The sequence below is a fragment of the Lepidochelys olivacea genome, assembly GCF_965140295.1.
Source record: "Lepidochelys olivacea isolate rLepOli2 genome assembly, chromosome: 13".
Taxonomy (NCBI): Eukaryota; Metazoa; Chordata; order Testudines; family Cheloniidae; genus Lepidochelys; species Lepidochelys olivacea.
In genome coordinates this window covers 5,569,356-5,813,148 of record NC_140423.1, presented here as the reverse complement: position 1 = coordinate 5,813,148, position 243,793 = coordinate 5,569,356, and the positions used below count along the sequence as shown (strand labels likewise).

The 243,793-nt window shown below is 44.0% G+C and overlaps 1 protein-coding gene across 8 annotated transcripts; it reads right to left on the bottom strand.

Moving 5' to 3' along the window:
• Positions 1–16,565: 16,565 nt before the first annotated feature.
• On the bottom strand, positions 16,566–130,150 carry MYT1 (myelin transcription factor 1). Of its 8 annotated transcripts, none has more exons than XM_084646151.1 (24): positions 130,018–130,150; positions 86,152–86,252; positions 71,879–71,933; positions 70,133–70,163; positions 66,168–66,230; positions 64,636–64,883; positions 62,607–63,485; positions 60,832–60,966; positions 58,992–59,082; positions 55,648–55,761; positions 53,834–54,048; positions 51,019–51,224; positions 49,352–49,621; positions 47,840–47,994; positions 45,969–46,067; positions 43,758–43,820; positions 43,529–43,597; positions 35,962–36,024; positions 35,313–35,396; positions 25,696–25,917; positions 24,988–25,079; positions 21,942–22,045; positions 21,143–21,286; positions 16,566–19,366 (listed from the first exon to the last, which is right to left on the bottom strand). In XM_084646151.1, exons 1-24 carry the CDS (start codon positions 130,040–130,042, stop codon positions 19,226–19,228), a joined length of 3,669 nt encoding a protein of 1,222 aa, XP_084502277.1. In that variant the 5' UTR covers positions 130,043–130,150; the 3' UTR covers positions 16,566–19,225. The 8 variants fall into 8 exon arrangements, with proteins under 8 accessions (XP_084502277.1, XP_084502279.1, XP_084502281.1 ...); XM_084646153.1 differs by having other exon boundaries at positions 51,019–51,143; XM_084646155.1 differs by lacking the exon at positions 130,018–130,150 and adding an exon at positions 124,927–125,020.
• Between the last annotated feature and the right edge of the window lie 113,643 nt (positions 130,151–243,793).

The following is a 243,793-nucleotide window of genomic DNA, read 5'->3' as shown; positions in this document are numbered from 1 at the left end:
GCTGTACACACCCACCCAGAACCCTGGGTAACTCCTTGCAGGGCTAGCCTGCACTTAAGCCTGTGTTTCTGTGGTTTCTCTGCTGTGGTTTCACTGAGCGAGTTCGGAAAGCTATGTTTACTCACACTGCGTCCATACCACAGGACTGTAGTATAGACCTATCCGGAGACAGTCTGCGCTGGAAGGATGGTTCACAGGGGGAAAGCTGGGTGTAAGCCCCTACAGAAACGTTTCTCCACTATTTCATTGTGGCAATAAAAATATCTTTCAGGTCTGCAGTGCTATCCATTACTAAAGAACCCAAGCCGCTTTGCAAGCTCAGTTTAATATAATATATATATTCCCCTTCTGTAGGCCCAGGTCTGCTGACCTGACCTGATGTCCCAGGAGGTGTGCTGCCTTCCTGGAGCCTGGGACCAAGATGTTACAGAAAAGTTGCCGAAGCTCATCTGTCCCTCCGATCACTACCCCATGCTGTTCATTCATGTGGGCATTAATGATACAGCCAGGTCTGACCCTCATCAGATCAGCTGTGACTACAGGGCTGTGGGAGGAAGGGTGAAGAGGTTGGAGGCACAGGCTGTGTTTTCATCCATCGTCCAGCTCAGGGTGAGGGCCCATGCAGGGTCACACGCGTCTGGGAGATGAATGTGTGACTGCTCAGATGGTTTCGATTGCAGGATTCTGGCTTCCTCGACCATGGGGTGCTGTTCTGGGAAGAAGGTCTGCAGGAAAGAGATGGGGTCCAACTGACCAAGAAGGGGAAGAGCATCTTCACACATTGACTCGCCAACTTAGTGAGGAGGGCTTTAAACTAGGTTCAAAGGGGGCAGGTAACAGAAGCCCTGAGGTAAATATATAAAAAAGGTGAAATAGGTTACCTCAACAGAGAGTTAGATGTTAGAGAGGACATGAAAAATGACAGAAGGGTCATAGCAGTGACCAGATGGAAATCAGTGGGGGAATCTGATCAACATTTTAGATGTCTGTACACAAATGTAAGGAGTATGGAGAATAAACAGGAAGAACTGGAAGTATAGTACATAGGCTAAATGATTACTTAACTGGCATCACAAAGACTTGGTGGGATAACTCTCATGATTGGAATACTGGTATAGAGGGGTATAGCGTGTTCAAGAAGGACAGGTAGGCTAAAAAGGGAGGAGATGTTGTATTATTCATCAAGAATATATACACTTGTTCTGAGGTCCAGAAGGAGGAGGGAGGCAAACCAGTTGAGCATCTCTGGGTAAAGATAAAAGGGCTAAAAAGATAGGGGTGACATCATGGTAAAGGTCTGCTATAGACCATCAAATCAGGAAGAGGAGGTGGTTGAGGCATTTCTAGTACAAATAACAGCAAGACCTGGTAGCAATGGGAGACTAACTACCCAGACATCTGTTGGAAAAGTAATATGGCAAAACACAAATTTTCCAGTAAGTTCTTGGAATGTATTGGGGACAACTTTTTGTGCCTGAAATTGGAGTAAGTAACCAGGGTGACAGCCATTTTTTACTTGATTCTGACCAACAGGGAGGAATTGGTAGTAAATCTGAAGGTGGAAGGCAATTTAGGTGAAAGTGATCGTGAATGATAGATTTTATAATTCTAAGTAAAGGAAGGAGTGAGAGCAGCAGACTTAAACAAACCCAGACCTTGACAAACTCAGAGAACTGGTAGGTAAGGTCCCATGGGACAACAATTGAAGGGAAAAAGGAGTCTAGGAGAGCTAGCAGTTTCTCAAGGAGATAATATTAAAGCCACAACTGCAAACTATCCTAACGCGCAGGAAAGATAGGAAGAATAGCAAGAGGCCAATATGGCTCCATCAGGAGCACTCTGATGGCCTGAAGATCAAAAAGGAATCTGTTAAGTAGAAACATAGACAAATTGCTAAGGAGGAGTATAAAAGAATAGAACAAGCATGTGGGAACAAAATCAGAAAGACTAAGGCAGGAAAATGAGTTACACCTGGCAAGGCTATAAGAAGAGTTTCTTTAAATACAATAGGAGCAAGCAAAAGATGAAGGCAAGTATAGGCCCTCTACTTAGATGGGAAGGAGAGCTAATAACTGATGACATCAAGAAAGCTGAGGTGTAATGACTGTTTTGCTTCAGTCTTCACTAAAAAGGTTAATGATGACCAGATACACAACATAATTAATATTAACAACAAGGGGGAAGGGATGCAAGCCAAAACAGGGAACGAACAGTTTAAAGAACATTTAGATAAATTAGATGTGTTCAAGTTGTCAGGGTCTGATGAAATTCATCCTATGATACTTAAGAAACTAGCTGAAGCAATCTCAGAACTATTAGCAATTACCTCTGAGAACTCCTGGAGGATGGGTGAGGGCCCAAAAGACTGGAGAAAGGTGAACAGTGTGTCCATCTTTAAAAAGGGAACTAAAGAGGACCTAGGGAATTATATACCAGTCCACCTAATTTCAATACCTGAAAAGATACTGAAACAAATTATTAAGCAATCAGTTTGTAAGCACCTGGAGGATAATTGGGTTATATGGAATAGCCAGCATGGATTTGTCAAGAATAAATTATGCCAAACCAACCTAATTGACAGAGTTACTGGCCTAGTGGATGAGGAAAAGCAGCAGACGTGACCGAGCTTGATTTTAGTAAAGCTTTTGGCACTGTCCAATGTGACATTCTCATAAGCAAACTAGGGAAATGTGGTCCAGATGAAATTCATTTAAGGTGGGTGTACAAGTGGTTGAAAGACCATATGCGAAGAGAAGTTATCAGTGGTTTGTGGTCAAACTGGGAGGCCATATCTATGGGGTCCTGCAAGGGTCAGTTCTGGTCCCATACTAGTCAATATTTTCATTAATAACTTGGATAATGGAGTGAAGAATATGCTTATAAAATTTGCCAATGACACCAAGATGGAAAGGGTTGCAAGAACTTTATAGGATAAAATTAGAATTCAAAATGATCTAGACTTGAATTGACAAGATAAAAGTCAATAAAGACAAATGCAAAGTACTTCACTTAGGAAGGAAAAATCAAACGTGTAACTACAAAATGGTGGTAGAACTGCTGAAAAGGATCTGGGGGTTTTCGTGGATCACAAATTGAATAAGTCAACAATATGATGCAGTTGGAAAAAGGCTAATATAATTCTGGGGTATATTAAAAGGAGTATCATATGTAAGACACAATTGTCCTGCTCTGCTTGGCACTGGTGAGGCCTCAGCTGGAGTACTGTGTCCAATTCTGGACACCACACTTTAGGAATGAAGTGGACAAATTGGAGAGAATCCAGAGGAGAGCAACTAAAAAGAATAAACGTTTTAGGAAAACCTGACCTGTGAGGAAAGGTTAAAAAACCTGGGCATGTTTAGCCTTGAGAAAAGAAGACTGAGAAGAGACCTGATCACAGTCTTCAGATATATTAAGGGCTGTTATAAAGAGGATGGTGATCAGTTGTTCTCCATGTCCATTGAAGGTAGGACAAGAAGTAATGAGTTAAATTGCAGCAAAGGTGTTATTAGGAAACACTCTCTAACTATAATGGCAAGTAAGTTCTGGAATAGGCTTCTAAGGGAGGTTTTGGAATCCCCGTCATTGGAGGTTTTCCAAAGCAGGTTGGACAAACATCTGTCAGGGAAGGTCTAGGCTTACTTGGTTCTGCCAGTGCAGGGGGTGGACTTGATGACTTCTTGAGGTCCTTCCAGGCCTACATTTCTATGATTCTATAATTCTAGTGCACTGTACTCTCATGATCCTGGGTCAGCATATCAGCCACGAAGGGCTTTTCCAACCGGTGTAACATAAAACAGCCCCAGAGTAAAAGTGGCATTAAGACATTTATTCTTCCAGGTCCAGTGCCAAGCACAGCTTGGCTGGATCCAAGGCTCTCTCCCATAGTAGTTCATTTGCTTGCATCCATCTCTCACAGTTGTGCAGGAGCACTATAACCTTGCACCATCCGTTGTGCTATGCCGAAGGGCTTGCGGGACGGAGGCTCCACAGAAAAAGAGAGCTCTGCTCTGCAGTCTGGGATTTCTTATCATTCCAGATGCCCTTGCTCCTTTCTTTGTGATATGATACTCGCAAATGCTCACTGTGTACAAGCCATAGTGTCATGTTCAGAGGCAGATTTTCAGAGCCATCAGCAGGAAGTGGGTTATTATAAAACATAGGAACAGCCATTAGAGCTTCCTTCTGTTTATGTAATGGTGATATCTCATGCTTAATTAATGAAAGAGGTGCCAGGGCTCAAGTAATTAGGTGCCAGGGCTCCCACAAGTTTTTTACTTTCATAACTGATGCAGCAAGCCTACAAGTGCCGGGCCTATCAACTGCCAAGCTTAGAGGTGCCAGGGCTCACCCCTGGCACAAATTAAGCTCTCATGATTTCATTTTGTTGAACTGTCAAGAGATATCTTGGCCTCATTCTCCACTCATTCATACTAGTTTTATACCAGCGTAATTCCACAGGTCTCAGTGGAGTCATTCCTGATGTGCCTGATCCAAAACCCATTAAAGTTCCTGGGAGTGGGGAATCAACCCCCTCCTCCCCCCCTTGTCATTTGCTAGTGGAATCCTCACAGCTAGACATTTAATAAGATGGACAGTCCACAGTGATCACATTTAGCAATTAAATAGCATAAAATCAGTAGCTGGATTAACAAACAGAGTCTAGTTAGCCTGGAAAAGTCTATGGGGTAAAGAGTATGTTTGTAAAATGTTTATTATTGGCTGGGAATGAAGTCATTCATTTAATAACTACCACTACATGGGGTCTTACAGTTGTTAGCAGTCAGAAGGTTGCAGAAGATTGGGTGGGAAACTTACCGCTTTCCTGCTGGGAAGAGTCTTTCCCAGGAAAGCTGGAGTCCAGCTCCCATCTGTCACCCCATTATCCTCTTCTTTGATACTGAATATATTAACATGTTGTGTATCAAAACAAAACAAAATTTCTGCTGTCCAAACGGTGACATTCTGAGAAATTTAATGAGGGCGCAGTCCTTGGTGTGTAGTACCATTTCAAACAGCTGTAGAGATGAATGCAAAACTCTTTGTTACTGCTATCTGAATTCTCTGAACATCCATTCCACAATAAACACAGAACCAGGAGATCAATAGAAGTTCAAGCATCTTTCTCTTTGGGTGGCTGCAGTTCTGCAAAGTTTTGAGATTTGTCAGAATCTCCTTTTCAGTGATTTCTCAGTGGGGTGTAACATTTGCAGAATAGGAGCATGGATATTATTTCAATCCCTGCTGCAATTGGTCATTGGGAAGCTTCCAAGGCCCCAGTCACGACTTAAAACCATGCATCTTCTGGAGGCTGATTATGGAGGGAGTCCTCTGATTAGCATTCCTCCCTGCTGACCACTGCAACTTGCTGCTATGCTACTATGTATGAGACTGTGCACATTTCACATCATGGGGCAACACAAAGGTTTCATCTGATAAAGGTGCAAGCACATGTATGTAATTTAAGCTAAACTCTAGCCTGTCCTGTTAAAAACATGTATATATATATATTGCACACTACCAGCACAAGAATCAAACCTCTGAGGAGGTCCAAAAAAGCATGCGGAATGTTTCCCACATCCAGGAGGCTGTTCCACTGTATCTTCTGCTTCCTCTGGTCATTTGGGAGTTGTTGAGTTATTTGGAACCTTCTGCTATTGATTCTGCTTTGCAGCCTGGACAAACTTCAGGGGCACTTACATGTTTCTCTGTGTCTGAGTGAATGTAGGAGAAACAGCACGAGGAGAGCAGAAAATGGAAAGAGGTTCTCTCTCCTACTTAAAGGCATTGTGCTAAAGGAGACACAGTGAGGGTGGAGGGAAGCAGATAATTTGGCAGCTTGTCTGCAGGGACAGGTTTCAGGGGACTAGCAAGCTTCTTTCTTTAATCCTTCCTCAGAGCGTACCTTGTAGCTCAGAACCTGCAGAGAGCGTGAAATCAGAATGAATCCGGGGACCCTAGTCACACAGCACATGCTGAAGCAAAACAAAAAAGGGAACCCCAAGTGGCTTGTAGTTTTCCAGGAAGCAACAGCGCAGTCAAGATGAGAATGAACACTGGGCCATGCGACCACATCAGCTGGTAGAGTGGCACCACCTGTCTTCTTCCCTAGCTAAGGAGCTGTTGGTTGGAGTCAACCCTAAGGGTTTGCAGATGTGGCTGCAGAGAATGCTGTAATATCCAGCTGTCACTCTCTGTACCTCAAAGTAGCACCCTGGAACCCCAGATTCACCACTGTCATATGATTATGATCTGTTCTGCACAATGCAGCTCTTGTGAGGTATCATTTTAAAAGTCTCCGTCTTCTGAACGTTGACATCCAGTTGAATTGTGTGTACTCTCACTGTATGGGAAGTTATGAAGTATTGTTAGATGTGTTGCTGAAAGATGCTGTGAGGTTGGGAAACACCCACAGCTGGCCTTTCAGTAGGGACAGAAGAGCAGCTATCACTGGCCAGACAGGTGTTAACAGCCCAGTGTATTTTTGGTTGAAGTGCTCAGAGAATCTCAGCTCGGATTACGAAGGATGGTGCATGTCCACTTTCCTTTGAAGAAGTAGTGAACTTGTACTGTCAAAGTGAGTCTTGAGCAGTGTAAGATGGTATCTTTCTAGGGGTGCAAGGCTGGGGTGCCTGGCTGATGCCTCTCCCTGATTCGATAGGTGTGGGGCTCCAGATGCGAATGGTTGAGTGATCACAGTGCCTGGAGGGATTTGCTGTTTTTCACTGGCATAGCCTTGTGAGAAACATCAGAGGCTGGAGAGTTAAGGGGGCACAGCAGTCCCACAGTTCCAGACCTCAGTGATCCCATCACACCAACCCCATAGCAGAAGGAAAATTTAAGGTGGGTTTAGTTTTACTGACAATCTGGAGAGCACAATCCCTGTTTCAGTGTTCTCAGGGGGCTTCATATGACTTGCCCCATAGATGGGCCATTCAGGCTCCCCTAAAGAGGAGATGCTGACCAGAATGTGGAGAAGGCATGCTGCTGCTGGACCAAATCTAGGACAAACTGATCTCCCTTCCCTGAGACCTCTGTGAGACTGGGCTCGGCTAGCCCTTTCTTCATCCACACCCCCCACACACACACACTTCCTTCACGTGCCTCTTTCTCCGTCTTGAACTGATGGGCTAATTGGCTTGGCAGCTCACCCAGCCTCCTGACCTAAGTAGCTAACTACCTTAATTACCCCATTCAGTTTTCTCTGGAGGTACTAATGGGTGTCAGAGTGATCAGAGTGCAGGTTCTGTTAACTCCCTACTCTCTGTCACAATAAGACACAGGAGAGAAGTGTCCCACTCTACTCAGCACTGGTGAGGCCTCACCAGGAGCAGTGTCCAGTTCTGAGTGCCGCACTTTAGGAAAGATATGGACAAATTGGAAAGAGTCCAGAGGAGAGCAACAAAAATGATAAAAGTTTTGGAAAACCTGATCTATGAGGGAAGGTTAAAAAACCTGGGCATGTTTAGTCTTGAGAAAACAAGACTGGGGGAGAGGGAGCTGATAACAATCTTCTAATAAGTTAAGGGCTATTATAAAGAGGGTGCGGATCTATTGTTCTCTGTGTCCACTGAAAGTAGGACAAGAAGCAATGGGCTTAATCTGCACCAAGGGAGATTTAGGTTAGATGTTAGGAAAATCTTTCTAACTATAAGGGTAGCTAAGCTCTAGAATGGACATCCAAGGGAAGTTGTGGGAGCCCCATTACTGGAGGTTTTTAAAAACAGGTTAGACAAACACCTGTCAGGGAAGGTCTAGGTTTACTTGGTCCTGCCTCAGCACAGGGGCTGGACTATGATGACTTCTCAAAGTCCCTTCTAGCCCTACATTTCTATGAATGTATACATTCTTTTAATTTTTGTGTGTGAGTTTAATGCGGAGGGGCCTAGCCTAGAGAATGAAGTTCTCTTCTTTCACCACAGAACATGGGCAGCGGACGCAAAAACCCCAACACATGCTAGTTAAGTTCCAGGCAGACTGTGGAGAGCTACAAAAGGATCTCACAAAACTGGGTGACTGGGCAACAAAATGGCAGATGAAATTTAATGTTGATAAATGCAAAGTAATGCACATTGGAAAACATAATCCTAACTATGCATATAAAATGATGGGGTCTAAATTAGCTGTTACCCCTCAAGAAAGAGAACTTGGAGTCATTGTGGATAGTTCTCTGAAATCATCCACTCAGTGTGCAGCGGCCCTTAAAAAAGCATACAGAATGTTGGGAATCTTCAAGAAAGGGATAGATAATAAGACAGAAAATATCATATTGCCTCTCTATAAATCCATGGTATGCCCACATCTTGAATACTGCATGCAGATGTGGTCGCCCCATCTCAAAAAAGATATATTGGGGTTGGAAAAGGTTCATAAAAGGGCAACAAAAATGATTAGGGGTATAGAACAGCTTCTGTATGGGGAGAGACTAATAAGACTGGGACTTTTCAGCTTGGAAAAGAGATTACTAAGGGGGGATATGATAGAGGTCTATAAAATCATGAGTGGTATAGAGAAAGTAAATAAGGAAGTGTTATTTACTCCTTCTCAGAATACAAGAACAAGGGGCCACCAAATGAAATTAATAGGTAGCAAGTTTAAAACAAACACAAGAAAGTACTTTTTCACGCAACGCACTGTCAACCTGTGGAACTCCTTGCCAGAGGGTGTTATGAAGGCCAATACTATAATGGGGTTAAAAAGGGAGCTAGATAGATTCATGGAAGATAGGTCCACCAATGGCTGTTAGGCAGGATGGGTGTCCCTAGCCTCTGTTTGCCAGAAGCTGGGATTGGGTAGCAGGGCATGGGTCACTTGATGATAACCTTCACCACTGTCAGAGGACAGTATACTGGGCTAGATGGACCTTTGGTCTGACCCAGTGTGGTAGTTCTTATGTTCTGATGTTCTAACACATTGCTCCACGAGTTTCTCTTGACCCTGACCTGAGGGGAACCACCTCTAGGAGCTAAAGGGGAGTCCAGTTTTTATGGCTCCTAAGGCTTCCCTATTAAGACTGATGACAAAAGGGCAAAATTGGTGTCAGCTGGGGTGGTGAACTCAGTGAGGAGGAAGCGAGTCTGATGGGAACGGGGCAGAGCACACCTGGGAATGTTATTTAAAGTCTGCAGCATTTGCTGCTGGCAGCTTCCTCTTGGATGTTCTGATGCCCTCAGCCAAGAAACCGAAAACCTGAGGCTAAAGAAAACCTTGTTTGATAGTACATGAAAGGCACCATGTAAACCTGTGAAAAATGCTCCTGCTGGGGAGGCTGAGTAAATGTTGACAAGTGGAGCATACCATTTTGGCAGAAGGGTGGAGGGAGTATTTAGCGATCAGCTTTGAACAATTAACTGTCTCCATTTGCCATGCCAACTAATGATGTAGTAGGTTAATGGTTTATTGATGTGTTTAGGAGCACACGTACACTGACAAGCCTCTTTTCCCTCACATCCTTGAAGCAAGAGAGCCACTCATCACTGCCTTTCAGCTTTCAGACCCTGAGCATCTCCTAAGCACACCTATAACGGTACTGTGTGCCATCGCAAACCCATTCAATTCCCTTCCCTGCGATAAAGGAAGCCAGTTCAGAGAAGATAACATCTCACAACGATGGCTCCCAAAGCTGCAATTTAACACAAATCTACCCGTTCTATTATGCAGCACAAGCCAATTTGTTAAGAAAGGACAAGTTAGCATGTCTATCACCATAATCAAATATTGGCACAATAAACTGCTTGGCAATGCAACGTCTGTGTAAAACAAGCCTAAAACAATTATACGCCCTTCAAAAAAAAAAAAAAAAAAGAGTCAGTTTAGCTGCACCATTACACACCCTTCTTTACAAATGTGCTGCCCCTTTAGTGAAGTGCATAAGACCCTCTAAGCCCAGTCCTTATATCATCCAAACGTCCCACTGCAGTGCTCCAGAGAGGTCTTCCCTCAGGAGCCACCATCATTCAAGAAGGTGCTTCATAGACACGGGTGGGTTCATCACAGGGATAAGGCCATTTTAAAATCCAAACCACGGAATGGGGCAGTGTTTGTGGAATAGTGATGCATTTGTTTTATGTTGACAGAGAGGTTTCCACACAAAGGATCCCCGACTTTATGGCCTCAGTTTTCAGACGTGCGTGCCTACCCCCTCCCCGCCACCCCACACACAATATGACTGCAGTTGCATTGCAAGGCACAATAACTCTGGGCACAAAGCAGGTGAACAATGGTGCTGGTACAACCCCCGGTCAGCGTAGATACACTTCCCCCTCTGTGCCTGGTCCACAGAAGGGGTGAACATTACAGCATGGGAGCCTGGCTTTTAGTTGCTGCTATGAGCTCTGGAGGGTCCCAATTCAGTCTCCAGCGTCAGCTAAGGTGGCCAGCATCACACTAGCCCCTGCCCTGAGGAACTTAAATCCTGGGCTCTTAATCCTGCATCCCTCACTCCTGTGCATAGTTCTGCTGATGTCTAAGGGGCCATGTAACTAAGGGACGCAGGATAGGGCCCTAAATTTGAAAGATCACATAGAGTAATGACAAAGACCCTGGTGGGATGGGCTAAGAAGGGGAGAGTAGCTACAGTAACAACGGAATGAGACTTTGCTCTTGGGAGAGTGGCCAGGAGCAGACGGCACTGGAGCAGCGATGTAGTCAGGGACTGGGCTCTGGAGAAAACCAGATATTAAAACTCAAAACCAAATAGGAATGTTGTTTATTACTTCAAATTTGAAAAAAAACAAACCCCATAATCCTTTGTTGCATGAGTTTTTCACTACAGGAGACATTACCTTGAGAACAGTTTATTTCTCCACTGGGAGGGGTATTGGAGCCCCTAGTCCCCGTCCCGTCCCCATTAAGCAAGGCTGAGTTCAGGATCTTCAGGGGACAGGGAGGCCCTTTCCCCCCTTCTTGCCCCTTCCCACTGAGATCACTATGGTCAGCCAGCAACAGACATTCAGTTTAGGATTGTGGTGCAAACTGGAGGCCCCTCCTAAATCATGGATTTTATGGATTCCAAAAGCAGGCTCCCAGGTTCCTTTCTGCAGCAAGCTTTCCTGCAGTCTGCTTGCTTTGCATCCTGTCAGCGCACTTCCTGTAGAGCATATATGAGGCCTGATAGGGGCTGTGCATCTTGGCTTTGCAGCATACCTATTTCCTGCTGGAACTAGGAACTTGGGATGCAAACTCACATCCCTACTGCACATCCATTAGAGCTTCTAACAAATACCTGAAGAACTGTTTTGCTTCCTGACTGATTGTAAATGATGGGCAAACGCTGTGCAGCTGACAAGCAAAGCACAAGACATAACACTGTGCATCCCAAGATGTCTAGCGTGTTAAGGCCTAAATGCTGGTTGAAGCTGAAGGGAAGATTTGTTACCCCGGCACACAAGCATGGGCTCAGCGGGAAGGCTCTGAATCAAACTGTCTCTAGTATCTCTGACAGTTGCTGCTGTATTGTTTAATGGCTCCTAGTAACTCTCCCGATTTCGCTGTCATTCACTGATTGTAGGAGACTGCAGGCCCTGAGTTCAATTGTCCTTATCAGCCCATGCCTTTCACTTTCGAATGCTGCTGACATCTCTGTAACATGTCCACTGAGGGGCAGGGGAGTAGAGAGGAAAGCAAGTCAGTTACACAGCAGACACCTCAGCCTGACAACATACAAATCAGGGACACAAGCCTTTGGGAAGATTATAGTAGCAAAGCAGCCATGCCTGAAAACAAACAAGGGAGGTAACAAGAGCTAAAGGAATAGTTTGATGTGCCTGTGACAGGCCAGCTGACCCTCCCAGGAAGGATCTTCCTGTTCTCAGGTAGGTTCTAAGCCTTTGCCAGATGCAGTTAATCCTGCACCATGAAGATAGTTTAATGTAGCATGCAGCTGATTGAGATATGAGCATCTGATACGGATGCGGCTTTCTTTAATGCCAGCGGGGCCTGGAGAAAAATCCTTGTTGCTGACCTTTTTGCAGAAGTCAGTGATGTTGATTTGGTTATTTTTGCTTCTCTCATCCACACTCATGACTCTCAGATAAAGCTGCACGATCTCTCACACTGGAATGACATGCTTTAGACAATGCAGTAGAAAACCCTGCCTGTGGAACTCATCAAAGTTTCACTATATCTTTTCCCCTCCCTGCTTTGAAAGTTCCCATCATTTTGACCCGCATACGTCCACCTGCGACACTTAATTCTCTATGTCTCAGCCACCATCTAGTCAAGGATGACTGATGTGCTCTTTTAGGGAGCCCAACCACGTCAATTCTTTGTTAGCCACGTCTGGGTGGATGGCTGAGCCAAACTGCCAAGACTTTAAGCTGACTCCCAACGACAGTAAAGTGCAATATGGATCTGCCTTATGGTTCACGACTGCTGTGTTGCATGGAAAATGAAAAATTAGCAACGCAACTGGTCCTTTTTTGTCCATCGAATTCAAAGTGCCCTGGAGAAGTGTGAAGTAGGCAGTATTATTTTAGCCATGTCAGCCCCAGAGTATTAGACAGACAGGGTGGTGGAGATAATATATTTTATTAGAATAACTTCTGTTGGTGAGAGAAACAAGCTTTTGAGCGACACAGTAACCTGAAGAAGAGCGCAATGTAGCTCGAAAGCTGGTCTCTCTCACCAACAGAAGTTGGTCCAATGAAAGATATTCCTTCATCCACCTGATCTCTCAGAAGACTGAAGATACAGATATGTCTAGTGTCATTAGGGTCTATGTGCTTCAGCCAAAGCAACAAAAAAAGCATGCTCTCAGCATACAGTGTTCACTGAACCACCATGGGATGTGTCCGTTGACTTCCTCTTTTAGGGACACGTTTTTAGTAGCAGCCTGTAAAATGGCACCAGCAAGTTTTCTTGCAAAATTTGCAAGCACAAAAGAATGGAGTCCAAGAGTGGGATTTTAAAAAGACTCAGCCCTGGTCTAACTCTCCTCCCTTTGAAGTTAGTGAGAGTGTTTACCATTGATTTCAATTGATGCAGAGCTAGACCAATGCTGAGCGTCTAATTACTTTTCACAGAGAAATACTTTTTTGGGAATCCTGTCCTACTGAAGTCAACGGGAGCTTTTCTATTGATCCTACTGCCATTGAAGTCAAACCTTTTATGTTAATTTTTCTTTGTCTAAAAATATGGGCAGAACAACGCCCCCCCCCAAAAAAATGTAGAGGCTGATTTGAGGCTCTTTGAAAGTGGTTTTTTTTTAAGTATATGATTTTTTCCTTTCCTTTTTGAAGTGTGACCCGCAGACAGAAAAGAGCGTGTTTGTCCCCGTTTATATTTCATCATGTATAAAGCGGGCCTGAATTTTTTCCTGCTTGTTTCTGCATTAGAAATATTAGGTGTTGTCTACCCTGTTTTGGCTAAAGCACTCTGGTCATCTAGGGATTATGGTAAAAGGCAGAACACTGTGCAGCTGACAGGAAAATACATTATTATTCAAACTGATATCATTTTGGTTTTTGTTTTAGTTAACACCGATTTCATTCAAACTTCTAGCAGACACTCGTGGGAATAATCTTTCTGTTAAAGGTTCGGATAGCCCCATCTCTTCAAATGGGGGATGAGAAGGCTCCCACTCCAGTTCTCTAGTCCTTTTAGGAGTCCTTCAGTAACAGGAGAAGAAAACAATATTCCAAAGGTAATACCCATATTTTTTTAAAAAAATATAAAAGCATTTTCAATCTTCTTTATAGATTATAAGGATCTAAACCCTCCCAAATGTGCACAAATATATTTTTCCAGTTACTTTTAAAAGAGATATATGTGTAAAATTCTTCTGTGGAAGTCTCTGATACCAAGACTTACAATAGCTTCTCTTTCATTATGGCAATAACCATGTTAAAGTGTTAGATACGTTTTACCAGGGCAAAACTCTGTTATTCCATGAATTTTGTCTAGGACTATGACCGCCAACTAGCTGCAAATAAGGAAGCTTTTAAAAACAAAAATAAACATCTTCCAATGTTTCAAAATGAACCTCAGAAAAGAAACTGCAGACTTCTTGCAAGATTTGTTGAGAAATCCAATGAGACATTTATCTTTGTTCACAGGGACTGTTTTGTTTTATAGATAGTAGCCTTTGGGGCTCATTCTGGATAACCACACAAAAGAAACAGCTTTTGAACTTTGTAGGAACAACTTACCTCTGCCCAGTGTGAGGACACGTCACCTCCCTTAACAATGATCTTCCCAGGCCAGCAGAGTGATTTGGGGTTTAGTCTTCCAGCCAAACCTAACGAAAGTCTTCTCGGAGTCCAAACAAAACTGTCAGCCCTTCTCCAGGCTCAAGCATTGCTGAAGGCTTTCCAGTTCTCCCCAGATGTAGTAGCCTCTTCCTGAGCCCTCCCTCAGTTCAAGCAATAGTAACTTCAAACAAAAGTGATAGTAATAACTGTAGTTTTCCCACCAAAGGTCCATTGCGATCAAGCCCCTGTTGGCACAGGAGTTAAAAGTGGCTTCCTCCCACTCTTTCCAGAACAGCTGGCTTGGCTTGCCTAAGCACGGACCAGTAGTAATTGGGCCTCTACCCCACACAGTTCAGTACTGTACAGTATCCTAGAGTTTCCTTTTCTTCCTTCAACCCTCCTCCAGGGTCCTGGTGTGACCTACCTCTTCGGAGGCCTTCCCTACCCCTTTCGGTGGAGCACCCCACACAAGATCCAGTCTCTCCCGACAGGTTTTCCTAATAAGGAAACACTCTTCCCCCAGATTGCCCTCCATTCAGAAAAGGCTGCCTTTTGTATCTCCCAGCAGGCTTGGCTCTCAGTCATGTCCTCTTAGGGTAGGTCGACACTTGTGTCAACATACAGAATTCACAGCTAGCACCAGGTATAGACAGTGAGGCACTGCTTAAGCGACTACCGTAGAGCCATGTCAGAGCCCTATATACCCTGCATGGCTCTCTATATGCTCCAGCAATGCCTTCCAGGCCTGCACGGCTATGTTTAGCAGTGTAGGGTCCCTGCTGCTGCCCCTCCCGCCAGAGCCTTTCACTGCCATGCGGAGCTGCGCGTCACAGCGTAGATGCCACGTGCCTCTCACCACAGTGTGTAGCTACACGCAGCCTACATGGTGCCGCAAGCGTAGACAAGGCCTTATTTTTGTTGCACCATCAGGGGAGATAACAGGTCAGAGTTGGAACCTGTTGGAACAGCTCCCCCTGTGACACACAGGAACATTTATGCAACATTCTGGGATGACTTTTGCCTTAGTAAAACAAGGGTCTGCAGAGTAATTTGTGCATTTTCCTTCTACCTATAAAATTAAAATACAAGTATAGGCTAGGGACCAATCGTGCAAACTCCCATGCATATAAGTAACATTACTCATGCGAGTAGCTCATTGACTTCAAAGTTACTCACATGTGTAAACTGACAAAATTTGGCCGAGTGTCAGTTGTTTGCATCCTGCTGAGCTGGACACCTGGAATGCGTTCTCTTGGTGTGAACGTTCTTGAGGACATTATCCAGTGCCCACTGATTCCACTGAGAGGCCATTGACTTTAGTGAACACTGGATCATGCCCTTGTGGGAATGATGATGGCTAGAAACAAGTTGTGATCAAACACTGGAGAATATTTGAGGAAAACGAATTTAAAATGTGCAGCTGCGAATATTCCCGCCAATAGCCTGGATCTAAAGTTACACTCATCCTGGGGAACAGAAACATACCTTATGACCTTCTTGTCCAATCAAAAAACAGCTCAAGTTTGAATGCCAAAGGGTATGTACTCATAATGAACTTCTGGGAAACCAAAAAAAATATGACAAATCTAAAGTCAAAATTGCAGTGCCCTTTCTGTTGTAAAAGGCCTCTGGAACAATGGGAAAAAGAATGCATCTTTGCTTGGGTTGCGCACTTCTGTACTTGAGACTCCTTGAGTGCCCCTCTCTTATGCACACCTGCCTCCTAGTTAACACTGTGCTGAGGCACACAGCTGTGAGGGCTTTATTTCAGCCCACTGCACTGCAGCCATTAACCCTAAACCACAGAGCGGAAGTGTCTCCTTTGCAATGCGCAGAACCTTTAATAACCATTGCACAAAGCAACGATTGATTTCAGTCTGGGCTAGGAGCCTAGGCCCAGATTTTTGAAGGCATTTAGGTGTTGCTGCACACAGCATTGCAATGCCTAACTGATTTAGGAGCCTATGTCTCATTTTCAAAAGGAATGTAGGTAATTAGGAACCTAAAATGAAAACAGGCTCCTAAATAAGTTAGGCATTGCAACATTGCAACATTGAGCCCAACAACACCTAAATACCTTCAAAAATCGGGCCCTGACCTACTTTGAAAATCCCATAAGGCACCTATCTGCATCTTCAGTTGCCTAACCATCTTTGAAAAACTGGGTCTAATTCCTCTAGCTGAGATCATAACAGACTCCCATCTTTTGCAGATTGTGCTCAAAAAGAAATTCGTAATACCGCTGAACAGTGGGTTACCCATGCATTGGAACAAAGCTCTTAGAAAATACTGGGGACTTTAACAATATCTTCAAGAAAGACCATGGGAACTAAAGTCACAAACAGAACTGGGTTTTTATTATGAAAGAACCCTGAAAATACATAATGAAATGCTGTCTGCAGCATACATTTCCTGAGGAAAGTGGATCACAGTATTCAATTTTCACAGAATAACATGTAGCCTGCTATAACTTTCAATGTGACTCTTTATTATTTAAATATGAACAGTATTCCTTCACATAAACAATTACTCAGTCATCACAGAACCAACACACAAACGTGACAAAATAAATATACAGCAAAAGCACAGTTCATTTTGACTTAAATATTAAATAAATAATAAATACAGAATTTTCATTTACCGTTAATCAGTGCCTGAAACAATATGAATGAAAACAAAATCCCTAAAGGTCTCTCTTCCCCTCCCATTGTCCCCCGCCCCTTCAGAAAAACAAACCAAAAAATTATCAAAATGCCTCAGTTATAAAATATCTTTAAAAAATTCCCATTGTTAAAAGAATAAATAACAAAATATATAAAAAATAACTCGGTTGCATCAAAATTACAAGTAGGAGTTGTAGATACATGGGTTTTTTCCCTTTTCTTTTTCTTCCTTCCTTTCTTTCTTTCTTTCTTTTTTGGAATTTTTTTTTTATGGTCAAAAAAAAGTTTTACTTTTTTATTTTTTGCTTTTATTTTCTTTTCCATGGTGTGGTGTCCAGTTTAAAATAAGTATAAAATTAATAAATAAGAAAGGTTAAATAAATAGGAAAAAGTTAACATAAGGTGTTGTGAATATAAATTACATACATCTTGCCAAAATTAAATAATTTACAGGATAATTAAACTAGCTACTTTCCCCCCCTCTCTCTCTCTTCCAGGAAGTGCAATTTCTCTACTTTTAAATACTAACTGAATTGTAGTCACAAGCAAGTTGGACTCTATTTACATGTTAAGAACTGTGTTTTTAACACATCAAATTACATTTTTTTCCGTTTTATTTTTGCACTTGGAATGGGTTCTAAAATAAGTGAATTCATGGGATCCAATCCTGCAAACTCTTAAGTATGTGATTAAATTTATTCACATGAGCTGCCCAATTGACTTCAGTAGGGCTACCTACCTACTCATGTGCTAAGAATCTGATCCAATGTCCACCGGAATCAATGGGAGTCTTTCCATTATCTCCCTTGAGCTTTGCATTATCCCCTAAATATCTGCAGGATTGGGCTCATAATGACACAATATTCTTCATTTTATTATTGGTGAGCAAAATCCTCTCCACCCCTCACCTCACTGGAAATGATATTGAAAGTGGGGGGCTTATGTGACAAATACTGGGGTGCTAGAGGCTTCTACCTCCTTCTTCTCCAAAGTGTTATCACCAGGCTGATAAAGAATTCTGAATGATAGTTAATGCTTGTGTGAGATTTGTTTATTAAACAAGCTTTCAGGATTTGCAATTTGCTGGGACAGACCGATACTTCTCTCCCTCTCTGCTGACTCCTTTCTTACAGATTGAAAAATACCTTAATCACTGTGCTCTGCAATGCTGGATGGTTAGATGAATGAGGTGCTAGAGATTGGTTTTGAAAAGACATTCACATAGTTGTACTTCTTTTAAGTGCATGGTGGGCTGCATGTACCAAACGGCTTACAAAGATCAATACCCAAATGCTCTTTTTGTGGAATGACGCTTGCTCTGTAACCTTGCACAAAATACAGAAATCAAAACCAGCCAACCAAAGCAAAACAAAAGAAAAACCCATTGCCATAAGTACATCTGTAAGGAATCAGCCACAGTCCATGGTAGATAAGCACTTTGCTGGCCATCAATTAGCATCTTTCATTTTTGTTGATAATCTCTTTAAACATTTCTCTGGCATTGATGTATGATCTCTGCACTGGCCGTACTGCACTGCTGTAATGATGACCATAATATTGAAAAGAACCAGAACAGTCCACCAATAGACTTCCAAAAAATCATATACACTGGACCATGACACATCTGGTATTGTTCTATTCATAATAGCTATTCTCATATTTAAGACAGACAAAGGAATACTGTAGTTGCAAACTCCAAAAGCTTCCCTGAGAACCTTTTTTCCATTGCGCTTTCCACTGGAGATCCAGAACTGCTCTTCAGAAAATAAAAATAAGCTACTTTATAATACTTAAGAGTTCCCACACCCAGTGGATATCTGAATACCTTGGGGGTGGGAGGCCCAGCAGAGGTTCAGATTTACAGGTAGCCTGCAGCTCCAGCTTCTCATTTACAGTAACTTATAACATAATTCATGTGTGAGTAGGTGATCTGGACATATGACCATAGACAACATGAGGGTTTAAGCCAGTCATACTCTGTTCTTAAATCAGACAAAACCCTGTTCTTCTAATGTACTAACCCTTGGATTAATTCTGCTACAATGCCTTCTTTTCTCATCAGTAAAATGTGGCAACTCATGAAGATGCCTTTTCTCTACCAGCAACCAAGCCCTGCAGCCTATTGTAGTGTCTCATTGTCCATTCTCTTCTACCACTTGGTATGGGTAGAAAATCCCACTCTTTGCAAGAAGGTCCAAGTTAAGTAAACGACAACATGGAGTTCAGTTCAGTTCTGCTTCTTGTAAATGGCCTCTTGGTTAAATTTTGGTCCTTTTTTCATTCATTAGACAAGTTTTATAACTTGTAAACCTGAATACTCGGAGTGAAGGTTCCATCTTCTTACAGTTTGTTTATTTGTGTTATCCCACAGCACTAGACTTGAATTCCCTTGACAGCCTGTTTAATGCTTTCTAGCAGGTCCCTGTTCTCAGGGTTCTGATAACACTCCTGATTGGTGTACATGTCGGTAAGGGTATTAACATAAGCGTCAAAGTTCTGTTCACTGATTGGCTCCTGAATCCAATAAAACAAAACATAAATATAAATGGTTAAAAAGAAGAGGAAGAGGGGGAGGAAGAAAACAGAGCCTAATCATTGTGTTTAATTCTGCTGGGGTGGTGCTGGGATTATCAATATTTGGTATTAATCATTATTTGTATTACAGCAGCAGCTACAGGGTCCCAGACAAGATCAGGGCCCCATTGTGCCAGGCACTGCATATATTGAGAGACACTCCATGCAGAGAAGAGTTTAGAATCTAGGCGTGATCCTGAAAAGACTTAAGCACATGGTTAACTTTATGCACTGCCCACAATGGGACTAGTAAAAGTGTGTACATTTAGGAACATGCATAAATATTTACAGGATTGAGGTCTAAATAGAGAAGGCAGACTAAAAGTGGAGATGTGCCTAAGGGCACACAGCAGAGTCAGGATTAGAACCCAAGTCTCCTGAGTCCTTGTATCATGCTTTATCAACTCCAGCATGTTGCCAGTGCTTAATTTGCACCAGGGCTGAGCCTTGGCACCTCTAGGCTTGGCAGTTCATAGCCCTGGAACCTCTGGGCTTGCCACGTCACTTATTAAAGTAAAAAAAATTGCTTCAGCCCTGGCACCTGATTGCTTGAGCCCCAGCACCTCTTTCATTGCAAATTAAGCACTGCATGTTGCCACACCAGTCCAGATACCACACTGATTGGCTACCACGTGAACACCCCAGATAGACACATCAGATTAATCAACAGAGGGAGAGAGAAAGGGGAGGAGGAGAGAGAGGGAGGAGGAAGAGCAGAAAGATGAAGAAATATTAGTAATATGAGTGTGTACATTTTGTGGACACTATTTGATTTGGAGATGGTTGAACACATTAAAAACATATTTGCTGGCTGGTTTATTTGACCTTCACCTATCAAATAGCCAATTCAATTAATAGTTTTTCGTCAGGTGGAGAGCTGTGTGAATACTGCCCAAAAGTATTTGTAAAGGAAATTCTCTGCTGAAGAAGAGATAGTATCCAACCAGCCCAAAATTAAATCCAAACCTTCGTGAAAGGAATACTGAAAAAGGTGATGGGAAAGCTCATTCCATAAATCAAAAGCTCATTTCTATGATCATCTCGCAAGTCTCTAGTATCTGCAATCAGATGCCTTCCACCAATCTGCCCCCCAGCTCACATACATACGGCACACGTATTTTAGACAATAATAATTAAATTTCTGAGACTAGAGAGAAGGTAATTAATAGCTCTTTTTGATTTTTCTATTTTAATGTAGTCTTTTCATTTTGCAGTAACATTATGACAACATGCTGTGTCCTGTTAGACCTTGTTAAATTAAACAAAACACACGCTCTTTAAGGATGCTATTCTTTGGCTGCTAGCTATTCAAAACTGAATTGAAGCTACCTGCATTATAATAGGAGCCGTAAGATCTTTCTGACGTTGAAATCAAATCCCTCCTGATCTCTGCTTGTGCTGTCTTAGTCTGAAAGGCGCTATGCACCCTTGATAAAGTTCCTATTTTCTGATTTAGCTACTAGATGGAATGAGACAGAACAATAGATACAAAGGGAGATCAGCAGAAAGTGACAACAAAAGGAAGATAACAATATGTGCTTCAGAGATACAGTATAGGTACTGATGTTACAAAAGGCAGATGTGTGAATAAAGAGATGACGATCTCTAGATATTTCTCCTAGTCTTTAATTGTATATACACCTTATCATGAAAATGGCTTTAGTGTTGCTCATTTGATCACAGTGATTATGATGAAACATTTTAAAAGTTCCTCACCATATGTGGAAGGCGGATATTGGCAAGACTTTGGATAAGAGCCTGGCTCAGACCTGAGAGCTCCAAGAACAGGGCTTCATTCTGCTCCTCAATGATTTTGTTTTCCTCCTCAATGTTCTTTAGGTTCTTCTCCATGGTTGATATCTGCACAGCAAAGAGTGCAGCAAAGTTATTTGCCCTCGCCCTCTCCTTCAACCTGTCCCTCCATATAATATGCCCTGGGGTTGGTCAAAGATTTTCTGTTGAAACTTTTTTCCGATGGGAAGCTGGGTTTTCAGCGAAATGAATGGTTTCATGAAAGGAGTCTGTGTTCCTGCAGCACGTATGATTTTTCATCAGAAAGCCGAAAACAATTCTGTTTTTTTCAGTTTTTGGCTGATTTTTTTTTGATGAAAAATCAAAATTTTTATTTGGACAATTTTTCTCCCATTTTTGCCAGTTTTCCTCTGGGGGAAAAAAGCTACTTCCCAAAGGGCTCTAATATATAGGCACTCTGAATTTTTGAAAGTTGGTATTGTGATTAGAAGAAATTAATCAGGGGGTTGATGTTAATGACACTTCCTTCCCTTCTGTAATTACTTTGCTAAGATAAGTTACTGCAAATCATTTACATACCTAGGAAATCAATGGAAGACAATGAGGCAGGTCCTGCCCTCTGATGAGGTCACTTTGCATTGCTTTTCAAGTCTGCCCTGGCTGGTCAGCTGAGGAGTCCCCCCTCCACTTTCCATTGACTCCAGTGAATTTTGGCTCAAGCTCTATGATTACAAGAGCTTGGTAAGAGTCCATACTCACATACCTGTGACTGCAGCTTCACCATGGCAGCCTCCATCTCCGAGTTGGACTCATTCAGCTCAGTAATCTCCTTGTTTAACTGCTTAATTTCTTCATCGTTCTCTAGAACTGCAGGTGGGAAAATTGCAGTCAGTCATCTGCTGCTCTGACTCACAGATGAGGAAAAAAGCAACAGGAAGGCAGGGTTTTCTGATGAATGCAAGGCTCGTGCTCTGGAACTTTCTTTCTTTTATATATGCATCAGAGTGCTGGCAATGCTTACATTCTTCCTAACACCACATCTAAAGTGAACTCACATTTCACATGGTTTTATATGTTCCATAGCATCACAGTTAATTATTTCATAGATCAATGGTTCCTAGGCGCTACAGTAATAATAATAATAATAAATAATATAATAATGTGTAAAACCAGAACTAGATAATGGACTCTTCCATCTAGAGCCTCTCCTACTCACAAGCTCTTCAGAACTGATGTATGTTCTGCTTGGCACGCTGCGAGTTTGAACCGTGTGTAGTCTGAATTTGGGAGGATCTCGTTTCAAGTGATAATGTGGTTTAGTAATAAACTAGGTGGCGTATAAACTAGAGCAATATTTCTAGAACTGTGTAGAATTTCCTTGGATCAGAAAGAAGGAAGTGTTCTAGTATAACAGTAGGGCTTGATCAAATAGTAAACCAACAAACCAACCACAAAAATCCTGATTTGTAAATATTTTTGTGAGTAAAAGCCCTGAGTACATGAGAGTATTTGAAAGATTAGAAGGAATTCCTGAAAATGTCTGTGAATTCTTGAAAGGTTTATAACTTTTGACACTGGCAATTTTTCATCTGAAAATTCACAATGGCAGCTCATTGTTTATCATACTCCTTTTTTTAACTTTCAGTCATCCAGTCCGGCGGCAGCAACACCACCATGTGTCTTAGACAATCAGTTTCACAACAGGAGTAATGAATTTTCACAGCAAACAGTTTGCTAGCAGTCAGCAGGCTGAAAATTATTTGCTGAAGCTCTGTGCTGTACACGATGACTAACGAATAAACTCTCAGGAATCAGGATGGGTTTGCCTATGATTTGCTAAAAATGGAGCTAAATTCATAACAAATATCAGTCATAGTTAAGATCCTAGTTGAATTGCGGGATGATTGCGGAGTAGTTGCAGCTGAGTTGTGGACAAGACATGGAAAATAGTGGAAAAGTAATAATGGACCTTTACTTATTGGGGTAATTTGGAAAAACCTGAGAAGACCTATTTGTTTAAGAAAAACTTGCTGGAACAATGTAAACACTCGAGTATCATTGTTATGCCTGCTATTTTTTTTTTGTTTTGATAAAAAGACATTTTGCTGCCATTACATTATGGTTGGCAAAGAGTCCGGTGGCACCTTATAGACTACCAGACGTCTGGGAGCATAAGCTTTTGTGGGTGAATACCCACTTCGTCTGATGCATGTCATTATGTTCATTAGTGTGCAGGGCTGACAGCAGGAGCCCCAGCCAGCTGGGACTTGCAGCCCAAGCCCCTGCTGCTATCAGCTCGGATAAATGGGGTTCTAGGATACTAATGGAGAAAAAAGTGTATGTTGCAAACCTCAGAAGGTAGGCAAAATTGTGGACTGTAAGCTAATTAAAATCAAAATTGCAGCGGAAGCCTAATATTGCAGGAATTACAGTTTCCACAGTACCGCAAATAAAGAAGGACCTTACTCATCGTGAATACTCTGATCAGCTCTATTTAGCATTCAGAAATTTGTACAGCACATTAGACTTGAATATCTATTTTTTAAATAAATATTAAATGAGCAGGGGTGAAAGTGGGCCGATACGGGCCAGTACGGTGTACGGGTAGGAAGCCGGTACCAGCCCGTACGCAGCTCATGTTAAAGCACTGCCCGGCCCCTTCTGCCCATGGCCCTGCCCCTTCTGTCTGTGGCCCCACCCCTTCTCGGGGCAGGAGCCAGCCCCCGTACCAGTAAGAATGTAATATTACTTTCACCCCGTATATGACAGTGACCGCTGACACTGATCTTTATGACAACATAAAGATAAAAGTGGGGTAATCTCCAGTTTCAACAATATAAGAGCATAGGTGAAGGAAGAAATAGCAGGATAAGGGAAGACAGAGTGACCCTATTCACGGTGGTGAGCACGATCAAGCCCTAAATTAGGTGAGCATGCAAAGAAATGATAGGTTTCAGAATGACAGCCGTGTTAGTCTGTATTTGCAAAAAGAAAAGGAGGACTTGTGGCACCTTAGAGACTAACCAATTTATTTGAGCATAAGCTTTCGTGAGCTACAGCTCACGAAAGCTTATGCTCAAATAAATTGGTTAGTCTCTAAGGTGCCACAAGTCCTCCTTTTCCTTTTGCAAAGAAATGATGTAACTGATCAATTTGTGGGAGGGAGAAGCTGAGCGAATGGTAGGGCTATCGCTATACTAAGACAACAAGTTCGTATGTTGATGATCAAAGGCTGATCATTATTAGAGATAGTCAAATGTATTCACCAATTTTGCTGTTATTTGTTAAACAAATTGTTCATCAAAAGCCTGACTGTGACAACCTTATTCATGCCGGCAGTTCCACTGAGCAAACCAGGACTAACTGTGTACGTAAGTACTGCTGAAAGTGAGAAAAGGTGGCAGAAGTGACTCCCAAATAATTGTTTTGCATTTCTCTGCTGATCAATGGCTGGTCAAACAAAAACAAATAAACAAACCCTACGAAAACAAGACACGGCCCTGCATGTACTTCTCCCCTCGGGGAGAAGATGACAGAACAAACAAGTGACAACTGTGGAGTCATGTTGCTTAAGCACTTCTGGCAGGTGCTCAGATACTAGACTCATGAGCGCAGTGTGAGACCCTATATAGAATAGAACGGAACACAGTTATTTCAATACTTAATTGATAACAATGACAGTTGGCAAAATAGCAATTTTTTTGCATGAGTCATCTGATTCTAATAATGATACAGGATGGATACAATACACAAATAATCAGCTTATCAACACATATGCAAGGTAAAGCAACCAAGTGCAATATCCTTACCATCACTGGTCTTGAATTTAGTGTTGAGAATTTCATCCCCTGAGAGTTTTCCTTTCTTTCCAGCAAAAGTAGCTCTTGGACACCCTGATAAACTAAAGGCAAGTAAAAATGGGTTTCATAAACTCTTAGCATCTATGGATGTTTATGTGCCCAACAAGGGTTCCCACCATTTGGCTGAGTTTGTGCCATGAGGCGATTCTTCTAAAACTATCCTACACTAAATGTTAGAGAGGAAATTGCATTATGAAGAATGCCACAATCATCCTCATCTATAAAACAAGAGCGATTTTTGTTGTGCAAAGATTAGGAAATGCAAATCCCCTAAAGGAGTGGACATGACGGATTATGGGACATCTCTAACTAACAATGACATTCAAAAGTGTCAAAAAGATGCCATAACATGCTAATTTAATTCAATTAAATTATCAGTTTTCACAATTTGCCTGACGTCAGATTTCATAATTTTTCACAGCACACTGGCTATTCTTGTTCTGCTGGAGAAAACCCCTTTCAAGTTCATGAAAAACCGGGCAAAAACTAAGACCCAAAGTGTGAACTTTTCCAGCCTATTTTGTGGCTGAAGGTTGAATATTTTTAGCCCACCATCTCCAGAAAGGATGGAAGAAATCAAAAATACCAAGGCAACCTGACATTTACTTCCTTGTTGAGTGTGGTTGTGCACAGGATTGCTGTGGACCCAGTTATCACCTTCTGTGCGTGAGGAAGCTTCCGTTAGCATGACCCGAGCCATCACAGCCAGGGGTCGGACAGGTAGGCCCCTCATTCTTCAGTGACTTCCAGGAAAATGATGAGCCATTGAGTGATCCTTCTTTCTGCCGTCGGGCGGCAAGAGGACACCCTGATGCACTGCGATGAGAGGCATATTTGCCACTGATGTGTCCAAGCCCAACACAGCCAGGAACCGGACACCTAACCACAGGGAATTACAAATAGTTATAAGATGAAAATGGGAACAAACAGGATTTTAAAGGTGCAAACACACTTTAAGATAAAATTAGTGATGGGGAAAGCCAAATAAGGTTCTGAGGTGAGTACTTCAAAGCCAAGATTCTCATCTAAATTGTGGTTTGCCGAGACATTTTCAGGAGGGCATGCAATTCTACACTTGCATGTCTCTAGAGGTCCAAAATGGTGTCCTCCATGCAGTGTGACCTCTCACATAAGGTGCGTGAGAGGTCACGTTGTGCGGAGGATACCATTTTGTTCTTCAGTGCACGATCGGGGCCAGGCAAAATCACCTCACGGACTAAAAGCTGGCCCATGTTTTTTGAATTCTGGGGCAAGCAATGCATGTCTTGCATACAGAGATGGCACACCACTGGATCTGAACTTTATCTCAACTGGAGAGGGCAGATCTTCAGCTGCAGTAAACAGTCACATCTCCGTCACCATGTACACCAGTCTAAACACCAAAGGAGGGTGAGGAATTGATTAGGGTGTTGCAAAGGGCGATGTTGCTCCCCACTCCCAATAGCTGTGGGGCTTGGAGTTAACAAGTCCCTGCAATGCATGGGGCAGTTCACACCTCTCAGAGATACTGTTTCAGGCAACAGTTGGCATAGCTAGGAGTAGAAATCTGGTTGGGCCTCAATTTATGGTGGATGGGCTATGCTCACCCAACCCCTTGGGTGTGAGGTGGAGAAGAAGCAGGAGAAACTAAACTGGCTAAAGCAGGTACACACTGCCCCTGGTACACACTGCTATGGCCTCTTGGAGACAAACACAGGGATGAGATGCAGCCTGGGCCCCTAAAGGCCAAGGAGCTGCCCAACACCTGCACAAGGAGAAGGGATGTGTGCGGGGAGGGCTCCGCTTGCTGTGAAGGTAGCTGTTTATTGGGGTGGAGGGAGAGACCGGGCTCCCAGCGCTGTGGGGAAGGTCTCTTTGTGCACAGAAGATGAGCTCCCTGGTATTTGTGTGGGGGATGGGGCTGGGGGGGTGTCACTGTGCAATTTCCATCCAGGCCTGGAATGGAGGGGAAGCCTGAAGGGTGGGTTGGGAGGTTGGAGACCAAGCGCTCCCCACAACAGCTCCCCAGTCCAGCCTGTGGGCTCTCAAAGGAGCCTGCCACAGCATCAAGTGACCTGCAGGTCCATGTGCAGGTAGGGCCCTCGTGCCGCAGTGCCCCATCCCCTCCCTGGCCCTGATACCGCTAGACCGGGGCTAGGCCTGCCCCGCCGGGCATGAGGGGGGTGTGGTTTAGAAAATGACCAGGCAGAGCTGCCAGAGCATAGCTTTCTGAAGTGACGGAGCCTCGCTCTGTCCTGGATTTCAGGTGCTGGAGCGATGCTCCCGACCGCTCCGGCAGCACTATGCCCCTGCTCAGATTTGGGTGGGCCTGGGTGGGGCATGGCTCCCCAGCGGCTACGCTCTGCTGTGCAGACACCACTGCCTCGATTACGCTCCTTTCATGCTTCAGACTTTTCTTTGCAACCACGAGGGCTAGAGAGGTATTCTACTATTTTTAAATGAAAGCTGAGATTCTGTCACGAACACTTGCCTGCAGGAGCAAGTATAGGCCCCCCAGCTATGGGCCTATACGGCCTATACCCTTAATCTTACCCTGCTTAAATTCTTTGCTGAGCTGGGGCCTAAATGCTGTGGTCTTGAGGCTTTACAGTCTTCTCACCATGGATTTTGATGTAGCCAAGGGATTTCTTGTGACATGGCCTCCAGCTTTCCTAATGCAGCTCTAGTGCATAACTCAACCGCGCTGTAGAGATTTTGGCATGTGTGGCCCTCTGCATAGCAGCTACTCCACAGGACAGCGGCCAACAATAAGTCATCTCCTTACACTGGCTCCTTTTGTTGCCAAGGGTAAAGAGTAACAGGAGCAGGAGATGGGTCCAGCACAAAGCATAAATAACAGAGAGCTTTGTGAGCAGAGGGAACATATGATAAGAACTACAATGGATAGGCAGGCAAAGAAACAGTAACCTGAGGCAGTGCAATGTGTAGATAAGAGCAGAGCAGCAGCCCCCAGACACCTGTGGGCCCATGGCATCAATTTGTAATGACTGGGTGGCCATAATGCCTCGAGTGTTTGGCTCCCCTGTATATAGCGGGACAGCAATGCGGAGCTCAGAATGAACGTCACATCACGTACTAGTGAGCATTTAACATCAGCCACTGCTTTCAGTGAGGCGTTTGGCACTCACTGAGACATTCACAGGGAAGCTCAGAAATGGGGGACGTGGGGAACAACAGGAGACTGGGACAGAGAGAAAGACTCATCTTTGAAGGTTCTGGCGACTTCTCCTACTCTTGACCCTATCTTATGTTTAAACCAATTTCAGGGTTTACTTTGACCGGCTGTTCTAGTTTGTTTGTTTTTTAAAATAAATCAGTGTTTAAATGTAAAGGCATCATAGAAAGGGCCACAATGATGGGGTATCCCCTTAACTACAATGGCAACATTGGTCAATGTGTCAGTTTTACAAACACAAAATAGATGTTGAGCAAATTTTTTTGGGCGGGGGGGGGTGCAACTGTGGAAGCCAGCTGAATTTTGTCCCCACCCCCCTTTTTAAAAAATCTAATACATTGATTGTAGACTTTTGGGAAAATTACAGACTAACCAAGAGCACTTATATTTGCTGTCAGCCTAGAGGTGGAAGTGTGAGGTTATTTGCTGGGTGAGCAAGTTTTTGTTGTTTGGGGAGTTGACCAAAGAGCGGATCACAACTGAGGAGTGGCATGGGAAATTGCAGGGTGGATAGGCTGGAGAGCAGATGGAGGGTACATGGATGGATGATGGAAAGCACATCTCTCAAATTCAGTTCACTCCTTTCCTTCTCCTCTCTGTCTCCCCATAGGTGGGGAGCAGGAGAAAAAGAGTTACATGTTTCATTCATAATAAGTTGACAGATCAGGCAGACAGAGTTGCAGGGCACAGAATTTGATTAAAGATGCTGAGAGGTAACACGTGGAGGCTCTAGGGTTTGTATGATAGCAGCCTGGCCATGCCTTGCATTCATGACACCAGACTAGCTTCCTCCTGAAATTTGACCCTCTTTCTCCTGTGCCACGCCTCACATTTGGGACAAGCCTGGCCCATCTTGAGGAGTGGAAGGAGTAAGATACATTGGGAGGCAGCACTGGGCTGTGGTCTGGGAAGAGAGTTACCTTGGAGGGTAAGAAAAGGAAGTAAAAAAGATTTGGTTTACATCTGTTAACTGGGTAACCAAAAAATCCCTTCAGTCGAGAACATTAGCATTAATCCTTTTCAACTTCCAACAGAAGAACTAAAACCCAGGTCACAATCCTGTTCTCAAACCACACATCTTGATTACATCAATGACTCCAAAGATTGACACTCAGTCATCAAACTGGACTTTTTTACCCCTAGGTGATGGAATGATTGTATGGACACCACGGTAACACTAAACCAACGGGCACCCATTTTTACATAGCAAATCATATCTGACATTCTTGCCAGGAAATCCAGACTTTTAAATCCCTTTCCCCCAAACAAGCACAGTTAAGACAATAATTGCTGACAATTCTGCTAAAGATTAAGGCAAGGGGGTTTGAATGTACTAGCATCATCATAAATTTGTTAAAAGCTACTTTTGTGTTGTGGAAACACAAATATTTCCATGGAATCAGTCACTCATTTAGACCTTCATCACGCAGCCAGACCCATTCAGGTACAAAGAAAAGGAGGACAGACTAACAACGCTGCTACTCTGAAACCTGTCAGGTACAAAGGTGTGACTTTAGGATTGGGGCCTCATTGTTTCATTCTGACACTTAGAATTGAACAGATAAGGAGATACATTAAAAAGATGTATAAAAGTAATAATAGCTATTGTTTCTGGATTGTGACCCTGTGGCAATTCTATAGGCCATGTTTCAGCAAATGTTTAAGGCTGACTATAAAGTTCTGGAGGTGGGGATTTATAATGGAAGTGCAGCCACAACTTACAGTAGTAGCCATGTGGAAAAGTGCCCCCCTACAAAGGAATCTCTTACCCATCCCTGCCTCCAAACTCACTTGCTAATGGCATGCTAAGTAAATTCAGTCATTCAAGGAAACCTGGTGCATCTGTTAAGGTTTCTGCTGTGGTCTGCATTTGTTTAAAGATGCTAGTCAATTATAAATACAGTTAAAAGTTTATTACTCAAGGGAGAATGCCATATATATAGCTTTATATATATATAAAGTAGGTATGAAATGGCAGAGCTAACCCCCTCATCCTCTTCGGGAAAGTAATTAGGGATTTCAAGCATTCCTATCAAAACATTCACTGAGCTGTTCCTGGAAATCACAACCTACGTTTCACCAATGAAATGATTACCTTTATTATTTTTATATTGTATAAAAAGAAATTGACGGCAGAGGAGGGAGCTATACACCCATTTTTCCAAGATAATTTGAAAAACGCTGATCTCCATTTTAATCATCTGCAAATGCAGCACAATTCACTTATAATATCCCTGCCAGCAGGAGCCTTGCTAAATTCATAACCGCGTTGCTTTTATATGATCACAAGCAAATTACTGAATCCCCAGGAGTAAAAGGGGTGAGGGCGGAGAGAAGAAAGAAAGAACTGCCCCCCCACCATTTAGAATGCAGCCTCTATGGCCCAACTGTTACATATTTTACACTGTTAATTTAACTTTCATTACACTTTTATTGTAAAAAATAAACCAGAGCCTTTATTGTGCAAAACAGCTGGCTTGGACTTTATTTTTTTTATTTAACTGAAGTGTTAGTAATGGCTGATCAATTAGAGAGCCAGTTTCTGTTATTTTCTTTTTATGCCAGGGGTAGGCTGAAGGTTGAGGTGATCTGTTCAATCACATCTGTAGTAAATTACTTGAAGGATGAGCAACAAAACAACAGGGACTAAATTACTTTCTCCTCTGTGGCAATGTGCAAAACTCGGATCAGTTCCAAGTGCCTTTTGGTACACAGATGGAGTAATGGAATTACAGTTAAGCCTCTTTAATGCAAACCTGCTGGGACCTTCACCAGAGCGTACCTTGTTAGAGAAGACAAAATGCTAACTTCCCAAGGACTAGGTAACTCAGCAACAAAGGGATCATTTCCTCTTCTTGCTGTTTTGCCCCCAAGTCATCTCCAATGGGCTCCCTCTATTCTGATTGCCATTTCCACTTGTTAATAACTGCGGGACAGACAGATATTGAAGCCCATACAGTGGCATAAGGGGAAATCTCACTTCCCTTTACAGCCCTGCATGGCCTTCCTGGGCCCTGGGTCTGCAAGTCTGATACTCCCCTTGCCAAGTAGGGGAGGGGCATGGAGTGAGTGGTGCTTAGATTTGTCCTCCAACAGCATGCTGCTAGCAGAGGAAGCTTGGTGCAGTGATCTGAGCTATTCTCCTCCTGGAGCAGTGGGGGAGGAGGAAGAAGTCCTGGGGTGCTCATGGGGCAGTGCACAAATGTGCTACCCTACACAGGAGGGCATATTTGCAAATGCAGATGAGCCGCTCAGATTGTGGGCTGAAGGGTTATGCCAGTCTGGGGAGGAGGGTCCTGAGTCTTCCCTCATGATCTCATTTGGGTGCAATGTTTTATCCAGCCCATATGGCTGGGAGTCAGAAAATCCAGGCTCTTTCAGTTAAGTCCCTTAACTCCCGCGCCTCAGTTTCTTTATCTGTAAAAGTGGGGTAATATTCTTACTCTCCTACACCATGGGGCTTTTGGGAGGGTCATTAGAAAAACTTTGTAAAGCACTTTGAATATAAAGGGCCAGCTTCTTGGCCAGGTGGGGGCTATTTTGTGCTGTTTCCAGCACGGCAATGCACCTTAAAACAGGCAGATCTGGCTCCCTGTGGCTCCCCCTACATGGGGGCGGGGGAATATGCAGGTAGCATAGGGCCAGCATAATAACTCCTATGCCACACCCTCTACTGGGAACTGCTGCAAAGCAGGGAGTGTGACCATGGTGCCCTTTTGCTTCACTGAGCTGCTGAAATGGCCCCTGGGGGCTACTGAAAGCTGGAATAAATTTGGCTGCTGGCCCCATGATTTTGGATAACACAAAACCCCTTTTTTCCCCATGGCTGCACTGAGCATCTCTCACTTACAGCTGAGGATCTAACCTGTAAATTGCTAGATGACAGACCTGGTCGAACAATGTTTATGGAAGAGCTTTCCATCAAAAAGCGCAGCTTTGTCAAAACTGAAACGTTTCTATTTCAACAAAACTTGTGAAGGAGAAAAGCCAAACTGAATCATTTCAACCTGCTCGAGTTGTTAACATCAAAATAGTTCCTCTTGGGAGTGGCACAACATTTTGTTTCAACTTTATCGTTTTGATTTGTTTAGCCTTTTATAGTATATTAAAATATTCATTTTAATATTGTATGTAGTATGTTTTATAAAGAGACAGAACATATTATATTTAATATTTTCTTATAAAATAAAAGTCTAAGCAAAATGAACCAACATGATAAAATCTTCACAAAAAGTTTCCACATTATTGAAATGACCTGTTTTTAACTTATGAAAAGTTTTGACTTTATCTAAACAGAATGATTCAAACATATCAAATCAAAATGCTTCAATGGTTCTGAACAGAATTTTGGGGGAATTTTCATTTTGTGGGAAAGATTAAAATTTCAGCTTTTTGTTCAGATTTGGAACCATTTTTTCCCCAAAATGTCAAAATTCTGGTTTCCAAGCTGCTCTACTATATGTTATTTCAGCTGACCTCATAAAGTGTGTATGTATTTGTTTGTGCGTGCGAGTGTGTGTGCACACATGCACAGCAACTGCCAAATGATGCAATGGTCCAACCAAGGACCTCTTTCTCCTTTTTACTGATGTGTGATCTATTCTGTATATATATTTGTGCGTGTATGTAAGTTTCATATGTATAGACTGGAGCTTCCCATGGATCCTTTATACTGTGCTTCCTTTGCATACTTTGCCCACAATTCTGCCTTCATTTGAATTTCCTGTGTCTTCACTCATGCAGCATCAGCCCAATTTTAGATCTCATGGGACTAACTCAGAGAAGTAAACATTTAAACAAAATGGCACACACGGCGTAGCTGATTGCCTGTTGTACTTACAGGGCCAAAATTGAGACAGTCAGCACTTTGCCAGCGCTGTCTTTCGATTTCACTCCCCTCTCTGTGCCATTGGTTAATGGAATCAGATTATGGATTTTTTTCCCCTTAGCAATTTGGAACATTTACGTCAAAAAGGATTTTTCTGAAGATTGTAGAATAGGTTGCTTAATTTTTAATAAACTCCTGCTAATTATCACACAGCTCATTTAACCAAATACTTCTCTTCCTGTGGATTGAAGACTAAAAGCAGAGCAGATGGCTCAAATATCATCTAGTTTTTAAACATCTTTTCTATCAGTTATTGCATTTCTATTTACCGTGGACACCCATTGGTGAGTAGCAATATGCCATTTTCCCTGCTCATGACAGAAAGTTGCACAGCACTTTAGGTGCATTACACAGCCACATTTTTGCACTTGCAGCTGAAAAGGGAGCACAAATCGCTAATGTATCAACCTGCTGGAGGGCAGAAATTGGCAATATAGAAGCACAAAAACTCAGATTTACTCACCTGCAATACATGTTGCAAGGACAAACTTTACACCCACAAAAACACAAGCCAGAACTCAGGCCAAGACAAAATATGCCTATTTTGGGTGCTTCCATTTAGAGTTGAGCAAATTATTTTGGCTAAAATACAGTATTACCAACCCCATATAGTCAAAAATCATGAGTCAGGCCCCTCCAAACCATTAGATTGCCTTCAAAATCATGAGATTTTTTAAAAAATAATTTAAAAATGGGGTGCTTTTAATTTGCCTTCCAGTGTTTGAGACTTTAGGGTACGCTTGGATTATGTTTTCTAACTTTTCCTCAGCCACGATGGCTAGAAACTTACTTCGAAAAACCTGAAACCTGAGACTGCCTCACAATCAAATAAATCCAGGATTCGAGTTGTAAGAAAACACCCTCCCAATGTCAGGAGCACAGTGTTAAAATCAAGAGAGTTGGCAACACAGACTTTTCCAAACACGTGTTCGGAGGTTTGAAACGTTTTTGATCATTATTATTCTCACATGCCTCTGCACTTCCTGGTTCCCACAAAAGGGTTGTGGGATTCTGAAACAACTGTTTTTTGTGGTCATTTTGGTACAAAGCTGTAAGATTTGTCTCTTAAGGTATCGGACTCTTGTCATGTGACAGAGACCTAACCTTCTGTAACCCATATTAGGTGACTGAGGCTAGGAAATACATTTCAGTTACTTACCACTGCTCCTGTGTGTCACACATTTATTATAAACTAGTACAAGGTACTTCACAGTCGATGAGATTTTCCAAAGTGGCCTAAGGGATTTAGAATCTCCATTCCTCAATCCCCTACATGCTTTGAAAATCTCAGCCGGAGACTCTAGGGCAGTAGTTCTCAATTCGCAGTCTGCGGGCCACTTGCGACCCAATCAGCACACAGCTGTGGCCCATGTGACATCCTCAGGGCCATACAGGTAGTATATATATTGTGTGGATGCAGCCCACATAACACAGAGAGCTGCATATGAGGCCCACAATGGTAAATAGGTTGAGAACCACTGCTCTAGGGCCTATTGTAAGTGCGGGGGCCATTGAGGGGAGGAGCAGAGAGCTTCTTTGAGCGTACATTAACAGCATGAAATAGCCAAACTAATAAAGTCTTGTTCAGTGTTGTCATGGGCCCGATCCTGTGAGGTGCTGCATGCCCTCAATTCCCACTGTTGTTAATGGGAGTTGAAGGAACTCAGCAGCACCCGTGGACTGCTCTTTGCCAAGACGGAAGCCTAGAACACTTGGACAGAAACTCTGTCTGGTCAGTTATAAGAACAGCAATTTCTTCACGAAGTATTAAGAGAAAAGGTGTCAGGAAATTAATAAATTGAGCTGGTGAAAAATGTTCTACATTTCAAATTTGGAAAATAAGTGGGAAATATTGACCACATTTTCCCCCCGTCCCCCATTTTTATTTTTATTTTTTGCCAGCTCTAGGACTAGTCAAAATTCTTCAAATTTCAAGAGTATTTTGGATTGTGGGGAAGAATAAACGGGAAAAAATGGAAAATATTTTATAATTTCTACCTCCCTCCCCAATCACCTCTTCAAATTAAGGTCCTGAGCCTGCAAAGACGTACGCATATGCTTGACATTAGGCACAGCGAGTATTCACATTGACATCAATGGATGGTGTAAAGTTACACATGTGTGTAAATCGGTGTAATGCTGCATGAGTTATTGAAATTGATCAGTTTCCAATTCTGAAAGGATCTACTCAGGAACTTCCTCTGGACTTACTTCATCAGCTCCGGGTCTTCTTTGTCATCTTTCGTGGGGGTTATCTTGATGCCACTTTTCTTGGCACGGGGGCAGCCTGACAGACTATGTTTAAAAAGAGAAGAAAGGCCCGTCTCATTGGCAGAATTACCGCTTCTAATATTCCCCTGCCTCACTCATCTTTCCCTTGAATTTACTGTAGTGTTTTGATCTCGCTCATTTTGGAGCCTCACATCACAAGGAGAAGTGAGGAAGGAAAAAAAGAGCACATTTTGAGGGAGATGGATAGTAATTAATGGTGTCTAGATAAAAAGATATCTGCTAACAGACTGCAATGTTTAACGGAATTGTTGAAACAGAAGGCTTAGATCGCTTCTATTAATGTTCTAAAGTCATAACAGAAGTCATAAATAGGCAGCATTATTAATAGGAACATTGCATCAGCTAAAATCTGACCCTTTGTCTTTTATTCTGCTGAAGAGAGCTTCTAATCAAATGCTGGAAACATCCAAAAAAAAAAAAAAAAGAGAGAGTCAGATTAAAGAGACGAAAATAGGCTTCAGTTGTCAGTAACATTCATGTTTTATTCAGAACTTTCCAACTCTGCCCACTGCAGAGGAAAAAAATAAAAAGAGGCCATAGAACAAAATAATGTTAGTGAAGACCTTACCTCCTATGTGATGCATAATTTCCTGTTATGTGACCAGAACCATCACATCCAGGAGTTGGGCACCTGAGGAAGAATGGGAAACAATGATTAGCAAGGGCTTGAATGAAACAGTAGGATAGCTCACTTTAAAGGAAGAGCTGGAGAGCATCAAACTGGATGCATCTCTCTTTTAACCTTCCCTCCCGCCCCCCACCCCCCACAAATAGTTCGTAATAATACACAACCCATACTGTTCACACCACAAATCCAAATGGAAACCATTTGAGAACTGGTAGATAGCGCGGTACAATTTAAACAAAAATGAAGTGAAAAGTTCAGGCCTATTTGATGATTGGGATTGGTGGGTGGAGCCCAAAACAACAGAAGGCCTGTCTCTTTAGGTGTGGGAACAGAATCCAGGTATCAGCTGAGTGAGGGGCAGGCAGACACACACACAAAAATGAACAGGGCTGTGGATGCAGATCATAGGGTGAAAATAAGGGAATCAGAAGGTGAGCAGAGAACCTTTGACAATGCCTACTGCTCCAAGAAAGAACCTGAGGAGTCAGGGGATACCACCCAGAGTAACTCTACCCAGGACTGTGCATGTACAAGGGACTAGAAAAAAGTCTCATAGCCACACAGAATCTCCCCATCAAGCTTCCCGCCTCCTGGATTGATGGGTGGCAAGGCTGATGAGAAGGTCTCAGATCAGGCCTATATGAATTTATGGAGGGTGACCTTAAATACACCAGGAGAAAAGGCCCGCTCCTTCAGCCCAGAAAACAACTGATTCCAATGGACAACAAATGATACAAGGTTCAAAACGAGGGTATTGGATGGGGACTCTAAGCAGAGAACCCCAAACAGTCCCCACTGCTCGGTGAAGGGGTCCAAGGAGCCAGTGGATGCCACCCAGAGGACACAAAAAGATGAGGGAATGGAAGAAGGCCCCATAGTCACAGAAAACCTCCCTGCCAAGTTCCCTTCTCGTGGGTTGGTAGATGATCATCTTGGCCAGTGCCAGGAGGAGGTTGATGAATAGGTCTCAGCTCAGGATTGACAACTCTGGAGACTGAAGTTTACACCCAGAACAGGTAAAGTGAGGGCTGCAAGAGTGCAAGTTCCCACTATGGTAATCTAATTGTCATTTTTATTTATGTATTATCATTTGTATGCACTCATCACCATAGTAACCGAGCACTTCACAAATGCCAGTGAATTTAGCTTCACAGTGCCACCATGAAGCAGGGAAATATTATTATCCCCATTCTACAAATGGGGAACCGAGACACAGAGAAGTCAAGCGATTTGCTCATGGTTACTCTGTGGAAGAGCCAGGAACCCAGATCTCCTAAATCCCAGGCCCGTAAATTAACCACAAGACCATCTGATTGTGACTGTGCCTTACCGCTAGTCTGACGGTACCTTCTCTAGCGGTGAAAGGCTAGTTCAGTCTCCATGCTCATTCAGTCCTTTTCCTTTCTGGTAATACAACCAATCAGGGTCCTGGTTGCTTTTGTCTGTGGAACCATTCTCACCACGAGCTGGCACCAAGACCACCGAGGCTATGGCTACACTGGAGAGCTTACAGCATCACCGTTGTAGCACTGCTGGATTAATTAAGTCTCTAGTCAACTTAATTAATCCAGCTACCACTGCTCGTTGTGGGAATGCTGGTGGAACACAGCGCTGTCCACGCTGGTGCTTAGATCGGTGTAACTTACGTTGCTCGGGGGGGGGTGGCTTATTCACACCCCTGAGCGACATTAGTTATATTGACCAAAGCTGTGGCCCAAGTCACTTCACATGGGGCATCATGAGTTTTTTATACTTTTTTTTAACATTGCAATACTGCAAATCCTTCCTATACCAGCTATAAAGAAATGATTGGCTGTACATTTATGCTCAGCTTTTGCCAGCTATGCCTCATCTGAAGGTACAGCATCCAACAGTCAAAAATATAAATGAAATTAAAGCATGAAAGGAAAAAAATAAGAGCACGTCAATGCAGCTCATTTCCCAACCTTTCTATGATCACTTAAAATGGCATGAAAGCTGGCTTTGGCTTAAACTGTTACCAAGCAAGAGATAATTGAGCAAGTCAAACAGTGAGTAATTAGGGCCATGGAAGCAGTGAAAAAAGTGTTGGAATATGAACTGTGATGAGCAGAATGCTTGGCTGCGGATGTTGTAGGCAATGCGGCAGAAATAAAAGTTGTCATGGGGACACACAAAAGATGTGAGTAGCTCTAGCAAAGGAAATAATTTACCTGCAAATTAGCTAACAAAAGTTTTGAGTCAAGTTTTAGTATCTGAATGAGAACTCACTGGGGATATGTGAAATGAATTGGAGGTTTGCCATTCATTTCAATGGGAGTTTGAATACCAGAGAAAGAGAGAACTCCTTTCTGAAGATCGAGTCTCCTACACTTAGGCTTGTCTACACTAGAGAACACAGTCATTGGGGGCTAATTACAGGTGTAGACCCTACTCCTAGTATAGACAGGCAGAGAGCTATAAGCCACAATTTACACTAATGCAGCTCTCCCTGGCTAGCAGCCAGGGTAGGTTGCGCCACTAAAAACTACACTTATAGTGGCTTTTCCTGTCTACACTAAGGATGCACCAGCTCAGGTTATCCAGGTGGCTGTGGCTGGGTCACATCCCCAGGGTAGACAAACCCTTAAACTGTGAACCCTTCATCTAACCATTTACTCATGTTGAGTGAACCTTGCTACACTGATTGGACATTTTCTTAGTCCCTTCTTTTTAAGGTATAAGGGCCTGATCCTGTGTGACTGAACCCCATGGGAGTTTTGCCACTCGCTTTACCGGGAGTAGAATTCATCCCTAAATGCCCAGCTATTTAAATATCTCCAAAATGTACCAATAAAATAATGCTCAAACTTTTCATGTGAATGTGGCCCCTGAGCCCAATCTATTGTGAACACAGCTATATAGTCGCATCCCACACAGTCAACAATTTAGTTTTTGCCTACTACTGTCATGTACATCTCTGTCTTATTGGCAATACATTTGGATGGCAGCATGGAATCTACCATGATTAAAGCTGCATGATCCTAAGATAAATACTGGGAATGCCTTTTTTTCCTACCTTTTCTATAGGTGTCCAGACCAACTAAAGCTGAGATTTTGAAAGCTGCCTCAGCATTTGGACTAGAGCTGGTTGGAAAATAGAAAAATTTTGTGTGAAAATTGTATCCCTGTTTTGTCAGAAAAATTCAAAATTTCACCTTATCCAACCAGCTGTGATTTGGGATCGGAATGTCCAAATCCTTTGGACAACTTTCAAACTACAGGCCTGGGAGACGACAGGGCACCAGGATCTTAAGCATTTTAAAATCTGAAAGTAGAGCTATTTCTTTGTAGTTCTAGGATTGTTTTAGATACGTATCACTGACATCTAATTCCTTTTTGCCTCTCAGTGCCTTTTAAGAGGTGAAGAGAATTATCTGGTTTTTATTTTTAATTATCTTCAAAGAAATCATCCCTGACAGATACCTTGTACTGGATGTTTTGGCCTGCAGCTAATTTTTTATATCTGAGAGATTAACCCCTGAAATAGAATTTATAATGCTGCTGACATAGCCTTATCTAGAACTGTGGAAAAAGTGACACTATAATATGAGTAATACCTGTGGAATCTATTTTCCCCTTTTATAAATGTGCTAAACCAGCATCAAAGCACAGACAAATAATAATACTGTAGTATAAGGTTTGGAGATTTAGTGCTAGCCAGGATTCCTCTGGTTTGTATCACAGGTTGGTGTTAGCACCAGACCATTAATGTGTTCAGGTGAAAAATGTCAATTCGGGGTGTCCATTGACCAACAAATTTTCTGAATAAATGACAGTTTCAGATACACCTGCAACCAATACCTTTTTGCTGGTCCACAGCGAATATGGTCAATGTTCCTAATAAAATTTAATGTTTCTTAGCAGTGGTGAAATAATCCAGTGGTCATTCTTTGGGCTACTATACAAAGCATGGAGGAATATTGCTTAAATAAAGATATCTTAAAGTGTTCTTTGAAAAATATTATCTGTATTGTACTTAGCACTGACCATATAGATACTGTGCTTTCCACCTCCATAACAGGGTATTAACATTAACTAATTGAACCTCCCAATAGTTCTGTGAGGTAGATAGTCATTTCCCCCTCCATTTTATATGGGTATTTCCATTTCCAGAACTACCCAAAACTAAAGGGAAATGTCAGAGGCAAATGTCAAGACACAAAAACACATGTAAACAAAACAAAATGAAAAAACACCACAAATACCACCTTTCCAAATCTCAGAAAAGGTTTTAATTTGATTTAGTTCGATGTTTCAGCTCAGTTCTTATTTTATCCAAACTACTTTTACCCGTCCCTACCTTGTGATGGAAAAAAAACAATTCCATGAGGAAACACATTTCGGATTCAGGATTCCAAGGCGGTATTGCTATAAAGGGTAGTATTAGGATATGGCAGGGGGGTTTTGTTGTAGTTGTTAAGGGGGTGGAATAGGCTTTAATACCATGGTAGTAAAGCAACTACAGCTGTGCATACCTAACATCCCTAATTAAGTAGGATAGTCTCTAGGGTTTTGAATAAAATATTTACCATTTTCCCCTCCTGTCCCTCCATTAAGCATTCCTGGCCCAAAGTATTTCAGTGCAGTTAAAAGCCATGTCCCTATTTTTAACTTGGCACTTCTGGAAGAGGCCCCAAAAGCTGTACAGACATGAGGAAAAATGCAAAGAGAAAGGAATTACACCAGTCTGACTATGGAAGAATCCCCCGTGTTGTAATAACTTTTATTTTTAACCTGACACAGGGCCACATTTTTAACACATAGGCCTCAAGGACCACCTATAAAACTGTATTGGCAAGTGCAAGTGGTTATAGTATTTGTGGATACAATGGCTGCCTATGGGCAATTGACCAATTTACATTTGCTCATCTGGCTCACTTGTTGCACATGCTCCCATAAACTCAGTTTTGTTGTTGTTGTTTGTGCAGTCACATGTTGGGCAGCCATGTTTTGGAAATTCGGTACTGTAGGATCAGAAGTGAGGGAAAAAGTGATTGTGAAGAGCCTGATAATTCTGAGTCAATAATACATTCACCCAAAGACACACCTGAGTATCGGTTAAGCCGCTCAATATTTCTTAACTAGTACATTGAGAGGTATTTAAACAGGTAAGCGTGACTGCATAGCTGACCAGATGTTAAAGAAAGGCACAACATGCATTAGGATGGGGAGGGAGAGAAGTAGGTTATGCCTCAGCAGGAGTAAGGAGCTTTCCAGGAATTATATAAATTAGGCTTCAGTCTCATCCAAGTTTCAGAGTAACAGCCGTGTTAGTCTGTATTCGCAAAAAGAAAAGGAGTACTTGTGGCACCTTAGAGACTAACCAATTTATTAGAGCATAAGCTTTCGTGAGCTACAGCTCAGTTCCTCAGATGCATATCGTGGAAACTGCAGCAGGCTTTATATATACACAGAGAATATGAAACAATACCTCCTCCCACCCCACTGTCCTGCTGGTAATAGCTTATCTAAAGTGATCATCAGGTGGGCCATTTCCAGCACAAATCCAGGTTTTCTCACCCTCCACCCCCCCACACAAATTCACTCTCCTGCTGGTGATAGCCCATCCAAAGTGACAACTCTTTACACAATGTGCATGACAATCAAGTTGGGCTATTTCCTGCACAAATCCAGGTTTTCTCACATCCCCCCCACCCCCATACACACACAAACTCACTCTCCTGCTGGTAATAGCTCATCCAAACTGACCACTCTTCACGTTTAAATCCAAGTTAAACCAGAACATCTGGGGGGGGGGGTAGGAAAAAACAAGAGGGAACAGGCTACCTTGCATAATGACTTAGCCACTCCCAGTCTCTATTTAAGCCTAAATTAATAGTATCCAATTTGCAAATGAATTCCAATTCAGCAGTTTCTCTCTGGAGTCTGGATTTGAAGTCTCATCCAAGCGAGGCTCACAACTTAGACATGTCCTAGGATAAGGCTGAATTGCAGATTTGGTTGGAAAATAGTTTTTTTTCTAAAATTTCAGTGAGTTGAAAACCCAATTTTCCATAGAAAAATAGTTTAAATGCAAAAATTTCAATCAGCCCTACTGAATTATCTATTGGGAGGTAGCGTATAGATAGGAGATCTGGGTTTGATTCTCTGCTCTGCTGCTCACCGTCTATGGGACCTTTGAAAATTTAAGTAAATTGCCCATTCTCCTGTTTCCCCTCCTACCCTCTCTGTCTTGCCTATTTAGATGGTAAGCTCTGCTGGGCAGAGACAGCCTTTTGCTATGTGCCTGTGTAAAGCCTAGCACCACGAGACCCCACTCTTAGCCGAGACACCTGCCTGACGCTGTACTACAAATTCAATTAATAATAACCCTTGTAATATCCACACAAAGCTTTGCTGAATCCGAAGTGAAAATCAGCTAACAAGAAAACAAACGGCACAAACTGGCTCCATCTAATATATCTAGAATAATGATTCACAACACTTTATTTTCCATATTTTTGGAGGGATATTAAGTACCCTGCCACACCTTTGAAAAAAAAAATCTAGAGGTTTGGCCTGAATTTTCCTTAGGGGAGGGAAGTTAAGACAAAACCTGACAAACTCTCTTGTAAGCCTTAGGACTCTTATTAAAGATTCTGAGCCAGAACCTCAGCTTGTGTAACTCAGTGTAGCTCCATCAAGGTTAATAAGGATTTGGGAGGGGTGAAGCCATTGATAGAGTAGAGTTGCATGCAGATTTCAAATATGGATTCCTTGATTCAGGATCTTATACGAAAACAGAGCAAATCTTAACTCCAATGTAATGCTTTGGGCCAGTTAATTGACCTTGTTGGGATTGTACCTGTTTGCAGCAGTTGAGAATTGGGCCCTATGAATAATGGTGCTTCTGCTCCCTCTCTCTCTCAAATCAAATTCCCATTGAAAGTATGGAAATATCTCCCTTTTGGTAATGAACATCCCCCAAATTTTCGCATGTAATTAGATTGTCAGGTTGTTTGCAAAGAGCTAGCTTCTTTCTGATACTGATGGGTAATAAGTATTTTACCAACAGCAATTCTGTATAGGACATCTGTGGCACTATATAAAGTGTTTTTGGACAAAGATATTAGTGTTGCATAGGCTACAGGAACTCAGAAGGAGACACCAAGTGAAAAGAAAACAGCACATTTCCACTGCAGCCAACAAAAATCTGCCCGGGGTTAAAATCATACATCTGACCATCTTCATGGAACTTCATCTTTCACAATGAGACTTTCTGAGCATTGATGCTCTTGTCTTATTACTAATATTATTATAATTTATTATTTGTATTACCACAGTGCCTAGGAGCCCAAGTCATGGACCAAGATCCCATCTTAACCTTTCTCCCTCCTCCCCAAGCCCAGGGAGGATGTTTGGCTCACACACTGGAGATCCATTCAGACAGATTTTGATTGCTTTTTCTAAAGATGAGGGGTATGGGGAAAGCAAGAGCATAGCACAGGGGGAAAAAAAGGGAGATTTGAGTTTAGAGCAAACATACTTGAGGTCAGCAGAGTGGGCAGCCATGAGGTTTCTGAGGCTCTTGTCAGCAAGAGGACAACCAGAAAGGCTGAAAGAGAAGAGATGGAATATCTGGATAAGCCCAAAAAAATTAAGAAAAAGAGGGGAAGGGAGAAGGAAGGGGAGAAGGAAACAGAACAAAACCATCCACACGATTAAAAAAATATGTAGTCTAAAGAGTCAGAACCTGAAATGGTAGGTCAACAAACCTGCGGTGAGAGGCATAGTTTCCCGTGATGTGTCCACTGCCATCACAGCCTGGGGTAGGGCAACTGAACAAAAATAATAAAAAGTGTAAGTGCCAAAAAGAAATAAACTCATTGAAAGATTCATGCATGGGTAAAAACAGGGAAGAAACCTTTCTTGGGTGAAAAATAAAATAAATTTGGTTGGTGTGTGGGCCAGGGCTCTTTGGGTAGGTGAAATACCGGGGTGTGTTCTGGATTTTGTTAGCACAACTTAGCCTTGGCCTTGATATTTACTTATTAGTGTTAGCAGCCGGTAGAAATCTGTACAAATAAACCAACTGCTTCCTTTTTGGCCTGCTCTCTTTCCCTTTGTTCCCAAAAGGCCATGGCGACCTTTCCTTCTTTGAAGGAATTTGTGGCAAAATATGAAGAATGAGTAAAAAGATTGTTTGCTTGGGGTATTTTGTTTTTGTCTGTGTTTTTAAAAGGAAGAACTAAACCAGCCTTAATGGCATTGTAAATGGAAAACCAGCTTTACAGACTCAGTATTGCCAGTTCTCGTGGTTTTTATCACAGTCTTGTGACATTTTATTAGAACCCCCAGCTGCTGGAATCAGGTGATTATCTGTGAATCTCAGCTTTCATAGAATGATAAAAGTGTAGGACTGGAAGGGACCTCAATAGGTCATCTAGTCCAGTCTCCTGCACTCAAGGCAGGACTAAAGAAAATAACTAGACCATTCCTGACAGGTGAAGGTCTAGTTATTACAGCTTACTTTCTTTCAGTTTCTAGCACTTAAGGCTGCAGAGAAAAGCCTGAATCCTAAATGTTCCATCACCTGAAGGCCAATGAAAAGACCTCAATTTAAAAAATAAATCTCATGATATCTGGGGTTTCACTCATAATTCTTTAACAGCTGGAGCTGGGCATGCTGCAGAGAGATGGTTTATCTTGGCTTTGTTTTATATCTCTCTACCTCCCCACCGCTTCCCAGTGAATCTTATAGGCAATAGGACAGGTGTGGTGGGTTTGTGATATTCAGGAAATAAAATCCATAATGCTGTACGTGATTGCACAGCTACAGTTGCATACGGTGGGGCTTATGATACAGTGTAGCCAAACACAGTCTTCAAATATGGATTTTTGGGTTCAGGACCATATCTGGGAATTAGTGCTAATGAAATACTTTGGGATGAATTCTGGCTCCCCCTGCATGGGTTTGCAAGGTATGGTGGGGGTTCTAGGGAGCCATCTTCCTCCATCCCTTGTGCTCCATAAGGACAAACGCTGGGAGAGCCAGAGTGCCACCAGCAGTGGTCGATATGCCAAATGGGTCGGGACATGGCCATGACTCCATCTCCATTTTCCATGGCTAGTGGAATAAGGCCATGTGACCAAGTAAAAGCAGCAACTTGGAAAGGATTAAGTGATCCCTACCTGTCACAGGTTTGGATGGAGCATATAAGGAAGAAGAAGCTGGGTCCAGGGATATCACAGGGGAAGATCGTGACCTCTTGAGGCCTTTGGGTATTATGGTCAGTGATTTCAGCAGCTGTTTTATTCTGTTGTCTGACTATCGTGGTAAACAATAAAAAGCACCCCGCGGAAAGGGCCTTCTGAAGGACTTGGGCTTGGAGTTTGCTTCCCTTCCCTGGATGCTGGAAAAGCCCACCAGGCCAGTGCTGGGGGAGCACAAGCTACACCTCCAAAGACAGGTGCAAGATCTGCTTCTCAGTGAATTCCCACAGCAGGCCACAGGCATTGTGTCTGCCTCGGCATGTCTGCAATATGGCATCCCTCCTTGCCTTTCCATAGCACAGCTTGCCCAGCCATGGTACAGCTCTCTGCATAGAAACAAGCCCAGTGACTTAATGGCAGTGTTAGATACTATTATTCATGGTTCCAAATTTGGGGCCTGGTCCTGTCCCTAACTGCCCAAGCTGAAGGGATTGAGGGAGTCCTGCAAAGACAATGTCCTCAACCCTTATGGGGAGGGAGTGTCTTGCATCCGCTTGGAGCAACCGCGGTAGATGCACAAAGCAATAATGACAGGATCTGGTCAGAGGGTTGCAAAACATGGCACCTTTGAGGGTGGTGGAAAGTAGAAATACCAAGAATGGGTTGGGGCGGGGAGGAGATGGCTGTACTCTGAACACAGAAAGAAGCAACCCACATCAATACACAATGCACAGGAACTGGATAGAATCTTGGTACTAGGGCAGGACAACTACCTCATAGTTTGTCCATGATGATGGTCCTGGGACTCCCGTTTCTGATGCCCCACAAAACAACTTGTTTTATACCCTCTGCTGTTGCTGCCTCCACTCCCTCTGCATTATGGGACAAGGGGCACATGCAAAGGTTACTCACACCAAGATACAGAAAGGAAAATCAACCTCAAGTCCCTCTCACAGGAACAAAAAATATATATATAATCACTGGAACTACGATTAACTTGCAGATGTTCAACCAACAATATACATTGCTGTGTGGCACTAGTGACTTGTGGGGTAGGGTGGCCATAAATGAGGGTGGCCATAAACGAGACAGAAATGGGCAACACTTTCCCAGACACTTGCCACCAGCATCTTGAGATGATGCAGGGACCATATGGACATAAAAACTCAAATCTACATGACAAATGAGTTTGTTCATGGATGGCCTGCATGCAGTGCACCGTAGTTCAAGATGATGGCAGAAGGATCAAAGAGGACTTGTGTCCCTGGTATGGAAAGGAAGCTCGGAGCTGCCTAGAACGCCAGGAAGATTCCTTTCCAGAGCTGTTCATTGCCATGAAACAGTCTCCCTTTGAATACTGCCAGGGATCAGGGAGAACTTGGCTTACCCACCCCAGAAATTGATGCTCACGCCATTTCTGAAAAAAAAAACCTTTAAAATTTTGCTTATGGGGATTGTTTGAAGTGTCTTGCTCATGTAGGGAGGATTCATTCCCCTCTTCCTCTGCTCACCTGGGACTTCCACATATTCCCCGTTTCCTTCCAGCATCACATACTCCCCTTCAAAACTCCCACTTGCATTGCCAAATAATGAACTAGACTGAAAGAGGTCAGCGAAATGAAGGCTTGTTGGGCCCTTCCTACCTTATATTTTTTTAAAAGGTCAGACTTACTCTGGAAATAAGCCTAGGAATAATAGCTCCATTGACAAGTTTACTTCAGGGATCAGCCTGCCACACCTTGCATCTGACAGTTTATTCCAGCATTCCTTTAGATTAGAGCTGGGTCCAAGCTGCAAAGTTTGGATCAGAATCTGAATTCTCCCCTTTTGTTCACATGAGCAATACGGATCCAGGATTCTTCATCGTCTCCTAAGGAGAGGGATCCAGCTGAAAAGTTCTGGATCCAAACTTTCCAAGTTTCTACAGCATTCAGGTCTGGAGTTTGGTTCAGGGCCCTCTCAAATGTAGCACACAGTGCAATAATATACACTTGGGTTGTTTCAATTGTATACATTGCAGAGTCTTTATAGCTTTCTTCATGGGGACTGTACTCACTGCTCTGTGGTACCAGAAACCACTGTTCCACTACCTGAGATGGCTCCTAGACTGCCTACTTACCTGCCTTTTCAACTCTGGGCACGATGGCACTGGGTTCTGAGCACCAGCTGGGAGGTACCGAGATCCCTTGGCCACATGGATGTCAAAGAATAGTTTAGCATCTCGTACCCGAGGAGGCAGGGGACTGGGCAAACTCTTTCCCTCGATCACTGCACAAGTATTAATTTTAAGGGGAACTATATTGGGAAAATGATCTCGGAAATTATGCGTTCACAGCCATTTTCATGAATCCTGGGACTAAAGAGCTTTCAACTAGGTTCTTTTAATCATTACACAGGTCCAGGAAGACCGTCTGGGATAACCCTTCATCTTGATAATCAGAAGTAGTCAGAGGCTGAAATTTCTCTTGAAGCTTCTGGTTTGAAGTGTTTGGATTAAATAAGACCATCACAGTATGAAACAATGCTGAACATTTTAGTTGTGGTTTTTTTTTTTTAACTGATTCCCACCTCCCCATCCTTCCTGGCTGTCCTGCGCATTTTATACATTTCACTTGGGCTCTGCCGTCAAAGAGGCAGGACTTACGTGAGTAGCTCCTTCTTGATGTCCTTGGGAAGGAATTTAAGTTTGAAGTTGGTTAAGGTAACTTCCCCGGGGTATTTCCGTTCTTCAAAGTTCTCCTCTGATACTTCCTGTTCATCTGCTTCAGAGGAGGCAAAAGAATGGGCTGCAGGCTCTGACTGTAAGAAACCAGCGGGAATAACATCTTTACTGATCCACATGCTGTGAACATGGCAGTGCTGAGGAATCAAAAGAGTCCATCTATCCATCGTAGCCTTTCTATAGGTCCCATCATCTGAGCTCCTTGCAATCTTTAGTATTTTTATCCTTCCAACAACCCTGGGAGGCAGGGCAGTGCTATTATTCCCTTTTAAATGGGAAACGGAAGCACAGAGAGGTTAAGCAGCTAACCTAAGTTCGCACAGGAAGTCTGTGGTAGAGCAGGGAATTGACCCTAGGTGTCCTAAGTTGCAGGCTAGCACCCTACTCACTGGATCATCCTTCCTGTCAGGAATTCTAAACGTCCAGTGTCTGGTTCTGGTCTTGCTCCCACTAGATGTTCACCAGTGTAATTTCACTGGAGTCGCTGCTGATTTACCCTGATGTCGCTGAGATCAGAATGAGGCCACTGGGTTTATAGTTATTGATTATTTCTCCCCTCCACTTGGCTCATTAATTCACGCTGCAATCCTCTCAGTCATGAGTGGGGAAACTCATTTTGCCTGACCTTGCAGCTGCTTGCACGTTTTGGGTCAGATCCCGGTCCCCAGCTCCAGCCTCTCTGCCCCACTCCAGTGACACAAAGGAGAAGGAGAACTGCCCTAACATGATGTTAAGGAGTTCCTAGGTGATGCAAAGCAGGCATAGCCAGCTTTATGCCATCTACTGCAAAGGGGCATTCCTGAGTAGGCTGGGGTAGGAGGGGGCATGGTCTGAGCATGCTGTACTGTGGTGATCCCTGGCTGGGGGAGCAGTCCCTAAGGGATCACTCCAATCTGCATAACTTAGAGCAGCTGTTAGGTTGCTCTAAATTATGCTAAGTGGCTGATTCAGCCCCAGGACGAGGGTGGCAGAAAGGCGGCTTAGAGCTGTGTCCTGTGCTGGGTGCAGCAATCTGGGCCAGAGGGTTTTAAATTTGCATTCAACTTCAACCTTATCACATCTGATTTCTACTCAGGGGATATGGTGAGAAAAGGAGAAAGAAAGAGGAAGAAAACAACTGACAAAAGCAGAATGAGAACTGGAGAACGGAGTGGGCAGAGTGAAAAGTGAACACAGAGAGGCTGAAAAGGGATCAGAGAAGCGGGGAGAGAGAAAGAGAAAGAGAGAGAGAGAGAAAAAACCCTAAACACAGTATGGGTGGGATTTTCCAAAGTACTCAGCACTGGCCTAACTCTGACCCCATTGAAGTCAATGGGAATAAAGTGCCCAAGGAAGCCAAGAGTCACTGGTCTCTAGAGTGAAAACATATTACTGTAGATCACTCTGCATCTCAGTGGAAAAGGGACCTAATTACAAGGTCTCATCACCGCTCACCTCTTCTGGCTCCTCTTCCCGCTGACGATTTGGTTTGGTGTAGTCAATGGGGCCATCCCATTCATCCTGACGGGAGGTCTGGCTGGACTGGGGTGAGGTCATGGTGCTGCTAGTGGCACTCGTGCTATTTTGGCGTTGGGACACATCTGGGGACTTCACACTGGGGCTGCTGCTGCAGCTGCTGCTGCTGGGGAAGGTGCTCTCCCGTTTGCGATGCTTGTTCATGCTTAAGTCCAGCGTCCCATTTTCATCCACCTCAATGTCCATAGACTGAAAGATGGGGGACAACATTCTAAATGAGTCCCTGCAATCAGTTTTCGGAGAGTATTTCTTGCTTTACAGGGCAGTCAGGGGCTTAAAGCAATATGGAGTAGTGGGTACTAGCATGCAACACCCTTTCCTCAAGCTCTGACAGGCAATGGGATGGAATGGAGCAGAATGGGATTTCCTCTCAGAAATGTCCCATGTGAATATGTCCCAGCAGCGAATGCAACCTCTGTTTGGAAGGGATGCTTGTCTTGGACAGCTACTTTGTATAGTCACATGCCTCCATACCATGTTCTACAGACACCGTTGTGGATACTGACCTATTTTCCAAATGAACAATCAAGCACTCTTTCTTCAAAACAGGACATGCTGACTATGCAAAAGATGTACAGTGGGACCCGAGCCAGCACAGACACTTCTTATTTTAGCATGTCAAGAGTCTTACTCCCAATTTTTCAGTTTAGGCCTCATCCTGCCTGGGGCTGAGTGCCTTTTGATGGTGCCAAGTGCCTTCTGTTGCACTACTACGGAAGTGCTCAGCTCCCCACAGTACCTGGTGCTTGTGAAGTCAAGCTCCAATAGCACCAGTCCCATCTAGGCTTCAAGTAGAGCGGGTCAGGAATTTTAGCTCTAAATGTTTTTTCCACAGAAAAGACATTTTCCTTTTTGCAAAAAAACCCCACTGATTTTCCATTAGGAAAAATCTAAATGAAACATTTAATTGAGGGTCAGTTTGACAATAACCTGCATTCACTTGAAGGCCGAGACCATAACAGGGTTCAAAAAAGAACTAGATTTAAGTTCCTGGAGGATAGGTCCATCAATGGCTATTAGCCCGGATGGGCAGGAATGGTGTCCCTAGCCTCTGTTTGTCAGAAGCTGGAAATGGGTGACAGGGGATGGATCACTTGATAATGACCTGTTCTGTTCTTTCCCTCTGGGGCACCTGGCACGGCCGCTGTCGGAAGATACTGGGCAGACGGACCTTTGGTCTGACCCAGTAGGGCCATTCTTATGTTCTTATGATGTGGTGCCTAATGGGAGCTGTAGTTAAGATGCCTCCTGTTCCTGTTCTCCCCCATTGGCTAGCCTTCCTGACTAGAACTACATCTCCCATCGTGCATCAGGGTCTCCCCTCTGCCATTTCGGAAGTCAAAACTTTTGAGAGCCTTTTATTCTGTGTAAAGTTTTGGCATTTTGTCCTGATTCAGGATGAAAACTGATGTCAAAATATCAACATTTCCCTCAGGCCAGAAATTCTGATTTTCAGCCCGCTCTGGTTTTAAGTACATTGAAGTTAATTACCTGAAGATCTTTTTTGAACAGTGTCCCGTTTGCATTGTCTTTGCTGTTGTGGATTTTACCCTCAGCCCCCTGCATTTCCTTGCCGTCAAGCTCACCTTGCTGGGAAGATCCTGCTGCTTGGTACTGAGATTTTCTGGCATTTCCCAGCAGCGGGTGGAGAGATTTAAAATGGCGGTGGCAGCCATATGTGCGGCCTCGGCATCGTGAGAATAGTCGAAGCCTGTAGAGGAAGATGAAGTGCTCTTCACATAACTGCTGGAAGGGCTGTGGCTGGGGGAAGAGGCCTTTGGAAAAGGTTTAGCTGCAAAAAGGGAACAATACAGGGCTGATATATTAACTTGCACATGAGCATTATAGGCAAATCAATCCCATGCCACTGATTTCAGTGTATATGCATACTGCAATGGCAGCCCTTTACTTATTATAAACCTGTCAGCAAATATACTGCTCCTGGAACTGAAGGTGCTAATAGCTGGGAACTCATGCTCAGGTGTGCTAAGGTGAAAGGTTCCTGCATTAGCTGACTGCACCATCAAATTCCCAGAATACTGTAGCCCTCTTCATTAAAACCATGCCCCTGCACTATCCTGAGGGCTTCAAAGGGGAAACAATAGTGAGTCTTCACCTGTTTTTTAACTTTGCCTTCTCAAAACTCATATAATTATACAAACATATGTAATTTTTTAAAAATCACATTTTAACAGCAAAACCACACCAATGACAGCTATAAAATGTGACTTTCTGATGATGACACCAGTGAAATAGGGCTCTTCTGATAGCTGATCTAGCTGTATTAAATCTCCTACAATATAGTTATACTGTCTAGAACTACATTGCCCTGTACATTATTATACACTGTGCCGGACCTGGGTCTGACCTTGCCAGATGCTGAGCACCCTCGACTCCCATTGAAACACTAGTGGGATGTGAGGAGACTCGCTATCTCTCAGGATTAAGTCAATATAAATCATGGCCCCAATCTTGCAAACCAATCCATTTGTAAGGACTCTGACAACCATATAGACTCCCTTGGAAATCAGTGTCTCCGTGTAGGCGGAGGGGTCTTCTCACACAGATCCAGCTGCAGGATGGGCTCTGTCTTTCCAAATTTACATGCCAGATCCTGAAGTTCTTGGTCAATTTTTCCTTTGCCCTTATCCAACCAAAATTCCCATTAACTTCAGTGGGAGTTTTGCCTGCGAAAGGCCTGTAAGATTTGGCCTATGTTTGCAAAGCAGCTTGACAAGCTCAGATGAAGGTGCCATAGCAAAGCAAAATGATTTTATTATTCCCATTATGAACTCTAAAAATAAGACAGTATAAACTGCTAATCTTTTCGAGGACTGCTTCCCCCCTCATTGTGTGCGTGCATAATGCCTATTGACATTAATAGGAGTTATGTGCACACATCCCTCTGGATGAAGAGCTCTTTAAAGTAAGTCCTTAATGAAAGGAACAGATTTGCCTGCTATGATTGGCAATCATATTAATCTTGTTGCTCTGATTAACCCATGGGAGTCTTGCCCAAATGGTTATTCTTGCGCATTACTTTTTTTTTTTTTTTTTTTTAAATTTTGGTCCAGTTTAATCCATGTCTTTTGGTGGGGTCGGGGTATTTGCAAGCATGACCTGACAATATCCAGAATGGTGAGATGCCAATTTCAATTTCACACTGTACACTCAGCGATGCGTTTCCATTTCATAAGTATTGCCGGCACTAATGGACTTGCAATCAGCAAATTAGTAAAAATGAGTGACGAGAAAAAATAAAAAGGATTATCCTAGTGGGGCTGCTGGAATTATTTTTGTCAGTACAATTACCCTGAAAATTCTTTGCGAATATTGCAAATAACACAATCTATTCAGCAGCAGAATCACTTGTGCTGGGAAACAAATTACTTTTCCATCAGCCCTAACCCAGGATGACAGTGGCAGTTGTGCTCTCTGGCCTCCATCCAATTTCATTGTCTGATCCTTTACAGATTTAGTACTGTAATAAAAGGGAGCTTCCATTGTAGTGCAACAACCGGGATGCTTTCAAGCATGAGCACTTTTTAGAGAGCAGCTGCGTCAGGATTAAACAGGACTCTGAAAGTGGGATTAGCTACAAAGAGAAAGCCCTCTTGAGGCTGCTGACTTCTGCAAACTGGTTTCCTAAATCTTTTTTTTTTTATGCTTTAAAAGATGGATTCAGCATGCATGTGTGGAGACTAATGGAGTAGGAACATTAAACAGTGAAACTGCATGAGTCTGCGCTGGCCATCCACTACAGAGGTGTAGCATACAATTCTAATTTTAGCCCATCATGTCCATCTCAATTTCTGCACCTAAAGGTCCATCCTCAGGGGGGTTGTTTGATCATTTCATTTTACACATGCATCTATTTGGAGGCTTCCTTTGGTCAATGGCTCTGCCAAGTCATGCAGAATCCTTGGTAGATAAGAGTGGTAGGTAGATAAGATAGATAAGATGTCAGACAACTGATGGCTAGAAGGTGTGTGGTTAATACAATATAATATGTGAAACAAACAGGTAGAATATCTTAGTTAGATATCAGATAGAGAAGAGAAAAAATATAAGCCAACTAGCTAGAATAGAAACAGATGGATGAATGGAGGAATATACATGAGCTGTAAGATACTGGGGACAAACTGGAGGCTACTGTGTAACTTATCCCACCTAGAGATATTGCTCAGATGAACGTACCCAAGACTGGATGCAATTCTCCCCAAAGCTGAAGCCAAAGAAATTGTCCTTTGGGCTAAGCACTCCATAGACAACTGTTCTTACTTGTCCCAGCCCTTTCACTCAAACACACCCTCCCAAGAGCCACAGTATTCTCTGGCAAGTGATATTTGATGATAAAGCACAGAGCACTCAGCACCAAACCCCTCACTTGTCCCAACTTACATTTAAAGGCTTTCGGTGAGGTTTCGCTAGTCTGAATCTTTGGGGCAAGCATGCGTTTGCCAAAAACCTGAGCATCAAAACTTGCATAATCGAAGGTGACCTTGGAGTACTTCTCCAGCTCCTTGGCCAGGTTGGCCCTAGGGGTTGCTGGAACCATGTTGGGCCTGTAGCTCCCATACTGAGGAATCTCCAGCTGCTTCACAAAGCACATAGGCCTGCAGATAAAAAAAGAACCAAAACCCAACAATCAACAATACTTCTCTTTCCGTTCCCTGCTTTGTAAGTGATTCACATAAGTGATTCATAAGTGCCAAGCCATTTCTTTTCTCCAGAGGATGGTTGACAAATATTATACCCAAAACAAAGCAGGATCATTTCTTCATAACTCCGTTCATGGGTTTATCAGGTTTTCCTTACAAAATACTATGTGGGCCACATTCTGATTTCATTTCCTCCAGACCTACACCAGAGTGACAGAGATCAGAATCTGACCCTGAGCTTCTAAAGAGTAGGGCTGGAAATTTCACGTTCCTAATTCTTGCACGGGATCCAGTGGTGTTCACTGCATAGATCACAGTGCAACCTTTTATTGTGGGACGCTGTGTCTATGTTTGCTCTTTGCCAACAGAAATAAAATCTTGGGGTAGTGCTTTCCTTTGGGAGAGCTGAAAAGAAATGGCATTAAATATTATCAAGAGAGCAGAGTTAAGCTCAAGTCACCACTGTAGGTTTGACTCCACAGTGAATGTGAACACACAATAAGGAAAGGCCGCTACCCTATCTGCAGAGTCCCTTTTAATGACCCACTTCTGCTGTGCAGCCCATAGTGAATCAATTTGACTTGCATATACATTGTATATAAAATGCCTATTGTTATTCCCTTCCTCCTAACCTCTTTCCACTGGTTTTTCCTTAGACTGTGAGCATCTTGACCTTAGCACATGGGGGGGTGGGGGTGGGGGAAGAACTACCACAAATAAATCAATAAATAATGCTAATGGTCTTCCCCCCTCAACCAAAAAAAAAGATGCTGAAGCACTCAAAACTCCAGCTGACCTAGGTTTTCAGCTGTTCTGAAAAAAAAACAAAAACCCATCAGAGCTTGATGCTTCGCTGGGCTGTAGCACATCAACATTTAGAAGGGTTTGCGCAGCAGTCTTGCCTTAGTGCTCTCATTGTAAACTAACTAACCATATTACACTCCATGTGTAGCATCGTGAATCACAAAACTGTGCAGGCAAGGGATCATCAGGGACATTCTTAGTACTGGCCAGTCCTCATCCCCGGCAGATCAGATAAAACCAGAACAAATAAATCAAATCATTCAAACATGACGATACTCCCGTCGAGCCAACAGGGTCCCACTCCTGCAAGCCATGTCGTCAAAGGAAGACAAATGTTGGGGTTTATTTAAAAAAAGCTGGGACTGAATAATTTGTATAAAAAAACCCGCTACTTATAATGCTAATATAATAGCCATAATTCTCAGGCAGTTTGCATTGTAGTGTAATCAGCACAAGTGCCTTCTGCTGTACTGTTAAAACCCTTTGGCCTGTAGCCTCAGCATTAATTGATGCTACAGAAGCAATTCATTGTCCTGGATGCCCTCCATGGGATCATCAATTAAATATCCCCGCACCTTGGAGAGACCTATGATCACAATAACAGGCATCGGTAGTACCAAGATGCAGCAGTACATGAATGGATTGTGACGGGGTTCTTTTGGCAACAGATTTGATTTGATTTGATTTTGGGTGGGAGCTGGGGTTGGAAGAAATGTTGTTACAAATTTCCTTGTTATAAATCTAACATACCTGAGTATCCGGTCAGAATTGGAGCTACTCTTAGAGGGGTCACCCGCCTGCGGTTGTTGCTTTTCATGAGATTTGGCTAATTTTTCAGCAGCGGCTATGGGGCACCCAGATAAACTGTATGGAATTAAAAGAGAAAGAAAGGAAAGCTAAGCATGAGGAACTGGGATGAAGATCTCCATATGCTTTACAGACCAGGATCTGCACTGAGCCCATGAGAAAAATCTTTTTATTATTATTATTGTTATTATTTTGGCAAGCTGTAAAGCATTCAGGCATCCACTGTGATATTGCTCAGAAACAAAAGTTCAGAAGCATTCAAAGAACCAGGATATAGATAATGTAATAATAATATCAATAAACTGGGTTGAGTTCCTCAAAGAGAGAATGAGGGAGGTATGGTTCATTTGGAGAAATTTTAATGAATAAATGGAATTTCTTCTCCTTACTTGTTCTGGTTCCTTGCTTAAGCAAACATTTCCGGGGTGATTTAAGCGGAAAATGTGCTTTGTAGATGTGCAGTTGTGTCAACATCTACTTGTACCGGGGGGCTTGAGTGTGACTTTTACACACATTTGCCACGACCTCCATGGATGGGGCCTGAGTGTGGCTTTTAAGCCACAGCTGTTCATAGGCCATGGTGTGGTGCTGCCCTGCCCCAAAGGAGTCCCAAAAAGAGTCTGCCTTGAGAGAGGCACAGTCCCCCTCAGCACAGCTCCTTGGACACGGGACAGATTGCACCCCGGGGTGCATGAGCTCCGATCCATGGGCCGTTGCTAAAAGGGTGGGTGATAGAGCCAGGGCGGCCTTTGTGGAGTCCTGTTCTCTGCAGGGGAACAGAACACGCCCACCCTGTGCTTTCTGCTGTGCAGAGAGTGAAGGGGCTGCTGTTTTGGGCAGCCATGAAAGGGATTGGGAGGAGAAGCTACTTTAGGGCGACCAAATGTCCCGATTTTATAGGGACAGTCGCGATTTTTGGGTCTTTTTCTTATATAGGCTCCTATTACCTCCCCACCCCCAGTCCTGATTTTTCACATTTGCTGTCTTGGCCACCCTAAGCTACCTACTCCCCACTCTGCCCTAGCAAGGCTGAAGAGGGGCCACTCACAGCCTAGGCCATGCAGATCCTGAAATGCTTGCTATGATTGGCCGTAACTCAGAATTATAGTAGCGGCTCCCATTTTAACAGAGCTGGATCCTCCAGACCTTGACCGCCCCCTCTTCAGATGTTTGCAGTGGGGATCCTGCCCCTTCCTATCCTAGTTGAGGTGCGGGAGGTCCTGGGAAGGTTTGGGTCACCTCTGTGTCAAGCACCCCTCTTCTGTCCCCCCCGTGGAAGCTCCTCTGTCAGAGCTCTGCAGGGTTCAGTCTCCACACACATGGAGATGGTGGGGCAAGGACAGGTGAGGGGTAGGGCCTTGGGTAGGCAGCCCGCAGGCTGACACTGGGTTCTCCCCTTCGCATCCACAGAGAAAGCTGGTGGAATTTCCTGTGGAAAGAGCCTGCAGCAACTTAGATGGCTTCCCTTCTCAGTGGCTTGGAAAACATCCCCTTCAAGCCCCAAGAATGGCTCTGAAGTAGCTGATGCCAAGGCAGCCACTAGAAACCTGGCCCCTGTAGAAGCAATTCTCTCCAGGGGTGAGCAGAAGCCAGCGGGCCCTGACACTAATGCAGTGGCAAAGGGCTTCTGTACAGAAGCTCTTTGTCATGGTCTCAGGAGATTCATGGCTTTGAGGGGCATGGAACCTCAGTTTATCGAAGGAAGTACTCCTGCTCCCCTCCTTGTGCAAGGATCTGATTGGAATTATGGGTGGAGTGGCTTTGTTGCCCTGGAGACAGGCTCCAGGCCCTCCATGTTTACTCAGTCCTGAGTCAGGCAAAACTCCTATTGACTTCTGTGAATTCAGTGTTCCTTTAGGAGAGATGCTGCTAGGGCTGGCTTGAACAAGCAGAGTACAGGAGGCGCTCCATGATCTTCCCCTACAGAGCTCTGCATCTGAACCTCAATCCTGGCTGGGGTCATCCCTGCTATTCCAGTCACAGACACCTTTTGAGCAGAGCTTAAATGGCAGTTTTGGGATGTTGACTAAGGCCCTCGCACTTATTATCACCAGCGACCCAAGCCAGGATTTGAATTCGGGACACTTGACTCGAATCTGGCTCATGAACCCAACTCTCAACCACTGCCCCCCCCCTTGCGTTGAACATTGATTATCAGACTGAAAACAGTTGACAGTCTCTTGTATTATCGCTGGGCTGACCTGCAGGTGAACTGAAAATGAACTTTTCTCCCAACTCTTGCTGCTCTTTTCTGGGCCAACTGCTACCCACGTGCATCAGTCAGTAACTGTGGATGCTTCCACTTGTGTTGCAGATGCTCACTGCTACCTGCTAGTTAGTGTGCAAGACAAATGGGTCTTATCAAGTGAGTGAGAACATTTCACTCATTTTCCCCTGGCCTCTCAGGCTGTGAGGAGGCATTCATCACATCAATTTATTTCATGATTTCCCCACAATGTATGAATAAATAATTAGGCAAACTCACCTAGTGCCTGCAAATGAATTTAACATTTATGATTCTGTCAGTCAATCTGTATGTCCATTTAAGTCAAATGATTTGACCAAGACAGTCCTAAGTCTGAGCTAGATAACCCCAGCACTCTGTTATACAGCCTATATTGTCCAAGGCAACACCATTGGCATTTCTTTGCATGATAAGCTTCATAGAAGCCCTCCTGACTAGCGAAACATTTTCTGAGGACCACCGCAGAATTCTCAGCCACCAATAACCTTCTTTACACTAGAGCAAGGGCAAAACCAGAACTTGAGGTACAATTTCGGATCTCCAGATCTGAACCAATCTCTACTGATTAGGTTCCGTCTGAGATACAAAACTAGAAGGGGGCTATTTTTCACTTCTGGTTGGAGCTACAGATGAAATTCATGCTGAGATGGCAGAAATTCAGGTGAAAATAGCTGATTGCATGACATTTTTACCAACCAAGAAACCTCACAAGTGTTCTGTGCCATCAAACACTAACCATCATTTGGACTAGAACCTCATCTTAAACTTCCTCTAGAGCGGAATACCGTCTCCTTGACTCCATTCTAACTAAATACCTGCACCCAAACCAAGAAACTCTGCTCTGCCTTATTGCCCATTTCCATTTGATACCTGATATTCTGTCTGATTTCCAGTTATTTTTAATAGCCGTCTATAATTAATCTGTTTTAGTTACACCATATCTCAGTGTGAAGTTCATTATGCAGGGATAAAACCAATGTAATTTTTGCTGTTTGCCTTGATGATGTTTCAGCCCCTGCAGATTAGAACTTGAAGTAAGTACCTTCTGTGTGTGTTGCGATTGCTGTTCACATGACCCTGTCCTGTGCAGCCTGGTGTTGGGCATTTCAACACATTCTCGTGCATAGCCAAGACTTTGTAGCGAGGAGAGGAAGGGAAGAGGGGAGGGAAGTAAAAACAACTTTATAAAAACAGAGCAAAAAAGACAAATAGTCAAGTTTTCATGCTGGCTTCCTAGAAATCAGCAAATATGAAACTGCAATTAAAAGTTGTCTGCGTATAGAAAAGAGTTACAAGCCAACTCTGCTCAGGTCAGCACTAGATTAGCATTTCTGCACAGGCCAGCTTGGTCTTTTTTCCTGGTTAGCTGATTGCAATCCATTTTTCCTCCTCCCCCTTCGTTCTGGAGCCATGCCTGCCCATTTCAGGTGGATTTAAGTGATTGGAGTTGAATCTATGCTTTTATCCTTAGGACTAGTCTTTGTTTGATTTTTAAAAATTTTAATCTTCAGGATTATTGCTCCCTGCAGCGCTGACCTTAAAAGTAAAGAAAATAATTTGCTTTGCAAGCCTTTGGAAAGCACGCAGATTGCTTTTTAATTTTTTTTGTATGCACACTTGTATGAAGATAACTGTTACTTTCGCCTTGTCTCCTGCAGTTCTGTGTTTATGGCAGGTCTGCAACCTCTGAAATTACAGATAAGGAAGCAGTTGTGGGGTTTTTTTTGGCCATTATTCCATTATCATGAGCACACAATACTGAACTTTATTTACATGTACAGAGAATTCTATTTAGGAGGTTGGTACAAATAGAAATAAAATCTATATTTGAAAAAAAAAAGCCAGTGGCATAGTGATAAACATTTCCTGCAGAATATATGAATCTTTATGTGCTATGTTGTAACTGTCAAGGTGATGAGTGAATAAAAAGAGATTTGACTCTAGTGTACATATCAAATGGTTACTTTTTTTGCTATACAATAAAACATAATTAAATTCTGCTGTCGAGATTTCCTTTTTTTACCCTTCTTCCCTCTTCCCGACAAGCTACTCCATAGGGGGAAAAGAATCTGTGGGATTCAATATAGGGACCAAGCCGACATGGTTCAACAGAAGCTCAGTAGGGTTCCATAGAAATTACTGACAACATCTAGAGAAGTTAACAGAGAATGAAATCCTTTCTAAAAGTTGCATTTTTTTAAACCACCCTATAGAATTCTATAGCAAGGAGATCTGTATGAGATGGATCTAAAAACCTATATAAAGATTATTATTTTCTATTAAATTCTCCAGAACTTTCCTGTAAGGGTAGCTATAACTTTTGTCATCATAAGGGTAAGACACTGTAACTGCATCACACAACATGAGAAATTAAACAACGCTCTTAAGGCAAAAATTACCCCTGGGCAGAAGGCCAGCACATGAACTATGCACCACTAAAGTTGAATTTGGAGGGCTAAAGTGCGACTTCAGTGGTGTACTGACCTTGTGATGGGGCTCTTCCGTGCAGGGGTGAATTTCACTCTAAGGGTGCTTCTACATTGCCGCTAGGGGTGTAAATGGCAACCTGTGTCGACGGACCCGCATTAGCTGTACTCTAGAGAGCTCACTAAAAACAGACATGAGGATGTGGCAGGGTGAACTGCACAAATTTGCCTGACCGTCGCCACGGGTTCATACTTGTGCAACCGGCATTGAAGCCCTTGCCACTGTGTCCTCACTTCTTCTAGAGTTCAGGCAGTGTGGATACATCTGGACAAGTTACCATTCACACTTAAGACTGCAATGCAGTGTGCTTTGAGGCACAAGTCAGCTAAGTGCCTCAGCTCCCCAGGTTAGGCAGCCCTTTTTCTGCGGTGTGGAAATCCCTACAGTATACTCACTCTCTGGAGGGATCCTGTCTTTGTGTGGGCAACCGGACAGACTGCGATGGTGAGGGTAGAGCCCTGTGACGTGACCGGTGCCATCACAACCTGGAGTAGGACATTTGATCTCTCGCTTCTCAGGTCTTGAGGGATCTAGGAAATATGGGGAGGGGGATGTGGGAAAAAATATTACCCCAGGCAAGGGCAGCAACTGGATACAAATCATGAGTGACTGAATACAAGAAAAGGATCTTTTGTACAGCACTGCTGCAAAAGAGTTTATTGCCAAGATTTCGGAGTACGTTTGCACGTGTAGTTCAAGTGAGACTCCAAGGTTGAATATTCACACCACTAGCTGCCTGATTGTTGGTGCAAATCAGGTAGTTACTGGTGCAAAGACTCTGATTTGCACACACAATTACATTTTTGTAGGTGTAAAAATACAGGTGCAAGTTTTGCATGTGGATACGAAAGGGAGGCCATGCTCAGTGTGGCTGAAAATGTATCCTGTAATGTGCTATATAAGGTCAGTGAGGCCATCTAAGAATTATGACAGGATAATCCCACTGGCTCATATTCAATCATGGACCGAGCCAAGCCAAAAGAAGTTATTGATCTTAGGCCAGGCTTCAGTTTCTATAGGCCTGCCCACTTACGGTCTAGTACTTCCTGCAGAATTCAGAAAGGCTTAGCAGGTGATACCCTGCTTCAAAAATATGTGAACTGCATTAGTTTTCAGGTTGATATTTTCATACGAGTCCTATGCAGAAGTAGTTGAAATGTTTCACATTTTAATAGTTTTGAAATTTGAACATTAATTAATTCATTCATTCATAAATTAGGAACATTTTACATGAAATTCTTCATGAAAGTTTTCAGTCAATTTTCAAATGGAAATCGATAGAGCTGGTTGATTTTGTTTGTGTTTCAATTTCAAAAATTGTTAAAATTTTTAATTTCAAAAATGAAAAGGGGGAAACATTGGCAAATATTCCCCCCCACACTTTTTTTTTTTTAAAAGAAACCTGTCTTGTGCTAGGAAAGAGGACAACAAACTCTCAGTAGGAGAGGTGTGCATGGAATCAGGTGGTTCCTGTCTCCTGCTTTTCTTTATAGTTTTAGTTCAAAAATCTATTTAAAAGTAAACTGGTGCTGATTAAAGATTCTGATGAAACTGATGGATTGAGGATATTGGTGGAACTTTCTCCACCTGTCTATTCAATATGTACATCATGGCCCCCATGGAGAAGGCTTCTACTTATCTATTGCTCAAGTAAATTATGGCACCAAAGTCCAAATGACCTTAAAATCAGGCCACAAGGTCCATAGTATCTGGTCTCATGGGCTTTTTCTGGAATGGGAAAAATGAGCAGAAGGATGGCACTGGTGGGAGAGTTTTTGTTCTGAGTTTATTTTGGAGGGTCCTCTCGTTTGGATTTTGGTTTTAATTGACACTGGGAAGACTTCATAGCCAGAAGACTGGGTGGGAACATTTTAATAAATGGAAAGAAATAAAATGAATATAAATAGTCTCCCAGATTATCCACTCTGCATCGTTTTTGCCATTTCTGTCTTAGAGGTACAGGTTGAGATTTTCAAAGCCAACTAGGGGACTTGCCACGCAATTCCCACTGAGAGTAACAGGAACTATGTGGCTCAATCACCAAACCGAGCTTGAAAATCCACAACCAGGTAGTTTTCATGGGACACTTAGCAGTGAAGCTCAGATTCTTTCACAGTCCAAGGCTGCTGGGGAGAAAGATGGTGCATGGAAGGTTGTTCAGATACTCCACCTTTGCTGTAGTAGTTCTTTCTGATAGTGTCCAAAGGTTTGTTTTGTTTTTCGTCCACCTGGAAATGCTTTACATGCTCCCCTGGCAGGCGGCTGGGCTCCCTCATGATCTTAACCTGCTCAGCTTTGAGTGCAATGGCCTGCTCCAGCAGCCCCAGGTTCCCTCTGGTCATCATGTCGTACATTTCAGACTCATCGGTCACGGCAGATTTCTGGGACCGAGCATCGTCATCTTTGTCGTCATCTGATCTGACCTCCACGATGACCGAGTACTCAGGTTTTGGGCTGAACCGCCCTTCACAGTGGGTTTTCTGGGAGTCCCGAGATGTCTGAGGAGTTTCTTCACAGATCACTTCAGGTGCTATCTCCTCCTCTTCTTCCTCTTCCTCCTCCTCCTCCTCCTCTTCTTCCTCCTCCTCTTCTTCTTCTTCTTCTTCCTCCTCCTCCTCCTCTTCCTCCTCCTCCTCTTCTTCCTCTTCTGCTTCTGCTTGCATGGCCTTTTGCAACTTGCAGGACTCCTCACAGTTCATGTCGTCCCGATGCTCTGGACACAATTCACTGCTACGTTCGCTAGTGACCTCAATAACTTCCTCTGCATCCTCAGTTTGGATGATAATTTCCTTGTCACATTCCTCCTCGACCACCTCTTCTTCCGCCCCTTCGTGAACCAGGTGCACAACATTAACAGGAGGCTTGGAGACCTGCAGTTCATTTTCAGGCAGCTGCCCCTCTATTGCAAGGGTTTCTTCTGCTATTTGGCCTAGATTTAGGAGAGAGTTGGCAATGATTTCTTGATAGCTGCTGTAATTGGCCTTGCTAGGGCCGGGTGTACTGGTAGCTGCATTTTGTCCATAGCGTGATGATTTTGCTGGGCTTCTTACTGCAAAAAGGAAGAAGAAAAAACATTATAAGCTCATAAAGAACTTTTTGTCTCCTTTCAGCTTAATTGAACCCCAAGTCTTGCTGTTATGCCCTGGGTGAACCTGATTTAATGCATTTAGTAATAGCAGGTAAAAAAAGGGATTTCCATTTTAAAATGATTCCCACTGATAAGATGAGCAACACCTTCAGATATCTATTTTCTCCACTGAGCCATCAGAAACCATCAGCTACACATTTTTGCATGTTGCCTGCACTAGCCCAAGGTGATGTTTTCATGCTAAAGAGCACTCCATTGGAGGCTGATGCAAATTGCCTTAATAAACAGAGGTCCATAATGCATGAATACATTTACAAGGAAAGAGATATGGGAGAAGGCTAAGATCCGAGGGCCAAAACTCTTCCCTGGTTACGCACATACACCTCCTCCCAAAGCCCATGAAGGTGGCATGAATTTGGACCTAGGAGTCTTACTCTGTGACCACTGAGCATAAGAACAGTCATCCTGGGTCAGACAAATGGTCCATCTAGCCCAATATCCTTTCTTCCAACAGTGGCCAATGTCAGGTGCCCCAGAGGGAATGAACAGAACAGGTAATCATCAAGTGATCCATCCCCTGTCGTCCATACCCAGCTTCTGGCAGAGAATGGTGTTGCATCCCTGCCCATCCTGGCTAATAGCCATTGATGGACCTATCCTCCATGAACTTATCTAGTTCTTTTTTGAACCCTGTTATAGTTTTGGTCTTCACAACATCCTCCGGCAATGAGTTCCACAGGCTGAAGACAATAGAGAAGCTCATAACCTGTCTCTGGATCAGGATCCAAGACTCCAAGTTGCCTTTCCCATTGCTTTACCTATTGAGCCACACAGAGAAATGCTTTTATACTCTACATAGTTCCTTCCCCAGGAATCGTCACTGATGGAAAAACTCTTATTTTTAAGATGTTGGAGACAGTCTGTGACCAGCATAGCCAGGAACATCCCTTCTCAGATTAAACAGGTCTTTTCTGTTGTTCTTCCACTAAATATAATAATGGAAGAACCCATCCTATACATAATTCAGAGGTGCTATAACTCTTCACTATTAACACTCACTTCCCTGTTTCCATCTGTAAAATAAGCTCTGCAATCAATAATGATAAAGCACCTTCTGCTGGCTCAGGGCTGGGGGTCTCCTCCTGTTCTATCGTCTCTGCCTCTTCCTCCTCCAAAGTCCCCTCTGATTCGTCAGTGACAGACTCCTCCTTCACCTCTGTCTCCTCGCTCCCATCGCTGTCCACGTTGTAACCTTCATCAAGGGCCAGCTTCAGGGGATGGGATTTTCTCTTTGACACCAGGTGCTCGGCCTCAGCATCCTGAAGTTTCCTCTTCTTTGCTAGAGGGCAGCTTTGTAAACTAGAGGGAAAGAGGACTCATTGCATGAGGGAGGCATGTCTGAGCAAGACCTCAGAAATGGAGGCTTTATCAATGAAGCAAGAGGTAAAAAAGTCCTTTAAGGACTAAAGAGAAATGGGCAATGCATAGGGAGGGCCAGGTCTTCAGCTGGTTTATATGTCCTAGCTCTGTTGACCAAGCTGCAGATCTGGCCTTCATTCTTTTTCACTCTTCTCTAAAGAAACTCACCTATGAATGGGCCAGCTCCTGATGCCTTTACTCAGTTTTCGCTCAGAGATCACTGGGAGTTCGTATAACCCAGTAAAAACATTTAGTCCTATGGCATCTTATCAGGGGTGGCCAACCTGGGGCTCCGGAGCCACATGCGGCTCTTCAGAAGTTAACCTGCGGCTCCTTGTACAGGCACCGACTCCTGGGCTGGCGCCAACTTTCCAATGTGCCAGGGGTTGCTCACTGCTCAACCTCTGGCTCTGCCACAGGCCTTCCTCCTCTCCACCCCTTCCCGTCCCCTCCCCTGATCCTGCCATGCCCTCGTTTCCTTCCCCCTCCCCTCCCCCAAGCCTCCTGCACGCCACAAAACAGCGGATCGGGAGGTGCAGGGAAGGAGGGAGGGGGAGGTGCTGATTGGCGGGGCTGCCGGTGGGTGGGAGGTGCTGGGAGCAGGGTGGGAGAGCTGCTGGGGGGCTGCTGACGTATTACTGTGGCTCTTTGGCAATGTACATTGGTAAATTCTGTCTCCTTCTCAGGCTCAGGTTGGACACCCCTGCATCTTATATCTGCCATCACAATTTACGCTAGGCCCAGTTGTTTCTACCTTGGACACTGTTGGATACTAAAGGCTGTTGGTTGCTTCTAGCTATAAAACTAGAACTGGTATTCAGATCCAGCCATAGTGGCATATTTAACTCATGGGCACCAGGAGTCCAGATGTGCACAGTATAATGCACTGATGAAAAATCTGTTAGCAGAAGAATGGACTCCAAGGCAGCCAAAAAAACTATTATTTCCCACCCCATTCCCCTCTACCATGCATGCAAGTAGCAAGCAGACCAAGTCTTCAGCCTGAAGACATCTCAGCAGAATTAATAAACCCATTGTATAGCAACACAGTGTATTCCTTTCCGCATCAGCTGTGAGTTTGGTAAAGCTCATTTAGGACCCTGATCCAACTCCCATTGTAGTCAATGGAGCTGGATCAGGGTCAGTCTGTCTTGATTCTTACATCTCTCTCTACCACTGGCATTGAGGTTCCTTAGACTGGAAATCCTCCAGACCAAATCTTACCTTCTGTGTCTTGCATACTTTCCACGGATGTGTCCTGAGCCATTACATCCTGGGGTAGGGCAGCTTGAGAGGGAAACAATCAAGCAACAAGAATGGCGATGACTTGGAGAATGCGTTTTAATTAAAATATATAAACTATGGAGAGTTAAAAAGAATCTGTGCAGAAGGAACAAAAACTGCAAACGGGAAGATAATTTCCTTTAAATAGTTCATTTCATCCCTTTGAATTCCAAGCAAGGAGGGCAGGATGGCGGCTTTGCAGTTTGCTAAAAATTAATGAAATGAGTCACCTCATTTAATTAAATGAACGGTTCATTATAGTTTTATGAGTATGTTTAATTAAAGATTTGCATGTGTAAAAGCAAGCCTTTAAACCCAAGACAACTACCGTACCCTGCCTCCCACGGTCACTGTTTAGTTTTGTTGTTGTTTTATTTTTTTTTTCACTAGTGCATAAAATAAATCATTTTTTAAAATTTCGTTTTATGGCTTGTCAGACAAGCATTGTTTGAGGATGCTAGGAATGGGGGACCTATTGAGGAGGCCAGGTTGAGGAATGGACATGGGAAGCCAGGCCTTTGGTGATAGGAGTCAGAGCATGTTGGACAAAATTCACAAGCTCCCCTGCCCTGGCTTCTGCTCAGCTGAAGCGGCAATCTCAGTGCAGAGGGCTCCAGAAACCTTAGGCACTACTCAGCCCTTAGACGGACTGAAGTGGAAGATGCTGCTTTGCATAGTTCCTCTGCACTGGTAAATGTCACCCCTACAGATAGCCCAGTCTTCAGGAATTATAGGGGCTCCAAAGGCTGAAAAGCAGCTTCAGCCAGTTTCCCTGGCGGATGTACATTAGGCTTTGGCTACTGCCAGAGGCTGCAAAGCAAGGGGGACCACCTGGGACACGGCTTGACCACTTTTTGACTGGCCTGGCTGGTTTCTCAACTCTCTTGCCAGTTGCTGGTCACAAGATGCAACTTGCCAGGGGGGTTTGCTGAGCGCACATGCCGCCGCACGCATAGTGATCTCGTAACTAGCATCCGTGCACGATGTGGCGGGGAGTGGTGCTGCGGCCGGCACCCAGGTCCTGCTCTGCATGTGCAGTGTGCCCTGTGCCAGGCCCTTGCCACCTGCTGGCTGCTGAAACGGCAGCAACTCTTCAGGATCTTCCCTCCCCTCCTCCCCCCACGGGTGTCCCTATGAACTAGCCCAGCTGAGCCAGGCAGTTCTGAGGGTTAACTCCTGGCCAAGGTCCAGATGGAAGCTGATGCAGTGCCACACTTTGCTGACCAGAATTCAGGGCAGGGAGCCCTAGGAGAACAGAAGCACTGCCCTGTTCATTTTGTGTTTGGGAGCTTGCTGACCGGCAGGAAAGCTGAAGCCAGAGACTCAAAAATCTGAACTCCCAGCAAGGTCTTAGACCTATCTTGTCTCAAAACCCTCCTGGTCCTGCTACATGTCCTTGTAACATTGAAACCCCAGGGCTGCCTTTTGCAATAAACTGACTTGTGACCTGCTTTATATCTGAGGTGATGATCCTCCTTTAACTCACGCGATCAACTGGGAGGATGCACAGTGTTCTCTTTGGCCTCCTAGCCTTTGTCCGGTGCATATGCTCAAACCAAACTGCACCTTTCACGGGGTTCCTCGTATGAGTGGAAGTGGCAGCTCAGAGGATTCTTCCAAGTGACATGCTCGAGATCATACATAAGAAGATCTCTCCAGGCTAATGTGCATAATTGGAAGAAGGTCCCCCTCCCCTTTACTGATGATCTTAAAGTCTATTTAATTTGAATTGCCTTCAGTCATGACTGAGATTGCTCTGTTCTGAACAGCCCCAGACACACTCTAAGTGACTGCACGCAGCGCAGTGGTTAAGCTAGCAATGACTTGCCTGAAAAAATAAAAAGGCTTATTTAGTGTGGAACAAGAACAGCTCTGATGAAGATGTTATGAGCATTTCTAAACTTTGCTGAATCAGTTAAGGCTGATTCCCCTTTTTAAGGCAGTAAATTACAGCCTGTGGTTAAAAAAAAAAAAAGATAATAGCCCAGAGGATCTGAGCCAAATGTATCTAAAGTGACTCGTGATTTTAGATGGCTCAATTTTTGGTGCCTAGCTTTAGACAACTTCAAAGGTGTCCAATATTCAGAGGGTGGGCGCTCAGTGCTTTCTGGAATGCCAGGTCATTCAATCTTGGCCTAGGACTTTGATTTGTGAAATCCTTAGAGATGGAAATTTCTTACATCTTGGCAGGGGTCATGAGTGGCAAAGGGCTCCATGGTTTGTTAATGGTTCTCCCTTCTTTACAACATTCACCAATTTCTCTCTCTCTCTCAAGAGCTTTAATACTTTTACAAAAGCCTTCTTATTGTCATGCAGACGATGCCTAGCTTCCAATTAGTCGATTAATCGTCCAGTTAATCAGGCAATTAGGTGACAGCTGCAGAGATGGCTGTGTGGAGCACTCTGTGCTGCCCCTGAAATATGTCACCTGCTTCAATTACCACCTCCACTCGAGTATTCAGCAATAAAAGTTAGGGAAGTGTAATGCCCAGCATCCCCCATGCTAGTCTCTTAGGAGTCATAGCAGAGCGTAGGAGCAGAAACTCGAAGAAATTAGGACAGTTAAGCTCCAATTACTCTTTGACATGGAAAGCTTTCTAATAGAGGTCACTAGAAAATGCAGCCCCTGCCATTAGCACATGCCCAGGTTAGTGAATCCTCCTCTTGCATAAGCACTTATGTCAGTTTTACAGAGATCTGAGAGATCCAGAAGCCAGTGATTTATAATAAAAAGCTTCGTAAGACTGCAACGGTTTGCTCCAGTTTTTTCTCTTGCTGTTGCTAGCATGCAAGCTACATCAAATGAACAACAGGACCTCCTGAACATCTCAGTCATCGGGCTAAGGGATGACCAGGCTGACGTGGGGAGTGGGCATCAGATCTTTACCGATGGAAAATCTTATCCTGTACCTGTGGGGCTAAATAATTTTAAAATCCATCCTGTAAGGCAGGGGAGGGGATGGAAGGAGAGACAGAGACCAGGAACATCGATAGGGGAGGAGGACAGAAGTGACAAGAGGGGAAGGGAACCAGAGAATGATCCAGGAATGGGAGCAGGGGGAGGACACAAGAGACGGAAGGGGAGGTTTGCTTTTAACCATTGTACATAACGATACTTTTCCAAGTGCCATTATTTAAGGATGCAATTCCCTCTGGGGGCTGGATCCTTGGCTGAGTTAGCCCTTGGTGCATCATTTCACCTCCTTTGCTCCTGGGACTGGTTATGGGCTGGAGTGGGGCCTAGCAATAGGGCAGTCACAGGGCTGCTCTAATTAACACCAGCTGGAACAGTCCCCCCGGGGCTTCCCTGCCAGCCAAAGATTGCTCCTTCTCATCCTTATCCGGCCGCCTCCTGCCCTCAGCCCACCACAGAATGCACCTTGCATGGAGGGGGTAGTGGATGGTAAAAGCCAGATTCCCCGCCATTAAAGTAAGTGGGAATGGGGAAGTGCAGAGGGCAGCTCCCTCTCTTCTGCCTGGCGTGCGTAAGCAGTGTTCCCTTACAGCTTTCCCCTACACTGGTTCAATGAGAGCTCTCCCCTCCTGTTTCAATCTGCTATAACTCCGGGGATTCCCTTACCCTCCTAGGGTCCCTTTTCACTCTGGGCTGGTGCAAAGGGGACTTACCTAGGGCCAAGCCCTGAGTGTCTGGCTACATGATGTACAGGAAACTGTAACACAGCTAAAATCCTGTTCATTTTTCTTCCCCTTCCCTATAGCCATAGAATGGGACTCGCCAAGTGGGAGGGGCAGAAGAAGGGGCTGCGGGAGGAGTTAGGGTTGGGCCTGGGCTTGGTAATAGATTTGCCCCGTCTAATGCTTTCCACAGCTTTTATTTCCTTAAGGAATGGGCCAGAATCCCTCTCCCTCCCCAAGCTATGAGGCTGAGAAGAAAATTTTCTTACCTCACCTCCTGTCCTATGAGTTCCGTGGGCACTGAGCAGAGGGACAGGAAACAAGAGTGGAAAGAAACAAGGCCGTGAGTAAAAACACAGATTCCTCTGCCACTGCTGAGCTAAGTCATGCTCGATCGTAAACTATGCAAGGCTACATAGTAAATAGAAAAGCATAAACTGTCTGCAGCCCTCAACCTGCTAACACTTACACACATGCTTAACTTTAAGCGTGTTACAATTAAGCATGTAGTGTTTTCAGGGAAAGGGCCTACATCTCTGTGTAGACACAAACACACACGCACACTGAGCCAGATTCTTAGCTGGTGTAAACTAGCATGGCAATATTGAAATCAATTGAGCTACCTTGATTTAAACCAGCTCAGGATCTGGACCTCTACTGGTAAAGGAACTGACTGAGTTCTCTCATGTCTCTTCAGTTTTTTGGCAGTTCATATGCATTTGAAATAGTTTTCTACATTTGCATTTTTCTAGTTTCTCATTTTAATCCCTTTTGTAACGATAGCCCAGGCTCTAGATTTTTAGGGATGATTCTTCATTTCTGAGTAATACAGATGACATTACTGGATCTTTACTGAAAACCTGATGTCCAGCCAGGAATCCAAACAGCCAGGAAAAAGAAAAAGAAAAAAGAAAAAAAAAGGAAACATGCCATGTGGCACAGGCTAAAAGGCATAACACAGCTGCTCAGTTTGTTTGAGCTAATTGGGTTTCTGGGGGATCCAAATCTCAATGGAGTGACTCACAAACTTCAACAAACTGGAGGCAACAGTAAGTAGCATGGTCTATCCAAGAAATTACCTTTTCACATCAGGAGACCTGGGTTTAAATGAGTTTCAGGCAGGTTTAAGGTGGGAAAATAAACAGAATCAGGCTGGTCTCATTATAATCCCTAATGAGCATTATATATATTACAAAAACTACCACATAATGTGGCACGATTCAGCACAATTGGCTGTATCTGATTTCTGAGGGAAGCAAATGCCTAGAAGGAGAATGATGTAGGTCAGCGTGGAGTGAGGCGCAATGGCCCAGCTGTGTGGATGAAGTTGCATAATTCCTTCACGCATCACCCTCTATTTTCACCAGTGCTATTAGTTCCTCACTTTCAATGACCTTTGAAATGCATCAGATCCATACACACAGAAAAGAGACAAAATAAATTCCGAGGTTGATCTGTAATCATTACACAGGGTACCAATGATCTGGATATGACTTTACACACTGCAGAATAGATTACAGCATCTTCCCCTTCTTTGTAGGGAAAAGGCATCTAGAGGATGAAATATACATTATTATTTTTTGTAAAGCTGGAAAATAAATAGCAATCAAGCTTTGAATTAACGAGTCATTTGTCCTCCAGTCCCCGCCATGAGACGGCCTGTTTGCTTCTGCAGCATGTACAGCCTCTGCCAGGCACTCTCAGATGTTCAACTTCAAAGCCTCCAGCGGAGCATGCATGATGAAAGCCTCTGGAACTGATCTGAAGCGATCACGATGCCTATAGAACTAAGCATGGAAGGGATTTTTTTTTTTTTGCAGGGTGGAGGAGGGAAGGTTAAATACTATGTGGGGTGTAAGTGTTTATTGCTCGAGCTGTTTTTGTGAACAGATCTCCTGGGTTTGGGGGAGGCGGGGAAGCAGTGTTTCTGGGTCTGAAAGGAGAGCCTGCTTGGAAAAAACGGAGCACATTAACCTCAGATGTAATTCCACACAGGAGGAGAATAAATGGCTCACCTCTGATAGACTTTGATCGTGTGCGTGCTCTCTTATCATCAGTTTCTAAACTCATCTGGAATCAAACAGCGACAAAATTAGCATTTAAAAAAAAAGTCTCAGTCACATAGAATGTATGGGAAACCGTTCCCCAATATAAGTGCTTGGAGCTGGGGAGGCTGGATTGTCTTTTTTGAGAAAGATACTGATTGTATTACCTTTTAAATTAAGGCCAGACTAACTTTGCTGGGTTGACTCTAAGGGGAGGAGCCCTGATTTGTCTTTTCCCTATAATATGAAGACTTCACCCAATAGGAACGTAGCATTTCTCTTGCTCTATGGACCAAATGGCTGAAAACATGGCCTTATTGAAGTCAGTGGGAATTTTGCCATTGATTTTGATGGGTCCAGAATTTCACCCAAAGTATTTCTGCATGCTCAGCTTGTGACACTATTTGATGATAATCAGGGTATTTTAAACCACTAGTGATCCCACTGAAGTCAATAGGACTTCTGAGATAGGTGCTACGCAGTGGGAGAATGGACATGCTATTCTGGCCCACCAAGTAAATAGCTGGCTTTGTTTTGCAGACATTGCTTTTTAGGGGCTGAGCACCCACTGTTGCAAAATGGCATTGTTCCACTGACTTCCTTGAACCAGTTGAGGGTTTGTCCCTTCAAGTATAAAAAAACTTGCATGTTTTCATCCCAGGAAGAGGTGGGGGAAAGGACACAATTTTGGAGCCAGACCCTGCAAAGGCAGACCCTGCTGAAGGCAGCGAGAGTAGAGGGTGACACCATATCATCGGATGAGGCCCTAAATCTGTATCCAAAAACCTATCAACTTCTTTTCCCAGCTGTATGCATGAAGGAAAATAGCTACAGCCTTGAGGGACCAGATGAACTTCAGCATGACCAGATGAACTTTAGAACGGAATAAAATCATAGTGGGTGAAATTCTCCCCTCTGCACACGGGAAATGTTATCCAGAGGTCTTCAAAACCCCACCTAGTGGTGTAATAGCTGGACTAAGGTACAAAGACATTTTCCCCACACAAACAACAATCATGCTTTATTAACAGACATGGTAACTAGGGGATACCAGAACTAGCCCACACCTTTCCCCCAAACTCAAATCAACCCTTTTATGAATGACAAGAAATTCAGTTAACTTTAGAAAAATGTAATATGTTCTAAGGTCAGAAGGGACTAGGGCGACCATCTTTTCTGACCTCCTGGATACCTTGGGTTGGAAGGGTTGGATTTTTATTGGTAAATGTTGATTTCATCGTACACACACAAACCAATGACAAAATATTTCCTACTGATGATAATTGAAATTCACCGATAGGCAAGGTAAGAAAAATGCTGCTTGAGAACCTGGAGTTTGTTTCAAGATATTTACTTTGTATATTTTCACACGTGACATTGACAACTCATGTTTTAATAGTTATAAAGCTTTAACTTTTGGAATCTCACTGTCTACTGTCATGGAATAATTAGGGTCTGACCCCCCCCCCCAATGTCTGACCTCCCATAACTTCCCACGACAGTGAAAATTTAAATCAATAAAAATAGAAGAAGAAAAAAATCCTGACACCCCATAATTTTGCCCAACTCTGAAAATTTAAATGTATAAACATTAAAAAGAGCCTTAAAAGTAAACAAACATCGATATTATCCATCAAAATGATAAAAATATAAAAATCAAATTCTACCAAGCCTATGTATCCTGCAGGCCATAGGACTTCCCTGAATTAATTCCTCTCTGTACCAGAGCAGACCTTTTGGAAAAATATTTACACACACATGCACCTTTGTGCTTCCTGCTTTCATATCCACCAGAATTGTTGGCACACCTGCAAAGAGGGCTATACTGCACTACCCCAAGCCCAACTTGAACCGGACTCTACTGGGAATATTGCAACCCATTCCGGTGAGATTTACAGACTAGGGTCTCAATCCTGCAAGCATACATGCTTACCTTTACCCACATGGAGCAGTCCCATTGACTTCAGTAGGCCCAGGTTTGCAGACAAGGCTATGCCTTGGCTGAAAAAGGTGTGCTTTTCCATAGAGACAGCTAAGTCGGTGTGAAACCCTAGTGGAGACAAGGCACTGTAGTTTTTACCTGTATGTAGCCAGCTGCGGTAAATCCCGAGTTGGGTAGGGTGTAGATAGGGTGACCAGATAGCAAGTGTGAAAAATTGGGACACTATTTTTTGTGGGGAGGGCAAAGGGATAGTTGCCTATAGAAGACAAAGCCCCTAATATTAGGATGGTCCTGATAATATCGGGATATCTGGTCACCCTAGGTGTAGGGTTGATCTCACCTAACTACATTGATGTAATAACTATTTGTGCCTTGTTTCCACAAGGATTTTACATGGAATTATCTGGCTTGATGCAAAGCAGTACCCATTGTTTGGCGGTGAAGACTGAGCCTCAGCAAGGTTTGGATGAGGTTCTGATTAGCATCTAAACTTTTAGAACTTTATCTGAATGCAACCTCCACATTTCTGGCATTTCACTCCATTTCTGAGTCATGGGGCCATTCCAGCACTGTATCAGGCATAGCTGAAAAAAAAAATTCAGCAAGGTGCCGTGCAACTCTTTCCATGTGCTTTTTATGAGTGTTATTTAACATATATGTGTCAAAATTGTAATAGGTCACTGGGATCTGCACAGCCATTTATTATTATTATCAAACATTTATATTGGTGTAGCTCCGAGAAGCCTCTACCAGGTCAGTGCCCTATTGTGTTAGGTGCTGTACAAACATACAGTAAAATGACAGTCTGTACCACTAATAGCTTACATGCTACAAGATGAGACATACCAGGTGGATAAGACTAAAAAGTATAGAGGAAGACAGGTAACAAATACAATGGGATGTTTTAGCCCAGCCCGGCTGGGGGTGCAGTTCTCAGACAATCAGTAGTGGTTATAATAATAACTCCTATCTCTTATAATACTTTCCATCAGTAGATCTCAAAGGAGGTAAGCCATTATCCCATTACCCCCAATGGGGAAACTGAGGCACTGAGGGGTGAAGTGACTTGCCTCAGGTCATCCACCAGGCCAACGGCAGAGCCAGAAATAAAACTTAGGTCTTCCGATGCCCAATCCAGTTCACCGTCCACTAGGCTACACTGTCTCGCCCATAATAGCAACTCGCCATCTGCCCGGCTTCCAGCAGATGGCAGCTTTCTGTGTGCATTGCAACAGAAATGAGTTTTGAAGGCAGATAAGACAGTGGCTGTATTTGGACTAGGAGCTTTTTCTCACCCACAAGGGTCCTTGTGGGAGACAGCACAGAGATGCTTGGGGGAGACGCAGATGATCAAGGCTGGTATTGTTGGCAGGCGGCAAGCAGGGGCTCGAGTGAGCAATAAGATATAGGACGGATAGCTTATTTGTCTCAAACCACAAGCTCTGGAGATCGCTCTGTGCAGCCTTGAATGAATTCCCTCTATTATGAAATTTCTAGGCAATAAAAGTGGCATCTGCACTTTTGTAGAGCATTAGTAGATAAAAATTGCCATCTATTGGCATGTGAGTATAGGGCATGTTGTATTGTTCATGTGTCTTTATGTTCAATAAAGTTGTTGTCGTGCACTATGAATAGCATCTTCTGTGTAGCTTTTCCCTTGGCACGCTTGACAGCACCCCTCTACCCTCACTCAGAGAAATTTTACACAGATGGAAGGAGGCATCCAGACGACCTCTAGATTGTGGACATCAAACATTATGCTCTGTAGGGAATGACAACATGAATAAATAATACTTGGGACTTCAAAGTGCTCAACATTAATTAATTAAGCATCACAACACACCGTGAAGTAGTGAAAGCTGCCATGCAGCTACCTCTGGGGTGCAACAGGGCATCTGTTGAACAGTCAGCACCACACAACAGCTTAGGCAGGAGGAGGAGAAATAATTATTTATATTACAGCAGCACCTGCAGTTCCCCAATAAAAACCAGCGCCCCCTCACAAGCTATCTCAATAGGCAGAGTATAACAGGAGTTAGAAGCTAGAAGAACAATAGGAATAGGCTCTTATGAAACACACCAATGGATCTTTAAAAACTTTCAAAAGCAGGCAGGGCATCAGGTTTACTTCTCAGCCTAAAGATGGTCAAAGAAATGAATGAAGTTAGCAACTTCTTTATATCGGCAGAATTGTGCCCGGCTCCAATCCAGATATATAAAGGAGCAAGATCCCTCCCCCCCACCCCACACACACACATCAGTTTGGATCCTGATCTCCTATTAACTCCATGTAGAGGCAGAGGTCTGTTCTCATGGAATCAAGCAGAGCAGGAACCCAGTAAATTTTTTCTGCTGAGCTGTCAGTCTGTCTCCTGCCATAGGCATTAGTGTGGAATTACTCTGCTTCTCTTGCAATGCCTTGACTCTTGATTACCTGAACTCCTGCCTAGCCAAATGTATTTAGCGTTATCAAAGTGGTGCAGAGAATTGGGATTCTAGTGTCCATTTAAAACGGTTGCATGGGGGAGGAGGGAGAAGATAATACATTTTCGTGGGGGTATTTCATCATACATGTCTGGTTTGGAGACAGCACAAGAAAATTCAATGCTGATTTGTCCTAATAAGGGTGAATTGCCTTCTGCCCAGAATGTCCCTGACTAAGTGTTCTCATCTTAACAAAGTCCTGCTGGCCATCATGTGATGAGGTTCTGCAATGTAACAAAATGAAGTGGCTCTAAAACCTAAAACCACTGTTTAAAGAGCGGGTGTGTGGAATCCTAGCACTGGTTAAATAAATTCAAAAGGAGAAGGAAGGGAACAGAACTGGAAAGTGCAGCTGGAGCATGCACTGTAATGAGCAGTACGGTGCTGCTTCCCTTTTCTGTTGCTCTGCTGGCATTGTGTATAATGAAAACAAAGCATGCTGGCTCCTCATTGGAATAAAGCCCAGCACAAGAGCCAGCGATTGGCCACGTGATCTGTTCTTCAATGAGGAGCAGGAGAGCCTCTATTTAAATGTGTGACTCAAAATGCCTACTCTAATTCCGCTTAAGCTCTTGAATGTTCTCTTTCAAAACATGTGTGTGTGTGTGTGGTTCTTTACGGTAAGAACTGAACGGGCAGAAAGTGCGATTTGCACCTGTATTTTTTCATACTAAGGTGTTTATTTTAGTTTCTAAAAGCCAGGAGATAACAAAGCCCCCTGAGGTGCCACTGCTGAAGAAAATGCCTCAAATGAGCAAGATGAAATTTCCCCACGTAGCCCTCCCTTCCACCCCCTGGTAATGCACCAGTAGCAGCCAGTGATTTATGTCATTTGTTAGGGGGGCTGGAAAAAATCAAAACCTGGAGTAATTTATGCATCCTGTCAGCTATAGTCTTGTGGTGCCGGAGCGTTATTCTCTACGTTTATTACAACCTTCCCAATAACCCAGAAGACAATTACTATAATTTCTATTTTTAAAGCCCTGGCTCCCCATGGACCAATGGCTCACATTTAAAGTGTGGAGAGGAGCAGGTGTCAACGGGACTTCATTACATTTACGAGCCTTTCAAATGTGCCATGCTCTGAGCTAGCTCGCTAATGCCTTCCGATGCATGCTGTACAATAGAACTAATATGTTTGATTGCTAGGTGGCTATGTTCAGCTGAAATAAAATCTAGAGCTTTCTTTCTTTTTCTTTTCTTTTTTTTTTTTGTCAGTTTTCCCAGAGAAATTGGCAAGCATTCTGCTGGGGCCTTGGCAATTTGGATTTCCAGCAGATAAATTATTCAAAAAGCAGAGAATAGAGAGGGCTGCAGAGAGCGTAATGGGCGCTGCTTGCAAACTGCTAACTCCTACTGATGGAACTAACAGCTGTGGTATTCCTTTTTCCAGAGCATCTTGCCATTTGCAATGTATTGACTTTTTTTTTTTTTTTTTTAGAGGACAACAGGAAGCACTTCTTCGCTTTGGTGTGAAGAGCTTCAATTTAAAGGGAATAAAATACAGAGGGGCAAAAAATTCAGGTCTTAATCCTGCCCTTTTGGGGAAGGTAGACTGGAAAGCGAGCCTGGAGCCTAGCTAGCTTGTTCATAACTGTGCCAGTTAAGTACTGCCAATGCCCAGAAATTGGTACCCTCATACACAGTATACGCAACATATTTATGCTCCTAATCACTCAGAAAGCCAGTCACCAATGAACCCATTCTTGTTAGCAAACTCAGAAGATAGGCCGTGGATTAAGTCACCATGGAGACTGAACTACCAACCCTTTCTTTGAAACGGAAGGAGTATGCACTGAGTCTCATATTTTCAAACAACCTTTTGCATAAAGTGCAGGAGGGACTTCTGAGTCTTTGCTCTTTTGCAGACACACAGTGGCGTCGATCCTCAAAGAAGAACGCATACAGACGCTTACACAGGATGAAAAGTAGGCCGGAACTCTGAATGGCCAGGGCTGGAGCGTGCACAAAGTGTCTGGGTGCAAACACTTCCCACTGGGACTTGGAAGAGAGGTTTGGCAAGCCACCCAGCTTTCCTGCCCACATACAGGTAAGCATCATTGGCACCACATCACTGCTTTTTGCAGCCACTACAAGAAACAACTGTGCAGAGCTTGGACAGACCATCACATGACCCCAAGTGGAAAAGGCAGAGGGATATTGACAGTTTGACTTGTTGGTGTTGCAAATACTGGAATGTGGAAGTGTTAAATGGACTGGCTGGATCAGCTCGCTTTGCAATGTATCCTTTTCACATTTTCCCATGGATAAGACCCTCTATTTCTTGATATGAGCTTCACATGGCTACAGCACTGGGGAACTCATCAAAATGGAATCAACAGATGTTTTGAGTTCTTTAATAAGATTTGCTGTGGGCTTTGGGGGCGGTAATGAGTTAGGGCGTGGCTTGCATTAACAATCCCATCTTTCCACTACCTACCTATTTAACATGTTTTGTCAAGCAGAGTTAAAACTTTCTAAATTCTGTATATTCTAGCCTAATATGTTACAGTAGACACATACTATTGTGGAGTAAGATGGTTTCAAATCCTAGGGGAGCACTGGAATTGTGCAAGTAACAGATTTTTCGGTGCAGTAGCTGCACCACAAATAACCGAACAAAACGTAACTGTGGGTCAACTCCTCCAGAAAGGAATGCTTTACATTTCTGTACTGTGCTGAAAATTCTTTTCCGCAGGGCTTATAAAACATTAATTTATATATTTTTTAAAATCAATAGGTAAATCGAGGACCAGCATTAGTTTTGCTAGCCCTATTTTATTTTATTTTATTTGCAAAACTACAATCAAAAAGTCCAACCAAACAGTCCATTCAAAATGAAACGTTCAGTTTGAGGGGTTTTACTTTCAAATGATGCAAAATTCAAAACGAAAAGGGCATTTGGAATTGAAATAGCAAAACATTTCATTTAGAAACGGTCAAAATGAAACATTTCAATTCTTTTTTGAAATTTTTAATTCCCCCCTCCCGGCACCCTTTTCTCCCCCAAAACAATTTGGCAACTTGGTGAAATGTTTTGGTCAATCTGAATTTGCATTTTTTGGTGAAAAAAAAAGATGTCTTACAAATTTCACTCAGCTCTCGTCAGTATTTTCATATCATTGGTTTCTCCCTGCTTGAGTCAGATAAAAACATCACCGTCTGTCTTCCGATTCTGGCTTACAAGCATGAGCTTGATGTATTCCTCTACTTTACACTGGGGATGCAACACACGTGAGATTTAATGTATGTGGGGGGGAAGGAGATATAGCCGCATGGCATGTGTCTTTCCCCTGAGCCCACGAAAGCCCCTTTAAATGGTTACTGAATTAGCCGGGGGCCTCTTGGTGGAGTGCTGAAAGGAGAGGGCCTCTATATGGCACACTGCCCTCCTAATTTGATGGATTTCCAATAGCACGCTCAGATGGAGGCTAATAGTTCTGGAAGACATGTACACACAAGCACGCACTTTTGAAACTGTGGGCCTATCTGAAATAAAGTTCTTCCCATACCCAGAGTCCATAAAGCAGCATGGAATGAGAGTCATGCAAACACAAACAGCTGTCAGGTTTTTAAAGATCATTAGAATAGAAAATAAACCTTTTTTTCTTGGGTGACATTTCCCAGCAAGGTGCAAAAATACAAGGAAGTGTTCTCCTCTGAGCCCCATTATACCTTTCTCTGGTGGCTTAAGCTGACAGTGCCAGCAGTGAACATCCTGAGATCTCAGTGTTGTCAGGCTCACATCTATGAGGCTTATTTATACGAAACCACTGTCCTTTAGTTTTTGCCTCATCAATGAGAAGTCTTCTCGACAGATCATTTTAACGTGAAATTTCAGGTCACATAGAGCATGTTGGCAGTCTTGGAGACTGACAGGGTATTTCCATTTGGTTTCTCACTAGTGTTCATAATAACCCGGTTGGAAAGCTACCCAGATTTGTATCATTATTATTTTAACTTAGATTGAAAAAAACAGAACCTTGCCCCTCTATGAAAACCTCTGGGCATTTCCCTGCACTGCAACAATCTTTTATCCTGGATCTCTGTAACGATGTAACACTGCTCTGATGATCTGAATACTGCACTACACTAAAGAACTACAGAATGCTAACCCTATAGTACATTAGCTCAATAGCGTATTAATAATACTACAAGGACACTATAGAACAAGCTACCTACCTTAGAATTTTATAGGGCCACCTATTACCATAATATACCAGCAACTTCCATGTAAAATCAACACTAATAGCAAAGGCCCTAGTGGATTTACTATCCCAATTTTATGTGACAATACAGCCTTGTGGATAGCGTACTGGGACTGGATGTCAAAGAAAGCTGGGCTCCCTCCCAAACTCTGCTACTGAATGACTGACTGGCTGGGTAACCTTGAGTAAGTCACTTCACCTCTGTTTCCCCTTCCATCCTGTGTCTATTTAGTCTGCAAACTTTTAGGAACAGGAACTGTCCCTTACTATGTGTTTATACAGAGCCTAGCACAATGAACCCCTGATGTGGGTTGGGGCCCCTTGGCACTTCCCTAATCTGGATAATGTGAACAACATCTTAATACTATAGGGCCAAATCACAAGGCCCTTACTCAGATAAACTTCTGTGGCAGTTTTGTTTGAGTAAGGTACAAATCAAAACTGATCGTAAACAAACACACACATTAGTACTATATAAGTATAATAATTAAAACACTACTCTAGTGCTATAATAATAATGATACAATATAGATCTGAAACTTAATTTGAAGAAATATTTATGGGTGTTTTTTTTTCTAAAAAACCCCCCACATTTCTCTTCCAATGAAACAGCCACCAAACGTTTGTTGGTGCTAACGGAAGTATTAATCATGGTTTGAACTTGTTTAAGCTCGTGCTCTATCTCTTGTTCTTTAAGACACCCACGTGTGACTGCCTTTGTACACCTCTCAGCCGCTCATGGGGTGGAGCCCAAGTTGTCGTTTTGACAGCTCTATGCAAATATATCATTAAGGGCCATGCTGAAATTCCCCAAGGTCAGAGTTAATACTTTATGTATATTCAAGAGCACTGCAGAGCTCGGAAGAAATAGACCTACTTACAAAGCATTCGTTTTGACAAAGAGGGGTGGACTGTTCATTTGTAGGTAGATACAAATTCCATTGACAAGAACCTAGGTCTCATCTATAGCCAGAAAAGGAAGTTTTCACTTTAGTTTTAAAAAAAATAACTGAAACCAGCCTAGTAAAAGCTGATAAGGAAAATGATACAAGAAACATCATGTTTCTCCAGCAAAAGGGACTGAATAATAATTCTTGGTCCGATGTTTTCCATTCTTCCCCCATCCCTACTCCAAAAGGCCTGTTCCCTCAAAGAAGAGGCAGTAATAATTACACCCAACTTTAACCCAGCCATGGAAGGGAGCAAGGGGGAGTAAGTAGCCCCACCCAATCGGGTGTTACATATCTCAGGTCTTCAGTGCAGCGAACCCCTGTGGAGCTGCTGTTCCCCACTGTGCCTCCCTAAGCGTGTGGGTGGGGTGGGCAAGTCCCGTCACTCCCACAGGCTGAGCAATGGAACAGCCTGGAGCTGAGAGAGCTGCATCTCCGCAGTAAGCAATGCGGTATTCCCCACGTTTCCACCTGGACAGGGTGCTCTGTGTCCCAGGTGCAACGCCTGCCAGGGTGATGCAGCTTGTCTGCCACTCCATCCCCAGGCCACAATACAGCCCTTGTTAAGCGAGCACAGATCCTATTGAGGAAGGAGAGAGCCAGGCTGCTTTCCCACATAAGTGCCATATCTTCCAGGAGAGCCCTTAGAAGATTAAAGCACTGATCGACAAGTGATGAATAGTTTGACACTTTTAAATGACGTATGTCATTACAATTGGGCTAAGATCATTTATTAGTTGCAAAACATTGCTAGACAAGGGGCGTGGTTTAACTGGCAGCTTCATTAGGCTTTATTCACGTATCGCCTGCTCCTTCAAAAGCAGCCGGTACACCAGTACACCAGTACACCAGTCGTGTGTACGTGTCCACCCTCCCCGCCCCCAAGAGGTGGCGCTATCCTGGGGCCCCAGGCTAGCGCACACCCCCTCCAAGAGCAGGCACGTGCTCATTTGAAGGTCTGCGCCTGTCCCCAGAAGTAGGTTGAACGGAGGAGAGCGAGCTTGGTCGTGCAGGTAACTTACACCCGCAGCACCTGGCAGGAAGAGCTCTCGGGGCAGCTCAGCATCAGGCACCATCAAGCCCTTAGTTTCCTCCTCCTGTCGTTATCCGTGTGAGTCAACTAGAAGAGGCAAAGCTAGAATTTCAGTTATCTGCCCTATGGCTTTCTGACTGCTGGGGAATTAGCTTTCCATCCGGAAATCAACAATGTACCTTGGAACAACCACCACCTCCTCTCATCAGGGATCATCACTCCTTTCAATTCAGTGCAGTTACACCTGGTCCTCGTGAGATCAGAACGTGGCCCAATGGCGTTACATCAACCAAAAGTTTAAAGATCAGACTCTAAGAACATCCCTTCCCACTCCCCCAAAAGTATTTTTCCAGCAAACATTCCATGAAATGATAATGACTTTGGCACCATGGGCCCGCTGTAGCTGTTAATTAAAAGAAAAAAAAAAGGGGGGGGGATTAGCTTAAAGCCCCCTCTACTTTTAAAAAGCAGAATGTATCCTGAAGCCTGCATATCAGCCCTGTAGCTCCCAGCTGTTATTTTGTTACCACACTCAGAGGTTGGTTTTCTCCCTCCCTCTTCTTCCCCTTTAGGGTTCTCCCTGCTGCTTGATTTAAATCCTCCTGACATTCCACCCATTGTGAGTCCCCTTCGCAGCTGAATAAACTAGCGGTTGCTTTTTGCTCCCTCGCTGCTTTAGAGAAAGGACACCCCGCATGGTTTTCTCTGGCTTCAAGTCTTGGGAGGATTTCTCCTTGACATCTTTATATGTAAGATTGCAGCTCATACCAGCCCCCAAATTAAAAATTACAGCTGGATAATAAACATCCTAATGAAGCTGTACTGTCAGTTTTCATTTGCTAAAACTTACGGCACAAATGAAACATTTACCAAGTGCTAATGCTTTGTAGCAAGTGCAGAGCATGGGGGAAACAGACCAGAAAAGCTGCTACACAGCATCACATCTGACATAGCCAGAGCTGTATCATCTGTATTCACAGAGCTGACATTTAGGCACTAGGCCAAGGTAATTTCTTATGCGGTAGCTTAGGTTTACATATAGTTTCCTACTGAAAGTGCGACAACATGCAATCCAAACACTTCATCCTCAGAGGGCTCTGAGTGGTTTAGGATGTACAGACAATTCTCTCATCCTTAAAACTGCAGTTCCTCAACACCATTGTTTTCAAGCTCTGTAATAAGCCAGCATTTTCATGAGGTTTTTTTCTCCTCAGGTAGTACAATCTCAGGAAATTGTCACAGTGCTGCTGCATGTCCCTCCCCTAAATTGCCACCAGGTTTAGTGCCAGGAGGTTATGCCAAAGCATGGGATCCAATGGGCCAATTCATGTAATCCCTACCAGCGTTCATCAACACAAACTTCCTGCTATTCAATAGTCCGTTCACCTGGCATTCAAGAGTGTAAAAGAAGTAAGGGGTGGGGGGGAGGAGAGGGGGGAGAGATTCTTTTCCCCATGCAGTGTCAGGGCCCAGGACAATTATGAATAGAGGTTTCCAGACTGATGGGCTCAGCTGGATCTGTTTAAAGAGTGACCCTACCCATCACACTTCTGATATCTCATTTCAAACCTGTAAAGAGAAATTTCACCCTGAGCCTTTATTTCTTTGTATGCACAAAAACCCACCACACAACACATTGTCCTTCTCCGCTGCACCATTCTACGGACTATAAATCACAACCGGACCTCATAAAAAGGAGATGTTTATATTTTATATATATGCATAAACACATACATGAAATCCAACACTTTATCCGTGTCCGAACTATGATCTCCTGCTGGGCTTCCATAAAGTTTACGTAGCAGTGTAACAGTATGTGAATACTTCATTGCATTGATGTGCATAGGTACATCTTTAAAAGTGTTCCTAACCTGACTTCAGATGTGTGATACATAGGGAAAGCTGTTTGAAAAGCTGGCAATCCTTTTAGTAAAGGTTATCTTAGATTTAATAATATAAGACCAGAACCTGCAAACTGTTACTTAGGGGAGAAGTCCTTACCAATGCAAGGATTGGTCCAATGAGTAGGGGCTTGCAGGATCAGGTCCAAATTTGCACAAGCGTGTGCATATGTGTGTCCAGGCCCAACCTCTGCACACGCACAATGTGACTGTTCATGGGCATGGGCAGGTGAGCACATGCAGTCCTTAGAGGGACTGCTCTGTGCAATAAAAAATAAGTCCACTCTCAGGATTGCAGGCTGCAGACTTGCTGCTTTACTTTACTGCATCACAGTAAGGGTGGGGAAAGAGGGGTGCTCAACCCCCCCACTGACTAAGCAGGAAGTAAGCTAGGAGTGGAAAATGACTCCATTCCATAATACTCTGGGTAAACCCATTAACCCTATCATGACCACTTCCGGACTTGCATGTGAACTTTTGAAGTTGTAGGGTTGTATTTTTAGATATCTACCAGTTGTCAGCCATCAGTCAAATTCCTGAGTCCTAATCCCAGTTCTAAGATTTATCCTGCAGCCACGAGCAAATCCCTTCACCTTTCTGCCTCACTTTCCCCATTGGCAAAATGGGGATAAACAACACACCCCAACTGGGGCGTTGTGACAGTCAGTGACTATTTGCTTTGCAAATGCTGAATGATAAGTATTATTAGGAATCATTTTTTTTCAATCCTTCTTTTAGTCCCACACAACAGTCTTATTAAATCCAAAGAAAGTGCTTATCTGGCTCAGGGCATGAGCATTCCGGACAGCACTTGCCATTAGCTCACAATTTGCCAAGCAGAGAAGGTGTTTCTGCAGATAGGTTTAATTTTCAATTTGGGAGAAGTAAATTAACATCAGCTACAGGGTGATTTCTCGGCTATTTGAATGGACTGATAGTCCATCACATGATGACATTTTGTTATCAAGACAATTCTTGATAGGGCCAAAGAGAAAGCAGGAAGTGTCACTTGTATAGCGAGCAGCCTAGGTTTACGCTGAATTAAAGCTTCTGAATCGGCCATGAGTTTTGACAGTGTTGGCTTTACCCCTTTCACAGGGTCACAGCTGCGACACTTTTCCCTAAAAGAACTGCTGTGTTGAGAACATCAGAGTTGCTTTTCTCTCCCTCAGATGTCTAATAGGCCGGGTTCATGAATGAATGACCCATTTATCTCCTTCTAAAGCTTTGAGGTTTCACCTGGTGTGCAAGGGGCTTCTTCCAATGAGCCTGTGTCTTAGAGAAAGAGCCTTTTTAATCAGAGATGGGCCTTACCCAGCTCTCCAGACCCAAGCATACCCGATGACGGGTTGTGGGTAAGGAAAGGATTGAAAAAAAAAATCCAGACATGGATCCGGATCCAAATTGTACAGCTGGAGGCCCTTTCTCCTTTTATACCTGGTGGTGTCTAGGATTCATGACAGGTAGACACTTCTGCTAATTCCTGCTTTGGAGACAATTCACTTTGGGTTTTGTCTGCATCAGTAGAACCCACAGCCTCCGTACAGGCTAAAAGAGTGCCTGGGCCTTTGTGTAGGGTGTGTGTATTTCAGCTTTTTATGCTGCAAGAAAGGTCAGGTCATATGATTCTTTAATGGTGCAGTCTACAGTCCTACAAAGCAGGGGGAATAGGACTTCTGGGCTGCTTTACTGCTAGGCTCTGGCAAGGTTGCCCTGCCTGCTCACCTTGATGTGTCTGCTGTGTAGGCTTTTTGCTGTCTCACAACTGCTGAGCTTTTCTCCACGTGTCCACCTTTGATTCAGCAGCTCGCCCCGGAACTCATTTTCTGAAGGGTTAAGAGAAATACAGTGTCAGGAAACAAAACCAGTCCTGTGGCCACTGGCCACACCACTTCAGCAGAGCCATCAGGACTGAGAAAGAGGAACCCTAGTTATTATTTGTACGGTGGTAGCACCTAGGAGCCCAGTCACTGGACTGGGACCCTCATTGTGCTAGGTGCTGTACATACACAGAACATAAAGATGGCTCCTCCCCCTAAGGGCTTACATGCTACTGGCTTCTAGCACCAAGACACTATGTGCATCCTTTTGGCACTCAACAGTGGGAACGACATCACAGAACTGGCAAAGCTGGATTTCCTTCACTGTGACTACAACTTGACACATGGTAGAGGGAGAGAACCAACAAATAGCTAGAGAACTATAAACGAGCCTACCAAAATTGCCTCAGCATTTTGCTGCCCAAGCACAAAGACAGGATGATCACTGGAAAAAAAACGAATTGTGCAAAGAGGATGTTGGAAATGGTGTTTTACATACTGGTGACACGTTTCATTATACACATCAGGCCCACCTCTTAATAACCTGAAGGTTTCTTGTCGCGTTTGTTGCTGTCAATAGTCCAGCGTTCATAAAAAGTTTGGATAGAGCATTTAACCATAATGCTTTGGAGGAGGAGAATTGCTAAGAATCAGCCCCTGAGCGCTCCTCTCAAGGCGAGATCAGTCCAGTCATGGAGGGGCCCCAGTACACAGGGATCATCACCAACCTGCATGGAGGGAGGGGAGTGGCCCAACATGGCTCAGTCCATCCACCCTCTGAATCTAAGAGGCCTCGGTGGGCCTGGTGTCTGTGCCGGGAGAGAGGGCGGAGATCGGGTGGATACATATGGCCCTGTGGAGCTTGTTCAGAAGAGATAATACCACCTGGGAATGTCTGATCCTTGCCATCGAGCCCATCACAACTGGGAGCCAGCACCAGGAGGCGGTCACTGGCAGTGCTGGAGCAGCAGCCTTGATGTATGCCAGGGCTAGTATGGAGGCACAGAGCCTCCAGGCAGATGGCCTGGGTTTCTAAGGAAACAGGAAGATCTGTTGGGTTTGTCGGTAGGCCCTGGGGCCTTCTTTTACAGCATGGGGCAACCCCTCCCCCAGTGGGGCAGTGGAGGGGGATGTTCTGCAAGGGAGTCCTCATGGAGATTTGATGGCGCAGAGTCCACCATCGCTTTCCAGAGTGAAACCCATGGGAGATCAACCCTAACTTCTTAATTCAGTAAAATGCTCATTGGAGTCAAAGGGAGTTTGTCATGAATGAAGGCTGAGTAAGGACATCAAGATGTGGTTCTAAGGATGGTCCATCAGGTCCAGAAATATAAGAACTCCCAGCCCTGAGCCTGGAGCCAAACTTGGACTGAACTTTGACTACTCTGAAATTCAGCCCTTATGTTTCTAGGATGGGGGGGATTTTTGGTACCGTTCTGCTGTAGCTTCCAAGCTGGGACCAATCCACACAATTCCAGGGGAATAGTCTCACAGCATTTCAAGTGATCAAAAGCAGGGCAGGTCTGAAAATAAGCATATTTTTCGCCAAAGGTTTTGCAAAAAAAAAAAAAAGACCCTGATTTGCATGTGTGTGTGTGTGTGTGTCGGGGGGGGGGAGCAAAGGGGGGATTCAAATTCAGAAGTTTTCAACCAACTCCGCTAGAAAGCACAGGAGATAAACCTGTCTCATGACAGGTCAGCCCGGTCTCGCAGGCCAGAGATGAACAGTCTCTTGAGGGAAAATTTGGCTTATTTAAACTCAAATGCAAAACCGAGCATTTGAGGTTCACCCGTAGTACCAATCAGAGAAGACGAGCTGTGGAATTATATATACTGTTATTTCTATTGCAGTCACACCTGGAGACCCCAGTCAGGGACAAACACAGAACAAAAAGATGGTCCCTGCCTCAAAGAGTTTATAGCCTAGGTAAATTAGGTAAAGAGCACTCTGCTCCTACTCATCTCTTCCGTGGTGACTTCCACTTGGGCAGACCAGCCTTAAGGATGGGGAGATGGTACTTCCCACATCAGCCTGGGAAACGTAATGGGTGGGTCGGCTGACAACACACACCAAAGGGTCTGTGGTATGGATGAACCTCTGAATTCTTCTCTATGGTCTTTGAGCTCCTTCTGCCAATCCCTTTCCCCACTGACACAGATCCTGTTGAATTTTAATCCTTCACAAACATTCACACATCTGAGCAGAGGAAGCGCTCGTCCGCTGGACACTGCGAAGAGCCATGTGGCGTCCCTATTCTCACCCCAGGTTTCCATGACAACTGTCTTTTACAAGACTAGCACTTCAGGAGCAGGTCATTAAACCAACCCACAAATAATACAAAACCAGGGCTTTCAAAGGGAAGGCTCCTGCCGACACAGCCACTTTGGAGCGAGGGAGGACCGAGCCCACCGTCTGATGGGAGGATGGCGGGCAGCCTCCTGCTTGAATAGGGGAGGACCAGGCTCACTACTGACTCTTGCATCGCCTTTGGAAGAAAGATATCTTCACACACCCACCTAGCATCAGCCTCCTGGGGGAACCCATGGCCCAGCCCCTGCAGACATACCCCCTCACCCAGGAGCACCACACTCCCTAGAATTGAGGGGGCCACCCGCACCTGAACCATGGTCCTGCCCCCTGCTCCACCACTTCCCCAGAGGGCCCACTGGCCCCACCCAAGCTGGTGTTCTTCCCCGCCCGCCCCGGTTTTACTCAGGCTGGCGCATTGACATCCCCTGCATGTTAGCACTCGAGACCCAGTCCAGTCTGTGCTGGAGCATGGCCACCATTCAGCCCACCATTTTCATTTAGCTTAGTCCCTTCGCTTTCTCCTTGTTTCACCCCCATTTTAGAGTGCATTTGGTTCTTATGGGGGGCTCACAACGTTGGCTAGAGACGGGGACAGCACAGCTCCGTGTACACCTTCCCCACACATGGCTGTGCCATGGCAACATCTCCTGGTTCGGGCCTGCAGTGCCCATAATATTCCATTCTTGGCTCAGGCCCATTTCACAACCCTGCCACTAAACCTCAGTCTGGACCTGCTATTGCTTTGCTAGTCCAGTCCTGGAACAGCCATTACCAGTTCTTCTCCGTCCTGAGCAGCAAGAACTGCTACAATTGGAGTCATAACCTGCCCTTGTAATGCCATCCAGAGTGATCTCATAGCCACGATGGGATGGGACAGGACGGCAGTGATGGAAACGTGTTATTAGAAGCATCACGTCCATTGGGAAAAGGGCGTAGGTAATTATTCCATAACACCCAGTATCAAAGATCCTGATATAAGCAAAGATCAAATGCACAAAGGGCACTATACCACAAGCTGCAGGATTCAACTGCCTTTTCCATAGGTTGACAGCAGCAACGGGTTTTGTCATGTTGTTATACACCCAGTGAAACAATCCTTCGTCTGCCCTTCCTCAATACAAAGAAAAAATAAAAGGCATTTTACCATGTTCCATTACATTTGGGCTTTGCACACCCATGGGTTTCTGAACTTGAAGGTCTGTGAACTTTCTAAAGAAAAGCAGGTAGCCCCGTGGATGGGACTGGGCTGCACTTGATCTCAGTTCTATGCCTGGCTCTGCTATATGACTGTGGGCACCTCCCTTCCCTTATCTGTTAAATGGGGATCATTACTTCTTTTCCTTTAAGATCTGTGGATGAAAAGTGCTATGTAAGAACTCGTTATTACTATTGTATGCATTTTAACTTGGAAAAATACCAGGGGGTACCTGTAACCTGAGTAAGAGGGGCAATTTCTTGGAGGTTTTTCCTTCATCTATTCTAACTCTGAATATAGAGTATGTCTACATGTTGAGCTGGAAATTTACATCTCCTGGAGACATACCTGCGCTAGCTCCGATCATGCTAGAGCGCTAAAACCAGAGCGTAGCTGCAGCAGGATGAGTGGTGGGAGGGGCTAACTGTCCGCAGTATGTACCACCCGAGACACTAGGTATGTATGCAGGGCAGCTAGCCCCTCCACCACTCTGTTTTTAGCACATTAACCTGATCACAGTCCATTCACACCAACTGAGAATCTGCTCCTATGTGTGAGCTGCAGCATCAGTATATTAGGCTGCCTTCCTTTCCCTGTATTAAGTTATACCTTGTCACAGTCAAATCAGAAGGGATGCCCCCAGATTTTGGCCTCAGGGCCCTGAATGTCACAGCTCACCTTGGCAAACTGTGGTTGCTTTGGGCGATTCTGCTACGATCCTTCCCCTTGAATCTTTAATTGTGGTTCCCTATGGTATTTCATGCTGAATAATTTACTGCCCGTTCTCCAAGCCTTGCTCCATTTATCTACCACCAACATAAGAAAAATTACAAAAGGAGAAACCTGCAGAATAAAAGGAGGAAATGTGCCATGCGGGGAAGCCCTCCACTCCATTGAGTTCAATCGTCTCTGCCTGGGGAAGAGCTAATGGGATATGTCACATTTGCTATTGCCACAGTGTGTTTCCACGTTCTTTAGGCTTGGTCATTTCTATTATTGGAGGAGAGTTTAAGTGACACTAGGGGCAGTTGGTGCCAATAACCTCTACTGAAAGTTAATGGGAGTTTGTCATCTAATTCCCATTTGTGTCTCTGAAAGTCACCCTGATTATTATAGTAGCCCCTTGAAGTCCCAACTGAGATTGGGCCGCATTGTGCCAGGTGCTGCACATACACAAGGTAAAATTTACTCCCTGCTGGAAGAGCTTATAGTCTGGATAGACAAAACAAAAAAGCATGAGAGCAAAAGGATCATGCTCCCTATTTTACACACAGGGGAATTAAGGCACAGCGAGATTAAACTGTTTGCCCAAAGTCACACAGGATTTTGTAGCAGAGTAGGATTTGAAACCAGAGCTTTCGAGTCTCAGTTTGGTCCCTTAGCCATTGCGAGATGAAAGGTAGACCAGTGGTTTGGGCACTAGGTAGGGACTCCAGAATCCTGTGTTCAGTTCTCTGCTCTTCCACAGGCTTCCTGTATGACCTTGAGCAAGTCACTTAGTGACTCTGAGCCTTAGTTCCCCACCTGTGCAATGGGGATAACAGCACTGCCCTGCCTCCCAGGGGTGTTGTGACATTGAGGGTTGTGAGGTGCTCAGATACTATGGTAACAGGGACTAAGATGAGTAATCATAAGGCCAGCTTTCCTCTGTTTGTCCTAAATATGACTTTTGTTAGGTCATCTGATTAGATTATTTTTCTGGCTTTGCATCAATGACTCCCCAGAAATCCCCAAGTTAGAGATTTCATTCCAAAATTTGGATTTAGAAGATTAGGAAGCGATGAGAGAAGCTGCTTTGTTTCAATTAGAACCCCTCAGAATAGCATGGGGGTCAAAAGTTAAACAGGAGTTATTAAGACCACAGTCTGTTTTGCAGAAACCATGAAATCAACCATGATCAAAAGAGCTAGAGACATAAAGGGTAATAAGAAAACATTCTACAAATACATTAGAAGCAAGAGGAAGATCAAGGACAAGATAGGCCCGTTACTCAATGAGGCGGGGAAAAATAACAACAGAAAATGTGGAAATGGCAGAGGTGCTTAATGACTTTGTTCTGGTTTTCACCAAGAAGGTTGGTGGTAATTGGACATCTAACATAGTGAATACCAGTGAAAATGAGGTAGGATCAGAAGAGGCTAAAATAGGGAAAGAACAAGTTAAAAATTACTTAGACTAATTACATGTCTTCAAGTCACCAGGGCATGATGAAATGCATCCTAGAATACTCAAGGAGCTGACTGAGGAGATATCTGAGCCATTAGCGATTATCTTTGAAAAGTCATGGAAGACGGGAGAGATTCCAGAAGACTAGAAAAGGGCAAATATAGTGCCAATCTATAAAAAGGGAAATAAGGACAACCAGGGGAATTACAGACCATTCAGCTTAACTTCTGTACCCGGAAAGATAATGGAGCAAATAATTAAGCAATCCATTTGCAAACATCTAGACGATAATAAGGTGATAAGTGACAGTCAGCATGGATTTATCAAAAACAAATCATATCAAACCAACCTGATAGCTTTCTTTGACAGGGTAACAAGCTTTGTGGATCAGGGGGAAGCCGCAGACATGGTATATCTTGACTTTAGTAAAGCTTTGATACTGTCTCACATGACCTCATAAATAAACTAGGGAAATGCAACCTAGATGGAGCTACTAGAGGGTGGATGCAAAACTGGTTGGAAAACCATTCCCAGAGAGCAGTTATCAGTGATTCACAGTCACGCTGGAAGGGCATAATGAGTGGGGCCCCGCAGGGATTGGTTCTGGGTCTGGTTCTGGTCAATATCTTCATCAATGATTTAGATAATGGCATAGAGAGTAAACTTTTAAAATTTGCGGATGATACCAAGCTGGGAGGAGTTGCAAGTGCTTTGGAGGATTGGATTAAAATTCAAAATGGTCTGAAGTAAATAGGATGAAATTCAATCAGGACAAATGCAAAGTACTCCACTTAGGAAGGAACAATCAGTAGCACACATACAAAACGGGAAATGGCTGCCTCGGAAGGAGTACTGTGGAAAGGGATCTGGGAGTCATAGCAGACTAAAAGCTAAATATGAGTCAACAGTATAACACTGTTCCAATAAAAGCGAACATCATTCTGGGATGTATTAGCAGGAATGTTGTAAGCAAGACACAAGACGTAATTCTTCTGCTCCACTCTGCTCTGATTAGGCCTCAACTGGAGTATTGTGTCCAGTTCTGGGTGCCACAGTTCAGGAAGGATATGGACAAATTGGAGAGAGTTCAGAGAAGAGTGACAAAAATGATTAAAGGTCTAGAAAACATGATCTATGAGGGAAAATTGAGAAAATTAGGTTTGTTTAGTTTCGAAAAGAGAAGACTGAGGGGGGACATGAGAACCTTTTTCAAGTACGTAAAAGGTTGTTACAAGGAGAGGGGAGAAAAATTGTTCTATCCTCTGAGGATAGGACAAGAAGCAATGGGCTTAAATTGCAGCAAGGGTGGTTTAGTTTGGATATTAGGAAAAACTTCCTAACTGTCAGGGTGGTTAAGCACTGGAATAAATTGCTTAGGGAGGTTTTAGAATCTCCATCATTGGAGATTTTTAAGAGTAGGTTGGACAAACACCTGTCAGGGATGGTCTAGATAATACTTAGTCCTGCCATGAGTGCAGGGGACTGGACGAGATGACCTCTCGAGGTCCCTTCCAGTCCTATGATTCTATGAAAAGAGGAACAGAGAAAGAGAGATGGCACAAGCAGGGAGAAAATGGAGCAGAAATTGGAAAAGACAGTGGGACAGTGGAGGGAGAGGGATGGATATATAAAAACAAAGGCAAAAGTTAAATGAAAACTCAGTGCAGGTCATACGCCATGTACAGGGCACCCAAATGTCCCAGCCTATCTCAGAGGAGCTGTGTGTCCTTCTCCACCTGATACAGATTTCCCTTTAAACCACAAATACATGTTTTAAACTAACAATCACTCTTGGGGAAAATGGGCATACATTACAGAAAAAAGGTTCATGAACTCAAGATGTCTTTGCAACCCCTGTTCGTGGTTTGAGGGGTTTGCAAAAGCCTCAGACTTTATGAGAATCAGACACCCTTAAGGAGGAAAAAGCATAGTTCCCACCCCCCATCGGGCCTGCTTTGTTCACGTGTGTCCAAGTTGTAGGGTAGGATCGACACAGCTGTCACCCTAGGCAACTGCCTGGGTAAATCTGACCACCTGATGTCACAATTCCCCATCCGTTGGCCAGTTACTGATGCTTACAGGTGACCCTATCCCCACCTCCTTATACTCTTGGTCATGCCATGTGATCGAGCCATAGCAGGGAAGAGAACAGGCAATGTGTGTTAGGAAAACACAGACACCCTGACAGCCAGAAAGGTTTTGTCGGAGAGCAGCTTGTCACAATGAGCTCACCACACTCCAGCCCTTGTCTCCCCGTCCTGAATTTAGTTAGCTGGGATAACCTTGTTAACACATTAATTGTATTTCCTGTATCCCTACTGCTGACATGTATACTCCCCAGAGGGCAACAGTTTGCACCCTCCCTCACCCCCAAACCCTGGTTTCAGCAGAATCGCAGCTCACGTGGCTACAGTTGCAAGGTGTGGAAGGAGGTTCCTCCTACCCTAGCAAATTTCCCTGACCACCCCAGAGGAGAGGACTCTGGAGGACTGTGAGCTCCAGAGACTGTCTGACAGACTAGTGTGGGTTGGAATCAGATTCAATGTCTGTGCCTTGTGACCTTTCTCCCACTTTGCAGCAGCTCTGAACTCTATCAAGTTGCTTTTGAATCAGATGGAATCCACCTTATTTTTTAAAAAACCCAGCATCATTCCATCATGGTCCAACCCACAGCTGCGACCCTACTTGGAGTGTTGTGCAAGCATAGCCAAGGGCAGAATTTGGCCTACAGTATTTTGAATCATGGCATAGAAATGTTTTGGGGTTTTTTTTGTTAAATAAAATACAGAATAAGTTTCACCCAGGAATTCATCAGTTAATCCAATTCCCTGAGATGTCCCCAAAAGTTAAACAGTAAAACTTCCCCTCTAAAAGATACAAGAAGATATTTTATTTCATTCAGTATTTTAGAAAATAAAATAGAATAAGCAAATAGTCTAGGCTGCAATGAACCAAGCTTGCTGAAAAGCTGTGCAGATAACTCCATGCAACCCTGCACTGAGTTTCTAGTTTCAAATGGACGAAGGCAGGGTTGATTTTTATAGTACACGTCTCCCTGGGGAGACAGGAAGTGCTGAGCTGAAGAAGTTAATTGCCAAGTGGCATAGAGATTCTGTGCTGTACAGAATTGCCCACTGAGGAATGATCTGACACATTACCCAAATCATTTAAGAACTGATCTGGAGAGGTGCTGAGCTCACACAATTCCAAATGAAATCAGTGGCTCTTGTGGGTGCTCAGCATCACTGCCAGATCGGGGATGGGGGAACTACATAATATCCAGATTCTTACCTGCAACTCATAGAACTATTTTCCCCATCCCTACTTTGTGCCCCCTTAGATCATCTATTGTGTAGGGTGGGGTTCTCCTTGTGTTTCCTAATGAGCAGTATGCATCCCCACAATCTGTGTTTTCCTCCCAGCATGGGCTCATTTTCAAACCCTGGATCTTGGCACCTCCAAAAGACTTTGAAGGAGTTCAGATCTTGACCCCAACTTCAGAGCTTGGGCTCCTCTCTAGTGTACAAAAATACGTACCCTGTGATCACACAAAATACTGCATCGTGCCAAAAAACCACTTCTGTATTGCTATGGCATCATGGCTCCACTTTTCCTCCCAATCTCTCTAGCTTTTCTAATCTCTGTCTGGATCTACATAAGCCCCGAAGCCTTGCAGCGGAAACAAGTGGAGAGAACAAATGAGACAGCAAGGATTTGTAGCTCCCTAATTTATGGCACATAGTCAGCTCAGTTTTGAGCAGTACAACACGCTTGCGATGGAAACCAAATTAAATAAACTTTGCCTGGTTTGGGGCTTTCTTAGAGAGTCAAAACTGGTCCCAGATTCATGGAAACAGCTGGGAACCTTTGGAAGGAATCTGGGTAGATATATGGGATCTTGGCCAAACCCTGCAAAATTCGGGTGCCCAGTTGGAAACCAGCTGCATCTCGGTAGGTTCATCAGCCTGTTCTAGCACGTCATTAACATGGAGAAGATGTAGGCATTGGCAATGCATTCCTCTCTCTCTATGCCCCACCCATCAATGGTATATCAGAATGTACTACCAAAGGCAGTATACAACTTGCTGTAGGGCTCCACTCAGGTTTTCAGAAGCAGAGGTGCTGTGATGTGTTTCACAGAATCATAGAATATCAGGATTGGAAGGGACCTCAGGAGGTCATCTAGTCCAACCCCCTGCTCAAAGCAGGACCAATCCCCAACTAAATCATACCAGCCAGGGCTTTGTCAAGCCTGACCTTATAAACTTCGAAGGAAGGAGATTCCACCACTTCCCTAGGTAACACATTCCAGTGTTTCACCACCCTCCTAGTGAAAAAGTTTTCCTAATATCCAACGTAAATCTCCCCCACTGCAACTTGAGACCATTATTCCTTGTTCTGTCATCTGCTACCACTGAGAACAGTCTAGAGCCATCCTCTTTGGAACCCCCTTTCAGGTAGTTGAAAGCAGCTATCAAATCCCCCCTCATTCTTCTCTTCCGCAGAATAAACAATCCCAGTTCCCTCAGCCTCTCCTCATAAGTCATGTGTTCCAGTCCCCTAATCATTTTTGTTGCCCTCTGAAAAAACGTTTTCCAGTTTTTCCACATCCTTCTTGTAGTGTGGGGCCCAAAACTGGACACAGTACTCCAGATGAGGCCTCACCAATGTCGAATAGAGGGGAACGATCACGTCCCTCGATCTGCTAGCAATGCCCCTACTTATACAGCCCAAAATGCCATTAGCTTTCTTGGCAAGAAGGGCACACTGTTGACTCATATCCAGCTTCTCATCCACTGTCACCCCTTGGTCCTTTTCTGCAGAACTGCTGCCTAGCCTTTCGGTCCCTAGTCTGTAGCGGTGCATGGGATTCTTCCGTCCTAAGTGCAGGACTCTGCACTTGTCCTTGTTGAATCTCATCAGATTTCTTTTGGCCCAATCCTCTAATTTGTCTAGGTCCCTCTGTATCCTATCCCTACCCTCCAGTGTATCTACCTCTTCTCCCAGTTTAGTGTCATCTGCAAACTTGCTGAGGGTGCAATCCACACCATCCTCCAGATCATTTATGAAGATATTGAACAAAGTGTTTGTGCGTTGCAGAGCTATATACAGTGTGGCAATCGGAAAATGCCTCTCTGGTCACTAGGTGAAGCGTCCTCCCTTTCACCTTCTCTTTGGAGATGTAGGATGCATTCCCTCAGCTCCCCTCAAGGGCTGCCAACCAGTGCAGAGAGGGATGAGGTGGCTCTGGACTCCATCCAGACAGCTACACGACACCCCCAGTCCAGTGTGGAGTGCACCTGGGTGAACTATTCATCCCTTGCATTACAAAGACCTGTTGCTCTGCTCACCAATACTCAGTGTAGCCCTAAGCATTCACAAAATGATAGTCAGATACCCCCCCCAGACTCATAAGATTGGGATTTTTAAGCCAAAGAATAAAATGTGAGCTGCTTCTAATTCGTCTTCTGGTTTTTGAAGCTTTGCAACAGACTCAGGTTACATTTTCAACCTTTTCTCTACAACCACAAGGTCGAGAAATTTATTATTTTTTAAATGAAAGTCAAGATTCTCTTTGTTCACATGACTCCAGGAGCTGAAGCTTTGAGAAAAGCCAATATGAGTCCCCAATAAAAGTCACAAGCGTTGGCAAGACTGCACACTGGTTCTACGCCAGTCTAACTCCACCAGCTTCAACGGAATTGCTCCGCATTTACAGTATAAATGTAAAATCTGCCACTGTAAAATCGGGTGAAAGCTCCCGAATCCCCTCTGCTCCTTGCCTGGAAGCATATGGCAAAGTCCTAGTCCCATTTGCCCCGTCTGTACATATCTGCACCAGGGAAACTGCCATAGATACAGCAAGCATTAAAAAGTTTTCATGTTTAAAAATGAAAAAGGTTTGATTATTCCACAACAATATTTTAAGCTTGTTAGACTAACCAAGCAGGATGGGATCTCATGTGCGATCCCTCGCAGGACATCAACTTTCCAGGTTGCCTGGGTCACAAATTATATCACACTTTTTGGAGTGGGGGTGGGTTTGCTTTGTTTTTAAAAACAAGGTGGCCACCACATACAGGCTTGGAAATACCAATCACAATGAAAGGCTTTACTTCCAGATATGTGTAGCAGCCCCTCTGGAAATGGAGCTTCCTTTTAAGGATGTTATAAAAGGCATTAGTAATACATTAAGGGGAAAATGTTTTAAGGCACCGTTATAAAGCAAATTACATTATAGCCCTTCTTCAAGGCATGATTTTAAGTCACTGTATCCATGGGCTAAATATGTCTGGTGGTTTAATACATGACGGAGTGTTTAAGACAACTCCTTTAAGGCAAAGGGTTACTGCTACTTCTACAGAACATTTTATGTCAAGTGCAATGTCCTGTGAGGTCGGTAAGTATCATCCATCTATCCTAGGATTTTATACTGCCCCCCATCACCATAGCATTTGACAATTCTCTGCTCCATCTCATTATTTACAGTTGTGGAAAGGGTGGCAGGAAGTTTAAGTGACTTGACCAAGACCATAGAGAAAGAGTCACCGGTTTAGCAATTTCCTGACTCCCTGTTACCATGTCTTTCCTTGCTGATATATTGTCATTCGTACCATACAAACCCTCAACGATCATCCAGAAAAGAAACAGTAGTGGAAGGAAAACATTTTCAAAATGAGAGCTCTTCCTCATTTCCTGAATCCAGGGGTAAGATCAGCAAGCCTGCAATTCCATGTGCAACGGATGACACCCAGCCCAACTCCATTCAGCACAGGGACAACCAGCACTTCATAGCACCGCAGCTTTGGCACCAGGTTACCTTTTTAGTTTTAAGTATGCATCAAGCATCTTTTATTCCCACAGACACAAGAAAAAAAATAAAATGAAGGAAGAGGATGAGATTTTTCCACATTGCTACTCAAGGATGTTGTTGTGGCAAAGGGAAGCCCTATGGTTGCATGACTTGGAATGTGCTGAGGGGGTATTTAATGCTTCAGCCAAGCCAGTCACACCTCAGCCTGGAAAAAATTCAGGCTGTATTCTTATACTTCACGCATCAGGGCATGGCCAAGGATGGGAAGCTGGAGTGAGGTGAATTAAGGCCTCCTTCCCAAAGCTGACCTAGAAGCACTATGAAGGCTATGTTGGGGAACTCATAAAATGGGGGTGGGCTAGGTCTCAAGAGAAATTGAACCTCATTTTGTGTGTAAAAAACTCTCTAAGCAGCATATTACTTGTGTTTGCTGCACTTGGAGCCTGATCCAGAGTCCACTGAACTCAACAATAGCCTTCCCTTTCCTGTCAATGGGCTCTGGAGTAGGCCCTTTGTACTTGCAGCCTGAGCGCCCTTTATGGAAAGGAAGCGTGCATAAAGGTTTCCCAGAGTCTACCATAGATGTGCTCTGGACACCGTTCTTTGGTAATGGGCACAAAGGAGAGGGAGTCATTTTGCATTTAATGACAACTCAAATGCCCCCAGCAATGTCATGCAGACATGGTTGCTGTGCACTGTTAAAAAAAAAAAAAAACATACAAAAAAACTATCAAAAACCACCACCCGCTATTGTACTTCACACTAGAGGCAGCTGCATTACAGTGGTGGGTGATTCCTTTATTTGTGTAATAAACTGCATACACACACTGCACGAATTTAAGGGATTACTAAGAGCAGTTCTGGTTGTTTTCTTTGCAATTAACCAATGCAAATTTCTTCTGAAAACACTCAAGTTACTAATTCAACTTCCTAATATTTTATAGAGACGTGTTAAATGTTGTGAAAAAGGTTGCCACAAAGGAAAGCAACAGGGCTTCTCCTCACTGCCCTTTACACCCAGAGGGAGGCTGGTTCTCAGCAGCATAAGATCCAGCTACCTGGAGAACATTATTAACCAGAATTTGTTTTCCTGTGTGGTCAAAGCCATGGCAGAGAGAGGGCTTTTGTTCCTGCAGGCATCACTAATGATCCTTTCATCACCGATTTAAGGCTGCTGTCTTTTGGATCCTAACTGAACCCCTCTTATACAGTAGACAGGACATAGCACAATGAAACCCAGCCTGAAACGGGACTAAATTTCTCCAGGCTCCTCCTCTATCCCCACACGCAGGAAACACAGATGTGCTTGAAGTGATACATTGTGAGTGCATGTATCCGTTTAGCCTTCAAGAATATGGCAGCATACAAGCTCTGCATCTGGGTGCTTTTTCAAGGGAGCTGAATTAAAACCTCTGTTGGTATCAAAGTAAACAGCGATGGCTGTTCCAGGTTAGCCATTCTTCCCATTCATGGCTCAGCGAATGGAAGTTTAACCCCCTTTCAAGGGTCCACAATGTTTCCCATCCAATGTGACGATCATCCTGCGTACTGCAGAAGAGCAGTGCCCAGTGCTTGGAATTTCGCTTCCCAAACATGCATTTAATTTAAGATTTTATACAGGATGCTAACTATATATTGCATGGTTAATGACCAATCATTAAAACACTAATTGAAGTTAAACAGCCGTGTAATAGATACAGATCTCTTACTTTATCAGTAAATATGATTTAAGAAATAGATTAGAGTGAGATGTATAGATGGAAGTGCTAGTGGGTCTAGATTTCTGGTGATTTTTCCATGTGTTCATCATCTTTGACATGTCTGGAGAGGAGCCTAGTGAATGGTTTAAGAGAAGCTGAGTCTTGGTAGCTCTTTGTACACTCCAAGGCCAAGAAAAGCCCGAAGGAGCCAACAGTCTAAATAGACAAGACAGAAAATGGGGGGGAGAAAGGAAGGGATTATCATCCCATTTTACAGATTGGCAGAATGAGGCACAGAGAGGTTAAGTGATTTGCCTAAGATCACACAAAGAGTCTGTAGTAGAGCTGGGCAATGGACCCAGATCAGAGCCTTAACTGTGCTGAAGGATTGTCTCACTTTGTGTGAGTGAGGTACTGCCCCTTTCTCCAAACTAAACTGAACCAACATCTCCAAATCCAGAGATGGGGGGAAAAGGTTGGATTAATTCAGGTCCTTATGTTTGGAGACCCATGAGGCCACGGATGAGCATTTGGCTACCCAGTGGCCAGGTGGGGACAAATCAGAAAAAGTTTTAGTTCTAAAAGCTCACACTATATAAATGCAAGCCCCAGTTTGGGCCTGCACTCCTCCCCTCCCAGGCAGTTCCCCACTCTCCCAGAATATAGGTTCCCGGCCCATGCTGGTGTTTGTATTGTGGAGCACCATGTGTGTAAAACTCAGACGTTTCGGGTTTGTTGGGGCTCACCTGTGCTTCCGGGAATGCCCTCGCACTGTGGCTCTCCAGTAGACATTACCAGTGGAGAGCCATATGTATGGGCACTTCCCCACGATGCACAGCCGACATTTAGATTCAAGCTCATCTCTTTTGCATACAATATTTGTGCCCCATCCCAAAGGCTTTTATTTTTTACTTTTTACCAGTAAATCTCATTGAAAGCAATAAGGTAAATGATTTTCACGTTGACAAGAAATACAGACACCACTTACGAGAAACGCAGTTCAGAGGCCACGGGACAAACTCGCCCCCAACTTCTACACCAAAGCACCTCCATCCTGGGCACTGATTCTCCCATGGCTCGGTCAGGGTACATTATACCTGATCTGACACATCTTGCCACCATAGTCCTGGGCCCTTATGCAGCCTGCCAATGCATCTGAGCACTATCCTTACACTCCCTACTACTTCTCACCCAGCATCTCCTATGCCCTTGGTGAATTATGCAAAACTGTGTCATAGTCAAATGCCCATTAAGGACCAAGGTGAGACAAACAAAATCATTTCACTCCTGGCGTTAAGTTTGGAGGGTGTTCCTCCAAAGGTGAAATAGTGTTATGTTAACCCACCACCTAACCCCACGCTCAGACTTTCCCGGGGATTCAAAGCTGGTGAAAGCTGTGAATATTTTCCTTTCTTCTTCCCCATGGGAAAGAAAAGTTTGCAATTTCAGTAGGGTCAGATCTTTATACTATCTCTGCGTTGAACGTACGCTCCCAGCGTAGCTTGCATTGCTAACAGCTAAGCAATCAGATCAGCAGAAGTATGGCTCAGAGGTGTTTACTGCTGACAGCTGGGTATAATCTGGTTCAGCTCTGCAGGCACCAGGGTGAGAGGATAGAGAGAGGAACACTAGGGCTTCTAGCTGGCCGTGTCAAGGGAAAGAGACGAGTTTGTTGCTACCAGGATGCAGCTGTTCTGTTAGCACCAGAAGCATCACCCTGCCGTCCTCCATTCAGTTACTCTGACATCTCATGAATGCGTAGCCATCACCTTAAATTCAACATAGCCTAAACCAACTTCTAATTCTCCCGCCCCCAAGTCCTGCCCTAATCACAGTGAACAACACTGTCATCCCCCCGTCACTCGGGCCTGTACCTGGGCATCATCTTCTACTCAGCCCTCTCTCAGATCCTGATTTCTAGGCTGAGTCTTTCTGTATGACATCCCTAAGATACAGCCTTTCCGAGCCATCCACACAGACTCATCTCAATGACCGCATCATCCTTCTCTTCGGCCTTGACAAATGCCATCTCTCTCCACTGGTATCCATTCAGAAGGCGGCTGCAAAGATTGTTTACCTAGCTCATCACTTTGACCACATCACCCCTTTCTTTGCATCCCTCCCTGGGTTCCCCCTTCTCTATCACATCAAACATAAGCTACTTGTCTTCTTTCAAAGCCCTTCATGGCCTATCGTCACTCTACTTATCTCTCATTCACTTCTGAGATGTTAACTCCTGCCTCTGATCAGACAATGGAATATGCCTTCACAGCCCACTGGTTAAATTTTCAAACAAACATCTTTGTATATTCTCCTGTTCTGCTCCTGACACTTAGGAGGAGCTCCCCATAAACATCCCAATGCTACATCATTGTCCTCCTTCAGATCCTCCTTTGCCACGATGCATGGATGCCGGAATGGTGCGGGGGGGAGAAGAGGGCCAAAGTGGATGGGACTGGCCTGTCCACTTTTCACCATAGGCCCAGCCCCCTGCCCCTCCTCTTCCCCCTCAAGGTCCCACGTCCCAGCCATGCCAGAAGCTGGAGCCCGGCCCAGGTAACAGCGGCCCAGGGAGCCAGGGGAACCATGGACCCTCCACCTGCCCGAGGGGGAGGGGCCCAAGGGCAGCCCCTGGCCCATGACTCTGCCCCCCTGGGTCTCCTGCTCAGGGCAGATGGAGGGTCTGCGGCTCCCCATAGCTGCCTGGGCATCTCTTACCATGGCCTGGCAGCAGCTCTTCGGCCCCCAAGGCCCGAATCCAGACTGGAAACTGAAGCTGGGTCACAGTAAAAGCCACATTGGCAGCTATGGGTAGCCGCAGACCCTCCTGCGCTGCTCGGTGGGTCTGGGGGCAGAGACACAAGCCAGGGGCTGCTCTTGGGCCCCCCTACCCTGGGCAGATGGAGGGGACTGTGCTCCCCAGCCTGGCTGTGGCTTCCAGCTTGGCTGGGGAGCAGGGCCCCCATGTTCACCCCCACTTTTAGGAAAAATCCATTGCCTCTACCATGATGCCTACAAAAAAATTGACAACGAATAGGCCATGGGTGTGCTAAGGTCACTGCCTGTAATGCTAACCAATATTGTCTCATTTTGTCCTTGTACTCTTCTTGGCTGTCTGTATAGATCTATTATATCTTGTCTTACACTTCAAGTGTAAGCTTTTGGGGGCAGGGGCCATTTTTTTGTCCTGTGTTTACACAGCCCCTAGCAGAATGGAGTCCTAAGTGCTCCCACAATATAAAAACAAGAAATAAGGCTAAAGACCCCGCTCCTTAACAAGGATATTTAGGGTCCAGTGTTCTTGAACCGTTAAATAGACAATGCCTTTTTCTGAGTGTGAGAGAAATACATTAAAGAAGGCTATATAAGGTTCAAAAGTAACATCTTTCTCCTTCCCTTCCTGATGTTCATGTCACTCACACATTCTTCAAGGGGGGGAACAAATGTTTCATGCACATGGCAGCAGTTCTATTTATGTGTCATTCTCTAAAATATGTTGATTAAAAAAAAACAAAACCAGAGACCATTTTGCCCAGTGAATAGAATTATGGTATTTCAGTGTTTTTTCCCCTGCTCCTGGTTCTGTGGTTCTCAAACTGTGACGCTGCTCTTCTGCCTTCTGAGAAGGGGGGCAGAAAGCCAAAGAACAGGAAAATATAAGTTACAGAAGTTTCAGGTGGGGGGGCTCAGGAAAAGCAAATCTACTATTCTACAGTGGATGCTACTGTGCTTGGCTAAGTTAGCTTCCAAACCTGCAAACAGTTAAACTCATGCTTAATTTTACTCAGGAGAGTAGCCACATCGAACGCTATAGGGTAAGAGTTATGAACATACTAAAGTGCTTGCTGAATTGGGGACTTAAAGTCAAAATCTAACGCAACCCGAGAGATAAATTAACTGGTATGATTTCTCCACTAGCACCTCCATTTAAACATGTTTATAAGCAAATGTGGCCCAGATACCATTGCTGGTGCCTAGGAGAGGACTGCCAAAATGAAGACTACAAAGAAGGAATATTAAACCTACCAGTTAACTTTTCCCCACATCCCTAGAGAACTTCTTTATGTTCTTTGGGACAACAAGAGATCAACAATAGTGACAGTTGGTTTTAACCTTTGACTGCTTTCTAGGTAACGACTAGTCCTGCTGCCTAGTCTCTACCTCGTGCATCAGTCTAGTAACCTGGGAGCAACAAAAAGCTGCTTAGATCGCCCATCTGTTTCTTTTGACCACAAACGCGGGAACCTTCTATAAGCACATTAATAATTACCAGCTGAACAGATCTGAGCATGAACAAAATTTAAACTACTGGCTTATCATTTTCAGACAATTACTCGCAGCATACCTTCTACTGCCAGGGACAGGAAAACCATAACAGTCCCTACTTGTAACCTGCTTTGTCCTCCAAATGCCCTTTTGCATGTGTGGTTCCTCTTGGTGTCTGACTGGGCATTTGTACATTGCCTGTGTATGCATGATGTGTTACACGCTTGTTTGCACATGAGTGTGTTTGGGAAGGGAGTAAGGGGATGTTGCTTCTTTCTTCTTGCACATTTACCTCATTATTTTGTTCTAATTTGGCTTTCCTGGTAACTTTTCTATTCAATAAAAGCCAAATACAATCCCTGTCCCTGAATCTCCCAAACAGCGGCTCACTGCTGAGAAAATAATACAGCTGTAACTTCCAGCCTCATACACTTTCTTTTCCATTTATATGCAAATACTGACCTTTCACCCAAGCTGTCTCAAAGACGTATTTCCTTAAAAATGCAAATAGCATGTTGCAGGCAGTTACTCTGGCTGAGTCTCTCTTATATTATTATTATTTCTTTTAACCTGACCAGCAGAGTAAAAAACAACTGCTAAACGGCACCACCATAATAATTACTTTTCATACCAAATCAAAAGCCTCTGTGGAGCCAATATGTCGACACAGCAGGAGAATTCCCTGCCAATAGATTTTAAGGGACAATTCAGGAAGACCAGCAAGTCTTGGACTCCTGGGGATGTGGCCAGCACCAGGGGATTGTGCTTCTTGAAGGAAGTAGCCAATGGCTCAGTGAAAAGCATCAGATAGTTCCTCTGTTATATAAGACATATCATGTGTGAGTTTGACATACACCTGACAATACAGAAAGTATAATAGTAGCACCTAGCTCTTACACAGTATTTTCATCAGTAGATCTCAAAGTGCTTTGCATTGTTCATTATCTCTTTTACAGATGAGAAACTGAGGCACAGCGAGGGGAAGTGGCTTGACTATGGTCACCCAGCAGGCCAGTAGCAGAGGCGGGAATAGAAGCCGGGTCGCCCAAGTTCCAGTCCAGTGCTCCGTCTTCTATATAGGCTTTTGCGCTTCAGCAGTGTATTTAAAATAAGTGATGTGTTTATGCACCTCTGTTTCAGCACATATCTAGAGTCCAGTCCAACCGGATGACTTTGCATGACTGAGTTCAAGGATGCACAGACTGAATAGGAAAAGCTTGCACGCGGATGGAAAATGCGTGTGGGAAATGTGCAAGACAGGCAACTGCCTACAGCCGCCAATTTGCATGCATAAGATACATGGTTTGCAAGGGTACGAGCTTATTCTTTCAGGATGTGGTCCACGCTGTTTCAACAAAATGCTGTTTATATCATGCGTTTTATGGCAGCGAATATCTGGCCAGGGCTATTGGGATAGATGATCCTCTCTTTCTTGAATGGAGAGTTGCTCTGGCTTCCTGCTGATCTGTGGCATGGAAGCTGCCCTCCGTCACACAGCTGCAGGACTCTCGGGGCCCTCCTGACTCCTGTGGAATTTCTGCTTGGAGACATGCGTCACACAGCACAGAGACAGGGGCCACCATGAGAAGGACTACTGGAGCTGACCCCACAGGTGCGGGCATCATATGAAGGGGTGATTCACACCTTAGCTGGGGAATCAGAAGGTGTGGAAAGACACCTCCATATGTCTGCTGTGTGTCTACAGCCCCAAGCACAATGAGGTCCTGGTCCGTGACTAGGACTCTGAGGTGCTGTGGTAATACAAACAACAAATAATAATGTGTGTGAGGGGGCGGAGAGGAGAGGAACCATGAAGAAAGAAGCTTGTGAGATGGACTAACACCCGGGGTGGAGAGGTTGGGACTGGAGGACAGAGGATAGATCCCTGGATACTTGCTCTGTTCTGTTCATTGCCTTTGAAGCTTTTGGCACTAGCCACGGTGGGAGACTGATACTGGGAGAGACGGACTTTTGGTCTGACCCAACGGGGCCATTCTTATGTTCTTAAATAAGCGGGCAAGAGGGCAAAGAGAATTGGGGAGGGACAGAAGGGAAAGAAAAACAAAAGAAGTGCAGGATGAAAAGAGATGGGAGCTGGACAGATTACATCCTAATCAAATAGAGCCAAGCAGAGAGGATGCTGCTTCCATTTTGGCAAAGTCAGGAAATGTGGCATTAATAGAGGGAGGCAGAGTCATGGGAGCCAAAGTCAGAAAACTGGGGTTGAGGAGGAATGAAAATAGAAAGGAGATGACAGTTGTATTGTTTTGGGCATTAAAACACTTCCAGAGGGGGTCTTTTTTTCAAAAGATTTTTCATAGGAAGGATCCACCTCACCCCTGCCTCCCCTCCCCACCAAAAAACCTCAGGCATATTTCAGATTCAAAACCTCCAGCGAATTCAGTTCTTTCCCTTCCCTTGGAAGAATGGGCTAAGTTGAGAGGGAGGGAGCTTATGCCTTCTTCCAGCCTGTCAGAGACACCACTTTAGATCCAGCTAGGGTCTCTCCAGTTGTGTTAGATCCTTTCCACTCACACACGTATAAATTACATTCCTTCCACACCACCTGTAAGTTTAGCCCACTCAGCCTCAGGGAGTCTCTAAACTAGTGCAACTAATCTGCCAAGGAGAAGGTGTAAGTTACACCAGCTTTGAGCGAAGCCTGATTCTTCTCTCTAATGCTGGTTTTACATGGGCGGAGCTCCATTGGTTTGACTGGAGTTGCTCCCCATTTAGGCTGCTGTCCGATAGTTCAGAATGAGGCCCATTGACTCGGCTGAGAATCTGGCACAGCGTATCTGAGCTGTCAATATAAGAGCCAAAGGAAAAGGAAGAGAGCTGCAGCGGTGGTTGTAAGTGAGTGTGGGTCTGTGTGGAGGGAGAGGCTGCACCTAAGGAGTTTAGCGTAATCAATGAAATCCCTAACACACTCGTGAGTGTGAAGAAAGTCGATGGCTTGTAAGCAAAACTACTGCATGTTGCATTGGGGTCTTCAAAACCTTAAATAGGTCCGGATGGTCTTTAGCCAAACCTTTCAAATTTCAGTCCTGTCTAGTGTGTTGCTCAGGTCTCCTTCTGCTTGAAAGGCCTTTGACAGGCAAAAAGGGCATTGCCAACCACACAGAGCAAAACCTCGAACTTCAAGGGTGAGATTCTCTAAGTGGCCCAGCACAGAACTCCCAGCATCGTGGACTGGGAGGTTAAGGTGACTTTAAGCCACCCTTCCACTTTCTTGATTCTGTGGCCCATGGCAGTTTTGGTGCCTGTCTCAGTTAGGACAGCCTAACCTTAGATCTTTATGGGCTCCATCCAGTACTGTCCACTATCTCTGCCGCATGGTGTGCTATATTTGCATGCCCCACACACCCCTACCCCAGCCCCTCCAGCCCCATGTCTGGCACATCCCCTATGCCAAGGCTTGCAAGGGGGTCCTCAGAAGGCCAACTTACGGCTGAGCTCTGCAACGCTTGAATGGGGAAGTCCTCCCCAGCTGGACCAGGGCTTCTGTACGCCATTCTGGACCTTCTACCCTATGAACAGGAGCTGCAGTAGGGGATGAAAATCTCACCCCATGTCACTGCTGACTGTAGCAAGACTGTGCAAACGTCCCCAGCAACCCATGGTTTACTAGCAAAGACAGACCTAGACAAACTATAGGGAACTGGAGAACATTCTTACGGACAGCCAAAAAAAAAATCCAGTTTTACAAACACAGATAAAACACTTTGCGTTGTTTTAGTTTAGTTTTTAAAAAAACAGGGTGATTGATTTAAAAATATACATCACAGGTCAGATCTTCAGCTCATGTAAATCAGTGTGACTTCACCAAAGTCAGTGGGCCTGAACCGATTATACCAACAGAGACGTTGACCCATCATGCAAACATACAGTAACTTCAGAGGGACACTTCATTGCTTCTTAAATCAGATCCATTCCTCATTAGCCAAAAATCAAGATTTCAGACAGATTTCTGCATTTTTGCTCCACCAAATACCCATGCCCAAGAAACTGGGGAAAATTTCACAATGAGTCAAGTTGGCAAGGTTCCATAAATAAAATCTGCAGCCAATAGATTTTGTGTTGTGTGTGTATATGTTGGATGCCACATCAGTTGTTGGAAGGATAAAGGAGCAGAGAGGCTGTCTTTAAGGCAGGCTGCTAAGCAGCCAGTGAACAGACTGGCTGTTCGTGTCACTGACATAGAGTTAGATGACTAAGTGGGCTCCTTCCAGAATGCCAGCTTGTCGTTGTGATATTAAGCCTTTTCTCTCTCCTGTCACATAAGAAGTGAAAATTTGACACATCAGTGTGTGTCGTAGAGTCAAACAGACAGAAGCAATAAGGCATAATAGAAGGTGAGATCATCATGAAATAATCACTCTCTTGGGGTAACTTAGCATTACTCAGCACCCTACGACTCTCAGCCTTCGAGAGGGTCAATCATCTCTCGACAGTGCCCCCCGTTTCCACACTTGGTACGGCCGCTGACGCGTGTTTCAGTTCTATTCACGCGCAGTCAATCAATGACCCCATTAGACATTAAAAAGGTAGCCTCAAACAAAAGTACCAGTTTGCCACTATCATCACACACTGAGCAGGGGTTCTGCTGTGCCCAGTTTATTTAAAAGCAAGAAGACTCGTCAACTATGTTAACTTCATCATCTCTCACAAATCTTGGGAGACAGGCCAGTCCTTGCCTACAGACAGCCCCCCCAACCTGAAGCAAATACTCACCAGCAACCACACACCACACAACAGAACCACTAACCCAGGAACCTATCCTTGCAACAAAGCCCGTTGCCAACTGTGCCCACATATCTATTCAGGGGACACCATCACAGGGCCTAATAACATCAGCCACACTATCAGAGGCTCGTTCACCTGCACATCCACCAATGTGATATATGCCATCATGTGCCAGCAATGCCCCTCTGCCATGTACATTGGTCAAACTGGACAGTCTCTACATAAAAGAATAAATGGACACAAATCAGATGTCAAGAATTATAACATTCATAAACCAGTCGGAGAACACTTCAATCTCTCTGGTCACGCGATTACAGGCATGAAAGTTGTGATATTACAACAAAAAAACTTCAAAACCAGACTCCAGCGAGAGACTTGAATTGGAATTCATTTGCAAATTGGATACAATTAACTTAGGCTTGAATAGAGACTGGGAGTGGCTAAGTCATTATGCAAGGTAACCAATTTCCCCTTGTTTTTTCCTATCCCCCCCCCCGACATTCTTGTTAAACCCTGGATTTGTGCTGGAAATGGCCCACCTTGATTATCATACACATTGTAAGGAGAGTGATCACTTTAGATAAGCTATTACCAACAGAAGAGTGGGGGGGGGGCGGAAGAAAACCTTGATTTGTGCTGGAAATGGCCCAACTTGATTATCATACACATTGTAAGGAGAGTGATCACTTTAGATAAGCTATTACCAGCAGGAGAGTGGGGTGGGGGGAGAGAAAACTTTTGTAGTGGTAAACACCCATTTTTTCATGGTTTGTATGTATAGGAACATCTTCTGTATTTTCCACAGTATGCATCTGATGAAGTGAGCTGTAGCTCACGAAAGCTCATGCTCAAATAAATTGGTTAGTCTCTAAGGTGCCACAAGTCCTCCTTTTCTTTCATCATCCTTGTGGTGCCATTTTCAGTGCTCCTGGAGACCCCCTTAATTGAAATGAAATAGGAAAGTGTGATACCTTTATATCTATCGTGTTAGGCTATATGGAGACTCTGCGATCGCTCTTTAAGTGTGAAGTAGAGTTAATAGGCTAACGATTAAGCATTCACAGCCAGGAAGAGGGAACATGTACGGCATTAGGAGCAGTAGCCAGAAGCCTTCTCTCTGCAGAGCGCCAAAGCAGACAGAATGCCTCCAGGGTGCTGTGGGGAACATGCTTAGAAGTGGCTTTTATACCTTCTTTCGGGGGCTGCATGGAAGTCAATGACAGCTCTGCTGAGAGCAATGAGAGTTCTGGTTCTGAGGGGTTGCAGAACTGAACCCTTTTAAAGGTGCAGCATGAACTTTCTCTAGTACTGGTCCCCACCCCAGCTTCTGTGCTGTATGGGAAAAGTCCCCATCCTGCCTAACTAGGCTCCTTTTGGGATGTGCAGGACCTCCAGCCAGGCCAGTCCATCCCCAGTTGCCTTGGCCTCACAAAACCCAACATTCTACCTGTCTGATCAAGTAGCCATTGACTGAAGAGTTGATCACTGGGCAAGAATCAGAGGCCAGATCAGGCCCAGGTTGGCATGGGTATGTAAGTTGCCTGTGAGGAGCTGAGGCAGATGAAAAAAGGGCACAAGGACATTTCCTTCACCCCTGAAATGGCTCAGGTATAATAAGGTACAATCCTAGCCCTTGTGCTTCCCTGAGTGCACCAGGCCAGAAGCCACGACATTAGCCTTCTTAAAGGGTCAAAGAAAGCAGGGCCATTGTGTCCCTTGAGCGGTCCCATCCTGGTCCCTGGGGAGAGCATACAGCATTCTTCAAGATGGCACATTGGCTCCTAGAGCCATTTTCCTTCCTGAGGTAGGAAGCCTCTCATAGCTCCTCCCAGAGCCGTACAGTGCTGCACCTCTCCCTGTATGGGGTTCTGAAGTCTGGCCACAATCAAGCCTATGTTGTTCATCACTCTGCAGTTGTTACATTCCCAGCGAACGCTGAAAGGGCTACATTGCTACATAGGGCTTACTGTACAGGATCAGACCAGGGTCCATCTAATTCACTGTCCTCTGAGAGTGGCCAGTGCTAGCTGCTGGACAAGAAGGTGCACGAAACCCTGCAGGAGGCAGTAATGTGATATCCTCGCCCTAGTTAAAGTTTCCTCCTGACCTTTGCTAATGAAAAGTTGTCTCTTGCCCTGGAGCATAAAAGTTTATATTTCTTCCAAACCCCCCCAAAAAAACCAACAACACCTTTACTGTCACTGGATATGCTTGTTATCCTTCAAAACAAACAAACAAACAAACAAAAACCAGCCACCCAGTCCTGTTTAGAATCCTGCAAAGTAAGTGATGGATGGAGTGAACATGCCAAGGGTCCTCTGCCACTCCAGCAGCAATCTGTTTTTCTGCCAGTCAGAAAGCTCCATTCTCAACACCGTGTAGCTGAAAGTTTCTAAGGGAAGTGCAAGAGGAGATGACAACTCATTGTGGGCTCCTTTGAGACCCCTGGGGCAAAGTTAACTGCTCAGGCTGTCATTTTTTCTTTAAAGCAACTACACAACTTCCAGCCACTTTTTAAACAAAGCAGCTCTCTCTATAGGGCGACTAATCCTTGCCTGTCACTGATGTTATTGGAGAAAGCATTTCTCTGAGCAAAGCAGTTAGTTGCTCACTGACTAATTAAAACAAAACGTTGGGCCCACAAACAAACTTTAACTCCACTTGCCAGAAGCTAGCGAGACACAAAGCTTCAAAATTATGGAAAATAGATGTTGTATTAACTGTAGAAATTAAGGCTGTAGAATTGCTACTATCCAGCAGACAATATAACTACAGCATCTCTCTCTCTAGACATCAGCATGAGCTTTCATTCCAGCCAGGTTTATATATTAACACCTTAGGAGACGCTAACATCTGAAAAACACACACACACACACACCCTAAGACACTCCACTCTCACCAAAACAGTCATACTTATGTCTTTGCCAGGTAGATGACCTTCTCTCACTCCTGTACTTGTGTTTTTTTCCATTGTGACTAGAACAGGGGCTGGACCTGAGTTACCACTGGGTGACTCCAGTTTTATGCTAGTGCTATTCTCCTGTAATCAGCCAATGTAAAACCAGGGTAAATTGGACCCACTGAAACCAGTTGGGAGTTTTGCTGACAGCTAGCAAAGTAGAGGAAAACCAATGCTGCCTGCCTTTCAGTACCGCACCCAAAATGTGCACCACACCTCAGAGGCATTATTCATTGCACTGGGAGGGATATGTTCTACTTTGATGCATAAGCATTCATGCATAATGGTGATTAAACAGATACTGGAGAGTGGAAAGCAAGGATGGAGTTGGAGAGTTACTTCACACATAAATAAAGGCAGACAGAAGATTGAGGACGGTGGTAACCATGGTAAACCAAAGTGGAGTAGTGTGAAATGTCACTCTAGACCCCTGAGGGGTTAGCATAGCCTTTTGCAGAGTTGTCCTCCATTGTGTTTCCTATATTTGGAGAAGACCACAAGAGATCCTCATTTGTTACAGTCATAATCAAAATGTTCTTCCCTTGGGAGGCTAGTTCACATTCTAGACCATTTCCCTGTCAAGAAAGGCTAATATTTCAGCCTACATTGTTCCTCTCTTAATTTCATCCCATTACTCCCAGTTACACTACTTGTGTACCCTAGATAATTCCACTCCCTCCATGGTGTTTACACCACTTATGGACCATTCTCACACCCCATCTGAGGCCATGTCTAGACCAGAAGTGCTTTGTTAGTATAATGTACAGTGTTCCTACACCTGGAAAGCAATGCAGTTTATACCAGAAGAGCTCACGCGCTGTTACCAATGTTGCCCGAATCACACACACACCCTGAGCGAGGCGAGCTATTCCGGTAAAAGCACAGTTGACATTAGGAGCTTCAGAGGGCATGGCTATGTCTGTCACAAATCACACCTCTTCACAACCTTGACCAATATAAGTGTGCCCCACCGGTCTGTAGTTTAGATTGCTTAGCCAACTGACACACACATTTTCCTTTGGACTTGCCTCGTAAATTAATCCCTCCCGTCCCCCGGTCATTTTCCTTGCTCTTTTCTGGGCTCCAACCAACGAGTCAATAGGTTTCCTGTAATATGGAGAATGCAGATTGATAATAGCAACATCATCAGAATTCTTAATTGAGCGCATGGCCAGGGCTTAGTAGACTTGCGTTTCTAGTGTTTGGGCCAGTTCCTACCAGAGTCAATCAGAGAGATACCAGCACCACAGTGTTACAGAGATAGGTCAGAACCAAGACACCCAATCAGCACAGGCACAAATTAGGAAATGCTCGGATTTAGTTCCAGGTGCAGAGGGAGATTTTTTTTTCTCTCAATCATCTCCCTTTGCATCATTAAGGCAGAGCAAAGGTGAGCTGAAAGCTCCCATAGCGCCCTTTCTGGGAAAACCCTCAGCCTAGGGGAGTCTCCAGTAAGTGCAGAGCTGACAAAACAAGCTCCTATGCCTTCCTCCACGTAGCCTGACAGTCCCCCATCCCAACTGTGCTGCGTCAAGCAGCAGAACCTATGCAAAGCAGAGACTCTGCCCCACCAATTTAGACTCAGACATTGAGGCTAGAAGGGACCATCGTGATAATCTAGTCTGACCTCCTGCACACCGCAGGCCACAGAACCTCATCCACCCACTCCTGCAATGGGCCCCTAATCTCTGGCTGAGTTACTGAAGCCCTCAAATCTTGATTTAAAGACGTCAAATTCCAGAGAAGCCACCATTTACTCTAGTTCAAACCAGCGAGTGACCCAGGCCCCAGGCTGCAGAGGAAGGTGAAAAGCCCCCAGGGACTCCGCCAATCTGACCTGGGAGAAAATTTCTTCCTGACCCCAAATATGGCAGTCCTGTTACACTCTGAGCATGTGAGCAAGACCCACCAGCCAGACACCTGGGAAAGAATTATCTGCAGTAATCAGAACCCTCCCCTCTAGTGTCTTATCTCTCTCTGTTAGAGATATTTGCTAATAGGAGTCATGGATGGGCCATATGTCATTATAGGCAACTTCACAGCTGGTGCCTATATGTCAAATAGGTTGAACCAAAACCTGTGTTCTAAACACCCCTGAGCATGGAGAAATTTTGGATCAGGATCCACATCTTTGTGGCAGTAGTCCATCTTGAGTGTTTGGTTACCACGAGTCTGCAAGTCCTTGGGGCGGCCTCTCTTTAGGTTACACGGGGAAGCCCAAATTTGAAATGCGAGTGCCTAAATGGGAGGGCAAAATTCTGCATTTAGATGCTCCAGTTGATACTTAGAGTTCTTCCAAGGGATGCTGGGTGCCCAAATGCTGATCTGAGTGCTCACATGCAAGATCTGGATTTCTGAAATTGGGTCCCAAATGCCTTCCTGCTAGATAAACCATTCCTTTTCTCCTAGCAGAACTTCCCCTCTTCAGGCTCAAGAAAAATGAAGAGTCACAGGTGCTGGAAAGACAGCACATTCAGATTCTAGGACATTTAAGGCCATTCAAACCATCCAAAGCAGTTGGTGAAATTCTATTTAATTATCTTATGTGCAACATACAGGCATTTATACATAAGTATTTTGGCTACAGTATATCTATTCAATGTCAAATGGTTGCTTTTGAGAGATTAAAAAAAAATAAAATAAAATCAAGCACACAGTAAGGATCACCTGCAGATTAAGCCAGAGATGCCTTGGGTTTTAAGTAGTGTATATATGAAACCTCCCCCAGAGACATCTCATGTACCTTATAACAACACTCGCTATGGGGAATCCATAATGTGGGTTTTGAATTCATTTCTGCTGAATACACCTGACTCCTAAGCTGGCAGAGAGCACTTGAGTAAACAAGTCTGAGGTGCCGTTGCAAGAGACAATTTTATTTCTAATTTTTTGCACTCAAACGGGCTCTGATCTCAAACCCACTGGAGTAGCCCGCCCTCAGTTGAAAAGGCTGGGGGTGGGGCAGGAAGCTTGCCCTAGACGCATCTATTCCAGTTCCAAACGGTTTCAAGCTGGTAGGTTTCTTCTTTTGCCTAAGTCCCCCTGCAGTTATATTTAATTGGACCAAAGGCAGCTTGTGCAGCCGTTCTGGAAAAATATTGTCTTACAGCATATTGGATAAATGTATCTTAGCAGCTCAAGATTGATTTCTTTTCTACAGAGGAAGAAGGGAAAATAGCATGCCCTAAGTTGTGTCTGTTCCAAGGAGTTGCCTGTACCATTTGTACTCCTAAACATTAGTCATCAAAGGCGTGAACTCATATATTATGTATGGGAAGTAGAGTTTTCAGTCTTCTGCAAAAAGGAATTTCCAACGTTTGGTATTTTGTGAGCACGCTGGCACCATATGGCTCTCCCCTGCTGATACCCTTTCACACCAGAACTTTATGTTCAGACGCTTTCGTTAATATTTTACCCAGCAAGCATAAACAGGATGCACAGATTGCCATCGCCAGCAACCTCCTTTTCAAACGAGGTACCTGTGTGAACACTGAAAGATTCTTTCAGCAAGTGGTTTACTGAGCGCACATGGTTTTTCCTCGGGGGTCTGAACTGAGTTGTTTACTTCATCAGTGTTATCAGACAAAACACAGGGAGCAAACCCCAAAAGAACTTTCTTTTTTATTGCGACCAAGAGCAACATCGGATACATTCAAATGTGCTGTCTATGTGTCTAAGGATGCCTCCTGCTTTGGTTTTTATTTTGATAGGACTTAGCGCTGCAAGATACCGTGAGCCACTATCCACTACTGAAACCAATGTCAGTTGAGAACGCTAAGCACCTCCCAGCTTCAGTCTGCTCCGCTGACAGCTCCTTAGGGCCCTGCTTTCTGCTGCCTGCTACTCGCTGCATGGTGTCAGGCATTTATCCACTTGAAAAGGCTTTTAGTGGAGTTGTAAACTGCTGCTTTCAAACAGAAGAAATAGATGTCTTACAAACTTTCCATTTGGGGACAGAGGTAAATTCTCCCCTCCAGCAAGGCAAATTCAAGGGCAAAAACATGCATTCTTGACTTAGGTAAAACTCTCATTGACTTTGGGGGATGTTTATCCTAAGTAAGGACTGAAGGCCTAAATTGTCAAAAAGTAATGAATGATTTTAGGTGCTCATCTTTAAACACCTTAAAGAGGCCCAATTTTCACAGGACGTGGAATCCTTTTAAAACATCTTCATTTGGCTATTCAAAAAAAAAAAATCACTATTTTGAAACTGACTAAAAGATTGTGCCCCTAACTGCTACGTTTAGATTTCTTTTTTTTTAATTCTGTAATATTCATAAAACAACCAGGGCTTAACAGATGTCTTTCAGCCTACACTCTTATTAATGAGAATATTGTCAGAGTGGAAACCAGGTCACAAATGTTTAATACTTTGTTTAAAAAGTCTTCAGCTTCTTTAAAGAGTTCCACTAATCCCAAACATGACAGATGTACAAGGCAGTTTTGCTTGGAGCAGATTAAAATTCTCCTTTTTGCTCTTTCATTCAGTCTGATTCAAAAAACATTGCAATTTCTTTTAAATGTGCTGACTTCAAAATTTTAAAAAAGGAAAGAATAAAAGATGCCCAGGAAAGGCCAGTGTGATCACAGTAAAAGCAAACTTATTTCTGTGAACATAAAAGGGGAAAGGGGGAAAAAAAAAAAGGTGGGGCCCATATACAGGTCAGCACTAAAGCTTTCTGTTAAAGATAAAAAGGGGACCTTTTCAAACTATACTTTTCCATTTGAAAGTGTTTATTAATCTATTCTCTCTGAAGCAAAAAGTTCAATGAAAGACAAAGATCAAAGGCATTTTAATTCAGGTGAAAATTATTATATTTTCCATTTTCGTTTTGTTTTTAAAAAAGATAAAGGGCAGTATTAAAGCAATGTGTCACTTCTTTTATTTTAAAGACCTGACAATTGCTTGAAATCGTCTAACCACGGAGACACTGATCTCATTCTCTTCCAACTTGCCATTTATCAATAAAAAGAGAGTTCACAGAACCCCAGTTTGCCTTTCTGCCCTCCTTTCCACACTACACTGGACCTTTGCCAGGACCTTCACTGTAGAAGCTTTCAAAGTCACAATTTCCCCTTGCTTCAGTTTTTCCTCCGAAGTTTACCACCACACACAGGCAATGCACAGGGGCAACTCTGAGCCAGGCGGTACAGGGGGTATCAGAAATCAGTATTCCGGGGGTGACCTACTGGGATGAGCACAGGATTAGGAACCAAACGTGAAACCCTGGACCTGTCTTCTTCTGGACAGGCACTAGTTTGTTGTAAACTGGGTCCATGTGCGTCTAACTCCCCTGGTCTGAGTAGTGACTGGTTCCTAACTCTGGGTCTCTCAGGCATGCTCCCAAGTGCAGGCCCCCATGCCGAACACTCTAAGGCAGTGGGACCTTGCTGTCCAGCTGCCTTAGGCCCCAGAACCTGTACCTCATCCCTTCCAAGCCACCAGTCGGTTAGATGCATTCTCCCAGAGTCCATCCGGAGCTCTGGTTTCTTGTTAAGCCCATCAGGGACAATGGGGCAGGTAAGCAAAAAACATAGGCTTAGTAGAGCAATTAAACCATTGATACTTTGCTCTTATCAAGCCGCACGAGAGAGTTAGAGATTTTGAAGGAATCTGAATGCAACCCTCGGGTCCCCAGGATGAAATCCTTGCCTCACTGAAGTCAGTGGCAAAACTGGAAAGTTTGGACAATACCATGAGTGTCACACTGTGTGGAGTTTCCATGGACTCATCCAGCCAATGTGATGTGCACACAAGTGTGAAGGAAATGCCAACCTGTCAGAGTAGGCAAGGGCCACAAACCTCATAACCCATGCATATCCTACTAATCTCTGACTATTCACAGAGGGCTGATACCTGGGGGCAGAACCCTATTTCTCCCACAATATTCCCTAGAGGGCATCTCTCTTCCCACCCTAATAATAGCCCCTGGTGCAGCCTCCTGGTTCTGTCTGGGCTTGCCAGAAGCCCTCCACTCCCCTCAAGCCTACAGCTGGTTTGAGAAGCAAGTAGCATCAGAAGATAAGGCTGAAAATATCTTATGCAGGGAATTGGAAATCCCAGTGAGTCTGGGGAGAGGCTGATGCTGTGGAGACCAGTTTCATGCCTCACCTCCCAGCCCCAAAGACAGAGTGACAAATGTGCAGATATCCATGTAAGCAGCTTCAGAAGAAGAGGAAGGGTAGATAATACCATCCCATAGAAAAGACCATAAGACGTCTGGGGACTATATAATGAGTTGCAACTAGTCTTCATGAAATCACCCCATCAAGATGATACATTTGCATCCTCCTCACTCTGTCACACACGCACACCTGCCTGCCTCTCTTCCTCACCCCCAGCAAAAGTAATGACAAATGAGTGGGTTTTCTTTTTGCCATTGGAAAAAAATTTGGTCCTTATCCTTTAGTTACATTTTTGGTAGGTGGCAAGAGTCCTTGGGGAAGGGTGATGTACCAATGCATGCATTATTACTCTAGCAGTAGTTCTTTACAAGTGAATTAGTCTGCATATACAGCCTGGCTTCTTTATTCATAGCATGATATCCCCACTCCCCACCCTTCCAAGCTACTAAAACTCCTTGAAAGATCAAGTCCCCATGTAGAGCCAAATAACGTTCAATTTGATACAATGTTCTTTATAAACTGATATTTAGTGGTGCCTTGCTTCAAAAGCTGCCCCAATCCATCCCAGAGGTGGCTGCCTCTCAGTGGTGGGTGAAGTGATGTATAGCACTTAGGTCCTGTTAACCTTTCTGTGCTTCGATTACCCTAGCTGCAGATCAGGGGCATAAATATCACTTTATTGGCCTTTGAAATCCTTGGACAAGAACAACATATTATTCAGTTGTATTATTATCCTTCATAAAGTTTACAATGGTTTCACATCCTACCTACAGAAACGTCCAATGAGAAGGAGCTAGTTACCACTAACGGATCTAAGTGGCGTCTGTCTGTCTAGGTTAATACACGGAGCTCATCACGAGGAGAAGGCCAATTTCCTCCCTCTGATCCCTGTCCATCTGTCCTTGAAACACTCATTAACTGATGCGCTATCCCAGAGCCAGACCGAGACAGCCACGGGCTGCTTTCATCGAAAAGTTCCCGACTTTCGGGAGTTAGTTCGTGCTCTTTGGAGCAGCACTGAACGTCTCCAGGGCGGGTCTGCCTCTCGCCTCCTTGGAGAGGGACGGGGCAGGCCCATTCCCATCCCTTTGGCAATTCCACGCAAACATCTGACTTCACAGCAGCCTGGACAGCGCTGCTCCTTTGCGCCGGCTGCCTTGATGCTTTCTGGGAAATGCAGTGGGTCTGTCTGGATGAGTTCACCCGAGCTGAGGCCACTTCTGGCATTTACTGGAAGCTCGCATTGCAAAGCCAGACCCCCCTCCCCCGCCACGTTAGTCCACTGCCTTAGAGGCCGAATCTCCCCGCTTGGGGAGGTAGATCGGTCCCCCTTTGCAGGGAGCAGAGCGCAGCACCGGCTGACACGTGCAGGGAGCAGAACCGATCAAGCCAGGTGGTCTTCCCGACTCCGGATCACACCCTATTGTTCATACGGTGGGATTGGGGAGGGGGTGGAGAAAACTGCTTCCCCCCAGGTGAATCAAAAGCTTTGAAAATGTTTCCCCCGCCCCCCAGTGCAAATGCAAGGGAACCGAACGCGCAAAGGCGCACACACCGGGCTCGGGAGGTCAGAGGACCGGGCTCGGGAGATCAGAGGGTTAAAGTGTTTTCAAAATGTCTGAGTAAAATGGCAGCTGGTCTGACGCGCTGCACACGCAGCTCAGCCCGGCTGGGGATCATATGACTTCCAGTAATAATTCAAAAGCTTTCTCCGGCTTCTTCCGGCAAGTCTGTGTGATCTGGTTACAATGATGTTAACCAGCAGTCCCGGCCAGGCAGCCTCTCCGCGCTTTAAGGCTGCAATCAGCAATAAATAAATAACTTAAACAAAAAAACAAAACGTAACAGGGCTGAAGGGGTTTTTGTTTTATTTTTTTGGCAATTGAGCCAAGACAGCGTCAACACTGGCATCCCCCCAGCTAGGGAGCAATGCAACGCCCGCCCCCCTCCCCCGACCGGGGAATCATAGCTCCAGTCGGGCACACTGGCGAGGTAGGCAGCGGTGTAACTTGACGTCTTGCATGCACATGGAAGGGAGCTTCCGAACAGTGCAGCGCGATGCCACTGCCAAATGCCAACACATTAAGGGGGCGGGGGAGGTTAAAAGTACATGGGCCGGGTTCTGTTCCCACTTTCAGATCAGGAGTAACTCCAACGTCAGGGGAGGAAGAGCAAGCCCAGCGTCTAGAGCTGTTGTAAGAGCCACGCTCGATGCCTGCGTTAGTGTCCCAACTACGCACAGGAGCTGCTCTCCCGGCGACTGGACTCAGCCACCTGTTATTAGAGGCTCCCCTCTCCTCCAAAAAACTGCGGCAGACGCTTGGCCAGCCAGCCCCACCGGCCTGAGGCTGGAGCTGCGAGCACTGGGCTTTTTGCTTTGGCTGCTATTCCCCTTCCGAGTCAGCCTGACACTGGCCACTCACAAGCTCTCCCCTATGTCCCTCCTGACCCTTCCCTCCCTGACCTGCAGTTCACTGCTTTGATTAAGCCCCAACGAGAGAGCAGCTCTACCCAGCTGGTTTAGTTGCAAGGATAATTACTGTCGTCAGCTCCCCGGTTTGAAATCACCTGGTCCTGCTGTCCCTCCCCCCCCATTCCCCAAGCCTCGTGGGATGAGCCGCACGAAATCCGCATTTGGCCAGCGCCAAGAACGCAAACAACCCCCAGCGCAGCATCAAACAACCCAGGAAGGCAGAAGAGCGCACGCAGGCAAACAGGTACCCAGAGGCCAGCCCGACACACCGCCTCGGGACTGACAGCCTGTCATTCAAGCCACCCACTGCAGAGCCCCCGAGAGTCCAACTGGGAGCTGGAGTTTATTAGTGTCACGCATTTTAGGTCTCTACCCGCCCCCCCCACACACACACACACTTCGGGTGTATACACCTAAGGCCTGTACAGATAGTCGCAGACACTGGAGTAAAGGGGTGGGGGAGATGCGTAGGGTGGCAGGAGGCTGTAATGTTGGCTTAAGAGATAAAGGTAGAAGATATTTCTCAGGAATGAGAGCAAGGCATTATTGTGCGAGGCTCAGAAATTCCCACCACCCTGTATTTTTTTAAAGGGGATTTTATAAAGGGGAGAGTGCGGGTGGGAGAAAGTTGCGGGGGGGGAGGGTCGTTTGAGGTCACTGTCTTATTGAATTGGGGACCTTGTTGTCAAAAGGTGAAAATCACCCCTGTTTAGAGAAGCAGCAGGAGACCCCCTGACTTTAGTGATGCATTTGGGCCTCTGCACCGGGTAAGTCTCACACACACACCCCGGGGAACAGGACGTACCGGCCCGCAGCCACGGGCAGCAGGGGTCCCGTGGGGAAGTGAAGCAGGGGAGCGAGACCGGACTGGCCCCGCTGGCAGGAGCCCACGTGCGAGCTGTGGCGAGGCTGCATTTCTGATGCCTGCACCCAGTGCCTCAGCCCAGCTCCCCCCAGGACTGTCGTGCAGTTAAAAGGTTAGCGAAGAGCCGTGAAGGGCGATCAGCTGATGCCTTCCACGAGATCGCCTCCTCTGACAACAAACCTGGCTGCAACGGGCTAGGCATCGCGGATCGGTTTTACGCGTGCGCCTCTAGAAACATCCCATTCTCAGAGATTTAAAAACAACCACCACCCACAAACCAATGGAGACTTCAATTCTGCAGGGCAGACATTTGGGAGAGCCAGAAGGGTGGGTGTCTGCGGGGCTACTCTGATAAACACCCGTGTTGTCTTCCCACATTTATCCCCAGCGTGACTAATATTTATTAATAACCCTCCTTCAAAGGAATCCCATCAAATACCCCTGGGAGACTCTAGGAGGCAGGGATGACAGGGACACGGAGGAGATTGTGCTGTTTTCACCCTCTTGGTTGTTAGAACATCCCTGCATGCACTTTGTCCTCACTATAGCCTGGAAAGAGTTGAGCGTGCATCTCCATGTTCCTTCTAACAGCGCATTCCCCCATGGCTGACCCTCCCAAAGCTAATTCGGCAAGTGCAGTAGCTGTTACTTGTGGAGTAGCATGCCTGGCCCCCCAATAAAAATAACCCGCTGTGGTCTAGTTGTACCTTTAGTTACAAAGACACTCCGCTCCGTAGCCAGTTGGCAATTCTGTCCGAATGTGCAGCTAATCACAAAACAAACTTTCCTGAGTTCTCCTAAGGGTGCAACAGCTCATCCCAGCGCCCCTCTCACCACTGGGTTTCCTTCAGATCACAATTCACTCCCTTCCCCCCCGCCAGGGAAAGTGATCTCGGCCTCCACAAGGCACAGGCAAACGGGGCGTGTGTGTGTCAGTCACAGCTCCAGAAACAACAAACCAACAACTTGGCTGGGCGCCTTGAATCCTAGAGCTAAGAAGGACCGCCGCCGTCAGATGGGTTTGTGCTTCCTTCCCCCGCAGCAGAGACCCGGCTACGGCGTGTGCGGCCGCTGGAACAATAAACAGCATCATACAAAGAAGGGCACAGGCGGCATCTTTGCTTCGGGTTCCTATGACGGCCTCAGCCACGAACCCGCTATAAACTCTAATTCCTGGATTCCTCTCTTCCTCCCCCCCCCCCTTTTGTCTGCCATTAATTAAAGTGACCATATGGAAAAAGCTGATAATAACAGCAGAAGAGCCAACTGGGAGGGGGGAGGAGGGGATAAAAGAACCGGCAGAGAGATGGGGAGGACTTTGCCTGAAACTGCCTTTCCTGGGGAAAGGGTTAGAATACAAGCAGAGGGGCCCACAATAGATGGAGGATAAACACAGCGATGGGGGCTGTTTGTGGCTGCACATTGGCACGGTTAGATTGCACTCCTGCCTCCCCCCCACCCCCGCCCTTGATGATTTGGAAATGGCTGTCCTGCAAAACTACACAGTCGTGCTTAGTAAGTCAAAGACAAAAGTAGGGGAGAGCCCCCCAGACAGCCAGGTCCTGGATCCAAGCCAAGCTGTAAGCGAACGATTCACTTCAGAATAGGGGGAAAGGGAGGATTTCAAGGCAAACATCCTGATGACTCATAACACAAAGGCCTCCTGCCACTAGGTATCTGTTTTGTTCAGTGGTTTATGTTCATCTTACTGTGACTTGCTCTTTTGTTTGCACAGGTCACTCGCACGAAAGAACCTTGAACGTGTCTGGGTTTTTGCTTTCCAGCTGCTACAAGAGATGGTTTCCGTAGTGTCCTTCCTAATACAGAACAACCTCTGCCATCCAGCAAACTGGTCCTTTCACTCCAACCCCCAGGACTAAGGAACTGTTTTCACTTGCTGTGCGAACGTTTTGCGGGATTTTTAACTTTTCCTCTTCGGAGAAATTGTTAAAGGGATCATTCAAGTAAAACCTCTGATCAAAGCTAACTACAAACAAGGCTTCAGATGTCTTTTTGTCACGGTAAACAGAGAGCACGGAAACAAATATCGCATATTTTCCTCCTTTCTCCTTACTATAACGAGAGAAGTGGAAAGTAGTCAGAAAAAAAGTCTACTAGCTGAAACAGCCAACACATGGTCTTTTAACACCTCACATCAACTTGCTTTTAAAGGCATGCCATTTTTAGAGGCTCTGCCCTGTTTTGTTTAAACTAATTATCTTCACTTAGTTGAAGGAAAATGCAAAGCTCATCAATGATTTAAGAGTAAGAAACAGCAGACCGAAGACACTGGCCTGCATCTTTTGTACAAGGCAAACAAGAACAAAATATGTAAAGGTCCCCCCCCCCTTCCCCTTCAGTAGTTTGAAAAGAAAGAAAGAAAGAAAGAAAGAAAGAAAGAAAGAAAGAAAGAAAGAAAGAAAGAAAGAAAGACAGAAAGAAAGAAAGAAAGAAAGAAAGAAAGAAAGAAAGAAAGAAAGACAACAACCAGAGAGATCACAGCCTCAGACAGAGTCAGTCACAGCATCGGCTCCTGTTCCAGTACCTTGGACTGGAAGTTACCACGCAAGATATCCCAGTGAAATAAACTACGAAGCTTGCCTTTTCTTCCTCTCCCTTTACGAAGCTTCTTCTGTTAAAACCACAGTGATTTATCCTGATAAACGTCCACAGATCTCTATGTCCACAAACATATCTGCTCTTCTTCTTCCAGAAATATTCAGAAAGTTTCCCAGCTGAATCCGATGCTGTGTCCCCTCCCCCGCCCCCGCTAAAGCTCTCTTCTTCAGTCAGAAGCATAACATGTCCACTCGAGTCTCAGAGAAAGAGAGAGAGAAAGATGGACCTAGGAATAATCATTATCTTAATAAAACCGCCTCGGTTCTCCAATGCAATTTTAAAACAACAAACCCTGCCTCCAAGAGCCAAGCCTGTATCTGTTTACATTAATTGGGTTCTCCGAGACCCCCTTCCTCTGCTCTGTACCAATCCAAGGTGAACCCCCCCCTCCCCCCAGCATTATCTGCCTTTGTCAGCGAAAGAACATAATATTGACTTACCTTTTCCCCACAGCTATTGTCTGCCCCTTTTCAAAATGACATCACGGAAAGCAATCATGAAATTTACATGGGGAGGGGGGAGAGGTTGGAGGTGGGGTGGGGGGGGGGAAGAGTTGTTGGAGGCTTGCCCACTTCCCTACACCAGTAACATGCGTGTAAGATGGTTTGTTGGTTTCAATTCAATAGCTGATGCGCCTTAGTGTGTGAACTCTTAAGCCTGCTACAGGCAATGTCTCATTTACTTAATGACCGCTCTCATTAATGGAAATGGCACAGAGGGGGCTTGATGCGCCTTCCCTTTGTAAATACACTACCCATGAACCCTTGGGGTTGCAATATATCTGTTTACTCTCCGAGGTGAAATACATTTACAGTGTAGCATCAAAAAGATGGGACTGCTGACTTTTTGGAGTGGAGAGAGAGCTGGGGCGCTGCTCGACCCGCCCTCCCCCCCTCCTGCTCCCACCTCCCCACTTCCGCCGCCAGAGCCAACCGAAAGGGCCCGATTTTGCCCAAGATGATTCATAATTAATATGCAGAAGAGTTGGGGCTTCTTTGAAGCCCAGCACACAGAAGGGCTGCGAATGTTACGACTGCCATCCTGATCCCCCCCCCCCGTGCATTCCCCTCGTATGGTACAGTCCAATAATTTCTAATAGCAACAACCAGGGAATGACAGATGCCCTAGGTTAGCATAGCTACAGCGAAAGTACTTTACAATATTTATTGGTGGTTAGGAAGATGACCTATCATCATAAAGAAGAGACCGGGAAATTTATCGCCTATATGAAACAGGAAGTATGGCATATTAGCCCATGTACATATTCGAGGACCAGTTGTTATAATGTATCTATAATTCTTTTAAAAAAAGCACCCCACACAACAGTCCCAGAAAACACCCCCCCCCCTTCAAAAAACAGGAAGGAGCGGGGTGACGGATAAAGTTTCAGATAGTTCCATTTGTTTGTTTCCACTGAAAGCAGAAGAAGGATCCTTCTAAAAACAGCCCCACAATCTCTACTTAAGTGTGTGTGTGTGAGAGAGAGAGAGAATCGGTTCTTCCTGGAAGCCTGTTTCCCCCCGGAAAGAGCCTCCCCCCCACCCCGGAGCTATCATCTGACTCTCTCTCTCTCTCTCACACACACACCCCCCTCCCCGCAGGCCCCATCACCACCCATGAGGTGTGCCACGAAGCCGACACGTGCTATGTGTATCCCGGCTCTTGTCAGAGACCCCCACTCCCCACATGGTCAAGCAAGGACAAAAGTTATCACCCTTCCCCTGTGTTGGACTGGGGCATTAGCACTTTTAATCGGTGCTGATTGTAACTTTGGAAAATCGTGGCGGACATATGATCTGACTGAACCAAGCTCTTCGCACTGGGGAGGGATATTCTGCACTTCCCAGCCTCTCCTCTTCCTCTCACTGAGAAGGTGACTCGACTGTCCTCTTAATGGAGGTTTGAGAGGAACAGGCTGCAGCTCACAAATGGACTAAAAAACCCCAAGAGCCTTCAGAAATGCTAGAGCCAGAGAGCGGTTGCAGAGCTAAGCAACCCAAGTTGAGGTCTGGGCCTGTGGTCCCCCATGGCTGGTCTGGAGGAGACCCTGCCGAGCCAAACTGATGACCGTCTCTCTGCTGGAGCTCGCCCAGGCCCGCAGGGACAGAAAAGCCAAGAGAAGGCAAAAGTTGCAACCTCAGCATTTCAAACACTCCACTCAAGTCATTTATTCTTCCTCCCAGAGCACGCTGAGGAGCGGAACATCTCGCCCCTGTACATCTTTACGGCGCAGTGGTGTGTGTGCGAGAGAGAGAAAAGAAGTAAATGACAATTATTCTGAGATCGATTCCTGCCCTGATATTTCACGGTCATAGAAAGAAAGAAAGAAAGAAAGAAAGAAAGAAAGAAAGAAAGAAAGAAAGAAAGAAAGAAAGAAAGAAAGAAAGAAAGAAAGAAAGAAAGAAAGAAAAAGAAAGAAAGATTGGTCGTGTCATCGTGGGCCCTGATCCTATTCTCATCCAAGCCAATGGCATTGAGCGTCCTGGGTACCACCACAAAGGGCCCCAAGGAATAATCTTTAGATAAAATCCCATTTTGCCAACCAGCTCCTCACCCACCACCCTACTATTGGGCCAAAGCCCATGTCCTTTAGTTAGTTATTTTGGACTATTTTATTCTGAATGCATTGTTTTAAGATTTAGGGGGAGGGGCTGTAACAGCATTGTAATCCCAGAACATTCAGCGTGTCTTGGAAAGAAACATCTTACAATGCCCATTTCCATGACTGCAGGCCCAGCTACTGGCTCTTGCCTGAGCTGCTAAGCCATTAACATAAAAGGAGGAATTCAACTGAGAGTACTCCTGAAAAGCCATTTTCTATCTCCTTTGGACATGCTGCGAGGACAGGGATATTTTACATCCTAAACCTTTGGCATTCAGAAATTCTATTAAACTCTTATCTCCCGGCAGCAGGCCCGGTGCTACACCGCATCTTCATTGTTCTGCATTCCAGATAGAATCAAAAGGGAGGAATCAGGCGCGATCAGCTCCATTCTGGTAACAATACTGGATGGTACTCCTGAATGCTATTGAATTCGGCCACGTAACACTAAAACTTGGGAAACAAAAGCAAAAGAGATAGCATGGAAAACAAGAGGAAAAGGTGTTTGTGTGTATGCATGCGTATGTGGGTTTACACACACACACACAGCCTCTCTCTCTCACACCCACCCACCCCTTCTACACTTATTTACCCTGGAACTCCAAAGTCTGTACAATTGACTGCCGATAGCATTCCGTTGTTTATGCAAAACCTCAGCAGAAAAATAAAAGTTAGTTTGCAAACGGGTATATCCAAATACACCAACCTAGATTTAGACGCAAAATGGGACAGTGTAAGGCTAGAGTTTATCGTTATCACTAAGATGTTGCTGAAGAGAAACAAAATATTAAGGGTTTTATTATTTTGTCTTTTAAACCTAACCTGTTTGTTTTGCTAAACGAAGATAAATGGCTTACATGGCAAACTCATTGAGAAAATTGGAGGGGCGATTTAAGACATTAGCATACAGAGGTTTCAACTTTTAAAAGCCTCCAGAAAGCTGAGAAAATTAAAGAGAAACCAGGCAAACACAGGACAATCAGCACTGGTGAAGTGGACAGCTCCTGCCATAGCTTGTAGCAGCCACTGTTCAGAAACGATTTAGGAATACCCGCCCCTGAGCTTGCTGCTAAAGTTAAGATCACAGCTGAGCAAAACCTTCAAACAACTGGCTACAGTTTTCGGCTCTCTTTTAAGTGATACATGTGTCAGACCAAGAAATTACTTGAAGCACAGAATGTTAATAGTTACAATTTGTGTTTTAAAATTATATTATTTCTGATTTCTAAGTAGCCACTTTTTAATACGCTGACTCTTTCTCTGTGTTCCACATTTTACACATGGCTTTTTCCCCTTTGAGGTACAAAATTACTCGCAAACATTGGAAAATCTTAGCGGCTGCAAATTGAAACTGACACGTTTACCAGTCATTGATAACAAGAACAGGAGGACTTGTGGCACCTTCGAGACTAACCAATTTATTTGAGCAGAAGCTTTCGTGAGCTACAGCTCACTTCATCCGTACCCTACAAAATGAATATGGAAAGATTTTTTTTTAAAAAACACAAAAATGGATTATATTCATCCTCTGGTTTAAAAAAAACCTGGATGAGTCCATTTAAAAAACTCGAATTAAAGGTCTATGTTTGAAGGTTGTTTAAAATACAAGTGCAGTTACTTTGTGTATATCCAGACATAATGCTAAGCTGCAGTCTACTTGCTTCCTAGAGACTCTTTGCAAGTACTTTAGGTCTCAAACTTTATACATTTGCAATTGGCACCAATTTCTACGGTACCAGCTGGGGGGTGAAAGATTTTTCTTGTTTCTTTCTGAAAGCTTCGATGCAGATGGGCTGGCTGCCTTAATGCCTCAGACTACAATTAGTGCTGTTGTATGCCGAATAGAAATGGCCAGCATTAATATTGTATATGGAACAGCTGAAGGGTTGGGAAAGAAAGACCTGCCCACTACAGGCCCCTGGCAGATGGGACACCACCGCACACGCACAAAAACTCTTCAATATCCCTCCGTTTCTCTCTCTTGATTTACACAGTTTCCCCCAGGAGAAAACTTCTTTGTCTAAAAGGAATTTACAGTTGGAAGCTTATTTTTTAAACTACTATTAATTTCTTTAAAGGCGTCCGCCTCCTTATCTGTCCCATGCAAATCTTTGCAATCTCAACCCTGCATTTTCTACATGGCATTTAAAACCAAAACCAAAACTTGTCAGCATTGTGTCCCGGCAGTGAAGTGCAATCTTTAGGACACTCCATCAACGGCTTAACAGGCTTTAGGCAGCTTTATATTTGAGCTACCCCCTATTTATCCACTAATATGCAAAAGCGGAGAACTCTGGACAAAGCTTTGATGAGAAACAAACAGAGAAAAAGATCTCTTACCTGCATCATTCCCCCCCCCCCCCAAAAAACCCGAATGATTAACAACAACAAAGCATTATTTGGAGTCTAATTTCAGCAGGAGCAGGTGAGAGTCACACACACACACACACACACTTTCGCCTACGTTTGTAAGTGTTTAGATCTACAAACTTTTGCATCTGAAATTGAGTTTAGTCAATGTCAATCATTTTGAAAACGAGATATTTAAAAAAGAATAAATCAGAATCTCACTTGCTAAGTGCACACACTAGAGGTGAAGCTCGGCTTTTAAGCCTGTGAAATGTATTGAATGTATTGAAAGGTATTGCTGCCATGCACTCAACAGAGGAGAATACAGATACATGGTTTTTTGTGTGTGTTTGTTTGTTTGTTCCTAGCCTCCCTGACACATTTCCTTTTCTGAGCCACATACACAAAGCGATTAACATCGAGGCACGCCTGGAAGTTAGTCACTTTCGCCACCTTTGCTTGGTGCATTGAAAAATGACATGTAACAGACGCGGAAGAGACCGGCTAAGAAGCTGCAAGGAAGGAAAACAAAACCCAAAGACACAGAAGTCAAGAAAAGTTTAGAGAGGCTTTTACGAACCAAGGAAAGTTCCACACAGCTTCATCCTTGCTAGCGATTTAGCCACCGCCTCCCCTCAAAAAACAAAACAAAACCAAAACCAAAAAACAAACCAAAACACAACAGCTCAAGTCAGAAGTTACTTCATCCCTGCAAAAAGTTACACTCCAGAGCAAAAACTTATGTGCTCGAGAGGCCCATAGAGCGAGGCCGCCCGGCCAATGGGAGCTCGCCGAGCTGCTCATTACAAATCAATGCGGCCAATCGCAGGTCTGCAGATCTGGAGCCGCGGCTCAATTGTTCCCCGGGCTGCAGACAATGGGAAGCTGCCGCCTCAGACTGAGCATGCGCCCCGGGAGCCCAGCCTGGGGCCGCTACTGGGGTGCAAACTCCCCTCCGTCCGACCGAGTATTTCGGCTGGAGCGTGCCGGGCATAACCGGGGCCGTCAGCAGGGAGGGACACCCGCGGCTGCTAAATGTAAGCGGCGGGGCTCTGTAGATTAAAAAAGCCACCCAGCTGCAGCGAGGCGGTGCAATTTCAGTGCTTCTGCCGAAATGTTTCCCATGCATATGGGGAAAGTCTCCACCCGCCTCTGCTTTGCCACTGGAAGCAGGAAAAAGGGTTCCCCCCCCCCAAAGGGACACCAATGTGAGGACATGGAGGTGGGTGCTGGAGATGTGTTGGCCCCCTGCTCTGATGCTGCCAGCGTCCCATGGTTGAAACAGAATCATCCGGCCGCCTGGAGTCTTTGTCACAGAAATGTGGTCTCCGAATGGAAGTGGTGGGGTGTTGAATCCTTTCTCCTTGCTGGCCCAAATGAGTCAGGCCTGGCCTCTCTGCAACTGGGTAGCTCAGGTTATGCTTTGTTAAAGTGCAGAGTATGTGGGTGGGTGGATGAGGAGGGGGAACTGCCTCCTGGCTGCGTCCAAACTGTAATGGGCAGCCCTGCATCTGAAGGGACATATGGCAACATGGTACTGAACTGATTCCCAGCTGGGGAAAACTGGCTAAAGGCCAGGGAGGAGTGCTTTCACAGGCCTCCCAGATGGAAGTGGAGGGAACCGAGTTACCACTGAATCCTAAAGATAAACCAGGCGTGTGTTTAGTACGTTTGGCAGCGGTGAACTTTTATGGCCCGGTGGGCTTGGAGGGCCAGGACTTTCCATAGCCCAGGTGCCCCATAGCACAGCACTCACCATCACTCTGACATGGAAAACAGGTGACCTTTTCTTCTTGGTCTTTAGTGTTTTTTCTGGTGGGCCGCTTGGCTGGCCTGCTGAACAGAGAGAGCTCTCTCCAAAAGTGAGGAGGGGCTATTGTGTTACACAAAGCCCGATTGTCAGGAGGAGCCAAACCCTACCCACTGACCCTTGGGAGGAAGGTAGTGAATTTGCAGGGGTGGGAGCAGGGAGCTGGGGAGAGGGAGAGGGCAGGCCCACCCAAGCCCCTCTCTTCACATCCTGGGTAATTTGGGAACTGGAAGGGGGAAGCCTGCTGTTTGAAAGACAGGTGGCAACAGTAATAAGGAACAGGGACAAAGCTGATATTAACTGACGGGGAGTTTAAAGCAATTTATCCCAGCAGGACACAACTGTCAGGGTTTTTTTTAATTATTATTTTATTTTTATTTTTATGATTGTGGGGAATGGGGATGGAATAAAGGTTAGCAAAGAATGAAGAACAAAAGACTGTAATGCACTCTTTGGTCCAAGATCTTGAGCTGAACCCTTTGTTTAAAGAAGCTCGATTTCTTAATCCAGATTTCTTTGGCGGGGGAGGACTGGGGGTGTGTGTGTGTGCGAAACAGCTTTGCTGATTTTTATTACTTTTTTTTTGAGTCTTTAAGTGCACTATTGCTTCTATGACCCTCCATTAGTCTCAGGGGCTTAGGAAATAAAGCCATGAGTGGCTTGAATCAGGAAACAGAGATTACATGTACAGTCAAAGTCCAGATCCGTAAACAGCTGGCCCAATTCTGCCACCCTTATTCAGTCTGAGTAGCACCTAACTGTGGATGGGGCTGTATTCATTGCAATGGGACTCCCTGCAAAACTGATGTGGCAGGGGACGAGTGAGGGTAGGAGAACTGGACCAAAATAAATTCCAGTTGGACAAATGCTATTAGTTTATCTACAAACCTGCTGTTAATCTACTGAAAACTCTTTTCTTTACATTGGTGGCTTCTTCGTTCCTGAATATTCCTTCCTTTTATTGTCTTTCCAACCCCACTTTGGCAGATGAGAGGTGGCATCGTGAAAGGCTCTGCACTTGCAAAATGACTTTCACAATTACGTCCTGGCAATTTGAAACTTTTGTCCTTCTCTCATCTTCAGCCTCCTGGGGCTTTAATGGCAGACAGCAAAGTGCCTTCCCCCTCCTTCTCCACTCTCACTCCCGGGCAGCTGCAGTGGCCGGAGATTCAACAAGGTCACTTACCTCCACTTAGTGCCTGTATTTCATGCATGGAGGAGATTTCAAATTGATGTATGTCGGGAGAAACACACGAGATGAAACAGTGTTTTTTAAAATATTTGCTATCTGAAGAGCATAAACAAATACAGGAGTGCTCCAAATGGCTTGTCTTGCACAGATCATAATAAGATTAAAGCAGAAGAAAATTGGAAAGTCCTTGGACCAAACATTGCCATATTTACTCAAGCACATCTGGAGAATCTATGGACCAGTTCCTACTGTCTCTGCACTTTACTTTTGACAGTAAGTCACGGACAGCAGAATTTGGCTCTGCAAATGGCGGATGAACAAAGCAATAGAAAAGAAGAATCTCACACATCCATATTACAGAAACTGATGAACTGTGATTTAAACATTTCTGTGACATGTATGGGGAGGCCACATTGCTAATGAATGGAACTAGTCAGGGAAAGACTCTGAAAAATTCATTTTTATATTGCTGCTTTTTGTTGAAATGCAAGATTTGGATGAAATTTCAATGACAAATTTCATTCAACCTTCACATTTTGGAGGGAGTGGAATCTGGTTTTGGTTTGTTTCACAGCACATCATCAGAGTAAGCAGATGCTCACTATAAATGGAATTCCAGCCAGTGCATTGTAACAACATTAGTGCAGTGAAACAATCCCAGATTTTCATTCTTTTTCACTTTAATCATGAATTTATTGAATTCATGCCTAACGTGTGTGTATCCATGTATATACACACATACAGCAGTGGGCCCAGATGAGATGCACCTGAAAATTATACAAGACCGATCAAGGGAAATACCAGAACTTCTGAAAATACATTTCAATAAATTATGGGTGTCACTGTTACCCCAGGGCTCAATTTTACACCAGAGTTAAATATTATTTTATCAGTAACTAAAATAACCTACAAGACCTGCATCAGTGCTAGAGGAACACAAGTAAGACAAGAAGGAGTGCAAGGTTTGGTCTCAACTCTAGTTGGGCATTGTCAATATTCAAGACATGGAATCTGACTCATAGGAAGTATTGTCACGCCTCTCTTTGCATTCCTCCACTGACTTCCCCTTCTCTATCACATCAGACATGAGCTACTTGTCTTCACTTCCAAGGCCCTTCATCACCTATCCCCGCCCTTCCTGCCATCTCTCATTCAGTAGCAAGAGGTCGACTCCCACCTCCTATCCGCTGACGTTACCAGACTCTATTGCTCCCTTGTTAAATTTTCAAACAAGCACCTTTGTGCTTTCTCCCATGCTGTGTCCCTCACACAAGGGAGGAGCGCCCGGTAAATATCTGCAAAGCCACTTCATTGTTCCTTTCAAATCTCTCTTTAAAACTCTCCTTTGCTATGATGCCTACAAAAAGCTTGGTCACGGTCATGCTACTGGCGTGCGGAGACCATGGCTTAGTGTGCTGGACAATATTTCCTCACTGTGCTACTCCTGCTGTCCAGGCCCACCGTCAGCAATTCCAGGCCCCAGGTCCAGGACCGTCCCTAGGAGGGTGCGGGGCCTGGGGTGGAAGTGACGAATTGGTCACTTCTGGGACCGATCCTTCACTTCCAGAACCAACTGCGCTGGCCAATCGCACCGGCCCGCGGGGCCTCCCAAAGCACGTTCCCCGGCGCGGTCGCCCCAATTCGCCGTACCCTAGGGACGGCTCTGCCCAGGGCGGAACAGTCAGTGGGCCCCCCTAGAAAGGTCTGCCTGATATTTGGGTGCTGCTGTGCCTGTGCTGGCTGGTACCCAGCGAGCTGCCGGCTGCACTTCTGGGCGCACTCGTCCAGGATGGCCAGGGCTTCCACATGCCTGCCCGGCTGCCTTGGCCGCTGCCAGTAGCACCCCGCACAAGCCTGTGGCCAGCCTGGGTGATTTAAAAGGGCTCGGGGCTTCTGGCCACCACCACTGCTATGGCGGTCGCCCCCCGGGCCCTTTTAAATCACCCGGACCCCTGGGCAATTGTCCCCTTTGCCTCCCCCTGTCGGCGGGCTTGCTGCTGTCTATGTCCCTCCGTTGTCTCTTGTCTTGTGCTTAGATTGTAAGCTCTTTGAGGGCAGGGATCGTCGTCTGTTCCATGTTTGTACAGCACCTTGCACAATGGAGTCTTAGTCCATGACTAGGACTCATAGGTGCTATGATAATACAATTAATAAATCAATAATATATAATAGTAGTAAATAATAATAATAATAGTAAAAGGTCTGCTCCAGAGATGAAACCTATCCATTGTGTTTATAAAGGACCTGTTTCCCCCACCTCAAATATATGTATCTTTTTATCATATAACCATCTGACTGCATTAGAGTTAGTGTGGCACTATCCTCACCATAAATAGTTCCCCAGTCCCCAACAGGCATGGCCCCTCCACTAAGAAGGGGATCTCTCCAGTTATCTGTGGACTGTTTGCCTCTGTATTAAATCACTTCCCCGACCACATCTCTCCTCACTTTCCCAACAAAAAGCTGGAGACGCGGCATGCATAGATTGTCAAGCTCAGCTTGATAGGCCCTGTCAAAACTGCCAGAGTGTGGTGACAATAAACATTTTAGCTGGCGAACAATTTGCTGCAAAAAGGTTTGACCCTGAAATCAAGTTCTGCTGTAATGAACACTTTGTCGCCAAATATTTGCATTTTAGCTGACAAGGTTCAGTTTCCAAGGGATTTTATACACCCAGAAACAATCTGCTCTCAAACCGGGATGCTAGGAGCTCAGAGGATGAACAAAGTTTCATCATCGAACGGTGACGGCTTGTGTGGGAATCATACATGCCCCAAATAAATGGAAGGACTGAGGATGAGGGGGCACTATTTGACTCAGAGGCATGGTAATAGGCTTCAGCGCCATTCACCTCTAGGTTAGCTGTAATTCTTATCAAGAGGCCCCATTCTGCTGGCACTGTACATACACAGTCCCTTTGTGGAAGAGCTTATGGTCTAAATAGGGAACATAGACAATGGGTAGAAGAAAAGAAGTATTTTACTCCATTTTACAGGTGGGAAAACTGAGGCACACAACAATTAAGTATATTGCCTAAGGTCACCCGGGGAGTCTATGGCAGAACTGGGAACTGAATGCTGATCTCCTGAGTCCCAGTACAAAAGACCATCTTTTCTTTCTGGTTCAAACTAAGAAATGAGGGCGAGAATCAATTTGTGACAAAGGCAATGTTGAAATTCATATGGTGGGAGGTGCAAAAGATTACTTTGAAAAGATATATTTTAGGTTAAATGTTCAAAAATAGCCTCTAAACTGGTAACAACATTTCTGTATGCCCTATTGCTAGCATCTGTGAATAACTCCTCTGGAGTTCCACACATTAAGGGCTTGCTATATCAGTCCAAGGATTTGTATGTACGACTTCTCTTTCTCTCTCTCTTTTTCTCTCTCTCTCTCACACACACACGCACGCACGCCTGGGAAATTTGGACTTTACATCTGGAGTTCCTTAATTGTGTGAATGTAATTGCAAAAACAATTTTCACCCAGATTTATCAGGACCGTGTTTGCAAATAGCCAGTTAGGTATCAACTTAGTCATTTGCATGTGCTATTGCATTATAATCATGGCAACTATATTAATAATCACAGAAAAGATACATGCTGACTAGTTATGCTGGTCTAAAAAACTGGACTTTTTTGCCTCCAGTCCATTTATTTCTGTTTGATATTTCAAGAAAACTTTAAATGCATCACAACATTTAAAAATCGTTGCCCTGTTCAAAGTCTTAAAACTCAGGTTTTCAAACCTGAGCACTTGCTTCTCCTTCTAGAGAAATGTGACAGAAATTGCATACTTAAAGGCAGCATAGTCCAGTGAGAAGGCAGGTATCTGAGAGCCAGGAGACTCAGATTCTATTCCTCACTCTGCCACTGACTGGGCATGTGACCTTTGGCAAATCACTTCACTTCATTTTATTGTTCACTGCATTTATATGATAGTGCCTCAGGACCAACCAAGAATGGGGCCCTGTTGTGCTCGGTGCTGTACAAATAGAGTAGCAGACAATCCCTGCCCTAGAGAACTCACAAGGTAATCAGATGAGACAGACAATGGGGGAAGGGATTGAACACACAGGCAGAGTGAACAGTGTGATGGAGGCAGGCAAACATCATGGTACTTCAACTTATTTTGGGGTGGGTGGAATTAGGAGGGGGTCAGCTAAATGGAAAGAAAAGAGAAGGGAGGGTACATTGAAGGAAAGGGAGCAAGGGGGACAGGGTAAGAGAGAGGGTGTAAAACGAAGCAGAGGTGATGAGACTTGGAGGGAGAGGACTGGAGCAAACAGCCAGAAGGCAGAGAAAGTCCAGTCAACACTGTAGAAAGTTCTCGGAATGTCTCTCTGTCTGTCTGTGTGTCCCTTCCATCCTCTGTCTGTCTTGCCTATTTAGAGTATTTAGGTGTTTGGGGCGGGGGCTATCTCTTTCTAATTTTATGTACAGCGCCTAACACAATGGGGCCCTGATCTTGGTTAGGATCTCTAGGGACTAGCCCAATACAAATAAACAACAACAACACTCATCACTGCGGGTAAACTAGCAAGGAAAACTTTCTCCACCAAGTTCAAGGATAAAAGCAAAGTTTTCTTTAATTTTTATCTCCATTCTCTTCCAAGTGAAATGAAAGGCAGCTTTTACTGGCAGAAGTTTGTCATTGTGCCTAAAAGAAATTCACAACTTTGTCCAGTGGGTGGATTTCAGCACAAAATGCTGCACATTGCTGGGAGCAGTGATAAAAATCCACCTTGGAACAAATCCACAAAGACTCACAAAAAGATCACATTTTGCACGTGTACTTAAGCAAGGACCACACCTCTCTGTTTGCGGTAGGATTACGAGATCAGGGAAATGACGAGGGAGGGAAAACAGCAAGAAGGGCAACCAAGAGTGAGGGTGCAGGAGGAAGTGTCGCTGATCAAACGGTGGCCAGAGGGAGACAGCTTGTGATTTAGTTAATGTCAGGATGACATTTACCAAAGTGCAGCTTACTCTAAACAGTGACATGCTCTCAGACTGCAGCAGTGGGTGGGTGATGTCACAGGGACCAATGACTGCGGAAGCAATCCGTCCAGCAGGGAGTCAGGCCTGAAAACTGACCTTGTTCAGCTGATTGCTAAGTGGGCAGTGGCATGTCAACTTCATACTCATTTAACAGTCGGATGCTGAAAGGGACTTTGAATCAGACAACGCTCTTTTGCTTCAAGCTCACTACACCAACAGTACAAGGAAAGATGGTACACTGGGTGAACGGTAGGGCACCTAGCTAGAGAAGGGGGAGGTAGGCACCACAATAAGCCAGAGGTTCTTAGTCCAGGGGCTGCTGAAGTGCGTTCTGTGAACCAGTGGGAGTCTGCAAATGCTGCCCACTTGCCACAGAACGTTCTGCAGCTGAGAATGGGAGAAGTGACGCATGTGATCTCAAACTTGAGAGGGGAGGTGGGCTACGAGACGGTCGCTCTCTCCAGAGCTGATTGACCCCATGAAAACATTTGACAACCCCTGTATTGATCTTTAACCTCTGGTGGTCTGGATTCCAGTGTGACTTATTATCATTTATATTACCATAGCACCGAGAAGCTCCAGTCAGGGACCAGGACCCCTGTTCCCTCTAAGCTGTGCACGTGTGCACATGGTGAAACACCGCGTGCACAAAAATTTGCACAGAAGAAATTTTTTGCGCACCCGGCCTGTCAAAAATTAGAGGGAAGATTGACCAAGACCCCACTGTGTTAGATGCTGTATAAACACAGAATAGGTAATTGTAGGTCACAGGTAAAATGTGTTTGGTGGCTCCAACCTGGTCCCTGATGAGCATTTATCCATCTCCTAAAAGCAGCACCCAGTGAGGGACAATTGGGCATGATTTGATCTCTGATCAGAAGCTCAGAACCAGAGTCATAGGTGACACATTAGGTCTGGATGGAGCCACTGTGTGGGAGCAGTCCATGGCATGTACAGCAGAGGAGTGTCAGATCAGGACTGAGGTACATTAGCAGATCTCCATGGGGAAATTTTGTGAACTGCTTGACTATTCTATAGCTGATTTTGCCAGGAGCTATAATCCTTCATCTTTATGAACACAAACATTCACTTAATGACTCCTAACTTGTTTTAAAAGGTGATAAGAAATGTAGTCGCCCCTTGTCTAACTAGTATAAATTCTTTAAATTTTCAGCTTGTGAAAAACTTTATGAAGATTCATTTCATGGTTCAGCTTATAGAAAAACTTGGAATACAACAGCTACAAATTAGAATTGGTTTGTTAAGATGATTTGCACAGCACACCATTCCCAGCTGCTTCATCTTCATTCCAGCTCTCCAACCCTGTCCACAGACAAAGTGACATGCATGAGTATTAGCATGACAAGCCTTGTCAAGAAGGCAAATACCGGGCTGATTTGCCGTTGCACATCTTTTGCACAGAAGTGGAACAACGTTTTAATATAACTATAGATGAGGGGTACATGCCGCTAAGCGTGTGCATACAGCTAGTTGTTTAACAGAAAATAAATATTAATTTGACATTTTATTTAAAATTTTTAGTGAAATTGGTCAAATAAATGACTATCAAGTTCTTCCTGAAGCATTCACGTTGCTCCTTAGACAGGGCACACAATGGGGGTTAAACTGTAAAATAGTTTATTAAAATATTGGAAATAGTTGACTAAATTGTCTGACTAATATTATTTAGACAGTTTAATGCAGATCCGGTCCAAGTTGTGATTCAGCATCAACCTTTAGATATTCCTGTTACACATAGAATGTTCTTACACAATTGCCCCTCAAACACCCACATGTGCATACAAACATGAACACACGCAGCATCTTCGTTTAAAGAAACCCAAACTGCACCTGGCAAAAAATATCTTCCTGTCCTGTCATGACCAAACTGAGATTTCTGTGGCCAGTGAATGCTACATCCCCATTGTGGATCCCCAGTGGGAATTTCTTGTGCATCTTGCTACCTGGGGATTTCTTAATGTTGAAAAACAGCATCATCATTTGCTCCCAGCCCACAGGGGCTTATCTGCATCCCTGGGGAAAGGCAAAAGGTTACCTCCATTTTCCATCTTCCTTACAACCCCTACCCCTGAGTGCTGGTCTCAGAGCCCCAGCTGAGTCCTGGATGGGACTCACTGAGGATCCAGCCCACCCTTAATTGGTCAGAGGGGGGGGGAAATGTTGAGCAATGTGAATTTTTCCCAACCTTGGGGGTTCATTATGCTGCTGCTGCAGCGCATTCAATCCTCAGTGGCCTTGTGCAATAAGAGACGGTGACCAGGGGTCAAATGGACCTCTCCGAGGTGGCTCTGCAGACTGCTGCAATTAAGCCCCTAGGTTGCCTCTTCACCATGTTTTTGGACAAACAACACAATTTAAGATCCCACGGGCCTGATTCTGCAAACTCGCGTAAGTAAGGGTTACTCACCTAAGGCTTTGCAAGATTGAGCCCTGAGTCACCAGAAGGAAATGAGCATTGGCTTAACGGCTACCTTGACTGAGTTACTTCAGTTTCACAATGGAAACAATGGCATTGTGTTGGCATAAAGCTGGAGTAGTGCAGTGGTGAATCCAGCCCTAGGATTTTCTAAAGTGGCCTCCAAAACTGCACACACCCAGTTGAATATGCAAATCTTGATCTACATGTGCAAAAGTGTATATTGGCAGGTAAAAGTGTGTGCAGTTACTCAGTTTGCATCTGCAAATGTCTACTTATTTATTCAACTACAGGGTTTGTGCACTGACGTGGGGGCACATCTGTAGGAGCCATTTTTAGAGGCTCATTTGAAACATGGGTCCTTGTGGTTCACGCAAATGCACTTTGAAAGAAAGCCTCAGAAAACACTTTCTTCTTTCCCAGGCCTGTCTACCCTTGAGCCTACAAACGTTTGCATTTCCCACGCAAGAACTGAGCACTTTGCAGCTATTTAAAACAATACAGGGCAAACAGCTCCCCATAAGCTTTTAGATGGTACGGCTCTCCTCCATCACTGCACGAGAAATGGAGAACCACAAGTCTTCACAAGTAAATAAGCGTTTTATTCACTTTTAAAATATTTCCTGCCATGTGCCTTAAGATGACCCAGGCTTCATACATCCACGCAACCATCACTCAAAGGAAACATTTTTCTTTCCTTTCCCCCAATTCCATACTCTCTAGAGCAGGACAATTATCATAGAGCCAACAAAAAAAGTGTATTATTTTTGCCCAATCTATCAGCTGAGTCATTTCACCCCATCCTCATTGTAGTCTGCGCTGGGAAGCCCATAAAGCACTAGGGAGGGATAATTACTAGTCCCAGCAGCCAGGAGATAATTAATACACTGATAAGAGGAGGGCTTGGGAAGTCAGGGAATGAAATACAAGCATAGGAAGGGTAAAAAAAAAAAAAAAGCCTGAAAAAGAATTGCTTTAAACTGGAGATGTGGGGAGTATGGGAAGAGAAGAGGTATCTCTCTGATCTAGATGGTAGTCTAAGCAGACTGCCCTCTCTCTTAGCTAGTGCATAGGAGTGGTTCTCTAGACTATATCCCTAGGAAAAGTACCCCTCTGCAGTTTGGATGCTGTTGAGGTGGAAGGAAGGTGTTTTATTGAGCACTCTACTGTCAAGGATACCCCTTACCTGGGAACTCATGGGCTATGACTTAGGAATGATCTGCAGCCAGTATTTCAAAAGAAACCAGCCAGCCGTTGAGCTGAAATGCACTTCTCTGAGAGCTCAGATGTGCTCTCAGAGGGATGAGGAAACCCTCTACATAATCTTTTATATCAGCAATGGAAACTTCCTTCAGTTGGGGTCCTGATTAGTTGATGTCCGCCAGGCAAGGTTTTGCCTTGACTCATAATGTCCGAGTCTTGGACATTTGTGTTTCAGTGTTTCCCATCTCTCCCCATCATTCCAATGACTCCTCTTTGGTCATTTGACATCTCACTTCTGTGGAATTTTACACAGCATTCAAAGCACATTGTCTTAACATTTTATAAGAAAAACATTTTTCTTTTTTGGTTTAGAAAATGTCAAAACAAAGTGTTTTGGTTATATCCAAAGTGTTTTTTTCTTTTGACCAAAACAATGTGGTGAATTTGACACAAATTCACAAAATGTTTTGCTCAACCCTGCCTTTTTCAGGAAAACAAAAAATCCTACAAATATAACTCAGCTCTGCTATTGAGTAAAATGTGTTTGGCCACTAGTTAGGTATGCTCTGTTTTTCATGCAGTGGTTGCCATTAACAAGTCACCGTTTACCAACACAAGCCAGGCTGTGGTATCACAGACACCATAGTTATGGCCTGTTTTCAAGTATGGGGAACAATTGCAGTTTCTCAGCTACCACTGTGTTGTGAGTGTTGGTAAATACTGACTTGTTAATAGCGACTGTTCTGTAGGCGGTGACTGTAGAGAGTATCTCAATGGGAGTTGAGGGCACTCAGGACATTGCAGGAATGAGCTCTTATCGCCGATAGTATCTTCACACTTATTGCATATCAAACTTTTTAGAATGACAGAGTTAAATAAAAAGTAATACTAAGGGGAGATTGAGATGGAGAGGTACCAGCAAGGGAGAAAAACATGTTTTCAGATGAGATTTAATAAGAGATGTTTTGTTACTACTGGGTTGGCATCATACAGTCATAGCCCCATCAACATAACATGCTATCACTGCTAACATGACCATTTAGGGAATACGGAATGTGAACGGAAAGCAATTCAAATAGAAACAGACTGAGAATGCTTTAAAAGAAGATAACAAATATGCAGCAATCTCATTCTGTACCAGGGAATTCCACCTTGGGGGTTCTGGTGACATCATAGTAGACAGGAAGTCACCAGAACCCCTGAATAGAATTAGATCTGTATACTACATGGCTCCTTAGCTTTAATTCTTATTATCTATTCCTAATAGAGAAACGGTTTAAAGACAGATGCTCTGGCATCAAATAACCCTGTTGTTCCTTTCTAATAAAAATAATTAACTGTCTTCTCAAGAAACTGATTTGTTTTAAATCCCTAAGTATCGCCACTCAAAGGAATTCATCACCTTGGGTGAGTTAAAAACTGGTTATCTCAAGTCCCCTGGATCTGAAGATACTCAATCCTGAAATCCACCACTCTAATTAAGTTAGGGGGCAAATTTTCAGACTGTTGGCTCTCTTTTTGATTGGCATGAATTTGCCCCTGCAACCAAGTCACAGCGTAAATCCGAATACTAGCTTCTCTCTCTGATTGTGGGACACAGCTCTGGTAGCTACGTGAGTAAATACTCAGACTTGAGTGCACAATTCATTGGACAGGTGCAGAAATATGTGAACTCAAACTGCATCCACAAGTAGAAATTCAGCCTCATTCTAGGTGAGACTGTATCTCTAAATGAGTATGTCTGGAAACTCACCACCCAATAGCATTGAATGTGCTATGCCGACCAACAAAGTTCTAGCACAAACACAGCTATACAAACCATAGAATAAGGATGACGGCATGGCAAGGACAACCCCTACACAAAAGAAATTTAAGAAAAAACATTCTTTAAAAATATTGACTCTGAAGCCTTTTTAATTTGTATTATTCTGTCTAAAACTAAAGAAAAGAGATGTGAAATCTAAAAATATCCCAGAAGCTATGTAAGATACTTTTAATAAATCTAAAGCTAGACACCTATATTGATAGATATCAGAGATATTACCGATATTCTTCACAACGTAGAGAAATATACACACATGCATTTGTGCAGATAGTTGTGTATAAATGTTCCTATAGTTGGCTGTGGTGTTTAGATGCTGCTTGTAATTATTAGAACTGGGAGCACGGGCTGTTGGGTGTCTGAAAGGACAGGAAACAGGAAGGAAGGGGGAAGTTGAGGAGGCGGAGTGAGAGCTACCGAGGGTGCAGCAGCAGCTTGGTAAAGAGGTTTCCACTTTAAAAATAAAGTCCTGTTGAAGTTTGTTAGTATCTTGCCTGGTTGCTACAACATTTTGGCAATGAGGATGGGATCTTCTGCCTCTGAACCCACCTGCACCCTTTCTGCAAAGCCCAGGTGAGCCTCCAATTGCTTTTACTGCCTGGATCCATATGTTTGAGACTTACCTGCTTGCAATCACTGCTACAGAGATTTCTGAAGTAAGAAAGTGCGCTCTGCTAATCCACTGCCTTGAAGCAGAAGGGCAGCATATATTTTACACTTTTCCCCTTGCAGATGATAAATATGAGCCTGCACTCACTGCATTAAAGAACTTTTTTGTGCCAAAAGTGAATGTAGTAGCTAATTGCTACAGATTTCGCCAGCGTGAGCAGAAACCAGGGGAGCCTATAATGCAGTCTATTGCTTCCCTGAGGAGTCTGATTGTAACTTGTGACTTTGGGAATATGGCAGATGAGATGATTAGAACCAGCTCATTGAGAAAACCTCCATGCTTCGTGTAAGAGAATGCTTACTTCTAGAACCACAACTTACACTAGAAAAAGCAATAACCATTGCTACTCTGATTGAGTCAGCTACAGCTGAAGCCAAAATAATGAGCATGGATACAGGAGGCACAGTCCAGGCTGTGAGTTCTTTGCAGAAAAGTTCACTATCACTGCAGACAAACGATTACAAGAGGAAAACTAATGGAAAACCACCAAATCGGCAAATTCAAAATACAGTAAAAGCATGCAAAAGTAGCAAAATTTTACCACTTGTAAAATTGTGATTTTTTCTGATTCTGTGGGGGTGAAATTTTGCATTTTGTTTCATATCAAAAGTGATCTGATGTAGAGTTATCTGAAGGTGACTCTAAAGGGCGAGAGTTGCAGAGAAGTTTCTCACCCCAGGAGCGTCCACACTGTGTGAAGAGGCAGGAAAAGAGACAAGTGTGGCATGAACAAAGGACTGCTAGCAATGTACCAGGAATGAACAGCTGAAGCAATGACCACTCATGGTCACTGAAGACCTGATCCTGTAAAACATTCACAAGGGCTTGTGTCACCTAATACTAAGATTGTCAGCGCTTTGGGACAGGAAGTATCTTTTCTGCAATGGGTGTATAGTGCTTGGCACAATGGAGCCCTGATCTCCAATAGGTGCTAACACAATACAAATAATAAATAAGAATACTAAATGGTCCCATTGAATTCAAAGAGACTGTTTGCATATGAGAGTATTATTCAGTATGAGTAAGGGTTACACAATCTGCCTCTAAAAGATTCCAAGACACGGTAGGAGTGGGTAACCCCAGGGTCCAAATTCCAAGATGAGTAATTACATTCTGCTGGCTTAAAATCCCCCTGGGGTTACAAGCAAAGACATGTATCAATTCACAGCTATTCTCCACTTCCCCTCCTAAAACACAGTTACACAGATTTCCTGGCCACTTGCCAAGCATGTTCTATCCCAGAGCTGGCTGCCTATCAGTTGTAGGTGAATGATCCCTGCATGTACAGTTCATTAAGGGTGCTGGGAGCCTTAGAGTCACTAGATAAATGTAATGAGTGTATATTATTCTATTTCTCCCCAGCCACACTGCTCGTCTTTAGTTTGATCTCATCAACTCATTGCAGACTAACTGTGTGTAATCCACATGAACTCCACATGTCGCACAGGGAAACCATGAATCTTGGCAGGTATGAGCTGCAGGCTAAAGGGACCAATGTGCTCTTTGAATATGCATGAACTGGGAACTGGGAAAGTCATATGTCATATTGCAGCATGCCCTGGAAGCTAAAATAGCTGATCTTTCTGTTATAGACATGTATTGGACACTACTGCATACATATGGGAACGGGATATGGTCCTGGGAACATGAAGAACTGCAGCTATGTAAGACAAAGACAAACATTTCTAAACTTACTTATCACCTTCACTTGATGTCCTTTAGAAAGACTCTGATACTGTTCATTTATAAAGATGCTGGCTCCACCCATGCAGGTAGGACAAATAGTTTGCTACGTATCAATATTTACTCATGTGACATGACTAGAGATGCTCAGAAAATTTCAACAGGAAACAAATGAGAAATGATTATTTTCAAAAAGTCTTGCAATATTTTCCCCTTTTCCAACCAGCCTACTAGAACTGGACTGGAATTGTTCAACATCACCTTTTTGGGGTCAGAAAACACCAATTTGTCAAACCCAAAACTTTTTGCAGGAAAACTGTTAAAACAAAACATTCTGACATTTTTTAAACACAAAATGTGGTTTTCTGGTTCAAAATGATTTTTTTTTGTTTTGAAATTTAAGCTAGTTATAGTAAAAAAAAAAATGTTTTTAAATGGTCAAAATTGAAACGAAACATTCTGATTGACCTGAAACAATTTTTTATTTTTTGTTCATGAAAATGTTTGAGATTTTTTACTTTTTAATAGATAGATAGATAGATAGAGTTGTAAGTGTGTTGGTCTTCATATCTGAGAGGAACAAGGTAATATCTTTTACTGGACCAACTTCCGTTAGTGAAAGAAACAAGAGGTAAACAATATTACCTCACCCACCTTGTCTCTCTTGGGTTAATAGATATGTAGGTAGATAGAAGCAATTCAGTGGCTCAGTATCAGGAGAGCTGTCTTCCTGGTGCTACGTCATCACTTATTATTATCTCACATTTATAGCCTACATTGTTTCATGGACTTTATACACATCGGGCTACTATTCACACAAATACTTCCCAATTCTGTATTGTCCTCACCCCTGAATCCAATCTCTGCTGAAAACAGCCTCCACAAAGCCTTCAAAGAGTGTACTACATTTTAAATAAAAACTTATGGTTTACAAACGAGTCTGCTTAGAAGTGTGCATGAACTGCAACTCCCCATGATCTTACTGAGGTCCCCTTGTCCAGTCCCACCCTAACCCTGTTTTATTTCCTTCTCATCCTCCCTTGATATGTCGCATCTAATTCTAAATTGTAAACTCTTCAGGGCAAAGGCCTTGCCTAACTCTGCTCTGGGAGGCGCCCAAGGCAACTTTAGCCCCAACAATAAGCAATGATAATTGGGCTCCAAAGGGCAGGTCTTCTGCTGGTGTACATTGTTATATTGCCATAGACTTAACTGGAGCTCTGACAATTCACAACAGTGGAGGACCTTCCCCCAAATCCTCATGGAGGTCAGGGCTTTCTGCAATACGCCTCAGCCAGCCTGTATGTGGATAAATAGTTGATACACCTGGAGACTCACGGTAATTTATTAAATGTCTCCTCTTACGATGAAGGTGGGCTATCAGTCATAAAACAGGGAAAGAACAGAATTAACTGGGCTAGTTTTTCTTCACCACCTAATTGTTCCAGGGAGGCTGAGTTCTGAGGAGATGATGAATCATTGTTTATGAGATATTTCTTCCAGGAAGATGATTTGAAAAAGACATTTATTACAACCCCTTGCTCTCTGGAAATGGCAGCTAAAGGAGGGATTCCCTCCCCCTTTTCTTCTCCCTCCCAATTCATTATTTTTGTAATCTCAGCTCTCTTTTTTCACCCTCCTTTAAATTTCACATCTTATTCTGTGTATGTGTTTGTGTGGGGTGTGTGTGCATGCAAACGGGGGAGAGATTGGGAAAAGGCGTCATATTTCAGGCTGGCTCTATTTAAATGAGTTTGGGATTGTGCTTCTGTAGAGCAGATGGCCCTGGGAGATAATGATGCCTGAGCAATGGAGGCTGAAGCCCCCTCTCTTCTGTTGCCATGGCAGGCCAGAGGACTGAAATGGATTCTGCTTATTAAATTTGCGAGCTCTTGTGTACTCAGATGAATGGCGCTCAGTCATAAAGAGGCCCAGCCTCCCAATGTCACTGGATAGTTTTATCTTAGAAAGCCAGGCACTCTAACTCAGTCAGATGAGGGTCTCATTAACCTATTAACAGCAGCCTCCGAGGAGTTCAAACTGCAGGGGCTTTTAACGCAGAGTGTTAGGTGTTTCCAGGAATAAGCCAAATGCTAGTGTTCCTTATGGCATATAAACCATAACGAGAGCACTTAATAAACTAGTATTTATTGGCTCATAAAGGATAAAGCATTTTCCCCTAATATGTGATCAAATATAGAACACGTGTCTATAAACTATCTCAGGGACAAATTCTGTTCTCATTGATGCCAAGACAGGGACTGTGGCTTCCTATATGTTTGTATGGGACCTCGCGCTGCGGAGGTCCGATCCTGATTGGTGCCCTTGAACAGTACCATTATTTAAATAATGAATATTAATAAGAATTTCAGACTCATTGATTCCAATGGGAGTTGTACCAGTGTAACATCCCCCTGTGTCCAGATGCATTATTAGATCAATTTCATAGATCAAAATTATATATACATATATTGTACAACTCTAGTTATATTAGAAACATAAGTGATGCCTCAAAATGTTACTAAAATCATGGCATGGTAGAGACTGCAGCAGGAAGAGAAACTGGGAAATAGGAAACTTTGGGGCCCTAATGGTTGGCAGACATAATGTGGAAAGATCAGTGTCCTTTCTTTTAAGATTTCACTGCACATCAGAACCGTCCCGCATACTGTGTATTGACTGAACATTCACATATGAACCCTAAAGCACAACGTGCTAAGTAATGCTCGCTGGAATTTTTTCATCAAAACTTTTTTTTTTTATTCAACATTGTTTTCCTCAACAGAAGTCCAGTTTTGTAAAATAAAAAAAATTGGGGGGGGGTGGGTTGATTAGAAAACTGAAAATCAACATGTTTGTGGGTGCCAAACCCCTCCTCTTCCATCCCACCAACTGTCCAACAAAAAATGTTACCGAAAACAAAAAAACATTTAATTTCATCCAATTGTTTAAGGGAAAAATAATCCTACTGTTAAATCAGTGTGGCTGAAATTCTGTTTTCAAGAGAGACACATCAGTCCCATGTCTAGCAGATTTAGAACCATGCAAAAGATTCAGAAGCATGGAAATCTGACATGCAGTTAGACAATACATGTTGCATTACAATGAATTTAACTTTGATTAACCAGAGGTAGGTTACATAGCACTGTACTATATTTAGTTTCACAGCAGGGTTTTTTTACTTTTGTAAATTTTGCACGTCTCGTTTCGTATGCTACACAAATATGTTCCTCCCCCACAAGGGAAAAATCCTGCATTGCTCATGCATCCAAAAAGCCCACCTGGCATTGCTGCAAGATATAGATTTTCAGTCATGATGTTGGATACAGTACTCGCAGTGTCCATGTACCCTGCATCTAGGAAATAATCACTCAGGAGATTGTCATCACTGAATAATCTTCCTGGAAACAAGATGGAGGCAGCAGCCATCTGCATCAATCTAAGCATTCCCATTCCTTAAAGGGCAGATGAAATATAGATGCCTAAATCACCGTCAGGCACCTAAGTAAGTAAGTAATTTCCAGATGGGCTGAGCAGCTCCCATCAACTTCAGCAGGAGTAGTTAGTTGCTCAGCACTTAAAAAAAATATCTGGCTTCTTATATAGGTGTCTACCTATGAATTTAGAGGGCTAACTTTCTGAAACCATTTTAGAAAATCTTGGCCTGGTTGCACTATGAACGAGAGCTGTTGGCAATTTTCCAATGGAAAATGCAGATTCATCGAAACGGAAAGATTCCACGGGAATCTAGCTGTTCCAGGAAGGCTGCTGCAGAGCCTGCGCTCCCAGTGCTCCACCGGCTTTTAGGCTCCTGCCTCTTTGGTAGCTTGCCAGGTGAGCCACTAGTTTGCACTAGTTCACTGAACTGTTTGCCCAGCCCTTACTTATGGCTTTTACACGGGGATGGGCTCCCCAGCTGAATATCAGAGATATGAACATTAGAGCATTAAAAGAGCCTATACATGGAAATCTGATGAGCAGATATTAGAAGGACACTGAGATGAAGAGGCCACAGCAACTGAGAAATCCTTGTGCCCTGCCTTCTAGCCCCTGCGTTTCTTATTGAAGAAAACCACAATTTATCCACTTATAAAGAGAGACATTTATACCAAAGGGAAGACTCAGTTCTATGGATTTCTCCATATCAAAGTCTAGTCCAAAATCTCCACAGAACTCCCATGGACCAAGGTGAAGAGGCTAGGCTCTTATTTCCAAAATGGGCCTTATCCAAAGGCCATGAAATTCAGTGGGAAGGTTCTCCATTGGCTTCAGTGGGCCCCATGGGTGGCTTTCAAGAGAATGTTAGTGAATGGTATATGAATGTGGCTGACTGGTTTTCATGGGTATTATGTTTTAGGGAGGAAGCTCTCAGTTTAGGTGGTAAGCTCTTTGGGGTGGTCTGCAAAGCACCTAAGGTTGGCATTATGCAAATAACAACCCCAACCATTGCCCAGGCACCGACAGGCTGACCACCAATCTATCTTGCCAACACATTTTCTAAAGCTGGAGCTGCCCGTAAACAGGGGGAATGTTGAGTTCCAAAACAGACACGATCACCATCCCCCGCAAGCTCATCTAGGCTATTGCAAGACAGGTGGTCTTCACTCTGTCTAAGAAAAGTTTTGACAGTGAATAAGGGAGCTTGAACAAAGTCTTAACACTCGAAGTAGTTGAAACAAAGCCAGCGGGAGCTAGAAAGGTCAACCTCCTCCTCCGTCCTCCCTTAGAATGGCCTGAAAGTCAAACGGGCCAAAAGGAGCATCATCATTTACATGAAGGCAAGCACTTGGCAACATCATATCAACATCACGTTCTCTTCTGTCTGACTCCCCCTTGTCGCCTACCCTCACCAGAAGCCAGGGCAGAAGGCTAAGAGAAACAAAGACATAAGAAGAATTTGGGCAGGTGCAGGATTCCTGATACTCTGCCTCTTGTGTTATAGAGTCAGCAGCAGAAGCTGGAGGGGTGGACAGGATTTGCTTATAGTGCGCCTTCATGATTAAATATCTTTGTATATTTCCCAAGAAAGACAGGGTTATGTCTTCTCATTCACAGAGCATACAGAGAAAAGGCCCTTTAGAAATACAGGACTGGAAAAAAAAAACCTCTAAAATACAGACTAGAGTTAGAACTTTTCCCTCCCTTTGTTATGAAACAGCCCATTTGAAACCCCAGCTTTCCTACCTTCTGGATATTTTTGGGATCATCCAAGAGTAGGACCCACCTGCAAACAGTTTTATAACATGGTGGAATTAAAGGTCAGAGAGAGAGGCATTTCAGCCAGGAAGTTGGCTTTAATGCATGGGGAAAATGGGAACAGAATTAATCTTGGGCTCATGAAGACGTGAAGTTTGTCACATTTCTGAAACAACTGATTTGCAGTCTAGGAGGGGTGGGAGGAATTATTTTGTTGTGATTATTGCAAAACACACAACAGCTTCTTTTCTCTCTCTCTCTCTCGCAAGAAGCTTTGTTCACCAGCAGAAAGAAGAAAAGATTGCCCTATTTGAAATGCATGAATTCTCATAAAAACTGGCAATGGGAGAATTTAAAAAAGCATGGAGGGGAAGCACTGATTTAGGGGAAGCATCCAAAATTTCAGCTGCTTATCTGAAGCACGTTGGAGTTTGTAATCAAGGGTCAAATAGGGAAAACAAACATGTTAAGGTATTCTCCTAAATCCCACCCACAAATCAAGCTCTGCCCACTTGAATCATCAAACCAAACATGCCGCTCATGGCAAATTGTGAAAATCTACACAATAAGCTCATTCTTCTTCTTTCTTGTGTGATTCAATCAGCAGTGAAACAGTTAATGGTATTGGCATTTAAATTGTCATTAGGCTTCAGTGTTAACATCCTCGTGATGGGTAAATTCATGCCTATTGTTTCAGGCTGCCGGCAGACTTTCCTGCATTGGTTAAAGTTGGCAGGTTATCTTCACAACCCTAAGGGCTCGACAATTCCTTTTTTAAAAATCAAAAGATAGATTCTGGAGCATCCTTCAAAAGATGGAGCAGCGTGTTACAAACTGGCCCAGTTCAATCCATCTTTGTATTCAAGTCTAACACTGTTGGGTCTAGAACTTTCTCACCAGACTCAGGACCACAAAGCTATCTCCCAAGATTTTCAGTTCTTTCTGATTTAGGCCCTAGTCAAAAATTCTATGAGAATCTTCTCCCTGTTGCTGTCTAAGTCTTTCTGTTTCTGGGTCTGGCTGGAACAGAGACATTCAGGAAGACAGTTTAATTAAACAACCAAGATTCTAAAAGGAGAATGAACTCAAATTTATTTTCCCCTCAAAAGATAAAGACAGGCCCAAATTCAGATGTCCTCAAACCTTGAAGAAATTCAGCTGAAGAGCCAGATCTGAACGTTAAGGCTTGGACCCTGCCACGTCTATCAATATGGATTGGGTTGGGGGTGAAAGTCTGGCTTTGGATTAGAGCGGTGTCAGACCAGAATGTCCATTTCGTGGGAAATTCTATGATTTTGAAATTTGGAAAATTGGAACAAACCCAAAGAATTTCAAAATTTCCCATGAAATACAATTAAGAAAATCACTTAGAAATGTTTCATTTAGATTTTGGCTTCTTTATACTATAATTTTAATATAATAGGAAATAAAATTCAACATGAAAAATTACTTCAAAACAAAAAAAAACACGCTAAATGTTCCATTCTGATAATGTTGAAACAGAACTTTTTGATGTCATCAACATGTTTCATTTTGATTTTTTTAAAACAAAATTTCACTGAAACTGACACATTCTGTGGAAAGTTTCGATTCTGGTGGGAAAATGGCAGAAAAATTTTCCACCAGTTCTGGTTCTGTCTCCTTTTATCATAATCAGTTTGTTCTTCCTTAGTGAAAATATCAATTTTTGCCTGCAACTACTCACAAAACAAACAGAAGCTATTTCTCATCTCCCTCATCTATGCATGTGTGTTGAGTTTTATGAAGGCTAGTGAATCTGACTTTTTTGGAACTGCTATAATCCCCATTATTAGAGGTCCATAATCTGAGCGCACAGAGATGTTCAAATAATGGATTTTATTTATTTTGGTTCACTGGTAGTTCAAAAAACATTTAAAAAAAATTATTTCAGGTCACCCCGAAAATGAAATTTGTCGGAATTTTTGGAAAATCGAAAAGTTAGCAAAAAAAAAAAATGTTTTGGGTTGGTTTTGTTCAACCTGAAATGAAAATTTTCAATTTTGAGCAGGTTTTTTTATGTTTTTGCATCGTTAAAAATTGAATTGAAGGGGAAATTTTGAAATACAAAGTTGTTTCGACCTGAAAAGTTGAAACATTTCAACCTTCTAGAATAGGTTTGCTTTTTCAGCCAAAATCATTCAGCAAAGCCAACAAAACTTTGCAACGCATTTTGCTGTTACTGAATCTGCATTTTTTGCCGAAAAATAGTTCCATCCCAAAAATTTTGCCCAGCTGTAGCCTACAGTAGCTAGGAAGCCACACAGCAAGAAAAGCAAAGCTAAGAACAGAACCGAGATCCCCTGAATGCAAGTCCTGTGCTTTAACCACTAGACAATGCTTCCACGAGTGTGTATGTGTATGTATGCACTAAAAACTATGCAGGGCCATGTGTGTGTGCATGGAAGAGGGCTCTGTTTGTAGGTGTGTGCGAGAGAGAGAGAGAGATGTCCCTGAGTGCATGCATCTGAATCCAAGTATCTGTGTGTATTTTCTTCACTGCATGATGACATGGCTTGGCTTTTGTTTCCTGAGTAAATAGAGAGGCCTAGCTGGCAGGAGGAAAAAGGCAATGGCAGGACTCCACAAACAGCAGCCTGCTTAGAATAACAAAAGACCCTGCCACACTTCTGGGAGGAGATTTTCCTTCCAGGCTTCAGGCTTCATTAAGTGAGTGGCCACAGCTAATAGGCTTTGTGTGCTACAGGCCCCAGTCTTGCAGGGTCCAGCTGTCACTGGGGTGAATGTCAGAAATGACAGCGGGCCCAAGCATTCTCTCCCTCTTTCTCTTTTTAAAATTTATTTTCAAAAGGGGGAGGAGCCAGGTGGTGCAAAGTAGTGAGCAATTAATAGGAAACAAAAGCAAATGAACCCAAAGTGCTGATTGTGTGGGGTATAAATCCCAAGAAGCGCAAAAGGGGAGGATGAAGGGGTGTGTGTGTGTGGGGGGGGGAGACAAAAAAATCAATTGCTGTAATGAATACACAAATTCCTTATAGAAAAAGGCCCGGAGAAGTGGGAGGTCAGGAATCTAGGACCCCAACCACGGCATTCTTTGGACTTTGGTCAGACTGAAGCAGCTACCCCCACCTCCAGGCATTCTTCACTCCTGGAGGTTTCGTGCACAAATGGAGAAGCAGGACGGGGGCACGGGGAAGCACATTTTCCCTTTAATAATTTGAATCAGGGATCAGAGCAATCTTCTCTGAAGTTGTAGTCTCTCTCTGCCTCCCAGCCACAGAGGAAGTGAAATTTAAAGCAAAAAAAAAAAAAAAAGTCAGATCTAGCCAGAATAATTGTGCTCAGGTATATAAATCTCCTCACTGTATTTTCCACTGAATGCATCCGATGAAGTGAGCTGTAGCTCACGAAAGCTCATGCTCAAATAAATTGGTTAGTCGCTAAGGTGCCACAAGTCCTCCTTTTCTTTTTGCGAATACAGACTAACACGGCTGCTACTCTGAAACCTATGCTCAGTTGTTTGAGGGTTTTTTTAACTCCCCCCCCCCATCCCACATATAAATCTGTCCCTCAGCACCATAGGACTTCTTGGCTTCAATAATATTTGTAAAATGCTTTTTCCTGTGTCTCTATCAGGTGTCTGGGGGAAGATACACAAAGCATTTGTTTCATTTGTTTATTCGTGTAGAAAGTCAATAGGGAAGACAGGTTCTAGAACTCTTTAGAACTTCAGGGGTTCTAGAATTGAAGGTCCTGTAGAACTTGCCCTGCTCTGTTTTCATCTAGCCTCAAGTCTCCTTCTGATCTGGCATAGCCACATTTGTACATACCAGCCCTTCCAACCGGTCCCTTCATTTTGAGATATGCCATTCATTTTGTTCTAAAAGTTAGCACTTTTTGTGGGGGCTCTCCTCACTTTCATCTCTGAAAATTTTTATATCAGAAATCAAGAATCGTGAAAATGAGGTTACGGAAAGAATTGGTTATGCTAACAGAGCAAATCCCACAACATTTTTGAGCATCCAGCATTAATGATTTTTGTGCATCCCTCATTTTGGTCACACATTGTGTCCTGTGTTTGGATCTTGCCAGGTTGAGAGGTATGGTACACGCATTACTAACATGCGCCTCATACGTAATCATACAGTGACCCTCTCTTTCATATGCATGCACATGATCACAGATGCGTACGTACACGCATGGTCTAAAAGAGCATGTTCACAGGAGCGCTGGGCAATCCCCTAGCTGAGTCCTTCCACACGGAGTAGATTGCAGACTCTGTGGGATTCTGCAGCTGGCCGTATCCCTACCTGTGTCTGTGCTGGAAAGGGGCTTGAGAGCCGGTCACAGCAGCGCAGAGTTGATGGGACAGGCCGACTCAGTGAGACCCCCGCACATCCAGTGGCATTCCAAAAGGGGGGTCCAATCCGTCATCTTTTGTAATTCACTCATGTTTGTAAAATGCGTCAGTGCCGTTGGATAGGAGATCTGATAGATGAGTACAGCCTTGCATGGTGTATCAGACAATTTACAGTCCAAATAATTGCTGACTTTGGAGGTGGAACTCTCCATCACTGTAAACTATTTCAAAGCAAAAATTTGAAATACTGAATTTTTGAAACAAAGGAGTTACTTGCTTTGCCTTTGGCCAGGTTTTTAGTCACAGACCTTTATTTTTGCTCCCACAAATTATAAGGGCAGATAATTGTGGGTGCAGTTTTGTTTCACAATAATTTGTGGATACCGTTTTGGTCATTCAGATTTCTAAGTACTTAATCTGTGGCTCCTTGTCATCCTGTCCATCCTGCCAAAGAAGGAAAGATGGCCCCGCTTCATCTCTGGTGTAGCATTATGAGAAGGAGGCAAAATATACTATAGTACGTTACTGATAAGGATACCAAAAATGCCTTTCACCCAATGGAGGAACTCAAAGCAATGATGTTGCTAAGTTTATTCATAGATCCATAGATTTTTAAGGCCATAAGGGACTCCTGTGATCATGTAGTCTGATTTCCTACATAATAGAGGCCATAGGACTTTCTAGCTCACCCACAGCTATTGGACTCGAAGCAGGTATTAATTCAGGAAAGTCTCTTTTAGATATTCCATCTCATTCAGTGTTTTTTGTTGAGTGCAGATCTTCTCGCATATAACATTAAAAGACACATTAGAGGAAAGTTACTGGTTACTCCAAGGCTTAAAATATGGCCACTGATTACCTAAATAGTGACTGGAAACATTTAAGGGTTCCCTGAAAATAACTATCATTCTGTCTGGATCAATCCTTCTTGTAACAGACTGAATTTTTGGAGGAGGAAGCAATACACCTTGATTGAAAGAGGAGAGAAACAACCTACTCCAAACACATCTGCTCAGATCTAGAGTGCACCATGTTACACTTGCAAAGGGGAATTGATGCAAATAAACAGCTGTTGAATGGGTCAACTCAGAAGAGCCTATGGAACAGTGTAACAATTGCATGACATATTCAGTTAATTTATGCCAAGGCTATATGCATGACAAGCACCTCTTAAGAGTACACGTGATGAGGGAATTCAATTTACTGTTTGCCAAGGCTACACATTTGGGATGTCATGCATGATATTTGATAACAATAATAACAGCAGCAACTACAAGGACACTGCCTGAGCAAAGTCATTTCCACTGACGTTGTTGTGGTTTTTTTTAAATGCACATGGTTTGTTTTTGCTGAGCTCTTCGTTAACACAGAATGTTTGTGGTTCCTTTGTCTTACCTCACTGAACGCCATTCAAAACCAGCAGAGTCAATTCCGGTGCTTGTGCTTTTCCTGTATGCCAACTGGGATTTGAATTCCAGCAGCAAAGACAAGAGAATACAACTGGGATTCAAAGAATGTGATGAATTTAGCATTTCTCCTGTTTAATGCATATACGAGATCAGTTTCCTTAATGCTGCAAAATGCTAGGGGGTACAGCTGTGCAAATAATGTATTTGACAAATGTATCCTTTTCTCCTGCTCAAGGAATACCCATGAGCCAGTCACCATTTCCCTTCATTTATTCATTATTCAAGTGTATCTGATGGATATCCTTTCAATATTTTTTATATATACGTTGATTGCTAAGAATCAAAATGTGAGCTTTCTTGTTAAGTTGTGTCACATGATATCTTTTCTGTTTGCTGATTGGATGAGCGTTCAGCCACTCTGATATGAGTATTTGTGAACGTGAATTTTATAATTTGGTCTCGGATTGCACTTCCCCCCTATGTTTTTGAGCATGAACTCAGTTGTTGGAATACTCATTGGAGGCAAATGCAAAAGAGGGATAGAACAATGGAGTTCATTTAAAAATTCAGACAAAGTTCATGGACATATTGTCTTGGCATTTTTGCCAAGCTCATCTTAGGGCACAATATGGGGATGGGTTTTGTAGGGCAGAGTACAGATCAAGGGCAAGGGTGGGAAAGAACAGAGCTTGTGTCATTTGGATACAGACAGATACCACCCAGATACATTTACACAGCCACATAGGCATCAGTAGGGCACTAATCAGTGCTTTGGGATCGTTTGTGAAGATGATCAAATAGTTGCCTTAACGTAACATCCAACCCTTTGAGAAAAACCAAGTGGAATGGAGAAAGAGAAAAGGATGGAAAGATGACAAGATGAGGGAAGAAAGCGGTGGGGTGGAAAAGCGGGAGAGTGAAGAAGAGAAAGCACACAAGCATGAGGGAAGAAGAGAGATAAGAGCACAAAGAGGAGGATGAAAGCTGTGGAAAAAAGTAGACAGACTGTGCATGTCTTTGTACGGGATCAAATCAAATCCTTAGTCCCCACACCCGTAGAAATTAGAAGCCCCCACATTTAACTGAGAGGAGGGGGATATTTGAGTGCAAACAGTCAGACAAAAGCTCCAACTTCCCCTCCCCAGCCCTGCCAAAAAAGAACAAGACAAGTGCTCAAGGGCAGCTAGCAGTGAATGCTTCGCCATGTGTTCCTGTAGGGCTCAGCCACCACTCTGCTCTTGAAGCAAGGAGCTTGGGGGAGGGGGAAGAGACTAAAACTCCAAGGACAATAATAGCCCTTTCTGAATGGCCATTGTCCCGCCACCTGGGCTCTGGGAGTCAACAGACTGGCTTGCGACTACTAGACAGAGATTTTAGGTGGTCACACATTGGCCAGCCTCCCCTCCTTTCTATCCCCTCGCGCCCCACTCCCACACCCAAGCCCCTCCAATCAACTTCAGCAGGGGTGAGGATTTCCTAAGCATCTGTATGCAAATCACATGCTGCCTGGGCTGGGAGTTGGGGGGAGACGTGCTAGGGGAAAGGACTTTGTTCACAGATTGCCAGAGAACCTGCCATGCAGCTGCTTTGTTTCCCCAGCCTGAGCAGGGATGGGAAGGCTGAAACCTGGCTTTCTCCATCCCATTCAGTACTGGCAAGTGCTGCGAATTTGAGACATGCTGAGAGTTGTCCTTAAGTTAGCGGAAGAGCAAAGTGACATCTCCTGCCACCAGGTTCTGTTTCCGATCGTCTCAGTCAATGGCAGAGTGAAGGCCTCTGGGGAGAAGAAAGAGGTCTTATGGTTAAAGGATGGAGCTGGGACTTGGCAGACCCAGGTTGTACACCTGCTCCGTAACAGCCATGCAGACTGACCTTGGGCAATTCATGTAACCACTTGCCGAGTCAGTTTCTTCATCTGCAAAACAGGGACAATAATGCCTACCCCAGAGGGGAGTTGTGAGGCTTAAAACATTAACTGTTAAGTGCTTTGAGAGATTCTGAGATGCAAAATGCTAGAGAAGAGAAAAAGACAAACCGTGGGGCGTTCGTTGTAAGGGCTGACTGTGAAATTCTGATCTGAATCCAGACTAGTCTCCAGGCTCCCAGAATGTTTCAGGTTGGTTTGGATCCTGGGTTTTGGCTCAGGTCTAGTTGCACTCGTTAAGGAGTCCATCTTGCTCTTAGATCATAAATGTCTTTCAAAGATGTCACTCAGAGTTTCTTCCTGCACTTGGGTCATGACAATGACCATAACATAACACCTCCAGCTTCTGGGTCATACATTTAAAACATTGTGAATTCAGACAGAAATAATAACATAACAGCTTTGAGACAGTTACAGAGCTAGTTTCATACCAAGTATGAAATGGAGGGTTTTGAGTCCACATTCCATAAATATGCAGTAGATTTGATCATGTATATGAAGTTTTATATAGATTTTGTCCTGCATTGGGAACATTTAACCAGCCAGTGGTTTCTCTCTGCCTTATGTACTTCCTCTTTCAAGTTTCAAGAGACACACAGGAACATCAGGTTTGTCAGACCAGATCAAACCACTGGACCGTCAAGCCAGCAGCCTGAGTCCAGGAATGGTCATCTGTCCCAGTCAAAACTTAGTGGGCCCTATTCATCCCTAATCTAATTCCAGTAGCTTCAGTGACGTTACAATGGGAATGAATTTGAGCCACATTACACTGCTGAAAGAGGAGTGCACCCAGCAGGTTAAATTCATGTCGTCCCAAACTACCAACTTTCTTCCCAGACAGTAACCATCCCCACTTCTCTCCAGCTCAATTTTTTTTCTATTGATACTCCTGAGAGCAGTTTGAATTCCTGCATTTTAAAATCAATCCATCCATAAAACTCAGAGCAGGGACAGTACAGAAGGTGGACCAATAGAGCTGATCAAAATTTTACTTTCAGAGTTTTTTCTGTTTTATTTTTTGTTCTTGTTTTTTAAAAATGGCTTTTTCATCAATATGGAAATTTCCATGGAAAATATCCATCTTTGACAACTTTTTTGTTTTTTCAAGAAAAGCTCCCAAGCACCCAAACTAAAAAACGTTTAGTTTTCAACAATCAAACCCCATAACATTTTGGCTGAAAACTGCATATTTTTCACTATTTGGTCATCTGAAACCATGATATTTCAGCTAAGCTCCCCAGATTTGGGAGGGGGAGAGGGGTTGATGAAAAGGCAAAAACATTTGAGGGGGGAAAAGTCACTGAACACCAAAACTTGTTTGTTTTCGTCAGAAATTTTCATGGGAACATAAATCATTTCCTGACTGGCACTAAAGACAGAGAAACCCAAATCTGCCTGGGAGATGTGATTTCACCCTACTAAAGCAGGAGCTAAGGAACTTTTCCTGGAAATCTTAGATGACAGAGCAGTGTGGCTCTTTGTTCTTCACAAGAAAGGTAATGTTAGGGCACTTAAAGACCACATGTGGCTTCCAGGTAGAGGGAGCACTCATAGTCAAGGACAAACTTGGATAACTGTATGCAGGAACTAGTAGCTTGAAGGCTTGCCCTGCGTTCAGGGGTAACGACGTCAGCTGTGCACTAGACGTAAGATCTCCCGCTATTTTGGTTGGAAATTTGTAACAGGTGTTTATAATGCAATGGCAAAGTTCACACTAATACAGATTAATGCATACATGCTGTTGCATGATAAGACACCACTCATGCATCTTGTCACTGCACAGAATTCAGTGATTGCACTGTTCTGTATCATAGGTAGGGTTGATTACCCTGGGTGTCAATTCTTAGCACCTCTTTCTGAACCAGAGCAGTTACCTGTTTTCTCACTGAGCTCTTTTTGGCAACTCAGACAGCAACTCAGAACTGCCTCAACTGATGTAATAATTTTTCTGTTTTTGTTGTATGAGATTCTCAGATTCAATGTTTTTTAAAAGCAGCCCCCCCACCCTTCTCCCATGTGACATGGATGTAAATGGGAAACAGTAAGATGCCAGCTTATCTTTTATTTGTGCTTTTAGGTTATAATTGCAGTCGGAATCACTGACTTTTAAGTTATTCTGCAGAAACAGGGGAAAGGAAAGAAGTGGATGCATGGATGCAGTTCTATAAACCAAGTGGCATTGTGCAAAAAGCCATTGCAAATGTGGCCCGTTTGTTAAAGGCACAAACAATTTCTGTGGTGAAAGAATGAAAAGAGCTAATTGGGATGGAAAAAACAAACAAACAAACAAGAAACAGGTCTTGGTTTGCATGTGATCACTGCGGGGTCGGGTCAGGTTTTGAGCTTCCTAGCTGCCAGCTCTGTACAATTTCTTGTTCTAATTTGTTCTAATTTGTAAGTGCATCTCCTTGCATGTTAACAAAAATCTTCATCCATGAAGGTCATCCCATCACATATCCCTTCTGTCATCTGCATCTGAAGTCTGAGGTCACCCTTTGCAGGACATCCACTTTGCAATGCCACAATGCAAGGAGTAAATGCACTGTACTGAGATACATCCCAGTATCACACACAAGAAGTAGTCCCGACAACACAGCCACACCTGATTTCCATAGTTACTTGTCTTGTCCCCATGATCCTGCTGGGTTGCTCTTGAATGGAGAATGTTCTGTTCCTCTAAGTCCTAAAGAGACATTGTTATAGTCATGTACGTAGTATTTTCACTCTACAGTGTATTTTGTCTTAAGATTTCAAAGTGCTTTATACCCATTCGTTCATATACAACACCCCATGAAGTAGGGTGAGTAATGTCAGACCCATTTTATCAATGCATACGTACAATGTACAGAGGATTTAAGGGATGTTCCCAAGGCCATATAAATGAGATGTCTGTACAGCTAGCATTAGAACCCAGGATACCCGACTCCCTGCCACCTGCTCTAATCATGATTGGACAACGCTTCCTAAGATGTGGAAGTTCCCTTGTCCCACTTTCAGGGAAGTTAGCAGATTTCCAACCACTACCTCAGGGAGGGAAACCCAGGGAGATGGGACCTTTCAAACCACCTTTGGTTTGCCTTTCTATCCATTGAAATGCCACTCCTGAGATTTCCAAACACACAGTAATGTCACATTCTGCTTGTCTGATGACCTCAACCATGACCTGTTAGGACCACCCTCCCTGGAGGTGAAAGATAAGTCAGCCATCCTGCTAAATCATTCCTCTCAATGTTTCCAGCACAAAGAACCTTCCACAGCCCTGAAGAGTCTGACTCTGGGGTGGGTTGATAGGGGGAGTTTGGTGGGAAGTGCGGTCTCTGAGCTGAAATCACTGCCCTCTTTCCTGTGTATTATTCCAGAGCTAACTTTGTACTTGAACCGGGAGAGCAGAGGTGAAAGGGTAAACCTTTAATTCATGGAGCCCCTTCCCTAGTTCTGTCTCACTCTCGACATTGGCCTTTGTGTTTCAGTTTTGGTCCTCCTTGATCTGGCCTCCTTTAAAAAAAAAATCCCAGACCAATGAATAGGAGAATAGTTCACACGAGGATAACTTATGAACTTGTAACAGCTGCCAGACACAGGGGATGGTGCATTTATCCTCAGAGTTTAGAGAATCCAACACTTTCCAGACATTTTTTTTCTAAATTAAAAAGTGTTTTAAGATATTTTGAGGAAGAGAATTGCCAAAGATTAGATCTTTTCAAAGGGAAGAGTGGAAGGTGCCAGGCTAAACAGCCCTGGACACCATAGTCTTCAGTTCATCCATAAGCCAGGCCTGGCATAGAAAGTAGCAGGGCACGTTTTCCTATGTGACTCTGTCTGACTTCCTACAGTCCTGTCTGACTCTACCAACAATGACCTAGAGAAAGGAGCATCACCTCTTTTGGGGAAAAGGACAGTTCAGTCCCAATTTCCATGCAATCCCTGATCTCCCTGCTTGGACTAAAGATGCCAGCTGTGATGGCAGTTTTTGCAATGTGTGCACTTATCCATTAGGAACTGCTCTGTGGCTATTTCACATAGACCATTAGATAGGTGTCAGAAAGCAACAACTTCAGTCACTAGCATCCTAGTACAAAGACAGCCTGGAGAAATATGCTGAAAGGTCACTGGACTCATCTTTGCTTCCTTAAATCACAGCTGGAAATAATTCTGGCAGCCATTCCCCCACCCTCTTTACTCAGAGTAAAAGGGATGGAGGGGCACTAAAAGCCCTGGATCAGGCTCTGCGAAACCTCTTGGAGACACAGAACTGAATCACCCACCCCCTTGTCCCTGATTTTTAGAGGTGCTGAGGTCTGTCCTCTCCCCAGGAGCCGGAAGGAAGGAAGGCGAGGTAAAGCCAACTTCCCCACCTCCTCCCCTTCCTGGCCCTATGTCCAGCATGGCTCAGCCAAACCAAACAATCTGTCCTGTATGCTCTGTGGGGCAGGGGCCATGTCTACATAAGTATTAGCTCCTAGCACAATGGCATCCCAGTGATGACTGGGGCCTCTGGACACTAATGTAATAGAAATACTGGACCAGATCCTCGGCTTGGCTTGTCTTCTTTGTGCCATGCTAGCAATGCCATCTGTTTGATCAGGCAAAGTTACCTGCTCCCATTCTTCCTTGTCTCTCCGCACAAGGGTATTCTGTGGTAGGGAAGTGGCAGGTTGGGGGACAGGAAGGGGCGTTCCTTGACTGGTAGACCAATCATTTGGGAATCATTCCAGCTAGTGTAAGTTAAAGCAGCCCTGTGGATGTGGTCAGCTTAGCCCCTGAGAGTCATGAATGCCTGTCCCCACCACAGCTGCTCCAAGCTTGACCCCATTACATTAAAAAATGGCAATGGAGGTCAAAGACTATTTGCAAGGTAAACTATTTGCAAGGATCATCACCTTCAAGCCCTGTTTTCTGTATGCTGGGCATTGCAAATGGAGTTAGGATGAGTGTTATGTGCACTCAGTACAGTTGTGTCTGTACACTAACAAGGAAAATACTCCCATGAAGGAGGTGAGTTGGATTTGTGTGGGTCAAAAGAAAGAGAGAGAAACCAAATACCCCCAAACCTCTACCCCAACAAAATCAGTGCCCTGTCAAATTTGCAAGTTAAGAATTGTTATACACCAGCTGACGGTCAATTTCCTATTGCCAGGGAGACCGCGTATATTTATTAGAGGCATTGGTTATTTATATTTCCCAGTGGCCAGATGGGTTTATTGCCATTTCATGTTGTACAGCTCAGGTTTTGAGGTTTTTTTTTTTTTTTTTTTTAACCTCAGCAAATCTGCACCATTCTTCTTTCTTGGTGGTGTTGGCCATGCGTGTGTGTATGCGCTTCCCCCCGCTCCGAACCTCCTCTCCCGTCCCCGCACCCAGTGTGTGTTCGTGTGTGAATCAGGACTAGCCCACTGGATTCAGTGAGGACCAGATGCATACTTTTATATGTGCCTCACTAATGGACTTTCAGGTACAACGTTATTATTTTCCTCTAATGACGTGCTTTTCTCTTGCTCCCTCTTGTAAAAGGCAGAACATAACTACAGAGGGAAAGAAAAGGGAAAAGCTTTGCAAATTATAGCAATCAGAGAGTCTGAACCATTAGGAGCATCTGGGACTGTGTTTTACATAACAGTGGACACTTTCTTTGAAACAATTATGGCTAATAATGAATTAGGATTGACTGGGCTGTAAATGCTTCAAACTGCAATTCAGCGACTCCCAGTGCCTGCCATCCCCTCCTCTCAGGAGAAAAGCCTCTTAACACTATACAGAAGTTTTATAACCAGGCCCTTTTAAAGAGACAAGCTCTCTTCTGTAGCCCCATGGAAGGTGGGGCTACTATGGTGGTGCTGTAGACTCTTGTTTATTTCACCCACGCTTGACATCCTCTCCCCATCATGTATTTATAATTATGTGCTATGGTCTCATTGACTGATTTTACAGGGTATTTGATTCCACTGAATTTTTAAGGAGCGATGGGCCCTTTCCTTCAAGAGAATGCCCTCCCCTGTTTTTTCCTCTTCAGTCTGGTGGTTGGGACCAAAGTCCCACAGCATTATAATGTCCTGCCATTGTTCATTTCTAAAAGGAGGGAAGAGTGGAGGAGACTGAGGTAAGTTACAAGACAAAGCGCACCCCTGTCTTCTTGGGAAGAGGGGGCGTGGAGGGCCATACATAGTTGTGTGTGAGGCCAAATTTTTAAGCTTTCAGCATCCACAAATGAGACTAGGTTTTCAAAACTGCTCAGCAGCCAGTGTGCACCCAACGTGCTGGGCTCTTGACAGAATGTGGCCCCTAGTGCCTGCTAGCTTTTTATTCTCAAGGGGCTGAATTTTGGGGTAAAATGACATAGATCCCTACTCTATTAGAACTGGGGACGAGAAGAGAAGGTTAGCATAAGGCGTAGCGGCTCATGGCTAGACCACAATTCAGGTCTCTCAAATAACAAAATGCAGTAAAGCCCGCTAGTCCAGCGAAACTTAGATTTGTTCATAGTTGATTGAGTTTATAACTAACAAACCATCACTGGTTTGTTGTCTAGTGTAACATACAACTTCCATCTGATTTATGCTGGTGTTAGGTGATGCTCAGACCCTACAGCGGCAGGCACCTTGGAAGTGTGTGAGATAAATAAATAATAAAAGGGATTTCCCCTCTTTTTACCCTGTATTGGATGTTTCTGATGGTTCCTCCTATGATCTGAGGTTATTATACAGGGAACTACTTTGTCAGACTGGGAAGACTCATCATGGAAAAACAAAAGATGTTCAAGAGGGAGAATGTGTTTGCTAAAATCACCCTAGATCTCCCCTTGCAAAATAATAGCTGGGAATTACCTTTGCACAGTACACACGCTGCCCCTCTGCTGTCTCTCCTGTATTCATGCACCGTTCAGGTTAAAATATTTTCAGAGGTAGAGAAAAAAAGCCCCACATTAATAGCACCACCTAGAATTTTAAAGCTTAGAACAACAGCCATTGTTCCTAGAGACCAAGGGCTGTGTTTCGGAGTTACATTGGATGAATTAATTTTTACTCCTAGACAGGAAGCCTGGCAGGTTGTAGCTACCGTCGTTAGTAGTGCGGTATGTGTTCACACTGCAGTTTCCTTGGTTATATAGGTAGCTAAACTTCAGTTAAGAAAGAGATACCAGACTCTCCACTTTCACCAGAACAAAATCTCTATTTAAAAGGAAAAAAAAATAGAGGGAGATGAACTGAAAAAAGGGGAACATTTACTTCTCTTCCTTTGGGAGTGCAGATGCGCTGAGACTGGGAGTGTTTGCTTTTACAAGTGGCTTGGTCTCCGCTATCTCAAAGCCCCTTTCTCTCACAAGTTGGCAAAACCATAAAAGCCCGTTTGTTTTAAAAATTGGCTTGTGGGTTGTGCCTCTTCTCAAGGGCGGGGACAATAGTGTCAAAACAGGTTTTAAAAATTACTCTTGCTGCCCTTATAAGCCCTTGTTTGCTTCCAGCCAGTCAGTCAGTCCAGTACTCCAGTGGGTCAAACCCTCTGACTGCCCTGTGATGGTTACACCTGGTACCATAAGACTGGCACACTTCCTTCTCCTCAGGGAGGGTCCAAGAGATCCCAGCTTCTCCCAACCCCCGAATTTGGCATGGGAAAGTTTGGATCCACATTCAATGAAACTGAAAGGAGACAAATTCAGAATTGCGGAAAGGCAATACTTTTTCACACAGCATGCAGCCAGATTCTGGGACTTGCTGCCACAGGATGTTGTGGAGACCAAGAACTGAGCAAGATTTAAAAAAAAAAAAAAAGGATTTCATATTTATGTGGATGGCAAGACTACCTAGTTGTAATAGCTAATGCTTACAAATAAAAAGGGTGTTAAAGGGATATAAACCCTCATGCTTCAGGGATTAAACGGATCCCTAATTAACTGAGGTGAGACTTTCACAGGGGCAAAATAGCCCATAACTATCTATTGCAGGGTTTCTTGCACCTTCCTCCAAAGCATCTGGGACTTGCTACTCGGGGTCAGGATGCTGAATTCGATGCACCTCAGGTCTGAGCCAGTCTGGCAATTCCCACATTTCCTACACCTTGTTCTGGATCTGAAGTTTGTGACTTTGAATAATCAACACTTAAACCTTAGAGACACTGAACCATTCAGAACTCAGTTCTGATTGACTTTAATGACAGCAAGGCCCATGGAACTAAGAGAAGAAGTTGTCCCTTCCTACTGATAACAAAGCAAGGGGATTCATTCTCAGTTATGCGTGAAGAAGTCACTGTAAGCGTATGGACAAATGACCATTTACACATTCCGTTGATCACCGGCGTGTGCACTAATTATGGTGGTGTGTGGAATTAGAGTAAATACACGCATGCCTTGGCATGCCCAGAGATGCATGGACATTTTTGCATATGCAAATATGAGCACACAATTCTGAGAATCCAGGATTAATGAAATAAACCCTCATTTTTATGTACCCAAATTTGAGTAATAGAAAAAAAAAGCAGCTTTCCAGCATCTTTACCATCATTCCCTAAAGAACATTTCTGGTTGCATTTGGCCTTTGTAGCTATTTCAGAATATTAGAAAACTCTTTTGTCTTCTTGTTACTCCTGAATTGTATGCATGGGAATGTCACACAAACACAGACATGCACATGGACAGTCCCAGTGGGTTCTGGAGCACATTGTTTTTGAAGGGGACAGCTTTGAACTGCATCAATGAATTTGTGAAGATGCCTCTCGCTACAAGGATGTACTCCAGCTACGGAATCCATGCTACTGAGAGTGTCCTTGACAAATGCATCAAGTGTCCTGGACTGTGTTGGACGATTGCATCACTACATGATATGCATTGTCACTGGATGTGTGTAACTTCAATTACTTAATAGCATCTCCCTATAGTCTCCCGAGTAACCTTTATATCATCTTTTCCTATGGAGATGTTTTGTTTTGTTGTTTTTGTCCTGACCAGGGCTGCCATGTTTGGGTGGAGTCCCAGAAGAAAATATTCTCACTGGTATTTTAATTTTTCATATAAAAGTTAGGGGCCAGATCCATAGCTGGTGTAAATCAGCATAGCTCCACCAACACCGATTTATATCAGGTAAAGTTTTAGCATACTATTCCTTATATATTTTTGATTCATGTTATTTCAGATGCTGAGTAGATTGGAGATATATTTTTTTCATTTACAGTCTGCTTGAAATTTGAGGCACTGGGACAAATACACAGGAACTAGCTACATCATTGTTTATAGAAGCACTCACACCAGCTTTAAGGAAACTCTAATTAGAGAAAAAAAGAACAGTGAGGCTCTGAAGCACAGAAGCACTTAGATATTATTTCAAGCCAAGCAACGAGAAAGTTACAGCTGCCATAATTAAACATGACACAGAGAAGTCAAGCATTAAACACAGGTTCATTATGAAAGTGCAGGAGCTCAGTGATCCATGAGAGAAGGACCTTGTAATTCTGTGCCAGGCTGGGAGAAGATCAGAGATGTGAAAATCCTCCTGCCAACCTAGAAAAAGCAGCAATGAATCTAACTGTGTTTGCACCAGAGGTATAAGCAGTTGCAGGATAACTTTGCAAGGCTTAACTCACCTGCTGTCCTTGGTTACTCTTGTTTCTCCAGCAGAGCTATTCTACAGGTGATTCTATAGCCTGAAGCAGCCAGGCTGCTAGTACATGTTTCCAGCACCTGTCACTGACACTTTAGTCCTGAGTTCCCCTTTGTTTGCCTTTGCCTGTACAAACAAGCCCTTTTGCACTGACCTGAAAAAGGATAATAGAAAAGCCACCAACCAATTCTCTGTTTCCTGTCTCTTTCCCTTCCTTCCAATGAGCTTGTCAACAAACAGGTTAGCTTGCCTCCAGCCTCTGCTGCCACTTCTTTCTGTGTTAGCTCAGGTGTTCCATTTTACGGAATGGTCCCAGATGCTGCATCTTGCTGCTATTTGCTTGGCTTTCTGCATATAAGCAGCAGATGAAGAAATGAAATTAACAGTCACATTGTTTGCTACGTCAGCCTATTTTCATATGTTTTAAAAATTTGGGGACCCTGGCTATTTGCTGATTAGTTTCTTTCCCATGCTCGGGAACTATCAAGTAAATGTCATGCTCTTCCTTTTATCAAAGCAAGAGATGGATCTGAAACAGGAACTTTAGCTCAGGAAAGTTTGGGGCGGCGGGTTCTGATCTGGTTTTTCCGTTCCGATCTGTTTCAAATGACAGTTCTGATATCTCTCTGTCACTGCTAGCACTAAGCTTGGGAAGCCTGGACCACCCAGCCTAGAGCTTGTTACAGATTCTCTCTTTCCATGTCACATCACCTGAGCTGGAAGGAGTATGCTGGATCCCTGAACTACGGGTCCCATTCTGCACCCACGCTGTCTTGCCAATAGTGCATCAGCAGGGAGGAAAAGATAAGTGTACCATATATTCTCCAGGCTAGAGCACTATACGCATCTCAGGAGGCTACAAGTAAACATGCTTTAATTCAGCCACAAGTTATTGGGCTCAAGGAAGGAATCCCTGGGTGAAATTCTCTAGCCTGTGTTCTGCAGGAGGTCAAACTAGATGATCACAATGGTCCTTTTTGGCTATAAAATCTATGAAACCGGGGTAAAATATCCAGCTGGCGTGACAACCCCTGACAAAGTGGATGGAATTAAGAAAAAACATAGTCTATGACTTTGCTCAGTTTCATGGAGTTGCACAATTTCTCCAGCCTTTGACCTTTCTGAAGCAAAAATCACTTTGTCCTTCGGGATGAAAACTAGTGAATAATGTAAGTCATGGCCTTGGCCTCCAGCTCCACATATTCCGCAGGCTGGCCACCGCTCTGTGTACAGTAGATTTGGATACACGGAGAGAAGTCTAGAGCCACAAACTGTAGAGGGACCACAGGGGAAAGGCAGCTGGCAAGGAACTAGAGTTGGGGATGGATTCTCTGAGCCATGTCCAGTCATACACGAAAGGAGCGAAACATGCTATCACTCTGAGCTGGGGCTGCGGTGCAATGAAGAACCAGGCCCACGGACTCCAGCCGTGAGTTAAAAACATAAATAAATGCAGGGCGGCCCAAACGTAAGCGAAGCAACACAACGATAGCAGGAAAAGAAGGAACGAAGAAAGGAAGAATGTTCAGCATGATCCCTCCTGACCTGGGAGCGTGCAGGTCTGCAGCATGGGCCTTTGTCTCCCTTCCCTCCCCCTCCATGTCTGAATGTACAATAAAGGCAGCTGCTTGGAACAGGGCCGGCTGCTATAGAAAAGAGGGCAAGAGGGCAGAGAGTAATTTATTTACTCTTCACAATGTGCTGTTTGAACAGACTCCTAAAGAAAATGGAGAAGGAAGCAACCCTCTGCCAGAGAGGAGAAGGAGAAGGGAGGGAATGGAGGAAGGGTCAGCTCTAAATGGATTAGAAATTTACCCTGCAACAGTGGGCCTTTAATTGATATGGGGAGGGAAGGGGGCAGTAAAATTTCTCTCTAATTGCATTAAAGATCCACTAATTAGGTTGATTAAAAACAGAAAGGCTTTCTTTCTTTCCTTCATTCTTTCTCAGAAGGCCTTGTGGGGTGGCACAATGGAGGGGGGGGGGGAAGAAACTACAAACAGATTTGAGTAAAAAAAAAAGTTTTCAAGCACAGGTGTAACGTAGAAGAGAGTTACTTTATCTGGTCTGACCCCCTGTCAGCCAGGCTCTCACTTCTGCATTCAGAGGACTTGCATGGCATCAGTATTGCCAGTTCCACGTGGTCAAAAATCACAAGACTGACTCAGCAATCAAGAAGTTTTAAAAAATCATTTTTGGGTCTTTAGATTCACCTCCCATTTTCTGAGCCTTTGGGTAAATTCAGGTGACATTTTAGAGCTTTTCTTTTCAACCACAAGGGCGAGAAACTTCCTTTTTTTAAATGAAAGTGGAGATTCTCTCAAAATCACTTGACTCCAGGAGCTGAGGTGATAAGGAAGACAACATATATCACGTGACTTAGGATACGAACATAAGAGTTGACAGCCTTGGCTTTTGCTGGTGTTACTTTTTTATGCTGCGTAGTATTGGCTGAGCTCACAGTGAGAAAAATCAAGTGTGCTCACTCAAACTGGGCAAAATATTTTGGCCAAAACTTTTTTTCTTCAATGAAAAATGCAGATTCGGCAGCTCTGACACATTTTGTGCATTTGTGCTGGCCTTGCCCATTTGTTTTGGTGAAAAAAAAATCAGAAAAAATCCAAACATGCCATTTCAACATTTTTAAATGAAATATTTTGATTTTCTGGTTCAAAATGACTTTTCATTTCAAATTTTCCTCTTGTTTTACTAAAAATTCAAAACTGTTTAAAATGCTTGAAATCAAACCAAAACATTTCAATTTGTATCAGGCAAAATGTTTTATTTGACCTGAGATTAATTTGTTCAAAAAAGTTTCGAGTCATTGAAAATTTTGGAAAAAAAAATGTTTTTGGGTTTCCCCAGTTTTTTGGAGCTGCCAGCGAACCAAAAAATTTGGTATTCACCCAGCTCTAGTGTATGTGTAACCCATCGGTGAGTGTGTTTATAGAATCCTCTCTGTGATGATCCACAGAGGAGATGAGTCTGCTACAGACCCAGTTAAGGAGCCTTTAACTCAAGCTGTACCAGCTCATGCTTTTAGGGCTTGAGGTCCCTGCACTGGTGATTCCTAGATGGTGGCTGTCACAAGTGCATTGGTGGGAGACACACAAAATTCAATTTGGTGTTTACCTTGGTAATATGGCAGGTGGAAATTCTCCACTAATTTATTGTTCTAAGTGACCTGGGAGTCGTCCATGTGACTAATAACTACCAAGATGACTAGCAGTAAGAGCCAGTCTCTGGACAAGCTCATGTCAGGAGTAGCCGCTGGTGTGGCAGGCCAAGGTTCAGATGCTCTGGTGGATGCAAGACTAGAAGAACAGGGGTGCCACAAGTTCAGGACCGGCAGCAATGGTAGAGTTGTGTGTGCCCAACACTAGACTAGGAGGGGCACTGCAGACTGGCACATTAGTGGTTAGGAAAAAGACTGCTGTAGGCTTGGCTTATGCCAGTGCTATTGGTTCCTTTTTTTATCCTGAGCATAGGAAAAATATCTGCCTTGATTATCTTACTTAGTCAAACAACACTAAGCTTGTGATCTACCCATTTGGACACGAGGCACTCAATCCAGACATTACCCTGAGTGCTATCTGTACCGGAAGTTTATTGCCTTTGGAAAAGTACCTCTCTAGATTTTGCCATCCTCATAAATGGGAACTCCTCATTCATGGAACTGCCGCTCTCTGCTTCTTTATGTAAGCGCCAACAAAACAAAAAGATAACGTCCTTTCATGATCAGGAAAAACTGATTTTACAGAACGCCTTTCCTCCTCAGAGTACCCCCATTGCTTTGCAAAGGGAAGTATTAGATAGTGGGGACAAATTTAATCAGGACTTAGATTTTTGCAAACAGATTGGACAGTTGGATTTGCAATTACCTGTTTTCTGTGCACAAATGTAGGTTTTGCACTCCCTGAATGGGTGTTCATGAGCATGAGCACATTGTCTGGAAGCCTGCTGAAACTTTTGCTCGGGAAATGCAATTGTTGTGGAGGCAAATGCAACAACCATGATAGACAATGCAAAAGCTCACACAGTCCATATGTTGCAGAACTGATTGCTGATGTACATTCCCAAAATATGCAGCTTGCAGTGTGCCTAACATATCTGAGGATGACAACATGATCTCACTGAGCCTGGCGTTTGCTGAAATTGAGCTTTCTGTTACCAAACATGAAATTATGCCCTAAAAATATGAACACAATTGTGTGCCTAATTTTGCATGTATGTGCCACAATTGTGCACCCATGTAGGGCAATTGCACACACAAATTATCTGAGTAATTTGCAAGCCTTTAGCTAATTTGTATGTGCAACTATAGTGATGCATACAAGTATTCCATGGAAATGTATGCACATTTTCCATGTTCATAGATTCATAGATATTTAGGTCAGAAGGGACCATTATGATCATCTAGTCTGACCTCCTGCACAACGCAGACCTCAGAATTTCACCCACCACTCCTACAAAAAAAACCTCAAACCTATATCTGTGCTATTGAAGTCCTCAAATCGTAGTTTAAAGACTTCAAGGAGCAGAGAATCCTCCAGCAAGTGACCCGTGCTCCATGCTACAGAGGAAGGCAAAAAACCTCCAGGGCCTCTTCCAATCTGCCCTGGAGGAAAATTCCTTCCCGACCCCAAATATGGCGATCAGCTAAACCCTGAGCATATGGGCAAGATTCATCAGCCAGATACTACAGAAAATTCTTTCCTGGGTAACTCGGATCTCACCCCATCTAATAGCCCATCACAGGCCATTGGGCCTATTTACCATGAATAATTACCAAAACCATGTTATCCCATCATACCATCTCCTTCATAAATCTTAAAGCCAGATAGATCTTTTGCCCCCACTGCTTCTCTTGGAAGGCTATTCCAAAACTTCACTCCTCTGATGGTTAAAAACCTTTGTCTAATTTCTAGTCTAAATTTCCTAGTGGCCAGTTTATATCCATTTGTTCTTGTTTAAAACCTATGTTTTTGGAAATCTCACCCATAATTCACGATCACGTTCCCCCCCCCCCCCGACCTTAGCAAAATATTCCCTGGAAGGAAACAATCAAAATTTATTTAATCACTAATGCACTTTGTATAATGTACAGTAGCAGTCCATGTTGCAGCTTTACTTATATGTATCTTTTAGATCTATTCACTTATTTTCTTTCTCCCAGGTAAATAGCATGTATATGTGTATATCTTATGGAGCTTTGTCCGTATATCTCTGGTCTTTGTTTAGGCTTTGGGGTAAAATTGGAAAGGTATTCCAAACTTCCCCCCATTAAAAAAAACTCTGCTCTCCCCATGGAAGGTTTTATTGTTAACACATAAGAAATCTGTGAATCTGTCTTTAAATTGCTGGACTATACAAGGGGAAGGCAAATAAAAGGCCGTGACTTTAAAAAATATATTCACTACATTTTTTCTCTCTCTCTTCCAAATGACCATTTTCTCCTTAGCATTAAACCACTGGCTGAAGGACAAATTTCCAGTTGAGGAGGGAAGCTGTGATAGTTTTTGATGCTTTCCTTACTGCATGATCAGAGACAGAAACAGCAACCAACAGTACTAGCTTTGTAACCCGGTGACTTTTGACAAATGAGGATAATTTTCAATGTGGAACTTACCTCCTTCCTCATACCCCGCCCCATCTCCTTTTCTTAATATTTGCTTAGAAATCATCTGAGGAGGAGGGTCCTAAGGAGAGATCCTCTGGAAGTTAGCAAGATGGAGAGCAGGATTCAGAGTAGGGAGAATGATTTGACTGCCTTTGATTGAAGTTGCACGGGGCAGAGGGTGCAACGTGAGGGAGGAGGGGAGTCTGGCCCAGGGTGCATAGTTATACAACCATCTTGATCAAAGGATGTTCATGACTCCAGGAGATGGGCTTTAGAGTCCCTGATGGGCTTTTATTAAGGATGTTCGATCGCCTGAAGAACAAAGATTTCAGAGAGACAAGGTGGGTTTTTTATTGGACCAACATCTATTGGTGAACAAGAGAAGCTTTCGAGCTCCACAGAGCTTCTCTTCAGGTCTGGAGAGTTCAAAAGCTTGTCTCTTTCACCAACAAACTTGGTCCACTAAAGGGTATTACCTCACCCACCTTGTCTCTTTCATATCCTGGGACCCACAGGGAGACAACGCCACCACAAACAACAATAGAATATTTCAGAGACAGTTTTCCCCACTGCCCTGCTCACTGGTTACACTATACAGCTCTCCAGGGTGGTCTCAGAACTGGTGGGGAATTTTTCAATGAAACATTTTTCCATGAGAAAATGTTGGTTTGTCTAAACCAAACCATTTTGCCAGAAAGGGTTAGTTTCCATGAATTTTTTGACTCAAAAATGTTTTGGAAAAAAGAAAATGCTTTGAAAAAAGTTTAGAAATTGCTAACATGAGTTAGCCGTTTCGATGTAAAAACACCTCTCTTTTCAGGGAAGCATTGCATCATGGCTAGTGTTTCTCCTATCTATAAATGTAAGGGTGCCACTTTTAGAAAATAATGCTGAATTAGGGTCTAGATCTTTTCCACATGGGCACCGCTACCAATAGTAAATTAAAAGGGAAGCTGTAGAAAACAAATGTATTCTTTGAGCAGCTGTTGGTTTAAATATATGCCACTGACTCAATGCTCTGAAGAGATTTGCTCATTAGCTTAAATCTAGTTGTAAGGAACCAACATTTAAATGAATTCCTCAATCACTGCTCTTCCTAAAACACTAATGGACAGTGTGCTGAAATCAGAACTGCTGCCTGAGAACCACTGAACTAAATGAAGCTAGATTAGCCAGGTAAATTGGCACATATATTGTTATATTGCAGAAACTTTGCCCCCATTTTTTAGTCCATTGACTCTTTTAAATAACTCCACTGGTTTCTTTTCAGATGCTGCTGTGGGTCAATGACATTTGCTTGCTGTATATTTGGTAATCGCCAGAAGTGGTTGACATTTTTCAAATTTCAAATGTTTCTATGAATTTTTTGTCAAAAATTTGAATTTTACATAGAAAAAAACCCCACCAAAATATTTTGAGCAAAATACAGTCCATTTCTTTTTCATTTTTTGGACAAACCATAGCTCTTGTAGTTAGTTTGTTTTTTTTGAAAATTTTCATCAGTACTTTTAAAACCCCAAAAAGTATATTTAAAAAAAATCACTATTTTTTATTGTTTTCTGACCAGTTCTAGTAATAACCTTCACACAAAAACCATATTCAAATCCTGATCTGTCAAAAACCTTTGGAATTATACGATTCTTAGACAATGCACATATCGGCTGATGCATTTTGACTGCCCTCCACAGAACAAAGTTGTCACTTACTGTGCTGTCAGTGGGGAGAGCTGGAAAACAAAGCTATGTGCTTCTGGCAGCTTAAGGACATGAAATCTTCTGGATCTACTAATATCTATCTAATATCTGTACTTAGACTGTAAAATCTTTCAGGCAGGGACTGTATTTTTGTTCTATTTTTGTACAGCACCCAGCACAATGGGACCCTGGTCCACGACTGAGGTTCCTATGTGCTGCCACAATACAATAATAAATAATAATCTGTAGATAGAGTATCTGCGGAATGTGGGTCTAGTTTTTAGATCATTGACCAGCCAGCAGGACTCCTGGTTACTGTGACTGATTCTGCTTCACTGTGTGACTATGTGGACTGCAGCATAAAAGTTCACTGGATGCTATTGAGCATGTTTGGTAGCTGCTCTGTGCCTCAGTTTACCCATCTGCAAAATGGGGTTAATACCTAAGAATTGTGAGGTCTAATTACTTCGTTTTTGTAAAGTGCTTTGAGATCTTTGAATAAAACATGCCATGTAAAATAAGTACCAAAAAGAAGATCATAGACAAGATTCTGACGTCACTTTCCACTTCACAGAAACCCAAGGAATTTCAGGCTCCAAGAGGAGTGGTAATGAGGACATTAAATATGCCCCTAATTTAAATGGGACTGCAATAAATGCACCTCACACAAATGAAAATGAGCTCGTCTGCATCAACTGGTGCCAATAAGATAGTTATTTGTGCAGCACCTTCTCTGACTGTGCTCAGTTGTGGGTGTGACACTTCCTTTTTCCACGCTGGAATTACAGAGGTCACAATTCAGCCTGGTAATCTATTGTGTGGGTCAATCGGGTCATGAGGTATTGTCATGGGACTGCCCAGTAACAGAAGTAGTGTAGTCCTGAAGGAGGACCAATATACCTCTTCTTAAGCCAGGGTTCAGCTGGTGCAGCAGAGTTATCAGTCAGATTGTATTGATTAGAGGTATTTGCATACAGCTGCAGAACTTTATGGACTGGCGGCTTGGCATGCAGCGCTGGTGCTGGGAAGTCTAATAATGACTGCATGTTGCCCCTACTTCCTAGCATCTCCTATTAGAAAAGTAAGCAATTATTTAGTGAGATCAGCATTCATCTTTCATATGAACATCCAGCGTCCCATGATGTCCTTTGAAGACTTCCAATCGTATCCGAGGACAAAGTTAAAGTGACTGGATCTTTCGTTAGCAGATCAGGATTTCCTAGGGCGATCGGGGAATATTTTATCACACTGGGGCAGCTTTTGGTCCCTCTCAAAGTCCTAAGAAGGCCTCCAATATTGAGTAGTTTTAAAGTTACTGGACATTTTTCCAGCAGGTAGGTACTCACAGGTTTAATGTGTTGAGCTGTATATACCAGGCCAAAGCCAGAGTTTTTAGATGTGTCCTAAGACTGTACTAAACTATGCTGGAGCTGGCATAGAACCAACCCTACAATCAGGAAACAAAAACATGCCCCTAGCTGCAACCAGCAGATATTGGGTGGAGATAACACTTTAGTCTTGCAATGTCTATTGCGTGTTACATTTTGCCATTTTTCAATAGCACATCACCTCCTGCTTTGCCCTACTCCTTCTTACTTTCTCCTGACAGTTGCTTTTCCTGCTGCACTCCACTTTTCCAGCCAGGCAATGTTTAAGGTATACCAGTTTAATTTCAGGCAGACTCAGAAAAATAAATTGAGAGGTGATGTATCAGGAGCTGTACTTATGTTGATGAGTAAGGGCCTCTTTATCTGGAGAGACTGGGCAAAGAGGTTCAGTAATTGCTGGTACTTTTGAACCTGGATTTATTTAAAGGCACATGCAGGTTGGCCAAGCAACTTGTTACAAAAGCACTCCATAAAAGAGATGTGAGTGTATACTGCATATGTAAATAGTAAAGAGATAAAGAGCCAGTAGGTGGTGCTCAGAAATATACACCATAGTTCCTGGGTGTTGTGAGACCAGTAAAACTTCTTGATGTGCACTGCAAACATCTCCTTGTGTGCAGCTCAATACAGACAGCTCTCAACTTAGGCTACAACCCCGTGGGCACTGCCATGCCTTTTCCCACCATTCCCACCACTACTTAGATACAGAGCTGGTCCTTCCAGGAATGAAGTCTAACAACTCAGTGGCCTCTCCCAGGCTGGGGTACTCACTCCCAGGTGGGTTGGTTATTAGGGAGCCCAAGCGGTGTTGCCAACGCTTATGATTTTATCATGAGTCTTGGGATATTTAGTGTATTCTTCAATCCCTGAGCTCCTGGAGCCAAGTGATTTTGTGAGAAGCCAGAAAGCAAAGGAAAAGAACCCAATATTTGCTATTGGAAGAAGTGCATGATTTCAAAGCCAAGCTCGTGATTTCCTGAGGCCTGACCCATGATTTCTGAATGTGTGAGGTTGGCCACGCTGCAGAGTAGGTATCATGGGATACTTGTACCGTTTCACGTCCCGGTGATATTTTGATTCAACCATAGATTCCTGCACTGGGGCTGTTGCTGTAGTATAGAACGTACTCTTGGTCTCCTCTTTAAAGAGTCCCTCAGCTTCTTAGGTGTTCCCTGTCCTCTTTGAAATAGACCTACAGACTTCGTAAGAGAATATCACACCATTGCGTAAGCCACATGCTCTATAAGCCAGCCTGTCGGCTGCAGAAAAAATGGTACTTTAAAGAAGGCTTTTGAATGTCAGTGAACAGAATAAGCAGATCTGAGGCCTGCAGCCATTTCTTTTGTGCACACAGAGCTGGATACATAGCCAGGATCCCACCTACAATGGGAGATAACACAGGAAATCTCCCAAGTGTGGCTCTGCAAGTGGCGAAGGAGAGATTGCTAACAGTCTGCAAAGGGTTTCGGAATAAAATCTCTCTATGAGGACCTAGCTGCTAAGGCAGCCAGGAAACATCTCCCATAGTGTGAAGTTCAAGTGACTGGGAAAGCAAACCAAAATCATCCCTTTTATGGTCCCCTTTTCTAATGTAGCCAAGGCCCAGTCAAGTTAAATACTCTGCCTCAAAGCCCAAAGAAAGACCCTGGTATCTATTTTAAAAGGAAATTTGGAACAGTCCCTCTGCCTCATTAAAATCACTTCTCATTACCCTCTCAGACACTCTCTAGCACTAACCTCCTCCCGTTGCCCAGTACATTGATACCGTCCCCTCCTGGGGAGTGCTGTTAAACTGCCTGAGTCTGGCATTAACATGCAGAGGGCTCTGGCTGAAGAACAGGCCTGGTTCTCTCTAAGCTGATCTAATTAAAGGAGTAACCCTGCTTGAACAGTAGCTCGGCAGATTAGTATCACACCATATGGCCCAGAGAGCAGGACAGGGGGCTGCAAAACTTCTGTCTTGCCTTGGCTTACTGAAGGAGGCAGATAATCTTGTTGCACTCTGCAAGATGTGAAAGGCAATGAATAACTTTTTCAGTAGCCCAGTGCAAGCCCTCCTTTCCCCCCGCCCCCTCCCAGTGAAAACCCAAGGGCTGTGATGGTGCTTCCAACACTTGCAGAGCAGAACAGCTCCCAGCTCCTGGGAGAGCCCCCGCCATCTGCAGCAGGTCCTTAGCCCGGACTGTGAATGTGTGCAGTGGCTTAATGCAGACAACGGTTTAATTTCATTAACATTTTAACCCAGACGGTATATTTCGAATGGAACAGAGAGGAAGAAAACGTAGGAGAGAGTCAGAGATGCACAATGGCAATAAACTCATCCTTTGTGGGTGAACGGAGGGGCCACAACCTCGACTAGAGCTAGGACTTCAATGGTCAAGTATCAAGGAAACTTCCCCCAAGCTCTCCCAGTGCACCTTAGTCCTGACCTGTGCCATCCCCTGCTTTCCCAGCCACTGGCCTCTCTTGATTGGAGACTGGCAACCCCATTTGAAGCTACTGAATTGTATGGTGGGCCTTTGTGCTGTGCACGAATGGCCTGCAGGAGACGAGACCGCACACGCGCATCATCACTCAGTACCGGTGGAGTCAGGATTCAAAGGCCAGGTCCTCTGCAGGGAAAGGCTAGAGCCGCTGAGCTGCCCTCTGAGGACATGGCTGCTGTAGTTGCTTGACCTAAACTCTTCGCAGCTGAGTTGCAGTCATTATTGCACAAGTGCCGTTTAACCCATCCATTGTAAGAGTTGCGTTAATCTCCCATTAACTTTAATAGTATGTGTGTGGCTAAATCTTGCCCCACTCTTATCAGAAGGCAGATGAGGGTCCCGTTTCCCATGGGCTTCCTAGCTGCGGTCACAAAGGGCTCTAGCCTGCGTGCATGGGAGTTCTATCACTGAATTCAATGAGAGAAGGACTGAGCCCAGCCCAATATTGGTTGGCATGTCCAGTTGTTGACCCTCCGAAGAGCACCCCTGCAAACATTGAATATTTCTGCATGTGAGGGTTTGTAGAAAGCTGCACATGTGGTGGAATTAAGGAGGCTTCTTGGAAATACAGATCTAAGTGTCTAAAAAGAGCGTTTGGCCCTTTGTACCTATCACACTACTGCAGATTAATTCTGCACCATGGCAACAGCAGTTAAGGTTGTAAAACAGCTTTTGTAACCGCCAAGGTTTCCCCTCGCTTTTGAAGACACTCTCCTTCTGTAAGGATACTTTCCCTGTCTGGTCTCAGCCCAAAGTGGAGGTCTGAGAAAAATCCGTTCCGCCATTGGTGAGTTCCACTGAACTGCTGAGGTTTTCAGCTTGCAAACTATACACAGGCCTTCTGAACACAAACAACTGTCTGTGAAAAACAACCTGGGACAGGTGCTGTCTTCTTTGTTGCTTGCCTTTGCAGCAATTCGCATAACTGGCCACTGATCAGGTTTCCTAGGTACCACTGGACTTTAGCTAAGGTACTGTTATGGCTCCCATTTACATAGCACCTGAGTGCCTCCCCTGGGAGGTAGGGAAATGCTCTGATTCCTATTTTACAGATAGGGACTTTAGGCACAAAGAGATTAAGTGACTTGCCCAAGCTCACATAGGAAGTCTGTAGCAGAGCAGGGACTCAACCTCAGTTCTCCTGAGTCTCGGGTGAGCATTCTAACCACTGGGCAATCCTTCCTCTCAATATAACAACACTAATAAATAACCATAGGGAAATTTATCAGCAATGAAATGAGTTGGTGTTGCCATGTGTTTCTGACACAGTTGTTGGCGCTCTGCAAATATGCTTGTATCACTCGGTTCCAAAAAAGTAATGTCTGCTCTCGATCCCCAGAAATGTCTACTAAATAATGCACATTTGAGTGTATTTTCAGCTTGTTTTCTGAACCGTCACCTGCATTGTTACTTATTTTCTGCCTGTGGATGTCCCTCTTCTGCTACGGTAGGGGATTTGTGAGTATTACAGAGATAAAGGTGCAATCCTCAGACTGTGTGAATCAGCACATCTCTCCTGATCTCCACAAAGCTGCATCCTTGTACACCAGCCGATCGGGCCCTAAATGGCTTATTTTTTAGCCATTTTTTTCATCCCCTGATGGGTTTTTTTCACCCTCTCCTTTCAGACTCAAGGCTCTGCACCTTCCTTCTGTTCAGGAAGTTGAAACATTCTTGTCTGGCTCCCTCTGCAACTGCCCTAACTATGCTCCGCTGCCAGGCTGGATAGGAGGTGGGGAGGGGGGTCTTCCCTGACTAAGCAGCTGTTGCTCAGTGCAGGTTTTCCTCCCTCCTTCCTCCGGCCCAAGCCGACTGAGACCAAATGTGTCAAACATCCAGCTGCATCCCTAGGCTAGCTCAGAGACTGTTTGCATTCAGCCATTCTTCCCTTTCAGCGCCTCCGACTGGGGTGGCACTTAGTATTCGTGAAGGCAAAGCAACAGATGAAGGGAAGTTAGCTTCCCATTCAGACTTCCTTGCATAAGAAGCTTCCCTGAGCAGCGCCAACAACTCAGGGCAAGTTGACACAGCGAGCTTTGCAAGCAAATTAGCACTTCAAGTGCCCTGGGCCAGAGCTGGTGTTTTACTCTCGGAGATGGGAAACTACCGTACATGTAATAGAGAGCTAGATTGTGCCTTTAAAGTGCAGGCCTTCATTGTGGGAGGCAAGCGGGGGGAGGGGGAGCGGGGGGGCTGCCTTGCAGCAGGGACCCTACAAGGAACTTTGGGAGACTTGGCCAGAATTTCTCAAGGGGCAGCTTCATCACAGTTGGAAAGGGCGGTGTCGCTGTATATTCCCCCTCTGACCCAGCCAGCTCTGTAGGCTGGTGCTAAGGGTGCTAGGATGGGTGAGGGGCCCATTCTGCCCTTGCTCCCAACCCAATCCACACTCCAGGGCACCACATTCTGCTGAGGAATAGCACCGTGCCGGAGCCGACGTGCCTGTGCACTGCATCCCACGTTGAACCAGCTAATAACTGAACTGTTAGGGCACACCAGCAGGGTCCACACAGAGCGTCCGCGGCAGGCTCCTGCGGGATAAATCCCCACCCCAGCTTGCTGCGCCCTAAACAGGCATGTGGACAAGTCTTTGCAGTTGAAGTAGGCAAGAGGGACTAAGAAGAGGAAGGCGAAGGAGAGGCATAGAGGTGAACAGCCTTGACCAAGGCCACACAGCTGTTCAGTGTCACAGTGGGGAACAGAACACAGGTATCCAGGCACCCGACCCTATGCCCTGTGCCAGCAGATCAGTGGCTCTCAATCTTTTTTTGCCCAGTGATCTCTAAACTGCGGCCCCCCAACCAGAGGTGACACAGGCTGGGTGGCTCGCTGAGGTGAGTCAGAGGGTGGAGGTGGCTCTCCCTCTCCGAGCCCTGCCTGGGGCTGAAGCCCTGTTTATTTTGGCGGACCCCCTGAAACCTGTTTGTGCTCCCCCAGGGGGGACCCAGACTCCTGGCTGAGAACCCATGCACTAGATCACACTGCCTCCTAACTGGAGACAACTGGGTGCTTTGTGATCGGCGCTTATGTAGCACTAGCCATGGGAGGATTTCAAAGGATGAGAGAGAGTAAGAATTTGTGTGTGTGTCTGAGAAAAAGCGAGACAGACAGGGAGAGAAAGGGAGAACGTGGATGCCTTTTTCCCTAAAAGGAAGGCACAGGATTCCTAAATCACTCTCTTGTCCTGGAACTAAAGCTACAGCTATCAAACAGCAGAAGCTTTGATTTGCAACATAAGCCCAACTGTTCAGTATGAAAACCCCAGGGGGAACGGAAGGGAGCGGATGAAAAGGAAAGAGACAAGAAGCTAAATCACCCTCCAACTCAAGCTCAGGATCCTGAGACACCAGGCCACCCGAAAACCTTTCTGTGCAACAAAAATCCTTCACTATGTCTCAGTTGCAAGAGCGATGGGAGTGGGTCTCTTAGTTTAAATGCTACCGTGGGAAATAGAGATGGCTAAGGACAAACGGCCTTAGAGTACTCAAGTCCGCTGGGAATCAAAGCAGCAGTGGAGGTGCCAAGGGTGGCCCCTGTGTAAAAATAACCCCTGAAAAGGGGGAAAATGTTACAATCTGTAAAAGAAGTCACCTCCTGCGGAAACCCCACAAATGAGGCAGAGCAGGACAGACACAGGTGCCTTTCACAGCCTCTCTGGCCACAACAGGAGGGCTTCTCCCGTCGACCCAGCTCCTGCTTCTCAGGGAGGTGGGATAACTACGCTGACAGGAGAAGCCATGTCTTCACTAAAGCCGCACTGCTGTAGCGTTGTTGGTGAAGACGAGCCCTCAGACACAGCAATGTAGCTCCTGACACGCAAGCAAGGAAGAGATTGCAGTTAGCTTGGGCTCTGGCAGCCTTGATACCTCAGAGGAAAAAGGGAATAGACGTTTTCCTCGTTCCAGATAAACATGAGCTCCCTGGGAGGAGATACCGGGAGCGGGCAGGCACTCTGGGTAATTTGGTAGAAAAAAAGCAAAATGTACTGGAGACAGGAGAGCCCTGTAGAAAACCAAACGCAGACGTCATGGCCTTTGAAAATTTTTGCTGGAAACCGTGAGGAGATAGTATTGCTCAGATTTGTGCACACGGCTGAATTGCACAAAAATGTGGGTGCAACTTGTGCTCACAAGTCGGAGGCTCCTCTTTTCTTCTTCTTCTGCTATTATTATCTATATTACCGTAGCACCTAGAAGTCCTAGTCCTGGCCCAGGACCAGCAAAAGCGAGGTGCTGTACCAACACAGAACAACATGCCAACCCCTGCCCCCAAAGAGCTCATGAGCTAAGTGAAAAATGGTCTCCTGGAGAGTTCATGTCATCAAGAAACTTATGCTCAAAACCCCACTGCTGAGCGTGCAAAATGGGTCCACGTACCTTTTGCTCGTGCAAATGTCTGTTTGTACAAATTGCAAGTTCAGTTTGTGGGGATACCAAAGCTGCATTTGTAACCTTAGCCCTCTTATTCAGATGGTACCCCAATTAGGCTGTACCAGTGCTGAAACCCCAGCTACCAAACTAAGTGGAAAACAATAGCAGTTATCATATAATGCCCTGCCACTGATTTTCCTGCCTCCTCTTTCCTCCTGTGCCAACAGGGGGCAGAAATAGGCAAGATTCCTTCAAAGAAGAGGATAAGAATGCAGATAAGAATGGAACCAGCAGGGGAGATGAAGGGAGGGTGTGAGGTATTACATTCCTGTTTGCAACCACACATATGCAGAGATGAGGGATTGCCCAGTTTAAGAGACAGCAATCAAAGACTGGGTTGGCCTTTTTTTTCTTTTCTTCCGAGATTTGTGTTTCATCTTGGGGTCTTTTGTTTTTTTAAACAGAAAAGACCAAACATTCAGGTGTTGGCAGGCTCACCGCACCCATAAACCCTGCATTTGCATATGCAAATCAAGTTTTTTCCCCACATAGATCTAAAGCCAACAAGTCCCTCAAGCACGTGCAGACCTTCAAGCACAAGTCATCCTATTGAAGTCAGTGGGACGACTCCTGTGCTGAAAGCGCGTTGCAGCTCCAGGGCCATAAGCATGCATTCTCATGTGCAGTAATCGCCCAAATTGCACTCCGAAACACAATGTGTTTGTACAATAGGTGCACATGCAAATGCTGCAGGCAGAATTTATGAGCCCACACTTCCAATGTAGGCTCAAAAATAAATGTTTCGGTGGGGTCAAGTTTTAGAACCAATTCAATCTATTTAGATAGTAAGGTCATCAGGGAAGGAACTGTCTCTTACTCCGTGTTTATACAGTGCCTAGCACAATGGGGACTCAATTTCAGTCACGGCTTCTAGATGCTACCATAATACAAATTGATAATAACAGTAATTAACAAATCAGGGTCACTTTAATAGGTTAGCTACTGTACGTTAGAGATAGGCATAGTCCAGTGAGCAGATCACAGGTAGCAACACTTTAATTCCAATAAAAAAATATTTGTATTCCTAAAGCACCCCTCAAGTCTGTATGCAGACAGTGCTGTATAATCTCGGTTTTGACAGTGACTTCTTTATAACCTTGGGTGAGTCACTTAACCTCTCTTTCTCTGTTTCCTACTCTTTAAAATGGGAAGATTATGAACACTGTTTAAAAGGTGTGAAGTGCTTTGAAAAGATGCACTCATCTGAACACAGATTAAGGTGGAAAATAAATTTATTGACACGAGTGTTTATATTTTTAATAGAGCTGGCAGGAAAATCCACTTTATTTTCTGTGAAGTTAATTTTTCATGTTTTCATATTAAAAAAGCCCAAACTGATCCCCCCACGAATTTTCAATAAAAACACGGACAATATTGATGCAAAAGAAGGGTTTTCTATTTAGTCAAAGAGGCAATTATGTTAAAAAACAAGTGACAACAACTTTCCTACCAGCTCTAACTTTTAATAATCAACTGAATTTCTCCAGCTCCAAATAACAGTCTTAATTAAGGTATGAAGCCACGAGCAGGGGCTTAGCTGCACATTTCCTTTGGACTGCATGTGAGCAGGTTATAGAGATGGAGGTTATTATACTCTTACTATTATACTCTTATAGAGATGGAGGTTAGTGCCTATTATATAGAGATCTTAACTTAAAGCATCACCTCTCTGGCCTTGTGCCCCAGTGTGACAGATGCTGGGAGCGACGATCGCTCCAAGAGAGAACCCTGAGAGGGCAAGATACAATGGTGGAGAAAAGCAGGGGCTTTTCTTTTATCTGCCTGCGATTTTGGAAAATGCTCTCCTTCAGTCTAGGCTGAATTACCCCTGGAGCATCAACAAGGGTGATGGTGTTCAAAGGTGTTTGGCTTGTTTTCCTGCTTTAGCGTGCGCTGTGTTGTAATATTTTCATGTTGTGAGGGACAATGGAAGTTGTTTTCTTTGTTATCTTTGAGCCTAATCCAAGTCCATTGGAAACCAGTGCAAAGGCTGCTGTTGACGCTGATGGGATTTGAATCAGGCTCTTTATGCTGGATTTACTTCACTGTGCTTCTGTAGTTCTAATAACTCTGGGCCCAGTCACATCGGAAACCACTGCCCTGTGCTGGCTGTAGTGCAATGGCCCTCTGTCCCAGGGGAAGCCTTGAGAAGCATGCAGGATGCTTTCCTGAGACCCCAGGGTGCACAGGCTACTTCACAGAGGGCAGTTTATTTCCTGCCTAACCCAGCCAGCTACTTCTGGGAGCCAGTGCAAATGACACCTCGTAAACCTGATGCATTTGCAGTGTGAAGAAATAGGAAATTGGACACAATACGTCCTCTATTTGCTAACAAGAGCACTGCATCCAATTTCATGGTCCGTGTTGCCAATTAACAGATTTTTATTTTCCTAATTGAAAGGATTTGACCTACAGGATTTTGTGCTTGTGGTTCAACACTACCCATAGGCCAGGAAACCCAGCCATATTCTAACTGTGGGCAGCAAGGGAAGAGGAACCCAGATCTCCCCACTCTGGGTTGTGACAGACATTCTGTAGCAAGCACCAACCCAAAGGAAAACCAAACCCATGAGCTGTGCCTTTAATTCCTGCCCAGGCTAAAGCACACACATTACAAAAACAACATTTTAATTTAAATTCCGATTCCTCGTTCATTCACGGGAGCTGGCTCTGAGCGGGGATTTCATTAAAGGCTTTAATAGATTTTATAGGACTTGTCAGATCCCGAAAGGTTATGGAGCAAATGCATTTTCTCTGCTTTCAGAATTTCAACAGCGGTTCGGTAAACAAATTTACCATGAAAATGCAAAAAGTCCAGCCTTGTACAGACAAGGAGAAATGAACTTCGTCTGAGTGACTCAAAGGCATCAAGATGGGCTTGTCTTTCCCCCTCCTTCCTTGCTTCTCTTATCCTTTTTATTTCTGTTAACGTGCTATGCAGTTCAGCAGACAGTTGTGGGTTTTTTTGGGAAGGAAACAAGGGAAAGAAACTTCAGGGGAGTTTCTGTTGATCAGACACATCTGAGTTTTTATGAGAAATGCTGAAATGTTGGCCCTTAAAAGCACAGTTACCCCTGAGCATGAGGCTTAGGAGGAGGCACTGCTATGGGACTTCTTGATCAGAAGTTGGAAGGTCCATGCAGACCTCACTTTAGGGTGGTTCTGCTTGGGATGTGGGAGCCCCACTTGCTTGGAAGGCAGGGCCGCCACTGGCATAGAGCTTCACTGTGTTAGGACAGAACTCATGCTGTGAACGGGATACCCAGAGTTCATGTGGTAAAGTCAGTGGCGTGTGTGTGTGAGAATAAAGAGAGAGCCAAGACAGGACAACATTCAGGCTTCATTCCTTCCTCCAATGTAGGGCTATTGCTCATCAAGCCCTTCCTGAAGTAGAGTTATCTAAGTTCCTAGACATAACCATACTATAGTGTCCCCTATTGGGAAACGATCGTAACGGGGGGGATCATTCAGTGCATAAAGTTAAGCACCAGCAGAAATCTTTGCAGGATCAGGGCCAATATTAGTACAGAACCTCCTGCTCTACCTGCAGGGTACTGTTAAGATGGAACATTGTGTCGTGGGGGCGGTAGAGCTCATGTATGGGCAAATGGGGCCTAGTTGCATAGGAACTTGGTTTTGCATATTACTGTGAAATGTGCCAGTTTAGTCCAGGCAATAAGGTGAAAATACCAGCACTCAAAGCCAACATTGTGTACTACTAAATGTCAGTACTCCCGAGATCTGGGGAGCAACAGGTGAGGAGAGGTGGAGAGAGCAGTCTATGCAAATATCTGACTTTTCCCACAGGACTATGTTTAACATCCGTTTAGCTGCAGGGATCAACAAAAATTGCCATTTCCTCCCCATGGTTTTGGCTCATTTACAGATTCAGAATGTGCTCTGCCCCAGAGGAGCAGCATTGTGCCTAGACCAGGATCTAGACTCTTCTTGCAATAAAATGCCATGTCACCGAAATGAATTCAAGTTACTTTGATATCGTAAGTGTGGTTAATGCCTTTGACTTTACCAAAGCGGTCAGAAAGGTAACACTCCCCTTTGTCACAGGGCCTTTGGCCACTAGCGCTTCTATTACCTGCAGAGGTAGAGGAGTGGACTCTTGCTGGAAGGCAAGGGAGCTAGAGGGAAGAGGATGTTTTCTGGGCTGTGAATCCCCTCTGACAAACTTGTTCAATATCAGAGGCCATGTAAAATTCATGGGTAGTTGGTTATGCACAAGCACGTAGAGTCCATTGCAGTGGGGAGGGGAATTCTGGGAGCCCTGTGTCAGTCTAAAGGGGAAATATATTTGCTAATTATTATTGTTGATGCTCTCAGACAAAGAAGGGACTTGCTCAGTTGGAGAATAAGAGAGGTTGTGTGTTAAAGTCGGGGAGGTCTTCTTCTAGTCTGGGAAAAATGGAGTCTTGGTAAGTACCAGACAGGAAGTCGAGTTCCTCAATCTGGGAAGAACAGTCTATGCTAGCCTCACTCCAGGGAAGTCTCCTTAATCCATCAGTTCACCTGAAAGAGAAGGATAAAAGGGCAGGACCTGAATTTGTATTTCAAAACTCAGTTCCCCTCTGTGCTGGTTACCAGACAGGTGGGTGCCCACTGCTTTACAGCATGCTGAGTGTGATGGGGAATTGGGTGAGCAAGGAGAGAGCCTGGAAGGAAAGAAGACAGGAGAAGAGAGGAGACAGGAAGTATGTGGCGACTGATGGAAATGATGGAATATTATCCCTGTGGTTCAGAGTAATATTCTGCAGTAAATAGGGCTCATGGTGTGGAAACATCCAAGGCCAGATCGTGCCCAAGTAGATGCTGTTGGCTGGAAGAGCAGAATCACGGAGGAGCGGGTTTGCAGAAGCGCAGAGTACTCACATTTCCACCTGAAGTCAATGAGAGCTATTAGCAGCCAGCCCTAGAACAGAGTGGAGAAAGGTCATTCAGTCTGGTTCATGGAGAATTAAGATATTTCAAAATTTGGTTTCATTCTGCTTTGGAATGAAAACCAAAAATTCTGAAATTTTCCATGAAAGGGTACACAGCCCCAGTTCTGGGGCAGCCTGCCTGGAGAGCTTCCTTCCCCCCAACCAAGCCATGGACCCTGGAAGACCTTGGAGCCCAGACTGGGGTGGAGCTGCCTGGCTCTTGGCTCCCTGTCAGCCTACCAGGTGGGTGAGCTGTCAGGAAACTAGGGAAGTTTCAAAACCAGCCTGGTAGGCAGGATTCTGTCAGAACTTCATTGAAATCAAACCTCCTGAACAAAACATTTCAATTTCGACAAACAGGCACATTCCGACAAAAGAATGATTCTTTGGAATTTTTCTAATTTGCTCTATCATCACCTCTGAGAAATCAGACCTGGAGAGGGGGATCCCATAGTTGGAGGGCAAATAAGGCTTCAGATTTGAGACTGTTTCTTTTCCTTACTCTAAAGAAACCTGGGTTCTGATGCACAGCATCCCCAGGTGGAATGGCTCACCATGCTGCTAATAAAAATCAAACTGCTTCATAGATCACCATTTAGAATCACCAGTAAGAGCCAAACAACAGAAATCAAACTCTAATTCCCTAGTGGCTCCTGGCAGCTGATTCTAAATGATGATGAATCAAGTGAAGAGAAGGCCTCTTGTTTTTTGATGAGCTTTGTAAACACAGCTGAATATCAGAGGAGACTTTGTGGGCATGTTGTTAATATTAAGGGCGTAGGGGAAAGCAGCTTGGATAAAATTATAATTGACAAACTTTCAACCCAACTTTTTTTGTCTGAGATTCAGAAAAGTTGATGCCATTCTGCCCCCACCCCCCTTTGTTATTTCCTCTGCTTATGATTTTGCAATTTGAGACTGACAGATTCCAACACACACCTGCTCTGGATGCCTTCCCAACCCTACAAAAACATATTATGAAAAGCAGCAGTACATTTCAAGAGCTGCAGTTATTAGCATGTCACTGCCTGTGTGGGAGAAGTGTTTGGCCTCACGATGGTAAGGCATCCAAGTGATTACACATGCACGTGGGGCCAAGTGCTAAGAGGTGCTGATCATCTGCGTCTTCCATTGACTTCCGTGGGAATTGCAGGCGGATTTGGACCATCGTCTTGTCACTTGATTGCTGACAGAATTATAGGTTTATGGCAGCTAGGGTTGGGGGGGCGGGGGGAACCAATTTCAGCTAGTCTATTCTCCTGCCAGTGCTATGTAGTTCCCTGTATAACTTACAGAGCTTTGCATAGTTTTGCATTAAATATTCAAAGCAATGGGGATTCTACCACATACTTGGGAGATGATTTCACCACGGAATAGCTTTCATTTTCAAGAAAAGTTTCCTACCATTCAGCTTAAATTTTGATTTTCAGAATTCGGTTACTCCTAGTTATACCTTACCTGTGTCACACTACATCATTCTTCTCCATCCGTGCTGTATATGGCTGGGATTTGCTATGTTACCTAGGGCATTTGGCCACTAATTTCCTGTTCATTTTATTGGCAGCTGGGTATGCAAAACCATTAAGCAGTTCCAAAAAATATAATCTCAGCCTATCACATCCAGTAGGCTGTCATGCAGGACCTTTCTTTCATTATCCAGCAGCTGAAGTCCATAACAAGTAAACCAACCTTGTCAACACTCAAGGGAGCTTCTGCACTGATGTAGCAGGACATTACTACTCATAATTCTCCTTTTTGTGTCACATATTTGGGAGCAAAGTTCATAGTTCCCTCACAATGTGCTGCACTCTACACAAACTTTTGGGTTACTCTGACACAGAAATCAGTGTGAAGCTGTGAACCCCGTACGCACAATCAGACCTACACAGCTGTGCATGCATGCACCCACACATAGGATTTTTCAGATGTGGAACATATCCTGGGGCTTTTACTGAATCCTGTCTTTAGGTAGACCACGTGGTTAGGGCTTTCACATGTGAATGGTTTTTAAGGATGACATGGTGTTGTCCACCCATAACAAACAGCTGTTTTTCACCATTGCTGAGGGCCTTAATCAGAGAGCAGCCATTACCAGCCAAACATAAAAAAAAAATCCTATCAGAATAGGATTCACAAAGAAACATGAGAAACCACTTCTCTGCTGCCACCTAAAGTTCCAGTGGGGCAGTGACACCTTAGAAAAGGCGAAGACACAGGCTAGATTCCAGCTCTTCGGAGCAGAGCATTTCGGCAGTTGTGATCTCTCTTTGAAGGTGCTGCCATCTATTGATTCCAGTTATACAGGGCTCCCTGTAAGAGCAGTCATTTTAAGGACAACCTGAGAGAAAGAGTTAAAGCAACTCTAGTCTACATAGAATCTGGTAAACTACTCAGAAGTAGGGATACGCAAACTGGTCCCTGCCTCCAAACCTTGGACCCCAAATATGAAGCAAATCTTTTTTTTGCAGTTTGAAGGCGTTAACCTTTAAGAATAATTTTCCATTTTCCTATTTCTCTGCTTCTGGATGCGGCAGGACCAAAATAACACCAGAGAGGCAGATTCTAGAGTATTTCCTCCTTGCCAGACGTAGCAGCTATGCAGAACCTTGCCAGGAATACAGTTCTTGTGAGCTCTGCAGCTGGCGTTTGCAGCACCATGATTTTCAGAGAAGCAGCCAAATTTTTCAGCATTCATGTGAATTAAATCTCTGGAGATCAACTCATAGCTACACATAACTCCTTTGTTCCACCAGCTATTGGAGGAAGCTTACTCAAAACCAGAACTTCTCTGGTTCTGTGGGTTCTGTGACCCCTGAGTGAGCCTAGTCTTCACCTTTACCCTCCTCCTCCAATAGTCCATTGAACTGCAGATAGCAGGACCATGTCCTGTATTAGAAACTGATTTTAAAATAGTTATTTCCAACTACGTCTGAAGTGATGTTTTATCACTAATTGCCCCCTTTAATCAGCTCTGTCCTTAAGATAGCACGTTTCTGTCCTCCCTCTCGCAATTTAGTTGTCTATTTTCCAGAATGAGAAATCTCTCTCCTCACCTTAGATATATGTCAATATACCACAACCATCACCATGGTATCTGAGTGCCTTAAATGATAAGACTGAATATTAAAATATTAAAAATTCCAATGACTGCTTTGTTTTTCTCCCTCCATCTCCTACTGGTTAGGATTGTACCATCCTTACTGTGGAAAAGCAAGCTAGACACAAGAAGGGAGCTTTATAACGAGTCTAAGATACTGAAGAACATGGTCCATCTAATCTCATTCAGAAGCATGTTCCTCAGTCATGGGACACCTTGTGCCAGGAAACCCCCAGGATAAAAATAGTAATATCTACACCACCACTTGGAACTTTGAGTCTTACATTTCTTTTTGGCAGGTTGGGTAGCTGGAAGCATGAGGCAGAATATCATGGGTGTGAAGGGTTCATGCAGCGTTCATGCACTTGGAAACAGTCAGGGCACACCCTGACTGTTGTGTAGGAGCAATGCACACATTGCTCTGTTCTATCCAAGGACATGGACCATGAAAACATGGACCATCTGGGAAGTCAAAATAAGGACATCAGCCGTGGGAAGCTTCCTCGGCCGAAACTCAAGGCCTGAGAATAAAGATTGTAGTAGATAGAGGCTAGTAAATAGGAATATTAATCAAAGTTATATTATTTCCTTTGTTGATGCCTTTTGCGGTCGGTTGGGGTATGTGATGCGCAGGGGGGAGAGAAATAAAAGAGGTGGAAAAGCTGACAGGGGTAATCCCATCAGCAGACCAGCCTGCTTGCTTGCCTAAAGCCGTGTCCTGTCTTGTATTGAACCGCCACATGGGTGTTCGGCCATTGAAGCAAAACTGTAATGAAACCAAACCACTCATTCATAAAAGCCACAAGAAGCTTCAAGCTGATACTTCATGTCACCAGCAGAATTCTCTTTCACAAGACCATGACAATGCCCTGGAGGCATAAAGGGTTTCCTTACAGATGTGCCAGCAGAATTATATACATAAATCCACATGCCCATCTTCAAGTGGAGAATATGGAATAACTGAAGTTGCTGGTAAAGTCCGGTTTTCTCCTTTTTCACTGCCACCATCATTTTGCATTATTGCTTGTGAAATTGTCTCAGTGAAACAGTTTGGAAAAATCAGAGTCAGCCTGAACCTTCATCCATCTCCTGAAATGAACCCAAACTTTCTTGACTGTCAGTCAGTGTGGGGAAAAGTATCAGCTCCTTCTTCTTTCCTTATGGCTGTGATTACCTAGGTCCTGGTTAAAACACACTGATGATTGATCTTATTATTTTTACTTGCAATATATTATTTAGCGACTAGATGTCTCTTTGTGCTGTACAGAGTTCCAAGTAATGTGTGCTCCCTAGTAAATAAGGGAGACAAAGTTGGGACTTTATGTCATGTGGCAACCTGTACCTGTAGTTACAACTGTTTTCTTTAATAAATGCCTCCTGTTTAAGACAGACTAATTTTGTTAACATTTTTTTAGGTTTTTTATTGCCTGAAATAATTCAGTGAAAACACCAATTCCTCAACGGTTTTCAAAATCATCAAGTCTGAATTTTACACCAAAAAAAGTTTCATTGAAACGTTTCACCGAGCTCTATCCAAGAATGCTAATTCTTTGTGCATGTGTTTGAGTGTGCCTGGGTATAGAAGGCCGACTCTTTGCATGTGTGTGTGTGGAATTATTTCTGTGTTCTGGATTCCAGCCCACAGTTTGCAAGGAATATCACCTTCCCCTCTCCTCACCCAAATTCTCTCAGAGTGGGGACAATGGAAGGCTCATTCTGCCACACTGCCAGTTAAGGCCAGTAAGCTTCCAACAGCCAAGTGGCTGAAATTTCCCTGATCAGATCTGATTACTTTTAGTGAAGCTCCTGTCAGTGGTTCTGTAATGGAATTCTGAAAGTCATTGTACATAACCCAGATGGGCTCTTCATTGCACTTTTAACCCTCTTCCAATTGTAGATGACAGTGACATTAGCTATGAAGATTTCAGCCTAATGCGGCTATATTACAGTGTTTGCTGGCAACATTAAAGCTGAAAGAACCCTTCTGTTCTGAACCTTCTTTGTCATTGTATAGAACTTTCTCAGGAGGAGAGGAAAGGAAAAGGATGAAGGTGGAAAGACCTTGTGATCTGGTCTCAGTGGAACTCTGTTCTGTGCAGCTTGGGTATAGTGAGGCACCACTTAAGTCTCACGTAAATCCGATTTTAAGGCTTAGATGTTGAGTCAGCTTTCTGCGCAATGGTGAATTTTATCCATAAGTACCTAGAACTTTAACAATAAAATGGAGCTGACAGTGCATGTCAGAAGAGAATATACGGTAATGGGTTTCTGGGTTTGGAGCAGCACATATAAAAATTACAGATAAAAATGTATAATGAACACTTAGGGTTGCAAAGCCAAGCATTTCAAAGTTAGGAAATACCTAAATTAAGGATGCCTGTGCAACCTTAACTCTGCCCCTTTATGTAACTACATTATGATACACACTTTAATCCTATTCCTCCCCCCTCCTGCCCACAAAAAAGTGATGTAGGAATACAGGTAACACAAACTAAGAAGATATGAGCGTATCTTCTACTTGTTTTTCTCTTCCTTGGCAGAGATGGCATATTTATAACACAAGAGAACTATACGATGACTGGGGTGGTAGTATCACATGATACCACAAGCAGATCCCTTCAGAGGGATGTTTCAATGTTCATTGCCACGAAAACACCAGTATTGGTGGGAGGATAAAAACTATAATATAAATCTCAGGTTATTTGAAATGGTTTATCACCGAGTCTGTCTTGATTTTCAGACTACGTGAGCAAAGATTCAGCTACTCTTGTTCACTCAGGAAATTCAGCTGTGGGGCATTTGTTAAAACAAACATGTGAGTTCTAACATTTTTACATTAATACAGCAGTGAGGGTATACGTGTGTGTGTGGTATGGGGGATATGAGGTCACTTCTCTTTGAATGAGTCCCGACTCTTATTCTCTCGTTAACTCAAAAGAGTTCATAAATGCTATGAAAAGGCCTTGAAACACAGACAAGGTTATATTAATTCAGCCACCTTGCTTGCACAATGGACTCTTTGTCAGAACTCCAGCTTTGAACATGTTCAGTGTTACTTCCTTTTCCATTCCTTCATCTCAAGCCCAGGGCTACAACAAGTTCCGCTCTGTTGAAGGACACAAAGAGGCTATACAGCATCTTCCTCCAGATGTGAGGTTGACCAAAGCTCTCCTCCTTCTTTCTCTATCTCCGCACCCCCCAGCCCTGTTCCGCTGTTGTCATTTCAATCACAGAAATGATTTTCTTCGGTCTGGTGATTCCTGTACTCAGATTTGTTAATTTCTTCACAGCATCCCAAGATCTTCAGCACCCAGACGTCACGGTAGGAAGGCTTTCCCACCTCCGGAAGGAAGAAAGCACTCTTAATAATGCATAAAGAGGTTTCTGAGAAGTTGGCTGTGCTTGATCAGAGAGTAGCATACAAACCCTCATATATTTATTACAATTTACAGTGGATGAACCAGTTCAATAGAAATGATGATGAATCAAGTGAAGAGAAGGCCTCTTGTTTTTTGATGAGCTTTCATAAACACAGCTGAATTCACCAAAGTGAGCCAGCCACACCTCGCCAATGTTTGGAACACAAGAGATGGTACTCTAAGAATAGCTGCAGATTTATCAAGGAAATTTTTAAGAACATTCTTTTCAGAAATGTTCTGCTTCTGTTGTGACATCCCTGCAGGCTTTGTCTGCAAGGATTGGGATGCTCTGGATCTAAAATCATAAGGCTCTATGGGTGCTGTTAAAGGACCAGGTCCCAGGGTCAACCCCTGCACACAGTTCAGGATTCTACCTGCTTCTTCAGATTCACAAATAGAGAACTTGAGTTTCACAGAATCAGCATCAACTGGATATACATTCTGTCCTGACTGCTCAGAGCCCAGACCATTTGTACCATCCTCCATGGCCTGGTACCTTTCAAAACACACCTTTCTCCACACACTTTCAATCATGATCCAAAGACACAGATTGGACTGAACACCTCCTCCTAAACCAAAGGACTGTGAAGCAGAATGCAGGAACACACGGAAAGGTAGGTATCGTTTGCTGTAACACAGTCAAAGTGAGTTTGATGGGGTTGCGATTAGAACAAGCATCAGCTGCCTGCTAAAAACAGCTAAATATGAAATTAAATTTTAAAAATGATCTGTCCAGGAGCTAACAAACTGCATCTTTGAGTGCAACTAAGCATCCTGCCACAGAGTTACAGGTTGGTAGGACTTAGTATGCAGTGGGGATTTCACACCATGGTAAAGATCAGCCAGCATACTAAATTATGACATTGGAAGTTCCCTCCAAAAAGGCCCATTTACCTCAATCTGGATATGAGCCAGTTGAGGCCAATGGAGTTTCAGACACAGTTATTCTTTGTTGGCAGCACTCTGTACCTGCTCCTCCTCCTCCCTTGGCTCAAGACCTGTTTTTCTTTTTTCAAACAGGAACACTGGAGTAATGTTCTTCCTGTTGACTTTGGCCATTACAGATAAGCCAGTGTGTATGTGATTGTGTGTTCAATTCTGTTAACACAAGCTTATACACTTTATAAAATATGTTTGGGGACAAAGGCTCTCTCTGATTAGGGTATTTTTATATTGTATAATAGTGTATAAAGTGAAATTCTATCGAACTCCCCCACCATGTTTATTTAACATATAAAGATCTCCCACCCACACAACAGAAACAGGATATAATACACACACACATACACACACACACACACAGGTGAGCAGAAATAGGAAGTAACTTTCATAGAGTTTCACAAAAAATGTCCTTTGTTGATATTCAAATTTTGAATGCAAAACATGTAAAAAAAAATTGAATTTTGAAACCTTTTTAGCTGGTTCTATGTTGGTCAAAAAAGGGATGAGATTTTTGTGCTTTTGTTGTTGTTATTGAAGCATTGTCCTATTTTTTCATCAAAATTTGAAATTTTGCCAAAAAGTTTGCTGAAAATTTGAAGTTCTAAACATTTTGACCGGCTGTAATATTAAAGTTACAGCTTGCTTTGAAAACAGTTATTTTGGCTGATGAAACTAATAATGGTAACTTGACCAGTCATCATTCAAAACTGAAAGTATACTTATTGTATCAGTGGTGTAAAGGCAAAAGAGTTTAGGAGCATGTCTTGTGTGTCACAATATTTTGGTGGTTTTCCATGTTTATTAAAGGCTGTTTTTCTTTTTCATTGTAATAAGCCTGTTCTGTGTTTTGTATAAAGATTGTGCAGAAGGAAATCCCGATTCCATAGTGATCAATTTAATGAGGGTTTTGCCACTGAAGAGGGCCAAGATTTCACCAACAGAATACCACAACTATAAGTGTGTGTGTGTGTTTGGGTTTGTCCTACAACAGCAGTCTCTGGTGGACAACAAAATGATAGCAGCCACCTAAACTAAAATAAGAGAGACTTTCTTAACATGAGGATCTGATTCTATTTTCACTTAAACCAGAGTAAATTAGGAGTAAAGTCTATGGAGTTACTCTGTCATAAAACTGGTGGATAAGATATGCCCCTCACTTTTCTGCTATTAAACTTTTTTCCATTGCTGAATTTTGAAATTAACAAAATATTGAAATGAGGTGAAACAAAGTGATTTGGAAGCAATAACTAACTCTTCAAGAATCTTCTGCAAAAGCTAAAAAAATTAGCTGTAATGAGTTAACACACACAAGAAAATAACGTTCAGGTGAAGAACAAGCTGCCTAAGAAATGTCCTGTCTTCACTGAAGCTTTGTCCCACGCTACAAAGTCGGACTCCTTGCTGACACCAGGTGCAGCTAAACTCGCACTGAATGTGGTTTAGGCCCATGTGTAGCCAAGGACAAACTGTGTTCAGTGCTCAGCATTCTTTCAGTAAGGTTCTGATCAAGGTTACCTAAAGTTTGTCTGCTTTATGCTTGCCGTGGCAGCTGACCCTTGCTCAGCACTGGTTCGTGTGCCCCTGTTGGTGTTTGTTCTAGAGTAGACCCTGGCTTCAGAGTCTTTCTGCCAGAGATTTAGGGCAAGATCCTTAAAAGGGCTCTCTGCATGTTGGGTGCTGATCTCTTGACAATCTTGGCCATAAGGTGTCACAAGAGGAGTTGTGGGGTGAGTACTTTTGAAAGCCTGACCCTCACTTCAGTGCCTGAATAGGAAGTTGAGCTCTTTTGATATAGACCTCAATTGTGGATGCTGAGTGCATGAAGATCTGGACCCAAACTCTTTGAACATCAAGCCCATGCCCCTTGATATGCTTAACTTGAAACACTTGGTGAAATCCTATTGGAGTCAGGGATGGACTTAAGGAGATGTTTAAGTGCTTTCCTGAGTGAGGGTCTACGGTTCAGCCCTAGAGTGCTCAGCGGGCAAAATGCCCTTTGAACTTGACAGGAGATTTCCTCCTTCATAACAACTTGCTTGATCAGCTCTTCAGTGCAAAAAGGCTTTGGGAAAACAAATTAGGACTGAAATACACTAATGCGACTTAAATATTTAACTGGAATTTCAATTGGCCTTGATCCCTTGAACCACAGTAACCGCATAGTACGAAGCTGAACATTTCCTTACCCCTGCATGTGGGTAAGTGGTAATTGTCTAGTCTCGTCAAGGCTGAACCGAAAGGATTTAAAGCCTGCTGCACCTGGCAAGCTTAAAGCCAGAAGTTTGCGTCTGTAACTAAATGCTGCAAGTCACTAAACAAAAGGCTGATCTATGCATGGCCATGTAAATATCTTCCACCACTTGATAATTCAATTATATTCATGTTCCAAGTGCTGTTGATCTCTTTGTAAACATATGTGCAAGAAAAGTAGGCAAACTGCGGCCACTGGGAGCTGTTGGGGGCCGTGCCTGCAGATGGTCAACGTAAACAAACTGTCTCCTGGCCCGCCAGCTGATTACCCTGATGGGCCACGCGTCAAAGGTTGCCGAACCCTGTGATAGCCAATGGAAACAAAATAAAATCAGCCAGTGCAATGTTAAGCTAATGAGATAGGTATAAGCCGTGAAGTAGCTTCCTTTCTCAACAAAGGTTACCAATTTTCTCCTCTGTAATACTCGTGGGGGAATTCTGCACCACTGCACATGCTCAGAATATATGTCCTCTGCAGATTTTGTTGCTTCCCCTCAGGAAAATGACTTTCTGATTGGGAAGCAAAGCGAAGCCACAAGAGTGATCATGTAGCCCTCCCCAGCAGTATGTTTCATGTGCTCAGGGCAGCCGGTAGAGAGGTAAATCACTGAAGGGCAGGGGACAGGACTGGGGAAGACCTGGCTGGTGGCTCCTATCCTGCGCTGGGCTCAGCTGCTAGTCCCGGCTGGACTGGGGAGGACAGGACTTCCTCTTCCCCTGCATGGCATCAGGGGCCATGTCAGACCCACCCCCAGATTTCTTCCCCAGCTGTAGAAAACTCTGCAAACTCCCTCCCCCCACCCACGCTTCCTGCACCCATTGCTCCTCAGCTGAGCCCCTCACACCCAGACCCCCCTTCCGAGCTCTATCCCCCCCAACCCAAGCCCGTCCCCACTGAGCCCCAACCACCTTCACCAACCCCCTGCAGAGTTCCATTACCGTTGCACCCAGAACCCTCCAAGAAGCCCCTGTGCATCCAGATCCCCCCTGCACCCAGATCCCCCACTGAGCCACCCACACCCAGATTGTCCCACACAGAACCCTCTTAACTCACACCTGGTTCTCCCCACACTAAGCCCCTCCACACCTGGATCCTGCCTTGCTGACCTTGCCTGACCACACCTGGCATGGAGGGGCAGGGCCCTGGCTTGTTTCTGGGGAGGGCCCAGTCCTTGCGCTGTGTCAGGGTTGGTGCAGCCATACCACCGAGTCTGTGTCCCGGAGTGGGGAGCTGCACAGTGATCTCCCACCTGTGTACAGCCAGTGGCCTGTGCTCCCCAGTGCCCTGGTGGAACCTCCACATTTATTTGACGAATAAAATTTGCAGAACTTTAAAGTATTGTGGGCAGAATTTTTAATTTTCTGGCACAGAATGCCCTCAGGAGTAACTGTAAGGGTAATGCTAACTGGAGTCAGACCTAAAACCAACCTCCCAGATTCACACTGCTCCAAATTAGTTTGGCTCCAGATCCAAAGACTGCTGCTTCAGCCCATCTCCAATGCTATCGAAAGAGAGCAGCTCTCTTTTACAGCAAAGGAGCACTGAGGAGGGACTGAATGGTAGAGTTTTTTGCATGTTCATGTCAAGGTGCCACATGGTGGCAGAGTTGTTCTATGAAAAAGTTCCTTCCTGAATGAAAGAAAAGCAGCAGCACTTAAAACTGAGGGTCTCAGACTGGTTTCTAGTATTCTAGATGTCAACCAAACACATTTTGGTGCTTCTACAGGCCAAGAGCGAATTGCACACGTTAGGGGCTCCTCATAGCCCCCCATTCTCCGACATAAGCTCTCTGAGTTCCATGCCCCCTTCCCCTGCTATTTCAGGGACTCCCTGCAAACCTGCACCACCTTCCTCATGCCAGGGGCTCTGTGTTCTCCCCATCCTCCCTCACAATCTCATTCCACATCATTACAGGTGCTGTGTCCTCCCCATTGTCCCCTCAATAACATGCCAGGGGGGCTGTGTGTTCTTCCATGTCCCCATCTCCCCAAAGCATTTTCCTCCATCCCTGCCATGCCAGGGGCTCTGTGCCTCCCCCGCCCCCCCCCCACACACACGCACTCCCATACCCCATTTCTTTTCTCTCTTTCTGGGAGAGATGTCATTCAGGGTGTCAACATTTTTAAACTGCATTGGACCAATGCGAAACTCAAACAGCTTAATGGGACTAAATCGGGGGGCCCAGATAATCTTCATCCAAGAATATTAAAAGAATTGGCACAAGAAATTGCAAGCCCATTAGCAAGAATTTTTAATGAATCTGTAAACTCAGGGGTTGTACCGTATGATTGGAGAATTGCTAACATAGTTCCTATTTTTAAGAAAGGGAAAAAAAGTGATCCAAGTAATTATAGGCCTGTTAGTTTGACATCTGTAGTATGCAAGGTCTTGGAAAAAATTTTGAAGGAGAAGGTAGTTAAGGACATTGAAGTCAATGGTAAATGGGACAAAATACAACATGGTTTTACAAAAGGTAGATCGTGCCAAACCAACCTGATCTCCTTCTTTGAGAGAGTAACAGATTTTTTAGATAAAGGAAACGCAGTGGATCTAATTTACTTAGATTTTAGTAAGGCGTTTGATACTGTGCCACATGGGGAATTATTAGTTAAATTGGATAAGATGGGCATCAATAGGAAAATTGAAAGGTGGATAGGGAATTGGTTAAAGGGGAGACTACAACGGGTCCTACTGAAAGGTGAACTGTCAAGTTGGAGGGAGGTTACCAGTGGAGTTCCTCAAGGATCAGTTTTGGGACCAATCTTATTTAATCTTTTTATTACTGACCTGGGCACAAAAAGTGGGAGGTGTGCTAATAAAGTTTGCAGATGATACAAAGCTGGGAGGTATTGCTAATTTAGAGAAGGACAGGGATACCCTACAGGAGGATCTGGATGACCTTGTAAACTGGAGTAATAGGAATAGGATGAAATTTAATAGTGAGAAGTGTAAGGTCATGCATTTAGGGATTAATAACAAGAATTTTAGTTATAAGCTAGGGACGCATCAACTAGAAGTAACGGAGGAGGAAAAGGACCTTGGAGTATTGGTTGATCATAGGATGACTATGAGCTGCCAATGTGATATGGCTGTGAAAAAAGCTAATGTCGTCTTGGGATGCATCAGGAGAGGTATTTCCAGTAGGGATAAGGAGGTTTTAGTACCGTTATATAAGGCACTGGTGAGACCTCACCTGGAATACTGTGTGCAGTTCTGGTCTCCCATGTTTAAGAAGGATGAATTCAAACTGGAACAGGTACAGAGAAGGGCTACTAGGATGATCCGAGGAATGGAAAACTTGTCTTATGAAAGGAGACTCAGGGAGCTTGGCTTGTTTAGTCTAACTAAAAGAAGGTTGAGGGGAGATATGATTGCTCTCTATAAATATATCAGAGGGATAAATACCAGAGAGGGAGAGGAATTATTTAAACTCAGTACCAATGTGGACACAAGAACAAATGGATATAAACTGGCCACTAGGAAATTTAGATTAGAAATTAGACGAAGGTTTCTAACCATCAGAGGAGTGAAGTTTTGGAATAGCCTTCCGAGGGAAGTAGTGGGGGCAAAAGATCTATCTTGCTTTAAGATTAAACTCGATAAGTTTATGGAGGAGATGGTATGATGGGATAACATGGTTTTGGTAATTAAATATTCATGGTAAATAGGCCCAATGGCCTGTGATGGGTTTTTAGATGGGGTAAGATCCAAGTTACCGGGAAAGAATTTTCTGTAGTATCTGGCTGATGAATCTTGCCCATATGCTCAGGGTTTAGCTGATCGCCATATTTGGGGTCGGGAAGGAATTTTCCTCCAGGGCAGATTGGAAGGCCCTGGAGGTTTTTCGCCTTCCTCTGTAGCATGGGGCACGGGTCACTTGCTGGAGGATTCTCTGCTCCTTGAGGTCTTCAAACTACAATTTGAGGACTTCAATAGCACAGATATAGGTGTGAGGTCTTTTTTAGGAGTGGTGGGTGAAATTCTGTGGCCTGCATTGTGCAGGAGGTCAGACTAGATGATCATAATGGTCCCTTCTAACCTAAATATCTATGAATCTATGAATCAATGGGCAGAGCCAAGCCAGTATCATACTGGAAGCTGTTCATGGCTGCCATCAACTGGTTCTTTGCTCTGTAGACAAATGCAGATGTGGTTGAAGCTGTTAAGTCTGCTACTGAGATGCCAGGGCCCCCATGTGTCCCCCAAGACAAAGACAGACCGAGAAATGCCATCAAGTTCAGGGTAGACTCTCACTTTGCTCAACTAATCAGTGTGCAATTGATTATAAAAAAAACCTAATGAATTGAACTCAAAGTGTAACTTAATCAGCTGCAATGGGGCTGAGCACCCACCATTCTAAATGAAGGCAATGGGAGCTGCAGGTGCTCGGGATGTTGGTAAAGCAAGATCCATGTAGGTAGGATGGTGAAGATGAGAGTGCCTCCCCCTGGCTCCTCCCAGCTCTGCCTCCTCCTTCCCTGGTGCAGTGAGAGCTCCCTTGAGAGCTTCAATCTGCTTTGAGACTCGTGCAATCAGGTTCTAATGGCTGAAGGAAAACAGAAGGGAGAGGTGGGGAAGAAAGGCCCAGCTGACACATTATGTACACACAGCCAGGCTTATCGGCCTTAGACAACCTCACCTTCTAAAACAAGCCAGCCCAATGGAGGCACCTCCAGTACACCTCTTCTGCCCAGGAGAAGGGAGTCTCAGCAGTTAGCACCATCCTGGAATTCCCTGTCCCCAAGGGAATCCCTAGGTAGCCACTAGGCCTGCATGTGGCTCTGCCACCAGGAAGGAAGCCACATTCTAGCCCCAAAACTCTACAACCTGAGACACAACCCTAGATTGGCAATGAAAACATCAGGTTACTTCCAAGAGGTTGCGCCAGGGTTAGGAACGCAGGCCTGTGAAAATGCTGTGCGTGAAATCCCGGCCCCAATGCAGGTAATGGCAAAACCCAGGTCCTGAGAGGAGCCAGAATTTCAACTTTCCTCATTGATTTCCCACTGAGAATATAAAGCAAGAGCTCTGATGCACTGAGATGAGACTAGCACCCTCTGCCTGGAAAACCTTTAGTTTTCAAGTAGTCAACTCATCTCCTTTTCGAGGATCCCCCTTCATCGCTATCACCTGGCCCCCAGAAGCTCTTTGCCATGTCCGCCATAATTCACCCCCATGAGGATCAGGCAGGATACTCTATAAAGATATATAAATAACTCCATAACGGGGCCGAGAGGTTGTGATTGTAAACAGGACTCTCCTTCTCCTCTCCAGGTGGTTCAATCCCTCCCAGTCCTTACTATTCAGGCCAAACTTCTGTTTAGGTCCTATTGACTTCATTGGGAGTTTCGCCAGACCAAGGCCTAATGACTAGGCCTCAATGGCAAAGAGTTTCCAGCAGCTTTTCAAGGCCTGCACCACATGCAGCCATTTCTCTACTGCGATGCTAATGAGAAAGATCACCCCACTGGTGCAAATTAATTAGTCACGAGTGTTACATGAAGTTTGGACACTGCCAAGAAGAAGCCAGAGAAGAAAGGAAAGCGATGAAGCATGAAGCCTCCCTCATTCTCTGAGCTCAGCTCCTCTGACATGTTCTTGGCCAAAGCAAAAACAAAACCACGAAAGAGGACAGACGAAAGGAGCTAAAGAATAGTGCTGAAAACTGGAAAGAAAATCGACCGATAATTGAGATTCTCTAGCAGAGATATGGCAATACACAGAAGCTCAGCTACATTAGCAAAGCTTAAAGGCCTAAAGGCAAAGCCTAAAGGCTGGTCCAGGTAAATGATCTGACAAAGAAAAGCTGTCTGGCACAGAAACTTAATAGAGCTGGTGAAAGATTTCAGATTTGGAAGTTTAATAATTAGGCACCTAAATCCATGGTTAGACAACCTGGGTAACAGCAGCTTGATTTTCAGAGGTGCTGAACACCCATTTCCTTCACTGACTTATGTGGGTGCTCAGCAGAACCGCTAAAATTCAGGCTGCATTCGCACAGGGGCCAAGCTATAAAGCAGATACCTGTAATCAGTTATCCGTGTTTGCAGAATGTTGCCCTCATCCTTTTAATTCTATGTGCTGGAGAGTGAAGATAATACAAAACAAATACCTAGCTCTCGCCTGGCACCTTTCATCAGGAGATCTTAAAAAGGTGGCCATTAGCATTATCCCTACTTTAGTTCACAGGGAAATCAGACACATAGAGGGTCACGTAAGGGAACCAGCCTAACAGGCATCTTAAATGTCACAAACTCTTCTTTGTTTGGTTGGTTTTTTGATCTAGTTGACGTTTTTCTTAATCCAACATTTCAAAATTTGAAGAAAAATGGAAAAAAAGAAAGAAAAAATTGAATCTTCCTGTTTTTCAACTCAACTAGATCTACCTTTTCTTTTCAGAGTAACAGCCGTGTTAGTTTGTATTCTCAAAAAGAAAAGGAGTACTTGTGGCACCTTAGAGACTAACAAATTTATTTGAGCATAAGCTTTCGTGAGCTAAAGCTCACTTCATCGGATGCAGTGGGGAGATTTATATACACAGAGAGCATGAAACAATGGGTGTTACCGTACACACTGTAACAAGAGTGATCACTTAAGGTGAGCTATTACCAGCAGGAGAGCGGGGGTTGGGTGGGGGGAACTTTTGTAGTGATAATCAAGGTGGGCCATTTCCAGCAGTTGACAAGAATGTCTGAGGAACAGTGTGTGTGGGGGGGGGAGGGGAAATAAACATGGGAAAATAGTTTCTTTTTAGTTGAAGATGAATAAATATTTCCCTCTTCTCTGACTTATGTTAACCACCAGATACCCTCTTGGGATATTCTTATAACCTGTGAGCCCTTTTCCCTGACTCATATCAGCACAGATAAAAACAATCATAACCCCCCATAGCCTATTACAAAGAAATTTGAAATAACATTTTAAAAAACAAATTCCGCCCCCTCGTTCATACTTAACAAGCAGTGTAGAGCCTGTTTTTTTTAAAGTCACAGAGCCCCATAATTTTAAGGAAATGACAATGGGCTAGTATTTCTCACTCTTTATCATCCCTTCCTGAACATTGTCAGTCCTTCATGGGAACAAGGAAGCAACATTTCCATACATAAATGATTCTTCCAGATACGGTACCCTGACTGACTCAAAGCTTATCAAAAAGAAAAGGAGTACTTGTGGCACCTTAGAGACTAACCAATTTATTTGAGCATGAGCTTTCGTGAGCTACAGCTCACTTCATCAGATGCATACCGTGGAAACTGCAGCAGACTTTATATACACACAGAGAATATGAAACAATACCTCCTCCCACCCCACTGTCCTGCTGGTAATAGCTTATCTAAAGTGATCATCAAGTTGGGCCATTTCCAGCACAAATCCAGGTTTTCTCACCCTCCACCCCCCCACACAAATTCACTCTCCTGCTGGTGATAGCCCATCCAAAGTGACAACTCTCTACACAATGTGCATGATAATCAAGTTGGCGATCTTCATGTCTGTGATTGCGTGACCAGAGAGATTGAAGTGTTCTCCGACTGGTTTATGAATGTTATAATTCTTGACATCTGATTTGTGTCCATTTATTCTTTTACGTAGAGACTGTCCAGTTTGACCAATGTAAATGGCAGAGGGGCATTGCTGGCACATGATGGCATATATCACATTGGTGGATGTGCAGGTTAACGAGCCTCTGATAGTGTGGCTGATGTTATTAGGCCCTGTGATGGTGTCCCCTGAATAGATATGTGGGCACAGTTGGCAACGGGCTTTGTTGCAAGGACAAGTTCCTGGGTTAGTGGTTCTGTTGTGTGGTATGTGGTTGTTGGTGAGTATTTGCTTCAGGTTGCGGGGCTGTCTGTAGGCAAGGACTGGCCTGTCTCCCAAGATTTGTGAGAGTGTTGGGTCATCCTTTAGGATAGGTTGTAGATCCTTAATAATGCGTTGGAGGGGTTTTAGTTGGGGGCTGAAGGTGACAGCTAGTGGCGTTCTGTTATTTTCTTTGTTAGGCCTGTCCTGTAGTAGGTAACTTCTGGGAACTCTTCTGGCTCTATCAATCTGTTTCTTTACTTCCGCAGGTGGGTATTGTAGTTGTAAGAAAACTTGACAGAGATCTTGTAGGTGTTTGTCTCTGTCTGAGGGGTTGGAGCAAATGCGGTTGTATCGCAGAGCTTGGCTGTAGACGATGGATTGTGTGGTGTGGTCAGGGTGAAAGCTGGAGGCATGCAGGTAGGAATAGCGGTCAGTAGGTTTCCGGTATAGGGTGGTGTTTATGTGACCATTGTTTATGAGCACTGTAGTGTCCAGGAAGTGGATCTCTTGTGTGGACTGGACCAGGCTGAGGTTGATGGTGGGATGGAAATTGTTGAAATCATGGTGGAATTCCTCAAGGGCTTCTTTTCCATGGGTCCAGATGATGAAGATGTCATCAATATAGCGCAAATAGAGTAGGGGCTTTAGGGGACGAGAGCTGAGGAAGTGTTGTTCTAAATCAGCCATAAAAATGTTGGCATACTGTGGGGCCATGCGGGTACCCATAGCAGTGCCGCTGATCTGAAGGTATACATTGTCCCCAAATGTAAAATAGTTATGGGTAAGGACAAAGTCACAAAGTTCAGCCACCAGGTTAGCCGTGACATTATCAGGGATAGTGTTCTTGACGGCTTGTAGTCCATCTTTGTGTGGAATGTTGGTGTAGCGGGCTTCTACATCCATAGTGGCCAGGATGGTGTTATCAGGAAGATCACCGATGGATTGAAGTTTCCTCAGGAAGTCAGTGGTGTCTCGAAGGTAGCTGGGAGTGCTGGTAGCGTAGGGCCTGAGGAGGGAGTCTACACAACCAGACAATCCTGCTGTCAGGGTGCCAATGCCTGAGATGATGGGGCGCCCAGGATTTCCAGGTTTATGGATCTTGGGTAGTAGATAGAATATCCAATCAGATGTCAAGAATTATAACATTTATAAACCAGTCGGAGAACACTTCAATCTCTCTGGTCACGCAATCACAGACATGAAGGTCGCTATCTTAAAACAAAAAAAATTTCAAATCCAGACTCCAGCGAGAAACTGCTGAATTGGAATTCATTTGCGAATTGGAATTCATTTGCAAATTGGATACTATTAATTTAGGCTTAAATAGAAACTGGGAGTGGCTAAGTCATTATGCAAGGTAGCCTATTTCCCCTAGTTTTTTCCTACCCCCTCCCCCAGATGTTCTGGTTTAACTTGGATTTAAACTTGGAGAGTGGTCAGTTTGGATGAGCTATTACCAGCAGGAGAGTGAGTTTGTGTGTGTTTGGGGGTGGGGGGCTGAGAAAACCTGGATTTGTGCTGGAAATGGCCCACCTTGATTATCATACACATTGTAGGGAGAAAAAGAAAAGGAGGACTTGTGGCACCTTAGAGACTAACCAATTTATTAGAGCATAAGCTTTCGTGAGCTACAGCTCACTTCCTCAGATGCATATCGTGGAAACTGCAGCAGGCTTTATATATACACAGAGAATATGAAACAATACCTACTCCCACCCCACTGTCCTGCTGGTAATAGCTTATCTAAAGTGATCATCAGGTGGGCCATGTCCAGCACAAATCCAGGTTTTCTCACCCTCTACCCCCCCCACACAAATTCACTCTCCTGCTGGTGATAGCCCATCCAAAGTGACAACTCTTTACACAATGTGCATGACAATCAAGTTGGGCTATTTCCTGCACAAATCCAGGTTCTCACATCCCCCCCACCCCCATACACACACAAACTCACTCTCCTGCTGGTAATAGCTCATCCAAACTGACCACTCTTCAAGTTTAAATCCAAGTTAAACCAGAACATCTGGGGGGGGCGGGGTTGGAAAAAACAAGAGGAAATAGGCTACCTTGCATAATGACTTAGCCACTCCCAGTCTCTATTTAAGCCTAAATTAATAGTATCCAATTTGCAAATGAATTCCAATTCAGCAGTTTCTCGCTAGAGTCTGGATTTGAAGTTTTTTTGTTTTAAGATAGCGACCTTCATGTCTGTGATTGCGTGACCAGAGAGATTGAAGTGTTCTCCGACTGGTTTATGAATGTTATAATTCTTGACATCTGATTTGTGTCCATTTATTCTTTTACGTAGAGACTGTCCAGTTTGACCAATGTACATGGCAGAGGGGCATTGCTGGCACATGATGGCATATATCACATTGGTGGATGTGCAGGTGAACGAGCCTCTGATAGTGTGGCTGATGTTATTAGGCCCTGTGATGGTGTCCCCTGAATAGATATGTGGGCACAATTGGCAACGGGCTTTGTTGCAAGGATAAGTTCCTGGGTTAGTGGTTCTGTTGTGTGGTATGTGGTTGTTGGTGAGTATTTGCTTCAGGTTGCGGGGCTGTCTGTAGGCAAGGACTGGCCTGTCTCCCAAGATTTGTGAGAGTGTTGGGTCATCCTTTAGGATAGGTTGTAGATCCTTAATAATGCGTTGGAGGGGTTTTAGTTGGGGGCTGAAGGTGACAGCTAGTGGCGTTCTGTTATTTTCTTTGTTAGGCCTGTCCTGTAGTAGGTAACTTCTGGGAACTCTTCTGGCTCTATCAATCTGTTTCTTTACTTCCGCAGGTGGGTATTGTAGTTGTAAGAAAGCTTGACAGAGATCTTGTAGGTGTTTGTCTCTGTCTGAGGGTCAAGATGTCAAGAATTATAACATTCATAAACCAGTCGGAGAACACTTCAATCTCTCTGGTCACGCAATCACAGACATGAAGGTCGCTATCTTAAAACAAAAAAACTTCAAATCCAGACTCCAGCGAGAAACTGCTGAATTGGAATTCATTTGCAAATTGGATACTATTAATTTAGGCTTAAATAGAGACTGGGAGTGGCTAAGTCATTATGCAAGGTAGCCTGTTTCCTCTTGTTTTTTCCTACCCCCTTCCCCCAGATGTTCTGGTTTAACTTGGATTTAAACTTGAAGAGTGGTCAGTTTGGATGAGCTGTTACCAGCAGGAGAGTGAGTTTGTGTGTGTATGGGGGTGGGGGGGGATGTGAGAACCTAGATTTGTGCAGGAAATAGCCCAACTTGATTGTCATGCACATTGTGTAAAGAGTTGTCACTTTGGATGGGCTATCACCAGCAGGAGAGTGAATTTGTGTGCGGGGGTAGAGGGTGAGAAAACCTGGATTTGTGCTGGAAATGGCCCACCTGATGATCACTTTAGATAAGCTATTACCAGCAGGACAGTGGGGTGGGAGTAGGTATTGTTTCATATTCTCTGTGTATATATAAAGCCTGCTGCAGTTTCCACGATATGCATCTGAGGAAGTGAGCTGTAGCTCACGAAAGCTTATGCTCTAATAAATTGGTTAGTCTCTAAGGTGCCACAAGTACTCCTTTTCTTTTTGCGAATACAGACTAACACGGCTGTTACTCTAAAGCTTATCAAGTGGATGAAATTTCAGAACAACCGAGTGGAGTGTCTATAAATCTTGCTATTGGCAGCAATGAAGAGAATTGACCACAAGGTGGCAGGGCTCCATCACGCATTGTCTGCTGGTTGTCAGCTGTAGGGAGCCACAATTCCATTCAGGAATGTTCATGGTTAAACCTTTCCTGAAAATTGCAAGGGCTTAAGGGCTCTCTAATTCGCCTGAGGAACGAACTGCTGCAGGATCCTGCTGAAACTAATGGCTTAGTAACTTTGCAGGTGATGCTGCTGGTAAGATACCTCCTGAGTGAAATCTATCCTTCCCAGGACCGGGCTTGAGTAATCAAGTTTCACGCAAACAAGACAGACACATTATCAAAAGTTGTTTTCGATTCTGGATCTCTCTGTTTTAGGGTGTTCATCCAAGAAATCTTGGGTCCAGTTTTCAGAGGTGCTGAGCACTCCCAACGCCCACCAACTTCCGTGAATTGCTGCCTGTCAGATGCCATCACTAGATTTACTCTCTTTCTCTCTCCCCCCAATTCATTTAGGCTGGCAAGCCCACTAAAAAGAGCAATGGAAAATTTAAATATCCTATTATCTGGATGACACCCCCACTTGGTCTGATTCATGCGGGTGAGTTTCAGGCTAGTTCTAAAGACAGTTGGAAGGGGAAGGGATATCAGAGAGGAAATCCACTTCTTCTAGAGAAGGATGCAGTTTTCTCCATCACTCCTAGAGAAGACACAGCATGCTGTCACTTCTGTTACCTAAAACTATGTGCAAGAGAACATAGTGCTCATGTTAGTCTCTCTGCTGTGCGGTAGAGAGAGGGCATATAGATTAGCTACAATATACCTGCTTTGTGGAAAAGCCATGGACATTTGGCCCCATTTATTTTCAGTGTTCGGGTGATTTGAAATTGTTATAAAAATTAAGATTGAAAAAGATGCTATCGATAAAATCCAGCTCTCACCGAGAGCTGCTTCCCCTTCAGACAAAACTTAGAAAAAGAGCTTTCCTTCTGAAAACTCTTCTTGCTTATCATACATTTGCTGAATTTCTCCTGCCTTTTTATTGCAAAGGGCATTTGCTTGAAAATATGATTTTTAGGGCCAGATTTTCAGAGGGATTTGGGCACCTAAAGATGCTAATAGGTGCCTACTGGCATTTGCAAAAAAACCTAAGCAGATCAGGCAGAGAGCTCCCACTGAAATCAACCTGGCCCTTACTGCTGTAGTTTATTTCTCACATGATACCCTAATACATCACCCCACAATGACACACTATAAGGATGCAATGTTTTCTATTCTGTTTTGTGTAGGTTCTTATACTGCACTCATCACCATAGTATCTGAGGTTCTTCAGGAGTGCATTAAGCAAAGTGACTACACATCAGGCATGTGCTGTTTGTTCTCTCTCTTTTCCCTAGGGAGTGAAACATGTGCATTGAAGTGTCTTGTTTTGATTCAGTTTGGGGTGTGTTTCTTTAAATATACACGTTGCTCTTATGCTAGGGAAGGCAAAATCAAAAGGTATGTCTACACTACGGAATAAGGTCGAATTTATAGAAGTCGGTTTTTTAGAAATCGGTTTTATATATTCGAGTGTGTGTCCCCCCACAGAAAATGCTCTAAGTGCATTAAGTGCATTAACTCGGCGGAGCGCTTCCACAGTACCGAGGCTAGAGTCGACTTCTGGAGTGTTGCACTGTGGGTAGCTATCCCACAGTTCCCGCAGTCTCCGCTGCCCATTGGAATTCTGGGTTGAGATCCCAATGCCTGATGGGGCTAAAACATTGCCGCGGGTGGTTCTGGGTACATATCGTCAAGCCCCGTTCCCTCCCTCCCTCCCTCCGTGAAAGCAAGGGCAGACAATCGTTTCCCGCCTTTTTTCCTGAGTTACCTGTGCAGACGCCATACCACGGCAAGCATGGAGCCCCCTCAGGTAACCGTCACCATATGTCTCCTGGGTGCTGGCAGACGTGGTACAGCTTTGCTACACAGTAGCAGCAACCCCTTGCCTTGTGGCAGCAGACGGTGCAGTACGACTGGTAGCCATTCTCGTAGTGTCCGAGGTGCTCCTGGCCACGTCGGCTGGGAGCGCCTGGGCAGACATGAGCGCAGGGACTAAATTTGGAGTGACTTGACCAGGTCATTCTCTTTAGTCCTGCAGTCAGTCCTATTGAACCGTCTTATGGTGAGCAGGCAGGCGATACGGATTGCTAGCAGTCATACTGTACCATCTTCTGCCAGGCAGGCAAGAGATGAGGATTGCTAGTAGTCGTATTGTACCATCTTCTGCCGAGCAGCCATGAGATGTGGATGGCATGCAATCCTTCTGCACGTCTGCTGCCAGCCAAAGATGTAAAAGATAGATGGAGTGGATCAAAACAAGAAATAGACCAGATTTGTTTTGTACTCATTTGCTTCCCCCCCTCCCCTGTCTAGGGGACTAATTCCTCTAGGTCACACTGCAGTCACTCACAGAGAAGGTGCAGTGAGGTAAATCTAGCTATGTATCAATCAGAGGCCAGGCTAACCTCCTTGTTCCAATAAGAACAATAACTTAGGTGCACCATTTCTTATTGGAACCCTCCGTGAAGTCCTGCCTGAAATACTCCTTGATGTAAAGCCACCCCCTTTGTTGATTTTAGCTCCCTGAAGCCAACCCTGTAAGCCGTGTCGTCAGTTGCCCCTCCCTCCGTCAGAGCAACGGCAGACAATCATTCTGCGCCTTTTTTCTGTGCGGACGCCATACCAAGGCAAGCATGGAGGCTGCTCAGCTCACTTTGGCAATTAGGAGCACATTAAACACCACACGCATTATCCAGCAGTATATGCAGCACCAGAACCTGGCAAAGCGATACCGGGCGAGGAGGCGACGTCAGCGTGGTCACGTGAGTGATCAGGACATGGACACAGATTTCTCTCAAAGCATGGGCCCTGACAATGCATGCATCACGGTGCTAATGGGGCAGGTTCATGCTGTGGAACGCCAATTCTGGGCTCGGGAAACAAGCACAGACTGGTGGGACCACATAGTGTTGCAGGTCTGGGACGATTCCCAGTGGCTGCGAAACTTTCGCATGCATAAGGGCACTTTCATGGAAATTTGTGACTTGCTTTCCCCTGCCCTGAGGCACATGAATACCAAGATGAGAGCAGCCCTCACAGTTGAGAAGCGAGTGGCGATAGCTCTGTGGAAGCTTGCAACGCCAGACAGCTACCGGTCAGTTGGGAATCAATTTGGAGTGGGCAAATCTACTGTTGGGGCTGCTGTGATGCAAGTAGCCCATGCAATCAAAGATCTGCTGATATCAAGGGTAGTGACCCTGGGAAATGTGCAGGTCATAGTGGATGGCTTTGCTGCAATGGGATTCCCTAACTGTGGTGGGGCCATAGACGGAACCCATATCCCTATCTTGGCACCGGAGCACCAAGCCGCCGAGTACATAAACCGCAAGGGGTACTTTTCAATAGTGCTGCAAGCTCTGGTGGATCACAAGTGACGTTTCACCAACATCAATGTGGGATGGCCGAGAAAGGTACATGACACTCCTATCTTCAGGAACTCTGGTCTGTTTCAAAAGCTGCAGGAAGGGACTTTATTCCCAGACCAGAAAATAACTGTTTGGGATGTTGAAATGCCTATATGTATCCTTGGAGACCCAGCCTACCCCTTAATGCCATGGCTCATGAAGCCGTACACAGGCAGCCTGGACAGTAGTCAGGAGCTGTTCAACTACAGGCTGAGCAAGTGCAGAATGGTGGTAGAATGTGCATTTGGACGTTTAAAGGCGCGCTGGCGCAGTTTACTGACTCGCTTAGACCTCAGCGAAACCAATATTCCCACTGTTATTACTGCTTGCTGTGTGCTCCACAATATCTGTGAGAGTAAGGGGGAGACGTTTATGGCGGGGTGGGAGGTTGAGGCAAATCGCCTGGCTGCTGGTTACGCGCAGCCAGACACCAGGGCGGTTAGAAGAGCACAGGAGGGCGCGGTACGCATCAGAGAAGCTTTGAAAACCAGTTTCATGACTGTCCAGGCTACGGTGTGAAAGTTCTGTTTGTTTCTCCTTGATGAAACCCGCCGCCCGTTGGTTCACTCTACTTCCCTGTAAGCTAACCACCCTCCCCTCCTCCCTTCAATCACCGCTTGCAGAGGCAATAAAGTCATTGTTGCTTCACATTCATGCACTCTTTATTCATTCATCACACAAATAGGGGGATGACTACCAAGGTAGCCCAGGAGGGGTGGTGGAGGAGGGAAGGAAAATGCCACACAGCACTTTAAAAGTTTACAACTTTAAAATTTATTGAATGCCAGCCTTCTTTTTTTGGGGCAATCCTCTGTGGCGGAGTGGCTGGTTGGCCGGTGACCCCCCCACCGCGTTCTTGGGCGTCTGGGTATGGAGGCTATGGAACTTGGGGAGGAGGGCGGTTGGTTACACAGGGGCTGTAGTGGCAGTCTGTGCTCCAGCTGCCTTTGCTTCAGCTCAACCATACACTGGAGCATACTGGTTTGGTCCTCCAGCAGCCTCAGCATTGAATCCTGCCTCCTCTCATCATGCTGCCACCACATTTGAGCTTCAGCCCTGTCTTCAGCCTGCCACTGACTCTCTTCAGACCGCCACTTACTCTCTTCAGCCTGCCACCTCTCCTCCCGGTCATTTTGTGCTTTCCTGAACTCTGACATTATTTGCCTCCACGCATTCGTCTGTGCTCTGTCAGTGTGGGAGGACAGCATGAGCTCGGAGAACATTTCATCTTGAGTGCGTTTTTTTTTCTTTCTAAGCTTCACTAGCCTCTGGGAAGGAGAAGATCCTGTGATCATTGAAACACATGCAGCTGGTGGAGAAAAAAAAAGGGACAGCGGTATTTAAAAAGACACATTTTATAAAACAGTGGCTACACACTTTCAGGGTAAACCTTGCTGTTAACATTACATACATAGCATATGTGCTTTCGTTACAAGGTCGCATTTTGCCTCCCCCCACCGCGTGACTACCCCCTCAACCCTCCCCCCTCCCTGTGGCTAACAGCGGGGAACATTTCTGTTTAGCCACAGGCAAACAGCCCAGCAGGAATGGGCTCCTCTGAGTGTCCCCGGAAGAAAAGCACTCTATTTCAACCAGGTGACCATGAATTATATCTCACTCTCCTGAGGATAACACAGAGAGATAAAGAACGGATGTTGTTTGAACGCCAGCAAACACACACTGCAATGCTTTGTTGTACAATGATTCCCGAGTACGTGTTACTGGCCTGGAGTGGTAAAGTGTCCTACCATGGAGGACGCAGTAAGGCTGCCCTCCCCAGAAACCTTTTGCAAAGGCTTTGGGAGTACATCCAGGAGAGCCGCGAATGCCAGGGCAAAGTAATCCTTTCACATGCTTGCTTTTAAACCATGTATAGTATTTTAAAAGGTACACTCACCGGAGGTCCCTTCTCCGCCTGCTGGGTCCAGGAGGCAGCCTTGGGTGGGTTCGGGGGGTACTGGCTCCAGGTCTAGGGTGAGAAACAGTTCCTGGCTGTCGGGAAAACCGGTTTCTCCGCTTGCTTGCTGTGAGCGATCTACAACCTCATCATCATCATCATCATCTTCGTCCCCAAAACCTGCTTCCGTATTGCCTCCATCTCCATTGAAGGAGTCAAACAACACGGCTGGGGTAGTGGTGGCTGAACCCCCTAAAATGGCATGCAGCTCATCATAGAAGCGGCATGTTTGGGGCTCTGACCCGGAGCGGCCGTTCGCCTCTCTGTTTTTTGGCTTGCCTCAGCTCCTTCAGTTTCACGCGGCACTGCTTTGGGTCCCTGTTATGGCCTCTGTTCTTCATGCCCTGGGAGATTTTGACAAAGGTTTTGGCATTTCGAAAACTGGAACGGAGTTCTGATAGCACGGATTCCTCTCCCCATACAGCGATCAGATCCCGTACCTCCCGTTCGGTCCATGCTGGAGCTCTTTTGCGATTCTGGGACTCCATCATGGTCACCTGTGCTGATGAGCTCTGCATGGTCACCTGCAGCTTGCCACGCTGGCCAAACAGGAAATGAGATTCAAAAGTTCGCGGTTCTTTTCCTGTCTACCTGGCCAGTGCATCTGAGTTGAGAGTGCTGTCCAGAGCGGTCACAATGGAGCACTCTGGGATAGCTCCCGGAGGCCAACACTGTCGAATTGTGTCCACAGTACCCCAAATTCGAGCTGGCAAGGCCGATTTAAGCGCTAATCCACTTGTCAGGGGTGGAGTAAGGAAATCGATTTTAAGAGCCCTTTAAGTCGAAATAAAGGGTTTCATCGTGTGGACGGGTGCAGGTTTACATCGATTTAATGCTGCTAAATTCGACCTAAAGTCCTAGTGTAGACCAGGGCAAAGATACTCCATTTGCCCTTGAAGTGGAAGGTGATGAAGTTTGTGATAGTCCTTAGTTCCTGGAGAGGTTCATTTCACAGGCATGACTGGCCTCTGAAAGTTGCAAAATTAATTCTGACTCTGTGTCAATGGTCACTTAAGGAAAAAGAAATGATCTCAACTCAGCCCTGAGCAAAGCAACTGCATCTTCCATTGAGGTCTGTGGGGACGGGTCTTGGGGCTCTGAGTCTGAATTGAGCGTCGATATTTATGTAAAACTGCAGAGTAATAAATAATTAGGCAATAGCAAAACACAAGAAGACTGATCTGTGTCTTAGTAGAGGATCTTCATTTTTTTATGGGAAAAATATAATGAAAAAATCATCATTTTTTCTCAATTAATATTTTAAATTTTTAAACTTATTGACTAGCTCTACAGATAATTGAAAACAGGATGAATTATCCATAAACGTTTTTGTGTGTGAAAAATGCATTCCGTTTGTTTTTGATGCAATTGCCACGAAAACTTTTATTGGAAAATCAAAATTTCGGAAAAACTCCATTTTTTACTTTGATGTAACAACAGCCTTTTAAACTGACAAAAAGATGAGACCGGAGATGGACATGAATAGTCAAAATAAATGAGAATAGCACTTTATCACTTAAGTAGAACTTTCATTCCTCAAAGCACTTTACAAACAAGTCCCTTAAATCCCCTGTGTGGTAGGTCAGAATCATTCACTCTACTTAACAGATGGCACCAGATGTTAATTGACTGTCACACAGTGACAAGTTAGAATTCATAATGTCCAGATTCCCTATCCCACATTTAAAAGGCCATGTTTCTTCTCACTTAGTTTAGATCGGGGTTGTCAATTATTTTTTGTCAAGGTCCAAGTTTCTTGTTCAAGGTATTGTCAAGGTCCCGACTCCAGAGAAAATAATAAAAAAAACCCCAACCCAATAACAATAATGATAATAATAAGTGAGTAAAAAGATTTTGGAGTCCATTCAAAAGCACCTGACAGTCATGATTTGGCATGCAGTCTGCCTATTGACTACCCCTGCTCTAGGTCATGCCTTTATATGAAAATAGGCAGATAGGAGTGGTGCAAAGGGGAAGCGTTAGAGACGTTTGCCATGCAAAGGAAAACAAAGTGGTTATGAATAGTACTAGGAAGAGGTGTGTGTATGATGCACACATCTATCAAGTCAGCATCTCTGGGGAACCATGGAGGGGCGGGTCTCTCTTCTCCCCTCTCCTAGGTCAGGGTCTCTGAAGAGCCCCAGCAGGGGCAGCTCTCTCAGCTTCTACCCTTGCCCCCTTGTCCCCGGTCAGGATCTCTGGGAAGCCATGTGGAGGAAGGACTCTTTGCTTCTTCCTTCCCCACAGGGCCCAGGGGAGCCAAGTTTCTCTTCTTCCCCCACCCCACCTCAGGTCAGGATCTCCTGTGGGGTTGTGTGGGGGCAGGTCTCAGTTCTTCCAAGAAGGTGACACATCTTTGAGGCTGAAGCTGTGAGCCTGGATGGGACTGAAGCCCCGAGTTCTGGCGTGCCCCGCGGTCCACTGAAAAGTCTCTGGTGGTCCAGATTTGGACCACGGGCCACCTATTGACTACCCCTGGTTAGATCTTTGTCTCTCAACATTCTGTTGATCATCATCAGATGGCTCTTCAATAGCGAGGATGAGAGATGAGGAGAGATAAAATCCCACAGGGAATAATTACCTGTGGCTGCTACAGGACCATATAAAGCTTTGAATCATGCAGAATGCCATTCCTTGAGGAGTGTGTGGGTGGGCATGTGGGTGAGTGAGATTGACAAGATAAATGCTGGGTTTTCATATTTCTTCTTGAGATAGCATATTAGTAGCACTTTATAGGAAACGGATAATTTCCTCTTCCTCTGTGCACTACATTCAGGCAAAGATATAAACAACATTCCCATCACAGAATCATAGAATCATAGGACTGGAAGGGACCTTGAGAGGCCATCTAGTCCAGTCCTCTGCGCTCATGGCAAGGCTAAGTATTATCTAGACCATCCCTGACACAGGTGTTTGTCTAACCTGCTCTTAAAAATATCCAATGACGGAGATTCCACAACCTCCCTAGGGAATTTATTCCAGTGCTTAACCACCCTGACAGTTAGGAAGTTTTTCCTAATCTCCAATCTAAACTTTGCTGCAATTTAAGACCATTGCTTCTTGTCCTATCCTCAGAGGCTAGCGAGAACAATTTACCTCTCTCCTCCTTGTAACAACCATTTATGTAATTGAAAACTGTTATGTCCCCTCTAGGTCTTCTGTTTTCCAGACTTAGCAAACCCAATTTTTTCAATTTTCCCTCATAGGTCATGTTTTCTAGACTTTTAATCATTTTTATTGCTCTTCTCTGGACTTTCTCCAATTTGTCCACATATTTCCTGAAATTCCAGAACTAGACACAATACTCCAGTTGAGGCGTAATCAGCCTGAAATAGAGTGGAAAAATTACTTCTTGTGTCTTGCTTACAACATTCCTGCTAATACATCCCTCAATGATGTTCACTTTTTTTTGCAACAGCTTTACACTGTTGACTCATATGTAGCTTGTGATCCACAATGACTCCGAGATCCCTTTCTGCAGTACTCCTTCCTAGGCAGTCATTTCCCATTTTGTATGTGTACTACTGATTGTTCCTTCCTAAGTGGAGTACTTTGTATTTGTCCTTATTGAATTTCATTCTATTTATTTCAGACCATTTCTCTAGTTTGTTCAGATCATTTTGAATTTTAATCCTATTCTCCAAAGCACTTGCAACCCCTCCCAGCTTGGTATCATCCGCAAACTTTCTAAGTGTACTCTCTGTGCCATTATCTAAATCCTTGATAAAGATATTGAACAGAACTGGACCCAGAACTGATCCCTGAGGGACCCCACTCGTTATGCCCTTCCAACATGACTCTGAACCACTGATAACTACTCTCTTGGAATGTCTTTCCAACCATTTATGCACCCACCTTATAGTAGCTCCATCTAGGTTCCTAGATAGTTTATCAGAAGGTCATGCAAGACCGTATCAAAAGCTTTACTAAAGTGAAGATATACCACATCTACTGCATCTCCCCATCTATAAGCCTTGTTACACTGTCAGAGAAAGCTATCAGGTTGATTTGACATGATTTGTTCTTGACAAATCCATTCTGACTGTCACTTAGCACCTTATTATCTCCTAGGTGTCTGCAAATTGATTGTTTCATTATTTGCTCCATTATGTTTCCAGATGTGGAAGTTAAGCTGACTGGTCTGTAATTCCCCGGGTTGTCCTTATTTCCCTTTTTATAGATTGCCACTATATTTGCCCTTTTCCCAGTCCTCTGGAATCTCTCCCATCTTCTATGACTTTTCAAAGATAATCGCTAATGACTCAGATATCTCCTCAGTCAGCTCTTTGAGTATTCTAGGATGTATTTCATCAGGTCCTGGTGACTTGAAGACATCTAAAGTGTCTAAGTAATTTTTAACTTGTTCTACCCCTATATTAGCTTCTGATCCTATCTCATTTTAACTGGCATTTACTATGTTAGACGTCCAGTTGCTACTAACCTTTTTGGTGAAAACTGAAACAAAAATGTCATTTAGCACCTGTGCCATTTTCACATTTTCTGCTATTCTTTTTCCCTCCTCATTGAGTAATGGGCCTACCCTGTCCTTGGTCTTCCTCTTGCCTCTAATGTATTTATAGAATGTGTTCTTGTTACCCTTGTCATAAATATAAAGGGAAGGGTAAACCCTTTTGAAATCCCTCCTGGCCAGGGGAAAGCTCCTCTCACCTGTAAAGGGTTAAGAAGCTAAAGGTAACCTCGCTGACACCTGACCAAAATGACCAATGAGGAGACAAGATACTTTCAAAAGCTGGGAGGAGGGAGAGAATCAAAGGGTCTGTGTGTCTGTCTATATTCTGTCTTTGCCAGGGATAGACCAGGAATGGAGTCTTAGAACTTTTAGTAAGTAATCTAGCTAGATATGTGTTAGATTATGATTTCTTTAAATGGCTGAGAAAAGAACTGTGCTGAATAGAATAACTATTTCTGTCTGTGTATCTTTTTTGTAACTTAAGGTTTTGCCTAGAGGGATTCTCTATGTTTTGAATCTAATTACTCTGTAAGGTATCTACCATCCTGATTTTACAGGGGGGATTTCTTTATTTCTATTTACTTCTATTTTTATTAAAAGTCTTCTTGTAAGAAAACTGAATGCTTTTTCATTGTTCTCAGATCCAAGGGTTTGGGTCTGTGGTCACCTATGCAAATTGGTGAGGCTTTTTATCCAACATTTCCCAGGAAAGGGGGGGTGCAAGTGTTGGGAGGATTGTTCATTGTTCTTAAGATCCAAGGGTCTGGGTCTGTAGTCACCTAGGCAAATTGGTGAGGCTTTTTACCAAACCTTGTCCAGGAAGTGGGGTACAAGGTTTTGGGAAGTATTTTGGAGGGAAAGACGTTTCCAAACAGCTCTTCCCCAGTAACCAGTATTAGTTTGGTGGTGGTAGCGGCCAATCCAAGGACAAAGGGTGGAATATTTTGTACCTTGGGGAAGTTTTGACCTAAGCTGGTAATGATAAGCTTAGGAGGTTTTTCATGCAGGTCCCCACCTCTGTACCCTAGAGTTCAGAGTGGGGGAGGAACCTTGACAACCCTTTATATCTCTAGCTACTTTAATCTTGTTTTGTTCCTTGGCCTTTCTAATTTTGTCCCTACATACTTGTGTTGCTTTTTTTAAAAAATGTTCTTCCTTTGTCATTTGACTTAGTTTCCACTTTTTTTAGGATTCTTTTTTGAGTTTCAGGTCATTGAGACCGGGGTGGTCTCTTTCCATGCTTCCTATCTTTCCTATACAATGGGATAGTTTTCTCTTGTGCCCTTAATAATGTCTCTATGAAAAACTGCCAACTCTCTTGAACTGTTTCTCCCTTAGATTCTCCCTCTCACTTGCTTCCCATGTGATCTTACCTACCAATTCTCAGAGTTTGCTAAAGTCTGCCTTCTTGAAATCCATTATCTTTATTGTCCTGTTTTCCCTCCTACAATTTCTTAGAATCATGGTCACTTTCACCTAAGCTGCCTTCCACTTTCAAATTCTCAACCACTTCCTCCCCATTTGTCAAAATCAAATCTAGAACAGCCTCTCCCCTTGTAGATTTCTCCACCTTCTGAAATAAAATTCTGGAGCTGGTACAGAAATTAATTTCGGATGGGATTTTGATGGAGTGGCATATTTCTATGGGCCTGACTTTCTGATGACATCAGTGGGCTTTGGATCAGGCCCTAAACTGCTTATTGGGTCATCACTGTTGCAAAATGTGTGGCCTTTTACATTGCTGGGGACATAGTTCTGTGCTGATTGTAATTTTAAATAATTGTCAGGTCACCGAGACGTGAGGACAGGCATTAAAAAAAATGAAAATGAAAATCAATCCAATAAATACACAAAGGCTCAACATTCTGAATGGAATTCAAGCTGTGAAGTGTGTGATCCTTGACTGAGGATGTTCTCAGAAGTGATGGAAAAGTACAGCATGAATTTTCCATTGGAGGAAATGGCATTTTAAGGAGTGAACTAATTATCTGAGGCAAAACAAAACCTTCTCTCACTCAGAAACACTGAAGCTGATAAACTGTTGCCTTAGCAACCCGAGGAAAGAAAGTCACAGAAAACCCATTTCCATCCTGTCTGATGGAGAATCAATTCATAATTATTCCAGTGTATGCTGGAAAGTGCCAATTAAAAACTAGCCACCTTGGCATCAATTAATTCAGTCGCAGTGCAAAGAGTTTAGAGAGCATGGCAGACATGCCAAACCCACAGAAAAAAATGCAGAAATTGGGCTTGATTTTGGCTTATTTGCCTATTGGCTAGTTTTTGGCTTGTAGCTCATTGCTTGTTTGACTTGTACCTTGTTGCTTGTTGTAGACTGTTGCTTCTTTTTTTTTATTGGCTCCCGGCAAGCAGGGGCAAGGGAGGGAGAGAGTCAGGGGTGCACAGCAGGCCCACCATAGTCCCAAACTGCATACCAGGGCGATCTAGTCACATAGACTGTTGGGGTTCTTAGAGATTGGCTTGTTTTGGCCTTGTTTTGAAATGAGATTAGCTTGATTTTTCACTTATTGTGGAAGTCGGGGTGCTTATTTACCACATGGAAGTTGGCAACCGTGGAGCAGGGATTAGTGTGGTGCATAATGGATAGGTGCTCATATCATAAGTCGATGAAGCATAGTACATAGTTAAGAACCCTATATAGGGAAAACCGTCTATGGTAGCTGATCAGATTTGTTATTACAAACCATTCCCACTTCATCAGCTCTGCTGATGCTGGGAAATCAGGGTTGTGAAGAGGTTAGCTTCCATTTCTTTCTAGTGGGAGGAGGAACACTAGGGAAAGCTGGAGAGCTACTGCCATAAGAAGAGAAAGAAAAGAAAACGAGTTTAGCAACTGTAGTATGATTTCATAGGGCAGATCTACGTGGTTAAGTCAATCTAAGTTATGCAACTCCAGCTACATGAATAACGTAGCTGGAGTCAACGTACCGTAGGTTGACTTATTGGGGTGTCTGCATCGCGCTGGGTCGACAGGAGAAACTGTCCCATCAACTTACCTTATGCTTCTCATTCCAGTGGAGTACTGGAGGTGACAGGAGAGCGATCAGTGGTTGATTCAGCAGGTCTTCACTAGACCCATTAAATCGACCCTCGGTGGATTGATCGCCATGGTGTCGATCCACAGTAAGTGGAGACAAGCCCTAATAAATGAATGTAGGTCTTGAGGTGCAGAGGTGGTTTAAGAGTACCTTCTTGCAGGCGGGACTAGTGTTTAGGTAATATTATTGAGGAAGCTGGGAGTCTCCTGTTTTAGTCAGATGTATTTATTTAACCGCTATATTCATCTCTCGTTGAAACACCTGGTGCATCTCTGGAGTCACCACAGTGCATCATGGGAGACGTAGCCAAGCCACGAAGCCCAGCCCACAGAGAGAAATGAGAACATGAGGCACCTAAACTACAACTCCCATGAGGCACTGCAGCATCTCAGGGAAACACAGGTTAATGCCGGACCAAACTGAAACTTTTCAGCATTTCCAGATAGTCATTTTTCTGACCTTATGGTTTAGTGAAAAATTTTGATACTGTTATGAGCTGCATAGAACCTGGTTATGGGTTGAACACCCACCCAACTAAGAAAAAAGGAGTGTGTAAACCTTCCCAGGAACTTTTGGCTGAGTACTGGTTTGGATAGGTGAGGGGGGAAGAGGAGCTGACGGGGCTGGGAAGGCAGAACTGAAATAGTTGGAAGCCAGAAAGAGAGAGGGAGAGCCTAAAGGAGCATGTGAAAGCTGACCCTGGAATTAACCTGAGGAGAGGTTTTTTTTGGTCAGGGGTGCAGGCTGAAAAGGATGCTGTCGGTGCTGTGACCAAAAGGAGCTGTTTCTTCCTATTTGATTACTTCTGTGTTCAGAGACACAGGACTTTAGACATTCTTTATATACAAAAGCCAGACTCCATCAATTCCTATTTCCAGCTGGAACATCCCCAGGGCCCTGAAATTTTGACTAGCCACTCAGGTCAAAAAGGGGCAACAAGATTTCCACTTTTCATCCTGATTTGGGTTGAAAACAAATGTTAAAACATCAGAATTTCCCAGGAGATGGAAACTCCAATTTTTGACTGACTCTCACTATTATTCACATTAATAAGAAGTGGGAGAGCGGTAGCAGAAGGTATTTAGCTGGATTCACAACCTCTAGGTTGACAGGGACTGCCACATGGTGGCTCCTTTAAACCGCCTGCTGCGATATTAGGATGTCTTAAACCTACTCATGTCAAGAACTTGTACATCCTCGCGGGTATTGCTCTTCCTGATATATACCGGGAAGTTGTTAGTAGAGAGCACATGGCAATGCACAGATCAAAGACATCTGCTATGTGATATAACACTAGGGTGATCAGATGTCCCATTTTTAAAGGGACAGTCCTGTTTTTTGGGACTTTTTCTTATATAGGCGCCTATGATCCCCCACTCCCTGTCCCGTTTTTTCACAGTTGCTATCTGGTCACCCTCTATAACACTGATGCGGAACTGGCCGAAGTCACAGCAAAGATTTCTTGCCACCATTTAACCCCTACTGTTGTCACCCAAACAGACCCGAGGGTTCAGTTATGGCAAGCAAGAGAAGAGAACGGCTTGGTAGCCTGTGCGCTCTGGCTCCCAGCAGCTGAGCACCTACCACGCAGTGCAGATCAGCCCTGGGTTATATGGTGTTGCCTTAATTGTCTCTGCACTGGATTTGGTCAGTCTAGAAAAGCAATGCCCTAGCGGGGCTACATCTCTGGCCCCAATATGTGCGACTGCAACAGAGAGCCTCAAAATATGCTGCATTTGCCCAAGCTGCCACTTGCTTGAGTGTGACTGTTCCTCCCGCGACCTGGCAGAGAGCAATGACTGGGCAATCGCATGTGCTTGGATGTGTCAGGAAGCAGTCTGAGGGCACGACCAGAAGAAAAATGAATATTTATACAGATTGTTTGTGAGCTTGTCTCCAGTGGAACCTGTCATAATTCCAAACAGAACTTACTAGATCCTGGAGTTAGATCCCAATTACCTTTTCTGGGCAGTTGAGGAACTTTTCCAGTTCATGTTGCCATTCTGCGAAAGGCCCTTGCTAACAGCACTGTTGGTAACAGATGGGCCAGATTCTTAGCAGGTGTAAAATAGCACAACTCCATTGAAGTTATTGGAGCGACTCCAATTTACATCAGCTGAGGATCTGACCCACAAAATCTAATGCAGATAGTGTAGTTCAGTGCAACAAAGAAGGCATGGTGGCTTTGTTTAGCAGGGGGACATGTGTACTGTTTCCCCCAAACCAGGGCCAGCAAATGCTAGCTAAGGACAAGTACTCACCATATAAGGTATAACAGGGCAGAAAAAAAATCACAGAAAGAAGTTTAAAAAATTCTCTTTTACATCCCTTGATTGTTGTCCAGAGTTGAATACAATGTAGAACATTAAAGGAGGAGCCTCCTTATTCCAACAGGTGCCACTTTGAGGGATATGCATCAGACCTCCATGGAAAGTGTTAATCCAATGAATTCTAAAGCAGACCCCTGTCCTCGATGTATCAAAGTTCCCTCTTTGTATAACAATCCTGTGGGCATTAAAGTCCATGATACCGTCACTCAGTAACAACCCTAGTATACACCCTCCCTTCTTCCCATGCCCTATAAAGCAGAAGAAACCACAGTGCTATGGCTGACCCTATTAAAGTAAGAATGATCTTTATATTTGTGTCTTGCTTCACCTCCATATTTGCCTCACCTTCATCATCTGCATATTTGGATTTCCTCTGCAAGGCACCCATCCTTATTTAACATACAGGGAAAAAACCCCAATCAAACAGAAAACTTACAAGACAGTATTAAGCTAGCCATGTGACATTGCCAACCCAAAAGCTTGCATCTTGTCCCCGTCAAAATGAGTGGCAAAAATCTTAGGTGTAACATTAACTGGTAAATGGCTTTAATCTCTCAGAGGAAAATAAAGTTGTTGTTTTTTTAATTAAGGCTGCTGTAGGAGTTGAATTAGCACAAGAGGGTTCTTCGGGTTTATTGTCCCCATAAATTGGCCACAATTTTGAGCCTAGTAAAATCAGCTTTGGTTTGAAAAAAGAAAAGGAGGACTTGTGGCAGCTTAGAGACTAACCAATTTATTTGAGCATAAGCTTTCGTGAGCGACAGCTCACTTCATGGTTATTGATGCTAAAGTTCCTAGGTAGTTCTGCAAATGGTGGAGTTCTGCCAGCCTTAGGAGTCAGTAGCAATCGACTCACGTATACTAAGCCTTGCGACAAGAAGAACTCTTAAGCATGTCAACAAAATACGTCTTCTGCACAGCTGTCTGAGAGCTGAGCCTGTTCTGTTCTGGGAAGCCTCTCCTGGATAAATGAGAACTCAAGACTTCAATTCTTTCTCTCCCCAGTGCAGTCCAGGATTCTCCTTGCATTAAGAGGACCAAAATCAAAGAAACCTATGCCCTTCACCTGAACAATTTGCAAGCAGGAAAAGGGACTAAATGCATCAGAGGAATATGAAGAAATTGATTTGAAGCTGCAGGGGAGATGGGAGGAGAAGCAGAACTAGAGAGTTTGCTCAGATTCAGTTGGAGGGGCCCTCAGTAATGTCACAAGAGAGATAATCTCTAAAGACAGCAGCAAGGAAGTTGATAAACTCCTGTCAGAATTATCATTGGGATTAAGGGAGTATGACAATTTTTCAGAATGATGATCTAGGTTGCTAATTCCACCAGTCCAAATTGGGCATAAATAATAAATACACAAGAAAGAAAACCATTGCTATTCTCCTCGCACTGCTAAGAAAGTGACAAGTATTAAGAGATAGTGGTATTCATAAATTTCACACAGATGCCATCAGATTTTCCAAACACTGAAGGAGGTTGACGGCCATAGGAGCAAGAGATCTTCTGGTCTCTTCTCTTTCTGAGAATAAGCTATTAGTACGAACGTGTAGATCTGTTTAATTATCTCTGACAAACCTAGTATGACAACAATGAATTGCATTGAAGAGCCTCAGATGAAAGTACTTCTCTGCTGCAATCCTCGCATAGCCGTGATGAGCTATAAAAAGACAAAAATATTGTGGGGGTTGAAATGGAAGGATCGGTGGACCCAGCTGTTCCATGCAGTGGCTTGCTGTAAAGACCACATCCCATTCTGTCTGTTCTGCATTGTATTGGCTCATGCCTTTCCGCTGGGAGCTCTTGAGGCAGGGACTCTTAGCTGATTGCCGTATTGTACAATGTCATGCACACCCGTGACACTGTTTTTATAAACATATCTTCGGACGCTCCATGGATCTGTGGTTCCAAGTCCCACAAGTTTCCATGGTTCATTGTGTGACATAGTTGGGGTCTCTTAAACCCACACCTACTTCTTTTCTTATTACTTCTCTAACTCAGCTTATTAAAATCTCCTGTCTAAACCACAGGCAACTAGTAAAAGCACAATGAAAGGAAATAGATCCTTTATAAAGGTTTGCTGCACCAGAGCCATTTGCTAATGTAAAATATATAAAATATAATACACTTTTATCAAACCACCCCAGTCTCAGACAAGTCTGAAAATACCATGAAGGTCAGTAAATCTGGCCTTTGTCAGTTCAAATTGGTGAGTTCCAACTCTGTAGACCCTTCATGGAAAAAGCCATGCATGAGCTCCCTCTCACTTTCCTTCCAGTAGGCGGGCAGAGGGCAATATTGAAGCAAACTTAGTACGTGTATGAATTTAGTACTGATTTAGGATTAATGCTGGATTGAGCAGATACAGCACACAGCAGCAGTGCAAGCTTCACAATAATTATTTGCCTATATACCTTATTCTTCCTCAGGCCTGGGGAAGGTGTTTTAGTTTTCAGGGGCATTCAGTCCCTAGGCTGTCTGCTGAAACTAGCTTCTAAACAAGGATGTCGGTGCCCATTGAACATGTGGAAACGTATCCGCTAGGAACTGGACTCCAACAACAAATTCATTTAACCGAGGCCACTGAAACAGTCACTTTGTTACAAATCTTGGTCACTACTGATCTGGGCTAGGTTTGAGCCAGCTGTCTAGTAATGAAAGGTACTCCAGATGCATTAACATCCCCTGAGCTATCCAGTACCTTGAGTAGATACTGAATTCCAAGCAGAAGTGGCAAGCAGTTGGAAATACCTAGGAGTGCATAATTAAGGCTCTTCATTTTCAGTTTGTATTGATCTTTACAAAAAAAATTATTTCCTGGGTTTTGAAAATGCTACTATTCATTTTTTATTGATTTTGACCCAAATTTTGGACAACTGAAGTACATGAACATACTCATTGTGTTAAGAAAATCCAGTATATTACATTAGGTAGACGTGTTTATATTAATAACAAATTAGTCTAAGTGTAAATGCAAGGATGTCTGTTAAACTAAGGCAATGTAGTGGAAGATACACACACGCACACGTGTGTACTGGTAATGTACAGTTCATTAAATAAACCATAGTATTAAACTACTTTGGCTGTCAATGTTATTACTTTTCTCTATTTGTGACTTTGTTTCTGTCCTACCATCCCAATATTAAAGCTGAGTTTTACCCGGAAAACAGATAAGTTAATTTTTTGCACCGATTTTCATCTGTTTTTAAATTTTTATAACAAACACTGATAAATTTCTGGGAAATTTTAACAAAATAAAAACTGAAAGTGAAGGGCCTTGTGCATAATTAATCAACCAGTCATCATTTTGAACTTCAATGCAGCAATCGTGGCAGCAACTGAAAATAAGAAATAAAGCGCTCTCTCTCTTTGGCTGGTACTGCACATTTGGCTACAAAGCCCAGGGGCCAGTTAAGTTCTGTTCTACCACAACTTCCCTCTGTAAATTATTTGCATCTGTCACATTAAACAGTTTTCCCTATAACAGCTTAAGAATGGAGAACATATTCAGGAGTCCAATAAATTTTATACTCCTAAAGATTAAACTGTTGTTTGTACTTGCAGTATAAACTTTCCCTTTTACTTTTATGTTTATCATATGGCTGCAAAGAAATAAATTGTTTTGAGAACCTGGGTCAAGTAAATAAACCTCGCCCTTCACTCCCTATGCACTGAAACGATCTCTTAAACAGCACTTCACTTCCACAATTACATCCCTTGATTTATCTAGGCAAAAGCTTATGCCCAGATAAATTCGTTAGTCTCTAAGGTGCCACAAGTACTCCTGGTTCTTTTTGCTGATACAGACTAACACAGCTACTACTCTGAAATCTGATCCCTTGATTTGTTCAACATTTTCTTTGTGCATCTCCTTTAATAAAACAGCTATTACTCCCAATGGAGCCCTTCCTCTTCTGAGAATCTGCCTGGAAAGGACATGATTATATAATCATGTCACATTTCAGAGTAGCAGCCCTGTTAGTCTGTATTCGCAAAAAGAAAAGGAGTACTAGTGGCACCTTAGAGACTAACCAATTTATTTGAGCATGAGCTTTCGTGAGCTACAGCTCATTTCATCGGATGTCTCGTTGTTTTGATTGCTTACTTCTTTCTGGTCCCTCTACTCATTCTAGAAATACAATTGTTCTGCGGGACTAATGGGAATAGAGTAATTGTGTTTGTTTTCTGAGTCTTGTCGAAGTCTATTTTGCCAGCTGGCACAAATCCATATCGTCTCCATATGGAGCTGAACAATGTGATCCAACTAACAAAACAGCATTCATTTCAGGCGGCCACAGAAATCATACCTCCAGACTTACCAGTGATTGTGGCAAGTGAAAAGTTTAGGTTGATAACATCTGTTCTGTGGTCAAATGATTAGAGATTCCTCTGGTCAGTTTCATAATAGCTTCAATATAGTTTATATATTGTAGAACTCATTTAACCTATAGCACTATACACATCACATGAATTCCATAATACCTTCTGTCCATGAATAAGAATTTATTAGCCCTGATCCTTGGGTCTGGTCAAACTGGGATTGGTATAGGGTCAAATGGCTCTTCACAAAGGTAACAATATGCCAAATTTGTAGAGCTGAGGAAAAATTTCTATGGAAGAAATTTTTTTGGTGAAAAATGCAGATTCAGAGACACCAAAACATTTTGCAAATTTGTGTTAATTTTGACAAATTGTTTTGGGGAAAAAAATTCAGAAAAAAAATTCATTTTGACATTTTTTTAAATGAAACTTTTGATTTTTCTATTGTAACTGATTCTGCATTTCAAAATTTTATTTTATTTTAAAAAGGAAAACTGTTTTAAAAAATCCTGAAACCAAAATTATTTTTTTAAGATCTTTGATTAGCTGAAAATTTAGAAAAAAATTGTTTTAAGTTCAACCCAAAACTATTTCTGATGCCCCAACAACAAAGTTCTCTCTGCCTGTTGTGGTAAGATGAGGCTCTGAAACATAAACCCTTGTATCCGAGGCCCAGTATGAGGCCTGAGGCCTGAACTAAAGTAATGGTCAAGACTTCGTTAACATAAAGCCAAGTTAAGCTGTGAGCCAGAGGCAGGCCCTGCTCACAGAAGCTGGCAAGAAGAAGGCTGATGTTGCAAAAATACACCTACCTAAAAGGTACTAAGCATTAGTAATATAAACACATGCCAGGATGGTACCAAGAACACTCTGATACTTGCACATTCCACATAGAATCATAGAATATCAGGGTTGGAAGGGACCTCAGGAGGTCATCTAGTCCAACCCCCTGCTCAAAAGCAGGACCCATCCCCAATTAAATCATCCCAGCCAGGGCTTTGTCAAGCCTGACCTTAAAAACTTCTAAGGAAGGAGATTCCACCACCTCCCTAGGCAACGCATTCCAGTGTTTCACCACCCTCCTAGTGAAAAATTTTTCCTAATATTCAACCTAAACCTCCCCCACTGCAACTTGAGACCATTACTCCTTGTCCTGTCCTCTTCCACCACTGAGAATAGTCTAGAACCATCCTCTCTGGAACCACCTCTCAGGTAGTTGAAAGCAGCTATCAAATCCCCCCTCATTCTTCTCTTCCGCAGACATAGATAACAAGGAACAGGCGGACCCATCCTAAAGACAGGGTCAAAAGGATAGTATGATGGATAGAGTTGTTTTGTTCAAACCAACACGTACAAGGTGAGAGGCGGCACCCCAACACATAGAGGGGATGTACCTCAATACGTCAGGTGTGACGTGTAACTTGTTTGTACCTGTGCATAAGAATGCACCCCTGAAGAGTTGCCTTCATCTGGCCTAGGGGGCAGTGGTAAGTCCCATCGCTGACTGAGCTGTGTCCATTCTCAGGGAGCACATATGTACTAGCAGACCTGTAGACATCTGATCCAGGGAGCTAGAGACTGTGATTCGTTTGGCCATAAACCTGGCCAGGTGCCTTCGTACCTTATTGGAGTCTGTGGTCATTGCGGGGTCTCTCGAGGTCTCCTGTGTCAGCGATCTGCACAGAGCTGGGGCAGCACAGAGGGGGAATGCACCCCCGCAGCCGACTTTAACCAACATTGAACAGAGCAGAGCAGAGCACCACACCGGTGACATCTGACGACACCTGTATCTGCATCCTTATTATATCCTCACGCTCTGATTTCTTTATTTAATCAGCAGAAAAAGTGTGGTTTATGCTCCTGCCAGTACTACAGAAAAATTATACCTGCAGAAGAGCAAACAGCACCCAGTTTTTCCATATCTACTGTCCCCCCATTACCAGTAAATTCTGGCTCCAGAACCCTTACTCCCTTTGCAGGTTTGGCCGGCGTTTATGTCATTTTTTCTTTTGTTTATTATTTTATTTATTATTATGTATTATTTATTTTATTTGTGTGTATTGGAATAGCCCCAGGAGGCCTCAGTCATAATCTTATGCTGTACCCCATGAAAACGCATTGGGAGTCACTCTCCCTGCTCCTGGGAGTTTACACTTGGGTCACATTTGGAATTTTTTCTCAGCATCTGTGAGGGCTAGAAACATCCTTTAACAAAATTTAAAGCCTGCATTCTGCAGCATCTGTGTCTGTTCTGAAGACCAGATAAATATCTCAAACACCTGGGATTTTCTGTAGGGGGTGGCATACTACAACAGGGGGTGGAAGAAATATCCTGCGATATATAGCATATATGATGGAGGTTAGTATATTGCAGTATATGCACTTCAGGGGTGGCATATATGGGGTAGCATATATATACTCCGTGGTCAAGGGAGAAAGTGTCGCAGTATATAAATAGGCAAGGGAAGTAGCAGCATATTGCAGTATATATTGTGACAGGGTCGGGCCAGGTGGCTACAGGAGAGTGATCCTATTGGCAGGGCTGGCTCCAGGCACCAGCTTTCAAAGCAGGTGCTTGAGGCGGCATTCAGAATGGGGTGGCAGTCCATGTCCCATGGCGGCAATTCTCCCCGCCGCGGCGGCTCTTCCAGGCACGGTGGCAATTCGATGGCAGCCCTGGTGCTGTTGCGGCGGCAGCAGTTCGGCGGAGACTGCTTGGGGCCGCAAAATTGGTAGAGCCGCCCCTGCCTATTGGGATCCAGGAAGTGGGCCGGCAGAAGCCCGCCCATTGCTAAAGGACTCCCCCCCGGCCTCAGCCTGAGGGGAGGATCCACAGGACCTGGAAGCCAAGTGATTCCGGGGGACAACTAATGACATAACAGGGACAGGAATGTGGTCAAAAGGTCAAATGAAGGGAACCTGACGGGGACACCGAGCAGTGAACCCCGGACAGCACCCACTGCTCCTCGAAGGCGTCAAGGGAGCCAGTGGACGCCACCCAGAGGAACTCTGCCCGGATGCGTGAATGGACAGAGGATCGGAAATAGGCCCCACAGTCACAGGATTATGTCATGTCAGGCTGAGCTTATGGTGCTGAGTTTTTAGTACCATTTAGCATGGGAGGCATTACTGGAAAATGAATAAGCAGGATTCGAGATTTTTTCTGATCCTTGCCACAATTTAGGATGCCAGAGAAGAGATGGCATCATCCCCAGGGGAGAATGGAGTTAACAAAGCTGTCCAAAGAAAGAGAGAAACTTGCTAACTGGCAGATAATGAAGCCAATATAAAAGACATTTGTTTGAATAAGAAACCAGTAAAAAATGCACTTAATTAGCGAATGCACTGAATTCTGATGCTCGTGTTTCTGCGTCCCTTTATCCAAGCTTAAAATGAGGAAAATACTGGGAGTTACTGGGGAAATCCACAAATTTCTTAGGCAGAGCAAAGTGGTGACTGCAGAGAAATGAAATCTAACATTGGACACATGGGGGACTACAAAAATAGTCATTCTCTGGAATGATTTTTCAAATTCAAGGCCAAATGGAAGTTTGGACTGAGTGAGATCTGCAGGATGTGACCTTCTCTTTTATTATTATTTATATTACAGCAGCCCCTCGAAGTGCCAACTAAGAATAGGGTCCTAAGCACTGTATAAACACAGAGAGAGTCCCTGCCCCAAAGAGTTTACAATCTAAATAGACCAGACAGATAAAGGGAAAACACAGCAGAGCCCGGACTAGAACGCAGGTGTCCTGGCACCCACACCAGCATCCTATTCGCTAGACTGTGCGACCTCTTAACTTGTCTAGGAATTTGGGAACTGTCACTGCTCTTGGTAGGCTGTTAAGGAAATGAGGCTAGGAGGATAGCAATTTCCTTCCCGCTGTGACCTCATTAATTGGAACATTTCTTTTCACTGACAGCAGTGAGTCTAGGAAGACTGGTCAGCTGCAAAGAATTAGAATTGCAAAGGATGTAGGGTGTGATCATCTGCAGCGTTAGAATGATTAAACCAACATGCTAACAGCATTATATGTCACCTGTGATGTACACTCCCAAGGAGCTTCATGGAGCAGTGTTGTAATTTAGTAGCCTGTGGTTTTGGAACACCTGAGGTCACTCACACTTCAATTCTACCTGTGTCAGGTAGGTACTTATATTCTCCCCATCACCATAGTATCTGAGTGCTTCTCACTCTCACCTGTGTGAGGTAGGGCAGTGCTATTAGTCCAGTTTTACAGTGGGGGATCTGAGGCGCAGGGAGAGATCAAAGGTCATACAGGGAGACTGCAGCAAAACAGGGAATGGAACTCAGGTCTTCCCACTCCTAAGGAAGTGCACTAACCACTGGACAATCCCTCCTCTCTTGAAGGCACTTGTCCTAGTTCCAGATTATGGACCCCTTGAGAGCCATCCATTGCTACTCGGAAGCAGCCCAAGTCTGGAAGCGCTCACGTGTACAGAGGGAGATGGGCTGGAAATATATCATAAGTTGAGATCACTGGCTTCATTTATGAATATAATTTAAAAATGACATGTTATTAACTTATTGTACTCTGCATCCCAAGCAATGAGTACACTAAGGCCACTTTACATGACTCTGACAATTAGAATCTGAATATTAGGCCCTCAGCAGTCCATCCTATTTTAAAACTAAGTAGAACAGCTGGCTGATAATAAGCAAATTGTTTGATCAGAAGAACATTGCATCCCCTTTTCAGGTTGAATTTGGGAAACTGCAGTTTACAGAAATAGCTATAAGTCCATAATAGCCGGCTTTGCTCTGGGCACCGCTTTTACATTGGTGCAATCCTCCTAAAGCATCTCTTACTGTTATTGCTTGAACATTTTAAGGGACTTTGATTCTTTAAAGATTCTGAGCTTCACATGAATCATGTGATGAGGAGTGTAAAAAAAAAGGCAGGTTTCCAAGCCCACAAAAATCTGAGTTTAAGATAAACTTAGCCAGCAGGAGCCTTCATCACCCTGAGCTTGAATTGAATCCAAGCCAAATATGTTTGAGGTTTTAAGGAAAAAATATTAACATTAGAGGTATGAAAAACTAATGAATGTTCATATGAAAGTTTTCACTGTTTCATTTTGGGCACGTTCACCTCTGTGTTTGTGTTTTAATGCAAAATTTTAAGTGTCTGAACATTCCATTTTCAAAGCCACCTATTATCTAAGATGAATCTATTTTCTCTCAATAATAGATTTATTTTTGCAGAGAGACCTACCTCCTGGGTTTGACTGGAAACGGATAGAAAAGCCCTCAAACAGCAAAGGCAAAATCATTTCTGCAGTATTTTGGAGCAGATCAAGACATAGGTTTTTTGTTGTTTTTTTGCTACTCCCTTCCCAAAAATGGAAAGTTCATAGTTTCCAGACCAAAAGAGAGTAGGAAAAACAATCAGATGATTTTGAGGCCTTCTATGTCCTAGCCTGTACCCAAAACCTATAAAGGGCCTCCCATTATTAGTGGAGGAATCAGTAAAAACGAACTTCCTGGAAAGTTATATGTATTTCTGCTTCGAATACCATGCAACGCACCTTTTATCAGTTTTTACAATGATGTGACAAGACACTGATCAGAGGAAGAAGAGACTCTCCCCCTCTCCAATAGGCTCCCCCAGTTCAGGCACTTGTGTTACTTTAAATACAAAAAGAGAAAAAGTAACGTAAAAAGGATCCTGCCCCTTCTGAGCCAAAGAAGTGCAATTAGGCTTCCTTCAGCCAAGGCATGACAGCCTTCAGCCAAAACCAAAGAAAATGTTGAAAATATAGCTCATTTTACCCAAGCTCCAAAGTCAGTAAGATATCTACTCCCCTCTCTACCCAACCCATCTTCCAAAGGAACCTCTTTCTAATTTTCACTTCCAGAGTCAATTCTAGCATCGCATGCCTCATCTTTCTTATAGAGTGTGAGAGGTAAGGGGTGGTGGTTAATTAATTCCTTACAGCTGGTCCAAACCTGTTATGTCCCAACCCCCTCCATTCAGGGGAGTCAGCTGTGGTCCATCTTCCAAACAGAGGAAGGAGGTTAACCCTTTCCCTACCAATCTTGACACCACTCCCTCAACCCCCCCAAGTACACTGTCTGTTCTGAGTGAAGAAGGGAAAAGCTGATCTTAGCAATAAAATTGATTTTTCCAGTTACTGAAATTTAGGTGGTTGGGTTTTGTGGGTTGTTTTTTTCCATTTCATATATATATGCTGTAATATTTAACATTTAGTATGTATGCATGCTATATTCCCTTATTAATAGCTTCCTAGGTACACCAATATATGTATGTACGCTATAGAAGTATGTAGATGTATACAGCTATATGTGTGTACTGTGTATATTAACATGAATGTACGTAGTTACTATGTATCTATGTATGAACTACATCTCTGTATATATACACACACGCCCATTGATATTTTCTGAGTTTCTTTCAGGCCCTTTGCCCAAAATTTCAGTGAACGATCAGATACATAGATGAAGATGATTTGTTGGGGAAGAGTCAACACGACCTTTGTAAAGGGAAATCATGCCTCACTAATCTATTAGAATTCTTTGAGGGGTCAACAAATATGTGAACAAGGGTGATCCAGTGGATATAGTGTACTTGGGCTTTCAGAAAGCCTTTGACAAGGTCCCTCACAGAAGGACGTTAAGCAAACTAAGCAATCATGGGATAAGAGGGAAGGTAACTGGTTAAAAAACAGGTGTCATAAATATAAAGGGAAGGGTAAACACCTTTAAAATCCCTCCTGGCCAGAGGAAAAAACCCTTTCACCTGTAAAGGGTTCAGAAGCTAGGATAACCTCGGTAGCACCTGACCAAAATGACCAATGAGAAGACAAGATATTTTCAAAGCTGGGGGGCAGAGGGAAAGAAACAAAGGCTCTCTCTGTCTGTGTGATGCTTTTGCCGGGAACAGAAAAGGAATGGAGTCTTAGAACTTAGTAAGTAATCTAGCTAGATATGCATTAGATTCTGTTTTGTTTAAATGGCTGATAAAATAGCTGTGCTGAATGGAATGTATATTCCTGGTTTTGTGTCTTTTTGTAACTTAAGGTTTTCCCTAGAGGGATCCTCTATGTTTTGAATCTGATTACCCTGTAAGGTATTTACCATCCTGAGTTTACAGAGGTGATTCTTTTACTTTTTTTCTTCAATTAAAATTCTTCTTTTAAGAACCTGATTGCTTTTTCATTGTTCTTAAGATCCAAGGGTTTGGGTCTGTTCCCCTATGCAAATTGGTGAGGATTTTTATCAAGCCTTCCCCAGGAAAGGGGGTGTAGGGTTTGGGAGGATCTTGGGGGAGAGGGGGGCAAGTCAGAGACATTTTTAGTAAAAGACATGGACAGGTCATGGGCCGTAAACAAAAATTCATGGGCCTGTGACTTGTCCATGACTTTTACTAAAAATACCCACCCCGACTAAAACTTGGGTGGGGGGCTGTGGGTGCCCTGCAGGGGGTGGTCTGGGGGTGTTGTCGGTGCTGGGGGATGTGGCCCGGGACCCCTGCTCATACTGGGGGAGTGGTGTGGTGGGGACGGGCCGTGACAAATGTCCAGGGACCCCTGCTGGTACTGGTGGAGAGGGGGGCTGCAGCCCAGGACTTCTGCTGGTACTGTAGGGGTGAGGTTGGGATGGGGGTGGCAGGGGCTAGGGCAGGGGCTCCACTGCTCCCATCACAAGGGCCAGCTACCGCAGTTCCCATTGGCTGGGAACCATAGCCAATGGGAGCTGCAGGGGCGGGGCCTGCAGGCGTGGGCAGCCTGCAGCATGGAGCCCCCCCACCGGCCCCTCCGCTACTTAGGAGCAGCAGGGGGGCCATGCCAGTGGGAGTCGGAGTCCCCGAGCCCAAGTTTTCCCCCCCACACACACACTCCTTAACCCCCTGCCTCTAGCCCTGAGCCCCCTCCCACACACCCAAACTGCTGCTGCTGGCCCAGGGGCTGCCTGGCTCAGGCAGCTCTGGAGCCAGCACTAGCCACTGCAAAAGTCACAGAGGTCACAAAGTCATAGAATCCATGACTTCTGTGACCTCCATGACAGACTTGTAGCCTTATGGATAGTTCTCTGAAAACATCCACTCAATGTGCAGCGGCAGTCAAAAAAGTAAACCGAATATTAGGAACCATTAGAAAATGGATAAATAAGACCATAAGTATCATAATGCCATGAAATAAATCCATGGTACCCCTCCACCTTGACTATTGCATGAAGTTCTGGTCACCATATTTCAAAAAAGATATATTAAAAATGGAAATGGCACAGAGAAGGGCAACCAAAATTATTAAGGGTATGGAACAGCTTCCGTATGAGAGAGAGATTAATAAGACCGGGACTGTTCAGCTTGGCAAAGAGATGACTGAGGGGGGATATGATAGAAGTCTCTAAGATTATGACTGGTATGGAGTAAGTAAATAAGGAAGTGTTATTTCCCTTTCACCTAACACAAGAACCAGATGTCACACAATTAAATTAACAGGCAGCAGGCTTAAAACAAACATAAGGAAGTACTTCTTCACTCCACACACAGAATTTAAGGGGTGGAGCTCATGGTTGGTCACCTGAGGGCAGGGCAGTAGCATTCAAACCGATCACCAGAGAGGCGAGAACAGGCATTGTGGGACACCTCCTGGAGGCCAATCGCAGCGGTGTCATCGACCAGGGTGTCTACACCGGCACCATGGTACTGTCGCCCCAGTGCAGAAAGCTCCACGCCGCTCGTCGAGGTGGTGTTTTTACAGCCCCGCACCTGTGCAGTTTCTGCACTCGGTGGCTTGGCGCAGCAAGCTGCTTGACTGCACAAAAACTTGCCGTGTAGACAAGGCCTAATACAGGCTCTGTCAGAGTCAAAGCTGATCTGAGGAGTAAGGAGAAAGAAACGTGATATGGCTAAAAGCAGCCTGTACCACAGACAGTCTGGCAGAGCTGGTTGGAATCGTTTTTCATCCAAATGAAATTTTTGTGAGTTCCGCTGTTTTGAAGCCAACGGGTTTCATGGAGACATGTCAGTTTCCACACAACTTTCAACGGGAAGGTTTTAGGGTCGAGGGCACAAAGAGAAATTCGATAGCCATGTGGGAGACCCAGGTTCAAGCCACTGATTTGGAGTGAACTGGTATGAAAAACACTGCCCTAAATCAGGCAGAGGAGGGACTTGAACCTGGATCCCCACTTCATAGGCCAGGGCCTTAACTGGACAGATAAATTTGCAAAGGATTATAATTTAGAGAGGAAAGGAGTACTTGTGGCACCTTAGAGACTAACCAATTTATTTGAGCATAAGCTTTCGTGAGCTACAGCTCACTTCATTGGATGCATCCGATGAAGTGAGCTGTAGCTCACAAAAGCTCATGCTCAAATAAATTGGTTAGTCTCTAACGTGCCACAAGTACTCCTTTTCTTTTTGTGAACACAGACTAACACGGCTGTTACTCTGAAATTTAGAGAGGCTCCCTCATTAGGGACATAGTATTATGAAAACAGGAATTTTGAGATGTGCCTTAAAAGCAGAGGGGGATGAGAATAAAGGGTATCTGTGGACACCAGGGAGGCTCTCTAGATTTTTTTTTTTTAATTAAAGTTTTATTCTTTCCTCATTCACTGGTTTGTTGTTTAATGAACCTCAAGATCATTACACTAACTAGCAGGCTACAGAGTGGGATATGCACCCCTCCCTCTCACCACCACAATTCCATTTTTGGTATAATGTTCGTTCCAATGCCACACAAAAAACACATTTTGAACCCTCAAAAGTTGCCATGAAACAGAATTGTTGCCCTCTGCTCAGCTGTGGAGGAAAGCTGCAAATGGTTGCACATATTTTGCTTCATTGCATATTTCAATGAAGGGAAATTTTCTAGAGCAGAATGTTTCACTTTTTATCAATTTGAAATGTTTTTGCCACTTAAATTTCTCAGTAAATTATTCCAGCATGATTAAATAACAAAGCTGTGTTAATTAATGCTGATTTTTGCATTGGAACTCTTAATGTGGATGGTGTATATCCCTTTTGTTACCCAAATGTGTCTTTATATTTCAATTATACTAACCCCCAGGAAGGCAAAAGAAATTAAGATAAGTTAGATTGCTCTTTATATTTTCTTGGACTGTCTTTGAATTTTAATCTCCACTAACCGAGGATTGCTGGCTGAAAACATTTAAAATAATGCTTTGATTTAAAAGAAGAGTATCATGTATTTGAACATCAGAATACTTTTTTCTCCAGATTCCAACTGGTTTTTAAATAAATAACTCACCACTTTACAATAGGAAGATGAGAGAAAACAATAACCCTTATTTCTACAGTACCAATAAATAAAGAAAAGAAAACAAAGCTAGAAAAACATGCTCTGGTTTCCTGGCACAGCATTAGCAGTCAACTAAAACATATTGGGCAGACCCTTAGCTAGTGTAAATTGCTCTAGCTCTGTTGACTTCAATAGAGCAATGGCAGTTTGCCCAATAAGGTCCAGAGTACTACATAGTCACGCTGATGCTATTGATGATGTACGTGTACAATAAAAGCCCTGATCCTGAACACATTTAAACACATAAACGTACTCCTGCTGGTAGTGAATATTGATTACCCATTGAAATCAATGGGACTGCTCTTGGGAGTAAAATTACACATGAGCTTAACGGTTTTCAGGATCAGGACCAAGGAAGTTAAGAAGAATCATGTTCCCGAAAGAGGAAAAAAATAGAGGGAACCCAGAAAGTTTCACTGATGGAACATGGCATAACTGGGCATAATTTCAAGACAGTTGGGTTGTAGTTGGAACTTAATTAACAATTCTGCTAGTGATGCACAACCCAGAAAAGACTCCAATGCAGTCGCTTACAGTGCTGCTGGTCCTATGAGGCTGACAAGAATAAAATATTATTTCTGTGGCTAATCTACACAGGTGCTACTCGAAATGCCTGCAGCAAGCAGATCTTCTGAAAAGATAGTGCCAGAGGTGAATATCCGAGTACATTCATCACTTCTAGTGACTAGCTAAAAATTATTACATTACATTTTATTTATTTGTTACTAGGCCTGCTGGAAAATTTTCCCTCGAGACTTCATCCCCCACCCCCATTCCCTCAAAAGGAAAACTGAGTTTTTGACCAAATGAAAAAATGTAACAATAAATATCTGCACTCCTCAAAAATATTCAATTTTTCATTGGAAAACTGAACATTAAAAAAAATTCAGCTAAAAAAATGTCAGCCAAAAAGTGTTCAACTTTTGATTGTTCCATGAAAAGTCAAAAATGTGTGTGGAAAATTGACAAAAATGAACATTTTTGTCATCTTCAACACAAGCCCCTGTTTTCCAACCGACCGTCTTTGTTAACCCAGCTTCCCCACCCACCAGAGCCTGCTTGTTTGTCTTATCCACCTGTCATGTCTTGTCGTAAGGCTACAAGGTCTTTTATGCAGCAATTGTTATTTAATATTTGTACAGCAGCCAGCACACTCATTGTAACCTTGATGTGCTGCTACAGTATAAATGTTAAATAATAAAAATAATAAATATTAAATTGACAAAAAGGAATTTTTGAATTTGTCCATTTATGTGCACTGAAAATCCTTACCCTATAAGTTACGTTCATCCAGTCCAGGAACAAAATCAATCTAGGAGCCATGCAGCCAATCAAATGTCAGCAACACATCTTGAATTCTGAATACCAGAGAGTAGCCATAAACAGTCTACAAATCAAGAATTTCTCCCCTGGACGTTATTCAGGGACTAATGTCACATACAAAAGAAATGTTGAGACAATCGTGAGCTGCTCACAGATAATTCACAAACAGAAAGGGAGACCAAATTAATTGAATAAAATCATTTACTGTATATTATTCACTCTGCTCTAAAAGCAGGTTGGAAGCAGCTCTGAATATGTAGCCCATGCTCCCTGTCATTAATACCATGGTAGTGCCTAGAGGCCTCCACCATGATCAGGGCCTCATTGTGCTTGGAGCTGTACAAAACACAGAGATAGCTCTTTGGGCAGGGACTTACATTCTAAATGGACATGACAGGCAAAGGGTCAGTGGCAGAGCTGGGAACAGAAGCTAGGTCTTCCGATTACCAGTCTTGGGCCTAACCCATTAGAACTCACTCTCGGCTGCTCTAAGTTATGCTCTATGTTATGTTATCCATAACATGCACAAGAAGACACAAACCTAGCTCAGGATTAACTTAGCCTGGGGGCATCCCAACTAACACTGACTTTCCCACGTTCCACACTATGCCAGCAGCCAGGATGGTATATGATGCCCAAGGTCCAAGTCCCTATACTGACTGTACTCCACTCTGGGATCACCCATTCTCTAACGTGCTCTTCCTTGGACTACATATTCAGATTTTTCAGCCAAATCATGTCAGTGGCATAGCACAAAGTGCCCTACTGTGAGGATCTGGCCCTGAATTTGTCAAGAATGCACGGCTGGCTGGGCCTCCAATGCTTTGTTACAAATTTCAGTTAAGTATATTGACTAGGTATGTCATGCAATTGAAGCTGGGATCATGCTCCATTAACAGGACCTTAAGGGAAAGGATTCAGGTAGGTTTGCAGCAGTCTCTCAGTACACTTCTCAGCGCAAGTGCAGCCAATTGCAGAATTTTCCTGCTTCCACCAGACTATAATTTGAAATTGAATGAAATCAATTAAGTTGACTTTCTGCAGTACCTTAATTTACACCCTTAGTCAGTACAAGTGGCACATTAGTCAGCTTCTTTTGTATCTATGGCTGCCTTAATTTTGACATACGCAGAAAAATCAGCCACTGCTGTTGATAGAACGTGTTTATTTGTAGCACAGTGATGTTTCCTGTCCCTTCCTTTTAATAGTTGCCACACAATTATTCCCCTTCTTTTCCCAAAGTGATTATCCCAGAACAGGTTTCAGAGTAACAGCCGTGTTAGTCTGTATTCGCAAAAAGAAAAGGAGTACTTGTGACACCTTAGAGACTAACCAATTTATTTGAGCATAAGCTTTCGTGAGCTACAGCTCACTTCATCAGATGCATACTGTGGAAACTGAAGAAGACATTATATACACAGAGACCATGAAACAATACCTCCTCCCACCCCACTGTCCTGCTGGTAATAGCTTATCTAAAGTGATCACTCTCCTTACAATGTATATGATAATCAAGTTGGGCCATTTCCAGCACAAATCCAGGTTCTCACCCTCCGCGCCCCCCACACAAACTCATTCTCCTGCTGGTAATAGCCCATCCAAAATGGCCACTCTCCTTACAATGACAGGTTTCAGAGTAACAGCCGTGTTAGTCTGTATTCGCAAAAAGAAAAGGAGCTTATGCTCAAATAAATTGGTTAGTCTCTAAGGTGCCACAAGTACTCCTTTTCTTTCTCCTTACAATGTGTATGATAATCAAGGTGGGCCATTTCCACCACAAATCCAGGTTTTCTCACCCCCCACCCCCATACACACACAAACTCACTCTCCTGCTGGTGAGAAAACCTGGATTTGTGCTGGAAATGGCCCACCTTGATTATCATACACATTGTAAGGAGAGTGATCACTTTAGATAAGCTATTACCAGCAGGAGAGTGGGGTGGGAGGAGGTATTGTTTCATGGTCTCTGTGTATATAATGTCTTCTGCAGTTTCCACAGTATGCATCCGATGAAGTTAGCTGTAGCTCACGAAAGCTTATGCTCAAATAAATTGGTTAGTCTCTAAGGTGCCACAAGTCCTCCTTTTCTTTTTATCCCAGAACAGATAAACATCTTTCCTTTGTTGCAATGAGCCTCTAGTTATTTGCAGAGGGCTGACTGAAACTCCACTTCCTGATAACACCACTCTGAACTCTGCTAGCAACACAATTACAATGGAAATGGGCTTGATGAGATTTTTCATGGTGAAAAATAGAACTTGGCTGATGATGACAGTAATTGCTGAAGCTGAGTCCTGGACTGATGTTTTCTCAGAACAATTTTGCATGAGTAAAAAGATTGACCTTTATCAATGTGAAGTGCACTTGATAATGTTGGTCATTTTCACTTGTCTCTCTAGTTACATTTTTTTTTTTTTACAAAACTACTTGAAACATTTAATTGAAGAGATGACATGCTTTCTTTCCCCACAGGGACCCTGCCTCATTCAGCGCGCAAGATGGACGTGCTCTAGGGAGTATTCAGAGCCGTGCAGTGAAGGAGGCTGTTGTCCGTAAGACCCCTGCCTCAGTTGTTGCAGAAGGTGTTAGATCCTGCCCACAAGAAGGTTAATTTGCTTTCAGTAGGCCATTGTGGAACATCAGAGTTACCAAAGACTTTGTTGATTGCTTCCCCCCTAGTCCTCAGTCCCTCCACTCGCTCCCCACCAAAGAGGAGACATGGACTTGTCCCATCAGCTTGAATACTGGGGGAAGGAAATAAAAATCATGGACAAGAAAAAATTGTATCTTTATGCTGCTTGGACTCTGAGGGTTAAGGATTACTAAGCACATCCTCAGCACATCCCTTGGCCAGTGCCGCTTCCCGTAGCCCCCATTGGCCTGGAGCAGCGAACCGCGGCCAGTGGGAGCTGCGATTCGCTGAACCTGTGGACGCTGCAGGTAAACAAACCATCCCAGCACGCCAGTGGATTTTCCAGACTGACCATGTGCCAAAGGTTGCTGATCCCTGGTCTACCGTCTCTTGGAACCTAAGACTGTAATTCATTTGTGTGTGTGCTTACCTGCTTTAACCTGGTAAATAACTTGTTTCTCTTTCTTAGTTAATAAATCTTTA

Coding starts and splice junctions, on each gene's coding strand:
- MYT1 (XM_084646151.1), bottom strand. CDS start 130,042: ATGAAGCTGTGTGGAACTTTCCTTG. Junction 70,164..71,878: donor ACGATCAAAGTCTATCAGAG/GTGAGCCATTTA, acceptor CCCTCTGCTCAG/TGCCCACGGAACTCATAGGA. Junction 60,967..62,606: donor AAAGAACTACTACAGCAAAG/GTGGAGTATCTG, acceptor CATATTTCCTAG/ATCCCTCAAGACCTGAGAAG.